The sequence below is a fragment of the Podarcis cretensis genome (genome assembly GCF_951804945.1).
Source record: "Podarcis cretensis genome assembly, chromosome: 4".
Classification (NCBI taxonomy): Eukaryota; Metazoa; Chordata; class Lepidosauria; order Squamata; family Lacertidae; genus Podarcis; species Podarcis cretensis.
This window is the reverse complement of record NC_137173.1, coordinates 21,663,760-21,904,173: the sequence shown is the minus strand read 5'-3', so window position 1 is coordinate 21,904,173 and position 240,414 is coordinate 21,663,760. Positions and strand designations below refer to the sequence as shown.

The window sequence follows — 240,414 nt, the reverse complement described above, 5'->3', positions numbered from 1 at the left end:
TAAAGTCATACTTCAGTATATGAAGCCACTTATCCTAGTGTTCCCATATGTAACAGAAGTTTTCCAAGTGGCAACAAATTCCGTTGGTTTAGCAATCCTCTTCAAAACCTTAAGATGATGGACTCTTTTTCTGAGGCAACTTAGATCTGTGTTGATGGGAGCTCTGGTAGGTGCAACCAACATTAGTTAATTTTGGGTAAGTTTATATCCAAACAAAAAAACAATGACTGCTCACTGGTAACAGGGTGGTGTTAAAGGAATGTAGTACTTCGCTGCTGTCACTGAGCAACGAGAAAGATGTGTCCATACCCTTACAAGCTGAAGATTGCTGGAGTGGCACACAATTGGTGAATGACAAGCTGCACACACAGGCAACATTTCACCAGTTGTGCACTGAGATGGTGCTACTCTGCCTTCCAGCAATGCATGCTGGAATAGGGGTATGGTGAAGGGGTTTCTCTGCCCCTCGGTTGTTACTTGGTGTGACAGCGTATTACACCACTCCTCCATGAATTACCACTGTTGTCTTGAGGGCCTTTGCTACTCTTTGAACCTGCTTTAATTCCTTGAGTAACTGGGCTGTGGTATACTGTGCCTGGTTTCCATTCCCCACCCCACCCTATAATTGTACTACTCAATCATTAGTCAGTTGGATCATAAGGCGTAGAGTTGCCAATTCATTTCATGCTGTGTAATGCAATGCTTTAAAGTCTGTAATTACATTACACAAGGCTTATGATCCATCCTGAGATAGCTTGCTCTTGATGGATAGCACCATCAAGGAGAGCAGAAGAGCTAGAATGAGATGGGGAAAGAGTACAATTTTAATTTGACTCTTCTGTTTAGGAGTTTGAACACTGCTTTTCAGTGGGATAGTTATCTGCTGGATAAGAAGATTAAGGGAATAAGAACTACCAGAGTTTCACACTCTAAAAGTTAATTTAGCTGTTTTAAAGTTCTAGTTAAGAGTGCTGTTAGGTGATCATTTTCACAAATGAAAATCCATGTTTAATAGAAACACAATTCATTCTGTCATAAACAAGCCATATAATCCTAGCTGGGAATCATCATACACTTTCAACCTGATTGCAACTGTCTCCCATTTGGAGTGGTGGTTCAGATAAATAATCTGGCCATGAAGTGGCCATTCAATGAGGCTTGTGCATAGGCTTCTGGTCCTTTGTAGCAGTTTGGGCATTTCCACTGATGTTTACATTGGAGCCTGCTGATTGCCATTACTTGGTTTTCAAGTGAGTGGTACGGGGTGAGTTTACATCATAATTTTTATGTTAACAGAATATATCCTTACCAGTAGAACGATGGAAACATCTGTCTCTAGCCATGGATGGATGGATCTCTGCAACTTGTTTTCTCTTGCCACCCTAGGCAAATTATTAAGCGGTAGATTTCCCAGGGCATGATAAACCCAGCAATGACTTAAAGGCAAACAGGGTTCAAGTCCATGAAGAACGTAAGGCCTTATATGAATAATAATTTGCTAATAGTAGTTATAACTGCCATGGTGGATGGGATATTCAGTCATGCCCAAATATTTTCATATATGGACACTGGCAATTATATGCCACCAGTTATCAATGTAAGCCAGTGTGGTGTGATGGATAGAGTGAAGGCTGAGATGCCACTGAGACTTGTGTTTTGTGGCCCATAAATTTTGATTTCAGGGACTTTTACCATTTAAACAGGTGAACATTGATTATTCTCTGACTCCAAGCTGGAGAAAAATGCAGTTCCTTCTCTCTCTAATATACTCATCACACAATTCCTGCTATCCACCATCCAGACACTCATATCCCAAGATTGATGCTCCGGCATAGTATGTGAAAGGAGGGAGTTCTCTACCTTGCAGGTGCCCAACTGAGAAACAACTTTCCTTCTTTCCTTTCTCCTGTTTGCTACCAGAACAATAGCAAAGCAAGAGGGTGGGAGGGAAAAAGAATGAGTCCGAAGAAGTTTTAAAGTCCATCAGACTGTGGGGTCTGTTGGCTTGGCAGGGTCCAAATTGATTTAGATTGTATAGGCTCATGTTGAGCTGTTTCCCCATTTTTTGAGATGGGGAATAGCTTGGTTTACTCTGAGCCATTCTCCAACATGGGAGCCCATCTATTACTAACAAACATGAAACATGTGAACTTGGACTAGTTGCTATCTCTTGACCTCATCTCTTAGATCTGAAGAGAAAATGGGGGGGGGGGCAAATCTGCACTACCCCGAGCCCCTGAACCCCAGTGGATGGGACAAAAATATAAGCAATCCATACACATCATCTCCAGTATTTATTGTTGCAAAACACTATCTGCTAGAAGCACATCAGATGATCATCCACATAATGGAACTACTGTGTGTCAGAATAGCTCCTTAGTGAGGTAATTCACCACCAATAATATTTTGCTTCACACATTGGGCCCAAGAGCTAAACTGATGTGCACTATGCTATATTTTTTGTTTTAAAACTCGGGTGTCTATAATCCTGTTGAAAACATCAACCCTTTCAAAGCCCTTTCATCTTGGTGAAAAATAAATCACCTTGGAGAGCCAATCTTAGAAGTCTTTACATTTTAATATTTGCTGCTAATGAATGCTGATGTCTTAGATTGCCCTGGAGCCTGAACTCCTCTATTTATTCACAGAGCAGACTTTGAGTAGCTGACAGCAGAGGTATTTTGTCTGCAGCATTCTGACAGCCAGCTTCCTTTCAAGTCTAAGGAAATGTGGGAGAAACTCACATCTCAAGCACCCATGTCAATCTGGAGCAGGACTATGTAATACGACATTTACACCTGAGCGAGTTATGAATCCAGCATATTGATTTAGCGCACCCACTCATGCTGGGTAGGATGGAGAGAGTTCATGCATTTATGAACCAAAGATGCAGTAGCACACAAGGCAACCCCACAGTGTGAGTACAAAGTAGGCCCATTTGATGCAATACCTTCATAATCGGTTAACTTATCCCAGAGCCTTTAGGGGAACTGAATTTTTCTAAAGCCAGAACTGCTATGTAAAACATTCATGCTTTAAACAGATGCAAATCCCAGCTCCTCACAGCCGTTCCCAGTTTTAGGAAATGTTTTTCCTTGGGTAAATGTTGCTTCTCACCAGTTTCCCCCTTAGTGTGACAATTGGCATTGTATGTGTCCACTTCTGCTTTAATGCAAACTTCCTCTACCCCAAAACCAAATTAATTCAACTCTGGGCAGCGTACACAGCAGTCCTTGTCTTGCTAGCACCCTAGAAGTCTGTATACAAATATTTCACTACGGTGGTATTTTTTATATTTATTGTATTTAGCGGATGTGGGTGGCGCTGTGGTCTAAACCATAGCCTGTTGGGCTTGCCGATTGTAAGGTTGGCAATTAGAATCCCCACAACAGGGTGAGCTCCTGTTGCTCTGTCCCTGCTCCTGCCAACCTAGCAGTTCAAAGCCTACCAGTGCAAGTAGATAAATAGGTACTGCTATGGCAGAAAGATAAACAGTGTTTCCGTGCGCTCTGGTTTCCGTCATGGTGTCCCATTGCACAAGAAGCAGTTTAGTAATGCTGGCCACATGACCCAGAAAGCTGTCTGCGGACAAACATTGGCTTCCTCAGCCTGAAAAGTGAGGTGAGTGCCACACCCCATAGTTGCCTTTGACTGGACTTAACCATCCAGGGGTCCTTTACCTTTACTTTTTTACCTTATTTATTATAAGCACTTGTCTCGGTAGTGTTAAACTAGCAGGCTTTTGAGCTGAACAGAGCTCTTGTCCAGAGAGGCTCGAAACAATGCAGCCTTTCCCTATCAGGCTCTGCTTGGATTTATCCAAAAGTTTAAATCTAGCATGCAATCCGAGGAAATTATTATATAGGAGTCAACATTAGAAGTTAACTGAAAAAGGTAGCCCTTGAGTTTTACCTGTCTCACCTCTGCAATGTGTCGTTCAGTTTGGCTTTGTTCCTGACATCCTGACATGGAGCTTTCTTCACTTCACGCCACTGTCTGTGTCATTAACTAGGTAGTGGCATAAGGACCTGAAATATGTTAAACTGCACATTTCTTTTGTGGGGAGGGATCTTGCTGCAGTGAAATGAAATGACTGCCTTGTGCCCTCTCCTCCCCACCCACCCCAAAATCACATCCCCCCATATATACATATTGCTTGACAGAACACGTATGTTACAAATATTATAATGCACAGATACACAGAATTATATATACAAATAAAGCAAATGAAAATAAAACAAGCTGGACAAACTACAAGCACATTGTGATGTTTGACATGATGTTCTCTACATGTCTCCAGATCTATCCTCCCCAAGTCGTCCTCCTCAGTCTTTTCCTCATCCACTTGTGTTGAGTCACTCTCCTTCATCTTCCCCATATCTCCACTATATAATATCTCTTATTTTGTACCATGCCCAGGACCCAGGCTACACATTGCATCTTCTAACGGAGGGATGCTGCTCCTGAACTTCTTAGGGGGGGGGTAGAACTACTAAGAGGGTCTCCTCTGCTGCTTAGGGCTATAAGCAGTAAGGTGAGCACCTTGAATTGAACCAGAAACCAACTGGCAAACAATGCAGCTGGTTTTAAACAGGGAATGTGCTTTTGGACTATAATCCCCATCATGCTGGGTGGTGCTGATGGGAGTCATAGTGCAGCAACATTTGGAGAACCACAGATTTCACATCCCATAAATTGCTCTATGGAATAAGGCACGGGTGGGGAAACTTTTGGCCTCACGGGCTTTCTGATTTAGGAAAGGTTTTGTACTGACTCCTGCTGAGCTGAGCAGGGTTTAACCCTCTGGGTGGAGGGGAATTAAATCCTGTTGCTTTGGCTGCATCCACAGCCCACACAGAATTGAATTTAGCCCATCAGCTGACAGCACCCACTCATGGGAGTAACCTCAGCTGATTGACAGGTGAAAAAAAATGGCCTCATGGACCAAACTGGAACCGCTGATGGACCCAGATCATCTTGTGGTAAGGGATCCTAACCATTGTACCAGGAAGGAAAGATTTGCTGCAGAGTTTTACCCCAGTTTGGACAGTATATCTGTGGTACATGCAACATATTACCTGGCACTTGTAATTCCCTAACTTCTGCTATCTCTTTTCAGTCTAATGCAGATTGTAAGTCTCCTAAACAAGGACTTGACTGCTCTGCAGGGAGGGTTTAGAACACTATTAATGTTACGGTATATCAAAATCAAATAGTAGCTGGAATGGTAGCAGCTATATGTTTGACCTATACTGCAAATGCAGAAAGTACTTCGGTCCCATTTTCCAAGGAATTTCATAGCATATCCTTTCACCCTTCAGTGTAAAGAAGGTGAGGAAGAATTAGCTCAAAATGGAAACAACTTTTGTTATAAATTTACAGCACTGTACAGAAATACAAAATAGCAGCATTAGAGGCAGTTTTTAATTCCAAAGTTGTTGATGTGTGCATATCAGCAGCTGCATGGATTTGAGGAGTGTTTCTCTGACCCAAAGACTTTGATAAGGGCATGTCCTGTTTTGCTTTTTCAGATGTTGCAAGCGGTGGCCTTAGAGGGACATTTGAGGCACTGTGTTTGTGCTGAGAGCAGCAGAAGATCTGCCTCATTTGTTACTTTCATACATCTTTACAATAAAACATGAAAGAACTATTGTCATCCACAAACATTTTCCAGAATGGGTTTCCACAGGGGGAGGGGGGAGTGGAGAGAGAGAGAACTCACATTTTGTTGAGTAAAAATAAAACTAATTACCTGATTGGACTGACATTATGGAAATAGATCATAACCATAATTTCTAAACTTTTGTGTCTGTAAGTTGGCTTGCTATGGACTTTGCTCGTGTGACACTGCAATCTTGTGATCTGAATAAAAATATATTAATGATGCTACCAAAACAGTTGGTTATTACGTGGAGCCCAAAAATGGCATGCCTGTATCAAGTTCTTCCACTCCTGTACTGTGTAGTGCTGCCTATCATGCTGCTCTCCATATCTGTTTCCCAAACTGCTTTTTTCTTCAATGAAGCCCATCCCTCTGACCAACCTGGCTTGGTGTAAGGGTGTAGTTCTGCCTACAGACAACTATCCACGCAAGCGAAGGGAGTAGAGGTCTTGGAGAAGTGGAATCTTACGCATTTAAACGTTTTTCACAGCCCCAAAGTTTTGTTTTTCAGTGTCCCTTGTTAGAACTGCTGTATGTTTCTGTATGTCTTGGGATGACAGAATTTGGAGTAATTTTGGGTGCTTCTAAGAAGTACTTCTAGCTGAATGTGTTGTCATTTCGGCATTTTGGAACGTAGCATTCCAACCTGCAGAGGGTTCCACAAACAGCATGAAGACCTACAGTCTGCACAAGTTTTTTCCTTTGGACATTACGAGATGTACCAACAACGACATGCAGAAATGGCTGGGGGTTTGGCTTGGATGTAAGGACTGAAAACTTGCTGTTAGTTGTCTTGGAGAATTAGCATTGGAAATCTAAAACCATGTGGGTCTCCTAAGAAACTTGGTTCTATATTCTTCAAACGGAGGGGTGGGGAGATCCTGAATTGGGCATCAGAGTATATTTTTCATACTCCAATATTCTTGCAGGGATGTATCAATTACTAGCCCAATGCAGGATTTATTAACAGCACAGTTCTTCCTTGGGTTGCACAAAGGGAAAAGAAAGAAAGGCATGGATCCCCTTCAACCCATGCTCTTTTTCTGCTAGACCAGGTGGCAGGGATTGAAAGGGCAGAGGGCATTCATACTACCCCAATAATCCAATAAGAGAATTAGGTGGCACCTACATTTTGTGCTGAGAGACATAGCACAGCCTTTCCTTAAGCTACGGATTTGCTGGTGAGAAGAGGGGGAAACTGTTACAAATAGAACACAAAAACGCTGCATGCAGATGTACACAAATTGAGTAGTAAATCCATCGCAGAAGTGCATGTTGTTTAGATGTACAATTTCCCTTCCTGGATTGGGGTCAGGGGAAGCTAGTTCTCAATTTCCAGCAAAATCTGGCTGCTCATATTGCTGATTGACTGACAACTAACCCATCTTCCTTTCTTCCCCTAAGACTGAGTCTCTCTTTGTGTGTTTTTATAAGTTGCAGAATGCACATTTAATTGAATCAAGGTACCTTTGGTCCTTTTTAAAAAAAGAAAAGATAAGTAGCCCTTCTGAACCATAGGGAATCAAGACAGACTACCAAATCAGTATTTGAGTCTGACCAATATGTCCATCAAGTAGGTTGTGATAGCAAGGGAAGCTGAGCTCAAACTGTAGCAGGGGGAAATATGGATCCGGTCCCAATTTGCATGCATGCTTGTCTTGGGATAAATGACAAATGCAACCAACCCATTCCATTAATAAGCAGTGTTTGTGTGGCCAGAAAGAAAGATAGCTCAGGAAAGTGAAAAATTCTTCCCCCCCCCCCCCCGAGTCTTGGATAGAAGCAACCAAGGGGCCACACATCAACTGTGAATGTTTTACGTAAATCCAAAATTTCACAACAGTCCCTGGCTGTTAGTAGCTGCCACCTGCCTGCCACAGCTCAGCCGTAGAGCACCTGGGTTCCAGGTTCAATCCCTGGCATCTCAAGGCTGGGAGAGACCCATGATTGAAACCCTGGAGAGCTACTGCCTGCCAGTGTAGACAATACTGGGTTAAACAGACCAAGAGTCCATTTAGAAGTCTTACTTTGTGACTGCCTGTCTTCTGTTGGGGCTTTGCGTATGATGAAATCCTGCACATGTGCAACCAAAAGCCAAGAAAGTGGTTTAGGGACCAGATCCTCAGCAGGTTGTGGACTGTGCTTCGTGACATCTCAGAAGCCAGGGAAATTGCTGAACATAGTTTCCAGTGCTTGGTGGTGGACTTCAGTGCCTTACAAAGCCTCCCCCATGACAAGCAGAAGCAGAATATATTATGCAAAACAGAAAGCAAAAAGCTGAATAGACTATGCAGTAGTTGAGTCACCAAGCACACAAGCATAACTTGCATAATGTATGCAAGATACAGAATCACACATTTTTGCTGTTGCGGGATTTGGATTCCCTCAGAGGAGATTTATTTTTAAAGCACAGGATACATATATCCCTGCCTGCTGTACACAGGATTATTATGCTGGAGTGAACCAGTAGCAAAGTCAAGAACAGTCCATTGCTTCTCTGGCCAGAAACTCAAGCCCGGCCACACTTCTTGGCATCAGAATGCAAATTTGTCTCAAATACAATTTGCCCTCAGCTCTATTGACCTGTTGGGAATGGCATTCCTGATAGTCAGAAAACAACTCCAGGTCAGCAGGTATTAAAAGAACGGTTGTTGTTTTATTCTTTTTTGGTGGGTACAAAAACCACAGTTTCTTACACAGAACAAGATTATAAATAATATCGGTAACATGAGTGACCCGTAGTCTCTTTTGATTCTATACTGCAGACTGATGGTGTTCTCTAAACTTATTTGTTGGTTTCTTGTAGTTAGACAGATGCAAATCCATGGAACACGGAATGATGGGACAGAATGAGGATGACCAACAATGTTTATAAAAAAAAGTCTCTGAATTTTATTACAGTGATGACATTTTATATCAATTATTGCAATGAATTGTTCCCTAAGATGGTTAGAAAAAAGAATTGTGTTGTCCTCTACTGAATTTACATCCGTTAAAAAGCAAGCATGTTTCAATATTCCTCTTTTTTCCCCCAAAGAAAAAAGTAATTAATTTCTTTTATTTTATTTTTTCACAGGATTTACATATTTATTTTCTTATCACAGTTTAGTGACTTGTTTCCACAGCCCGACAGTCTTCCCACTGTATAATGTTGATCGTCGGGAAACACAGGTAAGCATGTTCATTGACTTCTATAGCAGTTGGTTCTCCATGTTGCCTAGACAAAGACCAAAAGGTAGCCTTTTCCTCTTGTGTATTCTTCACAGTTTTAATGCGCTAAATTGGCAAGTCCTATTAGTTGGTGGTTGTTTTTTTTTTAAAGTCCGCTCAAGTGAAATTTGTCACTGTTAATATTCCTGTCCCAACCCCGCCTCCCCCCAACAAAACTAAATTATGATTTTTTTTTCCTGATAAAAAATCTGAATTTGGGTTTCCGAGCTGAGACCATGCACACACATTTGCCGCTGCTGATGTCTGGCATGCCAGGATGCCCTTCCCATGCTCAGCCCATTTCTAAGTTCATCAATGACATTTCCCCGTGTCGTGTTACAGTCCATGCTGTATTCCCGTCAGTCACTGACACAGTTTAATTAAGGCACTCAGATATTTTTTTGGTTTTTATGGTAGGTCTGATGCAATTACCGCCAATCCTGAACTTTGTCTAATTGCAGTTCCACTGTGTACAGCCTTTGGGCAGTCGGGAGTCAGAATGCGTCCGTTTTCTCCCATGCTCCCTGTGATGGATAATCTGGCTTTGTTTCGTATGGCTTCAGAAAAGGTCAGCTGGGAGGCAGGAGAAAGGACAGAAAGGGAGAGGGAGAAGAAGAAAGGAGGAGGCAGAAAGGAAGTGTTACAATATTTCTGTTCCCCAATAAAACCAGTGCACAGCAAACACCAAAAATATCTAGGTGTAGACATCTGCATTATCACGTTAACTGTTTATATAATAATATGGATATAAGAGCATTTAACACACTCTTTTAAATAATAATAATCAAATTAAAGCTCTAAAAGAGATCAAACTGGAGATTCTAGTTCTGTTAAAATTTAGTAAAAGTCAAATCTCTGTGGGCAAGTGTAAAATGTTACTCAGTTGCCCAGTTTTCCTAGGAATCAATCTCATGTTCCTCCCCATCCCTCCAAATCCATTTTCATGTATATGTGATAGCAGTAAGGCTCGGAATTGTCTCACAAATTAGCTCGTAAATCTGAAGTCTTGTCAAGCTGATATCATCTAGTTTACTGCATTTTTTGAATAAAAAAAAATTACAGGCTTTCTGTATATTTAAATGAAAATCCAGCCAAAGTTAAGCCCCTTTTAGCCCCATTGATTTAAATGAATACAAAATCCAAATATATGCTTATCTCCACAGAAATAAATGGGACTTAAAAGTGTTTGACTTTAGCCGAATTCTTCCTCCCTCCCTTTCCACTTCTACCTTGATTTCCTTTCAGTTAAAATTAAGGCAAGTTGCAAATACTTAAAAGGCTAATAAAAACAACAGCTGTAAAAAAAAATATGTATATACATAATGTGAAGAATTCAAAATCTGTCTCAAAGGCCTGTTTAAATAAAAAAAAAATGGTTTAGACCTGCCTGGGAGTAACTGCCCTCCTCTGAACTCAGTGGGACTTACTTCTGAGCAAACATGCATAGAATTGCACTCCAGGGCTGGAATCCTATTGGGGGTGAGGTTTGAGGTTTCAGAATGCCAAATCCATGGCAGGCTTTCTTTTAGAAAGAAGCATCTCATTGTTTGCAATTTCTTTTTCTTTTTTTTAAAAGGCCCATTGATTTGAAACGGGACATTGGCACCACTAAGTTTTGTTGGGCCAGGGCCAAACTCTCCAATAAAATAAGTTTATTTGTTGAAATTGTGGCAATAACATGGCTACACGTGGCATATTATGGGACAAGAGCAACACACACACACACACAAACACACAAGGCCCAAAGCAGGACATTTATGGTGGATTAAGACAATCCCACCCCTATGCAATCACTGAGATTGTCTTGAGAGCACCAGCTATAAGGGGTTTTTTTTTTGCATTGGGTGGTGCCTACAAATGAGCGAGTGACCCTCCTTGACTTTGCATGCAGAGCATTGGAGGGAAACGTTTAGCTTCTGGGGGAAGCCTCCTGAATCGACCTTGAGAAACGGAACAGAGCGAAAACGGATAGTTGACAAAGATGTGGGACAAAAGGAACATGGCTGACATATCTCTTTGCTTTTTGAGGGATAGGGGAACCTCTGGACCTGGCTGCAGATGCACCCTTTTCTTGCCTGAGAGCTGAGTAAAGCTTTATTATATTCGTTTTATGGTGTTTCTATAATCACCTACATTAACACAAATCTCAAAGTAGTGTACAAAGGTGAAAACAAGCAAACAGATTGAAAGCCATTTAAAACAGAAACACCGAATCACGAGGAACATGGAAAGATAGAGAGCTACTAACCAGGGAAAGACTAAGGAAACTGACATGTTTCTGCTAAAGGATGGAATCACCCAACCATTCATTACTGGACAAGTGAATTCTACATAATCCTGAAGCAAGGGGTGGGGTGGAAGTTTAAAGTGCTTTTTGTTTCATTCATTAGAGAGGTTATATGAGACAAAGGTTGCTTCCAGACAGCCTGTTCATTGGGCGTTCTTCCTGAATTGTTTAGATGAGGTTTGTGAGGAGATTAGAAGACATTGTCTTTGTATTTGTTCTGAACTGTTTGCAGGAGGGTTAGATAGTGTGCTCTGTCACTCTCCTTATTGCAAAAAGTCTGATTTTGGGCAGAAGCCAGCTTGTTTTGCAAGACCAAAATCAATTTGCCCTCTGCCTTTCTGTCTAGCTACTCTTAAGAAGCTGCCTTTGGAACAGCCTTCATGTAAAATGGTTATGAAGGATGTCATTCACTACATTACCCAGTGTCCTCTATGTAAAAATCCTCGTGAAAAATATCTGGGTTTCACCACATAATTCCCCCCCCAACACCAAGTGAGTTTGTGTGCTTTTTGCTGCCGTGCGTTAAAAATGGCTTAGCACCTTGCACAAATGGGACGCGGGTGGCACTGTGGGTTAAACCACAGAGCCTAGGACTTGCCGATCAGAAGGTCGGCGGTTCAAATCCCCACGACGGGGTGAGCTCCCGCTGCTCAGTCCCTGCTCCTCCCAACCTAGCAGTTCGAAAGCACGTCAAAGTGCAAGTAGATAAATAGGTACCACTCCGGTGGGAAGGTAAACGGCATTTCCGTCTGCTTCTCTGGTTCGCCAGAAGTGGCTTAGTCATGCTGGCCACATGACTCGGAAGCTGTACGCCGGCTCCCTCGGCCAATAAAGCGAGATGAGCACCGCACCCCAGAGTCGGTCACGACTGGACCTAATGGTCAGGGGTCCCTTTTTACCTTTACTTTGCACAAGTGGAGCTGCAGCCAATCGGAAGCCACTGAAGCACCGTCGGACGTTTGGCTTCCAAAAGAATGTTCAAAAACCAGAACAATCACTTCCAGTTTTCAAGCGTTCGGGAGCCGGAACGTTCGACTCCCAAGGCGTTTGGGAGCCAAGGTATGACTGTACTGAGATGTGTGTGTTTTAGGACCCACCCTATTCCTGTGATTTGCTTTAACTGTTTAAATCCTGAAATTTAAATTGTTGTAACCTGCCCTGGGACCTTCTGATGATCAGCACCCTACTATGCACATCTACTCAGAAGTAAGCCCCATTGACTTCAATGGAACGTATTTCCAGCTGAATGTGTATGTAGGATTTGAGCATTTGTACCTTACCACAGTTTTGACAATCCTACATATTTCTGGCTCAAAGATGAAGGGGGATAAGAAAGAAGACAATCAGTGCACCTGCATGCTTTCCTAAGAGCAGCCACTCTCTTTCCTTCAGTCCTGAGTAGCTCTTCTGCTTGTGACAAACAGGGCACTCTTTTTCCATGAGCAAAAACTGCAGTTTTGCTTGTCACCCTGTACTGAAGAATTTTGCCGTGGCCTTCCAAACTGCATGCTGTGAGGCACATCAGTTTCAGCTCGTTGGAGGGAAAGTCTTCTTGCAAATGCAGTAAAACTAACTAGCAGCACAATCATATGCATGTAGACTCAGAAGTAAGCCACATTTATTAAGGAGATGCTTTTGTTTTTTTAAAGAAAAACATTGTGAAGCCCTGCTGGATCAAAGCAATGGTCCATCTGGACCAGAACAAAGGTTCATTTAGTCCAGCATGCTATTTCCCTTATTAATCGGTTGCCTCTTGGGATATGTACAAGCACAGCATGGAGACATTAGCCTTCTCCTGTTGCCGCTCCCAAGCAGCTGGTCTTCAGAACCATGCTATCTCTGATCCTGGAGGCTGCATACAGCCTTACTGACCAGTAGCCTTTGATAGATTTATCCTCTGTGAATTTGCCTAATCTTTTAAAGCCGTCCGATGAAGAGGCAGTCACCACATCCTGAGGCATCACCTGCCTCAAATTTGTTACAAACTTATTCCAATGGAACGTATTCCCAAACAAGTAGGGAAAGGATTGCGCCAGAACTAACTAAACAGACTATCTACAGAGAACATCCAAGAACAGAAGAAACCAGGTGCACCAAGCCTGAGTCTTGATCCTCCTTCATATATAAAGCACCTAGAATTATTTTTGGAAAAGCCATCTTCTCTTATGTCTGCCTAGGATCTTGCCTGGCCTCATCCTTCATCCAGAAATATAAATGTTCACCATGAAATCTAAAATTTCAAATAATAATAATAATAATAATTCATTATTTATACCCCGCCCATCTGGCTGGGTTTCCCCAGTCACTCTGGGCGGCTGTAGACATCCCTGCAGATTTTTAAAATATATATATATTTAGAACCCATTGTATCCAATATATTTCTATTTCTCTCTATATATCTTGATGCATTTTTTAAAAATAAAAAAGCACCAAAAAACCCCACCCCTTTCAATGCAGATGTCTATTAGCAACATATAGGAAAGTATACTAAACATCTGCAGCCAAAATTAACCGAACCGTTTGTTTGTTTTTCCAAAAGAGGAAGCTCTCTCGATAAGCAAGCAGTTACCACCACTGGACAGACAGGGCACAAGACCGCATGACAGATGATGATGCACCAGCCACTCACTGTAGTAGGGCCCTAAGTCCTACCCCTAAATTTTAACACTCTCGGTTCCATATACGTTGTAACCTTCTCTATAAGTTGCTAAATTCTGGGTATTCTGCGAGGAAGTTGGATTAAAAGTCTGTGCACTCTTTGCCACCTTCATTCTCTTCGCCTCTGCCCTGGATTTGTAACAGAACTCTATCAAAGCCACCAGCATAGCCAGGCCCAGGCCTCCAACCAGAATGTAGAAGACGCCCGCAACATTGCTGAGACTCAGGGCGCTCGTCTTGTCCTGGGGAAACAAAAAGGGGTGTGCGTGTCAGATCAAAGGCGCGAGGCGGCCGGAGAGCAAACAAACAAAACAGTATGTACAAGTACAGAGGCATAAGCGACGGCTTCATTGAAATACACGGGGAAAGGGAGGAGGGGAAGACAGGCACTGACAAACGTCTTCCGAGATAATTGGCCTGCCCTGGCTTGCAAAACAAACATACGTATATAAGCAAACAATTTGTTTTCAGAAGCAAAATGCTACAAAAGATTACATGTGCTTAACCAATACTTTCGGATGAAATTAGCCCCTCGGTAATGAACGGCGGTGAAATAGTCTACCACAATTAACCGCAGCGTCAATAAAGCATATCTATCCTCTCTCGACTTGATGTTTAATGGTGGCCTGAACACGGGGTCGTTAGAGGATCATTAAGTAGCCTAAGTGATCTATGGCATGGCTCCTTTTAGGATAAATATGCTCCAATATATTTATTTGGAAAAGAAAACACCAGACCGGTCTTCCAACTGCTGGTTAAATAAAAGGCTAAATGTCCGTTACATTTAAATCACTTTTTAAAATTCAGGCAAACAAATTTCCTGTCACAGCTCCCGAGCCTCATGTAGGATGTGAGCTAGGAGACAAATGAGTCTTTCCTCACGAAGAACAGCCTTCTCACTTCCTACTATACCGTTAAAGGAGAAAGAGGCCTGGTTTGTGAAGCACTTCAGTATGGTGGAGAGGGAGAGGGGCCTGGAGCGTTGGAAATTCAGGGAACAATCTTGCTGCATCTGCACAAGTCCACAAACAAGCGTAGCAGCATTCTCTGGATCGGGACCACTGGCTTGCCTGGTTTTCTCAGGGTTGTTGTTTAAAGTACTTATTGTTACTATCAGAGGAAGCTGCCTTGTATTGATTCAGACTTTTGGTCCACCTAGGTCAGTGTTCTGCACTGATTGGCCGTGCTCAGGTGTTTCAGACAGGACTCTCTCTTAGTCCTACCATGGCAGAGATTTAACATGGGGTCTTCCGCATGCAAAACAGATGTTCTGCCAATGAGCTATGACCTCTTCTCACTAAGGGACTGCAGTGCTGATGCGGTAAATTGTTAGATACGTATTTTTTTAAAAATCCATTACATTTTTAATTTAAGGCATTAATCTTAGTGTTAAGTAAGCATTTCAAATCAGTGGATGCTTTCCATCCTGCGAGTTCGTGCGGCCACAATTCACTGCTGATTTGAATGAGTGAATGGCATGAACACGAGACTGCATACTTGACATTTCAGGATTTCAGAAAGATGCATGTAATTGTACATCATAATACTTCAGCCTTTTTTTTAAAAGGATTTGACATTATTCCTCCCATTGCTATACTCCTAATTAAGCAATTTATCCAGGCATGCCTATAGTAATAAACACTTTTTTAAAAATGGGCTGAGAGTAAGACTTGATTTTTTTAAAATTCTGAGCTATGTGGAATTCGCACACCATGATGAGCGCCGAGTTCAGTTGCTGAAATAGTTTAATTTAAAGATGCATTATTCAATGTTCCAACTAATGGCTGGGCAGGTGTAGGAAGAACATCTTTCCATGTTGTTCATGTTGCGGGGAGGGGGGGGGGATGAGCGAGGAACGTAACATTTTAATCTGCCTCCAAACTTGTTAGATTTGCAAAATACCGTCAAGAGAGATAGCCTTCCTTTTTAAAATGAGGAGTGGCGGGAGTCAAGTTGACATGGAGGTACTGCCAGATGTTGGTGAGGTGAAGGTCCACCAGACATGATCAGGGTTACAGTATATTAAATATAACACAATGCAATATCATCTTCAGATCTTGCTATCATTTCTAAGACTGATCAACAGGACCATTCTGAACCTAAGTGGTTCAAGTTGGTTAGAGCGTGGTGCTGATAACGCCAAGGCTGCAGGCTCGGTTCCTGTATATTCCTGCATTGCAGGGGTTGGACTAGATAATCCTCAGACTCCCTTCTAACTCTACAATTCTATGACTGTAAGTCCATCAACAGAAGACCTTTTAGAAAAGCATGTTCAGTGAGTGCTCCATAACTGAGGCGCCACCATGCCTTGTATAAACCAGAGCATTTTTTTTTAAAAGAGTTAAGGGTTTGGCATTTGGAGACATGCCTGGGATGAAGCTGGTGTTGAAGGGCTTTAATTTAATTAATGCTTTGACCATGTGTTGCCTTTCTCATGCAGGGTTTACGAATCCAAGCGACCACTTCATCTTGCCCCCCTGGGGTTGGGAGGGAAAGGATAAGCGCCTTCTGCACGGTGCCTGTTCAATAGCTCATTTATTTCCATTCCTACGTGAACATTAGCTCCCTCGTGAACACAATAGCGGGTCCCGAACTGCAGCGACTGACCTTGCTTCCAGAGTCCTTGGGTCCACATTCCCCTTTATCGTACCACCATTTGTTTTTCAGCTTGTCTAAGACGCCTGCCTCACTGAGTTTCAGAACGGCAAGGTTTACAGGAGTTCTTCACGTGGGAAATAACATAAATAACATTATATATGTTATTTTATGTTATTCAAGTAAAACTACATAGAATCGCATTGCAAAGTGACGGAGCGGAGGCCACAGAGGCTGCTTATGTCGTGCACAGGGTTAGAGACAGACATACGACTGGGACCTGCTCCATCGCTTCAGGTAATGGGCACATACTGCTGGGGAAGGCTTGGGAAAAAATTGCGTGCAATTACTGTGAACCCAAAACTATTGGCTTTTACCGACATTCAGTGGCCGACCAATAAAACTCAACCAGATGTTGGAAATGTTTCCACTTTTTTTTTTTTAAAAAAAATGTCTAAGCAAGGAAGCACCAGATTACCAGACTGCCTATCTGTTGTCCTCAAACTCACCTAGCCTGACATTTGAGCAAAATATCAACTGAACAATTTAGGTGGCAGACCAAAGCTGGGAAGTAGGTTTCATGAGGTTGAGTAGGATCTGTTTCAGTGTAAATCTGTTTAGGCTCCCAATGCGCACCAGTATGGATGGGCCTCCCTATTGTTGTATATTTCAGTAAGCAGGGAGGATATAGCTGCCTCCCTCTCCATGGAAGGTATGGATGGCAACACCCTTGATAGTTTTTATATCACCAACTAAAGACCTGATTATTCCGCTGGGTGTTTAGAGGAAGTTGGTAAAGATGGCTGACACCTGAACGTTATTTTATGCTGCACTGATTGCTGCTATACTTTTAAACTGATTTTTATTTAATTTCGTTGCGTCATGATGTTTATGTTATGGGTGGGATCCTTTGGTGATGGAGAGTGGCCTACAAATTTCATTAAAAAATATTAAAAAGCTGTGCTTAGAGCACAGTATGTTGTGTGTCCCCAGGTCTATAAATCAAAACCCTACTGAACCAGGCCATTCCTTTCGGTGGCACTGGGATTCTTTCAGCTTTTAAGTGCCTCCACAGGGTTGTTTGAAAGATGACATGGAATAAGCCAATGGGTTATTTAGGAGAAGGGGGGGTATAAATGTAATTGATAAATATAGATAATATAAAGATAATATAATATACCCTGCCAGATGGGCAGGGTATAAATAAATTATTATTATTATTATTATTATTATTATTATTATTATTATTATTATTAATTATTATTATAATAAAGGAAGCACCTGCAATCACATGATGCTTATATGAGTTTTCTTTCCTATGGGAACTGAATGACACTTTGAGCAGGTAGAGTGGATCATAAAATCAAAATTTATTTATTAATTTCTTAAATGTCTATTTTGCCCTTTATCCAAGGATCACAAGGTGGTTTACATATCAAGGCCCAAAAATAACACAACATACTAACAAACAAAAACATTACCCCCCCCCCCCCAATTATGCCACAATGCTAGTGTTCAGGGGACAACTTGTGCACCAGAGCTTGGGCCCCACTCTCACAAAACTACAGTTTCCAGGTTTCATTTGCAGAAACCACAACAATAAATCCACTTTTGTGTTGGTGTGCTCTAAAGGGAAATCATAGAAATGAGGCTATCCAGGCAAAGTCTGGCCCCTGCAACTAGCTGGCCTGCTAGTTGCCACCCACCCAAGAGTTAAAGAGAGTTTTTTGGATGAAGTAGTGACTGCAGTCATGGGGATTTTCTTTTTCAGTGAAAGACCGGGGTTGTCTCTGTGGCCTACTGAAAACCTTCCTCTTCCAAGAAGCCTTTTAAGAAGAGATCTTCCCCAGTCTGCATTTGTGCTGCAATTGATTTATTAAATGTTTTAATTGCTTTCTGGCCTGTGTGTTTGCTGCCTTCTGCTCTTTTGGGAGGAGGGGCGGGACATAAATTTAATAAATGAAACAAAATAAGTTGGCCCACCAACCTCCAGCTCCAGTAAAAACCAGTTAGTGATGGACAAGAGTCATTCACCTGGAGAGACAGGGAGCTCGTTGGGCTCTTGTGATATTGTCTGCTGTGCTGTGCTAATGTCTTCCGCTGCATGTCCACCAAGCTGCTTTGTCCCTACCAACTTTTGCGTCAAGTCTGTTTTGATTTTTTAATATGTAGAGATTCCAGGTATGACATGCAAAATGACGATTTGGATTCCCAGGCCAATATGTTGGGCTTGAGACTCAAAACAAGGATGCAAATATTTTTGCTTTGACAGTAATTGCACACATCTGGATGTTGGTTTTTCGCTTTTTTATCAATGCCGTCAAGGATTTCGTGGCAAGGAAGGAAAGAGCCCCAGCAGATGCACCAATTACTCTACATACTGTTTACCCGCTTTGGTGACATTGAGGCTAACCTTGGAGTCACCTCCCCCGCTGCCACATTCTCCTTTGTCGTACCACCATTTGTTTTTCAATTTGTCCAAGAGGCCTTGTTCATTCAGTTTTAAAACTGCGAGGTTAACAGCATTTCTTGAAACGATAAAACATATTTTGTAAGAAACTGCATAGCCGTTAAGATGTTAGAAGGAACGAGGACTTAAAAAGCTCTTTTATCCACACACTAAATAAACCTCTCATTTGCATATTATAACACACCTGTGGGGAGGAAGAAGCATGCTGGCAAACAAATTTGGGGAGGGAAAAATGCATTTTTTTCCAATGGAGGGCAGCTTTATTGCTCGGTGCTTAAGTAAGGATAATATGATTTTGTAAACCGATAAAAAAAGAGAGAAGGAGCTATTCACATATTTTCAATGTGGTGATAAAATGCAGCCAGGATATAGAATTTAGAGTGTGTGCATCCTTTCCCCTACAGTTTATAACAGACAGTAAAAAAAGAAAAAGACCCTTGATTCAATTTCTTTAGCAGCCAGAGAGGCATGATTGTTTGTTGTACAAAATACGAGTATTAAATTTCAGTTCCCTTGAGCTGAAATAGTCAGCTCTTGTACTAGCATTAAAGTCTGGTGGTAAAGTGTGAATTAAATAGGTGTACTAAATGCAAGATCAGCCCCCCCCCTGCTTTGGTGCAAGTCTCTTTTTACAACTGTCCCAAACATAGGTGTATGATGCGCAATTCAACCAAAGTTAAAACATATTGAATCCAATGGAAGGGATTCAAGCACTCCCATTAAAAACAATGAAACATAAAATGTGCTTAATTCTACGTGGATTATGCCCAGGTGATTAGGCTACCTTATTGTTTATGATATTATGTTAGAGGCAGTGTCACTAGAGAGAACTCACCACCAGATATCTAAGGGAGATTGCTTCATGGAATTTAGGATAACGGTGGAATTCAAAACAGAGCTCTTACCTGACACCATTGGGCTTCATATTGCAACAAATTACCCTAGACTTGGCTAGAGGCTTCTGGACCCTGGCATCCATGCATGATGCACCAGGGCTCTGAGATCCATCCTTGCTCCACCCACAGAGGAGAACAGGCAAAGGTTGCCTCGGTGTGTCACTGATGTATCAATGAATTCCAAACAAAACTGAACTTCAATTTTTGGAAACACAGGGTTGCTAACAATGGAAATCAGATAGCTCCTTTAGCAGAGGCTCATGAAATCACTGGATAGAATTTCCATGGCACCACATTGTCTGATGCTATCTAATGCCCAGTAGACACTGAACAGCAGGTTTAAAGCAAACTGACCTTGCTTAATAAAAATGTGGGCCATGTGGCAACATGTAAAAATGCAAGGCAGTGATTTCATCCTCTGTCAGTGACTGTCTTTTACTGAGATTAAATCTTAGAATTGAAGCTGTTGCAGATAAGCAAAGGAGCTCTCAAATCCAGAAACTTATATTCTGGATGTACGTGTTTTGTGGCCCACAAGGAGTTGGAAGGCTCCTCATTTAAATCAAAGTTTCCAGGCTGAAGCCTATAAGGGTTAGGGTGGGTTGCTGATGTGGGTTAAGCAACAGGCCAGGGTACTCTTCAACTGGTCAGGACCATGGACAGCTCACCACAGGCCTGATTAAAAGGTAAGGATAGATTAAAGGCAAACCAGTAAGTAAAGAGTTTGGAGTGTTATTCCTGTGAGATTTTGGAGCCAACGGTGAGCATCAGTAGATGGTGGAGGACTATGTGGGCTAAAACAGGCTGCACCCTATTAAAGGGTGCATGCTTCAGCCTGAAGTCTCCTGCTGCCTCGTGGACATGGCAAAGTGCCCTACTGAGTTGCCAGTGTCCTGGAGATGAGTTATTGGAATCAAAGGGATAGGGCAAGATACAGGATGGAGGCACCACTTTCCCCTTGTGGCTCCTCCTGTGCAGGCATGGGGAATGTGTGTTGTCCTTCACATGTTGTTGGCTATCCTTGTCCGCACTTAGTTGAGATTCCAGAATTGCACTACTAGATGATCCTCAAGGTCCCTTCCAACTCTACAATTCTACAATTGAACTCCCATCTGCACAGCCAGAATGGCCAATGGTCAGAGATGATGGGAGCTATATAGTCCGGGGGGGGGGGGGGGGAGCACATGTTCTCCATCCATGCTCTAGTGCAGGGTTTCCCAAACTTGAGTCTCTATCTGTTTTTAGACTACAGTTCCCATCAACCCCGACCACTGGTCCTGCTAGCTAGGGATGATGGGAGCTGTAGTCCAAAAGCAGCTGGAGACCAGGGTTTGGGAAACGCTGCTCTAGTGGGAGAGTTACTATGGAGGATATGTCCTTAGGTGGTTCTTGCTCCTAGTCCCTGCTATCTTCCATCTTGTAGAACTCTTCCCCTGATAGAGGGGGCTCTTGGGCTGTGACAGCTGTACTGGTTATACCTTTGCCCTGATGATGCTAACTAATTATTGTGGACCACCCTGTACATAAGGAGAGCATCTTTATGGGTCAGCTGTTTTGGAAACACATTTTGTCCTTTACTGCCTTTCATGCACATTTTTTTTTTTGGGGGGGGGGGTTGTTACACAGATCCTTGCCAACTAATTATGAGGTTTCACAACTGTCTCTTAACAGAATTGACCTGAGCCTCATTTCAGTGGCTGTTAAATTTGTATTAGATAGTGAATACAGATAATGTAATTACTTGTCTGTCCCTGGAACTCAAAATACAGGAATACAGGCTGTGGTGTTAGGGATAACACTCTGCTTTTTTGTGGGTAAAGCCTTTGGGGCTACGCTTCTTAGGCAATCTGACAAATGTAATTTTATACAAGTACTCTAATTATGGTTTGTGATCAAGAGGGAGAGGAAAAAGAGCAAGGCTGGACTGAAATTGTTCATTTGCTTCCTTTGTTCCAGGAAGCAACTGCTTTTGAACCAGAGATATTTATTATGGATTTCCAATTAATCATTTAGATGACAACAGTTTTGTTTCCAGTTAGTACCTCAACCCACACCTTCCCTTCCCCTGAGTATTTCCAGCGAAGTACTATTGATGGGGTGTTTTTTCTTGAAGATTTCAACCTCTCTTTCCATCATGCTGAAAGTCAAAACAAAATGCTACTCTGTATATAAGGGGCTGCATCCAGTATAGCACCAAGTTACTCATTCTGTCAGCACAAGGATGGCAATTCTCCCTCTCCTCCTGTATGCCCCCTAAATCTATTCTGCATTTTCCATCAAGCCTGTGGGGCAGATTTGGGGAGGGTGTGGGGCATGTGCAGAGGGAGGAGTTCCATTGCCCAAGGATAAATCTTTGTGCTGACAAGAACGTGTTAGGTGAGTACCACCACCCCTTGTTCTCCCCATCCTTATTTTTTAAAAATTGAGGACCACCTGCATAGATAGTAGAGCATGAGACTCTTAATCTCAGGGTTGTGGGTTCGAGCCCCACTTTGGGAACCCCCCCCCCTGCATTTAAGGGGGTTGGACTAGGTGACATAAAATCTACAGTTCTGTGATTTTATGACACAGTGGCTGGAAAGTATAGATACAGTGGTACCTCGGTTTTTGAATGTAATCCATTCCAGAAGACGGTTCAACTTCTGAAACGTTCGAGAACAGAGGTGCAAAGGGCAGTCTGCAAATTCAATAGAGAAAATTGAAAAAACAAACAAAGAACCTCAGCGGAAGCTGTTCAACTTCTGAGGCGCGTTCGAAAATGGAATCATTTCCGGGTTTTCGGCGCTCGAAAACTGAAACGTTTGACTTCCGAAACGTTTGAAAACTGGGGTACCACTGTAACAGAGGACTGTCCTCAAATGATCTTAATGTAGACTGTCAGCTTATTGGGGCATGGTTCTGTCCTTTACTTATATTACTCCTTAAGGTGTCATAAGACGAGCATAGTGGTTAGAGGGATGGACTGGGTCTGGAAAGTCTCCACTCAGCCATGAAGCTCCCTGGGTGACCTTGGGTCAGTCACTATCTTCCAGATTGAGTTACATCACAGGGTTGCTGTAAGGATGATTGTAAGGGGATGGGATGAGAAGAATAATGTACACTGCCTTGAAAGCATTGGATGAAAGGTGGGATATTAATAAATAAAATAAACACACATATTTAATAATATGCAACAACTGCTCCTACTAACAGAAAATAAATTGTGCTAAATGTGTCAGCAGATCCATGTTTTATTTTATCCCCCTCCCCCCTTTGCAGCCATGCATAAATATGAAACTATTTTAAATTAATGCTGTTTATTCTCATGTTGTCCACACTGGCTCTGGAGATGGGATGGTGTGTTTCCTTCATTCTTTAGTTATATCCCAGGGCATGGGCTGATGACACATGAGGCCACCAGATTCCTGAAACTTAACAGGTCTGGGTTTAGTCACTGCTTGGGTAGGTGGTTGCTTGGAAACCACATGCATGATGGAAGGAAGATGGAATGGGTAAGTTAGGCTGAGAGGCAGTAACTGTAAGTGGGGATTTGAACTCTGGTCTCCCAGGCTCTAGTCCGACACTCTAACCACTGCACTGCAATGGCTCTCATCTTGTACTACTAGAACAGAAATACTGGATGCTGCCCTGAATGTCTACAAATCTTATTCTAATGCCTTATAGTACCAGGATATGTCTTCTGCCTATTTAGAGAAATTATCTGTTAATTGAGAAATTTGCAGATTTACTTGAGATGGAGATTCCCATGCCTCTTAAAAGAAAAACAAAGCAAAATCCATCACGGGTGGGGTGGGGTGGGTGGGGGGTGGGGAATTACTCACCCTGGCCAAAATTCACCATTGCGGATCAGGAAGAATAAAACTTTTCCACTTACTTTTTTGAGGAAGGTGCAAATTGCTGTTGATAGTCCTAAAATAACAATTAAAAAACCCTATAAAAGCTAATCATGAGAGGGTTATTTAGTAGGGTTATTAGCCATATCCATAGACAATTTCACAGCACAATAAGAAAAAAAAATGGAAATAAAAAGGAATGAAGTAAATGAGATTTTTTAAGCGCCTCTCATTGTTCTGAAATTAAGCTCAAATTGGTTATGAATCTAACCACATTGCATTCCTTGCTATATCTAACAGGCCATGTAAAAAACACTTTTGTTTCACACTGCCTTTTTAAAAAAACAGCTGTATAATTAAGATGCAACCCAGTGTATCAAAATAAGCTGCTGTCCATTTTGCAATGAATATTGTTCTTCTGGCACAATATTTTGCATCTGCCCATCTGGAGGAAATTTATAGAAGGTTCATAGGGGGAAATGAAAATATTTTTCTTAAAACAAAACTCTCAGAAATACCCAGGGTTGTGTAGGCCCAGTTAGGTTTTATTTTATGATTTAGAACTACAGTACATAAATCTATCACGGAAGACAGTGAGCTTCAATTCAGTGCTTTTAAAGAGGCACATTGGGAAGTCATAATCTTTGAACTGAATCCCACAGAGTAGTTCCCTCAGCCACAGTCCAAAGATAGAGCTCCTTGCAAGTAGAAGTTGCCTTGCCGCTTCAGTGCTGGGAAACTCCACATGGATTTTCTCCCTGGACATGCAGAGCTTCCCCACCACTGAATATGGAAGCTTCTGCACACATGGAGCTTTCCTGAGTCCACCAGAGCCTCAGCGTGGAAACCATGATTGGGGGCTATAGCAAGTAGCTTTGGTTACAGGTAGGTAGCCGTGTTGGTCTGCCGTAGTCAAAATAATAATAATAATAATAATAATAATAATAATAATAATAAATCCTTCCAGTAGCACCTTAGAGACCAACTAAGTTTGTGTGCATGCACACGAAAGCTCATACCCATAACAAACTTAGTTGGTCTTTAAGGTGCTACTGGAAGGAATTTTTAAATTTTGTTTTGACTACAGCAGACCAACACGGCTACCTACCTGCAACTATAACTATGAAAGGCACCATATTTCACCATATGAAATGGAAGTCCATCAACTTCACCAAGAAACTTGCACAGGTACAGACTGACATCTTCTTTCTGATTAAATGCAAGAACCTGGACATTATACCTAAGGATCTTAGAACTAAGAACCCTCTACAATCCACTGGTATCTGAAGAAGTGTGCATGCACACAAAAGCTCATACCAATAACAAACTTACTTGGTTTCTAAGGTGCTACTGGAAGGGATTTTTTTTTAATGCAAATATCATAGAAGGTGATAAAATTCAATTAGGGGAAGAACATTGTCCTGAATGTGTTTTTAAAAACAGTAGCACTTTGTGAAGGTTTTTCCATCAGAGCCAGCCCAAGACATTCTGCCACCTGAAACAAGGGACAAGATGGCACCCTATGCACAAAGAAGCTGACTAAACTAGCCATTGAAACTTATTTCAATAATGGCAGCATGGCAGAGTCCTCTACCACAACTGAGGGGAACAGGCCAGGCCATGTGTTGCACACAGTTCTGTCCTCAAACACCACCCCAACATCTACTGACTGTGGTAACTACCTTATTCTGCCTAATGGTAGGGTTGGCCCTGAATACAAAACCGCAAAAAACAACAACAACCTGTTGCTTTAGTCCTGATAAAATGCGCCACAGGGCTCTGGTTTCCTGACACTTTTTGGGTGTCATTCCCTTTACAGATCCCTTAACTGAAAGTATGTCACAATGCTAATACTTACCTGTTTTGTTGCCCTCTGAAAATGGCACCCCTGGGCAAGACATTACTTCAAGCTGGTAATCTCAGTTGAGAAGAGGCTTTCTAAAATTGTAAAAACTGCAACACTATTTTTAAATGCAGAGATCTTGGAGACCGTTAAAACAATGAGCTCAGCCCCCACTGAGGCATCTTAGAGAATCAATTCTATATGATTCCATGATTTTATGGCTACGTAGAGGATTTTTTGTTGTCGTTGCAAACAGAAGAGAAAGCATTAAAGTGATCTCTGACCTTATTCATGTGAACTGCCTGCCATTTCGCTATTATCTTAGCAGGATAAATCTTTTTAAATGTCAGAATCCCCACAGTTTCCCCCTTCTGTTCAAGGCAGAGTATACTTAGCCTCTTTTCCTTTTCCTTTTCCATGGCGGCTGCTATAAATAAATATAAACTGTTTGCAGGTGCCATAATTTCCTGAGCATTTTCACATTTTAAGACCCAGAAACCCTACTGGCAAAATACATAATGGAAAGGAGAAAAAAGATGTTAAACTTGTGCCATCAATAAAAGCAATATAATAAGCAACAGTCTTGGGGATATGCAAGGCTTTTCTAAGCCAGAACTCAGTTCCAGCCATTGCTATTATAAGAGAACAAGGGAGGCGTTCATGGTGAGTTCTAGCACCTATTTTTCAAGAAAAATAGCACTGGGGATATGACATACAAAATTGGACGAATCTATTTTGGCTATAGGACTAAGAAGCACCTTATCATCTTAGTGAAACAGTATAGACCAGGATTCAAAACTTTAACACACACACACACACACACACGTTCACAAGATGGTGCCAATCAATTCTGATTTATTAATACTTTCCTCAAGTGCTTTAGTGCCATCTCTTTAGATAAAGAATAACTTTTATAACAAGATTAACAAATTTCTTATGGTATATTCTGTGGACCAGAGTTAGAACAAGTCAACAATGGGTAACCCTCCATATTTGTCCTGTAGGAAATGGTAATCAGAGGTACGCTTGAAGACTCAAGTTGCATTAGCTACCATGGCAGAGCAATGGCATTTGGGTTGGTTTGGACTAGAGCTTTTATTGATGGAGTGAGCTTTGCTAGATAAGTTGCTGGATATTTCATTTTTGCCTCTCTGTACTGAATGTAATATTTTGATTTTAACTATTGCTGGTCTGGATTTACTGAGTTGTATGATTTGTGTTAATTTCTCCTGTTTTATTGTGCCAGTCTTACAAGGTGATATATAACCCTGAATTTTTATTTTAATAATAATAATAATAATAATAATAATAATAATAATAATGTGTTGGGGCTTGTTTTAATTACTCAGTAATTAGTGAAAGCCAGTCTGCACCTCCTTAAAGATATTTCTTCCCATGTTCCAGATCTCAGCTTGGCCAAACCTGGGCTTAGGGGGCCAAGAAACACTCAGGCCTATGAGAAGAGGTGGATAACTATGTATGATGATCTTCTTTGCTATAGATATAGAGCCAACAAGTTCAGTGATTTCAAGTGAGCACAGTACCATTGATACAGAACTGGCATCAGGACCTAACATCCTTCAGCAGCTGCCAAGGCCCCAACAGCCTAGTAGGGTCTACTGCTGACACCTGTCCTAGGTCCACCATTTTTTTTTAAAGGCCGCTGGGCCTAGCTGCCATTTTCATTGTTGGAAATGGAAACCATAGCCCGTAGCCATCTGCTGCTGCTCGGAGCACTGCCACCCACCACCAATGCCAAAGTCCGACAAAAGAGGAGGACTTTGCACAAGACTCCCTCAGAGTTGAAGATGGAACTGCCCCAACAGTCAATGTCTGAATGAGCAATAGGAAACTGCTAACCAGTTGGGATGCGAGTGGTGAGGCTAGCCTACAGAACTGCCCTTTCAATGCCTGCATTTCTGCTATTTACCTGGATGAGGTTGGGGTAGGGCAGCAGGTTTAAGGTGTATATCAGTGGGGCCGGAGACTGCCCTTGTGAATCTGGTGCATCCACCAGTGTGCTTACCCTGCTCCTGGTTCCATTTGGACAACCACTTCCTCTTTCAGTTCTATGTGCTTTTCAAGACTCAAGATTACAAAGCACGGATCCACGTGGATCCTCAGGATTTTTGCATTGGGTCACCTGAAATTCACCATCAGATCACATAGCATGTCCATGGCTTCAGTCTATACCAAACCCCCCACCCCCCCCCGCATCCACTGTTTCATGGGGCAGCAATGGCGCAAAAATGTGGTTACAAAGTACGGATCCACATGGATTCTCAGGATTTTTGCATTGGGCTACCCCAAACTCACCATCAAATCACACGTCTGTGGCCACAGCATGTACCACAAAAATCATACATCCACTGTTTCGTTCAGAATATATTTTTTCTTGTTTTACTTCTCTAAAAACTAGGTGCGTCTTATGGTCCGGTGCGTCTTATGGAGCGAAAAATACGGCATTTCTACCAGATCTGACTTTTACCCAGATCCTTTGGAAAAGCAAAGAGTTTGTGCACCATTGCACGTACTTTTCTTCCTTCTCTCTCAGTGGGTAGATTCAGTTACAGATAGGTAGCCGTGTTGGTCTGCCATAGTCAAAACAAAATAAAAAAATTCCTTCCAGTAGCACCTTAAAGACCAACTAAGTTAGTTCTTGGTATGAGCTTTCGTGTGCATGCACACTTCTTCAGATACTGAAGAAGTATCTGAAGAAGTGTGCATGCACACGAAAGCTCATACCAAGAAAGAACTAACTTAGTTGGTCTTTAAGGTGCTACTGGAAGGAATTTTTTTATTAGTGGGTAGATTGTAAGGGGACTAATCTGTAGGATGCAGGAGAAATTTCTAGAGAGGGCAGCTGTCAGAGACTGGGCAGAGGAGGCATGATGGAGACCACCTTCCCATCCTGACTCTTCCAGGGAAGAGGAAGAAGAAGACAGTATAGATTAACAACTGGTTTGCGGGAGGTCACAGCTCAGAGGTAGATGAGAGGGAAAGTTGGGAAATCATGGGAGAGCAAAGAGCTCAAAGACAGAGGGCACACAGCAGCACCCATAGAGGAGATGACGAGGATGTGGGAGAGAAGGTGGGTGGAGATTCACTCAGGACAACACCATTATCCAAGAAAGTAGGTAGGTTCTACAGCCTCTCTCTATAAAGATTGAAATAAAAAAGAACTGTCAGAAACTTTTCTTTGTCTTTATAATTTCCTGGGCAACCAGCCGGGAGCTGCTGACAGCATCATATACAGACTAGCTCAAAAATCCAGATGTGCCCACAGCTCTAAAAAAAGTTGGTGCCCAATGAGAACACTGTCTCCTTTGCTTAACCCTTCACCTACATTTTCCTTCCTTGGGTTTATTTTTTTTGGGTGTTGCTGCTGGAGTTTGATGGAACCCTGGGAATAGGCATGAACATATGGTAACGCTGAAACCTAATGCTACACCAAACCGTGGCTTAGGATGGCCATGCTGGCTCCCAGGGAGGAGACTGTGGGCTCAGCTACATTAGCCATGTTACAATGCTATAACTGCACTATAAACATGCAACACCAGATGGCACTGTAGAGCACAAAGCTTTGTCTATGCGATTTTACATAGAGTTTTTTCTTTCGTTATAATGATCCAGCCTGTATCTGCTTTGCTCCTCCCCAGTCATTTTAGCTCAGTGTGATGTGGCAGCTAAACCAATGCTAGTTTGGCTTACTGTATCTGGCCAAAATTTCCTTTGCCAGGGAATAAAAATACTGGAATACTTGAAGTTCTTGTTTTAATCATATGCATCTGTTTGGATTTATTTATTTTTTTGAAATGGCAAACAGTGTTTTGTTTGTTTATTTCTCAAGTTGATTTTGGTGCTGAACGCTTGGCTGATAAAGCTGAGCCTGGATGAAGTTATGTTTTGCTAGTGACATAGTCTGGTAGGAACAATGTTGCTATAATAATTCGCTATCCAGCCTGGGCCCCCATCTCTAGACCCTGCAGGCATTTGAAGATTGCTGAGAAATGCAACAACTTGCAAATGTAGTATGAACAGTGGCTGTAGAAAGCCCCATATTATAATGCAAAGCTAGTTTCTTTAATAATTTGGCAACATTATAAAGTGAACACCTCTAAAAAAAGAGGACCAGGTTTTGTTCTTCCTTAAAATTCAGCATCTGTCTGTCTGAGTTCCAAGAAAGAACTGTTCTTAAGATGAAAGGAATTTACTTAGATAAGACTCATAAACCCTCACAGGGCTTATCTTACATTTTGTTTCTGATTACATAATTTTTGTTTGCAGCTATCATTTCCAGCATGGTAGATGTTTCTTCTGAGATGTCCCAAATCTTGGATAAAAGTCAAAACTAAAGAACTGAATGAAAGAAAATTCCTTTCACTCCATAGGGTGGTGGCGGCCTAGGGATCTTTTTGTGATGAAAGGCCAGCCCCCACATCTTCCTCCCTAGGAGCCTCCAAAGAAGGAAGATGGGGGAAACAAGGAAGAAGGGTGTGTAGATTTATCCTGGCTGTTCAGAGGAAGCAGAGCAAACTCTAATTTGGAGTAGAACCGCACTGCAAGTGGGTGATTGTAGTCACTCTAAGCTCAACAGGGACTGTAGCCTGTTGCTTCCTCATCGTCATCCTCCTGCAACAGATCACCCCTCTGTCTCTATTTCTGGAGACAAGCTGGTTCAAATCCTCATTTCCCTACAGCTCATTGGGTGATGTCGGAGCAGCCACTATCACCCAACCTAATCTGCATCGCAGGTGTGTTGCTAGGGTAAAATAGGTGTGAAGCGACTTCTGTGCACCTGTAAATCCCCCCCCTTTTATCATTTGCTGCCTTCCTGTTTTTTTTCTTTTCTAGAGGGTGGGATTGTGTATGTCACCTTCAGCTCCTGGAAGGAATGGCAGGATATGAAGACACACACACACACACACACACACACACACAAACAAATACATACACTCCACATCCATCCTTCCACAAAACCTAAGATCCTTTGGGACCTGTACATTTCTCGTCCCCCCCCTTATTGCTCAGGCTCATCAGTTTCAGTGTGTGGCTGAAGAATGAAAATGGAGCATTGCGGCAAAGTGGTATCTTGATTGGTCTCTTTCATGAACAGCCTTGCCTGCTCTGCCATCTCTTTAACAGGACAGGCTAGCCTAAACTATCTCAGGTTAGGTGATAGGAGTATTTGTTCCCTTTATCCGCTCATTCTGGATTGCCTTTTGATTTAAAAAGTGATCAAGGTGAGAGAGAATGCATTATGGTCATACATTATTCAAGTGAAACACAATTCAGATTAATCTCACTGAACGTGTTGCCATTTTGGTGAATCCATAGAGCAAGTCAGGAGAAAAAATGCTGCAAGTGCGAATAGCTTTTGAAATGAGAATTATGGTGGGGGTTGAGGGAGAGAGGAAGTCACATGTTTGATTTCAAAGGTAGGCCCCCTTATATTCATTAGCTCTCACTTTATTTCTCCCACACCATTTATGACACACTTCCAGCAATGTTCATATAAATTATACTTATTTTTGAACCTTCATTGGGGAAAATGCCATTGTGGAATATTATTGAGCTGGTTTTATGTTATGTTTACATTTAAACTAACTTGCCCCGCCATTTTCTACATAAACTTACATTTATTTTGTGAAACTAGTCTGAAGTTCTCTTTCCCCCCATTTTCCCGCACAATGTTATCATAGCGTAAAATTTTATTACAGCTGACGCGGGTGGCGCTGTGAGTTAAACCACAGAGCCTAGGGCTTGCCAATCAGAAGGTCGGCGGTTTGAATCCCTGCGACAGGGTGAGCTCCCGTTGCTCGGTCCCTGCTCCTGCCAACCTAGCAGTTCGAAAGCACATCAAAGTGCAAGTAGATTAAAGGTACCGCTCCGGCGGGAGGGTAAACAGCATTTCCGTGCGCTGCTCTGGTTTGCCAGAAGCAGCTTAGTCATGCTGGCCACATGACCTGGAAGCTATTTGCGGACAAACGCCGGCTCCCTTGGCCTATAGAGCGAGATGAGCACGCAACCCCAGAGTTGGTCACGACTGGACCTTTTACCTATAATTTTAGAAAGGGAGCCTCCAAACAAAGACACTTCTCAAATTCAGTTTAGTTTCTCATGGAAAATTTTCCGAATTGGGCAATAGTGCACTCAAAAGCATTGAAAGAAGCTGACTCATATTATTTGTTCTACTGTGTTGTTTCAAACATGAGCTTTCAATCTGGGTTGGACTGCATTGAATTATTACAATAATACGGTATTTTGTTTCTGTGTTCAATCACTGTTATTATAAACTGCTTTGAGATGAGAGAGGCTTGAAGAAATAAAGGAATGAAGAAAGAAAGAAAGCTGGGGTGTTAGCTCCTGGCCATTTGAAGGAAGAAAAACAGTATCATATTAGAATTTGGAGCTTACATACAGGAAAAACAGCAGCAGAAACAGAGGTCCCGGGCCAAACTATTTTATATTACCATAGAAGACCAGACATTATGGACCTTCTGCAACATTCCGCCGCTCCTTTAAGGATTACAGGTTTGAATTGTTTTATTTTATTTGTTTATTTAATTAAATTTATATACCATCCTTCATCTGAAGATCACAGGCTGGTTTACAGCATAAAAATACAAAAGGAGAACAATTCAGGAAACAGAGTTTTGGGGATGGACTTGCTCTTAGCACAGCAGGACCAAGTGGCTGAGGAGCTGGTGCCTCTCTCTATCTAGAGGCAAAGAGCCTGGACGCCGTCCAGTTTTCACTAGGCTGAGTGAATAAACTACTTTGGGGGAATCTTCTGATAAACCCAAAGCACAGTTCAATCATCTAGGTAGTTTTTGTTCTTCCTTTGCAAAACACATAGACTGACCATGTGTTAAGCAAGCCAGGGGCTAGCAAGGACTTTTGCCCTTTAAAGCCACAATGGAGGAATAGAAATGGATAAGGAAGGCCAGCCTTCTCTAATCCCCCTTAGGTTGTACCAGTGATACAACTCTACCTATTTCTAATAACTTCCAACTCAGTGCTATTTACCAAAAGAAGCTTTGTTAAATTATAGATATTCCCTGAAGACTGACAGCAACGAACAAGGAACAGCATTAAAGTTTCAGCTACATGGAGCTAAATAAACCCTTTGAGAACAGCTACTGTATATTACCAAGACAGAGATGATTGTTCAGGGAGATTTGCTCCCTCAAACAAATAGCAGGAATATTGTTTAACAGCAACCTCCACTGGGTGCTCGTTGGTTGAACTAGAAGGGTACAGAGCCGAACGGTTGATTGTTTTCTAGCTAGGTTTAAGTGTTTGCTACTGTTATTTATTAATTAAATCAATTGCACCCTGCCTCTTCCTTCCAAAAAATATTAAAATCATAAACAATACCAAAGTCAGACTCAGCCATACGCTAGAGCATGACATTCTGAGAACAATTCTCCCTTCCTTTCCACCCAATCTAATAAGTGATTCTCTCTTTCCTCATATTAGAGTACAAGAATTCTTTTGCAGTCATTTAGCAAAAGCAGAAGTGTAATTGCTCCCGCTTGGCCTGAAAGTGGTTAGGGATACCGCAAATTTCTGTCCCTAATGCAATTTCCTGTTACTGTGATTTTCTGTTCCTAATGCAAAACCTACATTGTCAGGTGTGCAAAATCAAATACCCAGAGTGCAGTAGTTAATGTAATAATTCCACATGTGGAACAACACCTGTTCTTTCCCACACCCATGTACACTCCACACACCCCCAAATCTGCTCTGGAGGATTGGGGAACACCCAGAACAATTGTAGGGGGTGCATGGGGACAAAAAGAGGGAAGGAAAGTCCCATTACACAAGCAGAAGTTGTTCCCAAAGTGCAAGGAGGTATTTGTACTACACTGAATACACAATGGAGAGTGGATGGAAAACATGTTGTAAACCAATTGTGAATAAAGATATTATTATGCAGTAGTAAGTGTGGAGTATGCCCTGAGTTTCTTTCAATTCTTGTGATTTTGTATCTGTTGGGGTAGAACGTCTGAGAGCAAGTTTGCCAGACGGGTTCCTTTATTTAAGTAAATACTTTGGCTAACTACCAGTACTTAAGCACCATGATCAGCATAATCAAAGGAGTTGCTCTGTGCCATAGAACAAGTGGGCGGGCCTCCCCTGCCCATCTAGCTACCAGGTAGGACAACAAAAGCCACTGTAGTGTGAGCTTGAAGCAGGGTGGAAGCTGAATACACAGAGACATGATTGCTCTGTGCTGGATCCAAAGCTGTGACAAATGGAGACGCAAGATCAGTTAGGGTGTTAATACTGGGAGCCTCTCCATTTTATGCTCAGGTTGTATATATGTGCAAATAAAACCATTTCCCCTAAAGACACGACAGACTCCGCTGACCTTCATTCCAAAGAAACTAAAGCTGAGGAAGCATCAGGAACTCCTGGATTTCCTCACCGCTCAGAGATCTAGGTGGAATGAATGTGACAATGATAAGGGTCTGAATTACACCACCCCCTTTTGGGGCAGGGATGAATTTCTTCAAATACTTATTGCCAGTGTTCAAGGAAACAGAAAGATCTTCAGAAATAAAGGGGGAGGCTTTCGACTTCGCTAAGAATGGCTGAGATGCTCCTTTTATGGTCAACTTTCGTCCTAAAAATTATTCCTCTCCTCCCTTGCCTCACAAGTTGACGAATGATCCACATGTAAAATTGTTGCAATTATCACAACTGATTGGCACTGGCTAAAGAGCTGCAAAACAAGTTACAGAGGGCACCAAATTAGAGGCAGAGATAATAATTACTGCAGTGGGATGGGGAAGATGAGAGTTTAGGGCAAAGAACCACACCATGTCCAATGGAATGGCTGGCTCAGTTTAAAAACATGCAACCAGCTGGCACCTCTTAGAACTATGGAGAATGCTATCCTGAAATCCAAACTGCAAGCTAAACTACACTCCCCTTGTTCATTGGTAGCATAGTTTCATTGCTTTGCATGGCACGGGACAACAATTTAGAACAAAACAAAACAAAACAAAACAAAACAAAACAAAACAAAACAAAACAAAACAAAACAAAAGCCTTGCCCTTAAGCACTAACCACTCATTAGTGGTTCCTAGCATGTGTGTTCAAATGGCACTCTTCCACTAAGAAGATTAGTTCTGACTTCTAGCTGCTGAAGATTTACCTGTCTTTTATGTTTCCCTCTCATGTTCCATCATCTTAAGCCATTGTTTTAAGCTGCTCAAAGTCCAGCAGATTCACCGTCCTCCCAAACACTCCTGCAAGATCTTGTCCCTCATTTCATCAGATATGGTGTTGTTGATGATCATAGCTACACATGGAATCCATCCATGAAATTCAATGAGAAGGCCAGGCAGCAAAAAACAAATGGTTGTTCCCCCAAAGCAATGAAAAGGTATCACTTAAAAGCCCTCCTCAACACCATCTCCAATCTGATTTGCCCCATCTCTTTGAAATAAAATAATTTAGAGATGGTCTGCTCACAGATCCCCCCAGCAGCGTATTTAGATGGGCTCCTACACACTGAGCTTCCTCCAAAATAACTGTGGGTCACACAATGACTTGATGCCAGGCTGTGTACAAACATTACTCTTCTGACACAGCCAGTGGCTTTCACTCTATTGCCACAAAAGCCTGATTTCTGGTTTTCCTAGCACAGGTATCAGCAAACTGGAAGGAAAAACTGAACTATAATGTGGTCCTAAAAGACTAGTCAGAAACAGAAAGCATTTTCTGCAGTACTTCCTTCCCCTATTTGCTGACATGGATGGACCACAATGGAAACAAATGACTAATTATCAGTTGAACAACACAAGGCTACAGAGTTGGGAAATAACAGGAATCAGGAAGGGTTCAAATAGAAACCCATTCCCCTGCTCAAGTGTAATGAAGGCAACTATGAGTGACAATAGATATTAATGATGTATGAGCTCACCACAGCTCTTATAAGATTGCCTTGGAAAATGAGTCATTTTCCCCCAAAACTGGGAAATAGCTTGGGCTTATTTTCAAGGCAAGCCGAAATCAGAAATAAACTGCCAGCAAACCAACACCCATCCCACCTAGTGATCCAACACTTCTCTTCAGCCATCTCTGCATGCTCCTCCCAGAGTGCCATTACTTCCTTCCTCCTGCCTCCTTACTTGCAGAAGCATGATGCCATCACCAGAGAACTATTACATTAGTCCATTGTTTTGAGAAGGGGGAGTGAATTTGGAGGTGGATGGAGAGACCTCTCTCTTTACTTCGCTGGTGCACATCATGGCCCTATGTAGCATACCAAGTCACAAGGATTCCACAGGAAATGCAATGTTCCCAAATTCCCCAGTAGCCCTTGGTGAAATTAGGGGCTTCTTAAAGCCAGATGATTTGCAGCTGCTAGAGAGGAAATCTGGGCATTTTGTGGACACATCTGTCATTACACATTTTTCCTAGCTCGGCCTTCCCCAGTCTGTAATCCTCCAGGTGTTTTGGAGTCCAAATCCCATCACTCCCAGTCAGCATGGATTATGGGACTTGTAGTCCAACAGTAACTGGAGGGCAGCAGGTTGGGGAGATTATCCATGTTCCACACACTGTAAAACGAGGCATTTGTTCAAACTATTTGATAACCCTAAACTGTGCAAAGCTGCCACTGTTTTCAGAATTCAAAAGGATTTATGAGTTATTGCATTGTCAGCACACATCAACACAACTTGGCAATCAAACCGATTTGTTAGGGGTGGGGAAGATATTTGCATCTTTGTATGTAAAAGCAAAGACATGCAGGAGAATCCCATGCATGTTTACTCAGAATGAAGTCTCCTATTTTTCAGTGGGGCTTACTCCCAGGTAGGTGCGCATGGCATTCCCATCTAAAGTTGCAATCTAGTGTCCACTTACTTGGGAGTAAGCCAAATCAAACCCATTGGGACTTACTTCTGAGTTAAAACACATAGAATTGCACTGTATGATGCTTTAAGTTCATATGGTATAATTTTGTATCCTAATTCTTAAAAAGTTTATTTTAAAAATGGTGGCTTTGAAGTCAGTAATAAAGCTGGGAATAAAGGCGGCAAAGTTTTAAAATATTTTATGCACAAAAAGACGCTTTAACAAAGGACTCACTGAGGCTGTTTTTGTCTCCGTAATACTGTCCTTTTGAGATCATGGTGGGAGAGGGAGATTCTCACCTAATGTCTGGCCACCCAAAATATGACAGGCTAAGCTACTCAGTGATATCATGTAATTCAATAAAATAAAATAAAAAACCTGTTGAGCCTGAATAGCACTTGGAGCTACATTTTGTCTTGAGGACAACTTGGAAGCAGTGTCTGACCAGTTTGTTTTTTATATGGCCTTGATAGATATACACCAATTGTGACTATTCGGTGGACTATGTTATTCGTACAACCATTACCTCCTTGTCGATCGAAAATGGGAAATGGGAAAAGGAAGAAAAAAAAAGAACATACCATGTCCACAGAACAACACAAAAAGAACTAGATCAGGGGCATCAGGGAAGGTGGAATACTATAACAACACATGTTATATTGTTATACTATTCCACCCACCTTAATGAAGAACCCTTTGGTGTGGCTACGCCATAGCCTTTCGAATCCAGATTTCCTCCCACTTTCATGGTGTCACATGGCTTGCGCTGCTCAATGTATTCATTCATGGTGGACTCCAGGAGGAAGGCAAACTTGCCCTTGGACTTGCGGACACGGGCAACTCCCTCAGCCGTAGTCCTAGCGAACACGGACGGGTCTGTCGTGCTCATGTACGCCCACATCTTTTCGTACACTGCTATTTTAGATCTCTGAAGGAAATTAAAAGGAGATTAGATGCAGCAAAGGGATGAGGTCGCCACAGAAACAGGTCACAATGCATAATGTATCAGGAGTCAGGTGTTTTTTGATCGCTCCGTGGAGGGAAAAAGATACCTTTCGATAGCATTAGAGTCATTCGTAGGAAGATACTGCAGTCCTGACATTGCTTACCGCCGAACATGCTCGCAGGTTTTATGCGCAGCCATGTTAAAATCATTTCCAGGCAGAATCACGGCAAACAGAAGAAATTATTGGAGGTGTCAGAATGACTGGCAGGGAATGTAATGATTGCTAAATGTAGCCTTTTGTACTGGTTGGTTCGATGCAAGCAACAAAATTTGGCTATACATAGGGCTGTGGAAAGAAAAGTTGCACAGACTGTTGCTGTGTGTACAGCCTGTGCATTTTCCCCATGGAATGGTCCCATCCTGTGCAAATAGCCACCTCTGGATCATTCATAGAGGTGGCCATTTGGCACTACATGGGAGCATCAAATCCACGCAAAGTAACTCTTACTCATGCTATCTAAAGGCCAATTCTGCTATTCACCAGCCCTGCTAGACCTGCTAATAAAGGGAAAAGGCCAGGAAACAGCTGAATAGCACCAACGTATGCAGTTAATAGCTAAATAACCATTTCCTATGGTCAGATGCAAGCTTGAAATACTTGCTTGATAGACCCGCCTTGAATAGATTTGCCAAAGGCCTGTCTATGGCCATTACCTATTAACTGTCTATTGCCCAGTTATCTCCCTAGTGAATGGAAGGCAAAAATAAACTCAGAATGTGCACTAAGGCAAAAAGTCACTAGTGTAGTAGAAATAACTAAATTCACAAGGCGCGCAACAGTGTAGAATGTGTGCATATGCTGAGTAAGAAAAGAAATCACACCAGTGAGAAAACATGGTGTGGTTCTCCTGGAAGCTTTTATGTAGGTTTGCAGAGCACCTGTTCAGACATAACCTTGTTTTAAGAGGCTTAGCTTTTGAGAATGGCTGATCTGCCTACAGCTCCCCTTCTTGGCTAGAGCTGGGTTATGGCACACACAATGAATCACCAACAGGCATCCTTTGAGTTTCACATTCAAACCCCACTGCAGGCTCAAGTCCTGGCATCCGGGGTGGTGGAGCATGTCCCAAGGCCTTTTTGCATTCATCTGGAAGTATAACAGGGCTCAGAGAGGACATCCCTCTAGAAGCTCCCTTAAGGGTTGTGTCAAACAGCTGAAACATGCATTGTTAGGTGGTTCTTATACCGTTTCACTGAACTATGTTCTATTCATATTTAGGACAGAAGGCCAAGGGTAAAAGTGATGGAAGACATAATTTAAAGTACTATTATACCACTTTGACAGTCATGGAGAATCATGGGGACTATAGTTCATTCTGGGAATTGTAGTTCTGTGAGGTCAGCACCCCAAACAAACTACAGTTCCCTGGATTCTCTAGGACCTTTAAAGTGGTACAATAGTGTTTTAAATGTATGGTGTGGGTGGAGTCTAAGAAATTTCACCACTTGCCTAACTATCCTACCAAAGGCTAGGCTGTTTCCAGTGTTTAAGAGTCTATATTTAATGGCAATGAACACAATCCTGTCCAAGTTAAACACTTTCAAGTCTCCATGGCCAAGCATATAGTGGCATCAGTGGGACATAAGAGTCCTTAATTATGCCCAGCAATTTCTGTTTCCAAGCTTCTAGAAAAGGGTACATTTTACATATCTGTAGCAGAAAAACAAAATTAAACTAACATGAATAGAAAGCTTTAAAAGATGAATGCGGTGAGGCAAAAGACTGGAACAATATCTCTTATAGTTACAGACTTATAAAGCATCCCTTTTGCTTCATTCCAGTGCCTGGAATTACATTATTATGCATCTTTTCATCAAAGGGCGCCTTCAGAAAACCCGTAAGCAAGAGTGAACCTGAAAGACCCCTTAGAATCATCATATATACTCAGCACTCCCTTTCGTCTCCATGCTGTGGTTTGCAATCAGCTAGCAGAGCAATGCTATCTTAATTACCTCTGCCTCTACAGTCCCTAAGGGCAGTTCCAAGCTTGACATGTCAAGATCAATATATTTGCCACAAATTAAAATGATTGCAAACGCCAACAAGTGGCTTTGGAGTTTCAAAAAACATAATGTCAATATTGTTGGAGCTGCAAGACCACAAATCTGATTTTCCATAATGCATCATCATTCCGACTGGGTTCCGAACGCTTCCCAGGTAGAGCAAGGGAAACAAGAACCTAGTAGGCATGCCAACTTACTCTGAAGAATTCTTTCGTCGACCCAGAGTCCAGTGTCCCATATGCAATTTCAGTTTGTTTGGCAAGGTCTTCTGCGCTTTCTATGGGCGAGACCATTCGCTCAACAGTCAAGAAAGCCGCAAGGTTAGCGGTATATGATGAAATAATGATGAGTGTGAAGAACCACCACACACCTCCAACTATGCGACCTGAGAGAGATCTAAACATGAATAAGATAATGCATATTTTCCTATCTTTTGACCAAGGAGAAAGAGAAAGAGAGAGACAGAAAGAGAGAGAGTGAGAGACACCATTATTACAGGAAATTTATTCGCCAAGCAGCAGTAACTGGGACTGAAATGTAACAGGACCAAAGTTCTGTTTAACCAAGTTCTGTTTAACCGGTGCTCAATCCAGGATACAGTGAGTGTGGCGTATAAATAGAAAGGCAATATACCTCTGAGTTTTAATTATATTTCTCAAATGAGAAATCAGCTGCTACAGCGGCTGGAGTTCAGTGGTTTTCAAACTGCATTCAGGGGAATAACAAGGCTCCTTGTGAAAATATAATTCGCTGAAGGAAAGCTTCTTTGAAAGACAGTTTGCCCACCACGACTCATCTTCCTCTCAGTAAGGGTGTGTGTTAAATGGCTTGCAGGACACATTCTCAGTTAGTGAGCCTCAAAATACCTGGCTATACATGGTCTGAGATGGAATCCTAAGTTCTGTGCCAGGGTTCTTTGGCAGATAGGTCTCTAGAAAGGATTGAGTGAAGGTTGCAAGTTTTTAAAACAGCTAGGCTACATTACCTTCTGTATTCCAGGAACATATTCTTACATACTTAGCAAGGTATGCTTTAAAAGAATCCAGAGTGCTCTGTATTTGTTAGGACATTGTATGAAAGAATTCAACACAAAGATGCCTGCCACATCTAAGCAAGTTATAGACAACATGGTCTATATGTATCCAATTGGATAGCCATCAGGAAGAACTCTTTGGATTTTCACAGCAAAATTGACTGTCTTTGAAAACTGTTTACACCACAGTACTAGATATAAACCCTTCAACTCCATTAACTTTATAAAGTCTAGACTTTATAGATACCCAAACAGACACACTGCTATCTGTTGCCAGGTTTTGCCTAGAAATGAATGAGAACAGTCCTTATTCAGAGAAAATCAGTGATGCTTAAGTCCTATTGAAATAAGAAACCGATTGGGACTCCTTTCAGGTAGTGTTTTGGGTCTGGGACCCTGAGAAAAATAGCAAAATCGCTTTGTTTTTCACATAAGTTGTATGCACGTTTGACAAATAATACTCCACTAGGGGGGGGGGGGGAGCACATTTCAGCACAGAAACAGAAACTCACTCAAATGCAGTCCAGGCCTCATGAAATCCCTAGTTTCGGCAGGACTAACGTCCAACAAACATCCTCTGCTCTGTATCCTAAGTATGTACTCCATTATGCAGGTTTTGATATTGATTTCTGTACAGCATGGTTGCACCCTAAATTCTGATTCTCTAATTTACATTCCACCTGCTGCATTTTCCATATTACCTTTGGGAGTCTGAAGAAATAACAATGCAGCTGTCTGAAGATTGCCTACATTTGAGCAAGGCCAAGAGTGGACATGTGGAATGCCTAATGTTTATGCAACCCAACAGTTGTGAGATGGACGGGGAGTGAGGTTGGAGGTAAGAGGGAGGGACTGCTGCCGAGGCAATGGAATAGAGGCTACTTCAAAGGTAGATAGTGTAGGAATGTACCTGTTGATAAGTGTGCATGATCAATGTGTGCATGCTATGACAAAAATATAACCAGTTAGCTTAAAGTACTTTCTTTGAGAAGATGTCTTAGAGTTCTTTGTACTATGCCCTGGACATCTCTTGCTCCCACCTTACTTGGTGGGTGAGGGATCCTACTGTAGCAGTGAAATAAAGATTTTCCACAGCAGTAGCATTTTGGCTCAAGAAATGGAAAAACAGAGGAGCTGAAATGCACTGGGAACAATGGGAAAGCTTTTTCATATTGTCTTCGTATAATACAGAGGCTGCTGGCTTCATCCCAAACCAGAGCTGGCCAACGCCAGCTCTTTTGGGGGGACGCATTCTGCTTTCCATACGGGTCTAGTTGCCAGACACACAAAATACAAGCTCCTGAGTGATCATATGCCACAATAAATTTGATGTTACCTAGTTGTAAGGGTTTCCCAGCTGTAGCGCACCTATGCATAACATTACGTACAAGCGTGAACATTTACAAACAACATACATAAGTACGGTACATTCCAGATCCAAAATAGAGATGCAGCATTAAAGATAGAATATCCATTACAATTCTTCCCCCCAGTACCAATCCAGGAGTTGCCAATTGGCTGTACCTACCTATTGCCATTAACAGAATCCCTGCTTTGCAAAAATAAAACGAATATCCGTGAAACTTTAAAAACTACAAGAACCTGAAACGTACAAAAGGTTCAAAATGATTCAGTATGGCTGTCTGATTTGAAAGGGAGACAATTACTCGGAACACGTTAATGAACAGAAGAATCAATTTTAAAACATCAGCAAGCAAGTGGCTGCCTCTTGTGTATGGTATTGTGTATTCTCACTACTGATAATAAAATATACATTTTTAAAAACAGAGATATTATTTCATACCAACCTGGGAGAAATATCACATCCTTGCTGCATGAAGGCACCCAGGGAGAACCACAGGCTGTTGAAGATGCCAAATTCATTGGGAGGCTGGTCACTGGGCCCTTCTTTGCCGTCCTCTGGCTCCTCTGTGTGCCACTCATATGGACTAAACCTGCTCACCAGGAACAGGACAACACTGACCCCAATGTAGGCAAAGACTATGCACATCCAGATCTCGTAGGCTAAGGGATCCAGAAAGGAAAACACTCCAGGTTTAGATTTCTGAGGCTTTTTGATCATAATGGATATGCCCAGACTCATAAAGGGCTTAGAAAAATCGATAACCTCCTCTCGTACCAAAGTGATGGTCAGAGGTGCGACAGCAATCTCTGCTTTCTGCAAAGAGAAGGAGAACCCAAACAACCACAGATTAGAGAAACACGAAATGGCACAAATTGTTTTGCAACAAATGGATGCATTAGACTTTTGTCCTCTTAAAACTAAAGGCCAAAATGGATACCAAAGAAAGTGAATAGGGGACCTTGTGCGCGCACATGTACATGTCTGTATTCTTACTGCATAAATATCGTTCTATAATCTTTTATTAGTAGCATCAATGCCTCTTTGATCATGAACCTTGAAAAGTACCTGGAGCTGAAGGAGGAAGTTGAACGAATGACAGTCTTTCTCACTTCCTCTTTCAGCTCTGTGTTCTTCTCGAGGCTCAGATTAATTCTGCTAGATCCAACTTTTACACAGATCCCTTGAAAAAAGTAGAGCACTTCCTCTCTTTCTGTCTTGGCTGTGGCGGGAAACACCTGATCCAGGGAATGAACCTGCCTGGAAATAGAAATAGGTCGTGCCAATTGAACCGGGTTTTGTTTTTTGCTTTTTACCTGATTTTTCAAATACTCACCTCATCTTGAACTAACTTAAAGCATCGTGCTTATTTTGAACTAACCTATGGGAGGCCAGGCAGTGATCTAGCCTGTACAGCACTTCTCTGCACACAGTGTACATTCCCACTGTGCTTACAAAGCACACTCAAATGTTACCTTGCTTGTGGAGCCATTTGTGTGTGCAGCCTGGAGTTCCATGGCGCTTTGGACTGCAGCCAGTGCCATCAGCTCTGAAGAGCTTTAACAGTGTCTAGAACAGAGCTTTCCAAACTGTGTGTCGCGACACATTAGTGTGTCAGCTACAGTGTGTAGGTGTGTCATGCGAATGCTCTTATAAGGGGTTAGTTTAACTTCTGGTTTCCTAGTAAAATTGTGTCGCGAAATGATATGTCTAAAAAGTGTTACACCAACATGAAAAGTTTGGAAAGCTCTGGTCTTTTAAGAGTGCATGGCTCCATTTATCAGAATGAGTAAGGCTCATTATCAGCATTTCCCATTTTGACTAAGCAATAAAGAAAATATGGATATCCAATAAAAAGGCATGGTGTAAAGTGTGGAACCTCTTGAATGCTGCCACCTGTTTCAATGGCTTAATTCACATTCTCTTTTTCCCTTCTCAAATATTCATTTTCAAGGAAGCTTAACAAAATGCAGCATAAATTACTTGAACTCCAGAGCCTCATTCTTTGTTAGACTTTGACAGAAATGGGCAATGACCTCCTTATTCATCATGCAGTGAGTGGATAACATTCCATGGCAGAAGAATGAATATTTAACCGGAGTTGACTGCTGGAGATTTTGAGAACACCTGCAAAAGGTAGCTAATTGCATTCATCACTAGAAAGTGCTTTGATGAATAAGCTCATCACTAAAGATTATAGTGTTGTGCAGATAATATTTTAGTCATCTAGATTCATCAGAAAAACAGCAAGGATCCCCTAGCTCTGCAGGACAGTCTTCTTTAGATATCTCAGTTGGTAGAGCATGAGACCCCTTAATCTCAGGGTTGTGAGTCTGAGCCCCACATTGAGCAAAAGATTCATGCATTGCAAGTGTGTTTAAAATTTCAGACATAGTCTGCAATCCTATCCACAATTACCCAGGAATAAGATGGATTTTTCTTTGGAGTAAATAAGCATTGGATTGTGCTGCGTACCAATATAAAACGAAAATATATTTGAATTCAAATAAATAAAAAAAACAAGCTTTGGGTATTGTTACAAGGATTTCACAGCTTGCCTCCAATCTGTGTTTGGGAGAGAACCAAAAATGGGTTTGGCTAACGTGAAGGATCATCATAGGTGGAGGACTGTTCCAAACATGATCCTGCTTTCTCATGCACAGGTATATTCAAAAGTGTAAGGACATCAGATGATAGGTCAATCGGTAGAGCATGAGACCCTTCAGGGTTGTGGGTTTGAGTCCCACGCTGGGGGCTCCTGCATCACAAGGAATTGAACTAGATGATCTTTGTGGTCCCTTCCAACTCTACAATTCTATGGTTATATGATCACCTCCCAACAATCCTCAGTCACTCAGTGAACCACCCAGTCTTCAAAGCATCTCCAGTCCTGCTCGCAAAGTTATGCTGATAAATGAAAATTCCTCTCTCCTCTCCACTCTTCCTAAACAGCAGAGCAGGGCTCCTGTCCACACAGCACAGAGATTGTTGGAACAAAACCTTTGCTGCTGAGAGAGCTTATCAGATGAAAGAGTCTTGGCTGTCTGCAGAATAGAAGCATCCGAAGCTGCCTTATACATAGTCCAACCCAGTGCTGTTTTTCTGGGGGGTACGCATCCCCTAAACATTTTGTGAATCTTTGTACTTTTGTCCATTTACTGTATTTATTTTTCCTCTATTTGAATTATAAAATGGTGATTTTCTTGAGTCGAAATGAGAGTACCCCTAAACTTTTTTTTTTTGGGGGGGGGGGAGGAGCACTGGTCCAACCACTGCTCATTGCTGTCTACACTGATAAGCTTCAGATCGGAGTCTTTTCCAGTTCTAGAGTTGCCAGGATTGAACTGGGGAGCTTTTGTATTCAAACCATTATCTCCACCAGTTGAGCTGCAGCCCTGCCCAGCAATGAGAAGGTGGGGGCAGCCTTATCATTCTGCTTTTCAGTGTACACTTTTATACCTCAGTAGTTCACTTATAGTGTCAAGATGCATTTCCATATTTTCTAAGTGATTAAAAGGGAACGTTCACACTCACTAGTTTAAATGTTCTGAGAAATGATCCATCAACAGGGAAATTGTTTTAATGTCCCTTCCAGAATGGAAATGCAATTTTCTTTCCAAGTGAAGCATTTCCTGAACATACATGCACAGTTTATAAAAGAGGTTGTGGCGTGCCACCTGCATGTCTATTACAGCTCGGGGGTAATATTTAGATTATTCATCAGGGATTGTCAACATTCATATGTCAACATTTGCCAAGAAAAGAGCCAGACAATCGCTGGGACATATATAACCCTACATGACAACTACACTCATGAGAAGTTGATGCAAAAGTTGGCATGAAAAATAGATATGCTTACCCCATACACCAGTTCTCCCACCATCCCATTCCAGATTTTTGTGTTTGGATCCCTTGCTCCGTATTTTCCATCAGGAACAATAGCAATTTTGTACTTGATGCCAATATGCTTTGCAATTTCTGATGCCAGGTCTACACAGTATCCTTCATACTTGTCATTCCCTTCAAACAGTTCTCTGTTTTTTTTCCACATAACATATGGGGCTTCCTACAATGAAAGAAGGAGAACTGTAAAAGATAAACATATAGCATAGCCTGTCCAAAGGTACATGTTATTTACCACCAGCTGTGTCATATTGAAAGGTCACATCAGATATTATTGAACTGATCACAAAATCAAAAAAGAAATCCATAGGAAATCTATCTATCTATCTATCTATCTATCTATCTATCTATCTATCTATCAGATTTGCAACATATGACATACCCTTGTCCAGTTGAAATCCAAAACCCAATTTAGATTTTTTTTTTAATCCTTGGGCACATAAAAAGAATGACAAAATTAATGGACCAGTTGATTTAAAAATCAATTTATTTACAACCACATTTTAACACCTTTGTTTATATGGATAACTTATTGACTTGTATTGGAATAATTTTACTCAAAAAACACCCCTGGGTATAGGTGCCTTTTCAATACGCTGAAGGAAGCATCAGCTACCCCTTATAATTCAATAAGCAAAATAGCACTCACTGGGTTGGATTCAGACAGGCCTTTCTCCTTCTGTTCATGGAAGGCTCCAAGATCCAGCAGAGGCTCCATGGCAGAGATAGGGGAGCCCTGCCCCCCCCCTGCACTATGTTTAATGCTCCTCTGGAGGATTGGCCAACCCTCTACAGTTTTTCAGGGAGCAAAGAGGGCTGAAGGCATAATCAGTGGAGATAGCCTATTTCTCTCTTTCCTCCTGAGCCAGCAAATACCTGCTGAGTACATCTCTGGATCCAACCCACCATTAGGAATGTTTTAATATTTTTTCATTTTCATTCCCTATAGAATCAATACAAGCAGAACTTAAAGAGAACTAAAAAATAAGTAAACAAGCATGCTATTCATCCACAGCCCTGTTGATTAAAATCAACCCATATTAATTAATCAACCACACCTTAGCTGATTAGTGTGTAAATTTCAATCACGCAGTCCTCCAATTAAGTGAAACATAAGGAAAGATTGCATCCAAAGACTCAGATCTGTAGATTCAAATTCTGTTCCTTGGAGATTCAGAATTCTGTTCTTTGACTTATAGTTTAATTTGCTGCAATCAATCTTCAAAACAAACGAGGTCAACCATCATAGTGCTTCTTTTCCCACGTGTCTCATTGCTCTCTTAAAGCTGTTTCCCTCTCTTTCCTCCTAAAGCTCTCCCCCCCCCGAGTTCTCAAATGTGGTTGTGAGATCATTTCTCCTTCCCCACATGTAGCCAGGGGGGGAGTTCCAAATAGTGCATTAAGTCAAAAATCCAAGCACCATGCGGAGATTTACATGGCATTTCAAAGGTACCATTTTTGAATGCAATATGAACATATATGCAGTTGCCTTTTATCAAGTTTGGGGAGTGGTCCATATGGACCAGTACTGTCTGCTCTTAAAGGCTCCCCCATGTTCTTTTTTCAAGAGGGCATTTTGTTTTGTGTTGAATTTGGAACGCCCTGAACCCAAATAATGAGTTCTAAGCAGCGATGTCTGCGAATTCTGATGACAATGAAAAAGGGAGTGGAAGCTGGCAATGTTCACTGATTCATCCTATGTTCAGGATAGCGAATGCGACTGGTGGTCACCGTTGCTGTTATGGTTTGAAACCACAGATTGATTACCCCCTCCCGCCGCCACATATGTGTTGTGTTTTCTTTGCACTGAAATGAGTGGAACATGTAAAGACAAAGGGATTACATAAGTTACACAATTAGTTATGTAAATCACACAAGTTATATAATTAATCGTGTAAACACCATTCCCCCCAGTAGACAGCAAGGTGAATTAACATCATTTTTTGCAGAACATGAATTGCAGTGAAATGGAAATGATTCTGCCTGTGAAAAATGCAGGGCGGAATGGAAAATTATTCATTATTTCGTCACAAGCAAACACAGAAAAGTCATTGTAACCATTATAGGCAAATGGAGAAATATTTCGGGAAGATGGTATTTTCACCATGGTACATCTTCATTTTGACACTGTGTCAATGCCTTTTCTTTGTGTTTTCAATACCTTATGTAGCAGCATCCCTGCATTACCCAATGTATCAGTTCTAATATTAGAGATTTAAGATTTCATTTAAAAAGGGGGGTGTTTGGTAGTGCCGCATCACTTACATCTGATGACCAGATAAAAGACACAGAGGTTGTTGCCATTAAAGTCACCATTTGCCAATAGTTTTCATCAACTCTCATTTGGGCTGAGCTGTGGCAACAGTTGGCAAATGTTGTGCCTTCAAAGGATAACCATAGCAGCCCCGTACATTTGTGTCCTGTCCAAACAGATTATGCAATAATACATAGCCAAAATAGGAACGACTCAGATATTTACTGGGACTATGATGCTGGAATTATCTGGAAAGCAAGAAAACTTTCATTCCATCTTCAATGAAAATAATGGGCTCCCAAGGTCAATATTGTGTAAACCAGATAACATTCATCATTCGGAGCACAACGCTACCAATTATGGTTGTTTTTATGTCTTCTTGCGGCTTCTGGGGTTCTCCGGAAGCTTATTATGGGACTCTCAATTAAAAGATCAATAATAGCCTCTTCCTTGAAAAGTAGATTCCCTCATATTTACCAATTTTCTTCTGCAGCATGCTGATTCAGAGGTATTGTGCTTGTTCTACAGCACACTCTCAGTTCATTTAGTGATGGAGAGGTCCTACAGTACTAGCCAGGTGAATGGAGACTGTGCCCTAGAAGTTATTTTTTGCAGAAATCTCCTGCAACATGCAGACAAATTGATATCAGGACCATCGACCTAGATAAACAGCCAAAGCATCGATATGGCCAGGAGTTTAACTAAACAGGAGCATGGGTTCATTTTCATGGAGACACACTAATATGTATCCATATGGTGGTCAGATAATGGCCACATGCTACATGTTCAGACTGTGATAACCAAAGCTTACAGAAAATGCCAGCCCTTGTGTATGCTGTACCTTCAAGCTTGTTTCACTTTGTATTCAACTTTTGCCTTTCAAAAGAACGGCATTGCCAGTTGGGATGACCAAAAGCAACTCCCACACCCCTACAGTGAGAAGTGGTTCACTCCATTATTCCCCCTACCCCCTCATTCCGTGCTCATTCTTTTGCATGTGTACACCCAACCTTTATTTGTGGAAGTTTTGAAACTTTTGCAACTGCAACTATCTCATCACTAAAAGCAGCTGAAAGACCAAGCATTAATAAAAATGAAAAATGCATTATCTCCTTTGCAATGATATCAGATTACCCCATTTCTCCCATGGGCAATATTGCAGTTGCAGGAACTCATTCAGAGCTGTTATATCTGAAACATTTCTAGAAATCCAGCAGAGAGATAGTGCCTTCCAAGACATAATACTCTGCACACTTAGGGTACTTAAAAACGTAATTGGGAGAAGTTTAGCTTTCCATGATGTGCCCATATATATTGTCTTTTGTCCCTGTAGTTAAGCAGGCTTTGAAACAATAGAAAAACCTTCAAAACTTGATGATCAGAAGCAAAAGCAGGGTAAACGCAGTACCATGTTGTGTGAAGGGATCCAACAAATGATGGCCTTCATAGCCACAACTACTCGAAAAAGATAGGTTGTTTATGTGATGAATGCATAATCCATTGTTGGCTCCATCAGGCAACCCATTTTGATTTCTATTCCTGCCACACAACGGCTACAAAACTAAACACATGTTGAGAAGATATCCACCCACCATTTGGACTGATGCAGTTTCTAATTACAATAAAATTAGAACACTCTGGAGGAGGTTTATGAAATATAATTCCACAGGAAATCCACATTTCAAATGATTAGTAACAAAGTATGAACATAGATCATCAAAGTGGTACAAGCTTTACTTACAGAAATCTGATATCTATAACAATGGTTAACATTTAAAATATACAGCTTTGCAACAATAGATTTATCAGTGTAGAGAAATCCTTCACAAACTTGCTAGTACACAGCTCATAATTAGAAACTAGGGAATGGTCTTTTTTATTTTTTGAAAAGGAAATATATTGTCTCTATGCTTAATTTATACTCAGAAAAAATAATCTTGCACTTCCCAGAGAACTTCAAAGCATTTGCTAAAGTATAGAAAAGACATTTATCAAAGGTTTGAAGGTCAGTCTTGCAAATAATAATAATCATTCGCCTTGTCATATATAATAAAACATTCCATGGGATTCAGTGGGAAGGCAATTTACACCTCTATGTTTGGCAAATATAGAAGAACCAAGTTCTCCACACTTTTTCGGCTAAGTGCTGTGCAGTCTGAACCTATTGGTCAAGACCTGGAGCTGAACTGGTTACAACCAATGTTCCTTCTTAGTTCATCTATCTGAGCACCTACGTAGACCCTCCCTGACCTTTGCAAGCTTCTTCTATAGTTAAACAGATTAGCCTCTCCTGCCCAAGCTTGCATGGCCCAGTTCTGAAGCTGCTCTAGCACAGTGTTTCCCAACCTTGGGTCTCCAGCTGTTTTTGGACTACAACTCCCATCATCCCTTGCTAGCAAGACCAATGATCAGGGATGGTGGGAATTGTAGTCCAACAGCAGCTGGAGACCCAAGGTTGGGAAACACTGCTCTAGCATACGTCAAAGCCCTGACAAAAGTTTTGCTATGGTCTGTGATCGGTGGAGGTTAGTTTCAGTCTCTCTGACTTATATAGGTAAAGTTGGTATTGGTGTTCTTCAGCCAGGAACTCTCCCTGCGCTCCCCTTCAGCATCCAAGAGAGCAGAAAAAACATGGATGCCATGGATGTAAAAAATGGGGGACACTCATGTATTTTTCTTGTCATAGTCCTGTTGCTCTGGGGGGGGGGTGAGGGATTGCTTCATTGCAATTCAAAAATGCACTAGCAAGCAGCCTGTGGTGGTAGGCTATGGGCAGGTACATGACTGATTTTGGAGCTTTTAAAAAAGGCCTTGGAATTCAAAGACCTGATCCAGCTTGTCTCATGTTCTTATGGTCATGCGGATTTTAAAAGAATCTCCATTTTAAACCCACATGGAAGCAGGATAGGCTGAAGTTAGTCCCATCCACATATAGAATGGGGATGAACTGTCCATCCAGATTAACAATGAGGAATGGGTTCTGTAAATGTCAACAAACTTGTTCACATGTGAACAAACCAACAGTAGTTTAGCAGCTAGATGCTGCAGCTATTTTATAGAGAGTAGCTTGCTAAATATTCTGAAAGCAAAACGGAAACGTCTGATCCAACCAAAGCACTTCCAAAATCCCATTAATTTCAGTATCAAGAATTTAAGCAAAATATTAATTTTCCCATTCAAATCAGCTGCGCTTAAAATGGCTTGACTTCAGCAAGATTGTATACATGTTTCTTCAGCATATTTGTTTCTTCCTAACAATTGTTTTTATTCATATGCAAATCAAAGCAATTAAACACTCAGTTAAAATATGTACAATTACAGCACAACAGTAGACATATTTACTATTAAATCCCATTGTGTTCTATAGAATTTACTCCATAGTAAGCGTGCTTACTTTGGCAGCATCACTCACCAGTTGTATACGTACTTCCTCAGAAGTAAGCCCCATTGAGTTCAACAGGACTTACTCCCAGGTGCAATGCTAAACCCACTTATCTGAGAGTAAGCTCCCCAAACCTCAATGGGGCTTACTTCTGAAGAGACATGTATAGGATTTGTACTGTAAATTAAGTATGTGCCTTCATTATATACCTTTAAGCACCAGGCAAAAACGTTCCTCTTTAACCAGGCCTTTGGATGACGGACATCCTATGCCATTTTAAAATGTGTTGAGGGAAAGTGTTATTGGGTTGTTTTTGTTTTTGTTTTTTATTTTGTATTTTCTAATTTCATCCTGTGAACTGCCCTGAGACCTGTGGGTATAGGGCGGTTTACAAATTTAATTAACCACTACTACTATTATTTCTTTAATCAGCCAATACCCCCAAAACACTGAATTAGCAGATAAATGCACCTGGATGTTTCAACATATTACAAGGGAGAGAGAAAGAAGCAGAGATGTTGCCCATAATATCTGCATCCTGATGCCATCCAGAGGGTTATTCAACTAACTCAGAGCAGATGCATTGCAATTAATAGATCTAACTCAGTTATGCTTATTATGTTCAGTGGGTCTGCGCTGAGCAACGCTTAGTTGAATACCACCCAAGGGGTTTTGCTAGTGCTAGCAAGGAACGCTCATAAAACACAAATGGAATAGCTCCCTCTCTGCTCTACTCTTGAATACTAGCCTAGATGTTTTGGACTACAATGTCCATCAGTTCTAGGTAGCATGGCCGGTCAGGGATGATGGGAATTGCAGTCCAAAGCATCTGGTGAACACCAGATTGGGGAAGGCTGGCATGTACTTTCAAGAGGTACATTCATTATGTGGATCTGGGGTCTGTTATGAATTGTTTTGTAGAATTATCAGGGGGTGTTTCTTCGGTCTGGGTTTGGACTAGGTGTTCCTGATTCGATACAGTTCTTTAACATCCAATAATTAATTCACATGTTTATTCTCCCCCTTTTAGACTTTGTAATTTAAGAACACGGCAGGTGATCTAGTTCTCTACATCATTAAAATAAGAATTATTACGCTACATAAATGTTAACTAAAGCTCTCTATTTTTATATCAGCTTTTTAAATAAACCCACACTAACAGCAAATTCATTTTTTTCACATTAAGGTAAAACAAAAAGATAATCACATCTGCTATACAACCAGAGAACATATTGTTTCCTAAAAGTAGAACATGCTGATTTGGGCAGTATAGATTAATTCTACTGATATCCTGTGTCTATGAATGAAATAGCACTGCATCAAATGAAGCACAGGAACATACAAAACCAGAGGACACTAAGCAAATTGCCAAATGTTTTATTAAAGCATGCCATGCGGGAAAGAGTTACTAATAAATAGATACCTGCCTTCCAGAAAAGCCGAGCATTACTGATTCCTAGGAACTATTTAATTAAATGTAGAAATGGACCCAGATCCAATTTCAAAGCAATCCCAAATCCTGTTTTTCCCAGTGGCACTGAATTAACTTTCCTTTAATATGAAGAGGGAAGTGAATGGGACACGTCATTCAAAGCAGCCTTTTTCACTTGCTCGCGTTATGGAAGAAAGCACATTCACAAGATTCTGGAGATAGACCACAGCTAATTAAATGGATCTGTATATATACAGTACGTGGCTGAAGGGAGTGACGATGTTGTTGCTGCAAACCAGCACAGGTCACTGTTTGCCTTCAGAGTTAAGTGCTGGGGTTCAATACATATAATTAGTTGGGCCTTGACTGTAGCCATATTTATCGATTGCAACTCAACTAGCATACGGCGAACTCTTCTTATAACAGATGGTTTGTGGGGGGAAATTCCATTGCAGCTGCAATCTGGGACAGAAACCTGGGCGGTTCTAGATGGGGCTGAATCATTACTGGACTCTAGAAGCAAAATTTTAAAAAAATCCTTCCAGTAGCACCTTAGAGACCAACTAAGTTTGTTATTGGTATGAGCTTTCGTGTGCATGCACACTTCTTCAGATACAATGAAACAGAAGTCACCAGACCCTTATATATAGTGAGAGGGTGGGGAGGGGTATTACTCATAATAATAATAATAATAATAATAATAATAATAATAATAATAATTTTTTATTCAAAAACCGGGCTCAGGGCTGCTAACAACAAATTTAAAACAATTATAAAGCAGCATAAAATGCAGTATAAAAACATGAATAACAATAAAATTCAAAAATCAATTTAGGGGAAATAAGCATTAGATAATCCCCAGGGCTAGCTGGCTGAATTGGTCCTACTTGGGCCAGTGAGGAGGCCAGGGGAGAATTAGCTGTGAGGTCTCAGAGTGGGTGATCTTCATAAAAGGGGAGGGGGAGGGAAGAGAAAGGAAATAAAAGATCAGGCTGAATTCAAATTAAAGGCCAGGCGGAATAGCTCTGTCTTACAGGCCCGACGGAAGGAGGTTAAATCCTGAAGAGCCCTAGTCTCATGGGTCAGAGAATTCCACCAGTTCGGAGCCATCACTGAAAAGGCCCTGGCCCTGGTGGAGGATAGTCTAACTTCATTAGGGTCTGGGACCTCTAAACTATGGTTATTCATGGACCTTAAGGTCCTCTGCGGGGCATACCAGGAGAGGCAGTCCCGTAGATACGAGGGCCCTAAGCCACAAAGGAACTCTAGGAGGTTATGCAATACAAAGCCTAGTCCTCACAGCCAATAAAGCATGGCAAGGACATGGAAATAGTATTGCAGTGGTGAGCCTGAGACCCTCCACATCACAATCTACCTTTGGTTATGCTGGCTGGTAATGATGGGAGTTGGGAGTCCCAATAGTAACTGGAGCTCTAACTACTGTCATGACACCAGGCACGTGGTTTTTCATTACTTGTGAAGAGATGTAATTTGACGGTAACCTGGAGATACCTTTATGCTGGAATCTATTGGTGTTACCATTTGGCTACTAAGCTTAGGAATAAGTACCTGGTTGTACCAAACACATATGATATAAGCTGAGTTCTCCGTATATTCTGTGGTCCAGGATACATCTGCAGCTCTGTTCATGTGCAGTGGGTGCCGCGCACTGGACTTAATTGTTTAAGCACCATCACATACCAGTCTAAATGGGTAGGAGAAGTAGGTGTCAATGTTGCTGTGTTGCTGGGCTGTGTCACAACATCTTCCAAGCTACATCTCTAATAGGTTGGATCTAAAGGCTCCGTTCCTCTGACAGAAGGAATCTTCCTCCAATGGAACGAGTCCTTTCTTCAGGCTAAGGAGTCTTTCCATTTCAGAAGGACTCCTTTTATCACAGGAAACTCCTTTGGATTATGGAAGGCGATCTTTAGGTCCAACCTATGTATTCAGAGGGACGCAGGTGGCGCTGTGGGTTAAACCACAGAGCCTAGGACTTGCCGATCAGAAGGCCGGCAGTTCGAATTCCTGCGACGGGGTGAGCTCCCGTTGCTCGGTCCCAGCTCCTGCCAACCTAGCAGTACGAAAGCACGTCAAGTGCAAGTAGATAAATAGGTACCACTCCAGTGGGAAGGTAAACGGCATTTCTGTGCACTGCTCTGGTTTGCCAGAAGCGGTTTAGTCATGCTGGCCACATGACCCGGAAGCTGTACACCGGCTCCCTCGGCCAATAAAGCGTGATGAGCGCCGCAACCCCAGAGTCAGTCACGACTGGACCTAATGGTCAGGGGTCCCTTCTTTACCTTTACCTTATGTATTCAGAACCTGCTAGAAAGCAGCAAGTCCCAGCTCTGTTCTGGAAATGTTTCTGCCCTGACCAATGTTTGTGGTTCTGGGTCTGGGAATGAAGTTCAGACCATCCCTCATTTGGTGCATGGCAACGGAAAGAAATTTGGACACTGTGCACGAGCCACTCCATATGAATAGCTCATTACAAGTGGAGAACCAACACAGAAGTAATTTTCACCTGCATGCTGAAGCTCAGCCTTAACACAATGGAAAGGGCACAGACTGAACATTTAATAAGGCTCCCCCCCCCCCCGGCTTTTGTATAGTTTTGTTTAACTCTGAAATGGCATGCTAGGGGAAACCTTGACATGCTACATAAAATTCATTCAGATCCTTGGTTTGGAAAATGAAAATACCAGTCCTAGGACTGGTTGAGTTATTTCACAGAGAACATTTATTATGCACATCAAAACGCTTCACTGCAAATGAGACAAGACACTTTAAACAGTTTCTTTCCCTTGCACCCTGCTTCTTTCTCTTTCTGCAAGCACTGCTTAGTTGCTCCTAAACTTGGAAGTATTTTACAATAATTTACACTGTACATGTATGAAAGCCTTAATTTAAAGACAGGCATGAGAGGGAAAAACGCAACTGAGAAAGCCTTGAATTCCTCATCATTTTCTTCATAGCTTGGCCAAGTTGAAGATTGAATGCCACCTGTTTTAGGCATTTCAGAATAGTCACAGAGCTTTTTTATTTTCCTTGATGGTTCAGTGCCTGGTCATCCAGTCAGAGGATCAGAAATCCATATGGAAAAATATAGCTCAATTCTACTATACTGGAGGTTAATGCTTGAGCCTTAGTTAGGAATGTTCACGGCAACGTGGGACGCTTTTCTTCCTTGATCAATTTCTTAAAATAGGATTCTTCATCAGAGGCTGAAAAGAGGAGGACTGTACTGAAGTATGATTTTTCCATTACTGTGTCTTTTTTTTTCAAAGGAAAAAGATACATTTTTTTATAAGTCCCATGCAAAAAAGAATTACGCAATTAGGTTAGGTTTACACTCGTAATTTCTGAACACGATATTAGTTCTTTCCACCCTAGAATAACAATCCTTAACAGGTGATTTGTTGTGATGGCAATGAATGCGTCACCATACTCAAGTCTCAGAAACAATGCAACAGCTAGTGGTGCAGAGAAATCCAGTCCCACACACTTTACCTTGGATTGTCTTCAGTTCATCATCAATTTAGAAATAATAATAATAAAAAATCTGGTTAAGGAAGACTAACACCACGTAAAGCACTCCATGTTTCTTAAAACAAACCTTATCTGAAATGGTTGGGGAGAATAACCCCAATTCTTTTCTAATGAGATATGTGAAAAGGGCAGTACAAACCAAGTTTGGGGGGGGGGAATTAAGACTATTCAGGTAAAGGTCATCCTTTGCCAGTCTGCTTTGACACACATCAAATTTAAAGGGCACAGCTGACTTTGGAAGAAACAAAAATAGGTTAGCTATTCCCTTCAAGAGGTACAGCTTCTTTCGGAAGAACCAATTCTGAGACCTATAGATTCCCTTTTTTATTGTTGATAGTTGTGAGGAAATGGTTACATTTTTTATTATTTCCTTAGAACTTTTAAAATGTAAAAATCCATGGTAAGTGTCACAAATAATAATATAAAACATACTGGCCATAATCCATCCAAAGTCCAACACTTTTTAATATCCCACTGATTATTAGGTGAGAAGGACACAGAGTTTGGATTTGATATCCCGCCTTTCACTCCCCTTCAGGAGTCTCAAAGCGGCTAACATTCTCCTTTCCCTTCCTCCCCCACAACAAACACTCTGTGAGGTGAGTGGGGCTGAGAGACTTCACAGAAGTGTGACTGGCCCAAGGTCACCCAGCAGCTGTATGTGGAGGAGCGGAGACGCGAACCCGGTTCCCCAGATTAGGAGACTACCGCTCTTAACCACTACACCACACTGGCTCCATGAACACAGCAGGTCATGGGAGAGGAGGAGTCACTTCCTAAACGATGCTAGGTCATTTTGGGCTGGGAGAAAGGTGCCCCCACCCCCGGCCAACTTTTTCCATTCCTCCCCACCTTAAAAAAAACCCCTTCATATGATAAGAGTGGCAGAGAAAATGTGCCATATCTAGGGTTGGGTGAAATGTCTCGGCCCATTGCGGTCTGTGTCAAGGGAAAGAAGAAGCTTTGTTTATGGTGGATCCAGGGTCTTCTCTGACACACTCAACATGCCCCTGGGATGCCTGTTTCCAGGTCCGCTGGTGAAACTTTCTGCCACCATATTGCACAATGGGGAGTGGGGCCCATAGCATCCAAAGGACCCTCACCTGCCTTCCATGAGAGCTAAGAACTACTCTTTTAAACATGTACATATGCATCAAAATCAATGGTACTTAAAAGCGCTTAGCTTTGGATGTATTGTGGCTGCTGTGGGTTTTGTTCAGTGATATCTTGACATGGTAAAAAGGACTACAGAACCGGTGTCTAAGAATCAGCTTCTGTTTGAAGACATGCTTTCAAAAATTAGGCATGTTTCCATTTTGCACACATAAAGAAAAATGAGTAAATTGTTCTAAATGAACTAACTAGCAAAAATGTACTTATTTGCTATAAGAGTCAGGGAACCTGCATTTCTTGCAAATTGCAATGCGTAACAAACATCCACCAGATACGTGTATTCCTCTATGTTTTCCCCCTTTAAGAACAAAACAGAAAGCATTGCAAAAAAGAGAGGGCTACGTTACTGAAAGGCAGCTTTTTTCTCATTTCAGAACTTTTCATTTTTTGTATATGGTATACTGCATAACTGAAACATTTTAAATACAGCAATGATTTGTTTTGATCAAAGAGGACTTTAAAAAATATATTAAAATTGTTATTTTAAGATCTTTTATCTGCCACTCCTCTGTTAACTTGCCCACTCTGATATTTACTTTGTGGGAAATCAGACAAATATATATGGCTTACAGGCCTGCACTTTCTTCCTTTCTTTTAAAAACTTACCATAATTGTGGTTACGATTACTGTTCTGTTCTCAAGAGCTGACGTGTCATTTCCCAATGTAGGCTCATGCTGAATCAAAACTAATTTATCCATATCATTCCAGTAACCAATCTGAAACACATAAATGCAAAAATTAAGTCTGCATACATATATGTGGATGATATGATTTGAGCACTATGTTTCCCTTGTTTTGGGATGATGTGATTTATTGATTATGCATAACCAGATGTTCCATGGGGGGGGACAGTATTGACGAGGGGCTCATCCAGGCTTCCTTTTGTGTTGAGTTTCTAGGCACAATTCTGGCCTTTAAACTGTTTGTCTGATTGGTGTTATTTCATGGCGCATTCCCCAGGAAAGCCCACATTTTACCTGGAAAGTGTGGCACAAAAGTCTGGATGAGCCCTAGGAAGATTTGTGTAAAGAGCTAAGGCTATTTATTAAGTTGGCAAGTAGTATGGATTATTTTATACCAATGGTCAGGATTATGGTGGAAAACAACATTTATCAATATACCATTTATCACTTCACTTGTAAGTCATAGACCTCTCAGGCCAATGCTCACACACCAAAGTTATGACTTATCAAATGTACATTCAGTTTATGATAAAAAGAAACAGAATTGAACAAACAGGAAGCCCACTGTATGCATGTTTGTTTTCCCAGAAGAAAGTATCTGATTTTAATGGGATTTACTCCTTCCAGTTCTGTATGCACTTACATGGAAATTTTTCACAAAGAGCACAGAGGGACTTATGCCAGAGTGGTAGTCTTCAAGCTTTTCAGACCCAGGACTCACATTTAGTCCACTGGAGACTCAGTTACTGTTGGTTTTTTTTAATCAAATATTTGTATGGTGATACCCCTGCTATTGTGACCCACTAGAGGTCAGGCGGAGAGCCAGAAGTGGATTTCCAACCAGCCATTTGAAGCCATGTTTCATAGCAATCATTTATATGGTTGATCTACCAATTAATTATCAAAGAGATAAAAAGTGCAACAAAGGTTAAAATAGAAAGCAAGCAAGTGGACCCACATTTGCTTTGGTTCATGCATGCTTCTGGCTTGTGAACCAAAAGTTGGCAATAGGAAATGTAGTCAGTAGACAAGAGAGAGAGAAATACCCAAACCAAGCATCTTCCTTTTAAGGTCTACTCATATGTGCAGAGCAATGTGGAAGCAACTGAGGAATTGGGAGCTCACCTGTTCCCTTCAGTGAGCTGAGAAACTGCAAGTCTCCTGCTTCTATGTTATATTATTTCTCTTTGGAGGAAGTGATTTGCAGAAACAATTGTTGGTTTGATTATCAGAAGCAAATACAACTTCTTGGAACACACTGACCTGAGTCATGGGGAGTTGATGTGAGCCTAGTGGGACATTTATATTCTCTGAGATTCTTGTCCGTTATTTGTGAATTATTCATCTCCCCTATCTATAGAGACAAGATTCAGGGTATGCTTAGCATTCCCACAACTACACCTATTGCGTGGACAGGCGGAGTCCCCAGATCCCGAGCGGTCCCCCCCCCCCCCGTCATGCGGAATAACGACTCAAGACAATGTGCTATGGGATTAAATTGGCCACAACTTTATTAAATTTCAAATGTGGGTAGACCTTGGCTCAGGCATTGGGCGTTCTCCCTCCCCAGTCCCCAGCCGGGGACCTAGGGAGCATCAGGGTTATCCAGTGTGGGGGGGGGGCAGGAAATGTTGCAAGTGCAGTTTGAAAGCAATATCTATGGTCCAACAGAAGCTTGAGTGGGTTGGGGGGACATGTGCCAATGAAACAATAATGTTAAATCCTGCAAATGACAACTTGGGTTCATAATTTAATCACACAAATGCATTTGTGACTTTGAGTAGTGGCACATTACAGGAATGTTTCTTTCATAGACACTCAAGTGAAATGGGTGAAGAAAAAGGTTTGCTTTTTCTCTCTCTCCCTGCCCTTTTCTGTTCTGGTGAACAGAATGCCATGAACTGATATTGCTGAAAGAATCATAAATCATAAATCATAAATCACGAAGCACAAAACACAAAACACAGGAAGCAGGGATTCACATTGGCAATACAAGTGAAAACCTATTACATTGCTTGTGCTTATTTCTTGTCCTTGATCAGAACAATGGTGCAGCAAATGAAGTATTGTGCCTTTGGAAGTAACAAATTCTAGATATGTGTGAGATGATGACGACTAGCTCCTGCACTTGGTACCTTCCACAGTCTATGACCACTGAAAATAAGGCTGGTTTTCACAGGAACTGGAAGAATTTTTCTTCCTTAATTACTGAGCCATACTATCCAGATAAGCATCATTCACATTTTGTACTTTAAGCAGCAAGAACAGAGCATCCAAGTACATTTCAATGAATAGCTAAGAATAAAATGTGTAGAAAGAAAAGTGAGTGAGGAAATTACAATAAAACCATGGACAGTCAAAGCTTCCCAAGACTTTGGGTATCATGGCTTATAGAGAGGAAACATGGAAAAGAATGTGTGGCAAAGGATACATCTAGATATAACTCAGCGGCATTGAATCAAAATAAGAAAGAAGTTCATTGAAATAAGCAGTATTTAGAACTTTGACGACATCTGACATGCTATCAAATAAAATAAAACTATAGCTTGGTTTCTGAGTTGCCCTTCTGCACTACAGTGGAGAGCTGTTCACAGGAAATTAAATCCAAGCCACGTCTGCAAATCAACGGGGGCTAATCCTTTCAGGATATTGATTTGAAGGGTAAGGGAATTTTGGCTTTAGTTAACATCTATTTTCAACATGGAATGGAAAATAAAAATGGGGGGGGGGAAATGTTCTCCTCTTTTGTTTTACACGTCCGGCCTACTTGTGGAAATGGAATCTCATTAGACTTGCAACTATGTAGTTGTAGACTTTAATTTGCACTCTTTCCTTGCTGGGGGCAGCAGGGATCTGCAGCTTATAAAAAATTAGAGGATAGGCTATCGCTCTGCAGTAGAGAATATGCACTGCATCCAGGAGGGGTCAATCTCCAGCATATCCAGTTAAAAACATATTAGCTGCCTGGGGAAAGATCTCAGACAAAAACTCCAAAGACCTACTGCTAGTCAGAATAGAAAGTATTGGAAATAAATGACACAGTATAAGGTAGTTGTTGAGGCTGCTGGCAGACTGGGGTAACAGCAAGAAGGCAGGTGTCAGGGACTGGCTGGGTGAAGAGGAGTAGTGGGAGACACTAGCTGGGGAACCTGCATGGGAAACCCCAGAGAAGGAAGGCTCAGAGCCAGGGGGTTGGTGGTGGAACTCTGAGGAGCAGTCAGAGGGAGAAGATTGGGAAGAGGGGCTTAATGCTAAAGGAGCAACAGGGTTTAGTAAGCAGGGAGAGCCAGTGGCCGGGAGCAGTTCAGAATCCGAGGCTGAAGCAGAGGAGGGAGGCAAAGAGCTTGCTGAAGAATCATGGGCATCTCCCTCTCCCAGAGGTGTAGGAAGGTCAGGTGGTACCCGGTGCGGAAAAATTCTCCCCCCCCCATTGATTCCCCCCCTTCAAAAATGGTTTTACGAACTGTCAGTTTGCAGATTTGGCTACTGTGTATTTGGACTTGTAACATTTGGAGCACTTTTAGACTTGCTACTTTGAAATACCAATTGGCACCTGTCAGAAACAATGTTTGGCTGTTAACACTAACTCTGCTAAACACTAGCTACTGAAGGTCTTTGGATATAAAATTTGACTTTATTGACTTTATTTGATTTGACCTTTTCTCTCAAGACATTTCAAACTCCCTCTAGAGGATTTTTGGATTTACAGCAGTGACATTATTTTACTTTCTCTTTCCTTTCCTCCTATATGATTGTTTACTCTTGGGCTGTGGTATTCTCATGGGAACAACTCAGCTTGACCTTGAATTTTAGATAAAATTGGAATGAGCGGCACAAGAAAAAGAGGAGCAAGAACTAGACAAACAACTTTAACCTCAGCCTTACAGACACGTAGATCATCTGTTCCTGCCCTGCCGGTAGCAGGGGAGGAAGAAATTGTATCTACTCTGCCGTTGGCAGGGGAAGAAGAAACTGAGCAGTTACAGCTGGAAGATATGGCCTCAGGAGCAACTGCTTCAATTTTAGAGAAAATTTATGAAAAACTGGAGTCTTTGGATAAAAGAGTAGAATCTCTGGACAAGAAAGCGGATGAACAAACAGCTAAAATTGATCAAAATACAGCTTGTCTAAATAAAATAACTGGACAGGTGGCACAGAACGTACAAGCAATTGGGCAGTTAACTGAGACCACTGAAGAGAACCGTAAACTGGCTGAGGCTACTAGCCAAAAAGTTGAAAATTTAGAACAAGAGGTAAAACCACTCTGTAAACAAGTTGGAGAACACCAGATGTATTTGTCTATGATAGAACTTCGGAACCGGGAAAATAATTTAAGGTTAAGGTCAATACCAGAAGCTGAAGAAAACTTAGCTGAGTTCCTGACCAAAGAATTTTCCAAGTTCTGGCCTATACAGGAAGAAAAGGACTTCAAAATTGTATCGGCTTTCAGACTTGGGAGATTTGTAAAGAAAGATAAGCCCAGAGACTGTTTGATAACTTTGAGATCGAAGGAGGAAAGGGACAAGATTTTGGGACTACACTACGGAAAGTCGCTGGACATTTTGGATAAAAGAGCTGAAATTTACAAAGATATCCCGAAACAACTGTTGGACCTTAGATCCGCCTATCTTGAATTGGCCAGACTGTTAAGGAGCAACTCAATCATCTTTAGGTGGGAATTCCCTCAGGGATTATCCTTCACTTTCAGAGGGAAGAAAGTCAAGATTAAAACACTTGAAGACAGAGACAAATTTTTGATTGCCCACGGGGAGGACCTTCAGAAAGGAATTGAAACACCTTTGGGGCCTGGAGCATCTGCTGTACCTTTTTCCTTGGAACCTGAAGATTTAGAGAAAAAGATACCACCCCTTGAGAAATAACAGATTTGTTCAGGATGTCTCTGCAACTGTTGAGTTGGAATATTAATGGGTGCAACTCTCCGGAAAAAAGGAGGAAGTTATTTCATATATTGAAAAAAGAACAATTGGACATTATTTGTTTGCAAGAAACACATGTGACAAGGCTCCATAGAAAAGTGCTAATAAATAAAAGATTAGGCCAAGAATTCATTTCATCGGACCGAGTGAAAAAAAGAGGAGTGGTGATCTATGCAAAGGAGAGCCTATCACCTAAACTTTTATTCAGAGATGAGCAAGGAAGAATTTTGGCAATTGAGATACAATATAAAGGAGAGAAGTTTTTGATACTAGGAATCTACGCACCAAATGAAGGGAAATCGGAATTTTATAAGAAGTTGCATGAGAGTGTCCTGGACTATCTGGACTTTGACAACATCATAATGATGGGAGATATGAATGGCATGGTATCAACTAACATGGATAAGTCACAAAATCAAAATCTTACAAAAGATGGCAGACTACCAAAGACCTTTTTTGAACTGACTGACAATTTGGACTTGATTGACATTTGGAGGACAAAGAACCCCTTAGGAAGAGCAGGAACATTCTTTTCTGAAGCCCAACTGACATGGACGAGAATCGACCAAATATGGATATCTAGAGGTCTGGCACCTAAGACCGGAAAGGTGGAAATCTGCCCAAAGACCTGCTCCGACCATAACGCTGTAAAGATGAACATGACACTACTACCAGCCGGCTCCTTTAGATGGAAGATGAATGACAATTTGTTTAGAGACCAGGAGATTACCAAGAAAGCTCAAAAAGTTTTGAAGGATTATTTTGAGATAAACCTGAGCACTACAGTGGAAAAAAGAATCATCTGGGATGCAAGTAAGGCCGTGATGAGAGGGTTCTTGATACAACAGAATGCGGTTAAAAAAAGGACACAAAATGAGAAAAAAGATAAGATTTTGGAGAAAATTAAAGAATTTGAGAAGAAGTTAAGATCTAATCCGAAGTCACAGCCGATTCTGAGAGAAATCAAACTCTATCAAGTACAGTATTCCAAATTGATAAACCAGGAAATAGAGTGGAAAGTCAAATTAATGAAACAAAGAACATTTGAATCGGCGAACAAATGTGGGAAACTGCTAGCATGGCAGTTGAAAAAGAGACAGAAACTAAATACAGTTACAAATTTAGAGATTGAAGGAAGAAACATTCAGAACCCGGTGGATATCAGAAAGAGTTTCCAGAGATATTTCAAAAAACTATACACTCAAGGGCCGCAAGATGAGAACGAGATAAAACAATTTTTGAAAAAGAACGGACTATCCAAACTGTCACAAGAAAACAGAGTAATCCTGAACTCCAAAATAACACGACAAGAGATTGAACAAGCCATTCAGAATATGCAATTGGGCAAATCTCCAGGGCCAGATGGGCTCACCTCCAAGTACTATAAGACATTGAAAGAATATTTGATTCAACCATTGTTGGAGGTTAGCAACGAAATTTTGGAGGGGAAGAAGGCGCCGGAATCGTGGAAAGAAGCCTTTATCACATTGATACCAAAATCGGAAACTGAAAAGACTCAACTCAAGAACTACCGCCCCATCTCTCTCCTAAATGTGGATTACAAAATATTCACAGACATTTTAGCAACTAGATTTAAAAAAGTTTTGAATCAGGTAATTCATAAAGATCAGGCAGGCTTTCTCCCAGGAAGACATTTGTTTGCAAATACAAGGAACATAATTGACATCTTGGAATTTTTGCAAACAAATATTAATACAAAAGCAGTTTTAATTTTTATAGATGCAGAGAAGGCCTTTGATAATATTTCTTGGAAATTTATGAAGGGAAATTTGGAAAGGATGGGGGTGGGACGGAGTTTTGGGAATGGGATTGACACGATTTATTCAGAACAAAAGGCTAAACTGATAGTTAACAATGTGATTACAGAAGAGTTCAAAATTGAAAAAGGAACACGACAAGGCTGCCCGATTTCCCCACTGTTATTTATTTCTGTCCTGGAGGTGCTCTTGAACATGATCAGAGGGGACCGGCTGGTGGAAGGTATTCAGGTCGGAGTGAAGCAATATAAACTTAAAGCATTTGCAGATGACCTAGTTTTGACCCTTCAGGAGCCAGAATCTAGTACGAAAAAAGTATTATAACTGATTCAAGAGTTTGGTCGGGTAGCGGGATTTAAGTTAAACAAACAGAAAACCAAGGTATTGGGGAAAAATTTGACAGTTACAGAGTCAGAACGGTTTCAGAAAGAGACAGAGTTGAACGTGGTTAAAAAAGTAAAATACCTAAGGGTAAATATAACAGCAAAAAATCTGAGTCTATTTAAAGATAATTATGAGAAATGCTGGGCAGAAATTAAGAGAGACTTAGAGAGAGTTGGACAAGATTGAAACTTTCCTTGTTAGGCCGAATTGCTGCTGTAAAGATGAATGTATTGCCGAAAATGCTTTTTTTATTTCAAACATTACAGATTATGGACAAAACAGAGTGTTTCCGGAAGTGGCAGAGAGACATTTCTAAATTTGTCTGGCAGGGCAAAAAGCCCAGAATTAAGTTTAAGATATTAACAGACGCGAAAGAAAGAGGGGGCTTTGCCCTGCCAGATTTAAGGCTGTATTATGAATCAGCAGCTTTCTGCTGGTTGAAAGATTGGCTGCTGCTCGAGGACACTGATGTACTAGATTTGGAAGGTTTTGACAATGCGTTTGGTTGGCATGCATATTTATGGTATGACAAGGTTAAGATTAATAAGAATTTCAAGAACCATATTGTCAGAAAAGCATTGTTTAATGTCTGGACAAAATACAAAGACTTATTGGAAAATAAAACTCCAAGGTGGCTTTCACCATTGGAAGCTAAGGCCCGGAAAAGACTCAATATGGAGGCCAAATGGCCGAAGTATTGGGAAATATTAGAAAAAGATGGAGATAACTGGAAATTGCAGAGTCAGGAGAAAATGAAAGACAAAGTGCGAGATTGGTTACATTATGCTCAGATTAAAGAAGTTTTTAAACTTGATAAAAAGTTAGGATTCCAGGTGGAAAAATCGAAGTTAGAAACAGAACTGTTAGAACCTAAGACTAAGGTACTTTCAAGAATGTATAACTTGCTGCTAAAATGGAACACACAAGATGAAATGGGTAAATCGGCTATGATAAAGTGGGCACAGGACATTGGGTATAATATTATGTTTGAGGACTGGGAAAAGTTGTGGACTACCGGGTTGAATTTCACTGCATGTAATGCTTTGAAAGAAAATGTAATGAAAATGATATATAGATGGTACATGACCCCAGTCAAACTTGCAAAAATATACCACTTGTCTGATAATAAGTGTTGGAAATGTAAGGAAAATGAAGGAACGTTCTTTCACCTTTGGTGGACCTGCCCTAAAGTGAAGGCTTTCTGGGAAATGATATATAATGAGCTGAAAAAGGTATTTAAGTATACCTTCCTTAAGAAACCAGAGGCCTTCCTTTTGGGTATTGTTGGCCAAGGGGTGTTAAAGAAGGATCGAACATTTTTTATGTATGCAACAACAGCACTAAGGATACTCGTTGCTAAGTATTGGAAAACTCAAGATTTACCCACACTGGAAGAGTGGCAGATGCAACTGATAGACTATATGGAATTGGCCGAGATGACTGGCAGAATTCAAGACCTGGGAGAGGAAACGGTGGAAGAAGATTGGAAGAAATTTAAGGACTATTTACAAAAACATTGTAAACTGTATGAATGTTAAGGAGGATGCTTGATCACAAACAATTTGGCACCATTGAATTAGATGAAGTGAATTATGAAGATAAGTTAAATTTATGAAAAAATTAATTTTTAGATAATGACTAGGTTAAATTAAATGTTTTCAAAAGTGAAATGAATATATCTAAAATTCAAGATATAATATTGGAAAATTAGATTTTAAGGTGGGGACAAGGTGATAAATTGCTGGATAAATTCTTTTCTATATTTTGGAACGTAGGAGCGGGAGATGTGAGGAAGTCCAAAGAGGATATGAAAATATGTTATAAAATGGGATATTCTTGTATGTATTGCTTTTTGTGTTGTAATTAAAAAATCTTTAATAAATATTATATAAAAAACAAAAAAAAAATGGTTTTACGTTATTTCATATTTTCTTACAAAGGAATATTAATAAGTAGTAGTAGTAGTAGTAGTAATAATAATAATAATAATAATAATAATAATAATTATAAACTTTATTTATATCCCACCCTCCCCGGCCAAAGTCGGACTCAGGGCGGCTAACATCAGATACATAACATTGGTAAAAAAAAAAAAATCAAACAATAATTAAATTACCTCCTTAAAACATGTCAAAATCAAATTAAAGTCTAATTAGATGGCTTTCCGCAGGGTTAGGGTTGGGAACAGTAAGTGCTCCACTGAATTGAAATTTCCGCCTTCACGACACAGGAAAACGGCCAAGTAAACAGCTATTTCCGTGGAGGAGGATCAAGATATTAACTGATATGCATGAAATTTCATATATAGCTATATAATCCCTAGTGCAGTAAGATAAGACCTTTGGAGCAGGCATTTTCAAAAAAGAAGTTTTTTATCAACCGCCCTAGTAGGGCAGTAATTGTTCCTTGATAATTTATCACACCCCTCCATGATGGAACCTGGAGCAGACGGCCCTCCCCACCCCCCTTCCTACACTCCTGCCCTCTCCTACTGTGATTAGCTCCCCTCCCCACTGGTCCCCAAGAACACTCATGATGATGAGGGCAAAAGAACAGTGACCAGAGGTGAGCAGGAGTAGTTTGAGACTGCTTGGGCAACACTCAGGGATGGAGACTTAGAGCAATGCAGAGGGAGAGGAGCAAGACCTGCTGGGAGCAAGGACTTCTTAGGAGCAAGATCTGCTGGGAAGTGTTGCTGAGTTGTATGCAGCTACCCTTAGTGTTGATATAAGAAAAAGCAACATTGCATAGAACTGAACAATAATGTGAATTCGACTCATAAACATATTATCCCTTGAGCACAGGCAGGCACTAATAGCATGCTTCTTCCCTCAGAAATCCAACCTGACAGACTGAATTACAAATGGAAGCAGAAAAGAAACTCGTCTTACTGCTATTGCAAGGTTCTTTCCCCCCAAAACTCTGCCTGATGGGGGGGGGGGGAGGAGGAAGGAACTAGTTCCTTGAAATACTCTAACACACTTTTTCAGGTGATTATATTTTGGGCCTGCAGCAAGCATATCACTGCAAAGTGGTTGTCTGACCTTGGACTCTTTAAGCTTTCTACCTTCCTTTCTGTTTCTTTGTACCTCTAAGTTATCATGCTTGTGAAAAAAACAATTGTTGCAAAAAGCAAAATGAAAACAGAAGACCCCCCCCCATGGCAATTAGAAGATGAGATCATCAGGTTGGATTCAGACTTAGTCATGCTTTATTGAAATGAATAAGTCCCGCTGGGGCCTACTCTGAGTATGACTAGGCCGGATCCAACCAGTCAATGGGCTTGGTTACCATGCCACAGGCTGAAAATCATGAATGAACTAAAGAGCAGAGAACAGCTTGGAAGACTGGACTGGCACAAACCTTTCGAGGGCCATTGCTCTTCAGTTCAAACACGTCCATTGAATAGTTGACTCGGCGGCCATAGTGGTCAAACTGAACATTTCCCGTGAGTCCTTGTATTCGAACCTTGAGACAGGAAATAAATCAAGTTGGTAAAAAGCATGGATGTTTTGCAGTGTCTTTATGTGTGCGATAGGACACTCCGTTGTGTAACCTCACTGCAACATTGTGCACCAGCTGCAGCTTCTGGGTCAAAAGGAAACGTCACATACAGGACACTACAGAATCCAGTGTAGAAGCTGCCAGTTCATGGGCCACATTGGCCAGGCTTTCCTGGTCCAGGAATGGGCACATTCAAATGTGGAACATTTGAAAGAAGCCTGATGTAGTTAGTAGCTTTCCGAAAGAGTAAATGTATACCTTTCAAGTGGTAATCTTCCTTTGTCCTGCATTTTCATTGTTACCCAAATTGCAATAAATTCTAACCATGTGCACATAGGCAGAGAGCTGCCTGCAGTGACTTCCTTTCAGTGTCTCTATAGTATGCTCATTTGCGTTTGCAAATGGTTTAAAAATTCACTGTAGGCTCCCTTGCCCTCTTGCTCCTTCCTCTAATCCAGAGGAGGAGAGCTTTAGGCCCAGGGAACAAATGTGGCCCTCCTGGATATCTGGTCCTCAGGAATCTCCCCAGACCACTTCCCTCAGCAGCCATGCTCCACACCACCAAGTGCTTTTGCCTGTGTGGTGTGTGTCTTTGATCTGCAATAATACTTCTTGTATGCCCGGATGCACAAATGTGTTTTGTATGTGTGTATATGTGTAGAAACCTGGAATGTTGCCTCTTGCACAAAGGGTAAGAGCAGCATCTGCCTATACCTGCCACAGGTGTGTGGTCCCAGAAATGTTACCTGTGAGGAAGTGTATCCCCCAGGATGCAAAGGGTTTATTTCCTCTCCTCTACTGCAACTGCCCCTCCGTGAAAAGAGAGGCTAATTTATCTTGATAGAGATTTGAAGAAGAAGAAGAAGAGGAGGAGGAGGAGGAGTTTGGACTTGATATTCCACCTTTCACTCCCCTTAAGGAGTCTCAAAGCGGCTAACATTCTCCTTTCCCTCCCTTCCCCACAACAAACACTCTTTGAGGTGAGTGAGGCTGAGAGACTTCAGAGAAGTGTGACTAGCCCAAGGTCACCCAGCAGCTGCATGTGGAGGAGCGGGGAAGCGAACCTGGTTCACCAGATTATGAGTCCACCGCTCTTATCCACTACACCACACTGGCTCTCTTAAAAATTTGAAAATTTTAAGCCTTTTTTTTCCCATCACGAATGCAGAGCCCTGACATCAGGGAAAAATATTTCCTTTTAAATGAAATAAGGAAAGTGAAAGATGCCTTTCTTTTTGCAAGTTACACTGAGCTAACAAACCAAAACACCTTTTGAGGTCACATAAATATGCTTGGTGTGCAGGACTGCAAAAGTTCAAACAGCTCTTAAGACAATTTTTTAAAAAATGTTTTGTTTTATGAGTGTGATGTGAAATGCGGGGGTTTGAATCATTGGTTCATATTCTTTCACCAAAAACGTTGGAAAAGGAAATATAAGCAGGCTTTCCATTCTGCCCAAATATTTAAAACCCTCAGCCAGTTACAGTAGCTTAGAGCTGCCCACCTGAAATAAACAAAAAGGAAACAATCTCAATAATGCATCAACTGCTAGTCGCTTAAGAGGTTTATGATGTTTCCCAATATCCATACAATGACTTCAAAAAAAGCATCTGGGTTTAAGTCTTTGCAAGAACCACACCTGTTTCAATGTTCTCTCCATGTCAATCCCTTGGCTCCATGGTGCAGCCGGGTTTGCAAGACAATCCCCTGCGTTCCCCCTCCTAGAAATGTCAATTTTCTGCCTTCGAAGGTTACGGAACGTCTCAGCCATCACAAGCACTCCATCGTAGGTTAGAGCAGAGGTATACTAAGAAAATGTAGAGATTGGGCATCAGTCTTAACAGTTTTGTTTGGTAAGGAAACTGGTTCCACATTAAGAATATATCTATGAACAACTTTTCTCTTTCTCTAATGGAGGTTGAAGCTGAGTAGAATGGTTTTGTGGACTAGAGTTTGTGCCCAAAAGCAACTCTTATTCTTAAATAACTTTATTTCAAATAGCAATAGTTGCTGCAGTTGCTAACAATAACTGGGGCACCTTTTTAATAGAGCAAAAGGTTTTTAATTTACTGCTTGAACAGAAACTAAACCAAAGGGAGTCAATTTGGTGCCTTCCAGATGATGTTGCAGGACTACAACTCTCATCAGTCCCAGACAGCATGGCTGATGGACAGGGACAATAGGAATGGCAAGCCAACAAAAACTAGAGGGCACCACGTTGGATATCCCTGAACTGAACCCTGCAAAGATCGACCCAAATTATTTTAACACCATGCCAGGAGATGGTTAACATTGACAATAGCTGCAGTGATATTTTTTTAAAAGGTATGGCAAGTATGCATAGTTTAAGTTAACCTATTTGAGCAGTCATTTCAGATATGTTGCAGACAAGTACCTTAGGAGGAGTCTCTGACCCTGGGTATTCTCTCTGGTCCAGTTTCTTCCACCGTTGCATGAGTTTAGCAACCATAGGCGTATTAAAATCCACCAGCTGAAACCCTGTGACATTGGCTCCTCCATGCATAAATCTGTCCAAAGAAATATCCTTGAATCCCTGCAAAAAATCAATTAACGCAACACAAATTGAAAATTCTCCACACACTTTAAGTACATAAACAGCCACAAATTAAATCACGTATGTGTGTGTGTGTGTGTATATATATATATATATATATATATATATATATATATATATTCCACATGAACAAGGACTTAAATTAGAATCATAGAATTGGTTGTGACCCCAAACGTCAATGTCCAATCCCTGCAAATGCAGGAAACTTACTACTGTAGCATCCCTGATATGTGGCCATCCAGCTTTCACTTAAAACATCCAATGAAGACTCCATCACCTTCTGGAGCAGTTTGTTCCATGACTGAATGGTTCATGGTGTCATTAAGTTATTCCATATGCTTAATCATTTTTTCTTGTTGTTTGGAACTACAGCTTCAGGTCCATCAGTTTGCTCCATGTGACAGCCTTGCAAATATTTGAAGGTGGCTAGGTGGCGCTGTGGGTTAAAGCCTCAGCGCCTAGGGCTTGCCGATCGTCAGGTCGGCGGTTCGAATCCCTGCGGCGGGGTGCGCTCCCGCTGCTCGGTCCCAGCGCCTGCCAACCTAGCAGTTCGAAAGCACCTCCGGGTGCAAGTAGATAAATAGGGACCGCTTACCAGCGGGAAGGTAAACGGCGTTTCCGTGTGCGGCTCTGGCTCTGGCCCTGGCTCTGGCCAGAGCAGCGATGTCACGCTGGCCACGTGACCCGGAAGTGTCTCCGGACAGCGCTGGCCCCTGGCCTCTTAAGTGAGATGGGCGCACAACCCCAGAGTCTGTCAAGACTGGCCCGTACGGGCAGGGGTACCTTTACCTTTACCTATCATATAAACACTTAATTCTCTCTTCTCTCTGCTCCTTGGGCCTTTCCACATAGGACATGCACCCCAGGCCCTTCACCATCTTTGTTGCTTTACTCTAAGTCAGTTCTAGTTTGTCAATATCCTTCTTGAATTGCAGTATCCAAAAGTGCTTCAAATAAAGCCTGAGCAAAGCAGAATACACTAGCACCATTACTTCTTTTGATCGGGACATTATATTTCTCTTGATGAGAGTTACATTAGCTTTTATAGTGACTGGATCATATTTAGTTATTCGTCAGCTAAACCCCCTAGGCCTAGATCCTTTTCACATGACCTGCCAGCTAAACCCCAGTGCTTGCTATTACAATACAGTGGTACCTCTGGTTACATACGCTTCATTCAGGTTACAGACTCCACTAACCCAGAAATAGTGCTTCAGGTTAAGAACTTTGCTTCAGGATAAGAACAGAAATCGTGCTCTGGCTGTGCGGCAGCAGCAGGAGGCCCCATTAGCTAAAGTGGTGCTTCAGGTTAAGAATAGTTTCAGCTTAAGTACGGACCTCTGGAACGAATTAAGTACTTAACCCGAGGTACCACTGTATACTTTAAACAAAATACATGTACTTAAGAATGAAATCTATTGCAACAAAAACTAAGTCCTTCAGTACCAGCTACTGTGGCTGCACAGTGCAGCACTACAGATCTCTTCCCCATTCCGGATGATGAGTCAAACATGTTCCAACTAAATTTTAACCAGGATTGCCCTGTAACTTCCAGTTCAAAGTCAATAGCAAGATATTTGGCTCAAAAGACTTATTGGTGCCTGCACTTAAGAGTAATCCCACCAGGGTGAAATAAATAACTGTGGAAACAATTGCATTTTCCTAGTGAATATTTTTCTGCAACTGGAGTACTTGGAAGTCTTTGCAGAAGAATCTGATATTTCTGTATGTATGTGCAGAATGAAGAAACGGCTGTGGTTTGCTGTTATGTCATCTTGTTATGGTTGGAATGCTGTTTTTTGTTACTTCTTGTCTTTGGACTGAATTCTGTAATCATCGTAACTAAGAACAATAGGATTGTGCCAGAGTACATTTATTTATGTACGTATTTGCTACATTTGCGCCTCACCTTTCTTCCAATACACTCAAGGTGATTTACAATTTAAAACAATAGCATACAACCTAAATAGAGATAAACTTGAGCCGAAAAGGGAGTGCAAAGAGAAAAGGAAAAGAAGCAAATTCAGATACCAATTAATATATAATGTTACCTAATTAGGGACGCGGGTGGCACTGTGGGTTAAACCACAGAGCCTAGGACTTGCCGATCAGAAGGTCGGCGGTTCGGATCCCTACGATGGGGTGAGCTCCCGTTCAGTCCCTGCTCCTGCCAACCTAGCAGTTTGAAAGCACCTCAAAGTGCAAGTAGATAAATAGGTATCGCTCCGGTGGGAAGGTAAATTGCGTTTCCGTGCGCTGCTCTGGTTCACCAGAAGTGGCTTAGTCATGCTGGTCACATGCTGGTCACATGACCCGGAAGCTGTACGCTGGCTCCCTCGGCCAATAAAGCGAGATGAGCGCCGCAACCCCAGAGTTGGCCATGACTGGACCTAATGGTCAGGGTTCTCTTTACCTTTAATTGTTACAATGAGCTAGTCACCTTTGATGCAACCATGTTTGTGTGTGTGCGCACGTGCTAATGGGGACAATTCTAGTAGGTGAGTAGTCATACGGTTTCAACCAAGCCTTGCTGTATCAACTCTCCCTCAGTTGCTTTAACCCAGGAGCAAACCTATGTGTGAGAGATATTTTGATCTCCAATGAGCCAACCCTATCTCCCTCTTTTTGACTGCACAATCTCAATTTAATAAGGCCATGAAGGATTTTGCCAGACAAGCATGTAGTTAATTCATAAAAAAATGTTCTTACCAGGTTTGCAAGGATGTAATGATAGTTTTTAACATGCTTTCCAACACTCACAATCTGTAGGAAGAAGGAAAGAAAGAGAACAATGGATACGGCATTACTTCAAACAGTGGGTATCGCTTATGACATATAATTTGGGTAATATAATGCTGAGATTGTTTTACCTCTTCATCAACATTACAAAGGTACCTAACAATTTCAGTGCCTAGATGTTCAAAAAGAGCTCAAATAATCCCAAATGTGAATTAAATTTCTGCCACGTTTCTGTGTTTTTCACTCTCTGTTTCACTAGCCTTGTGAAGGCTACCTTGGCAGGATCAGTTTGCAACTAGTTACAGAAGTGCAGGTTGAAAAAGCAATCAAAGGAGTATAGCAGCAAATGTCCAGGTTTATCCTAAAGCAAGATCAGTCAAAGTTCCTCAAAATCAGAGCAGACAGATCTATAGAGAAAGTCAGAGTTCCTTATAAATGAAGATATGCCAGAGAATTTATTGTACAAGCCATCAACTTCCCTCATTCCACCCAATCAATGAGATGAAACCACCATATCAAAACCATATAAACATGGGCATGTGAATTCAAATCTGGATCATCCATTGAGTTGCCATCTGCCCAGCAGACACTTTTGTATTTTGCACCTTTCTATTTTATTACATCTTAACTTCTGCTTTAACTACGGTTAATTTTTTCTGCTGCTCTGTTTTTTCCTGCTGTTTTGTGTATCTTAATGGTTTTAAAAACTTTTTTTGTAAACTGCCTTGAGAGTTTTCTAAGTCAAAAGGCAAGGTATGCATTCCTTACATACAGGAATAAATTAATACGGAGCCCTCAAAACAAAACAACTCTTTCCTTTAAGTATTGTTAGATGCCACCCGCAATCTATGAGTGGTTTCGTTTTGGAAATAAGGCACAGCGAGACTATGGTGTCTTTAGGATATATGGTTTATTTACACATATATACAACATGAGCCTATGATGTAGGGGCTCACAGCATTATCACATCAAGAGGGTCTTGCTTCTCCTGTATCTGCAACCTTGGATTCAGACTGACTTCAGCCATGGCTCTGACACTCAGCAGCTTGCTGACTTTTACAGACTGCAACCTCTTTTCTCTTTGTCATCTCCCAGCCAATTCTAAAGACTCTCCTTCCAAAACTCTTTTTTGTTTTCCAGACTACCTCAGAGCTAGAGGATGGGCTTCACCAAACTGCCATCTGGCACTGACTTTGCCTTCTTAATGGTTTTTCTAAATGGGTCATTACCTTCCCTTTGTCTTTCTTAATGGCTCATCTCCCAGGCAATTACCAGGCTGGCTTGCCTATTGCAGCAATTGAATCTGTGCTGAATCCAGGCATTAGAAGGGGGGATTCCAGGCATTCCACCTACCTTCAGAGAACTCATCAGTCTGCCATTTTGTAGAGACAGTTAAACACCTGTTGAAACATACTGCCTCCCATAACAAATGACAATGTTGCTGAGGCCTCCCCTGTATGACTGTGTGACATATCCACTGCCTAGATAAAAAGAACAGTGCCTCACTGTGCTATAAATTTGTAAGGGGCACGGGGGCTTTTCACAAGTAGAAGGTTGAGACTAGAGTGGCAATATTGCGGCAGGAACAGCAACAATATAAACATGGAAAGAGATGAGATTTCTATGGAGCACCTGAAGCAAGTATAAATCTTTCACACAGTATTTTAAAAGCCTTTAAGGGAGACAAACAAAGATGATTCACTGAGTGCAGGCGAACATTCAGTACCAATGCAGTAGCGCTGAAGTTAGCCTTTGGAGAAAGACTTTGCAATACAACAGTTTTTACGGGTTGATTGAAGGAGGCAGCTGGCATTGAGGTGCCTGTTGATAGTTTTCATTCCAAGATAAAAAGCAGAAGCCCTAGCCAGGATACAACTGGCAGGGCATTCATAACTGGAAGACAGTAACTCTCCCTGCCACCCCACCAAATGTAGAGGCAGGCTGGAGTGTTACATCTACAAAGAAAGCACCTAGTTATATGGGAAAGGGGAGATATAAAGGACATATGAAAAAGCATTAACAAGTATCATTTCAGCAAGTTTCCTGTAAAAGTGTGGGTTGCACTGGCTATCACTGGGCTGATGCACATCTCCAAAGCTCCTCTCAGGTGGGGTGATGCCCTGTTGGGAGATGCTCTGAGGAAGAATGCTTTTGTACACGGTTCCTGATTGTTCTTTTCCCCATGGGTTTAGGCAGATGGCTTTTTACAAAATTCTCATTTATGTAACTGAAATCTCAGCTATCACTATTTTATCCTAGATATGCTTGTTGACTATTATATTTGGATATGTGCATGCACATTTCATTACGGCTTTCTCTTCCTATTTTAACGAAGGGTTTTTGTTTTTTTAAAATGTGAACATCAACTATGAGGCCTTTAAGTCACTGCTGTTGGAACCACTGTTAAGCCTGCAGATGTTTTAAACATCAAACATAATAATCCTTCTCATTAGAGTTCTTTAGGGCGAGTTATAATGTAAGTTTATTGTTCCATCCAAAGGCTAGAACAAACAGCAATATTTTGGCACCATAAAGGCTAACAAATATTTTGTGATATGAGCTTTTCTAAGCAACAGCCTGCTCCATAGGATTGTCAATCAATCAGAAAAAGCACACACTTGTTTTCTTTAAAGCCAGTTACTAGAAAAGCAAGAGGCAAAGATTTTGCCTTCGTCCCTCTCTTTTATTTTTGGACATAGACATATTGCTGAGCTCTGCCTCTGCACTTGCCCAAGCATTATAAATATTTGCCACTTTACATGCAAATGATCATACACTAGTATCGAAAGTGCTTCACATGCATTAATCCTTGCAACATTCTATAAAGCTTGGGTAAGGATTATTTCCCCCACGTTGCAGTGTGTATGTGTGGATCGGGGGGCGGAGGAAGGATGGAGAAAGAGAGAGAGTTGCTTGCTTAAAGCTGCCCAGTGAGGTCACGGCAAAGACAGGATTCAAACTGGGAACTTCCTCATTTGTAGTTCAATCTTTTAACCATTATGCTCAATCAGGGTCAAGGCATAACTAAGTTGTGTTCAGCAATCCTACATTTTTGCTTAAGAATATTAAGGTTGATTCATCTAGTGCATCATGACTGGCAAAAAACAAAACAAAACAAAAAACACTGTTGGACCACAAAGAATTTAGCAACAAGTTAGAGGGATGGATTCAACACCGTGCTATGATGAACATCCTTTTTTGCAGAAGCACTACAGCCTGTCAGACAGAATGATCCTCCTTTCCTTCCCCCTTGTGCTGTTTGTGCAGTTCTCCTGACCCCCATCCCGAGTTAATTTTTAGGAGGTGCAGGGGGGCGTGGGGAGAGGTAGGGGGAAGCGTTGCTGTGCAAGCAGAAGTCCTTGTGCAAGGCTTCCATAGGTGGGGTTCATTAGGTTAATCCCACCCTAAAATGTTTATTATGGCATAAACCAGTACAGTGGTACCTCGGGTTACAGATGCATCAGGTTACAGACTCCGCTAGCCCAGAAACTTGGGTTAAGAAGTTTGCTTCAGGGTGAGAACAGAAATTGTGCTCCAGCGGCAGCAGGAGGCCCCATTAGCTAAAGTGGTGCTTCAGATTAAGAACAGTTTCAGGTTAAGAACCGACCTCCGGAACGAACGAAGTACTTAACCCGAGGTAACATTGTAATAAAGAAACTGTATCCACCCCTGTATCATGCCTCTCTATCTGGCTCTTGTTAATCTTCCCAGGCTATACCCTGTCCCTAACCACAGTCTCTCTAGCCAAGCCACATCCCCTACCAGTCTTGCCTTCCACCCTTTGTGTTTTGCCTAGCATGTAGACCTGGAAGGCTGCCCAGAAGGGAATTCCTTTGGTCTGAAAAAGGTTCCCCATACCTTTGCATGGACCATGGACCACTTAGCTACCTTCTGCCCAACCATACTCTATGATTCTTTGCTCCCCCACCAAACTGATCATGTTCTTTCTCTTGGGGCCATTGGCTATACATTGCAGGCAGCAATGGATTGGAGTACTGATGTTGATCTGTGGCCAACAGAGTTGGAAGGACTTGCCATTCCAGTATTTTTTGCAGGACATTTTTGGGAAGACATTGCATTAATCGATCCTCGGGCCCATTATCTCAATTATTGTCTGTAACTTCTTTTGTTACAAACAGTCATTCTTCTAGGAAAATACAGCTAGGAGGGATGTTCTTTGTGTGTTTTTCCATTAGGCACATGCATACAACATTACATAAAGAAGTTACCAGTCAAATCTGAGTTTTAATAGGAAAGCTTTTTAGATTAACAGGGTTTTTCACCTCTCTACAATAGAGCATCAAATATTTGTGCAAAGCAGATGGATCCCTTAACATTCATTTCCACTTATACTTTCAATTCAGAATCTGTGGGTTGTTTTCATTATGCGTAAATGGAGACAAAATGAAAGGTCCACTAAGTAATTATTGATAATTTTGTGTGTAGCTATATTGGGGCAGAAGAGTGGGAGTTAATTAATTTATAGCTGCTATCACGTCATCTATGGAGCTGATTAGCAAAGAAGTAAGTCTATTTTCAAAAATCAGATGGTCATTTCTATGGGAACAGACCTACGCCCAGTTAGGTCCCATTTGGTTCATATAAGCATGCAAGCTTTTGAAACGGATCAGGATCAGTGATTCTCTGCAAGGGAATTGGGAAATTCAGGGGCAGAGGAGCAGAATTTTGGTAAGGTGGAACAGCTGAGAAGGCACCTTCTTAAGTGTGGCAAAAGTTTGTATGACAAAATGCAGCAAAACTGCTAAAACATCACATTACACCAAGAGGTCAGACACCTACTTCCCTGACAGGTGGTACGCAGATGGACACTGCCAGGTGGGCTGCTGAAAAACATTTTTTAAAAACCAAGAACACAGACAGCAGCATATTTCACACTGGAATCAGCATTTGAATGAGTTGTTCTAAGTAGTGCTGAGTTGTGAGTGTTGATTTCAGGGGAAGGTTTCTTTGTCTCCCTCCAAAACATCCCCAATCTTTTACTAATCTTTCTGGGGCCCCCAAAGGTGATAATGATGATGATGATGTATTTATTACAATTAATAAATTAAAGGGGGCACCAAAGGTGAACAACAACAACAACATATTTGTACCCCGCCCATCTGGCTGGGTTTCCCCAGCCACTCTGGGCAGCTTCCAACAAAGATTAAAAATACATTAAAATGTCACACATTGAAAACTTCCCTAAACAGGGCTGCCTTCAGATGTCTTCTAAATGTCAGGTAGTTGTTTATCTCTTTGGCATCTGATGGGAGGGCGTTCCACAAAAAGCCACTTCAATACAGCAAGGCAGGCACAATCAGCCTGGTTGCTTCTTGTGGCAACATGACAGGTGGACCTTCAACTCCACTCTCCATTCAGAATGAGGACAATGCGAGGGTTTTGTTTGCTGCAAGTGACATTGTCATGTAACCACATCTGATTCCCTATGTGGCATCGTGATTTCACCCTGCTGGTCACTGGATTCCTCATGGGCTTGGTTTTAGGCAGCCAGCAAGAATAATATGCAGTCGCAGAAAGTCGCTGAAGCACCAGCAAGCTGTGAAAGGCAGCAAGGAAGATGAGCAAACGTGTGTACGTTGGGAAACATTCTGGACCCTCCAAAAACCCTGTTCTTCAAGCAGGTTTGCTGGCAAAACATCCAGCGCAGGAGCGGCTGTAACATTTCCAATATCCCTTTCTATGTCACGTGTATAACCGTAAGGTTAAGTTAGTTGCAATATATCCCATTGGCATTCATAGTTCCTTCATAACATGGCCCGAGTTCCTGTTTGTAACAGCCCAAATAAGACAATTTATTGATGAGCTCAGTATATTTATGGCTATTGCCTTTGGAGGAGAAAATGGGGTACAAGGAAATGATGTTGATGTTATTCAAAATAAACACACACATTTTTTTATTACACACACACACACACACACACACACACACACGTCCCCGTCCTCTATTTCATTAAAAAGGGACTTCTTGGTAGTGGCACCTGCCCTCTGGAACGCCCTCCCACCAGATGTCAAAGAGATAAACAACTACCTGACTTTTAGAAGACATCTAAAGGCAGCCCTGTTTAGGGAAGTTTTTAATGTGTGACATTTTAATGTATTTTTAATCTTTGTTGGAAGCCGCCCAGAGTGGCTGGGGAAACAAATAATAGATTGTTGTTGTTGTTGTTGTTGGCTGAAAATTCATTCCTGGCTTCTTAAAACCAGTTGCTGGAAATCACAAGTGGGGAGGGGACTCATGTTCTGCTTGTGGGCTTCCCATAGGCATCTGGTTGGCAACTGTGAGAACAGGATTCTGGACTAGATGAGCCATTAACCTGATCCATCAGGCACAACGTAGGTTGATTTCTAAGCCCTGTAGAAGGAATGTGATCCTTCACCAACAAGCCAGTGTCTGATGTGAAAGAAAGGTAGATGCTAGCACAAGATATCTGAGACATCTCAAAAATTATGATCGGGAAAAGGGGATATATAAATGTAATAAACAGGTATTTTTTGTGCAAACAATTAAAATGCACTTTCAAGACTTCTTACTAAACACCATCCTTGCCACTATTTTGAAGCACCTGCCGTAGAAATCTGACTTATAACTCCATTAAAGTCAATGACAAAAACTTGTATTGATTTTAAGCATGATGGATTATGCAACAATCCTTCTTGGTGGGTGAAGACTATCAATGGCATTGAAGGAACAGGAGCCATTCACAGTTCAAGAAGCCCAATTATAAAGATTAAACTCAGGGGTGCAAAATGTATAAATAGTGCAATATTAGTTTCTTGGAAATCAATACTAGATATGCACACATCTCATTTAACATGGGAATCCTGGCTGGAAGCTGAGGGGTGATACATGAATTCCAGGGGTACATTTATATCCATAGCGCAATGCTCACTTGAGTCCCACTGAACTGGTTGAATGCATCTTGATGCAGGATTGGAATGTGGATCACTTGTTATCACATGAGACTAGGATTTGGATCACAGTAGTCACGTTAAGATTTAACACTAAGCCATAATTTGTTTTCACCATGGGTTGTTGAAGAAGCCAGGATCCCAGTTGCAGACAAGTGATTGCAAATGATTGCACCTAAGGAAGGGGAAGAGGTCACCAGCTATTTTGCCACTGAAAATAGGCTGCGGGTGGGAGAACTTGAATACTCCAGTGCAAAGCACAATCCTAAAGCTCCTCTTTGTTAACTCTCTCCTCCCCACTCCTCCTGAACCAAAGTCCTTACTGCTGTGGGCATTCCTTCAACAAGGAATAAAGTCAGGATACTGGGTTTTACTGAAACTCACAGATTTATTTTTGTTGTTGGTCCCAAACGAACCATAGCTAGTTGGCTGGGGTGTGTTTTAAACCAAACAAACCACGGTTTAGCATGATGTCCAAACCCAGCCAGTGTATATCAAGAAGCCATACAGTCATCAGTCAATAGTTCTATGAGTTTTTACTCAGGTACTCAAATAGCTTTGCAGATTTAGCATTCTTACTATGGTGAAAATAATGCACTGGACTCTATAAAGCAACAGCTGCAGAGGAAAACATTTATTCTCATACTTTTTTTTTAAAAAAAGATGATTTTCATTCTCTTTTAGAATGATGATAAGATTTGATTATAAGGTATGATGTGCTTCAAAATACATTCAGAGCCCTGCAACAACAAACAAGTGTGCAAAATTCGTTTCCATGGTGGTACCACTGTTGTCTCTGCAATGGTTGTAGAAACACCTACATTTTGAAATTTGCTATATCACTTCCCTCCAGTTTCTTCATCTCTATAGCTGCCTTCAAAGGAGTCAGAAAGCCTTTTTGCACAGCTTCAGAATCACAACACTTCTGTTTCTTATGCAGGAAACTGTGTTGAATATCTCAAGCATGCCCCGTGTACAAATATAAAATATAAAAAGAGCAGCATAACAAAATAGCCTGCAGCACCACTAGGTGGCATTCCTTCACCAGTGATGCTGCAAAGAATGCTTTGACGAAACCAAGGTTCACGTATCCATTTGTTTTCAGCTCTGACAGAATTTTCAATCAAGGAGGATTAGATACATATGATTTATGACCTTGTGAATTATTCTAAGGGTATCTGAATGCAGCTCAGTCTGGATTCCAAATCTGGTTCCCATGCACATATGCAACACTTGCTTTATACTTGATTGCCACAGAGTTTATGAACCGGCAACTGAATGTGTGGACTGACTCAACAAAAGAAGCATTGCATGCAGGCAGGGAGGAGATGTGAAAGCTCGTAATTGTGATACCGGTGCTGTGGCTTTCTAACTTGTTGATAAATGATCTGGAGTGAGTTGGGAACAGTGAGGCGCCCAAGTGTGATGATGACACAAAATCATTTAGGGTGGGAACAGCCAAAAAAAAAGGACAGTGCAGAGCTCTCTCTACAAGGACATTTCTAAACTCAGGGATGGTTATTAAAATGGCAAATGCAGTTCAGCATAAGCAAATTTCAAGTGGTGAGCATCTGTACCTGTTGGTCAGCACACAGGTGTATACTGATCTGCTCAGAAGAACAGGATAACTAATGTAGATTTGAAGGGAGGCTGTATTTCAGCAAGTGTTTTATTGCTCCTCAGTGAAGATGACAAAGGTGGTTCCAGCTTTTATCTCCAGACTAGAGCTGGCTTCAGGGCAGGGACTGTCCTGAGCATTGCACTCCGGTTCAGCCAGCTCAGTGTAATGATGGGGAATATTCCCACCTTGCTCACCAGCTCCAAGAGAGAGAGAGAGAGAGGACAGTTAGGGGAGGCTGCTTTGGAGGTGAGTGGCCATGAAACTTTGGCTAAGCATCTCCAAAACAAGCCTCAGCCTCTCAATCCATTTTCAGAGAAGGTCGGGGAAGGCTGTTTTGGTGCAGGATGGCTGAAGCACCCCGAGATAAACAAACATAGGACTGCACCCTTAAATCTTTGATTTTGTGCTACATCTTGCTGAGCTGGAGGAGGGCATTGTCGAGCTCAAGGTGATCAGCCCAGAAGGGATGGGATGGAAGAAAACGTGGGTCAAGGAACTGTGGCTCATGCCCAAAACACGCCTGAGTGCCTGTCTTGGGGGCAGAAATGATTCCCCCTCCCCGCCCCACTGCCTGGAGTGTGAGAAGCAGCAGTGCTAACAAGCTATGATGATGCACTAGTGTGAAAAAGGTGGAAGAATTGCTGCTCCATGTGTCTAGCACCTCTGAGTGACCTTTGTGAGACACCTTCTAAACAATGGAAAACTGTTTCTGCAGTTGTTTGTCCCACAACTTGTTCCCACACAGAACAAATTTTAGTTGTGAGTAAGAGGGGAATTAGGGACGCGGATGGCGCTGTGGTCTAAACCACAGAGCCTAAGGCTTGCCGATCAGAAGGTCGGCGGTTCGAATCGCCGCGACGGGGTGAGCTCCTGTTGCTCAGTCCCTGCTCCTGCCAACCTAGCAGTTCGAAAGCACGCCAAGTGCAAGTAGATAAACAGGTACCGCTCTGGCGGGAAGGTAATTGGCGTTTCCGTGTGCTGCTCTGGTTTGCCAGAAGTGGCTTAGTCATGCTGGCCACATGACCCAGAAGCTGTACGCCGGCTCCCTCGGCCAATAAAGCGAGATGAGCGCCGCAACCCCAGAGTCGGTCACAACTGGACCTAATGGTCAGGGGTCCCTTTACCTTTACCTAAGAGGGGAATTGAAAAGGAACCCATCCCCTATCATGTGGTTAGGGCAGCTAAGCTTTCGCTAGAGGGTTGGTGGAGTTTAGGTACAGTAGTGTAGGATTAGGTAATGCTTAAGTTGTAGTTGATTTTAGTTTTGCTTATTATTGTTCTGGGTAGAGTTTATTAATGATGTGATCACGACAGGTAAATTTATTTAAACCCAGATCTACTCCAATCCTGCTCTCTCTCTCTCTCTCTCTCTCTGTGTGTGTGTGTGTGTGTGAGAGAGAGAGAGAGAGAGGCTAAAGGGGTGTTCAAGGGAGTGGGAGATGCAGCTCATTTGTCTGCCCCTTCACACTCTTCTACTCAGCCAAGGTCCACTAGTGGGTAGGACTAGTGTGGTGTAGTGGTTAGAGTGTTGGACTAGGGCCTAGAAGGGCAGGGTTCGAAACCCCACTGGGCCATCAAGCTCTCTGGGTGACTTTGGACCAGTCACCAACTCTCACCTAGCACGGGGTTGTTGTAAGGATAAAAGGGGGAGGGAGAGAACCTTTGTGGGAACTTGAGCTCCTTGAAGGAAAGGTGGGATATAAATATAATAATAAAACCAATAGATGGTGAATGTGGGTTTGGCTGGAACAAAAGCACCGGGAGCTTCAGGTGAGTCTTGTAGAGGATATGGGGCAGATTCAGTTCCTTTTTGCAGTATCAGCTGTGCGCCTGCTGTATCTGTGTGTGGGATGTTTTTTCCCCCCTACTGGACTGAGAAGCTGTTTGGTGGGAACTTCACATCAGTGTGCAAATGGATCCAGCGGTGTAGATTAAACACCAGGCTGTGTATAAAAGAGTGGAGGGAGGAAACACATCGTGAAAACAGTCCTGGCCTTGATTGGCAAGGCAAAAAATGAAAGGCAGAGGAGAGAGGCTGCTCTTCAGGGGCCGCACTAATGTGTTTGCAGTGACATTAAAAGCAGGCATTACCTGTTCTAAGAGATTCTGAAGCCTCTCTATTTCACAATCTATTACGAATTTCTTTTCCTGTCTCCGGTCCAAGTCTTCTAAAAGCTGCCTGTAGCTTGCATCATTAAAATTCTCCACACATATGGCGCTGACTTGCCAGCTTTTTTCTCCTGCTGTTTCCATAATAGCTTGAAGTATTGAGTAACCTGAAAGAAAGGGACACAATACACTAATGACACAGTCCTTGCATTCTGTGGATCATAAGACTGTTTAATCAACATCAAGTTCCTTACGGAGCTGGTGAGGAGTTAAGATTTACAGTTACTAACTATGTTATGCTTTCTCTCCTCTCCTTATTATGTACACATACTGCAGCTGTCAATCTTTTAAAGACTCCTTAGTTCATTGTGTGGGCAATCCACAGAAAGTTAGACATACAAACACTTCATTCCCACTGAAACCCGCAGGACCCAAAGGGCACTGTTACAGAAATGTTGTTTTGATTTCAGTGGGAGTTGGCACCCCTGATTTCATCTGCATTGCACCCTAATTCACAAGTAGCCTACCGATGGGTGTCTGGGTATAAAACTTTATCTGACCAAATTTTAGTCAATATGTTAGCTGTCAACCCTTTTCTTGTGAGGAATCCTATTTGGAATAAGGGAATTTCCCTTAAAAAAAGGGAAACGTTGACAGCTATGAATATGTAGTGAAAAAACAAGTTTCCATAGTTTGCTCGCAATTTCCCTTGTAAGGGGGGGGGGGGAGTGAGAGACCCTCATCTGTATTTTATATACATTTATAGTGTATTTTCTTTCATGAGCATCCTGGAAAGACAGACCCCCCTCTCTGCCACTCTGCCTTTAAGGGAGCTTAGAGGAATAACAGTTTATTCCTCTGCTCACTCTCTCCTCACCAATCGATGACCTCATTCCATCCAAGTGCATGTTCTTCATATCTGTGAAGTCCATGCCACTAAGTGACACCAACTTCATTTTACAGATCGTTCCAGGACCTGGACTAGTATTTGGACTAGTATTTGGAGAACAGAGTTGTCCTCAGATATTCACCATCTCCAATGTGCAGCTCAATCCTATAAATGTAAGTTTATTCAGAAGTAAGTCTTATTAAAGGCAATGAAACTTACTCTGAGGTAAGCATAAATCATACTATTAATAAAAGCCTCAACATCTGTATAGCATTTTCAAGTGCCCAGGGACACTTCACGTGCATTATCTAGATGTACTGTAATTCTTACAGCGACCCTAAAAAGTAATTCAGTACCATTATTCCTCATGTTGCATAGGAGTTCAGCCTGAATTCCTAAGTATTTAGGTAATGATTATAGCCTCTCAATTCAGTGATATTTCGAGGATGTATTCTGATGGCAGCATTTCAGCTGGCTAAACACCATAAGTGATTTTAATTATCAAGGGAAAATTATGTTATGTGTGACTCTCAAATTATACAGTGTACCTTTAGAAGATGCACAAAACTCTAATTCTCAGATTTAGGCAATGCTGGTTGCAGAGCAAGACACGGTTTGCTACTATCTTTATTTCTATAAAATTCCTCCTGCTGCAGAGGAATCTAAAAATGTCATCTCATCTTTGGATAAAGGCCTTTCCCTCCTCGCACAGCTGCCTGCAATACTCTTCTACTATTTATGTGCACTTATTTCTTTTGCTGCATCAAGCCATCTATCTTAAACCTGCTCATTAACAACTTAGTTTGCTAATATACCGAACAAACAGTTGATATCTTTCCCACACACAATATGCGCACTTGAAAGCATACATTGGGCATGTTCACACATAATGCTAAGCACGACTTGCATGAATGTGGAAATGTATGGGTTCCAGGGGAGAAACGCTCCCCCAACTTTGCTTCTCTGTGGCTTTTTATCTCAGCATAGCATGGCTAAACTAAACTTTGCCCTAGCATGTCACCAGAACTCAGGCTCATGGTTAAGCTCTTTCCTCCTTAACAGCAAGGTGTAGCTAAGGCTTTCTACAGTTTGTGGCTAAGGTTCAGACAACACGCAAATCTAAAAGGGCCATGGGGGTGAGTTGATCCCAGAAAGCCACAGGCCACTGGCTGTGATTGCACATAACATGAAGCCATTATTTAGTGCTATGCACATAAACTGGAACAAGCCTGAGCAAAACCTTGGTGGTCATACATTCCTCTTCTCCTCTCTTTGTCCCATGCTGCCAGGAGGAGAACTTCTGCCAGCATTTAGTTTCAGTTTCACAGAATCTTGTCGCTGCTTATAAACCAAAGATTGTGGTTTATAACAAACCATGTGTTATGAAGCTGGCTTGGTTTGAAATGGACTAGAGTTTGTGATAAACTATGTCTCTGATTCATATGCAACAGCATATACTCTTCTGCAAAAACAAAACTGAACATTGGCCAGGTCTTTCTCCTGACAGCACAGGATAAGAGGGAAGCGAGGGTGCTTTCCGTAGTTTTGTCCCAGCTCATGTACATAGTACCAAATTGTTATGTGCCAAATGGGCTATTTACTCAATGCTGGGTCTGAGTAAAATATTTAACCCATATTTGTGCTATCTGCTATATAGTCATAAGATTAGTCATTATTATTACCATCATTATTATTTTAAAGAAATAAACAGGGATTACGCTTCTCTGCCTTAGGGGGAGATTTTGAGCTTTAATTAATTAATGTTTATAAAGGGTTTTGAGCTACATGAATACAAGGCATATTGAAACTACTCCTCTTGTTCTCAGACGTAGTTAAAGCAGATGGATTATTAGCAATGGAATTAACCTGTCTTTCAACTGCAAAGCCCATTTCATTCCAAGTTCACGAGGCAAAAAACATGGTTAGAACCATTTGCTGCTGTTCGGCTTCCCTTTGTTATTTTTATGCCTACCCCTGGCAAACACTGAACTCCACAAATACTAGAATGTTCCTTTGAAAACAAAAAGGTAATGTCTAATTAAGCCTCCAAATAAGAGCTGCTACAATGTGTATTACTGGCCCCAGCAACATGGAAGAGGTAACTAAATGTTACGTGTGGTTCCATGTTGCATGCTCTTGACCAGGCATAGGCAAACTCAGCCCTCCAGATGTTTTGGGACTCCCATGATCCCTAGCTAACAGGACCAGTGGCCAGGGTTGATGGGAATTGTAGTCCCAAAACATCTGGAGGGTCGAGTTTGCCTATGCCTGCTCTTGACGTTTCATCTCCCTCTCTTCTCAGGCTATTCATTCGCCCTACTTTGCACCCAGGGTGTTTATTGCTTGACTGGAACGTGTCCTTGAACTCCGATAATGCCTTTTGATTTTCCAGAGTGAGGGCATAGAGGGGTGAGTGTAGAAACTGACCACCTAATGTGGGTGCATTGAAATATCATAGAATGCCCAGCTTAAGTCTCTGCTGGTTCTCAGTGTATATATCCCTGTCATACGCGCAGCCATTTTTATAACTCCGTGCTCAGGAAATTTGATGGTCCCTAATTTAACAAGGGGACGCAGGTGGCGCTGTGGGTTAAAGCCTCAGCGCCTAGGGCTTGCCGATCGAAAGGTCGGCGGTTCAAATCCCTGCGGCGGGGTGCGCTCCCGCTGCTCGGTCCCAGCGCCTGCCAACCTAGCAGTTCGAAAGCACCTCCGGGTGCAAGTAGATAAATAGGGACCGCTTACCAGCGGGAAGGTAAACGGCGTTTCCGTGTGCGGCTCTGGCTCGCCAGAGCAGCGATGTCACGCTGGCCACGTGACCCGGAAGTGTCTCCTGACAGCGCTGGCCCCTGGCCTCTTAAGTGAGATGGGCGCACAACCCCAGAGTCTGTCAAGACTGGCCCGTACGGGCAGGGGTACCTTTACCTAATTTAACAAGGGATGAAAGCCCAGCAATGCTGCTTTTTGCTACTGGCTTACTCCCATGCAAACGGAGACGAGCAAAGGGTTCTTCAACCTTCTCCACTGCAGAACCAACAGCAACAGTAAAAGGTAAAGGGACCCCTGACCATTAGGTCCAGTCGTGGCCGACTCTGGGGTTGCGGCGCTCATCTTGCTTTATTGGCCGAGGGAGCCGGCGTACAGCTTCTGGGTCATGTGGCCAGCATGACTAAGCCACTTCTGGCAAACCAGAGCAGCACACGGAAACGCCAATTACCTTCCCGCCAGAGCGGTACCTATTTATCTACTTGCACTTGACATGCTTTCGAACCGCTAGGTTGGCAGGAGCAGGGACCGAGCAACAGGAGCTCATCCCGTTGCAGGGATTCAAACCGCCGACCTTCTGATCAGCAAGTCCTAAGCTCTGTGTTTTAACCCAAAGCACCACCCGCTTTCCTAACAGCAACAGAGGCTTAGGCAAAGGGTAGAAAAGTGTGATAGTTCGGTGGTACAACGTGTGATCTCCTTTGCCCTACTGGGCTGGAACCACCTGCTATGGTCAACGCATTGCTGCTCTCCTCTCTTTCCTGCCAATGCCTCATCATTCAGATCACAGGACGGCATCACATCGCAAGTTCCCCTTGCCCCTGAAACCATTGGTTGCTATTTGCGAACATGGTATGTGGCAAGCTTCTCATTATTAAATGTTACTGGAGAAGAAAGGAGACTCTGATTTTAAACACTTGCCTTGTTCCCATGGCCTCAATTTTAGCCGGCAAAATTGGCTGAGCACCCAGCCTCTGTGGATCCTTCAGGCAAAATGATTTATAATGGTTTTCTACATGTACTTCTGAGAACGCAAATATTTTAAAGCTTACAATCATTACAAGAACCCACAATCTCACCTCAAGTACATGAGTCAGATTACAGGTTAGCACTTCAGATCATTTTACAAATGTAAATTTCTTGACATAACGGGTGAATATGTTTCCATAGTCAAGGTTAATTTTTAACCTGAAGTCGTTTTTTTTCCCCCTTTGCAGGGAAAGAATGAAGAATTCTTTTTAATTACTGCACAGTTATTCAGCTGTTTCTGTGGTTATATACTCCTTTTTTTCGTTATGCTTGTCTGTAATTATCTTTTCAAATCATGCCCAGATCCTTTCCAAATAATATATTCTTAGCCTCATTTCCTATTCACTTCCATATATAGCTCCATAGTTAAAAGAACACCAGGATTTTATACGTGCTCATGACTCACTGATGGTGTTAACTGTGATTTGATCTTTGGTAGTGACCCAGTCAACATTTATTTAATCCTGTTTCTTGTCACAGATTTACTTCATTCAGAAAATCAGCTGGTCTTCTTTTCGAATTCAGACTTGGAACCTTGACTCCCGTTCACAAATTGTGGGAGACACGATGCTGTAATAGTTGGGTCCTTTTGCCTGATCCAGCAGGTCTCTTCCTATATTTCTGACTTACAAACGCTTTATGAACAGGTGACTCAGCCAGGAAGGAAGATAACAGGGCCAACCAACAATGGCTAGTCAAAGATTTCTGGGAAAGTTACAAGCAACACATGTCCACTCCATCCACTGTTTGTTCCCAGCATCAAATATTCAGAGACATACTGTCTCTCTTAACAGAGAAGTTCCATTTAGCAATTGTGACTAATAGCGACTGATAAAAGTTATCTTCCGCAAATTTATCCAACCCCCTCCCTTTAAAGCTATCTAAGTCAGCCATCACAACACCTTGTGGTAGTGAATTATATATGTCAATTATGCACTGCGTGACAAAGTACTTGCTTTGCCGGAACAGAATATACTGCCCATTAATTTCACTGGGTGACCTTGAATTCTAATACTATGAGAAAGCTATCTGCTTTCTCCACACCACATGCAGTTTTGCAAACCTTTATGGTGCTATTGGTTGCATTTCCAACCCCCCCCCCCAAACAAAGACCTCAAAGATATGGCAAAGATATGGCAACCCCACTTTTCATATTTGGTTTGCCTTTTCTTTCCTGCTCTCAGCTCTAGCATATCATTTGTTAGATGCAACACCCACTTTGCACATTCCAGGTTCAATCCCTGTCATATATAGATAGGGCTGGGAAACATCTTGCTTAAAACCCTGCACTGCTGTGATGCCAGGTAATGTAGACCAGCCTTCCCCAACATGTTGTCCCCCAAATGCTGCTGGACTCCAACTCCCATCATTCCTGAGTGTTGGTCATGCTCTTTGGGGATTATGGAAGTTGGGAGTGCCACAAGTTAGATAAGCCTGGAGTAGTCAATACCACATTAGATGGACCGATGGTCTGAACATAAGGTGAACTTATGTTCCTGTATTCAGTATCTGGATGTGGCTTAACCTGCAGACATTTTGAAAGGCATTACTATAGTGGCTGCTTTATTTTTAAGATCCTGTGTTTCTCTCTCTACTTACGGTTGATTCAAACCCCATCGCTCTGTAAGTGTTGTCTCACTGTGTGTCACTATTCTGAATGCCTCCCTGCTTCAAGGGAGTTTTACTGTAACCTGCTCTGTGGCCCAGCAGACAAGAGACAAAGCCGGTCCCAAGGCACAAAGGGATGCAAACATTACACAAAGTTACAGTCAAATTAAGATAAAGGGACCCACAGCTTCCACTGCTCAGTAGTGTGAGTACCAAATTAATGCACAGTGCTGAAGTCTAGTCAATTTTTATACCTTTGTTTTCCTTTATTATAAAACACGACAGCAAGGAGTCTTCTTTTTACAAAGCATACTAAGGGTGTGGGAAAATAGCTTAACTTTAGGACCCATTACACTGAAGTTCCATAAGAAATTGACTAAAACAATAGAAGGAAAGGAAGAACTTTTATTTTCCTACTGCAAAAGTTTCTAAGAAGTAGTTAGTAGTGGGTGTGAGCAAGGAAGTTGGAGGATGACCAGGGCTGGTTTGATGAGGCCGTAAGCTACTGAAGGTAATGGGGCCCTTTATATGTCCAGCTGTCCTTTGTCAACAACAAATTGTCAGTTTTTTGTGTTGAATATATGCTATGGTAAATCATGGACCTAATAGGCACTTAACAAAATGTGTATTTTATCAAAGTAGTTGTTGAACTGAAATACAATTAAGAAGAAGTATCCAGTTCTTTTTTCTTTATTTTTTGGGGGGCCCCCAAGAGAGTGGGGCCCTAAGCTATAGCTTGTTTAGCTTATATGTAAATCCGGCACTGGGGGTGACCCTCAGCATCTTGTTGGACTGCAACTACCATCAACCCTAGCCAGCTTGGCCAGCGTGCAGACACAATGGGAAAAGTAGCCTGAGAAAATCTGGAGGGCTGCATGCCCATAGCATGGGTTGACAGTACTCAAGGCTGCGTGGAGAGGACGGGAGGAAGGGAAACGTACAGAGCCCATTCAACTGCCTAACAGCATCCATGCCACCCAGGAGATTGTAGCCTCAGATAAGAAAAGAAGAGTCATTCCATTGTCTGGAGAGGTCACTTCCTGGTTCGTATGGAGAAGCTGTTTTCAACAGAGCCCCATGACGGAAGCACGCAGCTCTATTGAGGCAACACCAGGTGTTGAAATTTGGTGTCCCTAAACAATTTTGCACCCACCCACCCCTTTGCCCCCCATCTCCTCATACTACGCCACTGACTACAGGTTCCCACCAACTTGCATGGAACATTGGCCCACAATGCAAAGGCTGAGACTTGGACGCAGAGTGAAGGTGAAGCAGTCACATGATCACCTCACCAGAAGCCCCGAACCCAGAAACTCTACCTTCGACATCTTCAAGCTGTTGCATGAGTGGCCCAAAGACCCCCTTGGCATGCTCAGTGCTAAAGCTAAGCGGTTCTGGCCTTGCAAGCTCCCACATGGGAATGTTGTTTTGAATCAGCCGCCAGAAGAGAATGGCATAAAAGTGTAGTTAAACAGACAAGTTAGAAGGCCACGGAATTTAACCTACTTTTCAGTATCATTGTTCCTCAGGGATAACAGAAAAGGAGCAAAGTGTAAGCACTGTTAGCATTTGCTAAACTGAAGTAATTATGAGCACAGGTACCGCAGCATGAATGTGTGTGAGAGAGATTCTGCTTATTCCTCATGAGTGGCTATGTTGGATCTCAGTGCTTCTAATATAAAATTGTGCTGAAATAGAAGAAATATGTGTGATGGACCTAGACAGACCAAGGTGTTCCAGGTATATATGTATGTTGGATGACATTTCCTGGATCCTTTATTTATTTATAGTTCCTTTTCTGTTACAAGGAATAAAGCAGTTTGCAGTTAAAAACAAAATAAGCAATACGCTAAGAAGCAAAGCAGCTAAAACAGTAAAGGTAAAGGGACCCCTGACGGTTAGGTCCAGTCGTGATCGACTCTTGGGTTGCGACACTCATCTCACTTTACTGGCCGAGGGAGCCGGCGTACAGCTTCCAGGTCATGTGGCCAGCATGACTAAGCCGCTTCTGGCGAACCACAGCAGCGCACGGAAACGCCATTTACCTTCCCGCCAGAGCGGTACCTATTTATCTACTTGCACTTTGACGTGCTTTCGAACTGCTAGGTTGGCAGGAGCAGGGACCGAGCAACGGGAGCTCACCCCATCGCGGGGATTCGAACCGCCGACCTTCTGATCGGCAAGTCCTAGGCTCTGTGGTTTAACCCACAGTGCCACCCGTGTCCCAGCTAAAACAGTAGCTCCCCTTAAACAAAGTGGTAGAGCATGGGATTTGCACACAGAAAGTTGCTGGTGCAACCCCTGACCTCTCCAAGCAGGGCAAGAAATGTCTCCTGCCTGAAACCTTGGCAAACTGCTGCCAGTCAGTGTAGACTATTGGGAGCAAGGACTGCTAAAGCTGAAGAGAGAGGGGTTTGCACAACTACTTTGGTGCCTATTCATAGGTAAAGTAATCTTTGGACGGAGACTCTCCTGATTTGGTCGATGTCTCCCCTCTTAGCCTTTATACTACAAGCTCACTACATTACGAGTGAGTAGTGCCTTCTGCCCCTATGCTGTCCCTATACATGTACAGATAAGCTGATATGTACATTTATGCATCAAGCAATAATGCAACCGTTGCAGTGTTCTTTGATGGATTAATTCTGAAAAGCCCCTGCTTCCCTGAATTATTCATTCCCGTTACACTGTGCAATAGAACTGAACATCTAACTGGCAAATATGTTTCCTGCCTAAGACAATTATATCATTCTCACAGACAACTTATCGTTGGCAATCTTCTTCAAAAATTCCAGCAATCAATTACCTATGTTATAATTAGAATTCCAATAACTCTCAGTGCAAGCATTTATTCTGTTAGTACCCCCTCCCATGAGGACATTTGCCTGTTTCCATTCAGTATCCCATTCTCAGCCCCCCCCCCCAATGCATTATCAGGACTTCGGTACTTAACTGCCAGAAGTTACACAGCCTACTTGTGCAAGAAAGAACCAGCTATGTTTGGGTTATGTACAAGCTGCTTAGTCAAAACACACAGCTTATTATACTGGTAAATCATCTGAATATCTTCCAAGGGTACCTGTTTAAGGTACCCTTAGGCCTTAGGCCGCTGTACCTCTTTTACTAGCAAAATACAATATGCCCATCTTAGAAAATTGGAACATGGATTGCATTTTTTCACTAATGTTTGTCTTGAACTTCAAAGTTCTGTATACTCTACTTTTTTAGGAGATATGCAACAACAACAAGGGACATTATTGCCACATAAATAAGCAGCAAATATCACAATTGTGTTTATGCACTGGAAAAATCAATAAAACTTCTTATTTTAAAACATATTCTGTGCTCCTTCCTATGAATGTAGACAACACTGCAAGTGACTGGTTACTAGTTAATTCTGTTTGCCAAATGACATGAAGGATTTAAATACTTAGGTATTAACCTCACTGCTGACATAAGACAACTTGGATGTAGAAACTGCACGGGACTTTTATAAGGGCATTCAACAAGAACTTATGAAATGGCAACATCCCAGCTTTAGCTGGGCAAGTAGCCATGGTCAAAATGTCAGTGTTACCTAAATTCTTTTTGTTTCTTTCAAGTTTTGCCTATTCCCATCCCAATACTTCAGGATAAACAACAGAACTCTCTATAGAAATAGAATGAAATGAGGGATGAGAATGCCTAATTTAGTGTTATATTATGCTGGTTTTCACATCAAATCTATGATCACATTGGTCAGGGGAAGGACAGACTAACAAAATGAATTTCAATAGGGACAAATGTAAGGTTCTGCACTTAGGCAGGGATAATCAGCTGCACAGATATAAGTACATGTGAAAAGGATCTAGGGGTCTTTGTAGACCACAGGCTGAACATGCATCAACAGTGTGATGCAGCAGCAAAAACAGTGAATGCTTTTCTAGGCTATATCAACAGAAGCCTAGTGCCCAGATCAAGGGAAGTAATAGGACCACTCTATTCCGCCTTGGTCAGACCACACCTGGAGTCTTGTGACCAGCAGGGGCAAACTTTGGTAATCTTTCATAATATGGCATCCTGTGCGAGGTCAGAATCTGACACCCCCAAATGGATCTTCTCAATTATGGATCTTCTCAATTTTGCGCCCCCTCGTCTGGGAGCTGGTCATTTCCTGACCAAAGTGGAGTCTTACAGCCCAGAGACAAAAGGTTGTAAGAGATTGCAATACTGAGTTAGATGGACCAATGGTCTGACACAGGATAAGACAGCTTCCTGTGATTTTCTGGACCCTGTGTTGCGAAACCTGAAGAACTACTGTAGAGCTCTGCTACAGAGACTTAACAGTCCAAGGCATTTGACATCAAGGAATTCTCTTTTCCTATTCTCTTCCTTGTCCTGGTTTTCTGAAATATGAAGATACGAGCACATACTTTGGGGAGTCCCCCACCCCACATTTTATTTTATTTAAAGCTGTAGTCAGGCCTCTCTGCTGCTGGATTCATGACTGAAGCTCCCAACAATGTCAGTTTCTGTTTCCACTGCAGATGTACTGCAGCACATTCCTGCCCTCCTCTCTCTTTTCATTTCAGAGGCTTCCCGACAGTCATGGGAATCACACTGTGAAGGTGAGCTATCAGTCTAGAGAGTGACAAAGCCTGGTGGAAACCTGAGAAGACCCTGAGGACAGATGCACGGTGGCAGAGATATCCACTCTCATTGTTTTGCACACATTTTGCTATTTATTCTTCTCAGACAGAATAATCCTTTCTACTTCATTATGTTTGGAATTTGAACTGAAACTACTGGATCAAAGAACCTTACTTTGCTCACTGGGAAGAAAGGGGGGTTTAGGATGAATAAACTGCCTGCTTTTGAAGACAAGCAGTGAAATGACATTATTTCCATGCAGTATGTAGTATGGAAACAGTTTGCTGTGCTTAAAAGGAAAGGAGAATTGGAGGCTGGCTGCATGGGTTGGCAAACCAAGTATTACTGGGTTTTAGGGTGTGCCCCCAGAGTTCATATGTGGGCCTGAACACATTCATTAATGGCATTTGTAACCCACCTTTCACCAACTGCTCATAAGGTGGGAACAAAGCAGTAAATCAAAATTAAAATAAACAAGCTCAGCAAATGGCAAACAGTTCAAACTGGACGGATTGCTGCAGTTCTCACACCTTCACAAAGACCTGGACAGCACCAGGTTGTTGAAGACTGCTGTAACCTGTTGCTGAAGTGTTTGTACAGTGGTCGGTTCATAAAAAAGAAAAGAAAATATTATGCACTAAGACAAACAATGACAACTGAGCCCAGTTCTTTATGATGTACTAGCAACTGGCATCACTCAGGGATTCTAAGAAACCAAACAATCAGTGCAGTTCTGAAAGGTTCAGTTTGCTGTCTTGATTCAAAGCTGTGTCCCATTGTCCCCCCAAAACATATGAATACGTGCTTCCACATGTGTCAGCAGGGTCTGCATAATGCCACCACACCCTGTTTTGCCCCCCACCCCATTCTGCCCCATTTTGTGATGTTTTCGTGTCACTTCCAGGTTCAGTGTGATGCACGCATGCACAGTCGCACGCATATTGGACGAGCCTAAAATGGTCACTGCCTGCAGTTCATGAGAGCTCAAAACCAAATGTCCTTCTCAGAAGGTATCTGTCTCTGAATAACAGATATGGGACTCACAAGTGGGGAAGAATGCTGTTGCATTCTGATGTGCTGCTTGTGGGCTTCCAACAGGAATATGGTTGGTCACTGTGAGAACAGGGTGCCAGGCTAGATGGGCCATTTGCCTGATCCTGGAAGGCCCTTCTTAAGTTGTACATGGCATGTATAACCCCTTGCTGATGTTAACAGGCAAGCCGGGAGCAGCCTTCTCTGCAGTTCCATAAGCTTCATAGGAACTTAAGATATTGGCATATTGATACGCCCCATATCACACACAAAAATACCACTCTCTGTGTTGGGCTGAAAGTCCCCTAGGCACGGTCTGCTCAGAATACATAATACATACGAGAGATTAAAAGCTGAGAGTCTCACATTACCAAGGATAGCTGCTGAAAATTCCACAGGCAGAATGCAAAATGCCAGGGGTTCATCTAAAGCCCAGCAGTCTAAGGTTCCTGACCTTTAAATTTGATTGTTTTGTAACACTTTCCAATTGCTAATATCATCCATTTAATATACCAAACCCCATTTGACAGACTAAGTGTTTCTAGCCTGCACATCTAGCTACAGAGGATTTATCTGAAGGCAAAAGAAAAAGAAAATCTTGAAGTGTCAAGCAACTTTTGTCTGTCTTCAAAATCACTGATAATGATCACTTAGCCTCTTGATCTCCTTGATCTTTGATAAGTTAAGTAGACGGAGCTCTTGAAGGCTCCCTTTTCAAACTATCTTTTTCTGGCTTTACATAACACTGGGCAACAATTTTTTACTTTTTGAATGTTGTCAAGATTTCTACAACTGATTTAGGGTATTTTTGCACTGCTGAATCAAGAAATGGCATCCATTTCTCTCCATCAGGTCACGTTTACTGTAAACTGAATGGTGGGCATTGATAAAGGTAAGTACACGTAAATTGCATGTTGCTTCACCATTTTTCAAACTTCAGGGCTTGAACTTCTGTTTCCTGGAACTCCTGGAATGCTCAGCGGAAGGGAGGTCTCTCTTCAGAGTCCAACAGTAGTCAGCCATCATGACTGCGTCCCAGCGACCCTGATACCTGGTCTCCATCTCTTTCATGTCCTGATGGAATCTCTCCCCCTGCTCGTCACTCATTGAATCCAGGTTCTCAGGAAACCGGTCCATATGTGAAAATAGGTAGTGCATCTTGACGCTCATGTTGCAGCCCAGGTTTCTGAAAGCAGTCAGCATGTTGTTGACAAGTTCTGCGTAGTTTCTGGCCTTATTGTTGCCAATAAAGTTCTTCACTACCAGAACAAATGCCTTCCACGCTTCTAGTTCCACTTTGTTCATTGAGTTTCCGAACTCTGGATCTCTGATGAGCTGACGGATCTGAGGACTGTCAAAGATGCCAGCTTTCAACTTCTCCATGGTCAATCCTGGAAAAGCCTGGCAGAAGTAAGTGAAGCAGTCACCATCCTTGTCCAGAGCCTTGGTGAACTGCTTGATTAAGCCGAGCTTGATGTGCAGCGGTGGGAAGAGTATTCTGTCTCTGTCCACCAGAGGGTCGTTGATGACGTTCCTTTTTCTGCAAGGCATCAATTCCTCCCGCACAGGCCAGTCCTTCTTCGTGTAATGCTGAGCACCAATTTATGGAAGATTTCGAGGTTTTATGACTTCAAACTGATCCCTTTTCGACATAATCACCCAGAACTATCGGACCTGAATACTTCTTGTCATTAAAATAATAATTTCCAATCAAAACAATTATACGACATGGCATTTTACCCCCACCACACAATGCTCCACACAAGCGTACATGGGAACAAAAACGTAAAAAAACGACATGTGGCCATAGCTCAAAAACTTGACCTGATTGAGCAAAACCAATGTGATTTTTGGATTCAGCGCATCAGATTTGTCCTAAATCAGCTGAAAAAATGCAGACAACAAATTTGTTGTTGACCAGTGTAATATATTCCCCAGGTGTCCCCCCCCCCCGAATGCTTTCCAACCATTAAGCACTAGAGACCCACAGCCAAACATTTATTCAGCACTACAGAACTTACTTTCAAACATCTGGCTATTTACTTCAAAACAGCATGTGACATTCAGCTCAGTCTTCTGGACAGGCATAGGCAAACTCAGCCCTCCAGATGTTTTGGGACTACAACTCCCATCATCCCTATTGGTCCTGTTAGCCAGGGGTGATAGGAGTTGTAGTCCCAAAACATCTGGAGGGCCGAGTTTGCCTATGCCTTTTGGACCTCTCTGCCCCCTTAGCTCTCTGCCCCACATTCCCCCAAAGCTCCTTTTCAAGTCCAGTCATTAACCCTGCCAACAACATGAAATTCCTTCATCCAAATTGTTATAAAGACATTGAGCCTGCATAGCTCAGTTGGTTAGAGCATGGTGCTGATAATGCCAAGGTTGCAGGTTCGATCCCCATATAAGACAGCTGCATATTCCTGCATTGCAGTGGGTTAGACTACATGATCCTCAGGGTTCCTGACAACTCTCCAATTCTATGATCCTATGAACTGTAACGGGCCTAGGACAGAGCCCTGCAGCATCCCACTTGTCACCCTTTTCCCAGGATGGTGAGGAACATGGGAAACTGCCGTATTTAGGGTCAGAGCTTGGGCCTATCTAGCTTAGTATTGTTCACATCAGGGGTAGTCAACACTGTGCCTTGCAGAGATGCTGCAGGACTGCAACTCCCATCAGCCCCAGCCAGCGTGGTCAAAGGTCAGGGACGATGGGAGCTGGAGTCCAGCAATATGTGGGTGGCGCCACGTTGGCTACTCCTGGTGTACATGCCAGCGTTTCAGAGTATATTTCAGTCCTACCTGGAGACTGGTTTATATGACCTTTGACTTGAAAAAGGCCCCAATCCCTGGTGTACAGGATGTTAAGCCTAACTTCTTTAAAAGTCTGGGCCAGATTGACATTTGCTCCATTCCAACACAGCTCTTTTAACATCTGTTTCAGAATGCATATAAGCTAATACATCTAGAATGTCAAGGTAAAATTCCACTTAGCATAGCTAAAACACCTACTGCATAATCCTTTTTAAAGTGCCTACTCAGATGAAAGTCCATCGAGTTGAACATGACTTGCTCCCCAGAAAACGTGTATAGCAGGGATGGGAAGCTCCCAGCCTGCAGGAAGATAGACAAATTATAAGTTGTCTGCGCATGCGCATGCACGCATACGCATGCATGCGCACACACCCATCAGCTGTTGAGGTGGGAAGGAAGAGGACTTTGATTTTATGAAAAGTGTGCAATTGCCTGTCCCTCCCCTGCAAAGGAGTGTGGCAAGTTCAGAGGAAAGAGGCATGTGTTCTTTATAACTACACAAAAAGTAGTCTATGCATTTTGCAATTGCATGCATTCAATTTTCAGGATGCAACAGTGTTTTGAAGCTTGAGACTTTAAATAGTTGTAATGTGGGGCTTGCAGCTCCATTGTGTATTGCCCTTATTTGCACTCTTCTGATGGATTCCTGAGTTCTTTCTGCCTTTTGCACAGTCAAGAAAGCTAAAGGATATAGAGGGTGGTTTTTTTTAAAGTCTGTGAAGAAAATGAAAGGCTTGAGTGGAGTTATTAAGAATGAAATATATGTTATGAGGAAATAGGTCTGTGTGGATCTTTGGCTGTATGAATACATGTGTGGTTCATACCCACCACTTGTAGCATTCCATGTGGATGATATGACCTTTGACTTGAAAAAGGCCCCCAATCCCTGGTGTACAGGATTTCAGCCTAACCTCTTAAAAACTAGTGAAGGAAAAGGAAGAAGGGATGGAGGTATCAGATGCATAAACAAAGAGGGAAGAGACTCCAAAGGCACACAGCACAGAAGATAATTCACTGGACAATTCTTCTTCAGGAAGGGCTCTCACCCAGTTATTTCAAAGATCTCCAAAGCTTCTTCCACATCATGTCATTTTAAATTATTTTCCATGTATCTCTGAGAACCCCTCACCTTTAATTCCGTAAAACCAACCAAAGTGAAAAACCCATTACTTGTGTGGATATTGTTGACCCTGTGGTGGGTATACATAAAAGGCTTATTTGAATGTAGTGTAGGCAAAGTATAGCCATTGTAGCTAGTAGCCATTATTCATCTTATTCCCTATAAAATTTTGTCCCATCCATTTTTAAAGCCATCCCAGGGTATTTCATACCACATGGTTCAGTGTCACCAGGATGGGGCAGATGAGAGGTTTTGTATAGGCTAGAAAGGCTAAGATTATCTCTCAGAGAAACCACAGCATGGATAGTGCTTAGACATGCAAGTTGTCTGGCAAGAATTAAAAGCATAAACATGATGAAAGAGTGTCTGCTATGCATGACTGGGCTGGAAATACTTGAGAGAGCCTAATTTCTTACATGTAAGATCTAAGCATAGCAAAAAGCTACCGTACTTGTACAGCTATCCACATTTTTAGCGAATACGTGGAATTCACTTCTGATTAATTAAGTGCAAATTGCTAAGGATTGAAGTATAATTGGCCCACAACAGCCAGGTGTGGATTATAGCTAAATCACAGTGGATAGGCTGTTTAACTCACACATTTGACCGAACCCACGGAGCATTTATTGGCAAGCCATGCTACTGAGGTATGCCTGTCTGAACAAGGATTCATGTTAACAGCCACCAATAATGCCTCAGAAGAAAAAAAAAATATGGACCTGTCTTTGTGTTACTTCTGCTTTGCACTGCATTCCACCATGATCTAATATAACTTACCATTTGCTTAGCTATTATGTATATTTCTTTATTAAACTATAATTAAGTGTAGTCCATAGGAGAAAAGGTGTGTGTGTGTGGGGGGGGGGAATGCTACATGACTAGGCAAAAAAGAAGATCTAGCCTGTGCCCCAGGACTTAAAACACACCTGAACCTTCTATCACTTATTTATTTAATTTAAAATAAAATAAAATACAAAAAACAAACTTTGAGCTATTTTTCTTCAACCTAATATGATACACCAAATCCTTAATTAATTAAAACACATACAAATTAAAAAAAGTTTGGCTGAACAAAATTATTTTAGCCCAGTGCAGAAAAAAGGCTGCAACATGGGCCCTAGGTGACATTCTGGGTTACAAACTGCTCAAAAGTCTCCTGGCAGCGTTTTATTTTTTTAACACAGGATGGCCTTAAGACCACCAACAGATCACGAACACCTTTGGAGAGAGGTGACTTATGATTTGATGGTGGTTTTTGAGGGGATATGGATCCAGTGTTTTTCCACCATGACAGTTCTGGCAAGCTGTACTTTTTATGGTTCAGAAAATGGAGGTGATTGTGATTTGCTGTGATGGTGGTTTGGGGTGTAAAGGCCTGTGGGCACTCGGGGAAGTGCCACACACCCCAGGGATTGTGTTGAATATCCCAGAGCTACAAGATGTGAATTAATAGGAAGTATACAAGATTGAGTAATAAATGAAAAATAATTGTAGGGTCATTCAATAAGATTCTTATACAGTGGTACCTCGGGTTACAAACACCTCGGGTTACAAACTCCGCTAACCCGGAAGTAGTACCTCAGGTTACAAACTTTGCCCCAGGATGAGAACGGAAATTGCATGCCGGTGGCGCGGCAGAAGCCATTAGCAAAAACATGCCTCAGGTTAAGAACGGTTTCGGGTGAAGAACGGACCTCCGGAACGGATTAAGTTCGTAACCTGAAGTACCACTGTATTAATTGTCACTTTAATTTTAGTTATGTGATATTACTTTAATTACTTTAGTGCAATGATAAACCAGAGAAGGGCCTTTTCACTGGTGGCACCCATGTTGTGAAATGCCCTCCCTGTTGAAATACGAGAGGCTTCATCAGTATTGGCATTCTGCCGGCTCCTCTATAGGCAAGCATTCCCTTGCAGCTCAACTTCTGAGCTTACTGTTTAAATTATTTTTAAAAACTGGTTTCATTGTCCTGCTTTTCAACTGACTAATTATTTTGTATATTTTAATTATTTCTTAATGCCCTGATGCAGTGGTGTAGCGTGGGTTGTCAGCACCCGGGGCAAAGCAAGTAATTTGCGCCCCCTAACCTGTGGATTTGCACCCCTAACCCGTGGATTTGCGCCCCCTAACCCTAACCCCCAGATGTTGCGCCCGGTGCGGCCGGCCCCCCCTGCACCCCCCACTCTACGCCACTGCCCTGATGAAACCATTATTGTGTATTTTAATTATGAATCGATTTTATAGTTGTAAACTGCTTAGAAGCCATTTTGGCATATAAACTGTATATAAATTAAATAATAATAACTTAGAGAATGCATTTTCTCAAAGTGTATTCTATATTAGTATGAATATATTTGAGTTGCATCGTGTCTTCTCTGTTTTTAATCAAATGATTTGGAAAGTTGACCATATTCAAGCTTCCATTTCTTTGTCCTTATGCAGAATCCTCCAGTAAACAGCACACGTTCTCTGCAACGTATTACCTTGTATTTGTTATTTGTGAATAGTCTTCTACTTCTTCATGCGAAACATGAGGCTAGTGTAACTGCTAATAACTGTCTCTGCTTACAAAACTAAGAAGTGTTATGTTTTCATATTAATGCTACTTAAGCAAACAAGATTCAAACAAATTTATTTTCTTAAGTTCAGTGTGTTTGGTAGTAAATAATATATTAAAAACACATCCTGGATTAAAACACACGCACACACTCCAAATTAAAAATTCAATGAAGTATGTAAATAATTTAACATAGCTGGGTGTTTTAAATCTCATGTAATAATAATCTACTACCAAATCTTGCAGGAAATAGGATCAGTCAAATGCAGGCAATTCTCCAGTGGCCTGATTATCTCTGGAGTGTGATGCTCCCCACAGCTTCCCCACAGCAGTTCTTTACAACAGTTCTTTACACGCTAGGTTTTTTTTAAAAGTATGAGCTAAGCAAAAAGAGGAAAAAATGTATAGTCTAAACACCACGGTTGCACACTATATTATGAACACATGACTGTGGGTTTTTATTCAATCTAATATTCTAGTCCTTAGTAAGCATATGTGGCACAGAGAACACACTACAAAATTGCATGCTGGCCATATGGTCTAAGGCAGGGGTAGGCAACCTAAGGCCCATGGACCATAAGCAGCCCATGGGGGTCGTTTAAGCTGCCCACTAGCCGCCCCCAAACCGAGCCGCCCGCTAGGCGAGTCCCCACACGCTGTGCTAAACCAGCGCAGTGCGGCGCGGGAACTCGCTTCCACAGTGCCAGAAATCGCGTCTGCGCACGCTCAGATGCTGGAAATCATGTCTGTGCAGACACAGACACTGGAAGTTGTGGCTGCGCGAACTCACGCAAGCGCATGATTCAGCCCATGGAGGGATCTCCGCTGGAGTGAACCAGCCCAGGCGAAGTAAACCTTGCCGACCCCTGGTCTAAGGAATTCATAAGAACATTTTCTGACTTCAGCAATTACAGTGGACGTTTGGGTTGCGAACGTGATCCGTGCGGGATGCAAGTTCGCAACCCTCAGCATTCGCAACCTGCGTCTGTGTGCCTGTGCATGCGTGGGTTGCGATTCAGCGTTTCTGTGCATGCGTAAAGCACGATTTAGCGCTTCTGTGCATGCGCGACCGCTGAAACCCAGAAGTAACCCGATCTGGTACTTCTGGGTTTCAGCAGTCCGTAACCCGAAAAAACGCAACCTGAAGTGGCTGTAACCCGAGGTATGATTGTAATACCAAAACAAACTTAAAAAATAATAATAGTCTGAACCTTTAGTTGAGTTGAACTTTAATGGCAAAGAAATCAAACGATATATACACAGACTGGGGAAAGAACCCAGTAGCTTCTGTTGGCCAATATCTTGGGCCCGGTCTTATTCAACATCTTTATCAATGACTTGGATGATGGACTCAAGGGCATCCTGATCAAATTTGCAGATGACACCAAATTGGGAGGGGTGGCTAACACCCCAGAGGACAGGATCACACTTCAAAACGACCTTGACAGATTAGAGAACTGGGCCAAAACAAACAAGATGAATTTTAACAGGGAGAAATGTAAAGTATTACACTTGGGCAAAAAAAATGAGAGGCACAAATACAAGATGGGGGACACCTGGCTTGAGAGCAGTACATGTGAAAAGGATCTAGGAGTCTTGGTTGACCACAAACTTGACATGAGCCAACAGTGTGACGCGGCAGCTAAAAAAGCGAATGCAATTCTGGGCTGCATCAATAGGAGTATAGCATCTAGATCAAGGGAAGTAATAGTGTCACTGTATTCTGCTCTGGTCAGACCTCACCTGGAGTACTGTGTCCAGTTCTGGGCACCACAGTTCAAGAAGGACACTGACAAACTGGAACGTGTCCAGAGGAGGGCAACCAAAATGGTCAAAGGCCTGGAACAATGCCTTATGAGGAACGGCTAAGGGAGCTGGGCATGTTTAGCCTGGAGAAGAGGAGGTTAAGGGGTGATATGATAGCCATGTTCAAATATATAAAAGGATGTCACATAGAGGAGGGAGAAAGGTTGTTTTCTGCTGCTCCAGAGAAGCAGACACGGAGCAATGGATCCAAACTACAAGAAAGAAGATTCCACCTAAACATTAGGAAGAACTTCCTGACAGTAAGAGCTGTTCGACAGTGGAATTTGCTGCCAAGGAGTGTGGTGGAGTCTCCTTCTTTGGAGGTCTTTAAGCAGAGGCTTGACAACCATATGTCAGGAGTGCTCTGATGGTGTTTCCTGCTTGGCAGGGGGTTGGACTCGATGGCCCTTGTGGTCTCTTCCAACTCTATGATTCTATAATTCTATGATTCTATTTCTTAAAAGTGAGCACCCGGTAATACCTAAAGCATGCCACCCCCGCAGATGTTCGGTCATTTATTGAAAACCTCCAAGAGAGGTTCAAAAACCACCCTGGGCACTTTATTCTATTGTTGAACTGCATTTGTACGTAAGAAGCTTTTTCTTAATGCCTAATACAAATCTATATTCCAGTACTTGAAGCCCAAGTTTAGCAAGGCTGATAATCCCATGAATGTGTCTTATAATGCGTAAAGCTAGGAAGAAATGTGTTGGTGTCCTTCTGGGTAAGACCATGGCAAATCACCTTAAGGACTTGCACATCTGTGCTATGCTATTTGTGTGTGTGTGTGTGTGTTTTGTAGCCTAACTAGCTCAAACTGGAAACCAAAATTAGCTATGTCGGCTATTGGAACACAAACGTGACCAAAGCTATTAGCATCTCTTTTTGTCTTTGTGTGAGCATGTGTGCGATAACTTAAAAATAGTCGCACAGATTTGGTTTACATTCTGCATGCCTGTTCTCAAGCTGAAGCAAAAGCCTGGCGGCCAAATTTTAAACTCCTAAAAATAGCTCTAAAACCGGAGCGCTTGCAGAACACCAAGTATAGCAGCAGGAACAACAATGAAGGAGGATGACATGTTGGAACAACGACATCTATAGGAGGGAACCTTAACCATGCAATTGTCTATTAGTGTTTGTGTTAAATCTTTACAGGAAGGGGGGGGGGAAACCACCTCTATTTCCATTCACTGACTCTCAAAAATATGTCCAGTGACTCTTGTACAGAAGACAGAGGAGAGTATTTGAACTCACTGTTCATTAGACTGGAATTTATCCCCTCCCTACATATAAGAAGGATAATAATAGGGTAAGCCACAAAACATAAAACAAAACCCTGCATTATTTATATTCCATTTTCTCTATTTATTCCCCCATTAATTTTCCCCTCTTCATTTCAGGGTACTAAATGTGGAGTGAAATTATCAGCAGTCAACGCGGCATGTTTCTGTTCTGGTTCTAGCTCATATAGTTGGCCTGGCAAATTGGCTCTGATTACAACACTTTTTATAGCTTGCATTATCTTTGCCGGCTATAAAACAAAAAAGGCCTTTAGGAAAGTGGCATCTCTCATTTTCTCATGCCTTAAAATGTAAAATATGAGACAACAATCCTGTCTTACTACTTGCACAATCAGTCTCTTTAGAAAATAGCAATAGGCTATACCTTTCTTCTATGTTTTTCAGGGACATCTAGGAAGATAACATGTACGTATTTAGCCTAGGCTCGCTAAATCCAGAATCTCCAAATCTAAGACAAATCTAAGAACAATGTGCATATTATGAACATGTTATTTGCACACTACTAGAAAATTCATTTATGCAACCGTTGTTTTCTCTGAATCATATTCACATTTTGTAATTGCAATGTGCTTACAGGTGCAAATAAATCTAAGAAACTTTATCCTGAGGTCACGTGCTATATTATTATGTCAACACAAAAGTGATGCTCTCTTCTTCTCAGGAGACGTTTCAGAAATTAAGGACCATGGCCCCATTTCTATGGTAGTCACAAACAAGGAGTTCCAAATAATAATAATAATAATAATAATAATAATAATAATAATAATAATTTATTTGTACCCCGCCCATCTGGCTGGGTTTCCCCAGCCACTCTGGGCGGCTTCCATGGAAACCAAAAATACACTAAAATATCACAGATTAAAAACTTCCCTGAACAGGGCTGCCTTAAGATGTCTTCTGAATTTCAGGTAGTTATTTATCGCTTTGACATCTGATGGGAGGGCGTTCCACAGGGCAGGCGCCACTACTGAGAAGGCCCTCTGCCTGGTTCCCTGTAGCTTTGCTTCTCGCAATGAACGAACCACCAGAAGGCCGTTGGCGCTGGACCTCAGAGTCCGGGCAGAACGATGGGGGAGGAGACGCTCCTTCAGGTATACTGGGCCGAGGCCGTTTAGGGCTTTAAAGGTCAACACCAGCACTTTGAATTGTGCTCGGAAACGTACTGGGAGCCAATGTAGGTCTTTCAAGTCCAGTGTTATGTGGTCTCGGCGGCCGCCCCCAGTCACCAGTCTGGCTGCCGCATTCTGGATTAGTTGTAGTTTCCGAGTCACCTTCAAAGGTAGCCCTACGTAGAGCGCATTGCAGTAGTCCAAGCGGGAGATAACTAGAGCATGCACCACTCTGGCGAGACAGTCCGCGGGCAGGTAGGGTCTCAGCCTGCGTACCAGGTGGAGTTGGTAGACAGCTGCCCTGGATACAGAATTGACCTGCGCCTCCATGGACAGCTGTGAGTCCAAAATGACTCCCAGGCTGCGCACCTGGTCCTTCAGGGGCACAGTTACCCTATTCAGGACCAGGGAGTCCTCCACACCAGCCTGCCCCCTGTCCCCCCAAAACAGTACTTCTGTCTTTTCAGGATTCAGCCTCAATCCATTAGCCGCCATCCATCCTCCAACCGCCTCCAAACACTCACACAGGACCTTCACCGCCTTCACTGGTTACACATCCACATCAAGATACACATCTTGTCATTTCAAAAGGACTCAGTTGGGTATCATGATGTGATTGTAGAGAAAGAAGTGTGTTGCTACTGACAACAGTTTTGGAAGGCTTACACCACACAGAGATCTCTCTAGCAGGATGGGTGGGCTGGGATGGAGAGTCATACAGCATGCATTTCTAACTATGTTATCTGGAAATAGGTCCCACTGATTTCTAAAGCTATTTCTTTTTCTGAGGTCCCTCAGCCATTGCCTGCTGATATTTCCAGTTTTGATCTTTCTCCTTAGATAGATAGTATTCTTTTCACTGCTATCAGCTGGGGGTCAATTGTGGCTGTTCTCATGACAGCTGATGTTTGCTAATCTGTGAGCCTGCCTATACAAGTGACAGCGAATGTTACCAAAATGTTTATGCTACAAATCTTGTGTTTTTCCTCTGCCTATGAAGTCTGGACTACCTGCCCTCCAGAGCTGTCAATCAGCCAACCTGAAAGAGTTTGTCTCTAAAATGCCTTTCCACAGAAAAATCATATTTAAAAGCTTTTCTCTGACACTTGTCATCCTTTCCTGACCTATTCCCCCTCCCCACCTTTTTCACCACCTTTTCTGCTGCCAAATTTGGATCAAGGATATATTTGCTTTTAAAGAAGTAGTACTGCAGAGAGGCTGTCTGTTCCCTCTTTCAAGGATCCAATTTGTAATTGGGCTCTGCAAATAAAACCACTACCACCCAAAATCAAGAAGTCACTCACCTTACTTCAAGCCTACCCTAACCCTGTGGAGGCCATGTGAGTCTTCCCTTTCCCTCAAGCACAATGTTGCTGCCTTTGATTTAAGTTTTGGTGGTCCTGGAATGTGTAATTTTCACAGGATTATTGATGTCGCAAGGGCATCAAAGCCCTGGCTAGAACATATTCCAAAACATCTAGATCACTGATTATAGCAGTGCTTTAGCACAAAAGTGGTTAGATCTCCACCACTTTCTCCATCTTCCTCACCAAGGGAGGAGCAGTGCAGCAGCCCAGAACCTGGTTTTAATTTAACAATCACCTTGTGATATGTGGAGTTCTTTGCCTGGGCTGCTTTGCTTGTTGTTCATGCGTTTCACATGCAGGTGGTTGGGTCTCCGGCTTTCTACCTCAGGAATCCAACTCAAAAATCCCATGTCAGCTTCACATGCTATGCAATGCGATGTGCAATGCTGACACAATTTTCAAGTGGGACACAGTAAGTTATTTTCCTGACCAAGCAAGTTACCCAGAAGCCAGAGTGGCTGCCCTTACAGGGGCAATCTAGCTCTTTTTGCCCTCTATAGTTTCAGTCAAAGTTCTGGCACAAAAGAAATAATACAATTGGCCTGAGCAAAATGGCAATATCTGTAAAGGGCAGACACAACAGAAGCAGAAGTCTCGACTTGTATTGCACTGATAGCTATGCTCGATGTATGTGCTTCCTTGACATCGCTATAGAAAAAGCAAGAGAACAGCAGCAGAAGAAAATACATTACTATGCATAACTAGGGAGAGCTTGAATGCATGGGTGAATTGGATCAGCCCTTTAGATCCTGTTTTGGGAGTGGCAATTAGACCTCCCACGACCCCTCAAAATTTAAGCATGGAAATGGCATTTTAAATTCTCTCGTTCACTTCACTTTGCAATGCTGCTGGTGTGGCTCAGAAGCAACAACATAACTCTTGACTGCTGTTATTCTTCCTGCCCACCTGGCTGGCCACTGTGAGAACAAGATGCTGGACCAGGAAAGTGGACGGAACCTGATCCAGCATGTTCTTCTTAAGTTCCTTAGATGAATTATGGGAAGGAAGAATGGTAGCGACCAGAGTTCTGCAGCTAAACCAGCAAAGCTGGCAGCTTTAAAAAGTTAAGTGAAAGAAAGGGAGGAGGAAATAAATGAACTTTACAAAGATGAAAACAAGGGTGGAGCCCCACCACCACCAATTTTAAGCCCTTCCCCTTCCCCCCAGAATTAATAACACTTCCCATTTTGTTTCACTTAGGGGTTTCAGCCAAACTAGCTCCCCAAATTTGGCCAAATCCAAAAATTGAAATGAAAGGAGATAGTCTTATGAATCATACAATATAGAAGAAACAATACACAAAACAATGTTGATCTAATTTTCCACATGTAATGGCACAGTAAATGTGATATTGGTCCAGGTAAATGGGTGGGTGGAAAAGAGGGAAGTAGTTGAGGCCTACTATGTGACTGAAGCAAGTAAGAACTTGTGACTTATGAGACACAGTCTCTAGCCATCCCCCAGAAAGAAAGTTAGGAGGCAAAATGTGCAGGTACTCTACTAAGTGCTTTCTGTGAGTTAAGCCAGGTTAGCCACTCCTGCCTTTCAGTGCTTTTAGACAATGAGTGAAGTCAGAGTTACGATTGATAAGTGAGGTGCTTGGACACCAGGCAGGAGGAATCCCTGGGGTCCTACAGAGCTATTTCTCCTCTCTTTTGTTACACTTTTATGGCTTTTATCTTATCTTTTAGTCCTTGGAATTTCCATCATCTGTCCTAAATTTTTCCCTAGCCACCAAAATGCTCTTTTCCTGTGGTGGGTTTGTCTGAGATAAGGGCTGGATCTAGACACATCAAAGAAGCGTTTCAGTTTAAAGCAGTGTAAATTTAAACAGGGAAAACAGGTAGAGAAAAATGGGACTCCACATCGCCATCTGGTGGCACAATGCTGTATCACACATACAACGCATAAATTGCTTTTTGTTTATCGGTCTAGCTGAGTCCCATGTGGTGGAATTCTCCTGACCACAGTCTATTTACTGACATCTTTTAAGTCTTTCATATAAAGTAGAAAATGTCCACCCACAGAACTGTTGACAAATATTGTAGGTCTACATACATTTTCCTGTCCTGAGTCTCCTCCAACTAGCAAAGAAAACTTAACCAGCTATCAGTAACTTGTCAGGATCAGGAATAATTTGGCATGACAAGAGAAAACAATGTGCCAGAGGCAGAGGGTTACCTCCTGCTGACATAAATTGGTGCATCACTGGAGAGACCAAGAACACTTGTCCCTTTAAATTTATGGAGTTATTCACTGTTGGAAATGTCACTGTAAGCATGGCATGTGTGTCTTTTTTCCATAATGATGTCTGCTCAGCCCTTCCCTCTGAATATAGCAACATGTCCACATCCAAATAACAAGGCTTGCTCTCAGTTTTGCAAGCAGAAAAAAACATAATGGGGGAGGCAGTAACAGTGTTGGCTCCTCATAAAAATATCACACAAATGAATGTTGACTGTCACTGACAAGGAACGATGTGTTGCAACCTGTGGGGTTGTAGCTCAGGCAGAATAACAAATAACAACACTTAGGGCTGTCACCTAGTTAAAGAAATTGTAGCCAACTGATTTCGGCTTTTAATCTACTGAATGAATCTGCATACATTTGCATATGAGTAAGAACACAGAGAAGAGCATGGTTTCTTTCTTTTTAAGAATACCAAAATATGATGCAAATGAGAAGCATCTTAGATGCATTCCCTGCTGTGTGAGAAGGGGAATGGACCTGCCTCTTTTAAGGTAGCATCTGCTATCTTTGGCTTTTCTAGGTACAGTGGTACCTCAGGTCAGGTTACATACACTTCAGGTTACATACGCTTCAGGTTACAGACTCTGCTAACCCAGAAATAGTGGTATCTGAAGAAGTGTGCATGCACACGAAAGCTCATACCAAGAACTAACTTAGTTGGTCTTTAAGGTGCTACTGGAAGGAATTTTTTTATTTTGTCCAGAAATAGTGCTTCAGGTTAAGAACTTTGCTTTCAGGATGAGAACAGAAATCGTGGTCCAGCGGCACGGCGGCAGCAGGAGGCCCCATTAGCTAAAGTGGTGCTTCAGGTTAAGAACAGTTTCAGGCTAAGAACAGACCTCCAGAACGAATTAAGTACTTAACCCGAGGTACCACTGTATTTGCATTAAACAATGTTTTATTTTTTTAAAAAAAAGGTAATAATCACTATAATTTATTAAGGATGAAATCCCAACTCCTTGGCCAGCACTGTCATGCTGAATGGAGAGTTTAGCTGCTGCAGCATCCTTAGCCCTGCTGCTTGTGCTGCCTAGAGTGGAAACAGGGATTTTCTTTTCTTTTCACAGAATCAGAAAATTGTAGAGTTGGAAGAGACCACGATGGTCATCTACTCCAATCCCTTGTAATGCAAGAGTATTTTGCCCAATGTTGGGATCAAACCCATGATGCCAAGATTAAGTTTTTAAATAAGCCACCCTAAGGCCTTTTGGTGAATGGCAGAATATAAGCAATGAAAATTAAAACAACAAGCAAATAACAGTGATGTTATTATCTCTATATCTATTTGGTGGCCATTTTCATACACAGAGGGAATGCAGAGGTTGCAAATGCAAAATTCTCAATCAGCGTTTAAAGAATTTGCACATGTCCATCTCCTGTGGCCTTGAAACCCGAAGCTGTGATCTTGAAATCATTGGCTCACCTGCCATTCAGTTCACATCTATGGATCTATCTCATAGCGAGAAACAAGCACAACGAGTAGTGAATGCGTATTTTTAGTCTAGCTTGAAGTTCACGGACAGCATGGTAATTTCTGGGAAATATATTTTTAAAGTTAAAATATATTTATGTTAAAAGTAAGCAAATTTGCACAGCTTTCTAAAATGGAAGCGCCTGCTCCTTGCCAGCACTGCTTAGTAGTGTTTGCAACAATAAAACTATGTTGTCACCTGTGCTTCTATTTATAAGACAGCAGTGAGTCCAGCCTCGTCAAGGATACAAATATAAAGAAGCAGCGGATACATAAGTGTGCACCATGGAGTGAATAAATTACGCTGGACCCAGCAGGACTGTTGAACATAACAGCAGGGGCTGTGGCATTTTAACAATGTAGGGCGTAATGGCCTCTCCCATAAAACGACGGAAAGCCTGAAAAGGGATAGTTCCCGTGTCAAGCTAACAAATACCCTCCTTTCGACTTAACAGATTGTTGCACCTCTCCAGAGCCAAAGGACTCATTGCAGACTGCAGCAGGGATGTTTTTGTTCTGAAACGATCAGGAGATGGTGGGTCATCTTTCATGTCGCACTGACGCACTTCATCCTTCAGCAGACGCATGTGCTTTTACACCAGCCCACTTTATCATGGCTGCAACCCATTAACATGGAACTCTTCCAAAGCATTACTGCATTATTCCACACAGCAGGGGCTGTGCGACCCTCTGGCTGACTTGGAATGGACCCTGCTCAGCAGTTCCCATTAGGAATAAGATAATAGCACAGATAGAAGGTAGCTCTGTGTGAACGAAGATCCCACTGCTACTGCGCAGGTCCAGAGCTGGGCTGAAGGAGTCGCCTCTAAAATGTAGCCTTAGCCTGTGAAGTGTGCTTCTCCGGCAAACATTTAAGCAAAGGGAAAGTCTCTCCCTCAGCCGAGGGTACAAAAATAATAATAATAAATGTCCTCTCTCTTTCTCCCATGCCAGTGTATCAGGTGCTAAGATATTTGCTCCTTCCTTGGTCTTGCCATCTTCCCTCCTGACCTACAAAGAGGTGAGATTGAGGTGTCCTGAATAGCTGGGACAAGAGACAGGGGACGAAAGAAGGAATGCAAAGGAGAAGTCACAGCTGTCTTGTCTAACCATGCATCTAGGAATGTAAAGGTACAGGAGGTTCTCTGGATTGCAGCTGCATTGCCAAGTTACATTAGCTAGCGACTTTCTTTATTTCTCTTTGCAACACATGTTCTGGCCCCTTTGCCCGAGTTAAGTGGAGCTGTTGTCTCCATAGGCACTTTTACTGCACTGCTGTCCTCTTATGGAGCACTGTGAGTGGAAGTAAATGGCCTTTGTCCCTTACAACTCAACAATTCCAAAGCAAAAAGGACACACGTGATCCAGCCCGTCATCACAACTTGTGGTGCTGCATTGGCATGGCAAATTAGCAGCACAGAGTTCTGGTATTACTGCACAAGCAAGAATCTCACAAAAGTGTGTGGAAACTGGGCTGCTTTGAGTATTTTAGAAACACACATTGGGGACAGGCTCCCAGACTTTGGAATTCCCGCCCTAGAGAAGCTAGACTGGCTCCCTCCTTGTTGTCCTTCAACCAGCAGGAGAAGGCTTTCTTGTTCCAACAGGCTTTTGAGAACCAACTGCTTTTAAAGAAAGGGCTGGTGCTATGCTGTTTTTATTGCAATTATTTGTATGGTTTTAATTTTTTTTTTTAAAAAAGTGTGTGCATCTGTAGTTTCAATTCTATCAATGTTTAATTGTTCTCTAATGATTTTTCCAGTATTTTTTTTTAGCTCTTCTTATTTTTTATCTGCAAGCCATTTTGAGTCCCTGATAAGGGGGAAAGGTGGGATACACGCATAACAAAACAAGAACAAGAACAACAGATGCATTTCTACAATGATGATGTATCTCCAAACATGCAAAGTTCATCCACAGTCTCCTGATGAGCCTCTTCAACAACAAACACAGAAGAGGTATCATCAGAAAGCTTGGAGAGAAGGAAAAATAATCTGAAGGAAAGCCCCATCCCCACCCTGCGCACGTCTCATTTGCTTAGGAAAAGCAGCAATAAGACTCTCTCTTTATTCAGTTAAGGGATACTGTAACATCAGAGACCAATAAAAAAGGCTTTTTTGGGGATTGGTAAACAGTCACTCAAGGGACGCAGGTGGCGCTGTGGGTTAAAGCCTCAGCGCCTAGGGCTTGCCGATCGAAAGATCGGCGGTTCGAATCCCTGCGGCGGGGTGCGCTCCCGCTGCTCGGTCCCAGCGCCTGCCAACCTAGCAGTTCGAAAGCACCTCCGGGTGCAAGTAGATAAATAGGGACCGCTTACCAGCGGGAAGGTAAACGGCGTTTCCGTGTGCGGCTCTGGCTCGCCAGAGCAGCGATGTCACGCTGGCCACGTGACCCGGAAGTGTCTCCGGACAGCGCTGGCCCCTGGCCTCTTAAGTGAGATGGGCGCACAACCCCAGAGTCTGTCAAGACTGGCCCGTACGGGCAGGGGTACCTTTACCTTTTTAAACAGTCACGCAGAGCAGTTTCAGGTGGTAAGTAAGAAGAACCTTCAGGCTTATAGGTAAGGGCATTTTTGTGTAACAAAGAAGAATTCTCTCTCTTCTTTTTCTTGCAGGCTGTCAATGTGACACAAATGACTAACATTTATGGGCAAGCAGGCTAGTGAAAAAATGCTGTCAGCTATTACCTTTTCTCAGGCTACCTGTAATGTTGCATTATACAACACAGCAGGAGTTCAAAGAGAGGTCCTAACAGCAGCAGAACAGAAGGTAATGAACTTTGGCACCATTCTAAAAGCGTTCCATCCACCTTGGATCTCACAAACATTTGTCTTCCAAGCATTATTTTTTAAAAATGCTTCTTGTTTTCCTCTTAGGCTTCTAAACCAGATATTCAATTAAATTAACAACCCACCTTTTTCTACATTGTAAATGGTTCTGAGAAACAAAACAGGCCAAGTTCACAGCCAAGAAGACAGCTTAATCTGAATAAATCTGAATTCGGTCTCAACGATTGGCAACTTCAAAGAATGAGTATTTCAGGGAGTCTCTGGTGTGCATTTTGCCAATTTGTTTTCCATCAGGCTGTCTTTGTCAGATGCTTCACAGCCCTATGCGCTCCTTTGTAAAAAGGCAATCTACTGTGTTCCAATCACTAGACTGAAAATATCTTGGCAAAAATCTCATCTAATATAGTCTCCCCCCAAAAAAACTGATGCAGTTTTCAAAGTAGATAATATTTCTGCTTGAAGGACAGAAGCACATATCAAGAACAGGCCACAAATTGTGCCTGCCTGAATCAGATTATGCAAAAGAGTGGTAAAAACTCTTTTTATGCTTATTTCCTTTCCTCACTCCTGATTAGAAATGGGGCACATGCCCTTATGGGCAGGGCCTCTTGATTTGGTTTTGTGTTTCTGCAGTTGCTTCTGAGTTGAGCAAAAGGAGAAGAAAACCTGCATGCACCCTCTGCCACTATGACAAGCAATCACCATCCTATTATTAGTGTCAGAGGGATGAGTATTTAAGGTACCTCAGATGGGCCTAGTTCCACATTTTCTCATCTATAAACAAAGTGTGGGGTAACCAGCTCTATATAAACAGCATGCTTGAGCCTAATTAAAGCATGAAGGGGTTAATGTCATAGAGTAATATGTCCTGCCATGCTTAAAGGTAAAGATAAAGGACCCCTGACAGTTAAGTCCAGTCGCAAACGACTCTGGGGTTGTGGCACTCATCTCGCTTTACTGGCCAAGGGAGCCAACGTTTGTCTGCAGACAGTTTTTCCGGATCATGTGGCCAGCATGACTAAACCACTTCTGGCGAAACCAGAGCAGCGCACGGAAACGCCGTTTACCTTCCTGCCGGAGCGGTACCTATTTATCTACTTGCACTTTGACGTGCTTTCGAACTGCTAGGCTGGCAGGAGCAGGGACCGAGCAAAGGGAGCTCATCCCGTTGCAGGGATTCGAACCGCTGACCTTCCAATCAGCAAGCCCTAGGCTCAGTGATTTAGACCACAGTGCCACCCACATCCCTCTCTATATAAACAGCATACTCGAACCTAATTAAAGTATGAAGGGGTTAATGTCATAGAGTAATATGTCCTGCTATACTTAGTCTATATCATTTCCTCTAACCTTGGGAGGAAATGGTCAACCCTCTGGCAACATGGCTTTAATCAACCTCTTTTGTTTCAGACAAGAATGGAATCTGAGACTAACGTTTTCTTATACCAATAGTTTAGGATTTTTTTTTACCATTTTGCTACTAAGCAGTGTTTTACTGCCTGTGCAACTTTTTCTGACTGCTATATGGAAAAGCCCATGAATCTGACATTTGAAGAGTTTTGCAAATTATCTTATAATTTACTAAATGTGAGGTCTAGCTGTGTGCTATGGAAGGTGGAGTACTTTGGGAATCACTGGAAAGGGCACATTTTAAAGGTTTTATAGCCTCTATTTCCTTACTTTTATTGGCTGCATGCTTTGCTGTGTTTAATCTTTGCTAGGGTTCTTTCACCAAAGAGTACTTGCCCCGAACTTGGGATTCTGGCATCCAGAATTTCCAATGCAATGCTCCATTCTTTCATCTTCTCCTCAGGTCCCATCAAGACAAGAGGTTGCAATGATTAGTCTCTGGTGAAACCTCATTTCCCCAAGAGGGAAATGACCATCACAAAGCTGTGATGGTCTTAATGAGCAACTTAATCGAAGTCATTGGGCATATTTCTGATCAATAGTACTCAGCGCTTAAAACAGTTCCTCCAATGGACTGCCTTATCATTTTAGTAAAAATCTGAATATTTGAAGCTTTTCACAGGCTTTTTGAGATGCTGTGTTCTACTGTTTCTCTTATACAGTGCCAAGATGATAGAACTTAAAATGGCTCGAACCTATGGCAGAATACTAATTTTAAAAAGAAAAATCCAAGTTTAATGGGATCTTTGGATATCAATATTTATGAGCTTAGGCTTGCTGTTTTCTATTTTTATAAACCCATTAGGCCTCACCAGAGATCTTTAATACACCATTTTCCTTTCAAAGCCCTGCTTGAAAATTCAAATGAATGTAACCTTCAAATTAAGCCAATCTAAATTAATATGTTGTCATATATAATATAAGGTTCTGTTTTGGAGCTGAGAATGAAAAGAAGACAGTTGATAGAATAAATGTGAATGTCAACATTCTAGTATTAAGTTGAGAATTTTAACAAATAAAATAAAACACAATGAAACAGGCAAATCGCTTTATATTTTCTACAAGGTCTAAGAGTAACGCTCTGAGTGGTATTCAGCTAAATAACTCAGTGTGCCCCCGCTATCCCCAAATCTGCTGCAGTGAGCAGAGCTGAAAAATCCAGAACAGATTTAGGTGGGGCGATGAGAAGGAGAGACTGTTCTGTTGTGCAAGGAAGAATCCTTGCACTGATGGAGCCAATTTGCTCCATGCTATGTTGAATACAGTGGTACCTCTAGTTATGAACTTTATTCGTTCTGGAGGTCCATTCTTAACCTGAAACTGTTCTTAACTAGAGGCGTGCTTTTGCTAATGGGGCCTCTTGCTGCCACTGTGCTGCTGGCACACAATTTCCGTTCTCATCCTGGGGCAAAGTTCTCAACTCGAGGTAACTCTTCCAGGTAAGCGGAGTTTGTAATCTGAAGCGTTTGTAACCTGAGGTGTTTGTAACTCGAGGTACCACTGCAGTAGTAAGTGTGGACGACGTCCTGAGTTTCTTTCAATTCTTGGGATTTTGTATCTGTTGGGGTAGAACGTCTGAGAGCAAGTTTGCCAAACCTGTTCCTTTCTTTAAAGTTCTCAACTCAAGGTAACTCTTCCAAGTTAGCGGAGTTTGAAACCTGAAGCATTTGTAACTTGAGGTACCACTGTACAACACTAACCAGCTTTATAGCACTGGCAATATTTATAACCACCCTGTAAGGAAGCTTAGTGCTGTTGTTCCCATTCTACAGATAGGGCTGAAACACAGTGGTTTGCATAAAATCATATGGCAAAGGCAGAATTCAAACCAGAGGGGTCCAGGCTCATAATCGCACTACAGCAACTCTTTCAGGTCATGAGAGTAGCGAATAGGGACAATCTGGAGGGATGGGACTTCCCACTGATTTGGTGGGTGCTCTGACTTACCTTGTGCTATTTATCACTAGGAACTCTGCAAGAGATGTGCACCCTTCCTCAGTCAACAAAGTGAATGTTTACCAGGCCACTAAATCTGGTAACCTTACGCTAAGTAGAACTCTCATACATATAGGGCTCACCTGCAATTTGCATGTATGACTTGGCAAATCTGATCTTTACAGGCCAACTATGCATGTGCATATCCTGATCTCCTATGTCACCCATGCCACAACAAGCAGGAGAAATAGAGCTGGCAGGAGTAACAAAATCTGTACAAGGAAAGGTTGGCTAGAAACCCACACCATGGCTCTCCCTTTGCGGGCCAAATTAAATGATACACATAAACACATGTGACAATATTCTAAGGCAGGGATAATCAGTGTAGTGCCTTCCAGATGGAATTTGACTCCAGCTCCCATCAGCCTCAGCCAGCTTGGCCAATGGTCAGGATCATGGGACTTGTAGCCCAACAACATATGGAAGGCACCACAATGGCTATACCTGCTTTGAGATTTGGCAGAGAAATGGTGGGTACAGAGCCACCATTTGGATTTGGCAGAGAAATGGTGGGTGCTTAGCACTTTTCCTAACCATTCCCTAAACTGTTTCCTGAGATCCTTGCCCCAAGCAGAATTTCAAAGGTTAAACGCATATTTTGAATAGAGTGGGGTGTGCAGTAGTGGGAAGAAGAGTTTGGATTTGATATCCCGCTTTATCACTACCCGAAGGAGTCTCAAAGCGGCTAACATTCTCCTTTCCCTTCCTCCCCCAGAACAAACACTCTGTGTGGTAAGTGGGGCTGAGAGACTTCAGAGAAGTTTGACTGGCCCAAGATCACCCAGCAGCTGCATGTGGAGGAGCGGGGAAGTGAACCTGGTTCCTCAGATTACGAGACTACCGCTCTTAACCACTACACCACACTGGCTCTCAATTTGGAACAAAGAAAGAGCAGGTTCAGAAAAGGGTCAAGCACACGTCACTGTTTCTTCATTGAAAATGAACCTTTCTGAAAGCAACTTTTAAAAAGTTATGCGCAGAAGCACAAGAAAACTGCTATGTGGACCTGCTCTTAACACACTATCCCCAATGTAACTTTCCTCAGGGCAGAGGCTGCTTTATACAATTTCTCCATTGCCCCATGGAAGAGAGTCACTCTAGCAAAAAAAAATTTTTTTAAAAATTGGTGCTTTTTGGGGTAGCTTTGTTGGAACTGCGGTTTTGAATTGGGGGTTCCCTGAAGTAATTTTAATACTCAAAAGCAATGACTGCAGAATGATGACAATTACACAATTGCTTAAACACTCCCCAGAGTTAAATCTCAGCCAATTGACTGTCCCGGGGGCTCCTTCCACTTTTTCCTATCTAAGTTTGCATTCTTTATATGGCCCTGAATGTCAGCAAGGAGTGTGGGCCGGGAAACAAAATAATAAGAATGGCTCACAGGGGCACTGGGGCTATATTAAATACATTTTCAGACCTTGTTATTAATTCTCCCTGCTTGGCAGAATGTTTAAAAATTGGCAAGGGAGCATTAAGAGACAGGATGTCATTACAGAGGCACAGGTGGAAAAAGAGAAATCGCCAAATGGTTCGCTGCAGGTTGGTGGACAGGCCCAAAGGGGTACAGGGAAAAATTATAAGTGACATGTATGATTGACACTCCACCTCAACGCAGCATTGAAAAAAAGAGAGGAAAAACCTGCTGGTTTGAAAGGGAATACTTCGGCAGGCAACTCAAATGCATCGTAAGCTGCTGTTTGGTCTCTAAAGAGGTACCCCATTCTGTTTCTCCTACCCATCAGGGAGAGAGGAGAGACAATTTAAATTAATGACCACGGATCTGCAGAGGAGGAGGGTGAAGAGGTCATATCTGAAAAACGGGGGTGGGTATTCCTTCCATGGTTTTACTCCATGTGGGAAAATGAAACATTTAATCCTTCTACCCTATCAGAAAAACACAGCTCTTTGTGAAACTTAGCAGCTGCTGCCATTGCCCAGAAGCTGCTGTCCTTTCTCAGAATGTGTGATGATTCTATACCTCCCCTGCCAGTTCTTCGTTACTCTTTAATTGGCCCCTCTTCCATTCGCCCCCTTGATGCTGTCAGTCAAAATCAACATTTAGTTGCACTTCTTTCTTTGGGGGAATCACACAGTCATGCCTTTGTTACTGCATAGGGCTGGGTGATCTGGAGGGGCATCAGGGATCGTTCAGCTGGGGGGTGGGAGCAGTTGAACGCTCACCTGGGGGACGGGACTTCCTCAGCCCCCAGCCTCTGGCTCTGGGAAGAAGCTGCATCCTCCCTGGCTCTGCGAGGCACTGGGGTGAAACTGCCTCAGCTCCCTTGGTGAGAGTGGTGGCAGTTTCACGCCGGCGCCTTGTGGTGCTGGGGCCAATGCAGCTTGTCGTTTCGACATTGCAGTGTAGTGCCAGATCACGATGTTTGGCCAGTGATATATCATGATGCTGGAAACCTGACATAACCCAGCCCTAATTTGAACAAAAGAGATAGTAAAGGTGTAGCAGTGGGTCACATCTACAGATTCAATGCAGCAAATGCAAGCTTTAAAAGCTGTTGAGGGCTTTAAACACAAGGAGTGTGCTATAAAAGACATGCAGCCAAGAAAGATACAGTGGTACCTCGGGTAGCATACGCTCGGGTAGCACTCCGCTAACCCAGAAATTGTACCTCAGGTTAAGAACTTTGCTTCAGGATAATAACAGAAATCGGGCTCCGGTGGTGCGGCAGCAGCAGGAGGCCCCATTAGCCAAAGTGGTGTTTCAGGTTAAGAACAGTTTCAGGTTAAGAACGGACCTCCAGAACGAATTAAGTACTTAACCCAAGGTACCACTGTAACTGACATTGGTTCCAATCATCCAGACTTGTTATGTATGCCACAGCCATCAGGAAGAGCTGTGTAAATAAAACAACATTACTTTCTGGTGTTTCTGATGAGCAGATGTTCTGGTTTTTGTCGATTCATTTATAGGACAACCATTTCTTCTCTGCGACTCTTCCCGCCGCCACCCCTCCGCCGCTGCCGCTCATTCTTTACTTCCTGCATTCAGAATTGTCCAAGTGAAAGCCGAACGGCCCTGACTGCGCCTGATTGAACAACACCCCGTTTCAACAGCTGTGTGTTGGTAACACTGGAAATATCTCTCTCAGAGGAGAAGAGGTTCTGGTAATCAGCGTTTCAGCTTGGTCTTTCATATCTCTCAATGCGCCCTCACGTTTGAAGCCCTCTTATCTCTTCATCACTTCCTTTGCATAATAGGGCAACAGTGAGAGTGCTTTAAGATTTAGAATTTTTAGCAATGAAGCAGATTTCCTCCTGAATTGGTCTATATGAAGTAAGCATTTCGGAAAACAATTTTGCAAATTAAAGTGAATGATGATATAGGAGTATCTTAGTTTCTTTCGAAGCCTCACACATATTTTGCATTACAGTGGTACCTCGGGTTACAGACGCTTCAGGTTACAGACACTTCAGGTTACAGACTCCGCTAACCCAGAAATAGTACCTCAGGTTAAGAACTTTGCTTCAGAATGAGAACAGAAATCGTGTGGCGTCGGTGTGGCAGCAGCGGGAGGCCCCATTAGCTAAAGTGGTGCTTCAGGTTAACAACAGTTTCAGGTTAAGAACAGACCTCCAGAACAAATTAAGTACTTAACCCGAGGTACCACTGTATTCTTATATTCTGAAATATTATGTTTACATGCAGCAGGAAGTGACAGTTAGCAGCACCCTCTATGGAGGGCAGTGAGAGTAATCACACACTTTCCATGCACTTCCATCCATCCTGTTTCAGATCATGCGTGATTAATTCCTCAGAAACACCCCTGCCTCTTTTTATTATGGGGCATATAAATCAACCACAACAAACTCTAACATATATTATTTGCTGCAATTGAATTTTAAATATATCCAAGCACATCAATGGATGCTAGCCATGATGGGTATGCTTTGCCTCCCCAACTACAGACAATAGTACTTCTGAATACTGGTAGCTGGATACCATAGGAGGGGAGATTTCTCCTGTGCTCGGGTCCAGCTTTGCGGGTTTCCCACATGAATCTGGCTGGCCACCACAAGAGCAGGTTGCTAAAATAGTTGGGGCATTGGTTGATCCAGCAGACTCTTATTACTTTTTTTGGCTTTGAACCAGGGCTTTTCTTTTCAGCCGGAACTCACCAGAACTCAGCTCCAGCACCTCTCAGGTGGGCCCCATTGCCCTTATAAGAGAATGAAGGAGGAGATCATGGTGAGTTCTGGCACCTCTTTTTCTAGAAAAAAAAATAGCACTGCTTTGAACCATGCTGTGAAATTTCTTCTCCATAAAATTCCTTCCCCCTCCCACCCTTGAAAATGATTCCCCCTTCTTATTTTCTCCATATAAACTGGCAATCGAAGGATGTGGCTGATGATGTGCTTTGAAATTTCAATTCCCACAATCATTTCAGGAAATGACAGACAAGGAGGTAAGGACAGTGAGTCAGAACAGAAGCCTCCTGGATTCTCCCCCCTGTAAGCACTCCCTTCACCCCTTTTTAGCCTGCAAGGGGAAAGCAACTGAGCTTTTTACAATCAGGTTATTGCATGCATTACTCTTGGGGTTGTTTTTTCAAGAGCTCTCAAATTTTTGAGTGCTTGAAGCAGATTCTCACACAAAACCGAGCCAAACAGAATCCCATGCATCCCGACTTTAATTCCAACAGTCAGGCCGGATATTTATTAAACTCCTCCCAAGTTACATAAATCTTAACATATAAAGTGCATAAAAAATATTTATTCAGTAAGAATGTGTGACAGGTTTCACAAGTCTGGTGTTAGTGGTGAAGGAAATATGATATAAAACAGGCTCAGTGGATCTTGCTAAACAGAATGAAAAATGTGAGCCAATAAGTTATGGATCTCTGCCAATTTGCTGTGTGTCTTTTTTAGTCAATCCAGACTGGATATATGTGTTGGGGAGTAGCCGACTGATAACCACATTACATTATTAAATTTGGCCAGTAACAAAGGCATATATATGTTTCCTGACTACCACACCTTCATGCAATCTTATCTGGAAAAGGTTTTCTATGTTGTTTTTAAACTGAAAAAGAGAGAGAGAAACCTTCCCAATAATTGCTTTTCAACCAGTTACCTCTCAATGCTCAATGCACCTAATCCTAACTGATCCCAACACTGATCACTGGGGATTAGGTCCAAAGTTGTCTTGTATCCAGTTGGTTCAATGGCCAGTTGTTATAGGTGCACGTCTTTTAGGATACCTAGAAATTCTTCACCATTTGTTGTGACCTGAACACACATCTGTCATAACACGTTTTTCTTTAGATAATTCTCTTGATTTCAACCTTCAACGCTAGCCATTTTGGTTGTGTGTATGTGATAGAATGCCCCAAGTACCAAATTCCTTTTGATGCTAGCTCCTATCAACTGCCTTGATTCTGCTTGTACCTTTTGAATGTTTGGCTCTCAAATATTCAAAAGACATAAGGAGCTCCCAGCTGGCTCTTCCCTGCCCTTCCTATAAAGTTTGCGTCAAGAGATAACCATATACCACAGATTCTTCCCATCTGAGGTTTTCATTTCCCACCCACTTTATATCTGTTCTGGTTTAAAACTACACTCTCCACCTCCTCCATCTTGGCTCAGAAGCTTCTAACATTAGCATATAAAACACCTACACAATACCCTATTCAAATGTAGCTCTGTGAAGCTAAGGAGGTATGGATATGACTGGTTCCTAAATGAAAGACTCCTGCTGCTCTTAGCTTCCCTCAGTGCAAAGGGAGGTTCAAGTACAACAAAACAATTAACCCTCTGTTTATTTAATAAACATATTTAAGCATCTGTGCCACAGCCAATTAATTTTATTTAACCACCTGCACGTGCCCTTATTGTAATAGTTCTCCCAAGCTTTTGAACATTTGTTGACTTTAGATAATCAAAACATATTATTTGTGATAAGTTTGAATTTAGGAAATGTAGCTCTGGTTTCTTTTTTTGTTTATATTGGTTTCCCCCCCATTTCTCAAATGATCTGCATTATTTGTTCTCTTTTCTCTAAGTCTTATGACCCTGTTCTACTTTGCTAGTTTGTTCCTTCCTGGATGTTGTTTGCATTTATTCTGCCTTTTCTGTACTTCTTTTTTTTTAGTCACTTTTTTTTTTAGCTTAATAGGAAGCTGATTCATCTATACAGCCTCTCTTCCTTAGCTTCCTTATCTATTAAATCTGCTTTGAAGCATCCTCCTCTGAACATTTTATGCAAATTCCGTGGAGAATTTACAATAAGTCACCTAAAGGAAATAACTCAAAAAAAAGAAAAAAAGAAAGAAAATGTATTTCTTTTTTTTAAGAGAGAGAGAGCGCACACACAATAAATGCAAGAGAAAGAAAGACAGAATTTACAGAAGTGATCTCATCCTTTATCCTCCCTATGCTTAAGTTTCAACCCCATACCACCAAGAGTTGTTCTCACAGAGCCCCATGGGTCCAAACGCTATTTGGTGGAGGCAGCCAGGGAGAAGTAAACACTTCCACTTGGTGGCAGTGAGAAGTTTGCAGGAAGGGAAGGGCAAACAGAGGCGGACACTGGTTGGCCAGGTCTCCCTTCCTCACACAGGCTAGGGACCCATAAATGCATGTATTTCACCTTGGCATCACCAGATATATAATCCTTTTAACTGGACGTGGCAGGGATAGAATTTGGGATCTTTCGCGTGGAAAGCATGTGGTTTTCCATTGAGCTATGCACCCTTCCTTTTTTGGATGGGGATGAGAGGGTAAAGTCAAAGCCTTTAGAGAAAAGCGGATTTCCCACTTTTGAAATTAAGGAGACTTTCAGAAACAGGGTGGTAATGTGGCATAGAGGTCTGCGGATCAAAGAAACTGAAGTCCTTTGGTGCAACTCTTTGGATCCTGGCCACAGAGAGAAAGTGGAGCCCATGGGAGTTTGTGATACGTTCCTGGAGATGCAGCCCCTCCAGAAATTCTCACTGACTTAATGTTAGGTTTGCTTTATTCCAGTGAAGCAGCGGACATTAAACCCTTGATTAACTTGTTCCAGTGTGTGTGCAAGAATGTGAAATAGTTTCAGGAAAGCTAATAAGTTTCTGCTTTTGCAAAGCATGCCCCCCATTTTTTTATTTGCTTTTTTATACACCCCCCCCCCATTTCAACAAAATGCGTGCCTTGTACCTTGTAACAGCTTTGGACGTTCGTCTATAGTACTCAGATAATGCTTCTCAAAAGACAAGTTAATTTTTCTGAACTAGAAACTCAATTTGGAGCCCAGTTGGCACATATATTTGTTTTACATTCAATGTTTATTTGGCACCACTGCCAGGCCCTGGCAGCTGCCACTATGCCTGCCTTTGTTTCCCACAACTATGTGTTCCAGCGCCGAAGCCAACACCTGTGGCTGCATAAAAGGCTAAATACAGCAGCTGCCGGACTCAGATGTCCACAGTGAAATAAAATTCTAAAGCATACGAGTTTGGATGTGTGGCTGGCTTCCTCCTTTGACTCTTTTCAAGGCTTCCTTGGATGCTTGCTCTGCACGATACTTCATTTATCAACTGTCTGTCAGCCAGTGTTACTGACCTTAGGTTTATTAGTGGCCTTGAATACCCCCATTTTATTAATGATGCACCAAGACATGCCAAAGAGGTAACCCTGAAGTAACTTCCTGGAAACCAGTGGCGTGCTTTAAGAGATACTCTGGTGTAAGACAATGAAGTTGACTCCAGCTGTACTTCGCAACCACTAAGGAGGATATCTGGCACAACAGAGGCTGCTTAAACAGGCTGTGTTTGGTATCCTGTCGAGAATATCACAGCACCTGTTTTCTCGGTGACAAATGTGGTTCCTATTCTGGAAACAAAAGGGTTTCTCCCTCACATTTGAGAATAATCCCAGCTCCTCCTTCACAATGAAAAATAAAAACAGCAGGAGACATCCTTGGGATGTGTGAAACCTGTCCCTTTATTTTCAAGGATATTTCCGCCTGCCCACATGCTGGCATCAAAGGTTTGAGACGCTTATCGTCAAAAGCAGGTACAAAGTTTTGCAAAGCAGATCTGAAGCATTGCTGCATACAGATCACTATCCATCCAGGAGCACAGACACCAAGATAGACCTGAATCACTCTTGCGTACCATATGCAAAATTGTACAAAATTCGGTCCACCCGCCAATCATATTAACCGTGAACCTGCTGTCTACTCAGGACACTTATATGAAAATTAATTATCTGTTCTGTTTTACTTTCAGAAGCTGTATTCAGAGCATCCTTAAATACATCAAATATTTTGTCGAAAGTCTGAAATATAGGCTATAGGACACATAAAACTGGCATTAGCTTTGCTATATATTTTAAGCAGGATATCCACACCAAATTGGTTTCTGGTTGTTAACATGAGCAGTCGTTCATCATTCCGAAAATGCACATGTCTGTTTCTAAATGCTATATGCCTGTATACCTGAAGGAGAATATTCACCTGCATCATACAGCCCAGACACTGAGATCCAGCTCTGAGGGCCTTCTGCCAGTTCCCTCACTGTGAGAAGTGAAGTTACAGGAAACCAGGCAGAGGGCCTTCTTGGTAGTGGCCCTGTGGAACACCCTCCTGTCAAATGTCAAGGAGACCCTACTTCTTCTGAGACATTTGAAGGCAGCCCTGTGTAGGGAAGTTTTCAATGTTTGATGTTTTAATGCGGTTTTATAATTGTTGGAAGCCATCCTTAGTGGTTGGGGCTATCAATCAATCAGTCAGTCAGTCAATGATATTAAGCAACCTTGTCCAATCAGCTGAGTATCTTGTCTCCATCAGTGACCAGATCCCAATGGTTCCAATATAGTATATAAAAACACAGCCTGGCAGTGAATTTATCGACATTTTGAAAGCATGGAATAAATGTGGGGTCATTACAGTGGTACCTCTGGTTATGAACTTAATTGGTTCCAGAGGTCCGTTCTTAACCTGAAACCGTTCTTAACCTGAGGTACCACTTTAGCTAATGGGGCCTTCTGCTGCCGCCACGCAATTTCTGTTCTCATCCTGGGACAAAGTTCTTAACCCGAGGTACTACTTCCGGGTTAGTGGAGTCTGTAATCCGAAGTGTTTGTAACCCAAGGTGTTTGTAACTCGAGGTACCACTGTATTTCATGATACAGGTAGTTTTCACCTCACAACTGAACTGCATGTTAATGACATCTGTTACACAAGATTTGGTTTTCTTTTCGTGTATTCCGATACTGCATCCTTACCCATGGATATATATTTAAATAATTTGCTTTGAAACTCTAAAAATTGACACATTTACTAAAAAGAAAAAAAAAAAGATTTACTCTGCTGTATATGCTTCCTGTATTTTTAATCTGACCTCAGCCGTATTTGCAGGGCCTCCCAGGTTGACTGCCATTTGAAGTATACAATACCAAAGGTTATGTAGGGGTTGCAACAAGCACTAAAGCTGCCAGCTCCTGTCTGAACAACTCACTCAAATGCATCGGATCGCCTGTGATCACAGTCTCCTGTTTATGGTTTGTGTTCAATATGACACTTTTTATCTGAGCAAATTTCAATTTACTCTTTAAAATAAAATCGTGCAGCACACTCTGCTGACTGCTCTGTGCACCCTAGCAATGCAGCTATTCCCCAGCAAATCTACTCAAAGGTACCTTTCCAATGTGAATCAATGCTGCTTTCAACAAACATTGCCATGGTTTCCCAAATAAAGCGCTGCTTATTGTAATAATGATTAATCATTGTCAAGGCACTTTTCATGCACAAGGTGCTTTCCAATCTCTCTCCCCCCCACCCTTCACAATTACACCTCCTAGAAGGTCACTACTCAAGTAATGGAATTATAGGCAATGGTAACTTACTCAAGACCACACAGTTCTTGCAGGGGGAGAAAAATAAAACACTATATTCAGTAAGCTATACCAGCTCTCACTGAAAAACTCATACTTATGCACTTGCTTTGGAAGTATTTCTGTCAGAAATCAAGCCCTGACTCAGAAGCTCAGCAGGTGAAATGCAACAGTCTGCAAGAAAGCAAGTACACCTGCCAACAGACTCACAATTTAGTAAAGATTGTGTGGGCATGCTGAATGTGGTGAACTGGATTCTCCATATGGGGCCTCAACACATGATTGCTGCAGTTTCCAGTAGGGCTGACTTGGGGTGCAACTGAGGATCCAGTTTTAATATTGTTTAATTTTATTCATGTGTTGTTGAAACAATGGGCTTGTTCCCTACTCTTTCCAAAGTCTCCTCTCTCAGAATAATTATTTCCTTCATCCGCCAAGATGACCTAACAAAAAAAGTTTCATTCAATAATAGCGGGGCTGAAATTTCTCAAAAGATAATTTCTGAGAAAGACTGGTGGATAATTTCTCACTCCCCACCTGCCACCCCAAGCATCAGTTTTGCCACCCCCAAAGAGCATGGAGGATTTTGGGAGGTCCTTTTCACTCAACTCCTCATCTGTATGATTAGAGTGACTGTTTAAACAGCTGTAAGCAGGCAAGGTATGGCAGCCTCACACAGAGGCTTCAGACTGCAGTGCTGGTTCATAAAACTGGACCTCTATGTAGTGCATGGCATGGTGTAGTGGTTATAACATCAGGCTAGGACCTGGGAGACCAGGGTTCAAACCCACTCAGTTATGAAGCTCACTGGGCGGCATGGGGCAAGTCACCAATTCTCAACCTAACCTACCTCACAGGTTTACAATACAATACGATAATCATTGTCATTGTCCCATACAGAACAACAAAATTGAAAAAAAATACATCATTCAAAAACCAACAATCTTGCTATCCCAGCTATCCCAGCCTGGTTAACCCCCTAAAAACTCTGATATCCCATAATTAAAAACAATATACTCCCACAGAGACGACCTTACACTACGTTTAAAACCAAAATCGCATTTGGATAGAAACTGTTTCTCAGGCGGCTAGTCCTAGTCTTTATAACCCTGTACTTTCTTCCAGAAGGCAGAAGCTGAAAGAGATCATTTCCGGGGTGCGCACTATTCTGCACTATCTCTGCAACTTTCTTATGACACCTGGAAGCATAGATCTGATCCAAGGTGGGAAGAGTTTGTTCTGAGGATGATATGGAGACCGGGAGGACAATGAGTGGGAGGAGCACCTTGAGCCCCTCCTCAGGAGCCATGCGCTTCTGGATAGCACTGCAAAGGCCCTTCTGAACTCATGTGGAAGCTAACACTCAGAATCACAGGGTGAAAATCAAAGCATCAGATGAATTTTAAGCCAACAACTAGTTTAGCTTTGACTTGTTGCTGGCATCCATCTGTCTCAAGAGGCAATGGAGTGCACCTTGAGGGGTGAAGTCAGACTGCTATGTTAGCAGTAACAAAGTGACCTCCCCAGGCCGCTAGCCTGGGCAGTGTGTATGGGGGTCCTGGACTGCCCAGACAATGACCCTCCTCTTGGCCTCATTGTGGTCGAAAGGAAAGGAAAGCAATACATTGGCACCAGTTTGGCTCCAGGAGTTGCCGAAAGGAGACATACAAGGCGCCATCCAACCATTTAAGTGACTGTGGAGGGTTTACTCCTTAGCCTTCTCTTCTCCTGAAGATATCCCACAAGGCAGTGGAGGTTTAGGATCAGAGTTTTCCTTCTCCTAGATGGGTGACCTTTCCAGGTTCATGAGTCCCATCTGCCCCTCACTTCTTTGACTAAAGCTTTTGAAAAGCAAACATTACTTCTAAAGGGGGGGGGATACCAATACTGCTTTAGCATTGAACTATAATATCAGTTATGATACCAAAATGACTTTGTGGGAAATACATTTATCTAACTTGTCTAGACTATTTCCTTATTTAACTCAAAACCTAATAATAAACTGATTTCTCTCAGCTTATTGGCAGTGCAGCTCCTAGCCCTCTTGCTTTCAGCTCAGCCTTTGTCAATTGTGTCTGGGTCCTCTGCAACTCTCTGTTCCCGCTTCATTCTTCTGATTTCCAACTCTTAAATTATCCTGCACACTTCATAGTAGTTTCCCTTTCCAACTTCTTAGCAAGTCAAAAGGGCTGTTCAGTTTTATAAAGTTTCAGGTTCCCATAGTAACTAGGCTTCCCCACACAAATTTAACCTTCCTAAGCTCGCCTGTTGCACCTTTTATGAGCTTTCAAACCCCCTGGCAAGAACAGACTGAGCTTTTCAACTACAAACACACAAATTTGGCTGAGAGTTTTATTCCTTCACACAACACATGCATTTAATTAATGTGCGGATGCCTGATGATCGTCTTCCAAAGCAACTACTCTATTCCGACCTTAAAAATGGAAATCGCAATGGTGGTGGTCAACAAAAGAGGTTTAAAGACTGTCTCAAGGCAAATCTAAAAAAAATGTAGTATAAACACTGACAACTGGGAAACACTGGCCTGCGAGTGCTCCAGTTGGAGAACAGCCTTTACCAAAGGTGTCATGGGCTTTGAAGACACTCAAACTCAGGAAGCAAGGGAGAAACGTGCTAGGAGTAAGGCACGTTTGGCAAATCCACACCGTGATCAACTCCCGCCTGGAAACCAATGTCCCCACTGTGGAAGGACGTGCGGATCCAAAATTGGCCTCCACAGTCACTTATAGACTCATTGTTAAAACCGTGTTTATGGAAGACATTCTTACTCGGCTATTAGTGATCACCAAAGAAGAAGAAGCATTTAATTGTTTCTCAATGGTAATGCAAGCTGCATGGAAGGAAATGAGAAACGAAGGGACTACTGCAATAGGCTGGCTAAACACTCTCAAGTGGGAACTACATTTTTTGGTGAAAAATAGCCAACTTTTTCCCCCAGCTGGGCAAAAAATGTCAGTATATGGAAACATCACCGCTGCAGACAGACAGATTGTTGACATCACATGATGTGCCTATCTGTGGGAAAGAAGAATTTCCCAGGACGTTCACAGGCTGGATAAGTCTTTGTGAAGAGTGTAACTTGAAACCTTCCGACTGCGCATGTTCAGGAAGTTTGTCTGACTTGCTAGAAGAACTGAACTGAAAGGACGTGTTTTTCTCTAGTGCTGTAATGTCAGAAATAAACATTATGTAAATAGATTTCTGACTTATTTTCTTTCCCCTGCGGAAGCAGGAGGAGGGAGGGGTTGTGCATTTTACCCACGCTTGGGAAAATGTCACCTATCAAAATCTTCCTGGTCTGTCCGAGATATCAGCCAGAGGAGGTTACCGGTAAGCAAGCTCCGAGGACAGTGAGAGGGGCCAGCCTCTATGGAGGGGGCTTGCAAACCAACAAAAAAAAAACTCTAATGTGTGGGGGAGGGGAGACACACATTTACATTTTCATTGTATTTTTTTCAACAGAGAGCCTTGTGCCATCTTAAAGAATAACAAGCTAGAGGCCACTTCATCAGATGCATTTGACAGATTAGGTCTTGCCCCCATGGAATAGTATGCCATTATAAAGTTTTTAAGTCTTCACAGTGCAAATGCTCTTTGCTGTTTATGCTGTCACGAAGTAACACACCTCCCATTCTGATTTTTTTTCAAATGCAGAAAAATCCACCACATAATAACTATTTCATCTCTATTTCAAAAATGCATTGAAGATTTCAACGTTTCTGAGATAAGTTCCTGAAGAAAGGTTTACAAAGTGTGCTGTCAGAAATGAGATTCTGAAGCCGTCCTTGGCGTGCCATTGCATACTTCAAAATGGTGCGCCTGTGATTAGCCTTTGAAATTTTGATGAGAAAAGGTGAATTCAGGCTAGGGACTGATTTGGTGTTTTTTGTTTTGTTTTGTTTTTTTTAAAAAATAACACTGCAAATGTTTTTGGCTTTGCATGAAGGAGTACAATTGTTTATTTGTTTTCCTACTTGATTCCTAATTACTTCAGTTTGATCACAGAACAGATTGCAAGGCAGGAACGACTAAAAATGTCAACAGCTCAATAGGGTCCATAGATATTGTTTCAAAGCTTTCTTATCTGAGCATTTTAGAAGCAAAGAAGAATAAAAAAATGATTCAGCATAGACGTGAGCGGTACATGCAAAGGTGCACAAAGTCATCAGCGCAGCAAATTGTGCTAAGGGAGGGCTACAGTTAACGGGCATTGTTTGTTTAGAAAAGTCGGCATAATATAACACAGCGGATATTAAGCCACAGCTCAAGTTCATATTGTAGATAATTCTGTGATACAGGATGTGATGCAGTTACAGAAACATAAAGGTACCCCTGTCCGTACGGGCGAGTTGTGTCCGACTCAAGGGTTGTGCGCCCATCTCACTTAAGAGGCCGGGAGCCAGCGCTGTCCGAAGACACTTCCGGGTCACGTGGCCAGTGTGACAAAGCTGCTCTGGCGAGCCAGCGCAGCACACGGAACGCCGTTTACCTTCCCGCTATAAAGCGGTACCTATTTATCTACTTGCACTTAGGGGTGCTTTCGAACTGCTAGGTGGGCAGGAGCTGGGAGCAAAAGATGGGAGCTCACCCCGCCGCGGGGATTCGAACCACCGACCATACGATCGGCAAGTCCTAGGCACTGAGGTTTTACCCACAGCGCCACCCGCGTCCCCTACAGAAACATAGGAAGCTGCATTTTCCTGCATCAGACCAATGTTCCATTGGGCTCACTATCGTCCACAATCACTGCCAGCAGCTCTCTGGAGATGCAGACAGGGGGCACTCCTAGCCTTACCAGGAACCGTCTGCATGCAAGACAGACCCTGTGCCACCGAGCTACAGTCCTGCCTCACTGCTATGTCCTTCAAGCCTTGAATCTCACCCACTGAAATTAATTAGAGTTAGAGGTGCTTACCTGTCTGTTGCTGGATTGTGTGTATATTTATTTCAGGATTATTAACCATCAGTGCTGAACAGTTTCAAACAACCCATCAACAAGATTGTAAACTTCATAATATTAAGTGAGTCTAAGAATCACAAGGGTGTGTGCATGCTTTTAGAAGAGTTTGGATTTGATATCCCACTTTATCACTACCCAAAGGAGTCTCAAAGCGGCTAACAATCTCCTTTCTCTTCCTCCCCCACAACAAACACTCTGTGAGGTGAGTGAGGCTGAGAGACTTCAAAGTAGTGGACTAGCCCAAGGTCACCCAGCAGCTGCATGTGGAAGAGCGGAGACACGAACCTGGTTCACCAGATTACAGGTCTACTACTCTTAACCACTATACCACACTGGCACAAAAAAGCTGCTTTTTATTTTGGAGCCCTTCAAACATATTGCTGTGATTCTGAAGCTAATTTTGGTACCCATGAAAGCTAAAACCTAATGTATGATCAATGCCAGTAAGTCCCATTGAGTTCAATGCTGCTCACTTTCAGGGGATAGAACTGCAGCCTACATTAAGAATGTGAAGTCCCCCCCCCAAAAAAAAACACACCCAAGGATCACCATCTTTCTAAGGTGCATAAATGCATCTGGCTGTAAACGAATTGAGCAGAAAGCTGTTACGCTACTTACCCCTGTCTGTGTCATAAAGAAAGACAAACCGGTTCCATTTATAGTGGCCCAGCAGGCTTAGCAGTGCTCCCTGTAAGGAAGGCCTCAGTTGCAGCACAAACTGGCTCTCGCCCTCAGTGGGAAAACTCGGCGTGATGAGGGAGATGTGCAAGGCGCTGCAGAATGAGGTCAAGGTGTGTACTGATCTTTTATCGTACAGTCCAAAAATGGCGAAAACTCCTCTTGAATACTGGGAGCAGACTGGAAGAAAGCAAAACGGGGAAAAGGTGTGATTAAAAAAACTCCCAAACACTTCCTGCTTATTAAGATAGCAAGATCAACATCTCAACCATGGATTAGGAGCGGGCAGCTGACAATATGCAGGAACATTGTCATGCAATTCTTCAGCAGAGCTAGTGGCCGTTGAGACTTTCACAAAATGCTAGTATGAAATACATGATCCCTATGTCTACATCCTTTGAGGACAAAAGCCATAGTAGGTCCGTGTTAGAACATATGCTTTATAGACCAAAGATTCCAGGTTCGACCCCAGACACCTCCAGAGCTAGGAAACACGCTGTGTGTCAATGGTAAAATCTTTATTACCGACAGCATACGGTAAAAGCATCTACATACATAAGCAGAGCATGCTAAATAGGCTATAGGGCAAGTATAGAAGTAGGGGGTACACATACAGTCATACCTTGGGTTACAGACGCTTCAGGTTGCGTTTTTTTTGGGTTACGGACCACCGAAACCTGGAAGTACTGGAATGGGTTACTTCCAGGTTTCAGCGGTCGCGCATCCGCAGAAGCACTAAATCGCACTTTGCACATGCGCAGAAGCGCCAAATCACAACCCGCGCGTGTGCAGAGGCGCAGCTGCGGGTTGCGAACGTGCATCCCGCACGGATCACGTTCGCAACCCGAGAGTCCACTGTACTCATTCTCTTGACTACGATAGACCAGGATATGATAGAAACACATAAGGCACAAAAATCAAGCAACAATTTTTTTTTTTTTAAAGATGCAAACCTTCAGTTTTAGACCTGTTGTGGGGCACATACTATATCATTGATGTATATCAATCACAGCAGCACAGTATGGCAGAACACTGCTGTGGGAAGCCCTGGAGAGGTGCTTGCCAGTGTAGACAATACAGTGGTACCTCGGGTTACATACGCTTCAGGTTACACACTCCACTAACCCAGAAATAGTACCTCAGGTTAAGAACTTTGCTTCAGGATAAGAACAGAAATCGGGCTCCGGCAGTGCGGCAGCAGCAGGAGGCCCCATTAGCTAAAGTCGTGCTTCAGGTTAAGAACAGTTTCAGGTTAAGAACAGACCTCCAGAACAAATTAAGTACTTAACCCGAGGTACCACTGTACTAAGCTTGACTGGGAGCTCCCACCAGCTGTTTAAATGATAAACGCACATGCTGCTTCAGCTCTGCTAGATAGCTGATCTGCTAGGGAGGAATATAACGTAGCCAAAGTAGATGTAACCAGATGTGAGGAGAGATAAATAAGCTGCTGCGAAAAATAACAATAAAGTGGAACTTTGTTTCCCGTGTTTCAAGAACATTCAATTTATAAAAAAACCTTTAAGCACAGTCTCAACGGCACACATGGGAGGTCTCGGCACAGATGCAAAGTTAAGAATGCTTAGTGTTTACGGGAACTAATGCTCTGATAGGTACCTCATAAAATGTCATCTATGGATCCCCTGTTTCTTTCCACCAAATCTTTCAAGCCTCAGCAGTCCAAAATATCCATAAACCACAGCAATATCACTCACATAACTCTAACTTCCAGAACTTTGAGACAATGACTTACACGTTCACTTAAATGTACTCTCCAAGGAACAGCGGAAAATGCCTGCTTAGTGTTACTAGATCATATGCCAAATTGGAAGGTTGCAGCTTTGTTTGCATAAGTGCCAACTAAAGAGCACATTGCAACTCAAAAGGCATTCTTGTTATATATTTTAATTAATTATTAGGTTTGCATTCCATGAATAATTCTTGAGAATTATCTCTAAAGGCTGTTTCAACCCAGGATAAGTTTTTGAGATAATAGCTGAAGCTTGCAAAGCATTTTTATGTAAACTAAATGGGAAGGGAAAATTAAATTAGCTGTAAATTAGCTTTACTGAAGTATATATATATTTTTCTTTTACAATAAATTTGAATATCATAATGGCACAATTTGCAAATCATCTTAACAGACACTGCTGCTGACAGCACACAACAATAATTTGAAAGATCTTCACTGGAAATAAAAAAGAATAGGAAAACCAGGACTTTGAAGGATTGGGTAATCCTGATAATGGTGCAATCTCTATTATCCTCTATGCGGCAAAGTTCATCCTTGTCTTAATTATAAGAAACTAAGGCAGATTAACACTACTTATAAAGCTGGTACTACTTGACTAACATTTCCCCCCCCCCCTCTCCTGTAATTCAAAACATGCTCAATTTAAAAACTATTTATCAACTTATTTCTCAAACATGATAAGAAGGAAAGGATTGTTAGCAGCTGCTGGAAACTAAAATACAATTTTCCAATGCATCAGTGTTTTGCTAACAGATTTTTAACAGCTGTCAGAAAACCGAGGAAGCAATGTGTGAATGGAAAGATAAAATGAGTGGCAAAATATAAGTGATATTCCCTTAAAAGTGAAAGTTGAAACCAATCCATGTGACTGTGTTGATGCATTGGTGACTGTAAGCAGAGACCAGAGCTGCACCTTCACTCTGAAAATCACAGCAGAACTGACTTGGAGTAACCATGAACCCTGCCATCCACCGATGATGTCACGTGATGATACAGGGACATCACAGATAGGCTTTCAGGTGCAGCTTCAGGAGAGAACCAGGTTCAGTAGTGAGCCAGAACAGCTGAGGGGTAGTGGTAGTGTGGGAGCAGAGGCTGGAGGTGGTGCAGGAGCAGCAGTTGTAGGCAGAGCAGAGATACAGGCAGAGAGTATGAAGGAGGAAGATGGGAAGTCAGAGGAGGCATGGCTTGGAGGCAGTGAAAGGAGGAGATGGAAGAAACGAGGGAATGGGTAAAGGACAAGACAACTGAGCCAGAGTTGGCTTAGAGAAAACAGAGGAGGAGGGGAAGAAGAAGAGTTTGGATTTGATATCCCGCCTTTCACTCCCCTTCAAACACTCTGTGAGGTGAGTGGGGTTGAGAGACTTCAAAGAAGTGTGACTGGCCCAAGGTCACCCAGCAGCTGCATGTGGAAGAGCAGAGACGCAAACCCGGTTCCCCAGATTACGAGACTACCGCTCTTAACCACTACACCACACTGGCTCTCAGAAGGGGGAGAGAAGATTAGAAGAAGTCCAGAACAAGAAGCCTTGGGGAGAGCTTGGATGAATGGAGGCTGTAGAAGCCAGCAAATAGAGGTGAGCCCTCAAAGATTGTAATCTAGGAAGCAGGGAGAGAAATTTCTCCCTGGGGAAAGACAGCTACAAAGCAGTCTAGAGACCCCTACATGGCAGCAGGAAAGGTGCAATGGATAGGTCTTAGAATCTGCATGGCTTCCGTAGAGGACACTCCACTGACTTAGCGCATAAAGAGGATCATTGAGAATCTGAAAAGGGGTTTATGAGCCGAAGTAGCAGCAGATTTCAAGAGAGAGCATTCCTTACCACCTTCCATGTATACAGTCAGGTTGCCTCTTATCACCTTCTGTGTGGTTATGTTGCTCACATAGATGAGTATATGGAGAAATTATATGGAGTATTATGAGGAAGGTTTTAATGATCCTGCAAGTCGAGCTTTCTGGCATGGAGTCCAGTCTTTTGGCATGATTCCATACATGACTGCAGAAGCAGTGACCTGTGATCTTGACAGCGGTTTTGTTACAGCTTGGCTGAATGAGCGCCATTAGAGATGCAACTAGAAGGATAGAAATTATTGCAATTTCCAGCAGTTCTGCTCTCCATCGGTGAGAGATGGAGAGGCAGCTAGAAGAGACCCAGCCAATTCTATGCTCCAAATCACTTACAGCCCATAAGTATTGCCTTCCTTGGGAACCAATATTTCTCCCAAAGGCCTGCATTTCATGAGACTCCCCCCTGCTCAAATTCCCAGCCCTATCCTACCCACTGCCAAGCCACACAAACATATCAGGCTGACAATCTAGCTGCATGATTCTCCCTTTCAATGTGAGTAGTCTTCGGCTCAGCTAAGCCCATGCTGCAAGGGAAATGAGTCCACACCTTTCTGGAAGAGCTGCAGTTCAATGTCAGAGCCAACCTAGGAATGACACGAGACAACAGCTGGTGGTGGGATGCTAAGAAGTGCCTCTCCATCACCACACATGATCGTGTTTGGTGCCATGTCTAGGTTGGCTCTAACATTGAGCTACAGTTCCTCCAGAAAGGAGGCAAGACTGTATAGTGGGAGGTAGTTAGTGTTAGAATTCCTGCTCCATGATTGCAGTCATGGGATTTTGTCTTTCACATGACGTGGTATGTTTTGACTCCACAGAGTGGGAAGTGACGGAAACAGGATGTTTGTGTTACTGTGTTCCGTGAAGTGGGACTATTGTCCTTTGTTCTTTTTCTCTTTGCTGTCTGATGCTAGAGAGAGAGGGAGCCATGTTGCAGTGCTCCGAGTGTGTTTATATGTAAATAAAGAAGATTAGCCAAAATGCTGAGTTGCTGAGGTCTGTCACGAAAAGCTGCGAAAACTCTGCAGACCCCTAAGTGTGCTGGTGCCAGTTGGCATTGGTCACTGTGATGTTCGGGCTGAAGAAAGCTTTTGAAGCTGCCAAACGAATGACCAGGAGGGAGGGAACATGCCAGTTGGGCATGTGTCTCTGCCAGGGTCCTACTCAAGCGTAGGCTGAACTCCTGACAATTAGGTCTTAAGTCATTCAGGGCTTATAAGTTATATGCCTCCAGCAAGCTGCCCCACTTCATTGCCCCAAAGCCAAATTTTGCAATAGCTGAAGCTTTCCCATCGTTATTAGGAGCAACCTCATGTAGAATGCATTACAGAAATCCAAGAACATATCATAAGAACATAAGAAAAGCCTGCTGGATCAGGTGAGTGGCCCATCTAGTCCAGCACCCTGTTTTCACGGTGGCCAGCCAGATGCCTGTGGGAAACCTGGATGAAGGACCTGAACACTCTTCCTACCTGCCATTTCCAGCAACTGGTATTCAGAAGCATGCTGCCTCTAACCATGGAGGCAAAGTATATCATGGCTAGTAGCCACTGAATGCCCTGCCCGCTATGCACTTGTCTAACCTTCTTCCCAAACCATCCAAGTTGGTGGCCAGCACTTCCTCTTGTGGAAGCAAATTCCATAGTTTCAATGATGCGTGTGTAAAACAAACACTTTCTTTGGTGCGTATTGGATTTTCTGACATTCAGCTTCGTTGGATACCTCCAACCTTTAGTGTTATGAGAGAGCTCCAGCAAGAATTACTGTGACCATCCTATCCAGGAAAAACCACCACTAGTGGACCTTTTAAGGCAGGGGTCAGCAAACTTTTTCAGCAGGGGGCTAGTCCACTGTCCCTCAGATCTTGTGGGGGGCCGGACTATATTTTTTTTGGGGAAATGAACAAATTCCCATGCCCCACAAATAACCCAGAGATGCATTTTAAATAAAAGGACACATTCTACTCATGTAAAAACACACTGATTCCTGGACCATCTGTGGGCCAGGTTTAGAAGGTGATTGGGCCAGATCTGGCCCCCGGGCCTTAGTTTGCCAACCCATGTCCTAAGGTACCCTGCACCACTAAAGATTTAAGTGATTTGCTTGCATCCTGTTCCTTAACTGCAAACTTCTAGGAAATTCAAATTACTTGTGAGAACAACTCAATAATCATGACACAACCAGGTTTCTTCCATAGTTTTCTTAGTCTTAACCAGAAGGAGCTTTAAAAGAGATAAATATGTATCCACTGTCCTCCCTAACTCAAGCAGTAATGTGCTGCTACTGATTAGAACAACAGCATTTCTGTATACAATCAGTTTCCCAGAAATAAATCTCACAACCGCCTTATAAAATTTAGTCTCACATTTATTTAAATGAAAAAGGAAGTGGGCATAAGCTTCTCCCCCTTTTTAAGTAGCAAATACTTTGATTGCCCAATTTTACACCATCAGTATTCCACTTTCTTCTTTATCTTGAAAAGAAAGAAAACAGGCTCATTTATAAAGCTAGTATTTCTTTCCTCTCAAGAAAGTACTTCTAATTTAAAAATGGGAGGGTTGTTATTAACTCAACTGTCTGTTCTAGTAAAAATAGCATTTTAAACATAGCAACTCTTTGGAAACTAATCATATGTACCTCTTTCCCCTCCAGCCACTTCAAACAAAAATACTATTAATTTTCAGGAAGGGAGGAAAGAATAACCTCAGCACTTTCTCTTTGTATTTATGAATTTTGTCAGCAAAGCTTTCACCAAGTGGGATTCAACTAAAGTGAGTAGAAATACTTTCAACTGTAGACTGGGCAGCCAGACAGGTAAGGAAAAGAAAGGCTAAAATGTTTGTGGGATTCTACATGCAGCTGTGCAAGGTGCAATTAAGGATGTTCACCTACACAACCCAGAAAATTCTGACAGGAAATGAGAAGGGATACAGCTCTGCCTGTACAAGTGTGTCTGCCCAACAACACACCCAAGAGAACATCATCAGCTCACACCAACATGTAAAGGCCTCTCTGTACAAGTGTGGATTGGGTGTTCTTTTATTTCTTGGTTACCACAGTTGCAAAAAAGTCATCCTCATATAGGGAGCACCCTAATCCGCAAAACAGAGATGATAGAGGGATAGGGACTTCTAGGGGGTCACTTTGTGCAGTGAAGATCACTGCCATGATGTCGCCGGATAGACACATGGAAAGATGAGGAACAGGCTGCAAGTTCAGAGCTCAGAATAAAATAAAATGAAAATGAAACCACCCAGAATGAAAACAATATAAATTAAATCACATGCTGGATGGAAAACAAATTGTCTAGAGCAGCATTTAAATGTCTACAGCCTCCACGACAGCCTCTTACTAAAGGATTGTCTGACGCCACAAAATTCTCTCAAATGAATTGTGAAATTGTGCTTTCCTGCACCACAGTCTGACATAATATTTGAAAATGAATGTAATGGGAGCTGTTGTTTACACAATCCCTCCATCCATGTCCCTCTTCCCACCCACCCACCCTAAAAACCTTACATTAGAAGCATAGAAGAGGAGACATGACTCTCCTATTCTATGGCTTCAGTAGAAAAGCTAAAGCTACAAGGAACATGGCAGTTTCAGAAAGGAAAGCAGATCTTCATGATACAGTGTCCCTAGGCTGCTCAGTTCACAGCTACAGGATTCCCTCCTTGTGGAAGGACACATACGCATGCAAGTATTCTACAAGGCATTTCAGTGGTTCAGACAAAGGACATTCTGCTTCAAGAATTACACTGCAGAAGAATACAATGGGTTGCATTCAAAGCTGCTGTTACATGCACAACAGGCTTCTGCTTGCAGAACAGAATTTCCTCCTCCTCTTCCTCTGACCTGCAGAATCTGGCTGTACACCCTCAGCAACCCTCTCTCCTGTTGATTTTGCAGAGTCCCGAGCACAGCGGAATGATGAGCAGTACGTGCCACATACTCTACATTATTTTATTTACACTTCAAAGCTGAGAGATTACATACATGCATCTTGCTTCTGCTGCAAGCAGAGAAGCTTCCTCTCTCTCTGAAGCACGGAGAGAACTGAGAAAAACAGGAAACCAGTGTACGTCACATCCAGTCTCCTTTCCCGTGAGAAACTCCAACAGCAACTCTGACTGTGGAATGTAAACATTGTCTTGTGACAAGCATTTCGCTGCACAGTGAAGAGAGCAGAAACCAACATCTCCATGGGGTACAGGGGCCCCTTTGGAAGAGATCAAGGAGGAAAGTATGGGGAAAGAAGGAGAAATCCCTTTCTGCTCCTGCAGCCTTGCGTAGAACCCAGTACACAGTTTTCCGTGTCCCTGGCACCGTTTTCTATCTTTGGTTTGCAACACACAAGGTTACATATTGCAATTGCATATTTCAACTTGGTAAAATGATGGTATTAACAAATAAGAAGCATGTTTTTGACTAAGAAGTGTGTCATTACATGTTAACTAAAGGGTGCTTTGGTCAAGTCTCTCAACCATTTAAGCAGCTGAAGGAACAACTGTATTTATGTTGTCCTGCCATAAATATAACATGCACATGTTCTAAAAGATACATTTTTGTATCTTTGCAAACAGGGCTTCAGCTTAAGGCACCTTTGGTTGTGCAGACATTAGCATCTCATGAGCTTGACGGAAACTGTCAGCTACGAATCCATCCTGTTGGCCTTTTCCCAGCAGTCTTGTGCTACTTTGGATGGTGATTGACAAACTAGCCCCACACTAATTCACAGTCTGCTCACCAAGTTATGGATTCAATCTTGTAAAATTTGGTCAAATGTCATTTGATTCTGAGATTTCATAATACCTTTTGAATCTAAACTTATGGTACTATGTGGCATAGCTGTCAACTTTTCCCTTTTCTTGCGAGGAATCCTATTCAGAATAAGGGAATTTCCCTTAAAAAAAGGGAAACGTTGACAGCTATGCTATGCGGTGGTCCAATGACTTCTAAACTCTTTTCTTCTTTGTATTCATAGAATCATAGAGTTGAAAGAGGCTCTTAGAGTCATCTAATCAAACCCCCTGAAATGCAGGAATCTTCAACATCCTTAGAGGTAAAAGCCTGAGCAGCTATGAAGCACAGCTCCTGATGCACATTTTCCAAACAGAGTAAGGAGTGTTCTTTACATAGCAGGAAATGTGAGCTGGAGCCAGAAACTGTAGCGAGGGACAGGGCAGGAGTATGAAGAGCAGGTCCCAAAAGATGCTGCTTTTTGAACACGCAAGGGCACAAGGCCAGCATTCCGGAAAGTTCCAGCCTTTCAATGGCACATGGCTGATTCTATCTGTGCCTGAAGAAAGGTCCATGATGTGACCACCTACAGTCCTAGGTAGCAGCATACTGGGCTTGGGCTAAGTTTCTGTCTTAGCCCATGAGGCTTACGCCCTGCAGGCCCTGATTCTCAGGTGACTTCCAGAAGGAAAAAAAGAGTGGGGGGGGGGGCGGGAAGCAAGCTTTGGTACAACTGGAAAGCAACTATCTGAAATAATCGAAAGACATAAAAGCAGACCGGTTTTCTTTTGACAGATGCAGAGCGGTGTTATCATTTTGACAGAGTGAGTAAGGATTTGCTGGCAATAAAAGAGGCAATGCAATTCTGACTTCAGTGGCTAGCATGGTATGGATGTTTTTAGGACTACAGATAAAAGTGACATTCCCAAGGTCAGACGGAACAGCTAGATGCCTGGAGCAATTTTGTGTGACCGGACAGCCTTTTATCAGAATCATGAAAATCCCAGCCTGGTCAGCTTTGTGAAGTAGATTGGCAGTATTAGGGGAACAATTTACCTCTCATCCCCACCTGCGGCTTGCTAATCTTACTCTTTACTTCCTCCTGGTTTCTTTTGTGTAATGCTGAGTTTAAGAATGTGAGCTCCTGACCCACAAAGCTCCTGGGTTCAAATCTCAGTTCAGCTACAAGCATACTTAAACAAGTCACTCTTTCTCATCAGACCCAGGCGACCTTCTGCAATATGAGGCTAACAACACGGGCTGATGTTGCCAGAAAAGGCTTACAGAGATAACGAAGTGCTTTGAGCACTTAGGGAAAAGTGCAAAAGCCAATTACCATAAGCTACGCTGAAGTTATGGCAAGGCAGGGTAAATCAAACTATAGAACTTGCTCCCCAAGGAGGCAGTGATGACCACCAACTCGAATGGCTTTCAGTTGGTTAGACTGTGGAGCTGATAACACCAAGGTTGCAGGTTTGATCCCCATATGGGATAACGGCATATTCCTGTGTTGCCGAGGGTTGGACTACATGATCCTCAAGGTCCCTTCCATCTATACAATTCTGTGATTCTATTGCAGTGAGAGAAATTCATGGAGAAGTGGGCTATCAATGGTTACCAATGAGAGCCAGTGTGGTGTAGTGGTTAAGAGCGGTAGACTTGTAATCTGGTGAACCGGGTTTGCTTCCCCGCTCCTCCACATGCAGCTGCTGGGTGACCTTGGGCTAGTCACACTTCTCTGAAGTCTTTCAGCCTCACAGAGTGTTTGTTGTGGGGGAGGAAGGGAAAGGAGAATGTTAGCTGCTTTGAGACTCCTTCGGGTAGTGTTAAAGCGGGATATCAAATCCAAACTCTTCAAACTCTTCCACTAGCCATGATGGCTACTAGCCAATGCTTCTGAATAACAGATGCTGGAAACCACAAGATGGGAGTTTGTTCTTGTGCTAATATTCTGCTCACTAGTTTTGCACAGGCATCTGGTTGGCCACTGTGCAAACAGGATGCTGGACAATATGAGCCACTGGCCTGATCCAGCAGGCTATTTTTATGTTCTCTTTTAAGTTTAAATACATATAAACATTAACTATTGCCACTGTATATTGCAAGAAGTGCAATAAAAGGAAACCCATTGACATGTAGCCTAATCTCTTCAGGTAAGGCAGGAGCAAACAATATTTATTTCTCACAGATGTCTACTTTATTCAAGAAAGATACCTGTAAAACAACAAGCTGAATCAAAGCAAACCATGTGAGGGAAAATCCGCAAACACACTTGAACGGGATTTCCATACCAGCCCTGGGAAAATTGCTTCTTTACTGCAAATGCATTAGCCTTTCAATCTTATGCATGAAACAAAACTTATCAACTAAGCTTTCTAAAACTTTCTTGGCCAATGCCATCTAAAAGAGCATGCTTCATTCTTTTTGAAAAAGGATCCACATCCAATCAATTCTGCAACGTATATGTTAAGGTCTCCTTTTCTTTCTCACTGTTTGTGTCCTTTTGGCTTTCTCTTTCACTTATTCCCCCCCCCCCAATTGCTACCCTCTTAAAATAAACTTTTTAAAAATTTATTGTTATTATCAAAGGCCCTCTTAGATTGGGGTCTGGCTCAGTTGTAAACAACTTGGAGATGGTAGTTAAGAGATATATAAACTGTTAAATTAAATTAAATTATGAATTACTTCCTACGAAGCATCTCAATGCATTTTCATAATACAATTAAAAATGTATAAGAAACATTTAAATATGCAGACACAATTAAAACAACTGCATATATAAAACTACTTCAAATAAATTCATATACATTAAAAACTATTATAATACCATTCTCCTGACCTAAAAAACCACAGGCTTAGATCTTGAGTTTCTTTCTGCTCACAGAAAGGCTCCTTCCGTTTATGGAAATATTTGTGATCCAGCAGTTAATCATGCTGATGGAAAGTGTGGCACACTTTTACCAAGTCCCTCCTCCTGAAGCCCACCCACACTTTAACTAACAATTTTTCAGGCTAAAGGCATCTGAAGGAGGAAGGGAGAAATTACAGAAAGGTTCCTCCACACTTTCACTGGCAGGAAAATCTTGTAAGTGTAGCTTTGCTCACAATATGTTCCCACCAGTGGAAACTAACTCAGGATCCAGCCTACTGCAAATTAAATTCAGAGATGACATTTAAGAGTTCAATAAATTAATAATGCAACACTGACTGCTAGACCAAATCCTCTGGAACATACAAGCAAGTCATGATAGGTGATGAGCATTCTCCATTTTAGGTCAGCATATGACAAAAAATGATGGTTGATATTGCCTCTGACTATACGAAGATTTCATTTAATTATCATGGTTAGTTATGATATGGCTAGAGTAGGATGATGTCCTCCACCAATCTGTCCAATTGTTTAAAAAACCACCTGACCAGCAGCCATCTAACAATCTCTTCTATTTTATTTGCCCTTAGCCAGTTTGCTTGGCACTAAAGTCACTTTGCTTTGTTTTGAAAACAAAAAGAGAAACACAGTACATAGGGGGGCTATCAAATATTACTAATTTTATTATTTCTTATCATAGTATAATATTTACCAGACTATCATGATTATCAAAGGGAAGGGGTTGTATCCAACTCATACCCAAAGTAAATGCACTGAAATCAAATGACTAACTTAAGTACATTCATTGCAATGGGTCGAACTCTGAATATTAAGTAGTTGGAGACAACCCCTTATACCAAGTCAAGATTATTAGTCAGTCTAGCTCAGTACTATCTACAATGACTGGCTGCAGTTCTTCAGGGATTCAGAGTCTTTCCCAGCCCTACCTAGAGTTGTCTGGAATTGAACTTGCAACCTTCTATGTGCAAAGCACAATGACAAACCTAGACGGCATCTTACAAAGCAGAAACATCACCTTGCCAACAAAGGTCCGTATAGTAAAAGCTATGGTTTTCCCAGTAGTGATGTATGGAAGTGAGAGCTGGACCATAAAGAAGGCTGATCGCCAAATAATTGATGCTTTTGAATTATGGTGCTGGAGGAGACTCTTGAGAGTCCCATGGGCTGCAAGAAGATCAAACCTATCCATTCTGAAGGAAATCAGCCCTGAGTGCTCACTGGAAGGGCAGATCCTGAAACTGAGGCTCCAAAGACCCTGATGCTGGGAAAGATGGAGGGCACAAGGAGAAGGGGACGACAGAGGACGAGATGGGTGGACAGTGTTACCAACATTAGTTTGACCAAACTGCGGGAGGCAGTGGAAGACAGGAGTGCCTGGCGTGCTCTGGTCCATGGGGTCACGAAGAGTCGGACATGACTAAACGACTAAACAACAACAACATGTGCAGAGCAAAAACACTACCAGTGAGCTACAGCCTTTCCTTTAGCATTTAGTTTCCTTTTACACCATTTTACTGCTTTTTATTTCCCCATCCTTTTGTAAAACCCCGCCTCCTTCATTACACCAGCTTTTTTTGCTTTCTGCCACTAGCTTTAACTATGATCCAGCTTGCCTGTAGATTCAGTTGCTGCAGCAGGCCATTTCAATTGCATTGTTCTGGCATTTTATACCTTGTCTATTTTCCCAAGGCAATGATACAATCACAGGAAAGGAAATCTTAAGACCTGTAGACTCCACTTACTTTAGACTCATCATATCAAACAGATATCGTGGGAATTGCTGCATGAGAGAGGTGAGAAGTCCAAGGTTTATGAATGCCTGTGTTCTGCTTCTTTCTTTTCCTCAAGTTTTCAAAATTTCCCAATCGCTTTCAAGTTAATACAGTACCATCTCCTACCACTGTGTACTGTTTCCTTTCCATTAGTAGTCATAGAATCATAGAGTTGGAAGGGACCCCAAGGATAATCCAGCCCAACCCCTTGCAGCTGTCCCATGTGGGCTAATGACCTTGGTGTCATTAGCATTATGCTCTAACCGACTTGCCAATCAGAAGGTCAGTGGTTCGAATTCCCGTGATGGTATGAGCTCCGTTGCTCGGTCCCAGCTCCTGCCAACCTAGCAGTTCAAAAGCACATCAAAGTGCAAGTAGATAAATAGATACTGCTCCAGCGGGAAGGTAAACGGCATTTCTGTGCACTGCTCAGGTTCGCCAGAAGCGGCTTAGTCATGCTGGCCACATGACCTGGAAGCTGTACGCCGGCTCCCTCGGCCAATAAAGCGAGATGAGCACCGCAACCCCAGAGTCGGCCACAACTGGACCTAATGGTAAGGGGTTCCTTTACCTTTTACCCAACCAACTGAGCTATCCAGTGCTCAGTTGTTTGATCTTAAAGGTAAAGGTAAAGGTAAAGGTACCCCTGCCCGTACGGGCCAGTCTTGACAGACTCTGGGGTTGTGCGCCCATCTCACTTAAGAGGCCAGGGGCCAGCGCTGTCCGGAGACACTTCCGGGTCATGTGGCCAGCGTGACATAGCTGCTCTGGCCAGAGCCAGAGCCAGAGCCAGAGCCGCACACGGAAACGCCGTTTACCTTCCCGCTGGTAAGCGGTCCCTATGTATCTACTTGCACCCGGAGGTGCTTTCGAACTGCTAGGTTGGCAGGCGCTGGGACCGAGCAGCGGGAGCGCACCCCGCCGCAGGGATTCGAACCGCCGACCTTTCGATCGGCAAGCCCTAGGCGCTGAGGCTTTAACCCACAGCGCCACCTGCGTCCCTGTTTGATCTTAAGGCTGTCTAAAACAACAAATGCAAGCTGATCCAACATTAGGCCAAGTAGATGTTCCATTGGGAAGTTTACATCTAATCATACGTCTAACATTTTCATTCATCCTATCTTGCAGATGGAGATGAAGCAAGGTTTAGACGAGAGTTTCTTTTCAGGAGACCAGTGTCGTTTAGTGGTTAGGTGTTGGATTATTACCTGAGAGACCAGGGTTCAACTCACCACCCAGCCATGAACCTCATTAGATGACCCTGGGCCAGTTGTGGAGTCTCGTATTATCCTACCTCATGGGGTTGTTGTGAGGATAAAATGGATTGGGAGACAAACGTGTGTGACACTAGTAAATTAATGGTACACAGTACTCCCAAATCTGCTATCTACTTGACCACATTTGGTTCTCAAATATGAACATTTGGACAAAAGGCACCAGGCATTTCCTATAAAAGGAAGGAAGAATGAATGGGGAAAGAAATCACTTCTGATGTCTCTAATTATAAAATCCATTACTCCAAGATGTCACATAGTCATGGAAAGAAGGATAGTGTCATTAACTGCAGATGCTGGGACAGTGTCACGTAGAGAACCTGGCACACCAAAGAAGTAAATAGAGAAGGATTTCTGCACTGCCATGACCTCTCTCAAATATTGCCAATTTGAAAAGGGCTGCCCTCTGCTGCAAGATGCTACTCATTCATTTAGAAGCGACAGCTCCCTTTGAGCACTTAGGCAGGAGCATTAAAGGTATTCCTTAGATGTTCATGAGAGGCAATATGGATGAATACTGAAAATTCAGAAAACAGTGAGTTCTGAAAGTTTCAGCCGATTTTTTTCATGAGGGTGAGTGAACTCTCTACCCCAAATTGGAGGAGAGAAATTGGTGGACATTTCAGACAGATTGCAGGATGGGAGGAAGGCGGTGCCATTTACCATAAAGCTGCCAGGATGTCTTACGTTGTTCCTGGTACCTTCCTCCCTCCCCCACACTTTCCCCTCTTGTAATCCTCAGAAATGGTGCTTTGCAGCTTCCCCAGCCAGAGTCATTCCTGCAAGGAAGACATAAGACAGTTCCAAGGCTTATCTAGTCCGATGTTCTACTTCCCACAGTGGTCAACTTGAATGCCTATTGGAAGCCCACAAGCAAGAAATGAGGGCACCAGATTTCTCCATGGTCACTAGTGACTTGTAACCTGCTTTCTTCCCGCAAACCTATGAATAAACCCAGAGCTCTAGGGGGAAACAGTGGTTAAAGAGAACTGTAATTTCTGCATTATTTTTCTTTCACCATCAATCCTGAGAATGCAAAGAAATAAAAAAAACCGGGTTGGTTGATTAAATAAGCAAGAGATTTAACATCCTGGATGTAAATAAGTAGGAGTATGTCATTTGTAATAACGCTCAGAGATGCTTTAAATTATTTTTGCTGTAAAGACTGCTTTTCAAATAAAAAAATATATATATCGTAAATTCTGCCTCAGGCATTGCGTAAGGCTAGTAGATTTTTTGTGGCAGCATTTGCAGTGGGTGGAGGGGGAAAGGATCAGAATTAGTTAGCACAGCTCACAGCTGCAATCGGGAGAGCAAAATTTCACAGAGGCTGCTAGCTCAGATTCAGAGCTGCAATTGCAGCTGTGCTTTTACTACTGCTCCGCTGGGCCTAATGCTAATACTATTTAAATGGCCTGTTAGTTACAGCCATGGCCTCAAGCTACCTCTTATTTCAAACCCTGTTTAATGCTCATGTTTTCTTTAAAATGTTTTATGATCTTAATTTACATATATTAATTTCTAATTCTCAAAGAAGCCTCCTTGTTAATAGTGGAGCATGCACAGGCACACAAAATGCACACAGAGGCACCCACAATGCATCAGGGCTGAGGCCAAAGAGCTGGTAATTTACATCCCAAACCAAATCAATCAGGCAAAATGGGTAAGTGCAGCCACACTGCTTTGCGTGTGGATTCTCTCTGCAGCATCACACTGGCTGCCCTTAGAATAATGGATTAGTGCTGTTTGTAGGCACACACAGGAAAAACACAAAGCCTCTGCAGTTCTAAGCAGATCTTTCCCATTTTGTTAACCAAGCGATCAAAAAGGCAGCCGTATGACTCGGGCTTAGCCATGCTTACTCCAGAGTAAGCCCCAATGAGCTTAATTGGATGCACTTCCACTTAAGCACATGTAGAATTGTAGCCCTGCATAGGAAAGGAGAGTAGGACTCGTGAACCTGCAAAAAAGGGGCATTTAAATAGGCACAGCTTTTCTGTTATTGGCAAATTATATCACTTTTTTAAAAAGTTATGTACTCAATACAAACAACAGCAGAACAAATGCCCCATTAATCAACGTTCTCAACTCTCAAGTTTTTTAAGCAGCTAACCCTACACAGCAAGCTAATTCTGCCTAACTCACCTCTTCCATACTCTGCTAATTACAGGCCTAGTATTATAGCTATAAGAGCAAATCAAAACATTTATAGATTTTAGTGGGTTTTCTAATTGGTACTTGTTATACAAGGGAAGGATCTTCGGCTAGTTCCTGGTGGCAGTGTGATTGTGTTTCTTGCAGTGATGTCAGTATTTTTTTTTATTAAACAAAGGTAAGGTTGCAGTGATCCCCTTCATGGATCACTGCCTTGCCGTGGCGAAGGGGCTTGAAGAACTCAGAGAAGCTATGAACTATGCCGAGCAGGGCACCCAAGATGAACAGGTCATAGTGGAGAGTTTTGACCAAACGTGATCCACCTGGAGGAGGAACCGGCAAGCCACTCCAGTATCCCTGCCAAGAAAACTCCATGGACAAAGACAACAGGCATATAAAAGTTATGACGCTGGAAGATGAGCCCCTCAGGTCGGAAGGCGTCCAACATGCTACTGGGGAAGAGCGGAGGACAAGTACAAGTAGATCCAGAGCTGATGAAGCGGCTGGGCCAAAGCCGAAAGGACGCTCAGTTGCGGATATGCCTGGAAGCGAAAGGAAAGTCCAATGCTGTAAAGAAAAATATTGCATAGGAACCTGGAATGTAAGAACCATGAACATGGGTAAGTTGGAGGTGGTAAAAAATGAGATGGCAAGAATAAATATTGACATCCTAGGCATCAGTGAACTAAAATGGACGGGAATGGGTGAATTCAGTTCGGATGACCATCATATCTACTACTGTGGGCAAGAAACCCGTAAAAGAAATGGAGTGGCCCTCATAGTCAACAAAAGAGTGGCAAAAGCTGTACTGGGATGCAATCTCAAAAATGATAGAATGATCTCGATACAAATCCAAGGCAGACCTTTTAACATCACAGTAATCCAAGTTTATGCACCAACTACTGGTGCTGAAGAAACTGAAATTGACCAATTCTATGAAGACTTACAACACCTTATAGAAGTGACACCAAAGAAGGATGTTCTTCTCATTATAGGGGATTGGAATGCTAAAGTAGGGAGTCAAGAGATAAAAGGAACAACTGGCAAGTTGGGCCTTGGAGATCAAAACGAAGCAGGGCAAAGGCTAATAGAGTTCTGTCAAGAGAACAAGCTGGTCATCACAAACACGCTTTTCCAACAACACAAGAGACGACTCTACACATGGACATCACCAGATGGGCAGCATTGAAATCAGATTGATTATATTCTCTGCAGCCAAAGATGGATAAGCTCTATAGAGTCAGCAAAAACAAGACCTGGAGCTGACTGTGGCTCAGATCATCAGTTTCTTATAGCAAAATTCAAGCTTAAACTGAAGAAAGTAGGAAAAACCACTGGGCCGGTAAGATACAATCTAAGTCAAATCCCTTATGAATACACAGTGGAAGTGAGGAACAGGTTTAAGGATTTAGATTTGGTGGACAGAGTGCCTGAAGAACTATGGATGGAGGCTCGTAACATTATACAGGAGGCAGCAACGAAAACCATCCCAATGAAAAGGAAATGCAAGAAAGCAAAGTGGCTGTCCAATGAGGCCTTACAAATAGCGGGGGAGAGAAGGCAAGCAAAATGCAAGGGAGATCGTGAAACATACAGGAAATTGAATGCAGATTTCCAAAGAATAGCAAGGAGAGACAAGAAGACCTTCTTAAACAAGCAATGCAAAGAAAAAGAGGAAAGCAATAGAATGGGAAGAACCAGAGATCTGTTCAAGAAAATTGGAGATATGAAAGGAACATTTCGTACAAAGATTTCCATAATAAAGGACAAAAGTGGAAAGGACCTAACAGAAGCAGAAGACATCAAGAAGAGGTGGCAAGAATACACAGAGGAATTATACCAGAAAGAAACGGATGTCTCATATACCCCAGGTAGTGTGGTTGCTGACCTTGAGCCAGACATCCTGGAGAGTGAAGTCAAATGGGCCTTAGAAAGCACTGCAAATAACAAGGCCAGTGGAAGTGATGGTATTCCAGCTGAACTATTTAAAATTTTAAAAGATGATGCTGTTAAGGTGCTACACTCAATATGCCAGCAAGTTTGGAAAACTCAGCAGTGGCCAGAAGATTGGAGAAGATCAGTCTACATCCCAATCCCAAAGAAGGGCAGTGCCAAAGAATGCTCCAACTATCGCACAATTGCACTAATTTCTCACGCTAGCAAGGTTATGCTTAAAATTCTACAAGGAAGGCTCAAGCAGTATTTGGACCGAGAACTCCCAGAAGTGCAAGCTGGATTTAGAAGAGGCAGAGGAACCAGAGACCAAATTGCAAACATGCGCTGGATTATGGAGAAAGCTAGAGAGTTCCAGAAAGACATTTACTTCTGCTTCATTGACTATGCAAAAGCCTTTGACTGTGTCGACCATGGCAAACTATGGCAAGTTCTTAAAGAAATGGGAGTGCCTGATCACCTCATCTGTCTCCTGAGAAATCTCTATGTGGGACAAGAAGCTACAGTTAGAACTGGATATGGAACAACTGACTGGTTCAAAATTGGGAAAGGAGTACGACAAGGCTGCATTTTGTCTCCCTGCTTATTTAACTTATATGCAGAATTCATCATGCGAAAGGCTGGGCTGGATGAATCCCTAGCCGGAATTAAGATTGCCGGAAGAAATATCAACAACCTCAGATATGCAGATGACACAACCTTGATGGCAGAAAGTGAGGAGGAATTAAAGAACCTTTTATTGAGGGTGAAAGAGGAGAGTGCAAAATACGGTCTGAAGCTCAACATCAAAAAAACGAAGATCATGGCTACTGGTCCCATCACCTCCTGGCAAATAGAAGGGGAAGAAATGGAGGCAGTGAGAGATTTTACTTTCTTGGGCTCCATGATCACTGCAGATGGTGACAGCAGCCACGAAATTAAAAGACGCCTGCTTCTTGGGAGAAGGGCAATGACAGGCCTAGACAGCATCTTGAGAAGCAGAGACATCACCTTGCCAACAAAGGTCCGTATAGTTAAAGCTATGGTTTTCCCAGTAGTGATGTATGGAAGTGAGAGCTGGACCATAAAGAAGGCTGATCGCCGAAGAATTGATGCTTTTGAATTATGGTGCTGGAGGAGACTCTTGAGAGTCCCATGGACTGCAAGAAGATCAAACCTCTCCATTCTGAAGGAAATCAGCCCTGAGTGCTCACTGGAAGGACAGATTGTGAAGCTGAGGCTCCAGTACTTTGGCCACCTCATGAGAAGAGAAGACTCCCTGGAGAAGACCCTGATGTTGGGAAAGATGGAGGGCACAAGGAGAAGGGGGCGACAGAGGATGAGATGGTTGGATAGTGTTTTCGAGGTTACCAGCATGAGTCTGACCAAGCTGCGGGGGGCAGTGGAGGACAGGAGTGCCTGGCGTTCTCTGGTCCATGGGGTCACGAAGAGTCGGACACGACTAAACGACTAAACAACAACAACAACAACAACAAAAGGTTGCAGAAGTGCTGAATTCCTTTGGTCACTCCATCTTTCTTTTTTCTTTGATCTAGCTATCACTTTCTTTCCTGAGCCCTTTTACTGAAGCAACACAGCTATTAGCTGCAATGAGAAAACAGGGTGAAAATTGGAAAAATCTACATATACATGGCCTGTTTACCAATCCTGACGCTGAAATTCCTCATGGAGGTTTTCTTTTCAAGTAAGACTTTACTGCTAAGGGAAACCTATGAAATTAACAATTACCGTTGTCACCTCTTTACTCCAGAACAACAACAAAAAGTTTAAAGATGTTTTGAATGCCTGACAACACACACACACACATGTGCCTTCGTTAATTAATTTAAAAGCATCCAACTTTAAAATTGCCGGTTGGCGAACACTGGTGCTGAACAGGGAACAAAAATGTCCAGGTCGTAAAAGCAAACACTATCAGGCCCACTTCAAACCTGGCTAAAAGAAAACCCTCTCTGGCAATTAAATGATGCAGATCATAATTACAAATTAACTCCTTTCAGTCAACTCTTGCCAGCGATCAGCATGTCCTATATACTGTAATCTGCCCCCCCTCCCAGCCAGCCATGTTTAAACATCAGAAATGCTTCGTAACCAAAAAAACAAAACAAAAAATCTTAACCTGATAAATTGGGCAGCTACTGAATATGGCATATTCCCCCCCCCCCACTTCAAGGTGGTGCTATGCAGAGCTATATTAGCTGTCCTTAGCATAATTAATGTGTTTTGCCAGGAATGTGGATGTAGCTTAACTATAACACCACACATCTTTCCGCCACTGGACTGGAAGTGAACAGAAGGTGAGGGTTTACCCATTCATTCACCTATACGAAGCTGCCTTATGCGGTGTCCATGTAGCTCAATACTGTCTACTCTTTGGATGGGGAACCAGCTGTTGCTAAGCTACAGCTCCCATCATTTCTGCCCACCCTTTCTGGAGCTGATGGGAGTTGGGATCCAGTAACATCTAAAGGGCTACAAACCTTGGTCTATGCTGACATACATGGACTCTTCAAGGTTCTTCCAAGCCCTGTTATCAAATCTCCTTCTGAACTGGAGAACCTTGTGATTTAATCTCAGACATTATGCTTGCAAACCATGTGATCTTCCACTGAGCTATGACCTCTTCTTCATCATCCACCTATTTAAAAATACAAGATTGCTAGACATACATCCTGTACTTCCTCTAGTCTGAAAAATAGGGAACTACCTCTTAAGCTTCAAGATCACTACTGAACATAGAGTTTATTCTACGATAGGTAAACAGCAAATAATTCAAAAGCTGACAGCATTTTTTCATGTATCTATTGGGTTTCTATCCCACCTTCTTCCAAGGTGTACAGAGTTCTCGCATTTTATTCTCAAAAGAACCCTGTGATACCTCTAGATCATGTGTGTGAGAGGGAGAGACTCAGACAAGACCACCTAGTTAGCTTCATTGCTAATTATGGCTATAATTAGCCAGGTCTCCCCAATCCAAAATTCAACTGCAAAATACTAGTTATCATATCTTGATGCTTTAACTGGGCCTAGATACTACATAATACATACTGATTAAGAGATCTTGTCATAAACATCTTGGCTTGGAAATAAGGGCTACTTACTTTCTCTTGCTATAAATTTAGTCAGAAGAGTTTCATATTCTATTCCTGTAATCCACAATTAGTCACCTAGAAGTAATGCGACTTCCAGTTAGCAGTCTTTCTTCACTGGTTTGGACTGCTATCCTGCAATGTCTCTCATTCTGGAATTTTATTTCCTTTTTGGGTACAGGGCTCCAAAAGTGGTACAGTGGTAGAAATTCAGTATGTGGAGCTATTCTCATCACTGTGCCCCCACGCCAAGAAAGCTACAACCTGTTTTTCCACAGATCACCCAACTCTACTGAAAGCTTCCTTGTTTCTTTTTGTTTTACAGCTTCCTTATCATTGCATGATCTTATTTTTAATCCTCACAAAGATTCCAGAAACATTATTAGGATGAGTGTACTTGTATCCAGGGAATTACACACAAATCTACCTCAAACAGTCTAATCTTTAACTGTGTCTCAGCAGTTCTCCATGAATAATACTAATACTTCTGGGAGGAAGGCCATCTGAATGTGAAACATGTGAGGGGCAGTAGAGTGCCATCAAGAAGAACCAGGGACAAGAAAAGACATGGCAAGACCAAAAACTAACCGACACACCTTGCAGAGCTGAAGCAGAGCTGCAAACAACCCCTGACTGAAAAAGTCGCAGGCAGTAAACATCAGGAAACCATGTACTAGAGGTTAAGATACCACAATACATGCAGGAGCAATCCATTTGCATCTTAAGAGTGAAAAATATTGTATAAAAAGAGCCTTTGCCATTCAACCAGCAGCCAGCTGAGTGACCCATAAAACAGCGAGTGTGGGGTCTGTCCTAGGGCAGTTTTCCATAACCTGGTTTCCTCCAGATGTTTTTGGATTACAACATCCTCCAGATGTTTTTGAGTACACAACCAGTCCCAGCCAATGGTCATGGATGATGGGAATGGTAGTCCAAAACATATGAAGGACACCAGGTTGAGAAAGGCTGGTTTAGAACATAGGAGAGCCATGCTTAAAGCCCCACTCAGCCATGAAGTGATCACTGGGTGATCTGGGTATTCAGAGGTATACTATTTCTATACACACAGGTTTCAGGTAGCCAGCATGGCTAATAACTGTTCCAAGGCTGTACCATAAACTCATGCGTGCAGCCAGCAATCATGTATGTTCATATACACACTTCTGAGAGGTTTAGGATCTTTTGCTGGAGTTATGACGTGCACAATGGAAGTGTGTTAGATCTCCACCCACCGAATGGTAAGGTGATTTGAAGGCAGGCAGCAGACAGGGATGCCTAGGTCCAGATAATGGCTCACCATCACAAGACTTTCACCGTTTTGCTAAGGAAACAGGATAGCCAGTTTTAACTATTTTGCACTATTCTGGAAGGAATTGTGGAAATTGTAGAAATCAGTTCACAGATTCAAAGGCTACTTAGCTCTTCTCGCTCCAACAGAACAGCACTCTGTAGGACTCAGTACACTTCTGTTTCACTTTAAGTTCAAGTCTGCTTCTCCACCCTTCTTGTCTAGTTTATGCCCACGTTGCTGTAAGACTTTCAGAATAGTTAGGGAATCTTTTACTCTTTAATCAAGATGTCTCTGTATTGTAGAATTTGCTACCTGCTTAAATTGTAACTTCGCTGTCTGAAGCAGCATGCATGGATCGACAGATTGATAGTTATTCTGCCACTTCTATTTCATATAGTAAACCAAGCTTTCTTTATTCCTTTGTGTGAGAGCTTCTTGTTGGCATAAGGTTAATGGTTAGCACACATCTATAGCAAGTGTGATGCTTGTTTGAAACTACATGCAGCAGTTATGTTGGTGTCAACCCAAAGTCAGCCGTAAACTGACAAAGGGACATCACTATCTAATTTAACTCTCACCCTCTCCCCTCGCTTGGCCTGGTTAAGCACCAGGCCACAGTAAGCAAAAGGAAAAAGCTATCTTGCAGAATTGAAGAACTTAACTATAAAGGAAGCACTTTTTTTGCTTTGGGAGAACCTATATGTTATTTACCATGTTAGCCAAAAATGCACAAATGAAGATGGGTGATTTCATTGCATCAGCCAATCTACATTCCACCACATTTTCAAGGCTAGCAGGAAGCAGCTGCAAGTCCCACATAGGGTCACCTGCATCTCTGTGTTCATACTTGGCCTATTGAACTTGATGCCATGTACTGTAAACACAGGATGCGGGTGGCACTGTGGGTTAAACCACAGAGCCTAGGAAGGTCGGCAGTTTGAAACCCCCCAACGGGGTGAGCTCCCGTTGCTCGGTCCCTGCTCCTGCCAACTTAGCAGTTCGAAACCATGTCAAAGTGCAAGTAGATAAATACGGCATTTCCGTGTGCTGCTCTGGTTTGCCAGAAGTGGCTTAGTCATGCTGGCCACATGACCCAGAAGCTGTACGCCGGCTCCCTCGGCCAATAAAGCGACTCGCAACCCCAGAGTCGGCCACGACTGGACCTAATGGTCAGGGGTCCCTTTACCTTTACCTTTATTGTAAACACAATGGAGGGCCTGTCTTCTACCTAAATTGCTTGCTATCCAGAATGGAAGTGCTGAGCAAACATTTTTAAAATGGAATCACTTCGAGTGCAGGCGCAAGTAAAACTGTCTGAATAAACAATTCTGTTCCCATAATAGCTAAGGGGCGAAATTCCAGGCCCTGCTGTATGCAGCTGGTTCCCCTTGGAAGGATGCACTTTATGCAAATCTCAGAGAAGATCCAGATAATTCCTGATGTTTCAGCGCCAGTAATTAGCACCATAATAACAATACACTGTGGGCAAGTGCTGTGTTGCTTGTTTTCTAGACAGAAACAATGGAACAAGGTCAAGGTTTACACTGGTCCTTTCAATCTCTCATCCCTAAGTTTTTATCCAGTGGTTAACTTATCTTAGGAAATGGCTCTTGTTCATTCCACATTTCTGTAACAACTGAATGGGAAAACAGCATGGTAGTGATATTATTTTATCTTATCCCAACATCCTAATGTTGTCCCCAGAGACATGCTCCAATATCATGTTCATGTCAGATTTTGACATCATAATGTCATCCACATAGCTTTGTACTGACATTAGTTTTAAAGACTTTGTGACAATATGGGGGGACCCAACAAGATGAACAATAAACTTGAGCTGTCACAAAAAATATACGAGGGATAAAGCAGTAATTAAACCTGACTTGTAGCTAATTTCCTGATCAAATACTGAGTGTATTCATGCTGTCATCTGTGAATCACTTGAACTGATATACTTGCATTAGATCTGATTAACACACTATAACATTAATGACTTCAAAATGTGGTTATTTAGCTCACACAACTATTTCGGTTACAATTTTCAAAAGCATTTAAGTTATTAGAAGTATTAGCATTTGTTTAACTTTGGCAGAGTTCCTATGCTTTTAACAGCTGCTTAACAAACAGAAATTTAGCAGGTGAAGCTTTTTCAAACACAGAGATGCAGGCATGGGAGAAGCTTCACTAACTAGATTTCTGCTTGTTGTGTGGTAGTTAAAGGTATTGGGGCAATGGTAGGAAAGATACTGTCAGCCCTATTCACTACAAAAATGAGCTAAATAATTAGATATCACCCCTGAACTGCATCAAGATGTGCAAATTTCATGTTGACTGAATGGTACACAGACCTCATTCACAAGTGCTTCCAGTCTTTAGAATGATCTTTTTTTAAAAAAAAAAAAATGCTTGCAAGGCCAAAGCATCATACGTAGGTGGGAGAACAGGGTTTGCAGGCTTTCCCCATTTCCTGTTCTTCAATATCTTTGTCTTATCAGAAACAAGACTTTCATGATTTCCCTCCATCTCTGGGGTATTGTATATCAGGGGTTTCCCAGAAGGCAAGCACAGAAGTTCTTCTTTGGGCAACACGGAAAGCAGCAAGCTGTCATGTGGGTCTTGACAGCCTCGGTCCTGTATACCTGAAAGAGCGTCTTCACCCCCATAGTTCAGTCTGGACACTGAGATCCAGTGCCGAGGGCCTTCTGGCAGTTCCCTCACTGCGAGAAGCCAAGTTACAGGGAACCAGGCAGAAGGCCTTCTTGGTAGTGGCACCCATCCTGTGGAACGCCCTCCCATCAGATGTCAAGGAAATAAACAACTATCTGACTTTAGAAGACATCTGAAGGCAGCCCTGTTTAGGAAGTTTTTAATGTTTAATGCTGTATTGTGTTTTTAATATTTGGTTGGGAGCCACCCAGAGTGGCTGGGGAAACCCAGCCAGATGGACAGGGTATAAATAATAAATTATTATTATTATTATTAGAGTTTGGATTTGATATCCCGCTTTATCACTACCCAAAGGAGTCTCAAAGTGGCTAACATTCTCCTTTCCCTTCCTCCCCCACAACAAACACTCTGTGAGGTGAGTGGGGCTGAGAGACTTCAGAGAAGTGTGACTAGCTCAAGGTCACCCAGCAGCTGCATGTGGAGGAGCAGGGAAGCGAACCCGGTTCCCCAGATTACGAGACAACCACTCTTAACCACTACACCACACTGGCTCCACACTATTATTATTAATAGAAAGTGGTTTCTGAGAGGTTATTCTACTTCTGCCGAGCTTCAGTTAGGTTAGAAATAAGAATTAGCTTTCAGAAGAGCTGTCTTCAAAGAGCATTTGAAAATGACAACAGGTTCAAAATCATGATTATATATTTATTTATACACCGTGCCTTTTTCTCTGATGGGATTTAAGGTGGCTTACTGATTAAAGAAAAAGAAATGCAGTGTTGTGAGTTTTATATCAACTTCACTGGCTGCCAGTTTGTTCTGGGCTCAATTTAAAGTGGCACTTGTCACCTTTAAGGTTTTAAATGGTTTCACATTGAAAAACTTAACAACCTCTTCCTTGTCCTGTATACTGCTGCCCAGGTATGTAAGATTTCTGGAAATATTTGAAGTTGTAGGAAGAGAAAATTTTCCCCTTAATTTGTTTCCTCACAAAAACCCCACCCGCACCCCAGAAATAACATTTTGAGAGAAACTAAAATATGTATGGTACTTACTGTTTAAAAAAAGAAATCAATCCAACAGATTGTTTTACTACCTTAACTACATAACATGCATCATTTATAGCTTAGTTAAAACAGAGAATTTTACTGTTTGGTATATTTAGAAAACTTAAAACCACTAACATCTTCAAAACAAAATAAAAGAAAAAAAATTCCTTCCAGTAGCACCTTAAAGACCAACTAAGTTAGTTCTAGGTATGAGCTTTCGTGTGCATGCACACTTCTTCAGATACCAATCTGAAGAATACCTATCTGAAGAAGTGTGCATGCACACGAAAGCTCATACCTAGAACTAACTTAGTTGGTCTTTAAGGTGCTACTGGAAGGAATTTTTTTTCTTTTATTTTGTTTTGACTATGGCAGACCAACACGGCTACCTACCTGTAACTGGCACTAACATCTTGTTTCATACAAGGAAAATCATGAATAGAGGCGCTTCTCAGTTTATGCTGGGGGTAGCACATAAAGTCAAAATTGTCTATAGTCAAAACACATTAGGTTCAATGGTGGGTGGGATTGCCAAAGTATTTTTTCCTGGACATTTACCCCCTTTCTCCCTTTTTTATTTTTATTAATTGCCAAGTGTGTAAAGCTGAATGTGTGTAAGTTAAATGTGCGTAAGCTGCGTGCTACCTGTATATACAACTGTAGGCCACTTCCTTCTGTAAGCCTTGGTTAGAGATTGGTTTTCCTCGAGGTTTTGGTACTTATAGCGGATCGCTTGCAGTTTCGGCCCCCTTTCCCACCTCCTCCTAACAATAAACTGCTTGCTTCCCAACCTTTAGCGGATGTTTTTGTCACAGTTCCTTGAGGAGAAAGTGATAAGCTTGAGTACAAAATGGAGGTGAGGTCGAAAGGACAACCAAAACAGGATACTTGCTTCTAGATCTCCAAGCTAGATAAAGGTCACCAGAAGAAGCAATTCAAAGGCAACTAAGCTCTTGTATGTTTTCTTGAAGAATGGCAACACTCGCTCGCTGCAAAACTGCATTTTGGATTTCTGTGTGGCACTCACCACAACTATTATTTTCTAAAGTGAAAAATACTGAAAAGCATTTCACTCAGACTAAAAGATAAAGTGTGATGCCTAACTTAAGTCATATTCAAGAGTAGAGCCATCAAAACCAATGGCCTTAAACTCACAGATTTCAGTGAGTTCACTCTGAATAAAATTGAACCAGGTATTACCCAAAGAATTTCATAGGAGGTTTTTTTCAGCCGCTGGCCAATTTTTTTTTTTTTTTGGAGAAATTGAAAAAAAGTCCTGAGGAGAAATATTTTTTTCCTCCTGAATATTTCCACCCCCCTGCTTCAAATCTCTGTTTTAAAAACTAAGAAAAAGGAAACTGATGGATACACCCATCTCTACTTGGAAATAAATCCTATTAAATTCAGTGGGGGCTTATTCCCAGATATGTGGGTTTAAGATTGCAGCCTCACTAAAACAAACATTATATGCAGCGTCAATTAAAAAGTATTCGGGAGCTCATTTCAGGATGCTAGAAGCACATCATGCTAGTACTCTTACATTTGCCATAGATTTTAGTCGTCTTCTGGGCACAAACACAGGTGGCACGGTTGACCCAGCAGCTTTAATGAAACAGATACAACTTATTTAAAACATTTATGGGGAAAAGGTCAAGATTACCCTTTCTTTCAGTGTTGACGCATAAGATCTCCAAAGGCTGCTGCGACAGCATGGATGATTCATAGCTTACGATTATAGTCCCCTATTTCAAGGAGGAAGCAAGGAATTTCTCCCTCTGTGAAATGATAATACATCCACCCACCACTTTTGAAATTGAAATGTCATACTTTTGAGTGAGTGCAGGGAGCAGGTGTTACTAAAGTTAAATCAAATAAACATGCTAAACATTATCCAAATAGATTTTTAAAAATCCAGAAAACCAACAGTACTAGTGGATAGAACAGGGCACATGAATTGGGGAGATATGGGTTCGAATTTCTACTTCACTATAAAAGCACATTGGAGCTGGTCACTGTCCGTCAGTCGGACAAAGTTGTTGCGAAGAGGAGATAGAGAAAAAGTTATTAATATCACTTTAAGCACCTTGGAGAAGGCTGGAGAAGTGTACAGCAGGAACAGGCAGACAATTATTTTATTTTTTATATTTCACTACGAAAGGAAATATATACCAGTACCAAACACTTCCCTTAGAAATGGGAGTACCCCTTCCTCTTATAATGGAAATCAAAGTATCTCTTCAGGAATGAGGTGTGTTTTTCCAAGCAACATTAAAAAGAAACCTATTATTTTCATAGAGAGAGAGAACAAATTTAACGAAGCAGTTTGTTACATCTGCTTTGCTTACCTATTTAATCAAGAAAGATCCATGCTTGTTGCACAGATTTTCTGCTATGCTAAAAAGGTTCTTTGCCTGCTTTGATCCGTGCACATAATGGCACAGTTCCTGTCGCACCAATTTGCTTTTAAAATCCCATCTTGTATATTATCAGAAAGTTGTTTCATGTTACTATGGAAACAGAGACAGGCTGGTGGTCTGTGGGGGTAGGTCATTAGAATCACCTTAGGCTGCTTATCTGTCAGGTTCAACCAGTTGCGCGTCGAGGTCCCCAAGACACCCCCCCCCAAGAAAAACACAACTGACACTTAATTTTTGTTTAAGATTTTTGGCATAATTTTGGCCACAACTTTATTCAAATACAGCAATGTGAGTGGTTGCTTAGGCATTGGTAGCACTAACTGACCCAGCTCTGACATTCGCACCCCCCGCGAAGTCAGGAAGGGTAAGTCACCTGGGGAGAGAGACGGGACTGGGAACCATACCTCACCTCTCCCCAGAATGCTCCCAGGGGCTTGTGTGGCCCTAGCCCCTTGCCAGGGGGTTTCGGACAAAAGCATGGGGGAGCCCCTGGGTTCCTTTAACGGTAAAACCCTTCAGCAGCAGCAGCAGCATTTTGGAGGGGCAGGCACAGCCGAATCCATACCCCTCCACCAGCAGCAGCATTTTGGGGGGCAGGCACAGCCAAATCCATACCCCCCAGCAACCAATTCCAGACCAATGCCTAATCGCAAACCTTACAAGTTGTGATGATTTGCTACGTGGTAGGCGAAAACCAAGTGGCACACACTAATTAGCCAAATGGCAAAATTCCTACTGGGCCCCTGCCCCAAAGCAGACGACCCCATGACAGGCATAGCAAGGTCAAGCAAACAACCTAACATTAGGGAAGGGAGGGCGGGTGATCCGAAGCATGCAGCGAAAGAGGACGTCCGTTGCTGCGTGCCTTGTATTTAACAAATAGGGCTGCCAATCACTAATTGGCAACATCTAAATTTCCCCAGTAACAGCCCGCCCCTGCTTACAGGATGGCCAAACCATTTGCCTAGTAAAAGTGAGGTGTCTTGTCAGCCCCGCCCACAACCTGTGCTCTCCAAGAGGGAGAACACACTTTTCACTCAGTCTAAGCGACTAAAGAGACACAAACTCTCCCTCCTGTCCTCTCTTTCCCCCTTGGTAGCATCAATGTCAGTTTATTTCATTTCTTTTTGTTTGACCTCTTTTCTCCATCTTATTGTGATACACTCTACCAGCTTTTTTCATTTTATACTTATATGGTTTTGTGTGTCATCTACCATACTAGTTTTCTTCTTTCTTACCCTTTCCTAATAGTAGACTGGGGGCGGGTGCAGGGGCATTGCAGCAGTATGACAATGAAATGACATCACCTGTAGACAAGGTAGGAGTTTCCTAAATATTCAGAAGACTCCCTGAGTATGCAGTAAAATAGTACTTAGCTTATAAAAAAAGAAAAAAAGCCCAGAGGGGAAGAAAAAGGATAAACAAGGCCACCCTGTCGGAGTATGACTTTAGAAAACAATCTGTAACCCTAACATTATGAAAATGAAAACAAAATAATTTTTTTTTTCTTTCCAGTAGCACCTTAAAGACCAACTAAGTTAGTTCCTGGTATGAGCTTTCGTGTGCATGCACACTTCTTCAGACACACTTATCTGAAGAAGTGTGCATGCACACGAAAGCTCATACCAAGAACTAACTTAGTTGGTCTTTAAGGTGCTACTGGAAAGAATTTTTATTTTTATTTTGTTTTGACTATGGCAGACCAACACGGCTACCTATCTGTAACTGGAATTATGAAAATGAGAGAGAGGAGGAAATGGACTGAATCAACTGGGAGGCAGTTGTTCGTTTACAGGCAGGAGTTAAAACCATACCCTCCAACATTTCTCTGATGAAAATAGGGACATCCTGTTCCACTGTGGTGGTGCTGATGATGACAACGATGATGATGACAATGATGATGATTTTATTTATACGCGCCCTTCTGACTGGTTGCCTCAGCCCATCTGTGCAGCTTCACACACACACACACACACAGTGGTACCTCGGGTTAAGAACTTAATTCATTCTGGAGGTCCGTTCTTAACCTGAAACTGTTCTTAACCTGAAGCACCAATTTAGCTAATGGGGCCTCCGGCTGCTGCTGTGCCGCCATTGTGTGATTTCTGTTCGTATCCTGAAGCAAAGTTCTTAACCTGAGGTACTATTTCCGGGTTAGAGGAGTCTGTAACCTGAAGCGTCTGTAACCTGAAGCGTATGTAACCCGAGGTACCACTGTGTGTGTGTGTGTGTGTGTGTGTGTGTGTGTGTATGTAAACATAACAAAACATTAAACATTAAAAAGCTTCCAAACAGAAGGCTGCTTTCAGATAGCTCAGGGGTTGCATAACTCCATACCCTCCAAAATTTCTCTAACAAAAATAGGGACATCCTAAGGAAAAGCAGGGCATTCCAGGATCAAATCAGAAACCAGGATGGCTTCTGTAAATCTGGGACTGTCCCTGGAAAATAGGGACTCTGAAAAACGGTTGTTCCTTGTTCCAAACTGCTTTAGATTTGGTTTGGTTAGCACACTACGGTCTTATTCACACTTATCTTCTGCACCACTCTTTCCAGGCTGTAAATGGCAAGTCGGGCTTTCTGTGGATTGCTGTTTGCTCAGCTTCAGCTTCAAAGAGCTCTGGTGCAAAAAGGAAAAAAGAGCACTTGGACACAGAGCTTTAAAGTGTGGACGGTGTCCTGAAAGCACAGAGGAAAGGTAATTGTGGATAAGCCTTAAGCTAAACCATGGCTCAGCATGAGGACACAAGTGGGTGGGATGTCCATGTTCAGAGAATGTTAGAACAAAATAGCAGGAATTTAAAAAGGGGGAAATATACGAATATAAGCCCAAAACGGGGAAGAAGAAAAACCCACAAGGGACAAAGCTGTTTCCAGCAAAACCTATACTAGAGAAAAGGGAGAGCCAGAAATTTTGAAAATTCATAGAATAAACTCCATACAAAAAGCCAATTGCATAACCAAGGAAAATAGTGTACTTGCACACTCCACTAGAAGCTAGCAGTATATAAAGTAGTAAGAAGGGGGAGAAAATATATTTGGTTTCAGTTTAGTTGCAAGGCACAGATATGAATCCAATGAAGACAGGGGGGGGGGAACTGTGTGCTCAAAATATGGCTTAATAATAATAATAATAATAATAATAATAATAATAATAATTTTATTTATACCCCGCCCTCCCTGGCCAGAGCCAGGCTCAGGGCGGCTAACACCAGTAAAATTACAATAAAAACATAATGGGGGGGCAATTTAAAATACAGGTTAAAATGCAATTTAAAATGCAGCCTCGTTTTAAAAGTAGCCCGTGGATCAAAACCATAAGGGGAGGGAAAACATAAGGGTCAGACTGAGTCCAAACCAAAGGCCAGGTGGAACAGCTCTGTCTTGCAGGCCCTGAGGAAAGATGTGAAGTCCCTCAGGGCCCTAGTCTTTTGTGACAGAGCGTTCCACCAAGTCGGGGCCAGTACTGAAAAGGCCCTGGCCCTAGTTAAGACCAATCTAACCACCTTGCGACTTGGGACCTCCGAAGTTTTATCATTTGTGGACCTTAAGGTCCTCCGCGGGGCATACCAGGAGAGGCAGTCCCGTAGGTACGTGGGTCCTAGAAATGCTAATAATATTTGAAAAATAGATGCAAGGATTAAACTATCAATAGCTATGCAGATTTATACAGTATAATAAAGGGAAGTAAAAGGAAGTGTTGTATAAATACACCATTTAGAAAGAGGTGGAAGACATGTATTAGGGGTCAATCAGAGCATAAGCAAAATGAAGCAGGAACAGGGATGGGATGAAGTTGGGGGAATGACTCCCAATTTCACACACAGTTAAGAAACTAGGAAGGTCACTTGAAACAAGTTAATTTTAGATGTGACCAGAGTTGCACTAATTCCAGTTGCCCAAATGTTTGCATTATATTCATCCCGTGTGTTACAAATTAATTTACTGCACTTCCACAATATGAGTGAAATTCCACACCTCATCACTGGTCACAGCTTCTTTCTATTTTCTGGGTCAGTTATACTCAGAGTTGACCCATTAAAATCCATCAACCTGACCACTGATTCCAGTGGGCCTTCTATTTCGCTTATTTCAGGCATAACATTGAAAAGGACACTCTTCCTTTCCTTTCTTCCATATATCTAGGCTATCTCATTTGAAATCTTGCCACACACATACCAGATCTGATGGTTTTTCTTCTTTCATCGTGAAAATGTTCACATTGTCCACATTTTATTGTCCCTGTCACCACTCTTGATTCTACCGTGCCTGTTTAGCCTAGAGTTCTTTTATGTCCGTCAAATCACACGTACACTGCAATCTTACACCTACATATGCAATTTTTATTATAAGCAAGCTTGTCAGGGCTTGTCCTAAAAGTCGGGGTAGATTGATTTCAATTTTTTAAAGGAACTTCAGGACATCTGATCACTTTGGGATATCTCATCTGGCTTGGCCATGAGTATTCTTAGAGCAGAAAACAGTTATTGCCAAAAAAAAAAAGGTGTCCAGTTAGTAAGTCATTCCAATCTGTGAACAAGAAATGCTATCTATTTCAAACCGCCAAAGCTCAGGAGAAATAACATAGCTTTTGTTTGTTTGCAACCCAATTCAAAATGCTGGGGTGTTTTTTTGACTGCATAGTCCTAAATGGTTTAAGGCTAGGATATTGAAAGGTCCATCTACCTCCATATAAACTAATTTGCACTCTCAAGTCTTCAGCAGAGGCTCTGCTCAGTGTGCTACCAACAAGTGAGGTACAGCGGGGGTGGGTGATGAAGTTTTGCCTTAGTGGTGGTGCCCAGGAGTCTTGCATAGCTCTTTCTTTGCTAGCCTTAAGATTGATTGAAATTGAAATTGAAATACTTTATTGTCACTTGTACAACTTGTATACAGTGAGATTACACGAGCACCCCCCACTCAGCTCTCTTAGTCTTAATTCCGATCGTTTACTGACGCACACCCACCAAACCCGAAAGTCAGTTGCCCTGTTGTTACCTTTTCATTCAGCAGCCTAACAGCCCACGGATAGAAGCTGTTCTTTACCCTGTTGGTGCGACTAATCATGCTTCTATATCTTCTGCCCGAGGGCAGGAGATCAAGAACGAGCCGGCCAGGGTGTGAATCATCCCTGAGAATTTTCCTCACTCTCCTGAGGCAACGTTCTTCTGCGATGTCATCCAGCGGATTCATGGGACAGCCCATAATATCTTGTGCTGTATTCACCACCCTCTGTAAGGTAAAAGGACCCCTGACCATTAGGTCCAGTCGTTGCCAACTCTGGGGTTGCAGCGCTCATCTCGCTTTATTGGCCAAGGGAGCCAGCGTTTGTCCACAGACAGCTTCTGGGTCATGTGGCCAGCATGACTAAGCCGCTTCTGGCGAACCAGAGCAGTGCACGGAAACGCCATTTACCTTCCCGCCGGAGTGGTACCTATTTATCTACTTGCACTTTGACATGCTTTCGAACTGCTAGGTTGGCAGGAGAAGGAACGAGCAATGGAAGCTCATGCCGTCACGGGGATTCGAACTGCCGACCTTCTGATCGACAAGTCCAAGGCTCTGTGGTTTAACACACAGCGCCACCCGCGTCCCATTACCACCCTCTGTAGGCACTTCCTATCAGTTGATGTCAAGCCAGCGTTAAGATGTCAGGTTAAAACTGTTTGGGTATATCTATATCCTAAGCAATAATGGCCTGGTTTGCACGACACTGTGACTTAATTAGACTGTTCAATCCATGGGCTTCTGAAGAGGAGCACGCCATTGCTTTGGTCCTTTGGGCCCTGTTACTGCTGTGCCACACAGAGCTATGTGAAGGCTTGGCTTAGTGTCCCATATGAACCAGGACTCATGGTCAAGCTCTCCCCACATTAACCACAAGATGTAGTCAATTCAAGGTTTGTCTGTTTTTCTCCTGCTGCTTTTTAACATTGTTGGTTTTAGCAACTGATTGCATTAGCTATGATTGTTGGTACCATGTAGAGGTCAGAAAGTCGGGATAAGTACATTTAAATGAAGTAAAAATAAAACTTCCTCTACAGTCCACCTTGGGGGGAGGCAGTGTGACATTTCCATCAATTTCTTTATTATACAACAATAAGGCTTATGAAGTATTGCATACAATAAATCTTTTAGGAGTTTGTAAGGATCCAAATTGCTCGCCTTTCACACTCCCATTACTTCTGCATGTGATGTGAAGAAACACTTATATCATATAGGTACATACCAATCCGAGAGACATTTTTGCCTAAAAAGAAATATTAGGAAGCCTATTAAATGAATAAATAAGGACCAGAATTGAAACTGTCCTATTCCATTCATCCATCTCTACCTTCACTTGCGTTCTGGCTTCTCAGTTTCCATAATGGACATGAGGTTACTCCAGATATGGATCACAGTCCTAAAGCCACAGCACAAAGAAAGTGTCACTGTTTAAAATTTTCCTCAAAGATGCACTTCTCTGATATAGCTTAGATAAAAAGAAGCTAGTGGTCTATATATTGATTCAGCAAATTAGCTCTCTTGCTGAACTGCACATCTGTCTGAGTTGGGGTTGTAAAGATGCTTGAAAATGAAGCTGATTATCTGTTTGAAATTTGCTCTTGAAAGACATCCAGGCTTAAAGTAGGTAGAGTAATATGCATTATGGATCCACTGGCCACGGATGAAATAGAATACAAGCTTTGGGACTTTACAAAGCTCTTGTTCTGGTAGGAATAAAAAGCAGAATGCAGTGAAAAAAATAATTAAAACGTTAAAAGCTTCTTCACACTCTGCTTTTCATGACTCTGGGTAATGTTATCTACACTGACTACTGATGTATTATACATTAGCCATAAGCAAGTAACCTATTGCTTTGAAATATAGAGAAAAACTATTTTATTATTATTATTTTGCTGCTGCTGCTGCTGCCTTCATCCCCCAGGATCTTAGGACAGTTTACAAATATTCCCTCCTCCTTCCCAACCCCTTGTGCTTTATCTTTTAGATAGAAAGCCTGAAGGCAGGGGCTGTCTTATCATTGACATTTATTAGATGCCCTGGGTTGCTTTGTTTTTGGCTGAAGAGTGGATTTAAAATGCTTTAAATAAAATAAATGAGGGGAGGAATTCCGTGCCCACACACATTGTGGTTAGCACAACACAATCCTTCAACATTTTTAAAGGAACACCTTGCCAAGACTAAAAGCTAGCAGTTTCTTCCTATTGATCAGCTGTGGAGTATTGAGGAGGCACAAAATGCATCTTCTACATTGCCATACATAACTCATGGTTCAATATTACTGAACTCTTGGAAATGGGCTGGTGGAAAAAGGGGACTCCAGTGTCCCTCAGGGCTGCCAAAAGCATGGATACACCAACTTTAGACAGCATTCTAATAGATTTTCTGCAACGATAATAGTAGTAATATAGAACTATAATGTCAAGAAGCATTTCGCTTGTATTCTCAGTAATTCTTACAACCCTGCAAGATACTACAGTCGTACCTCGGTTTCAGAACAGCTTAGTTCCCAAACGCTTTGGCTCCCGAATGCCGCAAACCCGGAACTGATTGTTCCAGTTTGTGAACTATTTTTGGAAGCTGAATGTCCGATGCCGCTTCTGATTGGCTGCAGGAACTTCCTGTAGCCAATCAGAAGCCGCACTTTGGTTTCCAAATGTTTTGGAAGTCGAACGGCCTTCCGGAACAGATTCCATTTGACTTCCAAGGTACAACTTTATTTTTTATATTTTTATTTATTTAATTTCTATATTGCCCTTCATCCAAGGATCACAGGGCAGTTTACAATACATACCATAGTAACAAAGAATACCCCATCCTGCTGCCCCCAGTTTAAAAGACCATAAATTGCTTAAATAGCAAATGGCCTGAGAGAAAAGGAACGTTTTTGCCTGGCACCTGAAGATATGTAACAAACATTCCAGGCAAGCTTCCCTGGGGAGAGCATTCCACAGGTGGGGTATTGTTGGCATCCCTCTGACTCGAAAGACAATGGAAGAGGCAATGGGTGAAGCATGTGACTCTTACCTTTGTAAAACAGGCTTCATTGAAGCCATGCAAAAATATGAGGTTTCTATGCATGCACATACACTTACTTCTAGCCAGACAAGCAAGACGCATGCACAGTTCAAGGACACATACCAGCAGACCAAGATGCTAGAGGACATGGAGAAATGCCCAGGAAGGGCAAAAAATGCCTCTTTAGCTTGCCAACAATAGAAGCTAACAGTCTGATGTCTAAGAGAGCACAGCTTTGTGTTCCCATGGACCTGCCTCTCTGCCATTGCTGTTCTGCAAAGCGCTTCAGTCTGGATAATAAAGAAAGAACATACCACAGCTATGTTCATGTGAGCTCTGTAGGATTTAAGTGTTTGGAATTAAGCACTGTATTGCAACTGAGCAGCTCACAATCACAAGCAGACTCTGCAGAAGCAGCTTTTTCTTCCCAGGGAGAGCTCCGGTCTTTTCACAGCAGACCAGTGAAGACTCAATGAAGTGAAACCATGTATGTAATAGCAACAGGTATCTTGAGACATAGCAAGTTGTGCTGATGGCCACTGCTGTGTCAGACATTGCTTCTCCTGGTACTGGACAACAGCTGCTTTGCAAGGAAGAAAAGCATGCAGTACCTTCACCCTGCAGAAGATGAATGTCACTCACCAATTCGCATGCAGATTGCAACAGAAATAGGTTTAAAAAAAGAGTTAAACAGAAGGATTACTGTATATTAATATTTTGTTGGAAGCCACCCAGAGTGGCTGGGGAAGCCCAGCCAGATGGGCGAGGTATAAATAATAAATTATTATTATTATTATTATTATTATTATTATTATTATTATTTAGTATTAGGGTTGCCATATGTCTGAAAGTACCTGGGATTCGGCCATTAGGGACAGTGTCCAGGCAGAAATTGCTGGACAATAAGCAATTAGCAATAAGCAATAAGCATAAGCAATTTATGGTCTTTTAAACTGGGGGTGGAGGGGTGGGGTATTCTTTGTTACTATGGTACGTATTGTAAACCACCTTGTGATATTTGGATGAAGCCAGCAATTTCTGCCTGGACACTGTCCCTGGTGGCCGAATCCCGGGTATGTCCGGGAACTTCTGGACACATGGCAACCCTAATACATTGTAACAACAACAACAAATTATTATTTATACCCCGCCCATCTGGCTGGGTTTCCCCAGCCACTCTGGGCAGCTTCCAACAAAATATTAAAATATAGTAATCCTCTGGGAAAATCTGGACGTATGGCAACCTGTAGTGGAAGTAGCAATTTTGACGATTTCTGGGGTGAAGCTTTTGTGTCCAGATTTTCACTTTCTGAAATATGGCAATCCTACAATGTATATTATCAGCAATAGCTACTTGAGAGAGAAAAAGACCTCTATGAACAAGGTGAGATTGGAGCTGCTACACACCCAGGAAATTAATTTAGCCCAGGAAAGATCTGCCTGCTCTTAGGATCTGACAAAGAGCAGCATCTTCAAAAACACTAATTCCAATTTGGGAGCGTTAGAGGTATGTTGTTCCTGCGAAATGGCACCAACGCCTTTCCTTCTCCCTTATTAGTTTCTTCCATCTTTTGCAGGAAGTGAAATGAACATATAAATATTCAGGGGGCACTTAACAGTTTAGATAAATAAATTTGAGCTATGTCAGTATTTTCAATAATATATTACATACCGAAATGGAGTAAGACAAAGTAAAATAAATACGCATGAGTTCAGGAATGCTAAGTAATTGAACATTTGTGTGCTCAGAAGCAAGTCCCACTGAGTTCAGTGGGGCTCAGTAGCAATTAAATGCTCATAGGACTGCAGCCTGCATGATAATGATATACCAAAACTAAGTGTATTTCCACTCCTTAATTACAATACACAAATGTTTATTTTTCTGAGCATTTCTCTAAAAATGATGAATTTATGTTTCTGCGTGATAATGCTGGTGGCCTATATGCTATTTCTAGACCGAGATAATAAAAAATAAATTTGTTTACTATGTGAATGGTTTAATTTTTTAACTTTTAACTTTCATTTTACTTTGCCTGTACTGTATTTTTTTAAAGCTGGCAAAACCTAAAATATACTTAGTCTAGCCCTGAGTAATCACTGTCCAAATAAATTACACATTACCATATTAAGACTATGAAATGTATCACATTTAACTTTAAAGTTCAGGATATTTCCTAAACTAAAACATCTTCAGAAAATTAACTACGGATTCAATTAAGGAGAGGTTTCAGCGACAGAATCAGATTGTGTGTTTTACTACTTCTCTTTCTAATTATAGTTTCTTAATGCACCCATACTTTCATTGCTAGACATGTCAAGTTATGAAATTTCTTCAAACAATATAAATCTAGCACACGGCCTTAATATATTGTATCTTTTTTCATATCTCTCTGAAGTACTGTAGCAGGACTGCAGTATGTCATAACCCTGAGCCCTTCCGGTCTCATTTCAAGCTACTAATGAAGTTTATTCAGCTATTTTTGCTGACACTTTCCTCTCCATCCGGGAAGTATCTGAATGTAGTCACAGGCTGAAAGATTTCCAAAAATGCAGTATGTCTGACTGCGCCTGAAAGAGCCTTGCGCAGGTGAAATGGGTGAGATGTAATAATAATAATAATAATAATAATAATAATAATAATAATAATTTATTTATTCCCCACCCTTCCCAGTTCAGAAAACTGGGCTCAGGGCAGCTAACAACAAATTTAAAACACTTAGTTGTAGAAACAGCATAAAATACAGTATAAAAACATGAATAACAATAAAATTCAAAGTTCAGAAATCAGTTTTGGGAAAATCCATCTAATAAGCAGGGCCAGCTGGCTGAATTAGTCCTACGTGGACCAGCGAGGAGGCCAGGGGAGAATTAGCTGTGGGGTCTCAGAGTGGGTAATCTTCATAAAAGAGGAGGGGGAGGGAAGAGAAGGGAAATAAAAGATCAGGCTGAATTCAAATTAAAGGCCAGGTGGAATAGCTCTGTCTTACAGGCCCGACAGAAGGAGGTTAAATCCTGCAGGGCCCTAGTCTCATGGGACAGAGCATTCCACCAGGTCGGAGCCATCACTGAGAAGGCCCTGGCCCTGGTGGAGGATAGTCTGACTTCCTTAGGGCCTGGGACCTCTAAACTATGGTTATTCATGGACCTTAAGGTCCTCTGCGGGGCATACCAGGAGAGGCAGTCCCGTAGATACGAGGGCCCTAAGCCTGTCAGAGGGCAGTCTTCTGCTTCAAGCGCTGTCCGGTCCAAGTCTGTTTCACAGAACCACCAAAAGGGAGCACAGGGGCCTTGAAATGGCCCATCGACATCTAGAACCCTGGAGTGCAGACAGAGCAGTCACACAGGCCCTCTGGTCCCAGTCCTTCCACAATGAAGAAATGCACTGCATTTCTATTTAAATTTTAAAGTATGTTTTCTTCATCAGGACAATATGCATAGGGCAGCATAGGGCACAAGGAGTGAGGCAAGAAGACAAGACGTGCTGTCCCAATAGTGCAGCAAGATCTTTTAGTGTGCTTTTCCTAGCTTCAGGAGCAAGATGTCTTGCACTATGTCCCATGTATAGTATATCTTACTGAATTCAGTGGACACCCTCCCAAGTACAGGACTGGCATATAGGATGAGGCCTGCTGCATACTATGATAATGTAAAAGCTTATTGTTGGCACCTGTCTGTCTTGGGAGGCAATGGAGGAGTGCTGTTGGATGGTTGCAGCGCCTGCTGTGGCTGTAGAGACCGATGTGGGAAAGACATGTTTTGTTGCAGCTGAGGCAGGTGAAGGCGTCCGGTTGTGCTGTTGCAGATGCACCAAGACGTTTCTTCTCTCTGTGCTCCTCCCAGTGGCCACTCCACCTCCGATCACTGCTATGGAGACACAACTTGACTGCCTGTCTCCAGGCGCTGCAGTCATCTGCAAGGGATTCCCACATGGCAGGGTTGATGTTGCCAGCCTTCGTGTCACATTTGTAGACACCTTTGTAACACAGAGTTGGTCTGCCAATTGGCCCGGTGCCAGTACTAAATTGTGAAATATTGCTAAACATATCAGGGAGTGATAACCTACTAGGCTACCTTCACTCAGACCTTTCCAAGTCTGCGGTGCATAAACTATGCACCAAAGGGGAACTGAGACATGGAAAGGGAGGATACAGTGGTACCTCAGGTTACAGATGCTTCAGGTTACAAATGCTTCAGGTTACAGACTCCGCTAACCCAGAATTAGTACTTCGGGTTAAGAACTTTGCTTCAGGATGAGAACAGAAATTGCGTGCTGGCAGTGTGGTGGCAGCGGGAGGCCCCATTAGATAAGTGGTACCTCAGGTTAAGAACATTTTCAGGTTACGAATGGATCTCCCATCCAAGTACTAACCAGGCCTGACCCTGCTTAGCTTCTGAGATCAGACGAGATCGGGCGTGTTCGGGGTAGTATGGCCCAGATGTTGATGGATTAAAACTCTCCTCATCCTCCTTGACCACTGGCCATGCTGACTGGTGTTGATAGGAGTTGGGAGTCTAAGAACTTATGAAGGGCACCATGTTTGCTACCCCTGCCAATAGCATTTGGCATGGGTTACCTACTGAATGAATGAATAACTTGCTAATGGTTCTATGGAATCATTATGTTGTAGAAAATTCAGTGCTAGCACTGCAAAGAATGAAATCTCTTGCAGGTCACTTGAAAAATCACTGAATCTTCATTGTGACCTCTTCCTAAGGCTCATTTTAGTCCTGTATTAATGAACTTGGTGTTTTCAATTATATTTTGATGGATGCTTTTACTGATTTTATTATATTTTGTATGTTGTATACCGCCTCGATATACTTTTATGAAAATGGGGTTTTAAAATGTTTCAATGGATCTCCGGAATGAATTAAGTTATTAACCAGAGGTACCACTGTACTGACAGCAAATGGTGTCATTCTTGCTGCAGTGGAATTTCAGGCATATTTATAAGGGTCAAAATACACTGGCGCTGGGTCAGCCCACGACACAAGGCTCCTGCTTTGGGGGCACAGTACCTATTGCAGCCTCTTGCCCTGCTCCCTGCTCCCCCTTAGCAGCAGCATCTGAGACTTAACCGAGTACTGGATTGTCTCATTTTAAGAGCATCAATAATTAAAGCTCCCCTAAGTGATAGCTGTCATACGGGCTAAGCATGGAAAGCTTTTTTTAAAAAAAAACCTTAACAGTGCCCAAATGTCACAATTAGCTTATTTTGAAGTTGAAGTATATTTAATAATAAATGGAAACCCTCTGGTGGCATTAGCACCACATGTATAAATAAGATATGAGCAAACCAGCATGGATGAAATACAAAGCAGCTTAGTTATAGGCTAGGTTTATGGGACTTTGCTTCTTGCAAATGCCTCTTTGGACTCTTACTGACATTTTTAGGAGACTTGTTGTTTATTTCTGTTTTGCCAACACTGTGCTTTAGTTTGCCTGCTAAATCCAGAAGGACAGCACTGTCTAGCCATTTATTCATTAATGATATGTAAGCATACCTTTATGTATCAGTTTTGTCCAGGTACTTTCAAATGTCACCAATCTTAATAGCTGATATGACAAAACAGGGAAGAGCGACTGGAGATTCTCATGCAATGTTAAGCAAACTTCTGATGAAACTGCAGAGCCTAAGTGGTTTGGCTAATGCATGCCGGACCCCAAAATATAGGAAGCCTTTCTATTTTTTCCTGTTAAACATATAAAATCATCTAGCAACACTACATAATAATTATGCATGATCAAACAGTGGCACTTTTCAGGGGGTTGGAATTAGTGGCTTCCCTTGAGCAATGCAAAAAGTCACTTTGAAGGTTAATCCACTGGTCACATCTCACTCAAAAACAAAAAGGTCAAAATGCTACCTTTAGAATTTTGCAAAAAAATGTTCAATTTCCTCCCCCGCTACTTTGTTTGGTCTACAAAGAGAATCTATCAACCTGTGATAGCAAATATATGCACTGTGTTCTGAAACATGGGAAGGAACACACTGTGAACCATAACACCTCAATCACATATGAAGCATATACAAAGAAAAATATGCATAGTATATTGGCCACAGAATATAGGTGCAAGGAAAGTACAACGTATTATGGGTAGCAATCAATTAATAGATTTATGAAAACAAAAGCCCTCTGGGGAGTATTGCTGAATCCATGTGATGTCCTTGAATTTTAGAATATATATCTGAAGTGCTGAGCTAAAAGAACGACTATATATAACCAGTAGCTTGTCATACCCATATATATATATTCCATCCCAACAGATCAAGGCAGGTAATACAATATAAAAACAAACAAAAGAATCAGCACTTAAGGTGCAACATGAAAAGCAGCCATTTAATTTCCAATGGATATGGATATTACACTTTTGTCACCTACTATACTAATTTAAATCCAGCCACCGAAATCCAGACCAGATTTCAAGAAGTGTTCAGGGTGAAAGTACCTTAAATAAGTGCTTCAATAAGTGTCAGGCACTCATGTGTTTGTTTGTTTTTCCTAAACTGGGCTCCTCTGGTCCCAATAACACAAAATGAGTAGCTGGTTGCTACGTATTATGCACACATCTAGTTTGGACCAGAGATTCAGGAGTTTGTATTCTCCACAAGGCGGTACTCCAAAGTTGTGGGGCAGGACCAGAAACACACTTGAACAGAACTGTTATATCCTGACCTGACACACTGATGGTATTAGTGGCATCCTTATTAGATCTAAAAAGGAAATATGGGAACATGCAGTCTTTTGCACCTGAACATTTAGGAACTTTACAAATCAAAACAAATCCATATGTTATGTCCAATCAATGCAAAGGAAGAGCAGTTACTGAAACACCATTTTTATATGCTGCAAATGATGCAATCATGTGGGGCTTTATCCTTCTTGCAAAGTAAAAAAACAAACAAACAACTTGGTTTACGAACTTAATCTGTTCTGGAAGTCTGTTCTTAAACAAAGCATTCTTAAACCAAGGTGTGCTTTCCCAAAGCAGCAGGGGACTCAGTTTACAAATGGAACACACTCAACAGGAACATGTTCTGGTCCAAGGCAAAGTACACAAACCAAAACACCTACTTCCGGGTTTGCAGCGTTCTTGATCCAAGTTGTTCATAAATGAAGCTGTTCTTAAACTAAGGTACCACTGTATTGTGCAATGTTTCAGAGACATTTTGTGCATCTCTTATATCAAGGGCAACTTGATCAGAACTGAATCCTGAATATCGTAACCCAATTTCTGTACTGAGTGTAATTATCACAACTTTATTGTTAGGACAGATATTATTCTTAAGCAGTTATTCTCCAGTGTGAAAACTTGAGTGAGCCATGAAAAAATATTGGTATGAGGGTGTTTGCAAGCAGTGTTACAGTGTTGAAAAACATAACATAGGCTTTAAAAAATATAATTTAAAAAAGATTTCCCGATTGTTACCAACTGTAGCATTTGTTGGCTTTACATTTTCAAGTGTACTTTTGTAACCATAAAGTCTAGAAACAAAGTTCAGATTTCTGGGTAGAAACAGTATAATAAAAATGCACACTGAGGCTGCAGAAAGAAACAAGAGGGTTTGTGAGAAACAAGAGGGTTTGTCAGTCATTTCCTTTCCTTATTTCATTAACACAAATTTGTCATGGAAAGAATATGATTTTGAAATTATTTTGCTTGAAAACAGCTGTTAGCTTTTCAAAGGCAAGGAGGTTTGATTTTTTTTGATGCTACACACATGCACAACTAAGATAAAATAGAACAATTCAATCCTAAGCATACTGCAAGCAGATAGGCCAGATTTGGATATCAAGCAGATAGATTTTTAAAAGAAACAAAAATATAAAACCTCCCAGACACTGAGATAAATTTTATTAAGGTTATATCCCAAATATAATCTGTGGAATATGAGATGCAACATGATGAGCAATATAAGACTTTATAAAGGCAAAGGAGTTTATTTTCTTTGGGTCATAAACGAGAGAGGGGGAAAAACATTTCTTATATAAAAAGTGCTTTGCTTCCACATTCTTGAAAGCATCTCAGAGGAAAGCTGCAAAGAGATGTAAAGGAAATTATTGTGCAGAACTGTTTTACATTTATTTTTGATAACTTACAGCAGGTTTTTTTTAATAGCCATTTATGTAGAATAGACAAGAAAAATTCAAATAGCATCATTCACTGTATTTACGGGCTTGTGTATTCATAAATGATTATGAGATATGATGGTGAGATAATAAATAAATAATATAAATGTGGTGAAATTCAGTTTACACTTCATAATTTCTTGGGACAATAAGCAAAATACATTTGTAAATTCCTTTTTTTTTTTTTTTACTGGCTGTTGGAAACGAAGAGAGATTACAGGGTACGGAGCAAGGAAGCTTAAAGTATAAAATATTGTGCCCAAGGAAAAATCTCTTCCTATATTATGGTGCCAAGAGGCATTCTTTCTCCAGAGCTACTGGCTAAATTCAATGACAATGATGGTTGATTAAAAGCCTCTGGCTGCAACTTAGCTTTAAATTTCATCTTAAAAGAAATGAACTTGTGGATTCAAACTGAATCACTGACGTAACAGTGTCCAAATCATTGTAGTTCAGCATTGCAAACTGAGGCCATGATAATCCACGCTTACAACACCGCCTGCTCATATGTGAGGCAATATCCCTTGAAACAAAAAGGCATGCAAAGCCTCAGTTCACTTTTGTGCCTTGTCTCAGTAAGTCACTCACTAGGAGCTCTCCATGGTGCTGTAACAGCCTTGGCACCTATATAATGAGTGAGCATGTGCACACTGCCTTTCCCAAAACATTATGGTAAGAGAAAGACATGATTAGGAAGCAGAGCTTCCAGGACAGAGAGAATGTCTGCGCTATGACTTAATGTCCTTCTCCCTCACTCCTGCCATTCTGCAGATAAAACAAGCCACAGTTTGGCATGTCATGTCATCTGAATCCAGGCTTCCTGTATACAAACCATGAACAGTAAACTAATGACAAACCTTAAGATCATATTCAAAGGGCATGATAAGCCAGATTTTGCCTTGTTTTGCCCATGGTGCAGGAGAGGAGATCAGCAACTGGCTATAGCTCATGGTTAGTAAAGAGAGAACTTAACTACAAACTCAGTTTTAGATGACACATTAAGCCAGACCTTGACTGAGCTCAGTGCAGCACGTGAGTAAAAAAGACCCAGTAAGTCAATTTGGCATATCATGTCATTTGAACCAGGCCATAGTTTGGCTTAGTTTCAAATGGGCAATGGGTGTTCTAGCTCCCTAGAAAAGGTGAGTTATGAGAAGAAAGTTGAAGGAAGTGCGGTCACACAGAGGTATTCTAGTAGACAGTTTCTGCCAACACAGAGGGTCCAAAACAATCAAAGATTTGAAGTCCCAACCCCACAGAGAACCTACTGAATTCAATATGCATCTTATTATCTTTTTCTCATTAAAGGGGAGAGAGAGTGAAATGATCAATTCTCACTCCCACTGCCCCTGGGTATCTTGAAGCACTGAATGTTCTTACATAGAATTACCATCTAAAACACTTTGCCTGACACACCTAGAACTGCACCCAGCCTTTGTTAACTCTATTTCATTGTTCTCTTGCATCCTGGGACTGCTAATAGCACTAACAAATCAGTGAAGAAATATTCCATGAATTGTAGATAAGGCTTTGAATAGCTTTTACGGTTCAATCTTCATTTTCCTAGACTGCACACTTTATAGTTCATGCGAAAGGTTAATGATTATTCTTCCATCTATCACAAAAGATTTACTAGAAACACAAGACCTAACAGCCCTATGATTTCACTCTTTAGCTTTATGTTCAGGACACTCCACTTCTACTACATGTAATGATTTAAGCTGCAACCTATTTCCATTCTGTGTTGTTCTGCATTCATTCAATCATAGGTCGGTTCTGTTTTATTGCCATTGTTTCAAACTCAAAGGGAAAAAACACACACTTAAATTATACACATAAGTATTGCCATCCCAAAATATGTATACTGTGTGTGTGTGTGTGTGTGTGTGTGTGTGTGTGTGTAACACATTTCCCTGTAAAATGCACATGTGTGTGTTTGTGTTTATTTTTTGAACTGAAATTGCATCACAAAATTTGGGGAAATACTGTACATAATCTGATTGATAGCCATATTCAGATCAGTTCACTTCAAAACTTGATCTGAATGAATTTATTCTTTGTCCCTAACTACATGCTCAATTCAGGTAATTAATAGCTGTTTTCCATAGTACTGTTTAATTAATATAAAAATATTCTAGCTATGCTGAATAAATAATTAGTTATTACATGCATCTCCCCTTCCTTCTTGTTACATGTAGGAATGCTCACCTCATGATGTGACCAACACTTTCCAAGACATCCCAACCCTCATAACTGGAAGAGTTTCCAAATAAGAACTCAATACAAGGAAGCAAACCCATGCCACATACAACATGAAGTTCAGGTTTTAAAAGGGCAGTAACTCTCCAGAAAAGGGAACTTGGGATCGTGGTAGAAAGTATACTGAAAATGTCAGTGTGAAAAATACAAATTCAGTGTTAGAAAGTATTTTGAAAGGTATTTTTAAAAACCTAAAAGCCATGGTGCAGCCAGATTCAGAATACTGTGAAAAAAATGGATAACAACAACAACAATTATTATTATTATTATTAATACCCCGCCCATTTGGCTGGGTTTTCCCAGTGCCTCCTCAAAAGGATTTCAAAGAGCTGGAAAGTGGTAATCAATATGATCAAGTGAGCTGGAAATATAATCAACTCCTGCCCAAGAAAATGCTAAATAAAGCTGAAGGGGTGTGTGTGTGTGTGTGGTCACAGCACATCCTGTGTATTTTGATTTGGCATAAAGTACAGAACCACTGTGTTTAATGGGGCTCTTAGCAAGTGTGCTTGGAATTGGGGGGGGGGTAGGTGAGGTGCAAATTACAGAGGTTCGTAACATTATAATCTGTATGCACAGAGTGTGTGTAGAGAGAAAACCCTTCATTTCCTACATATTGTTTTGTGTCCAGTGTTAGATGTGAGTAAACAGGAACTCACAAGGGAAAATCTAACAATAAATAAGATTCCTTTACACGAGCTTGCAAATGTGGTATGAGAAACCTAAATTAGCCTGCCTAAAATTAATTGCTCTTTCCAAATCACAATATAAACAAAGTTAGAAGCAGATCAGGAAGATGATAATTACCTAGCTGATCAATCAGGTGCACACCTGGTGTGTGTGGTGTGGAACACACACATCAACATTTGATTATCTTAATCCAGGCCTCTTTAATCAACATTAATGAGAAACAGTTTCTGGACAGACTAAAAGGCTGCCCAAAAGAAGCAGGGATTATACTGAGTAGAAATTGCATTGTGTGAAGAACAAAAACACCTTACTAAATAAATAAGAATACCGATAGGAAGTTTCCATTCCCTCCCCCCCCCCTCTACCTTTGAAGTCTTTAACTCACAGAACAATCCTGAGCTGACCTCTGGAGTTTCATTCCAGAAAACAAATTGCACCAATATACCTTTAGGTCTTTGGTCCACTCAAAGACATAATTAAAGGCATTTTGTATTTAAGCAGTAAACACATGCGAGAAAAATGTGCTAGCGTTTTGTTGTGAAAAGAAGGCATGACCTTCATTCCACTCACACATTATACAAATATGTCACTGTATAGCTATTCGCTCCTAATGTCTCTGAGATTAGCTGCTGTGCTAATAAATCTATTCAGAAATGTTGTTTTAAGTCAATCTGCTGTGGTGGCAAGGTCCTACTAAAGCACACAGTTTTAGCATAGGGTCTGGGTTTATTTATCAATGTACGGAAAACTGCCACATACACTGGTTTTCAATAGCTCACTTGTTAGGTTACTAGCAATTTTCTTATTGACTCCAGTTAAAAGTACTTGCGGGGCAAAGTTTTGCAATGTGCATAGAATTAAACCTCCAAAATAATAATGGCATTGTTTTATAGCCAAAGTTAAGTAAACCTGAAGTTGAGGATATCTGTTCAGTCAGCAAGCATGATGACTCAGAATTTCTAATAAAAGAAGGCCACATATTAAGGCATGGATGTCTTTGTTGCTTCTTGCAACACATTTGGCATTCACATAGTTCAGATTTGTCTTCTGCAATAAGAAATGCTGAAAAGTTGGTTATAGTATGGATGCATGCATCCCAAGAACACAGTACACGTATGTCTTTTTTTAAAAAAATAATTTTTATTAACCGGCCAATCAAATCAAATCAAATCACATCACATAAATTCCGAATTACAAAGCTGAATTTTAAATTTTGTTGAGGGGACCCATATTTCAAGATCCGAAGGGGGATTCTGATCATCTTCTTGCTACTGCGTTAATGTCCAAATCAGTCCAAACAAAGTTCATAATTCTATCCAGTCTTATCTTGCTGTTTCCACATCACCTCTTGTTCATATATTTTCTCTTTTTTCTTTATGATCTCTTCTGATAGTCTCCTTAAGCCGATAAACACCAATAATAATCCTGTGTGAATTTTTCCGTTCTTCCAATCCTCAAATTGAGATGGTTTCCATATATCATTGCCTTCATAGATAACAGTGCTCTTTCCATCATTAATTACAGAACTGTCGTTCTTAAATCCCACTGAGGGGTTTCACCCACAATATAAAAACAGCTCTATTTCTCTATTTCTCCTCTCAGACTTAAGTCCTTCGACAGAACTTCCCAATATGGCGACGGCACTTTTAACTGCGTCATTCCAAAGCCCTTATACATTCCATGCTCTTCTCAAAACATGCTTTGGTTCGAAAGTTTATCTCCACACAGCCTTAAATCCACAGCTTAAGTCCTTAAAACGACATTTCTGGCTTGTGGGGGGGGGGGGTTCTTGTTTAATCACATATAAGAAAGAAAGTAAGGTTTTTTTCCCCTCCCCCATCAGTCCCTTTGCCATACCGAGTCTTGGCGTATCTTCTCGTGATTTATACTTGCTCCTTCGACTCTTCTTGTTTTATCAGAGATCTCTTCTGTTAGCAGTCTTTACTCCCCCTTCTTCCTTGAAATATGTGCATTCGCTTCATCCAAATTGTTTCTTTTGAAGTTCTTGCAGCTAGTGGCGCGGATCAGAGACGGCGTCCAGGAGCGCCGAAATCCCACAGGAGGGCATTGTGCCTAGTGCCCCCATCCCCACAAATTTGGGGGTGGTATAGGGCACAGCAGGCAAGGGCAGTCCCACCTCACAATCCTGGGGGGGGGGGGGTAGGGAGGCTATTTACTCCCATCACAGCCTCCAAATTACCTCGTGTGGGTCGGAGAGATGTTATTGTCAGCCATCTTCTGATGCGCCCCCTAGTGGCCCCCCAGTACACATATCTCTTGACCTTCCTCATGCTTTCCTCAAGCACACTGGTCCAATGCAGACATTACGCTGTCCAATCACAAAGATGAGAAGCAGCACACAGGCTTGTGCACTATATCACATCCCTCCTCCAACTTCCTTCCCAGGCTCTCACAGACGTCCTCCTGGTTAGTGAAAAGGATTAGGTTTTAAGGTGGTGTTCACCAGGGCAGGATGGTTTGAGTATATTACATGGGTCCTGGTTTGACCGCACTAGCTGCCAATTAGTTTCTGGGCCCAATTCAAATTGCTGGGTTTGACCTATACAGCCCTAAATGACTCAGGACTTCAATACCTCAAGGACCGACTCTCCCCATATGAACCGACTCTGACCCTACAATCATAATCGGAGGCCCTTCGTTGTGTGCCTCCTCCATGAGAAGTCTGGAGGGTGGCAACACGAGGATGGGTCTTTTCTGCAGTGGCTCCCATTTGTGGAATGCTCTCCCCAGGGAGGCCTGCCTGGTGCCTTCATTACATATCTTTAGGCACCAGGTGAAAATGTTTCTCTTCAACCAGGCACTCAGCAGATTAACATTCTATGGCTTTTTTAAAGATATGTTTGTTGGTTATTGGTTTGTTTTTGTTTTATTATTTTACATTCTCATTTAGTACAGTGGTACCTCGGGTTACATACGCTTCAGGTTACATACGCTCGGCGGTTCGAATCCCTGCAGCGGGGTGCGCTCCCGCTGCTCGGTCCCAGCGCCTGCCAACCTAGCAGTTCGAAAGCACCTCCGGGTGCAAGTAGATAAATAGGGACCGCTTACCAGCGGGAAGGTAAACGGTGTTTCCGTGTGCGGCTCTGGCTCGCCAGAGCAGCGATGTCACACTGGCCACGTGACCCGGAAGTGTCTCCGGACAGCGCTGGCCCCTGGCCTCTTAAGTGAGATGGGCGCACAACCCCAGAGTCTGTCAAGACTGGCCCGTACGGGCAGGGGTACCTTTACCTTTACCTTTAAACCAGAAATACTACCTTGGGTTAAGAACTTTGCTTCAGGATCAGAACAGAAATTGTGCTCTGGCGGCGCGGCGGCAGCAGGAGGCCCCATTAGCTAAAGTGGTGCTTCAGGTTAAGAACAGTTTCAGGTTAAGAATGAACCCCCGGAACGAATTAAGTACTTAACCCGAGGTACCACTGTATTTTCTGTTGTGAACCACCCTGGGATGTTCAGGTGATTATTGCTCTAATGGAGTACCATATTAAATGCTTTGAACCAATGGTCCTGTGGTGCCCAAAAGAAGCAGAAATACCCGACGAGGTAAAATGTCCTTATTGCCATGACTTTAAATAGGTTGTTTATTTATGCTAATATACTGATTTGTTTATACTTATCTTTTGTAAACCAATCTGTCATCAGTCGAAGGATGAAAATACTTTAAGTAAGTAAATAAGCAATACCACTCAATTTTACTTCTACTGATGTGAATTTTTACTTGTTTGGTTGTCAAAATTTATCTCTGGCTAAACTTCTCATTAAAAAATACAACTTGGCTGGGTTTGCAAATCTGTGTTTGCCTGGCCCAGGCCTGCCAAGCTCATGACACAGCATGCTAAATATATATCAGATAAATAGACAGATAGATAAAGCAGCGAGTATATGTGTGTCTTATCATGCCCCTGCATGTGTGGTCCGAAGCAGAGAATAGAGCCAAAAGATTTACCAAAGTCTAATGGACTATCATATACTGCTGGTGGACTATACAGTGGTGCCCCGCAAGACGAATGCCTCGCAAGACGAAAAACCCGCTAGACGAAAGGGTTTTCCATTTTTCGAGGCGCTTCGCAAGACGAATTTCCCCTCCCCCCTTTTTTTCCCTCCCCCCCCTTTTTCTAAGCCGCTAAGCCGCTAATAGCCGCTAAGCCGCTAATAGCATTAATCCACTAAACCGCTAATAGGGATGCTTCGCAAGACGAAAAAACCGCTAGACGAAGAGACTCGCAGAACGGATTATTTTCGTCTTGCGAGGCACCACTGTATTGGGCTTTGTAGCTCACAATCTGAGCAGGCCAAGCCTGGCCCACCAGAGCATAGTAGCAGCTGAACATTTTAGAGTTCTCTGCCACTTTTCTTTAGCCGTAACTCACTGGAAGACAGTTCTGGCACCTCTCAGGTAGGCACCACTGCCATTATAAGAGAACAAGGGAGGCGTTCATGGTGAGTGTCCCGTCCCCCCCCCCCTGAAAAATAGCACTGTGTGTCATATAGACAAGATCATACAACTTCCATTAAATTCAGCATTTGCTTCTCCCCATGCTTTCCCTTCCCACACACCATCATGGTGAGAGCCAGTGTGGTGTAGTGGTTTAGAGCAGTGGACTTGTAATCTGGTGAACCGGGTTCAATTCCCCGTTCCTCCACATGCAGCTACTGGGTGACCTTGGGCTAGTCACACTTCTCTGAAGTACAGGGTGAGTCTTTTAAAAGAGGCCTCGTGGATACAGAGTACACGTGTTCTTTTAAAAGACTCACCCTGTATCTCAGCCTCACTCACCTCACAGACTATTTGTTGTGGGGGAGGAAGGGAAAGGTGATTGTTAGCCGCTTTGAGACTCCTTGATGGGAGTGAAAGGTGGGATATCAAGTCCAAACGCTGCTGCTGCTGCTGCTTCTTCTTCTTCTTCTTCTTCTTCTTCTTCTTCTTCTTCTTCTTCTTCTTCTTCTTCATGGCAAATGCACATGAGGAAATCTCAGCTGGTGGGAAAGGTGCTGACAGGTATGGAAGAAAACCTGCAGGTGGGGAAAGAGCTAAGCACATCTCCTGCCCCGCTTCCTTTGCAGCATTTCAGCTACCCACATTGCCCTGGATTAGCCACTGAATTATTTCAGCTCTCTGAGTAAAGTTTCAACTTTACACTAACTTCCCCAGCCTTAACAAGACCCCACACAAATGCACTTGAAATTTTTCTTTTGTGTAGAGCCACACCATCTTCTTGCGAGGGTAAATTATTTGCTTAGACACTTAATTGGCCAATGGGCTCATTGCAATCAAAAACACTTCAGTCTCCAAAGATCAGCCTTTTTCTTTCACACACTCAACAGTGTAGCCTTCGAATCTCCATTATGCAAGCCTCTGAAGATTACAAGGAAGTTAATATTATAAGGTAGCTGGAAGAAAAGGAGGAGTCATACATTGCTGAATATTCACTTTTGCTCTTGAGTCTCCAGGCTATGTCAGCAACAGTTTTAGTTTAAAGGTTCATTTTATTCACCTGCATTGCTCCAAATTGATGAGAACTATAAATTCCAGATGCCTCATGGACGGCTTGCTTAAGAGGTTAAAAATGTATCTTCTTTGATAACTGTGTGTAACTCTCAATAGGATTAGAGGGAATTATATATGTGTCTCATATAAGTCAAAGCCACGTATGAGGTCCAGGGGGATGACAGGCACTGCATTCTCATGAAGCAAAACATAAAGGTCATGTGCCTGATTCACTGACTAGGCAAGACTGTTTTCCCTTTGGCATAAATTGAATGAGCCAAGCATATAGTTTCATTTTAGGATCTTGGAAACTGTGGAAGGGCAAAACTCCTTAAAACAGCCAAAACTACGTAAGTGTGCTAAATATTTAGAGACGAACATTGCTCCCTTTACATCCCAACCTTTTCGTGTGTTCGATTTCACATTACCTATTTATTACAGAATTATGGAGAGTGGAAACTTCAAAGCCATGCTAATGTGGGAACCAAGGAATCATATTCCACAGCTGTCAAAGGCCACACTCACAGGGATGTGAGAACGGGGACAAGGGCACCGGAGTTTGGAATGAATGTAGAAATCACACCTGAGGGCTGTGGTCAGACAAACTAAACATTCAAGATTGCGGTTTGACCTGATGCAAAGAAACTACATGAGACTCTCCAAGCCAATAAAAACAACAACATTGCCTTGAATACTCTGTAGAATGACAAAGAACAATAAAGCAGAATATTTTTTATGAGAGCCAATGGGTTGAGGGTCCTATTATCGGACTCAGGGCCAATTCATATTTTGTGTTGAGAGTTTAAATACACAAGTTTTAAATGTGAAATAGTTGAACTCTCCCCACCTTAAGATTGCAATCTGTTTTCTGAGAGGATTTTTTTGTTTCTTTAAGTAAGTACTTGGAAAATCTTATGGCCTCTGAACAGGCTTGAAAAACTCAGGGCCTTATCCTCTGCCTTCCTAGCCAGTGCCCCCTCAAATAATCTTCTCCTTGAAAATTTGTGTGTTGGGGCTGAAGGGACAGCAAGGCAAGGGTGGCCAGTTATGCACTGCCAAACACAAGTACAAAAGAAGACACAAACTTGCGCCTGCTGATTTATTAATACAATGTAGCACATTTAGAAATAATTGCTATAATTTAAATGGGAAGTACTGCTATCCTGGTGCTAACCGTGGGTGGGGATTTCTCAAGGTCTTTGAGTGACAAGCCCGGCCTTCTAGTCCTCATCATTGAAGCCTACACTTTCCTGAGGCCTAAGCTCAATTCACTGCATTAAACATCACTTGAAACAACAACTCCCATGCAGCCAAGCAAGATAGAATCTTCTTGAGCAAGCTCAGGATTGGCCAGGCGTTAAGGCTATTGCTTATAAAGCCTCTCCTGTCACTCACCAGCCCACCCTAACCCTGACATCCCTCTTTGCAAGAGTAAGTTCATTTGGAAATGGAGAGGCTTGCAGAGAGGTGTGGCTGACTAAGAACCCATTACTAGCCTGGCAGTAGTCATTACATCAGGCTGTAACAGAAGAGAGGGGAAAAGAGAATCAATATCATTACCAGCTCTGCTGAGAAGCCAGCTCCTCCTTCCATCAACTGTCACTTGGCAGCAGCCATTGCACCCGGCTGTAACAGAGGAAGGAAGAGAAGGCATGCAGAACTACTTTATTGGCACAGAGGAAAAAATAATTAGCTTTTGACTCTTCCTCTCCTTTTTCATCCCAGCTGGCCATTAGAACTAGTAACTAATAACTAATAATAAACCACAAAGCCTAGGGCTTGCCGATCAGAAGGTCGGTGGTTCGAATCCCTGCGATGGGATGAGCTCCCATTGCTTGGTCCCTGCTCTTGCCAACCTAGCAGTTCAAAAACACGTCAAAGTGCAAGTAGATAAATAGGTACCACTCCGGCGGGAAGGGAAAAGGCGTTTCCGTATGCTGCTCTGGTTCACCAGAAGTAGCTTAGTCATGCTGGCCACATGACCCGGAAGCTGTACGCCGGCTCCCTCGGCCAATAAAGTGAGATGAGCGCCGCAACCCCAGAGTCATCCGCGACTGGACCTAACGGTCAGGGGTCCCTTTACCTTTAACTTGGCTTAGTTCCTCCTCCCTCCTAATCCATTTTCTTTTTGTGTCATGTCTTTTTGAATTTTAAGACCCGAGGGCAAATAATGCCTTTCTTTTATCGATTTGTAAGCCATTGTGGGAGCCTTTTTTGCAGAGGAGCAGGATAATAATCCTTTTAAATAAGTAAATAATAGTCAGACCCAGATTTCAGAGTGAATTTGATCTCGGCTCTTAATTGAGCCAGGGTTTTTAATATTGAATAAGCTTGGTTTCTAAATTTCCCCATCTTGAATTAACCAGAGCCATCAGTTTAAACAGTAAAATACATGCATGCCTATACAGTGAAATGGCTGGTGCTCCTGAAATAAGCATAGAAGTGGCAAACAGGATAGGTCTTGGCTCTATGTCTGCTTTTCGCAATGAAACCTGACCCTTTGGTTTAAATATGCACTTAGTATTTGCAATCAATGAAGCCATGTGTGACTTTTGCCTTTTAAATTCAGGTGCTTTTGCACTCAGGTACTAAAAGGCTCTCAAATGACTCTGCTTCTAGTTCATGTGTGTGTGTGTGTGTGTGTGTGTGTGTGTGTGTGTCTTCCTGCTTTGGGTACTAAAATCTGATGCAACAGTGCAGAAAGCTTGGCTGGCTGCAAATTGAGGGAGGGGATTTTTATTTTCTTTTTTTGTTGATTATCAGTGACAAAGATCAAATAGCCATGTCCAAAGGAGCATCACCTATGGTTGTCCTTGGACATTTAAAAAGTATACATATCTTTATATGTTTTTATATAAGGCAACAGAGAGGAAGACATTTCTGTGACATTAGATACTATTCTGTCATTTGGAAGTTTGCTTCAAGTGTCAAAAGGGTCCACAGTGAGATTCTATGAATCAATTGTTAGCTACTAAGAGGTGTACTGAAAAAGAAAGAAAGGGAAATTGGTTTGAGTGTAGTACATTTGTACCATCATTTAAAACTATTTTCTTACTTTTTTGTTTTAAGATCAAAGCAAACTGTCACATAAAGTTACTCTGTAATTTCACTGAAGTATATTACATTCTAATAAATGTTTAATGACATAATAAAACAGACTCTATTGGAAATTGGGAAAAGTCCATTGGACTCATCTGAAGTTTATATATCTATGCCAGCATCCTGGACTTAAGTGGAGATTAACACCACCCACTGGCTTGAGAAAGAAACTTAGTCACCTCCTGGGGATATTTATTGTTGGTGGTCCTGAAAGCAGCTATGGCTTGCCATTTTGCCAAGCTAAGAGGAAAGCCATAAACAGAGATGCAATAGCTCAGAGGTATGTACAGTGTGTTGCTAAGGTGGGGTAATTGATAATCCTGCACTTTAAGACATCCCAGCCACTTAGCAAGTCATGGTCTTGGAGGCTTGCCTTGTCTGAACACCTGTACGAAACAAAATAGAAAAATTCCCTCCAGTAGCACCTTAGAGACCCACCAAGTTTGTTATTGGTATGACCTTTCAGGTGCAAGCACACTTCTTCAGATACACTGAAACAGAAGTCACCAGACCCTTATATATAGTGGGAGGGTGGGGAGGGGTGTTACTCAGAAGGGTGGTGGGAATGGGTGATTGGCTGATAGGTGTGGTAAACCTGTTGACGACTGTTAACGACTGCAATTGGTCTTACAGGAAAAAGCAAGGGGTGAGATGGCTAAAAATAGCTTTATCATGTATAATGAGATAAGAATCCGATGTCTCTATTCAGACCAGGTCTCTTCATGGTTTTAAATTTGGTAATAAGTTGCAATTCAGCAACTTCTCTTTCCAGTCTATTTCTGAAATTCTCTTGTAATAAGACAGCTACTTTGAGATCTTGTATAGAATGTCCTGGGAGATTGAAGTGTTCTCCTACTGGTGTCTCTGTTTTGTGATTCCTGATATCAGATTTATGTCCATTGATCCTTTGGCGTAGGGTTTGGCCTGTTGGCATTTGATGACCCCTGTTGTTACACTTGCACCATTGAAGGATGACTGTCCAGGTGCTTTGGTACAGCCAAAAAGTAGATGGTTGTAATGCCGATAGGATGGTCCCCACTATGTTGGGGGACAGACCTGATTTTAAGAAGCATCTTTTTTAAATTGCCATGCAGTCAGATTGAGCCATTATGGGTCTGGGTGAGTGACCTTGTGTGAGGAGGTCTTGGGGACACCAGGAGACGCCAAAGGGGTTCTGTTGCAATGCATGTTATCTCAGAAAACTAGGGTTCCTCGGCCTGCAAGGAGCTATCATTACTACTTTGTTGTGTTCCTCCCATACCTTCTTGAGGGTCCTTGCTAGAGGGGTGTGGGAGGGAATGCAAAAATAAGTCCTTTGAGCCAGTTGGTGTGGAGGGCATCTGTAGCCTCTGCCCATGGGTGGTAGCATCTGGAGAAGAACCTCAAAATTTGGTTGATGAGGTGTAAGGCAAACAAGTCCACTTCAATTAGCCCAGAATTTCTTTAGATTTGGTGGAATACATTTTTGAACAGGTTCCACTCCCTCCGTCCCTTTATGTCAGAAGGCACATTCTCTGCTGTCTTTTCGATGCCTGCTAAATATGTTTTTCTTTCAACAAGCCTTCTAAAATCTTTATCTCTGTTGGTATCTCTCCTTGATCCAAATTGATTTGACGTATGTGCTGTTGTTTTAAACTGTTTTTTTTTAAATATTCATACCTGGGTTTGTTTGTTTTTTAAAAATGTTTTTATATATGCAGTCATTTTAATTGTTTTTATATGTAACTGTTTTATATATGTTACTATATTATAAATCATTTTGGGGTGCCTCATGGGAAGCAATTCATAAATGTATTTTCTCCTTTTTTCTTTATTAAAGCAAGTAAAGTGTCTTTCAGAAAACACATCATAGGTCTAACATCATAATTAATAAAAAGAACAACATCAGGCTGGTATAAATGTATTAATCACCATCACCAACATCATCAAGCCTGCATCAGTAAGAGGACCATACTCCTTTCCTCCACAGGGCAGCGTAAAACAGAAAACAAGAATAGTTTTTTTTTGCTGAGAAGGATATTTTGGGAGATATCCATTTCCTACATCTCCTGGCTGTAAAATAAGAGTAGATGTTTTATCATTACCAGTAGAATCGTTACTGCAATACTATAACATATTTATGCCAAAAAGCAGATTTATTTTGCAACAACTGCTATTGAATAAGATATAAATCTTGCTGAGGCTTCATCTTAGTTAAGTTGCATTCCACCTCCACCCCTCAAAAATACTGTGTGCTGACATTTGTGTTTTACACATAGTCAATGAATAGAGATGGGCCCTAGTCTTCAATATCTGACATGAAAAAGAATCCCACTGAAATCAGTGGAAGCGAGAGGAAGAATAAGTATTAAGTCCCTTGCATGCAGAAGTTGGAGAAATGCTATTGGGATACAGAGAGAACTGCTCAACACCTACTTTGCCTGTCTTTACCCAAAGGGAAAACAGTGTCCAACAATGCAAGGAGAGAGTTGAAGCCCAAGCTTGGTGGAAAAGGGGGATTCTGTAGACATAGTGTATCTTGATTTCAGTAAGGCTTTTGACAAAGTCTTCCATTATATTCTTGTGAGGAAGTTGGTAAATGTGAACTGGGTGAAGTTACGGCCATCTGCCATGTATGATCTAGCTGAGATTCCTGCACTGCAGGCAGTTGGACTAGAGGACCCTCAGAGCCCCTTACAACTCTATAGTTCTATGATTCCTCAGATGCAAAGTCCTCGTACAACGGTAGACTTGAGGATTGAAGGTGAATCCACTTGCCATGTCAATCTTCTGGCACTGGAACCCACATCTTGTCCCCTGAACAACAAAGGGGGCACCTCTACTACTGGACTCTGATGACTCAGCCAAACTCCTTGAGGAATAATGAAAGAACCAATAAGCTTTCCAAAAATAAGTCCCTAAAGTTTGAACTCACACTGCCTGGAAAATGCAGATGGCTGCAGAAAAAGATACAGGCCTATTAGCTGACCAGATGCAGTATTTAGGGGGCAGGTCTTTTGTATAAACTATTCATTCCACACTATAAAGCTCTGCCAGCTGCTTTTGTTGCCTCAGCTGTAGTTCAGAAACAGCCCCTTGGTCCTTGTCCAGGGTCCTGACACTAGCTTTCCCTTAAACTTCTAGTCTACTTCAGAATTTCAATCCTACTAGACTAAATCTTCCTAGATTATCACCTTCCCTTGATGATGCACACCACAATAGACTGGAGGAATGAGAAGCCCACACCCGGAATGTTTCTTTTGCATATACTGCCCTATCGGCCATGTATACTGATCGTGTGCACTCTCAGTGTTAGATAGGTGCAGAGAAAGAGTCACTCAGTTTTAATGTATTTTTAGGCTGGCTTTTAGGGCTTTTAAAGCCTGTTCCTCATAAGATATCAAAACACAAAATACATAACATTTAAAATATATCATGGATCCCAACTGAACAGCAGCAGGAATCCATAACAATACAACAACAATTAAAAACAGTCAGTCCGGCATAATATCATTAAAATCAGATAAAAATGTTGAAAATATTCTAGCAGGAATTCAGGGAGCAGCTAAGCAATGATTTGAACTCGGCTCGATGCTGCTATACCACACTAGCACCAGTGATTGTCATTCAACACAACCTTCCGCTAACTGGTGCCATCTATAATGCCAAGCAGATGCTGTCCTCTGTAAAATATGATCCCTAAATCAAAGTGCAAATCTAACTCATCAGCTCAAAGTAATGAATTCTCTCTGGGGACAAAGGAGTTTGATCTTTTTCACTACCTCTTAGTAAGCAAGAAACTTTCTGTGTACCTACAGAGTTTTTGACAATTATTTATCGCCTTGACCTTCTTGAGATTGCCTCGGCCACTCTAATAAAAACAGTTTTCTTCACCTGCGTACATTGCTCTGCAAAAATGCTATATATCTGAATGAGACAGAAATATTACAGTCATTTATAAGCCAGGCTTCTTCTTCAGCCACAACTCAAACCACAATGGTCAAAGATACAGCGCACAGGGTTTTATTATTAATTTTAAAAGCTTCTAATTCTAAGCTTCTCAAACTGTGTTCCAGCAAAACCTGCAGTTCCTCAGAATGGTATTAAGGATCCTCAGAATATTCATGAATGAGAACCTTAGTAATGGTACCTGCATGTTTAGACAATGTCCTGAACGAAGAGTGTATGCTGTAGAATGTGCTCCAGAATCTCCTGAAACGAGCTAAGACATATATAGTAGAATATAGGAGCCTCCCAGTTCTAAACCTCTCTCTGAATTCACTTAGAATTGTCAGTCTTAGGAAAACCAGTCTCTGTACCTCCCTCACTTTCATGCGTGTGCACACACACACAATTTGCAGAATGTGGATAATTATACTTACCTACTTCGTGATCATTGTAGAGACACTAAGGTAATTACTGGCCTGGTGCTTTGCTCCTCCTGTAGTCATATTGCTGCAGTGCTGAGCTAAGACATGGTTTGGTAAGGTATGCTATCCGAACTTGGGCTGATGGTTATTTAGATATTTAATTAATGAATATACTGCCCTTTGCACAAGCCACAGGGTGAGTCAGGTCTCTCCAGCAAACCATGCGCTGAGTGCAGAGCTTGCCCTATGGTTTTACAGTTGATCTGGGCTAGTAGGGCATTTTAAGCCAACCTACTGTTTAGGTCAGTACAGCAAAGCAGCAGAACAACCGATGGAGGAGCAAAGCAGCCATAATCTCCTATCCTGGGTGCCTGCATGTTTGTCTGCCCATGATAAACCATGTTCTATCTTGGCATACTGTACAAACAAGATCTGCATGAAGCAATTTCTTGCACACTTTGCTGCCGCACTATATATATTCTTAGTATTAAATTACTGACAAATGTGACTTACTGAAGATTTAATGTGTACGCTACATCATTACTGCACATTCTCATAATATACACTGACTCTTGCTTCATCCGCTCTCCCCCCATTCCCCATTGCTGTTTTCTTCTCTCTCTTTTTAAAAAAGATATTTATTAAGATTTTGTATAATAAAACAAGCATCACAATCAAACGAAAAAAGAAAAACAATAAAAAAGCACAATCAAACAGAACAAAAAAGTACAATAAAAAGAACATAGACAAGATAGGAAAAAACAAAAGACAAAGAAAATCTAGTTTTTTACTTATTATCTTTATAACCCTCTTTCCTGACTTCCTCGCATCTCCCTTTTCTGTGTTCCCCTTTACACAATCGAATTCAGCAATTCCTTACCCTCTTTCAAATCTTATTCAATATTATACACTTCAACCTATTATGTCTCAGATTTTTCCTTTATATCATTTTGTTTAATTTTGACATAACTTTACTCTGGTCTTTTCACCCTTTTCTTTTAAAACATTTTTACATAATCCTTTTAACTATGTCACTGATGCCATATTATCTTTATATCCAACATCATTTTAGCATTCAAACACTTTACAATGTTTTTGGAAATATTCTTTGAACTTCTTCCAGTCCTCTTCGACCGACTCTTCTCCCAGGTCTCGGATTCTGCCAGTTATTTCTGCCAATTCCATATAGTCTATCAATTGCATCTGCCATTCTTCCAGGGTGGGCAAATCTTGTGTCTTCCAATACTTTGCGATGAGTATTCTTGCTGCTGTTGTTGCCTTCTTTAGCACCAATTGGCCGACAATGCCCAGAAGAAAGGCCTCTGGTTTATTAGGAAAGGTATATTTAAATACCTTTTTCAGTTCATTATAGATCATTTCCCAGAAAGCCTTGACCTTCGGGCACGTCCACCATAGGTGAAAGAATGTTCCCTCAGTTTCTTTACATTTCCAACATTTGTTATCAGGCAAATGATATACTTTTGCTAGCTTGACTGGGGTCATGTACCACCTGTACATCATTTTCATAATATTTTCTTTTAAGGCATTACATGCCATAAATTTCACACCAGTTGTCCATCATTGCTGTTCTCTTCTTATTGCCTTGCATAATTGGCTGAAGACATGACCACATACAGTGGTACCTCGGGTTACAGACGTTTTGGGTTATGCAATTTCAGGTTACGGACGCACTGAAACCCGGAAGCACCGGAATGGGTTACTTCCGGGTTTCGGTGCTCACGCATGCGCAGAAGCGCTAAATCACACTTTGTGTATGCGCAGAAGTGCTGAATCGCATCCGCGTGTGTGCAGATGTGGCACTGAGGGTTGCAAACGCTGCGGACTGTGAACATGCCTCCCACATGGATCATGTTTGCGACCCGAGGTTCCACTGTATCTGTTGCAATTCTTCCTTCCAGTATTTCATGGGAGGAGATCATTCCCTCACGCTATAACACCGGTCCTGAAAGACTTACATTGGCTCCCAGTACAATTTCCAAGCACAATTCAAAGTGTTGGTGCTGACCTTTCAAGTCCTAAATGGCCTCGGCCTAGTGTACCTGAAGTAACGTCTCCACCCCCATTGTCCAGCTTGGACACTGAGGTCCAGCTCCAGGGGCCTTCTGGCGGTTCCCTCACTGTGAGAAGTGTGGGGCCTTCTCGGTAGTGGTGCCCACCCTGTGGAATGCCCTCCCATCAGATGTCAAGGAAAGAAACAATGACCTGACTTTTAGAAGACATCTGAAGGCAGCCCTGTTTAGGGAAGTTTTTAATGTTTAATGTTTTATTGTGTTTTTGATATTCTGTTGGGGGGCCACCAAGAGTGGCTGAAGAGGCCTGGCCGGATGGGCGGGGTATGTATGTATGTATAAATCAATCAATCAATCAATCAATCAATCAATCAATCAACCAATCAACCAATCAATAAAATAATGATAATATACTCCTGCCACAAAGGGTGCCACACTTTTAATATGCTTCTGCAGAAAGCAGGATGAGTGCAAATACCAATGGTTTCAGTAATGATTTGATTAGGGCTCTGCTGTGCTCTCTGAGCAGAACACTTCACATTGTACATGCATGCATGCACAGACACACACAGGGACACATTTAAAACATATCTGATCTATTTTTTTCTATCATGGGATAATTCCCTACCATAACTGCTATAATCAGTCTCCAGCATTTGAGGAGTTCCAAGATCCACCTACTGCCTGAGTGGAGGGCCACAGACAATTGCTGCTCTATATGAACTAATTATTACTAAGGTTTATGCATTTTGTGCTTTATAAATGTTTGTTTCCTGCCTACTGTGATTTACAGAATAGTTCCTCATGCTTTTATATTTGTCTCTGCCCTGGTTTAAGAAGCTAACAATAGTAAATGCCCACTAGGGCATAAAATGACAAGGTCAAATTTAGGACAGCCAGACATTAAAAAAGGTGTCTTTTACTGAAACTGACAGGCTGTGATGTGATCTTTCTATCTGCCTTTAACAGGATGTCTTTTATTTTACCTGGGCAAACCAGTCCAGAGTTACAGGAAAATGTGAGGTAAAATCAGGCAAGATACAGCTTGATTATCAGATGATGACTAAAGTATTAAGTGAGGCCCTAATAACAGATGGAAATTCCTTATATCCTCATATGCCTCAAACACAAAAGTTTTTAGTGGGGCCCGTTCAAGTATTTAAGCTTCAGGTCATGAAGTAGTAAGGAATCATAAGGAATCATAAGCATAAATGAACCAGCTGTGCCAGAGCTAAATTTACTGCTTTTAAAATTCAACAGGCCCAATATTTCACTGCATATTTCACCATTATTGGCTTCACTACCCCGCCACACAATTTTTTAAGGATGTAATATTTGTGAATATGCCTCTTTGACATCAATAGCATTTACTTGTGAGTAAAGGCATCTTGCATAGGGTAAGTGTGTCAAACTGTGCTACTATCAAATGTTATGCCCATGCTAAAGGCAGAATATCAATTTATCATATATACTGTTTATCACTAAAGGCAACGTGGTTCAGATTTAAGAATCCCAGTTCTTGACCAGCCTTCCAAAACCTCGAGCCTTTCAGATATTTTGGATCACATCATCCCAGAACATCTGTCATGCAGATTGATGGGAGCTATAGTCTAAAACCTATAGAGGGCACCTGGTTGGGGAGTCTCTAGACAATTAATTCTCAAACTGGAGGCCAACCTGTTGGAAAAGCCTTTGTTTAGGTGTGAGGAAGATCGTAAAGTTGACCCTCTTCAAATATTTCAGTGAGTTACCTTTGTTCTTTCTGCCTCTCACTACCAACAACCTGCATGCACATTTGTGTTACTTGATAGTTACTTGATAGCAACCAAGGGACAGCAAAGGGAGAAATATTATTTTTGGTCTGACCTCTCACTTCATGGAAATTTAAAGCCCCAGGAATAGGCAATATGCTTTGGACTACAACTTCCATTATCCCTGACCATTGGACATGCTGGCTGGGGCTGATGGGAGCTGAAGTCCAACAACATCAAGAGGGCGCCATGTTTGTTATCACGGCTGCAGCAGACAGAGGACAGAGCTTATCAGTCTGAACTTACACTATTAGTGCACCTAGCAGTATCACCGTTTCCAGTTCCAGGACAAGAGTAAATTTCACCATGTTGGAATTCTGCCTGGGTCAGAGGGATGTGCCAGTCTTCCAGGCACTCGGCGACCTCCCGGCTGCTACTCCCGTGGCAGATAAGCAGGCGAGGTCTCGGCGATTCTTCTCAGGCTGTGAGAAAAACACACCGTTCCTTCTCTCTCCCCTTTGGTGTCCCCCAGGGAGGGGAAAGAAGCAGACAGAAATCTATTTACATCTTTTATTTCTGTCTTTCACTTCAGTACAGAGAAAACATGTCTGCTCTCAACAGCAGTAAGAATAAACTCCACCCATGTACATCCTGTACAGGTCATATGACACACACACTGAGCTCACATCCGGTGCTCAGTACAGAATGGACTGCCCCTTTGTTCCCATGGCAACAGTCACAAACTTCCTGTTTGGCTTTCCAGCCACAAGCAGCTGACTGAGCTGCTAGAGCCTTTGCTTGCTGCTGCATTGCTGCTTTAGAATAACATTCTTCATACCTGACTTAAATGCACTTTCCATTACATAGGAGGGCATGGAGAAAGGTTGTGTATATGTCTGTCTGCGTTTTGTGCTTTCTAAAAGATTTATTGCAACCTCATTGCTGCCAGAGTGCTAAATGCCCAAGTTTGAGGCCTTGCACTATTACTATGTTGCAGGCCTGTTTATCAGCAACTGCTTGGTGATAAGATTCAGAAAGGGGAGAGAAAGAAGGCTGCTTTTAATATTTATAGCCAGGGCCTGGATCAGATAAATTCATTTTTGATTGGTCTGGGAAACAGCATGCTGCAGCTGAAAGTTCTAGTTGGTGAAAGATAGGCAGTTAACTGTCATTTGGGACTGTCAATTGGGAGTTAACTGTCAGTTGGGAAAGTTAGCAGATGACGGAGGTGTGAGGCAAGAGCAGAGAAGACTGAAGTGAAAGTAGACAAGCACAGAGCTGAATATTAAGCGATTCATCCCCAGTGTGTATTAACAGTACTGTGCTGGAGAAGATAGTAAAAAGGGAGACAGTGACTGGGTTGTTTTTGTTTTTGTTGTTATTTATTATGCAGTCTTCACCCTAAGGTCCAGGGTGGGTTTGCAACGTTAAAACACAACATGAAACAGTTTAAAATAACTACAGTGGTACCTCGGGTTACAGGTGCTTCAGGTTACAGACTCCGCTAACCCAGAAATAGTACCTCAGGTTAAGAACTTTGCTTCAGGATGAGAACAGAAATTGCATGTTGGTGTGGTGGCAGCAGGAGGCCCCATTAGCTAAAGTGGTACCTCAGGTTAAGAACAGTTTCAGGTTAAGAATGGACCTCCAGAATGAATTAAGTTCTTAACCCAAGGTACCGCTGTAACTAAAGGTCTTACCAGAAGGTTACACAAGCATGTTTTAGAAAACCAAGTAGCCATTAGTACAACCAGAAGCAGCTGGAGCAGATTGTAAGTGAATTTGACTGGGACAGAGACTTAGGGAATTTGGCCAGAGAAATGAGCCTTTTAAAGGCCATTGTCAGCAAGAGGGTCTCTTAAGTCTTTAGAAACTGTCATCAAGGGCATACAAAACTGCAATGTATCAGGATCCCCTTGTAAACAATTCTAGTTAATAGTTCCATCCCATCTCTAGTGCTGCTGTTCATGTCACACCTAACTATATTATATCAAGCTACTAGGACAGGCATAGGCAAACTCCGGCCCTCCAGATGGTTGGGACTACAATTCCCATCATCCCTAGCTAACAGGACCAGTACTCAGGGACGATGGGAATTATAGTCCCAAACATCTGGAGGGCCGGAGTTTGCCTATGCCTGTACTAGGTAATTTCAAAGGCATTCTAAGGGAATGGGTGGCAGCAGGAAAGGGTCACGTTGAGCAACTCTTGAGTTGTGGATACCCTTCATTATAAAAAATTAAGAAGCACAAATACTCAAATTGTGTTTAGAAAAAGTGAGAATAAAGTTTCACCAGAGGTGGTGGCAGTGGAGACAAAATGAGAATTCATGGTAAATTCTGCCTCCATATTGTATGGCTCTCAAACAAACCAACAAAAACAGGTTAGTACCTGAGGACATAACAATGTCTCTTTGATACCCATCCTGAGACTGGCCTGACATTGTCACCATTTCTGAATAAGGATCCTACAAAACAACACTCTTGCAAGCATATCTATGCCACTTGCTTAATAACCATAGGAAGCTGCCTTATAGAAGGTCACATACTTTGTGCCCACCTAGCCCAATATTGTCTATTCCAACAAGCAGTTGCTTTCCAGAGTCTTAGACAGATGCTTTTTTCATCACCTGCTACCTAACAGGAGATGCCAGGAACTGAGTCTGCAGCAGGCCTCAGATAAAGCATATCCTCTTCTATTTAAGGTATGTTCAAGTCCCTGAGTAATTGCCTTTACTGTATCTCTTCCCAGAAACTGATGTAAAGCAGAGAGCATCTTAATAATAATAAATAAATAAAAATATAGCTACTCTTTTATCCTCCAACATATAGACCCCTTCCTTCTTTCCTTCTGGTCCTGAAGCAGCAAGTTCCCATTTCCCCTCCGTTAAATAAATCAGAAGGCATGGGCCTATTTGGGTGTTCAGTTGAGTAAGGGATTATCCTTGGGATCCAGTTTATGATCTTAACCTTTGTTTATTTCAGTGTCATGGGAAATGTCAATTTCTCACATCCTAAGGTGTCATCCCTGAGCCTGCTGGATTTGTTTGGGGATTAAAATTTAAAACCCATCTCAGCCTCCCTCTTGAAATGACAGCAGTACAGCATTCAGATTCAGAGTCTAAGTATTAGTGAAAATGTCCAACCAATTTAAGAAATCTGCCATTAAAATTCTAGTCAATGAATCCTACATGCACCTGTAGCTCACCTTACATGAGTGAATAATTACACAACATGGTATTTGTGAGTCGGAGAGCTTTTCCTTGAGGACTTTCATGTTCATGAGCAGAAGGCCTTTTGCTTCTACTTCACCTGCTTGTTGAGTGCTGATGTTTTATGCATTGCCTTCTCTTACCAGGTGTCAGGGGCTCAGGAGCAGAGGCACAGGGAAGAGAGGAGATGGAGAGCGAAGGGGAAGAATCCGAGGGGAGCGTAGGAGAAGAGTACAGTGGACCGAGGGATTCCATGAGCCTCTCCAGCGAATCGGAAGATTCACAGAAGGGGGCGCCAGTGGCCAGGGGCAGGGGGTTCCCAAGGGGAATGCCCCAGGAGCAAGGGGGCAGCAGGGACTCCCAGAGCAGTAGCTGGAAATCAGGACCAGCTTCCCCACCAGAGCAGAGTGGGGGGGAAGAGTCCCAAGGATCGGGGCCAGTGCATTCCCCACCAGGGAGAGAAGATAAGGCAGGGCTGACCACGCCTCCATCAGAAAGTCGGACAACGGAGGAGAGGTCAGATCCGGCCAGTGTCCCGGAAGAGGGAAGCAGTGACCGAAGTAGTGTAACGGTTAGGAGAAAGGTCACTGGGCTGGCGCGAGAGGCAAGTTCAAAGGTACAGGAGCACGGGACAGCAGAGAATGAGGATTGGGAACCGGGTCCTGAAGCCCGGCGGAGGGAGGGGGAGGAGCTAAGCGACTCAGCGTCGGAAGAGTCCAGAAAGGGCAATGCCCCAGCGGGCAGGAGGACCCAGAGGAGGAGAGAGCAGCGTAAAAGGTGGAGCAGGGCTAGGATCTTAAACTGGTGTCATAGGGGAGGAGACTCAGACGGGACTTCGCCGATCTAGGGTTTAAGACGTAGGGCTGCACGCTGTGGCTTTGAAATGGAAACTGAACTTCAATAAAGACTTTTGTACATTACTACAGCCTAGCGTTGGTCCTCTGTGAGCTGGGACCTAGAGGCAGCTCTGACACCAGGTAATCTCTTGCTGATTATAGTTAGCAGTATGGTCAGAGCTGATTTTTCAGCATAAATAAAGCTCGAAAAGACCCATCTACAACAGCTACACTGTGCCTTTTTGCTAAAAACCAAGCACAACAGAAAAGTACATGGCAATGAAGTCACTCACTCTTCCTTTACGTGTATTTGGATGTTTAAAAGATGGCAGGGTTTATTCACAATCGCCAATATCTATTGACTATTAATCTTGAGATTACTGCTGGTAATGAACGCCTCTGCAGGTAAATGGATTTCTATTTCAAAGTAACATTTTCATTACCTTTGAAACAGAGCATGAAAGATCACTCTTTAATGCACTTATCTGTTCATCCAAACTGTAATTTAAATGGAAATATTTTTACAGGTCATATAGCCTGCTGTATAAGGCACAATAAATTCACTAAGCTTTAAATGCCTCTTGCTAGTAGGGAATAGAGTCCAAACCAATCTAAAACATTAAAGCATACCAAATATTGGCAAGGTACTATTTCCTTACTTAGCTTGACCTCAGCTGGTACAAAATGTAATAAACATATACTTAAGGGCTCATCTTTCCTCCTCTTGATCCTAATTCCGGCATATACTAATAGCTGATAATGCAGATTTTTTGTTGTTGCTCATTATTGCTCGGGAAGAGGGTCACATTGGAAAGGCCTCTTGCATTACTCATGCACTGCTTGTCAGCACACAGACTGGAGCAAGATTACCAATACAGCTGTCTAATTTTGCTGAGACAGTTGATGTAAGCACTTGAATATTCGCTGCCTGCACAACCAGAAGCCAGCATGTTGGAAAAACATAACAGAACTATAGCTTTTTCTTGTATGCCCCCATGTGATTGTGAAAAATGGGGAAGAGATGCACTTTTCATGCCCAAACATATGGTGGTAACATGCAAGACTAATCTAGGACCTGTATGCTACAATTTATTACATAAGGGTGGTTTGCAAATACGCACGCAGGGACGCTTGCTGTCTGAAACGGCATCGAGATGGTGGTACCCAGCACTGTGCCAACACAGGCTGAACATGAAGCTATAGGCAGCTGCCTCAGAACCACAAGGAAGAAGCCAAGGACTGGTCCACGTAACTGAAATTTCAACAGTCTTCTTTCCAATCGTCTGAATGTCCAAAGCGATGCTCCAGAGTCTTGTCCCACATCTTGCGCCTTCTTTCTCTAATGCACAGATCATAGAATCATAGAATCATAGAGTTGGAAGAGACCACAAGGGCCATCGAGTCCAACCCCCTGCCAAGCAGGAAACACCATCAGAGCACTCCTGACATATGGTTGTCAAGCCTCTGCTTAAAGACCTCCAAAAGAAGGAGACTCCACCACACTCCTTGGCAGCAAATTCCACTGTCGAACAGCTCTTACTGTCAGGAAGTTCTTCCTAAGCCTTTAAGTCTCACAATCCACCGAACTGCTTATGTGAATATTTTGTCCCAGTTTTACCTGCTACCTGGTTGATTCTATCACCCCATCTATCATTTGTTTGTCCAGGCAAAAAAACAGCAACGGCAACAGCAATGTTGTTATTATTATTGTAAGTACAAAGGTGAGCCAAAGTGACTTACAGACACAATATAGACACTAAAACTAATTACAACAAACACAACCAATAAAAGAAGGTAAAGAAAATTGCTTAAGCCTCTTTGCATATGTTGATGGACTAGTTGCATGATCAAATATTTGTCATGGGTGATGTAGGAAAAGCTGGGTGGGAAGTTTAGCATTGTATATGAACTAAAGACACAATGCTAAACTTCCCACCCAGCTTTTCCTACATCACCCATAGCAAATATTTGATCATGCAACTAGTCCACCAACATATACAAAGAGGCTTGTGTATGAACTAAAGAAGGGATGTGGATGGCACTGTGGATTAAACCACAGAGCCTAGGTCTTGCTGATCAGAAGGTCAGAGGTTCAAATCCTCATGACGGGGGGTGAGCTTCCGTTGCTCGGTCCCTGCTTCTGCCAACCTAGCAGTTTGAAAGCACCTGAAAGTGGAAGTAAATAAATAGGTACCGCTCCGGCGGGAAAGTAAACAGTGTTTCCGTGCACTGCTCTGGTTTTGCCAGAAGCGGCTTAGGCATGCTGGCCACATGACCCGAAAGCTGTATGCCGGCTCCCTCGGCCAATAAAGTGAGATGAGCGCCACAACCCCAGAGTCGGCCACGACTGGACCTGATGGTCAGGGGTCCATTTACCTTTACCTTTTATGAACTAAAGAATATTTTTATAAGGGCTGGATATATGTTTGTACCTACAATGCCATTTATGGAACTGAAAAACATCTAAGCAATACAGGAGAGTTCAACAACTATAAACCCCCTGAGTCAAGCATGGTCCTCAGAGATGCCACCTGGCCTCTAATTTAGCAATCTAAGAGCAACAAAAGTGTGCACAAAGCGTTGTCATATACCAATTCAGATTGGTGTTTTCGCTGGCCACTGTTCCTATACTCTTCTCAAAATGGTGCTGCCAGAAGTCTACTTCCTAAATACAGCAATATAAAATAATCTGTGATTATCTTTAATCTTATTATAGAAGGGGTGGCTAACTTCCCAGTTCAGGAGCCTGACCCTGCCTCCAAGCAAATTTTTCTGGCCACCTATGACCCAACTGATTTTGGCAGCAAAAATAAAAGCATAAATTAGACACAGCATTGGAGTGGGCAGAGCCCAGCATTTAATGAGCAGATAGTGGGTGACAACACTTTTCCTCAGCTGATCCGCATGAATCAGCTGAGTGGAGAGGCTGTGTGTCTGTGTTCCTGTGTATCTCCTCTGCCTTTGCATCCATTACAGAGTTTGCATGTGATAGTGTGAAGTGACCACATCCACTTTTGGCCACACACACTGCTGGCATGAGGCTCCTCAGGATTGGCCAAAGGTGAGTGTAGACCACAGGTCAAAATAAGCTAGCCATCCTTGATTCAAAATATGCAGAACTGAATGACATCTTGTTGCAAAACAGGACATGCAGTATTAAGAGCGGATCACAAAATTCGGCATAACTTTGTATTATGTTGTGTTTACTAGCATATTTGCTCATTAAAGCTGCATTGCTTTATTTGTCTTAAATGCTGGACCCAATTAACTGTCAAATGCAACCCCAGGATACTTCTTATCTTGTGAATTTTAAATACAGAGGTGTACAGAAATCTATTATTTTATAAATTTCAGGAAAAAAGCCTGCTGTGTTATGTCTGTCATTTAAACCTTTTTTATTAATCCATATCAATCAAAGATCATTAATGGCAGTAAATTGTGCATTTTGATTTTTCAATTAAATAGCAGGATCAGATGAAGTACAAACTACAAAGAGATGATTCTTTAATGGCTTCATAATTGCATTATGATTTTACAGCTGCAGTAAAAAAATGAATTACTACAAGCAAAATAAGCACAGAATCACTGGGATAATATGAAAAGGGCTTCCAATTTGTTTTAAAGTAATTCCATTATCCATTCCTTGCACAGATATTCACACATGAATTTGCAATTCCTGGAAGAGCCAAATATTAATTCATTGCCCCCCTAATTCTAATTAATAATGAAGAAATCAAATTGATAATGAGTTTTAAATACCTGATGAAGCTCCCTCTGTTGGGGCTATTCCATTGTTTAGGTGCCACAACTGAAAAGGCCACCTCTGTCTCTCAACCCCACCAGATACACTTCTGGCCTCAAAACTCAAATCTTGAACAGATGCATACAGAATAAGATGGTTCCTGATAAAATTTTGATACCAGGCAATTCAGGGCTTTAAAGAGAAAAACAAGTGCCTTCAATGAACCCCCAAAACAAACTGAAAGCCAATGAATCTGGCAAAAAACATAGTATGGTCGATACTACCAACTCCAGGTACAACCCAAGATACAAGCCACCTCATTCTAAACTGATGGAAGTTTCTGGACTGTCTTAAATGATAGTCCCAAGTGCATTGTAGTAACTGGAAATCCAGTATGTTAACTGAATGAGAAATGTATTTTATATTGATGGGAGTAGTTTGAATGTACAGTGGTACCTCGGTTTACGAACTTAATCCATTCTGGAAGTCTGTTCTTAAACCAAAGCCATTCTTAAACCGAGGTGCGCTTTCCCTAATGAGGCCTCCTGCCGCCGGTGCCCTTCCACCGTTCGGCTTCTGTTCATAGACCGAGGTAAAGTTCACAAGCCGGAACACTGCTTCCGGTTTTGCGGAGTTCGTAAACCAAATAGTTCATTAACAGGGCTGTTTTTAAATCGAGGTACCACTGTACTGAAATTCTTGTAAGTACAGGGAGACCTTAGATTAAAATTAAATTCTTCACTATGTTGAGCAGAACAGTACACCTAATGGATAATGTTGGAAGCTTCAATAATACAAAGCATCATTGACAAAAAATTCAAAGAAAACAGCCCCATAAGCAGGCACATTTAATCCAATACCTTTCTTGCCAAATAACACTGAAAAGATTCTTATAACTTCAAAATTCAGCAATCTACTAATATGGTTAATGTTAATTTTTGAATAAAAACACCCAATTGTTAATTATCCATGTCTTTCCTAAGTAAATGTAAGTTCATAATCAGCAATACTGAGGATTCAGATATTTAAGCAGATATTTTCCTCTCAATTCACATACATAATTTATTAAGTATAACAATGCAATATGAAACACAAATGTAGCTGTCTTGATCCATAAGTGCCAAAATCCACAGCCTTTCCTAATATAAAGACTGCCATCATGCAACTCTAGTTCTGCTCACTGCCTAACCAGAAACATGGGTAACTGCTGGAATTCGTTTCTAAAAAGGTGGAGGTCAGCCTTTGCTTTTTTGTTGCAGGATTCTAGGTATAACCAGCAACTTGCAACAAGCTGGTAGAAACTAATCCAATCTATTCCGTGGTCTTGATCTCGTGTTTGAGACTAAATGCAGACTTTATTGCTATACCGAACCAAATTTTGTTATTTCCTCCACTCCCTGCTTTGTCTAACATCCAGTCTGATAAAGAGCTCTGGAAAGCTCTTTTATGTCTTCTGCTTGATAAAGATACTCTCCAACTGCTGGACTTTAAAGGGTCTACCTTGAGCCATCGTCTACCAAACTTCTATTTTGGAAACATTTTTCAACTGATGTTCATATTTTAGATGTTAAGCTATGGCAAATCAAGCTAAACAGAATCAGAATGGTTAGAGACCATAGAATAATAAGAAATCCAAGAATTAAACGTGAGTGTTCCTTTGCACTGATATTAACTCAAAATTCTTTGTACCCACCCTTTCAGATCTGAAGCAAAATTATAATAGAATTTCTTTAAAAAGATAGCATTTTCAAAGACTGAAAGAAAGATGCTTGGATGGGCAGAACTGTTGTTATTTATCCCATTGTCAGCCTTCACTTCAGCACAGAAACAGCCATGAGTGGAGTCATACTTGAAGATGTAGACCACGTAGTTCAGATCAACGAAAGGGTAATTGATAGCCACAACCTCAACTTTACCAGAGTTCACTGCAGCTCTGGTGACCAGACGGCCAATGCCGCCAAATCCATTAACTCCGATTTTCACCATTTTCATCTCTGGAAATTGTGCTCCCAAGGGGTCTCTGACCTAACTCCAGTTCGTTGATCATGCTCTGATTTTTTAAAAAATGTGTCTTGTTAATTGTGTTCACATACGGGGCTGTGTTTTAATATTTATTGAATGGGCATGGTCCACCACGGCATTACAAAGTATGGTGTGAAATATCAGGATCACGTTCTAGATGCACCAGTGGCCCAGATTCTTCCAGGTTCATTTCAGGGTGCCAGTGCTTACTCAGAAAACACACAATGGCCTGGGTTCTCCAAAGAGGTCCTCTCTTTATTTGGCTGGTTAAACAATCTATGGCCATTTAAATGTGCTTGTGGAAGAGGGGTTCATTGGTTGTTGCTGTTGTTATGATTGTTGTTGTTGTTGTTTAGTCATTTAGTCATGTCCGACTCTTCATGACCCCATGGACCAGAGCACGCCAGGCACTCCTGTCTTCCACTGCCTCCCGCAGTTTGGTCAAACTCATGCTGGTAGCTTTGAGAACACTGTCCAACCATCTCATCCTCTGTCGTCCCCTTCTCCTTGTGCCCTCCATCTTTCTCAACATCAGGGTCTTTTCCAGGGAGTCTTCTCTTCTGATGAGGTGGCCAAAGATGTTTTGTATTTTCATGCTGTAAACCGCCCTGTGATCTTCAGATGAAGGGTGGTAGATATATATAAGTTGTTGTGTTATGTTATGTTATGTTGTTATGTTATGTTATGATGTTATGATTTCAGTTTCAAGTTTCACCACCCCACTGCCATTGTTCCCTGCTGTTCATCCTCTGCCTAATTGCTACCACCAGCTTGCTTATCAGGCACAGCCAATGAGCAAGCAGACAGTGGCAGCTACTTCCCTTTCTCACCAGCTTTGTGATTTGCTTCCCTCTGGACCAGAGTCAGAGGCAAGTGAACAAACAGGATACAGTGGTGAAGAAGAAAAGCAGGCCCAGAGGGTTCTTGCTGGTGGGCACACAACCGAGGGGAGGCCTCTCAACAGGTGGCCAGCCATGCTGACCCTTGATGGCAACCCTGCTTTCGATGAGAAGGGGCAGGTTTCCCAAGGCTGAAGAATGAACTTTACCCTGAGATATGCAGCACTCCTTCTTTACTGGTCTACTGGAGGCAGAGGAGAAACAAAATGAACAAGATCCAACTCTTCTGCATGGCCTTCAGATCAACTGGCTAGTCTTGTTTTCTTACAGTGGTCCTGCTTTTTTATGGTTTCACTGGAGGGATTTATTCACATTTGTTTACTTCGTCTTATTTGCTACTGTACAGTACCTTGAGCAATGGAAAAGCACCTAACAAGTTATTTAAATAGATCAGTAATGTACCAGTGACACTTTGACACAACAACACAATTCTTTTAATATATGAAATCGTTGTAATTGGCTTTCTATATATATACATATTATTGTTGATGCTCTTGCTGGTAAATTGATTTAAGATATTTCATAGGAAACCATTCATAAATGGAATTAAATAAACAGTACACTGCACCAGCTCACATTTTACTAATGAGTTTTGCTTATTGCAGAACAGGCCTCTGTGGCTTATGAACTCACCCTACCAGCCAGAAAATGTGGCCAGCTTGGCAACCACCCATGTTTTGCAACCCCAGGCAGGCAATAAAAGCCGGATATTTTATGAAGCTTCCTTGTGTGCTGTCTTACATATACTATGAACGGTGTAATAGTATATGAGTGACAACATTCTGCCTGCACCAATGCACCTTCTCCTCTCCAAGGCCCACAAATTTCTAATTTCATTTCAATAGCCCTGCCATTTTATGCTGTGGATTAAACCACAGAGCCTAGGACTTGCTGATCAGAAGGTCGGCGGTTCAGATCCCCATGATAGGGTGAGCTCCCGTTGCTCGGTCCCTGCTCCTGCCAACCTAGCAGTTCGAAAGCACGTCAAAGTGCAAGTAGATAAATAGGTACCGCTCCGGCGGGAAGGTAAACGGTGTTTCCATGTGCTGCTCTGGTTCGCCAGAAGCGGCTTAGTCATGCTGGCCGCATGACCGGGAAGCTGTACGCCGGCTCCCTTGGCCAATTAAGCGAGATGAGTGCCGCAACCCCAGAGTCGGTCACAACTGGACTTAATGGTCAGGGGTCTCTTTATCTTTACCTATAAAGTACAGAGCTTATACTAATATGTCAAGTAACATTTGTAAATAAGGCAAAGATCCACTTTGTATCAGGAAGAATTCATGGCCAGTCACTATTTCTAATTAGCTATGTGTCATTTTCTTATAGTTGGCTGCTTTGCTGATGTCAGGCTGATGGTTAGGAAACTGAATGGTGCTCTATACAATCCCAGCTCTGAAGAGGGAGGAAAGAATTTGCTTTCAGCACATGCCAATTCTACAGCTTCACATTTTTATTCTAGACAGATTCATACAGCAACTGCAGCTAATTGTTATATGGGGTGATCATCACTGATATTGTATTGTGCTAGTTTACATTAAATTATGATAGATAGATAAATAATTTTATATTTTCTAGACACACTTGGATGCAAACAGGCACACATAAAATAAACACCTGGAGTCCTGTGCCAGTTCCAGGCACCACAATTTAAGGAGGATATTGACAAGCTGGATGTTCCCTTCCTTCTCTCCTCTGCCCCCCCCCTTTACTCTGGAGGGCCCCTCAACTCCTGCAGCAGACTTTGAGAGTGCATGGGGAGGAATGTTCTGTTGTGAAAAAGAAAACCTGTAGTGTGAGAACTTTTCCGCAAAACCCCAGTTGCAAACATGCTAAATGTTAGATTTCCCAAAAATACGAAGCATGGCTTGTGGTTGTCTGTATTAAGTAAAGAACATCAACTCCTAGAGCTCAACATGATCCCCAAGCATGATTTTTCTGTCTCATTCTTTACAGCTACAATACACAGCTGAGCCTGCTTATTCACATAGAGCCAATCTGACTGCTGTTGAGTAAGTGGGTTGTAGACTATGGACTTAATGAATAACTGCAGCAAAGGAAAATGAAAGGGGAGAAATTTTCACCTTGAGTCTGCATCAATATTTTCCCATTTAATCTGTATAGCCTGCTATTTTCAATTTAGCCTCCCCCCATTCCAATCATAGCCTGACTGTTTATCTACTTCCCATTAATGAATTATAAATAAACTTGATAATTAAAAGCTGGTATTTACAATCCTTGCTACGCAGCCCTTGTGCAATAAATGGGTGATGTGAGTGAGGCTGTCGTTCTGCATTACATGCCCCTGTTTAAAACTCAGTGGGGTTTTTTTGACAGCATTACCAAGGTTTTTCAGTAGCAATGGAAATGAAGGAATGGCAACATCTTATTAATACTTATAAATGACTTGCCCTCATCTGGTTACTCATGATTTTAAGTCCCTGTAATAAAACAGTAGATTACCAAGCACCATACATTGAAGTAGCTTCCACTGTTGTGCAACACACACACACACACACACACACACACACACACACACAATCTCTCATATATATATATATATATATATATATATATATATATATATGTACCTCGGGTTACATACGCTTCAGGTTACATATGCTTCAAGTTACAGACTCCGCTAACCCAGAAATAGTGCTTCAGGTTAAGAACTTTGCTTCAGGATGAGAACAGAAATTGTGATCTGGGGGCGCGGCAGCAGCAGGAGGCCCCATTAGCTAAAGTGGTGCTTCAGGTAAGTACAGACCTCTGGAACGAATTAAGTACTTAACCCGAGGTACCACTGTATATGATTGTATGTGTCTGTATATGTATTTGTGTGTGTGTGTATTTCTTTCTTTCTTTCTTTCTTTCTTTCTTTCTTTCTCAATCAGTTAAATCCTGCTTTCTCCAAGGAACCCTGAGCAAGGTATAAAGTGCACTCCCATTTTATTCACACAACAATGTTGGATGATAGTTTATGTTCAGGGATAATGATTAGCTCAAAGTTCTACCCCTGGCCCCATACTCCAGGCAGGCTCATGGCCGATGAACCTGGGCCTCCATAGCATGGCTGCATTCATATATAATTTTAAGCCAAAGCGGAGCTTAGCATGACTGTGCTGGCTCCCTTAGAGGCTGCAGCTGCCTTGCTACATCTGCTCTTCTAAATATCATTCCCACTGAAAGGTTGCAACAGGCTAGGTTCTCACAGAACAAATGAGGAGATCAGTGGCTACACATTTTGCCCCATTTCTCAGGTTCTACAAGGGTTACAGGCTTTCTTTCTTTCTTAACACACGGACTAGAGTCTATTTGTTGCTTATGAAACTCTGTATACCTCCATGTAAGATCTGTTCAACAGCAGAACCAACTGCCTCAGAAGGTGATGGACTCTCCTTCATTGGAGGTTAGATGGCCATCTGTCAGGGATTCTTTAGCTGTGGTTACTGCAGAGCTCTGCTGGTGCCAATAGGCTTCATCAGTCCAGAAGTGCTTAAATGGGCAAGTGCAGAACCAGACCATCTACTGTCCTAAGTGCCACTAACTTCATTTGCACAAGCACTGATTGGCATGTATTCAAGTTAAGTTTCTGTATACAGGAACAGTAGGAAGAAGCAGACATAGCCCAGTCAAGACATAGAATAATAGAATCTCAGAACTGTAGAGTTGGAAGGGATCCTGAGAGTCATCCAGAGCAACTCCCTGCTATGCAGGAATCTCAACTAAATCATTGAATTATGTTCCTATTTGTTTAATAAGGTTTACTCACAGATAACTATGCAGGCTTATTCTGTAAAAGGCTCATATGCATGTTGAAAAAGGCTGCCATATCTCAGGTGTGTGACAGTTAATGATCCATGAAATGGCATTAATCCAGAACAAAACTCATCCTGGTGTGCTGCAGAGAAGTTAAGCTTGCCATGCTCTTCTCCTTAAGGCGTGTTGCAATTCCAATCATGCATAATGGGCCACTGGTGTATGATAACACCATTTTGTAGCTCTGGGTAAGCAGCAAAAACAAGAGGCACAAGACCTGGCTGCTTTCCTTCATATATGCCCCGGGGGTTGCTCAGCTTTCTTTGTTTGACTTTCTGCAGCGTGTTCATATTACACTTTGCAGTAGGATTTCCTTTTCACTTTCCCAGGGAATGACTGGGGAGTGCATCCTCCTTGGGGCAATTATTGTAGGAGAATTCAGCATTTGAGGATTCCTGGTCTGAGGCCATGACAGTAAGCAAGAATCCATTTTCAGCAGAGATGGCTAGTTTGAGGTGGCGAGTTATGATGCAATTGGTGGGACTTGAACTGTTATGCTACAACATTTTCATATAAATCCTCAGTGGGGGTTACTTATCATTGTGTTGTTGTTTAGTCGTGTCCAGCTCTTCGTGACCCCATGGACCAGAGTACGCCAGGCACTCTTGTCTTCCACTGCCTCCCACAGTTTGGTCAAACTCATGTTGGTAGCTTCGAGAACACTGACCAACCATCTCGTCCTCTGTGCCCTCAATCTTTCCCAACATCAGGGTCTTTTCCAGGGAGTCTTCTCTTCTCATGAGGTGGCCAAAGTATTGGAGCCTCAGCTTCAGGATCTGTCCTTCCAGTGAGCACTCAGGACTGTTTTCCTTCAGAATGGATAGGTTTGATCTTCTTGCAGTCCATGGAACTCTCAAGAGTCTCCTCCAGCACCATAATTCAAAAGCATCAATTCTTTGGCGATCAGCCTACTTTATGGTACAACTTTCACTTCCATACATCACTACTTATCATTAGCCCCACAATTTCCAGCAAAGTATCTTCTCTCTTTTACTACTTTTGTTCCCCATAAAAACCGCCCTCTTTCACTGCAGTTTGTTCTTTTTGTGTGTGCATAAGCAGATATCATTTCTAGATTTCACAATTTGGTCATGAAAAACAGTGCTTTGTACTTTTAATTAGTGTGTAGCAGCACAGAATCAACATATGCAGCTTTTCATGTTAATGAGCTAGTACAATTGGAGAAGCTGCCCCATCCAAAGTCTGCATGCTATTAAAAAGGGGAAGAGATATCTTTTCAGTCAAGATTTGGCAAACCTGGTCAAGATATGCACGTTGCCAACATCTTCTTGGCTGCAGCTCCCCAGCCATGAATTATGCTCTGCATAACAGGAATTAGAAACTGACTGAGCCAAGTAACAAAGGCAACATTTAGCATGATAAATAGGTGGACTTGGTCATCATTTAAGGATGCAGTTCCATCACAGGAAACAGCATCAGTTGGGAACTATTACAGAATAAGGCTGCATCGTTATCTGTAAATGATCCCCATTAAACAAAGAGGAACATACTTCAATGCAAACATGTACAGGATTGCAATATAAGGCTGCAACCATAATACAATACAGTAGGCTCAAATTCCATTTACTTCAATCAGATCCATAAGATTGCACACACAATGGCCACTGAAAGAAATCTATATCGTAATGTACTTGGGGATTTTTCAGTAGTGGTAAAACTGCTGACAATGATCGTCTGAGCTACCCTAATGTCTCAGAGGGCTGGAGCAGACAGAAGGATCTTTGGATGCCAGTAGCAAAGCTAATCAGAGGTAGAGGATAGGATGGAAACGGCTTGAGAAAATGCAGCCAGCAATCTAAAATGGAGGCAAGCCCAAGGAAGCAGAAAGGCTAAAATGTGGTATGATTCAGAGGAATGAAAGTGACATAAAAACACCAGAGACAGGATTCAGAGATGAAGACAAGCTGGGAAGAGAAGGGGAACACGTGATCAGGAACTCCAAAGAAAAAGTAGGCTAAATGTTCACATGTGGATTTAAAACAATGACCTAAAAATCTTCAAAAGCAGGCTTAACAGATCCTACCCTCCACCTGGACTATATGACTACGCTAATTTCCACTACTGAAGCATTTTAGATAACTGTTAAGAAAGGAAAGCTGCCCTTATCTTTGTGGAATGCTGAGCAATGCTGAGAGTGACAGTAAAATTTCAGAACTGGAAAAAAGCATCAATTTGCCGACACATGGGCTGAGTTCAGATGTTGCAGAGACAAACCATCTGACTGTAGTCAAAACCATGGTTTCCAATCCTGGAGCAGAGATGAACTATGAGGTACAGTATGATGTAAGGGGAATCAGGGTGTGTAAGAAGAGAAAGAAAGAGGAAGAGGGAATCCATTATCTCATTACAGTAAAGTGTTGCCCACTCACAATGCCCAATCCATGCTTTGGCCACAATAAGTGAATCAAGGGACTTGATTGAAACATGCCAAAATGAATTTATTTTAGCAATCTACTTCAATGCTAAGATGATTTTTCCTCTCCCTCAGACATAAATCTGTATGTAGAAAGCGGTGAAAGCAAGCAACAAGCTCTAACCTATATTTTGTCTAATATATAATTTTTTTCCCTATCACATATTGTGTTGCCAGGAAAAAAGTAAATAAGTAAAGAAAGAAAGTTATTACAGAGTTATTCCTGAAGCCATTTTTTTTTTTTTTTAAACTACCTCTATGAGTAAATGTAACTTACAGTCCTTTAGGGATTATCATAAATCCACATACTGTCCCCAAGTGCTAGATTTAGTGTTTGGGCCTTTGAATTAGCTGGGGGGAGGGAGTGTAAAAAGCTCATGCAGAGACACAGCTGCCTTTTGGCTATGCATCCAGACAGGTTTGTTGGCAACAGAGTTTCCCCCTAAAAGGTGACAATTGACTTTCAAATGATAATCCACTGCCAATTCAACTATTTTCTCCTCCAGAAATCAAAAGAATTTCTATCCAATGCACCTGCAGGAAGAAGGTCAGCCATGCTTTTAATCTCTTCATTTAAAGCACTCCCCCCCCCCAAACTGGTGGATTTACTTAAGCAAAATATGTATATAGGCTGTTCTCAATAATAATAAAATAAAACAGAAAAACTCATCAAGGTATTCCACTTGCCCAATATTTGACAACAAATATTCACTGTTTAGCTATTAATCCTTTACAAAGGCATTTCATTTCATAGAATTGTAGAGTTGTAGAGTTTGCAGGGACCCCAAGGGTCATCTAGTCCCACCCCTGTAATGCTGGAATCTTCTATGGCTTCCTTCTGCATGAATTTACACAAAAAAAAACTCTTTACAGAGATCCCACAAAATATGCATTTTAATGGCAGGTCATTCTTAATACAGTGGTACCTCAGGTTACATACACTCCAGGTTACATACACTTCAGGTTACAGACTCTGCTAACCCGGAAATAGTGCTTCAGGTTAAGAACTTTGCTTCAGGATGAGAACAGAAATCGGGCTCCGGTGGCACGGCAGCAGCAGGAGGCCCCATTAGCTAAAGTGGTGCTTCAGGTTAAGAACAGTTTCAGGTTAAGTACGGACCTCCGGAACGAATTAAGTACTTAACCTGAGGTACCACTGTACTATCTCCTTATGAACAGTATCAGCACTCAAAATATAGTTTGTTTCTCCACTAAATTGCCTTTTGTGGATGCTTATTCTAATATAAAAACAGTGAATAGGGCTGAACAGGCAGAAGCCACAGTCATCTGCTTGGCAGAGATCTCTTTATGTTTCCACCACACAATAAAAGCGAGCCATAGCAAAGAATGCAGCCTGATACACTCTGCCATTGATGCCGCACTTGTTCACAATGAGTTTGGCACTTCCTTTCCAAACATGCATTACTGTTTACCCAGACTCTAGCACAATGATGCTCAGTGGTAGTATTTATGCTTTGCACAGATGGCCCAGTATTTCAAACTGCGAGGCAGGACCCTCCTGTGTGCAAGATGTTTACAAGAGGGATCCAAGTGTATGGAATTCCCTCCCTGGTACAGTCATGTGATGGACTGGTGTCTTCATTCTCACTGTTTTGGACCACTAATATGCATTAAACAGAAAGACAGGAGCAACAACATGCAAATCCCCTACTGTGTTGTTGGAACACAGCCATCAGGACAGCTCCAGTTCCAGTGGTTGTGTGGTGGTGTTGCTGCTGACACCACCATCTTATAAAGAGCAGCAATGGACCAATTCCAAAATATGTGCTTCACTGAACTTCACCTACATTGCCAGCAAATGGTCACTAAATGTTCTAGTGGCATAAGAGCATTCCTCTGACTGGCTGATTAAATATCAAAACTTGGTCATCTTCAGATGAAGCCAGGTTGCTCCAGATGGCAATCTGTGTGCTAGAGGGCTACATACTATTTGAGACTTATTGTGAATAAGCCCAATGTCCCAGCACAGCAACTCGCTCATGAATAAACACACATGACTTGAAATACCTTTACAAAGTTATCTCAAAGGAAACTATCGAATCAGTTAATTATGGGATTTGTTTGTTTGTTCCACTGTAGATTTTAAAGGTAGTTAATTGGTGGTACGTTTGCAATTAACAGAGACAATCTTCTGAGAAAGCATTTGTTCTGTAATCAAAGGTAGATGCAAGTTTAACTTTCTTAATTTTAATTAATTGTGCAAAACATTTTTTTTGGCAGGAAAAGGGTCCCAGTGGAGAATATTGAACTAGATACAAACCACTTGCTTACCACATCAATAAATCCTAACAGTCCTCCGACAATACTTTCTTAGCAAAAGACTCAGAGGGAAAGCAGTGCAACCTCTTTACTGCACTGCCTAACAAACCAACATTTTAATAGCTAATCCTTTGGGCTATAACTCATGGTGCAAACACTTAACTTGCATTAGAGCTAATGGGAACTATATGTGCCATCGAGAGAAGAATGCACTGCTGTAACATAGATTTCCCTTGTAAGGAAACATACCATATATATATAGTGAGAATATTTCCCATGCTAATGGCCTCCCATCTTTAAAAATCAAATAATTTTTTTATAAAAAAAATGGTGGACAGTTACTTTTAATCACTAGCCATCCACAGTAACAGGCTGTGGCTCAATTTTATTGTTCCATTTAGGGTTTTTTCCTCTAGGAGTCAGGAAATGCTTTGAATTGAACAATGTCAGTACTAAACACAAATTTACAAATAGAGAATCGCCATATTTTTGCTAACTTTGTGTGTTTGCGGGGGAGAGAATGTATTTCCCCAAGCTTTGAAGAGTAACATAGGAGAGAGGCTTCACAAGTAAATTGCCATTGACAATACAGTTGTACCTTGGATCTCAAATGCCTTGGCTCCCAAACAAATGGGCTCCCTAACGACTGAATCCCGGAAGTGAGTGTTCCGGTTTTTGAATGGTTTTTGGAAGCCAAATGTCTAGCGGGGCTTCCTGCAGGCAATCAGAAGCCACACTTTGGTTTCCAAAAGTTTTGGAAATCGAATGGCCTTCTGGAACTGATTCCATTCGACTTCCAAGGTATGACTGTATTCCCGTTCTCCCTGATTGCTGCTCTAGCCACTGCTCATGTGCACAAACAAGAGTAACATCCAGTAGCATCAGAATTCATTCATTCTTCTCCGCCTCAACACTACGACGAACAAATGTATGACCCAAGGTGATTTTTCCATTCCCATTTCAGAGCATATTGGAAACACAAAATTATGGCCTACTGTCACCTACAGCAAACAAGGCAGACCAGCCTATTGAGGAGGTTTGTGGTAGCATTCAAAAATTAATTCCTTTCATTCATCCATTCATTAACTTTGATACCACCCTACATCCAAAGAAGCAGCAGCAGCAGCAGCAGCAGCAGCAGCAGAGTTTGGATTTGATATCCCGCTTTATCACTACCCTAAGGAGTCTCAAAGCGGCTAACAATCTCCTTTCCCTTCCTTCCCCACAACAAACACTTTATGAGGTGAGTGAGGCTGAGAGACTTCAGAGAAGTGTGACTAGCCCAGCAGCTGCATGTGGAGGAGCGGGGAAGCGAACCCAGTTCACCAAATTATGAGGCCACTGCTCTTAATTACTACACCACACTGGATCACAAGGCGGTTCACAAGATAAAAATACAAAACAAGGGCACAAAATGCATAACAAAACAAGAAACAAGCCAATAGCTCACCCCATTCTGCCGACACACATACATTTAAAAAGACGTAGATTATTTGAACAGCCAAAGGCCTGGTTTATAGAGCCTCCCTGAGGAGAGCGTTCCACAAAGGGGAAGCCACTGCGGAAAAGTCCTGTTCCTGTGTTACCGCCCTCCAGACCTCTCATGGAGGAGGCACACAAAGAAGGGCCTCAGACGGTGATCTCAGGGTCCATTCATGTGGGGAGAAGCACTCCTTGAGGTATTGTGGTTCTGAACCATTTAAATGTTTTATAAGACAAAATCAGTACTTTGAATTGGGCAGCCAGTACAGTTGGACCAGGATTGGTGCTATATGCTCAGATATCTTGCCCCATTGAGCACCCTCACCACCTAATTCTGCACCAGCTGAAGTTTCTGAACCATCTTCAGAGGCAGCCCCATGTATACTGCAGTAATTAACCTAGAGGTTACCTGAACAAAGATAACAGAAGTTAGGCTATCCCTGTCCAGATAGGATATAGCTGGACCAACAGCTGAAGCTGATGGAATGCACTCTGTTTCACCGAAGCCACTAGAGCCTCAAGTGACCACAGTGGATCCAGGAGCACCCCCCAAACTACCTACCCACTCCTACACAGGAGTGTAACCCCATCAAGCTTCAGCTTGCAACAAGTGAGTGATTCGTTTGCCATGAGCAGGCAATGCCACCAGCACAGAAAAAGAAGGTGTATATAACAGGCCATAGATAACTCTACATTCTGATGATATTCTATGTTTATCTTGCAAGTTAAATAGGTGAAAATATCATATTTGAGATACATAGAATCCATGATACGTAATGCTCTTCTTTTGCAGATATTACATATATTTGCATACATGTATGCATTGTTTTTTTTCTACGTGGCAGGAATATGTCTTCGGCTCTCATATGCTTCTATAATTTATTCTATTCCTTCTTTCACATAGCTATTTTGTTGTGCGGTTTTTCTAGGGACGCGGGTGACGCTGTGGGTAAAACCTCAGTGCCTAGGACTTGCCGATCGTATGGTTGGTGGTTCGAATCCCCGCGGTGGGGTGAGCTCCCGCTGTTCGGTCCCAGCTCCTGCCCACCTAGCAGTTCGAAAGCACCCCTAAGTGCAAGTAGATAAATAGGTACCGCTTTATAGCGGGAAGGTAAACAGCGTTTCCGTGTGCGGCGCTGGTGCTGGCTTGCCGGAGCAGCTTTGTCACGCTGGCCATGTGATCTGGAAGTGTCTCCGGACAGCGCTGGCCCCCGGCCTCTTAAGTGAGATGGGCGCACAACCCTAGAGTCGGACATGACTGGCCCATACGGGCAGGGGTACCTTTTATGCATTGTTTTTTTTTTTCCTACGTGGCAGGAATATGTCTTCGGCTCTCATATACTTCTATAATTTATTCTATTCCTTCTTTCACATAGCTATTTTGTTGTGCGGTTTTTCTGGATTGTAGTCTGCAAAGTAGCTTGTTTCCTCATTCCCAGTGGAGTTTTGCAATTGTGTTGCTTGAAAAGCTGTCATCCACTTTGCACAGCAAACTGCTTTTGAACTTTATGATAATTTCCAATAACAGTTTGTGATATGGCATGCAGTGGTTTCTTGTCTTAAGAAACAAATCAAAACACCCATGGATTTATGCAAACTCCTAAGTGTGCTTAAAGTAACTCTCAAGTTAGGGATACAAAAATATTTGCAATTTTCATGGAGCCAAACTAAAATTGCCTATTCACTGGTGCACATGAGTATTCCAAACAAGCAACAAGATTCAAGACGTATTGTTAAGTGCACACACACACACACACAACCTGATCAGCAACGAAAAGCCCAGCATGATGTGGACCCCGGCATTGAAGGGGGTCCAATGATCAATACCCCAACACAAATGATTTTAAAAAGCTGGTTAGTGCTCTGAATAGAGCAATTGCAATATATATATATATATATATATATATATATATATATATATATCTGTGAAAATTGTTCTGAACAAACCATTCCAGTCCAGGAATAATTTGAATGGGTTTGCATATGCTTGTGCTATATGATGGGATTTATGTTTATGTATACAGCACTATTACTAGCTTGCTACTGAGGTGTTCCATAGCTTAGTGATAGAGCAAATGTTTTGCATACATAACACTCCTGGCTAATTTCCAGGTAAATCCAGTCAAACTGATTTCAGGCAGCAAGAACTGGAAAACAAGAACTCTGGCTAAAACCTGGAAGGGTTGTTGCTTGTCGGAGCACACTGCAGTAGTCTAGATGGTCTGATTCAGTATAAGGCAGCTTTGAATATACTGTGGTTATTTTCACCACTTTGGTCTTACTTTATTCTTTATCCTAGCAAGCAGAAGGCCTGCAAAGCAAATAGATGGAGAGGCCTTAGTGGCTGTCGGTAGAATGATCCTTTCTAGACAGCAATTGATCAGCATTCAGGTGTTTCAGCAGAAAATAGAAGTGCACAATTTCCCTCCATCTGTCAGACATCAGAAGAGGAACACAGAATCTCATGGATACTACCAACTCTCTTTTATACTTTAGAGGTCAAAGAGTACAGTGCCCAGTATATACGAATGTAAATGAACTGAGGAAGCAAGCGATCGACACTATTAATCTCAATCTGAGATGTTAAGTGAAAGGAAACAAACAGTAATTTCTTAATATCTTTCTTCAGTGCTCTGAAAACTGAATGGAAGCTTTCTGCATGGTATAGCAAAATAAGCTTTCTGCATGGTATAGCTAGACTGGTGACTGGGAGTGGCTGCCGGGACCACATAACACCGGTCCTGAGAGATCTGCATTGGCTCCCAGTATGTTTCCGAGCACAATTCAAAGTGTTGGTGCTGACCTTTAAAGCCCTAAACGGCCTCGGTCCTGTATACCTGAAGGAGTGTCTCCACCCCCATCGTTCAGCCCAGACACTGAGGTCCAGCACTGAGGGCCTTCTGGCGGTTCCCTCATTGCAAGAAGTGAGGTTACAGGGAACCAGGCAGAGGGCCTTCTCGGTAGTGGCGCCCGCCCTGTGCAACGCCTTCCCTTCAGATGTGAAGGCAATAAGCAGCTATCTTCTCTTTACAAGACATCTGAAGGCAGCCCTGTTTAGGGAAGTTTTTAATATTTAATGCTGTATTGTTTTTAACACTTGATTGGGAGCCGCCCAGAGTTGCTGGGGAAACTCAGCCAGATGGGCGGGGTATAAATAAATTATTATTATTATTATTATTATGGACAGTGGGTCCTGGCAGATTCTGCTACTGTTGTGGCTAAAGCTCCACTTTCTACCACTTCAGTTATCCCCAGACATGTTTCTAACACATTAATATCCCTGCAGTGATTACTTTTAGAAAGATAGAAACAGAGGTCCAAAAATTTTTCATCAAAATTATTTGGGGCACCAGAGCCAGTTTTGTAATTCTTAACTCTGAGGGAGGTATCACCCTGAGAAAGAAGACTCAGCATCCACCTCTGTTTTGGAAGCCAGCAAGTCAGATCTCTCCAACACAGCACAACACACCAGCAATCCATAGCACCTGATTCTCTCCATCAGTGGAAGGTTTAAAGCAGCTGCTGGGAGGCATGATGGTGCAACAATTTAAGATGAAGCCCTGTACCTTTAAGAAACCTCCAGGTCGCAGTTGAGAGGTAGGACTTGGAGAATAAATCAGTTGTCTTCTGGTACTTTAAGGGCTCAGTTTAGCTCAGGCTTCTTTCAGAATGTCTCTGCTCCCTGAGATCTATTAAGCACTGCAGACCTTTTCTCTAACTCTCTGGTACCTCTCCTGACACCTGCTGCTTCCAAATCATCATCCAAACCCTTGGCAAGCATCTCCACAGTCTGCAGGAGACTAGTACAGGAAAGGGGAGTCTTTGGCAATTGGATTCACAATGCAGTTACACTGAGATTGCTTCATGGCAATATTGTGCATGAAGGGAATCACACAGAGAGGATAAAGGAGCTGGTTCACAAATAGGATTCAGACCATAAAACACTGGCTTGCCTTTATCAAATATCAAAGTATTTCACTTTGGCCCAGTTTACGCATTACTCTAAACCAGTGCTTCCCAACCTTGGGCCTCCAGATGTTTTTGGCCTACAACTCCCATCATCCCTAGCTAGCAAGACCAGTGATCAGGGATGATGGGAATTGTAGGTCAAAAACAGCTGGAGGCCCAAGGTTGGGAAACACTGCTCTAAACCATGGTCTCGTGTTACTGAAATAAGCATGCATGAGCCTTGGGCTCAACATTCCACTCCTGCTGCAATTGCAAAGAGATAAAAGTATTTCCCCTTTGTGATATATGAATGGGGTTTATTCAAACTACTGTTAGCTAACCAGAATCAAAACTTCCCAGCACTGAAACAGAATTTAAAGGTAAAGGTAAAGGTACCCCTGCCCGTACGGGCCAGTCTTGACAGACTCTGGGGTTGTGCGCCCATCTCACTTAAGAGGCCAGGGGCCAGCGCTGTCCGGAGACACTTCCGGGTCACGTGGCCAGCGTGACATCGCTGCTCTGGCCAGAGCCAGAGCCAGAGCCAGAGCCGCACACGGAAACGCCGTTTACCTTCCCGCTGGTAAGCGGTCCCTATTTATCTACTTGCACCCAGAGGTGCTTTCGAACTGCTAGGTTGGCAGGCGCTGGGACCGAGCAGCGGGAGCGCACCCTGCCGCAGGGATTCGAACCGCCGACCTTTCGATCGGCAAGCCCTAGGCGCTGAGGCTTTAACCCACAGCGCCACCTGCGTCCCCCACAGCGCCACCTGCGTCCATCTGCGTAAACAGAATTTAGCTTACATCAAACCAGGAATGTAGCATAACACACTCCTATGCCTGGGTGATGTGTGCCAAAACTTGAAGTCTGCTGTCACTCCCCCTATGCCATAAGCCACTGCAAATCCTGACTCCCTAGTGAGTTGGGGGAACCTAAGAATTTTTGGGGGAACCTAAGAAAAATAGCATATTTCAAACTCCCCACTTCCATAACCCAGTGCTTCAAAAGCATCTCTTTTTTGTGACCAACACCCAGCAGTTGGCAACCCTGCCAACCATTAAAATATGCAATCCACAGCATATTGACCCAGATATAGCCATATTAAAATAAATGAAACTATTCCAGAGTCAGTAGGTTGTTTAATTCATCCAAGGTTTCCACTTAAATAGCCGTTGCTAGTGCTATTTATATTTATTTATATTTATATAAATTGTTATTTTTGTTTTTTTAAAAAAAGATATTTATTACTTTTAAAGCTTACAAAATAGGAAAAAAAGAGAGAGAAAAAAAACACAAGGAAGAAAAAAAATAAAGGGGGGAAAAACAATACAATACACAACCTAACTAAACACATTAAACTAAACAAAACCTTATCCCTAACCCTAACCCTAAACAAAATAAAAAACAAAAACAATTTAAAAACATACATCACACCTTTCCCATACTCTATTTTTCATTCCCTTGTTTCATCTACCTCCTCTCACCTCCCTTTTTTGTGTTCCACTTCTATTACCGTATTTTTCGCCCTATAGGACGCACCGTCCCATAAGGCGCACCTAGTTTTTTTGGGGGGGAAATAAAGGGAAAAAACTTATTTCACCCCCAGGCGCGGGGCTGGGGCAGGGGAGGCCCGCCCGAGCTTCTCCCGACCCCAGCCCCCAAACAGGCAGCTCTCTGCAAGCTGTGGGAGCCCAGCACTGGCTCCCGCTGCTTGCGGAGAGGTCCGCGAAGCCTGGGCGCGCTGAGCTCAGCGCACGCAGGCTTCAGCGTGCAAGCAACTCTCCACAAGCAGCGGGAGCGCTCCCGCTGCTTGCGGAGAGGTCCGCGAAGCCTGGACGCGCTGAGCTCAGAGCGCGCAGGCTTCAGCATGCAAGCAACTCTCCGCAAGCAGCGGGAGCGCTCCCACTGTTTGCGGAGAGGTCCGCGAAGCCTGGAGAGCGAGAGGGGTCGGTGCGCTCTCCAGGCTTCACCGAAAGCCTGCATTCGCCCCATAGGACGCACACACATTTCCCCTTCATTTTTGGAGGGGGAAAAGTGCGTCCTATAGGGTGAAAAATACGGTAATTATTTCAGCAAATCCTTTTCATCTTTCTCTATTTTCTGTCATACTATAAATATCTTAACATATTTTTAACCTTATTTTCCATTAAGACTAGAATACTTATATATGCTTAACTCCTTATAACATTTCTGCTAAGGCCATAAAATTTTATTCCAACATTTTTCTATCACTCATTAATTTTACAGTGTTTCTATAAATAAACTTTAAGTTTTCCAATCTTCTTATACCATCTCTTCTCCCTGGTCTCGGATTCTGCCAGTCCTTTCCGTCAATTCCATATAGTCCATCAACCTGGAGATCTTATGTCCAAGGCTCTTAACTCTTTTCCAAGTCCCTTCTGCAGGTCTTCTTCATATTCTTTAATGCTAAAGAGCAGGTCTCGGGGAGACTCCAACCTAACAATGCTTTTGTTCCTTCTCGACAGGTCATCCAAATTTCCATAATTAAAGTTAAGATTCATAAAGCATTTCAAAACATGTTTCAATCTTCCTCCAAATCCAAAAGCCCCCAGAACTTCAATCTCCTCCTGACCCAAGTCCATATCCCAAAAGTCCATTAATCCCTGCATAGAGGGATCTTTCCAACTTTCCTTCTCCAGTCCAAGCCAGTCTCCGATCCTCAAAATCTGACTTTTTCTAGATTCAATCATAAAAGGCCTCAACTTATAGTCCTCAATTTGCTTCTGTAGGGCTATTGATCCCACTTGTATTACTTTAGGTTCGACAACAACAGCTTGCTCCTTCTCCTCCACAGTTTGTCCTGCCAGAGTATATTCCTGTACCAAGTCCTGAGTAATTTCTGTGTTGGTGCTCACTTTTTGACTCAAATTAATCTCTTTTTGTCCCAAGTTGTCAGTTTTAGTGGTCAAATCATTTATCTTCTTATGAAGCTGTTCCAGCGAATAGCTTATCTTACATAATGCGGTCACTATGGCTTCTCCTGTCAACATTTTTAAATGGTCCAAGGTCAATCCCTGGTTCCCACAATTTCTTATCCTACAGCTGGAGATTCCTCAGTTACACTCCTGTAACAGTTTCAAAAGCTCCCTCTAGAGGGAAACAGTCTCCACTTGTATCAATCCTTTCAAGCACAACTCAAGCAATAAAGTTAGTTTCAATTTTCAGTTACTTTCCTCCTTTTTAAACGCAGAAGGGGACAATGGAAACAGTATCTTTCTCTTATTCAGCTAGCTGTCAAATACGTTCTGTTCACAGTCAATGAACTCTCCTCAAACGTGTCCCCCCCTTTTTTTTGGCAGCCCGTTTCCAGGTTCAGAGCAGTGGTAATTTGATTTTTCACTCTCTCCTGCAGGCTCGTTAGGTCCAAAATTTCCCCCCTCTTCTCCTGCTTCCAAGGGGGATTTGATAATTTTAACTGATGGAAATTTAATCCTTTGCCAAAGGCTTTCCGAGACTTTAGCTTGTAACGTCTTTGCTCCAATCTATTTACAAAAGAGGAAGGGGGACTTCCTGTTTAAAACCTTCCCGTTTCGATGCCAAATTAAGGTATTTAAAGATCCAATTTTCCGTTCTACTCACAGGTTGTTGTTTAAAGTCCAATTGTCCACAGGAAAAAGTCAGCGCTCTCCGGCAACAGCAATGCGGCTTCACTCCATGAAAGAAGCAATCGATTCAAAGCACCGCGCCGCTCACCCCACGTCGCTCCGGATCCCCAAAACAGGGTTTCCCCGCGAGTAGGGGAGGCGCAAAAGGTGCCAGCCGAATCCCAGGTTAACAAGCTTCTTCCGCCTGTGATTTCAGTGGGTCTCTGCCTTCGCCGTGGCGGTTCAGACCCTACTTTCCACGGAGCAAGTTCCTCCCGATCGGAGGAGCTCCGCCATTGCCAGAGGCGCCAACCCGGAAGTCTATATAGATTGTTATTTTTGGTGGTGGTGGCTGTTATTATTTAGCTTTCCATTGTATTTAATCTGTGTAGGCAAAAATATGCCACAGGAGACTAATATTCCTGAGATGACAAAAATTAGCCAAAATAACTCTAAGCACGATGCGCCCATGGTGAAAATATTACTGTAGAGCCCCCATGAACACTTCTCTCAGTGAGGCAAGTAGGCACAATATGCTGAGAGTTACTCTGGCACAAGGACCTCTGGAATGAAAGGGCTGTACTGAGTCAGAAGGAAAAGATGGCTGAAAACACTTTAACTGAGGCCTGTGCATGTATCTGGATATTTTAACTGCAAAATACTTCATAATACTTCTTTTTCTTTTTGCTAACTTATTTTATTCATTCATTTATTTAGTTTGTATACTGCCCTTCGTTCAAGGATTACAAGGCAGTTTACAATACAAAAACACAAAAATACATAACATAGTAACCAACGAAAACAACACCACACCCCTAGTTGAAAAGGCCATATAGATTGTTTAATTAGCCAGAGGGCTTTTTTTGTCTGGTGGCTAAAGATACGCAACAAAGGCATCAGGGGAGCCACCCTGAGGAGAGCATTTCACAAATGGGGAACCACCATGGAAAAGATCTATTCTCATGTTGCCACACTCCAATGCACACAAAGAAGGTCTTCAGATGATGATTTCAGGGTCTAGGTTGGTTCATCTGAGGAGAGGCGTTCCTGGAGGTATTGCAGTCATGAGCCATTTAAGGCTTTATACAGTGGTACCTCGGGTTACAGACGCGTCAGGTTACAGATGCTTCAGGTTACAGACTCTGCTAACTCAGAAATAGTACCTCAGATTAAGAACTTTGCTTCAGGATGGGAACAGAAATCGTGCTTCGGTGGCGTGGCAGCAGCATGAGGCCCCATTAGCTAAAGTGGTGCTTCAGGTTAAGAACAGTTTCAGGTTAAGAATGGACCTCCGGAACGAATTAAGTACTTAACCCGAGGTATCACTGTAGTTCAAAATCAGCACTTTGAATTGGGACCAGAAAACTAATCGGCAGCCAGTGCCAGGCAGTCCAGAATTGGCATTATATTGTAAGCCAGCTTCAACCACAGAATAAGCATGGACAAGTCAGAAGCTCTCCCAACAGGGTTGCTTTACTTTTGACATGCCTTACATACCAGAGAGTAAGAAATGAACAACTCCATCTGCTGGTGGCAAAGCATTTGTCACATAGTGGTTATCTCTGCACTTCAGCAGCTGTTCAATAAACTCCAGTGCACTATGAATGTACCTATGGTATTTACACTGCGCTATTTTATTTTTATACTAGTCTAAATGTGAGAATTTCCCCCTGTTAAAGTCCTGTGAAGTATAATTTGATGGAGGAGCTGGGAAATCCATGCCACAGATCACTAACTGCCCATCACAGAATTATTGTCCCCAGGATTTATTTAGAAGGAGGAATACCTGTTGAGCCATTTTTAGTCTGCAGTATAGATATGCCCACAGAGGCTGTAAAATGATGGCAACAGACAAGATTTAACTGGCGTAGTACATAAAGCCAATATAATGTCCTTTCGCACAAGTACTGGAAGTCTCACCCAGAGAATGTTGTAGGCATGTTAAAATCTGACTACATGTACTTTAATCCAAAATCCAGTTACTCCTTTCCTTCCCTAAACCAAAACAGAATTAGTTTACATCAAACCAGGGATGTAGCATAACACACTCCATTAATTTGGCTATCTCCTCTAATCAGCAGGGTGCAGACAAAACATTTTCTTACCAATGACTAGGGAGTGCAACACAAGTGGGAAGCAATCAAGGAAACAAACAAGTTTGAATAAAGAAAGAAGCATTAATATATATATATATTAATCTCTGATGAGATTAATTCCCTACATTTGCTAAACATTTTCTACTGCTCCTTTATTTGGCTTTAGAAAGAATATGTGGTGTGTTTTTTAAAAGGTTATTTACACCCAGGAGGATGTCAGCAACAATAATCTCACCTCTCTAGAGTTCAACCTCATCTTGTAATTTAACTTCACAGTAATTTATTATATAGCTCCATGCAAATTTGCTGCCCCAAGAAAGAACAAGAAACAGAAACTGCTGGTGGAACAATGCAAACTCAAACACTATTTTGCATGCAGGTGTTGGCTATCACCCATGAAGCTAAGAACATCAAGGGAAAATGATGGGATGGAAGGAATCTTATTTAACAGTTCAGTCTCCAGCAGTAAACCATTTCTGAATCCCATAGGTCAGGGGTGGGGGAACCTGTCTTCTTCCAGATGTTGACGGGACTTCAACTCCCATCAGCCCCACCTAGAATTGTCCAATGGTTAGGGAAGATGGCACATGTAATTCAGCAACAACTAGAAGGCTACAGATACCCCATCCCTTGCTTTAGGTGAAATCTATAGGGATGTAAGGCATAATAAAAAAAATAAATTTAGGAAAATCTCCACAACAAAGGGCACTGTATACTGAAAAGAGGCACCAGACGGTTTTCTGAAGACCTCTGTTGGAAGATGATGAAAAATGAGACAGCATTACAAACAGATGAATGAATTGTAAACCTTGTCTCCATCTGTTCAAATTTGATATATTTTTATAACCAATGAGTTTTACTATTTGAACTACAGAGATGAGAAACACAGAAAATGATTTAAGCTTCACATGCCCCGACATACAACCTCTACAGCTATAAGTTCTGGTTCTTGAGAAGTCCTCCACACACTCATCCATTTCAATGTGCACATGCACACACACACACTACTCTATAAAAGGGGCAAATATTTCCATCATGGAAACGGTGCTGAATGTTCAATAATTGGGAAGGACATAGTACCACCTGTAAGCATCTGAGGATCATATGCCGCCTCAGAATTTTCAATTGTTTCAACTGTGGTAGCTCCAGAATAAGAAGACTTGAGTACTGCAAACTCTCATATTTTACATCCAGTAGATTAATATAAATTAGATTATTTTTTTAAAGCACCTGACACAGTCTTTAAAAAGTTTGCAAGCTTGCTTGTTCATTGCCTGTTTTAAAACAGAATAGCATCAATGAGATGACACGTTCCTCCAGAAGATAGTTAAGCTGAAACAAATTGATAAGCGCTATGAGACCTGCAGGTATAAGGCAATATACTACTACTACTACTACTACTAATAATAATAATAATAATAATGGTTCACACACTATAATGCAATGAATACACACCTCCCACACTTTGTTTAGTGTCCTTTCTTCCTGAGAAGTGTACTTCTACGTTAATGTTTCTAAAAGTTTCTTCAGTCACATTCATACGTTACCTTTATCACATTCATGTTATCTCAGCCTTCCCCAGCCCTCCTAATGTTTAGGACCATCAACCCCAGCCAGCGTAGCCAATGGTCAGGAATGATGGGGGAAATAGTCAAAAACACCTGGAGGGCACCAGGTTGGAAAGTCACTTTTACCCAAACAACACTCTGGTGCACAGAGTGATCTCTAACACTTGTACCAGCATATCAGCCAGCAACACCAAGATACTATCCCTGTAAAGCCAGCAAAACACCACCACTATATGATACAATACTGAACTGTGTCAATTTCCTATAACACATGTAATTGCTGGTGCAGCAGGTGTAGGATCAGAAATCAACAGTTCAGATGCAGTCCTACTCAGTCAGAGAATCTTGATTTGGCTATAGAGAATGCCAAATCCTTCAGTTTTGGAGATTACCATGGTTAGTATTACATTTGCACCAACAATTTCACTAGTGATAGCACCGAAACAAAGTTTGAAACTATGACCAGAAGCAGTTTTGCAAACTGTGGACGGGTGCTATCACTGGTGATAACTTCAGTGCAGATTAAATGCCAATCACAATTATCTCCCAAACTGAAAAGGGAGGGATGCCCAAGCAAGAGGAGTAGGGTGATCTCTTATACCTAATCCAAAAAGTTGAAACACATCACCAAAAAAGAAGACATAGATCTGCATCAAATTTGTATTTGTTGATTTAAATGTATGAATGAAATATTAGAAATAATTACTATGATATAAATAAAAATACAATGCACTTAACTATAGTGAAGAGAACTATGGTCAAGTGATCTGCATGCATCCACATTCTGCTGCCCAGGTGCTAACTAATGATGGATAGCTGTTGATCCTCTCTCTGTTTTTAGGGCTACTGCTGACTAAGTGTACTCAAAGTAGATCCATTTAAATCAATTGACCTAAGTAAGTCATTCCCATTGTTTTCAAGTGGGACACCAGGCTGCACTAAAGAGGAGGTGTGAGAAGGGAAGTCCCCAACATATTCCTGATCATCAAATCATGGTTTGGTGATTGCCAACATTACATGTGAATGGGGCAACAGCAATAGACTGGTACCATCTGGTTTGGTTCAACTGGGTTATGCACTGGGTGACAAACTATTTATTTGTTCTGGGACAATGAAGCTGGAAATTTAACTCATTGATTTTGAAGGACAGCGACTGATTTCACAAACAATCAACATCTGCCTAATTCATGTACATGGACCAATATGAACCAGGGAAGGACTAGGACTGTCAGGCTGCAAGGGAAGTATTTTAAGGAGAAAAAATGTTAACAGCACAATTCTAGATTTATCCTTTCTAATTTTGCATTGTCCTCTGCGTGGGAACTGCAGGATTGCTTCTCACCAGCAGTTTTGTAACAAAATATCTGGGACTGTTGCAAAAGAAATGGTTACATCTGGAGGTCAACATGCTTTTTTGTCACACTTATCCACATTAATTAATGTTCTAGAATAGGAAGTCTTCAGATGATTACATATAAAAAATATGTATGCAGAAGTGTGTTGATGCATTGTAAAGTTCATTACATTTTTTAAAATAAAAAACACTATTTCTAACATGAAGTGGAACAAATATACTCCTATACAGGCCATTAAAAACCAAATGTTATTTGGAGATTAAAAAGTGCAATTGCAAATATATATTTCTGCATATGTTATGCCAATCACTATGGAACCCTGCTCTAATGATATGGATTTAAGTTTTATAACACTCTAGCAATTAAAGTTATGCACAATCCATATTTAGCAATAAACTGTAGCCCAATTTCATTTAACACACTTTTCTCTCACCTGCAAGAAAATATGCACTACGAAAGCAATATATGGGGGGGGGGGAGGCGCAGCACATAAACAGGAGGAAATGAGAACTAAACTAACATAAATCATGTCAGTTTTATTGAACCACAACAGAATCTATATGCTAAAATAACCTGTGTTTCTTAAGGTTTGGGGCCTGTACAAAGCCAGAACAAATAGGACATATCTTCAGCTTTGTACAAAGCAAAACATAAGGGAATAGATTTAAGTCTGTAAGTGTTTGTATTCAAATATCAAGGTGCCAGAGGAGCAGCCAGCTCATCATGGCAGTCTACCAAAGAGAGAGAGAGAGAGAGAAAATCCAGTTGATTCCACATGCATCTACTGTATCATTCCTGATTATGCTAGTTCATCTTTAAGACACAGCTCCTTCGGGCTCCTTGTTCGTTGTTCCTAACCCACAAAATGGTCCAGGCACTGCAGCTTCAAAAAGTAACCTCTGCAGTGAAATGAAAAACGGGGAAAAAGCGAACTGATCACGTCTTAGATCTTTATGCTTGACCTCACATGAATATTCATTTCTGTCCAGTAGCTGAGAGGCATTTGTACCGTATCATTTTAGGACACACACACACACACACACACACACACACACTTGTGTTCTAAACTGAATTGCTCTGAATTTTGCCATCGTTTTCCCCACAAAAGCCACTCCAAAATAATCAGATTGGTCAGGCTTGCCACAGTATTAGTTACTGCATTCTCCCCTCCCCATAAAGATCTTTAATTAGGTTAGAACATCTCACACATCTGTGCTTTGGAAGCTTCTGTCAACCCAGCAAATGCAATCACATGGAAACCAATGTCCTCCAGCTATCAGACAATTGATTTTTTTTCAGGATTCTGCTCATGTGTAGCTTAAGGGACATGTGATATGTTCATTCATTTGTCAGTCAGTTCGCCCATGTTTCATTAGCAGTTTTTCTCCAAACACTGAAATAATTCCGACTGCCCCTTTCCAAAAATACAAAACCCAACAACTTCAAGCCACACATACAAAAGAAAGAAAAGCAACTGCCCTTAAAGGGACCATCCGGCTAAATGAAGTTTCATCCATGTGAATGGGCAGAGTACATGCTGAAATTATCCATCAAAACAAATGAGACTTGACTCCAAGTGCACCATGCCCAGAGTATATAACTTTAGGATACAGACACAACTGGAAGTATGGCTTGAGCATGGTTTGTCAGAGTACTTTAAATTATGCACATAATTTCCCTTAAGATTCCACTGTGTGAGAGATAATTTGTCACCAATCGATTACTAAAATTGTTTAGAACTGCAACACTGTTTTAAAAGATGGCGCGGGGGGTGGGGGGGGGAGAACCCAGGAGAAAAGATAGCATCACTTAAGAGCTTTGCCTGCATCACAGAAAATTAAAACTAGTTAATCGTTGAATCCAGAGAACTATAATTGCTGCTTCCAAAATCATTCTTCCATACATGTGTGTGTGTGATTCCATATATATCAGAGTTGCCCCCAAAATCTCTTGATTAGCTGTGTGCTTATACAAAATACTTGATATCCTAAGCAAAGATGCTTGACAGTACCGTATAGCATAATCTCCAAAACAGGATGCAAACTCAGGTTCTCAATGCCTTTGAATATAAGTACCCCAAAGCTGTAAACATGCAATGTTAACTCGAGTTGGGAAACCCATGCCCAGTGCCTGCAAAAACCTCGAGGAGACTGCAACACTTGTCAATGAAGCATACTTTGGCAGGAATCTTTCCTCCAGTACTATCAATATATAGCATAAGAATTCCCACTTATGTAGCATAAATCATTCTGCGTAAGACATCTTGGGAGGAGGAGAGCATACTGTGTGGATTTTGAAGCTTTCCTTGTTAAACAAGGTGCCAAGGTCATGAAAAACTTAAAGGAATCGCTCCAATTCCACTTGACGGCTGCCCCGCAGGTTGTCTTTTGGAACAAGCTTATGAGATGTATCCTGATGTTTAGATGTAAAATATCATATTAGATATTAATGCGAGAAAGTTCAGCTGTTGTTTTTTTGTACATATATACTCTAAGGGTATGCACTAAGAAAATCCTCTGCAATACATTTCTACCTCTGAAAGAAATAGTGTTTGGAACTGCTTGTTTAAGGACAAAGCAAACAAACCAATGATGCCATAAAAGGAGGGGGAGAAGGCATGTGGGAGAACTGGAAGTTGAAATGATGCACGTACATTTTTCAAGATTCATAACTGAATTTAAAAGAAAGAGGTTTTTCACTGTGACACAGATAGCTCCGATTTTGCAGAGCTACCAAATCCACTGAAGCTGAATTGATGGAAACAAGAGGCATGATTTGCGTGCCTTCCTGCTCTCAGTTTCACATATGTCCTGCTCAGTGTTTTAGCAGGCTGGGATGCTGAAAATGGGGGTCTTCAGATATATCCTTTAAAAACAACAACAACAATCTATCATATCTGGGGGGAAAACCATCCTTTAAAAAAATATGTGGCGAATGCAATAGCGCATATACACAGGGGCACAGTTCCAGTTGGGGTGGTGTGTGCAGTCAAGTAGATCAGATACTAACTTGACTTGGCACCAATGTATGGATGCACGGAGACATATCCACAGGATGTATGCATTACGAGATGATAAGCGACATTTACAACCTAGAATATAGGAGCAGGGCAGCCTCAAGTGACATCACCAGATCAACTGCAGTGTCAAGCCACTCCAATATATTACCCTGCACACCACTGCTTTCACAGCCGCCTTTCTGCTCTAGCCATTAGAAGGCACTTGTGATCACAAATATTAGGGGTTATTTCCAAACACAGACAAGGCATGCCATATCCTGTTGGCAGAGAGGAGAGATTGTGGAGGCTGCTAAATTGATCAAGACACACACACACACACACACACACACACACACACACTTACAACTACAAAATGCATCACCATAGAAACCAGAAAGCAAGAAACTACAGTAATAATGCTAAAGTAAATGCCATATCCAGTTAGTCAGTACAAGGAAGCCTAAGGGATTTCACCAAGGATAGAAACTAACTAGGGTTTCAATGCATTCAGGGAACGGGGACTTTGAAACTGAAGAAGAATGTAATTATGCTTTCTCTTCTTAATTTCACTGTCATCTGACGGCAACTTTACATAAATGACTTTTTTTTTTTTACTTACAGGCATTTGTTACAGCGAAGCTGTTTGCTGTTTCAATGTTGTCTACATGAGGAACCAAATTAAAAGGTGCTTCAGATGCGTTGGGGCTGGTGTTGTGAAGAAAAATTGCTAATCGAAAAGCAGTATATTCCTGATCTGTGTTTCGGATGAAGAGGCCACCTACCAATAAATAAATGATACCAAACAATAAAAAGTGTCACAGTTAATTGTTTCTGTGTCAGACAGCAGCTATAGTGAAAACAGCTCTACGTTATTATTAAACAGCATCTTTAGGTCCTCCTTGTAAAAAATACATGTTTATGCACACGGAGATATGAGGTTTACGAGACTTTCAGGATCCCAGCTCCTGTTTTTCCCATAGTGGGGCTCCAGAGCTGCACTGGTCCTGCTTTTTCATGCCTTAAATAGCCATATCTCTTGTGATGAGAGCGACCTTTGAAACCATTTAGCATCCATCTATGTTAACGTTGAACACATTGCTAAATTGGCCCTCCCTGGTATTCAGTGGCAGGCAGATTAAAGAGTGGATCTTCTCTGGAGACATCTGTTGGGGGGGTATACGGGCACGTTCCCTTTTTATGTGCCTGTGCAGATGTACATTTACCTTGGGACACCATGGAGAATAATCTATAGGGAAATGGAGCACCACGAACTTTGTCCCTCTGCAGTCTATGGGCCGGCAGCCTTATTAGCAACACCTTTTGGAGTGCATGAGAAATGATGCAGTGATGGAGCTGCAACTGGAAGGGATTCAAGAGCTGTGTCCCATCCAAAGATGGGGGGAAGCAGAAAGGGAAGGCAACCTGGACCAGGCAAAGAAGAGGCACAGACCCAAGCTGGTGCTAGGGAGCGGGAGGCCAGAGGGTTGGGAATATCGACATTAGCAGGGGTGTGTGTGTGGAAATGCTCTAAGTTTCCAAGTAGTGCCCGGAAAGGCTCTGAAGCAAGAACAGCTATCCCTCCTCCCGCTCCGTGGCAAATAGGTTACTGCAACGTGCAGGCTGTGCTAGACGAGGTCCCACAGAGCATCCTGAATCGGGGATGCAGGCAGCTCAAGGGTGAGCCTTGCGGGGGAGGGGGTTGGCTCAGAGAGCATCTTCCCAAGTTTGCCAACACACTATACACAACACGCACGCATTCACACATGCATGACTCTCCCTACCCCGGAGGCATAAGCATCACCATCTTCCCCCCCCCCCTTCCACGTCGCCCTGCTCCCCATCATGCAAACACGAGGGCAGGAAAGAGGGTATATGGAGGGGCTCTCCACCCCCTCGCCCCCCAATTCATGCGGCCCGCATTTGACCTCCCACCCTCTTCCTTCCTTCCTCCCCCTCCCCGCCCCACTCTTTCTGTCCCCTCTTCGCCCCCTCCACCCCGTCCCGTCCTCCCCCTCCCCGGCCGCCGCCGCCGCCACCCTCCTCTTCCTCCCAGCCCAATGCAGCGCTTACCTATTTGCACGCTGCTAGGAAAAGCGCCCATTGCGAGTCCCCAAAAGCCAGAAAACAACAAGACAAGCTGTCTGCAAATAATCCTCATCTTCTTCTTTCTCTTTTGCCTCCCCGGGTCTCCTCCTCACGCTCTCTCCCTAGATGTTGTTCAGAGAGGCATTGAGGACACGCTGGTGGGGGGGGGAGGGAAGGGGGGGCAGGACACAAAATTGAGAAAAGGGGGGGAGGGAGGGGAAAAAATTAAAAATGGGGTAGGGAAGAAAAGAGAAGAGGGTGGGTGGTTTTTCCCCCCTCCCCCTCCCTTCTCTTTTTCTCCCCCCTTCTTCTTTCGTCCCTTTCGTTTCTGGATAAAGCTCTCTCTCTCTTCCCTCCCGCCTTCCTTCTTCCCCTCAGCAAGCCATCCTGCTGAGGCGGATTTTTCCCGCAGTCTCCATAGCCCTGGCAGAGGTTTCTGTCCGGCTGCAAATGTTTCACATGCAAAAGATGGTGGAGAGTTTGGTGGTGCTGGGGAGAGAGGAGTCTAGTGGCTGCGCTCAGAAATGAAGACATGCGCTATTCCTCCCGCCTTCCTGCTCCGACCGCCGCTACCCTCCCTCCCTCCCTCCCTCCTTCCTTCCCGCCCTGGCGCCCCTCAGCAGATACACAAACACACACACACACTCGCGCACACAACGGGGATGGCGGCGGCGGAGCGCGCGCTTTTCAGCGCCTTTGGCGCCGAAGGTTACTTAACACGCGCCACGCAGATGATGGGTTCGGAAGAGAGACGGCCCTGCCGCCAATTCCTGAGGGAGTGACGGCCCCTCATGGCGCGCTCGTGTGCACGCGCCCTCTCTCAGTGCGGGGAAGGCGTTCTCTAGTCCACACGGGCAAAAGGCAGATGGATGGTTTCCCCCTCAGTACACACGTGTGGACAGGCCCCTTGGGTCTCCTCCCTCTTTGCGCTTCCTTTACTAACCCGTTGTTTATTTGAAGGGATAATGTACAGTCAGGGCAACACTTTCGAGGCAGAACTCCCTCAGAGAGGGATAAAACCAGTGCCATATTTTTATTTTTGTTTGAAAAAGAGGTGCCAGAGCTCACCATGAATGCCTCCTTTGTACTCTTAGAATGACAATGGCACCCATTTGAGAGGTGCCAGAGATGAGCTCCGGTGAGCTTCAGCTGACAAAAAGAGCCTTGGATAAAACCATTAAATCCAGAGTATAATTGACTAAGTGCATCACTGTGAATGGACTCAGCTGAAGAAGAAGCGGCTTGAGTAGGGCTGTGGCCCATGCACACACGCAAACCATCCCTTCAAGATCCAGGTCCAACTGCCACATTTTAAGAAAGGTATTGACTAGCTAGAGCAGTCTCCTCCCAAGCCTGGGTCTCCAAATGTCGTTGGACCACAACTTCCATTGTTGCTGATGGTGGTGGGATGATGTTCAGATGAAGTCAACAAAAATGATGCCATGGAGAGCAGCTGAAAGAGCAGGGTGCATTTAATATGGGAAAGAGAAGATTGATTTATTTTATTATTTTAAAATATTTTTGGACTGCCTTTCTGGAAAATGCCTATGCAAGGTGTCTTACAATAATTTGAAGAGAAGAACTCAACAGTGCAAAAACTAAACCCACCAGACACCTGCCCTTCCAAAGATAAGAGACAATAAACCCAAAAAGCCAATAAGTGGTGATATGATGTGAGTCTTCCTCAGATATCTAAAGACAGAGCAGACTTGTTCTCTGTTGCTCCAGAGGGTAGACCAATTTAAGGGGTGGAATTTGCAGGGAAGCAGATTTTGGCTAAACATTAGGAGAAACTTCCTAATACTGCAAGCTGCTTAACAGGCTACCTCAGGAGGCGATGGGCCTCTTGATTCCTAGCAGTATTTCAGGAGCCATATGCCAGGAGTTCTGCAGATTCCTGCTTTGAGCTGTGAGTTGGACAGCTCCTTCCAACTCTCAAAAGTCTATGATTCAAACATCAAAGCCCTGATCTGTCATTCAGTATCTGTGGATGCTGTACACATATGGGGTGTGAATATGTGTGTGCAGGAAACGTTCTGCCCCTGACAAGCATGCATGGTTAATTTGATTGTCTGCACAGGGCTGTTCAGATTCTCTGTTCAGGAGTGCAAATGAACCAGCTTTCACCACCAACACCATGAATATTCAGTACCTGAATGACTGGACAGGACTAAAATAGTAAGCTAGGCTAGAGGGATGATCTGGTATAGGGGAGCATGGTATGAACTATGAGCAAGAAAGTCCCTGGTTCAGATTTCACCTTGGCTAGGAATTCATTTGTCAAGCACTATCACAAAACCTCTTCCTTCCCATAAGGAAAGCCCTTCTGGATCAAAAGCTCTTCTGGTCCAGCTTTCTGTTCTCACAGTGGCCAGCCATACATCGAAGGAAATCCCATGAGTAGGAAATGAGCACAGCATCATTCTCCCGCTTGGGATCCCCAGAAACAGATACTCAAAGGCATGTTGTCTCTCATAGCCATTAGAGGGCTTATCTTCCACCATTTTGCCTATTCCGTTTTTTAAAACCATCCAAGTCGGTGGCCATCATTAGGTCTTGTGGTGATTCTACAGTTTATGCACCATACGAAGAAATAGTTCCTTTTGCCTGTCTTGTATGTTTTGTCATTGAATAAGCCCTGATTCTAGAATTAATGATAGAAAGAGAAATTCCTCACCTCTCCATCCACTTTTCCGCATCACATGTAATTTCACACACCTCTATCATTCCCCCACTTACTCGACTTTTTCCCAAACTAAAAAGCTGCAAATATGGTGACCCTATCATTGAACATTTGGGTTGTCCTTTCCTGCCTCTTTTTAGCAGGTATGAAAACCAGGGATCAGGTGCGCTGGGTATAGGGGGCTGAGTGGGCTTCAGTTCCTCCAATATTTTTGGGCAGGAGGAAGTACCCACCCAAAATTGAGGGGGCTGTTACACCCCACCACCGAGTGCATTCCACATGCCCCAGTCCCAGCCTCTGCCCAGCAGCCCAGGAGCTGGGCGGCAGCTGGGACAAGTGAGATCTTTGCTTTGCTCATCCCAGCTTCTGTCTGGCAGCTCAGGAAGCCAGGAGCTGGGTGGTGTTGTGACAGCACCCTCTCAATGTTGGTGCCCCTACCACATGGTACCTTCATTATATATCTTTATGTGCGAGGCAAAAAACATTTCTTTTCAAC

The 240,414-nt window shown here is 42.2% G+C and overlaps 1 protein-coding gene and 2 long non-coding RNA genes across 8 annotated transcripts; 1 reads left to right on the top strand and 2 right to left on the bottom strand.

Annotated features, from left to right (window-relative positions):
- Positions 1-9,009: 9,009 nt before the first annotated feature.
- GRIA4 (glutamate ionotropic receptor AMPA type subunit 4) lies at positions 9,010-237,796 on the bottom strand. 6 transcript variants are annotated; one of them, XM_079973537.1, is made up of 16 exons: positions 237,221-237,794; positions 235,770-235,928; positions 134,065-134,304; positions 84,676-84,860; positions 74,004-74,057; positions 71,115-71,273; positions 70,359-70,526; positions 68,579-68,683; positions 58,039-58,149; positions 45,596-45,802; positions 42,182-42,552; positions 39,538-39,736; positions 37,011-37,258; positions 18,826-18,940; positions 13,925-14,059; positions 9,010-9,445 (listed from the first exon to the last, which is right to left on the bottom strand). In XM_079973537.1, the coding sequence occupies exons 1-16, from the start codon at positions 237,306-237,308 to the stop codon at positions 9,281-9,283; spliced, it is 2,709 nt and encodes a 902-aa protein (XP_079829663.1). In that variant the 5' UTR covers positions 237,309-237,794; the 3' UTR covers positions 9,010-9,280. The 6 variants fall into 6 exon arrangements, 5 of the variants coding, with proteins under 5 accessions (XP_079829663.1, XP_079829664.1, XP_079829665.1 ...); XM_079973538.1 differs by lacking the exon at positions 18,826-18,940 and adding an exon at positions 16,425-16,539; XM_079973539.1 differs by having other exon boundaries at positions 9,336-9,445; positions 13,789-14,059; positions 237,221-237,796.
- Positions 192,546-210,384, bottom strand: LOC307215161. The gene is made up of 4 exons (XR_013838335.1): positions 209,503-210,384; positions 199,700-200,216; positions 194,527-194,637; positions 192,546-192,783 (listed from the first exon to the last, which is right to left on the bottom strand). It is a non-coding gene; the product is annotated as an uncharacterized lncRNA (long non-coding RNA).
- Positions 200,085-204,257, top strand: LOC307215166. The gene is made up of 3 exons (XR_013838339.1): positions 200,085-200,168; positions 201,452-202,218; positions 203,050-204,257. It is a non-coding gene; the product is annotated as an uncharacterized lncRNA (long non-coding RNA).
- Positions 237,797-240,414: the final 2,618 nt, after the last annotated feature.

Excerpts from the sequence above, each read along its gene's own strand:
- GRIA4 (XM_079973537.1), bottom strand. The coding sequence starts at position 237,308 with ATGAGGATTATTTGCAGACAGCTTGTCTTGTTGTTTTCTGGCTTTTGG. Across the intron at positions 58,150-68,578 it reads AGAGCAATGGCCCTCGAAAG|ATTGGTTACTGGAATGATAT; the intron begins GTTTGTGCCAGT and ends TATGTGTTTCAG. Across the intron at positions 39,737-42,181 it reads GGATGTGATATTTCTCCCAG|ATCTCTCTCAGGTCGCATAG; the intron begins GTTGGTATGAAA and ends ATTCATGTTTAG.